The following is a 255000-nucleotide window of genomic DNA, read 5'->3' on the forward strand; positions in this document are numbered from 1 at the left end:
TTCGGGGCCAGTAGTCACGGAACATGTCAATGCTCGGGGATGCGGAAGTTTCGAACATTCCAAACACCTTTTCCAAGGCGATTTCAGCCACATGATGCCAGCAGGCAAGATGAAGGAGATGCCGGCCGATTTCCTTCTCGAGGATGACACAGACCCCTCCTTTGTGGCCCGTGTTAGAGGTCGTTGTGTCAAAGCACAGCCCGCTGACTCGGTCTCTCACTCCCCATTCATCCACTGTCTCGAGAATCGCCGTTGCCATCACCGAAGCAGTCCCCGAACGAAGTTTCGGAATGGCAAGAAGCTTGACAACGTTGTCACCAGACACAAGGATAGGTAGTCGGTCGACGGTTTCCTTGCCAGGAAGGGAGAAGTCCTCCATGTTCTTTCCGTCCTAGTGGAGAACTAGAGGGACTTGTGGGTTGAAGGCCTTCTTCATTTCAGTGGCCAAGGCAGCTCGGCACTTCATTCGAACCCGCCGGATCCCACTGGGGCTGATGATGAGTTCCTCGACATCCCCTTCGAGGCGGCTGGAGGAGCAAATAATTTAACTTCGATGCGCGACCTTTTACTATACATCGATTGTAAAATGATTATATCTACGACGTTTTTTTGTTAAATGAAACAAGCTAACACCCTGAAGAAAGAAATTTTATTACTTTGAAATTTCGCCTATATACGATGGAAGCACCCTATTATATATATATATATATATATATATATGTATATATATATGTATATATATATATGTATATATATATATATATATATATATATATATATGTCATTAAAATGAATGGCAAGCTTGTTATGACAGAGCTTCTTGTCGTATTTTTCTCTCTTTCTTAGAGTAATCTTGCCTTCTGTAGGCAGTAACCTTCATAAATCTCCGTATGTCATGTTATGGAATAACATACATATTATGTATGTTATTCCACAACATGACATACGGAGATTTATTAAGGTTACTGCCTACAGAAGGCAAGATTACTCTAAGAAAGAGAGAAAAATACGACAAGAAGCTCTGTCATAACAAGCTTGCCATTCATTTTAATGAAGTATGCTTGAGGGAAAACCTCCTGCCCATTTACACTATGTATATATATATATATACGTATATATAGACATATATATATATATATATATATATATATATATATATATATATATATATATATGCATATATATGTATGTATATATTTTTGTTTCTTTGTAAGATAATCCTTACGTATTTACGTTGAGTGACCTCTCCTGTTTTCTATACTATTGTATTTAAGTTATACTTTGTTGTGACACTATGTACTTTGAAAATGTCTTAATAGACGAAAACGTTCAGTATTCCGATCTTTAATTTCCTCGTGGTTACAAGCAAAAATCTTTATTCACGTGTTTTTTGTGATTACTGTTGCATATATATATACATATATATATATGTACATATATGTATGTATATATACATATATATATATATATATATATATATGTATATTTGTATGTATATATTTATATATATATGTATATATATATGTATATATATATGCAACAGTAATCACAAAAAACACGTGAATAAAGATTTTTGCTTGTAACCACGAGGAAATTAAAGATCGGAATACTGAACGTTTTCGTCTATTAAGACATTTTCAAAGTACATAGTGTCACAACAAAGTATAACTTAAATACAATAGTATAGAAAACAGGAGAGGTCACTCAACGTAAATACGTAAGGATTATCTTACAAAGAAACAAAAATATAAATAAAAAATAAAAACAATAAATAAAATGGGTGAAAATTGAAACAGGTGATAAAATGTCACTCAGCATAAATACATAAGGATGACAATTGACAAGGTGATAAAAGGACATTCAACATAAATACATAAGAAATATCCTACAAAGAAACAAAATATAGATGATAATAACAAGAAATAAGAATGGTGACAATTGACACATGTGATTCAACATAAATACATAATGATTGTCTTACAAAGAAACAAAAATAGAAATAATAATAATAAATATATACATATACATACATACATATATATGTGCACGCTTGCACACGCATACATATATATAATAGAAAATAATAATAACAAGAATAAATAAATAAAAATGGGTGACAGTTGACACAGGTGAAAAAAGGTCACACAAGATGACTAAGGCGGAGCTTTGGGACATTGTCCTACAATTTGGTTAATAACAAAATTATCTAGTTTAAAAAGACCAGTGCTTAAATTGAGATTTTCATTAAAAGTTTTTTTTTAATGAGACACGATTCAATTATATTCCTTATCAAATAAGAATTACTTGAAACAATTTCTTGGGAATTGTCCCAATCAATACAGTGATTGTAGTCTCTAATGTGAGCAAAAATCCCACTTGAAGATTGGCCAGTACGGACACTATACTTATGCTGGTTCAATCTAAGTTTTAATTCCTTGCCAGTTTGACCAATATAACAAGAATTGCAATTCTTGCAAGGGATAGAGTAGACACAACCCGCCGAATTATCCGGTGAATTCTTGATAAGTTCTTTGATTGTATGGTTCTTAAACACAACATTAACATTAAAAATCTTAAGGACACGAGGGAGTTTTACCAAATTAGGATGAAAGGGAAGAACCAAAAGATTCTTTTTATTAAAAGGATCTTTTGGGGAAGAATCAACATAGGACTTCTTGGCCTTATGTTGTGATCTAACTATCACATGATTTGGGTATCTCAAGTTTGATGCTATTTCATAAATCTTTTTTATTTCTTCATCTAAAAATTCAGGACTACAAACTCTAAAAGCTCTAAGAAACATGGAGGTAAAAACTGAGATTTTTGTGTTAAGGTGGTGAGCAGAATAATAGTGAACATATGAAAAAACGTTAGTTGGTTTACGAAAAACATCAAACCTGAAGTACCTTTCTTTTCTGTGAATAGTAACATCTAGAAAGGGTAATTTGTTCTCTTGTTCTATCTCAATTTAAAATTTTATAGAAGGTACTAAATTGTTTAAACTAACTAAAAAATTATCCAATTTGTGAGCAAGTGGCCAAATGCATAGTATGTCATCGACATACCTGTACCAAATAACATTACGTGGAAGAATACAAGACAACAACTCCCTTTCAAAAAATTCCATGTACAAATTACTCAACAGTGGAGACAAGGGATTCCCCATAGCCATACCAAATCTTTGTACATAGAACTTTCCATCAAAAACGAATTTGGAATCAACCACACAGAATTTAATGAGATTGATAATGACATCGACTGGAAGAGGCAAAGAATGCAGTATAAGTTCTTCTTCTAGGAAGGAAAGAAGGTCAAAAACCGGAACACAAGTAAATAACGAATTAATATCAAAGCTAACTAACTTAAAATCAACAGACATATTAAGATCGTTCAATTTACTAATTAAATCTACATTGTTCCTAATGTGGGAAGTGGAAATGGTCCCAACGAGTGGGCTCGTTCAGTATTCAGAATACGTTCAGTATTCCGATCTTTAATTTCCTCGTGGTTACAAGCAAAAAAAAAAAAAAAAAAAGTTTATATATATATATTAATATATATATATATATATATATATATATATATTATATATGGATATATATATATATATGTATATATATATATATCTGTATGTATATATATACATATATATATATATATATATGTATGTATGTATGTATGTATATATATATATATACAAAACAAATCACTTAGCACACGTGACAACAATACTTAACAGAAACCACTTGGAAAATAAAAGAAACGAATACCGAACGTTTTCGTCTATTCAAGACATCATCAGGGTACAAAGGATACAAAAAATGACAAACCTTTGAGTAATGACGTTAAATATGCGCTTGGATATGGATTGAAATTTGCTTTTAACAACCAAAATGTGAACTATGTAGGAATTGCTAAGAGTTTTTGTAATTTGAAAAAAAATTAGTGATTTGTCAGCACAAGGCATTAATTTATGTAAAGGTTTTGTGTACAATGCTCTATCTACGCCTTGTCCATCAAGTGTGCCTAAACGTTTCCTGACTGCACATAAGAACCTTAAAAATGACATAGAACTACACATCACGAAGGCGGAAAAGAGCAATTGTGTTGTTATTTTGAACAAGAAAGATTACTTAGAGAAAATGGATTTATTGTTAAGTGATGAAGAAACTTATGTTAAGATTAACAAAAAACCCTTAGATAGTGTAAATAGTGATTTCAACAAAAATCTTAAGAACATTTTAAAAGGTAACAATGAACTGATAAAAAAAAAATTCTACAGTGTCCCCGTCACTTCCATACATGTATGGATTAATTAAAACCCATAAAATTAACAATCCAGTTAGGCCCATTACTTGTTCTATTGGATCTTGTAGCTATAAATTATCAAAATGGCTAGTGTCCCTTTTAAGTCCTCTTGTTGGGACAATTTCAAACTCACATATTAAGGATAATGTTGATTTGAAAGACAAACTACTTGGACACAATATCTCCTTTGACTTCAACTTGGTTAGCATTGATATAACAAGTCTTTTTACTCGAGTTCCGGTTTTTGACTTAAGTTTTCTTGAAAAAGAATTAAAGAAATATGATCTTATACTTCCTTCCCATACAATTATTAGTTTAATCAAGTTATGTGTTGTTGACTCGAAATTTGAGCTTAATGGGAAGTTTTACTAACAAACATTTGGTATGGCTATGGGGAATTGTCTGTCTCCGGTTTTAAGTAATCTATATATGGAGTTTTTCGAAAGAGATTTATTGCCTAATATTTTGCCATCTAATGTAATATGGTACAGATATGTTGACGACATATTATGTATTTGGCCTTGCGATAAACCTGTGGATGAGTTTGTGTTAAAATTAAATAGTTTGGTTCCTTCTATAAAATTCACATTTGAGACAGAAGAGAACAACACATTGCCTTTCTTAGATGCAAGTATTCATCGATGTGGTAGATATTTTAAATTTAATGTCTACAGAAAACCAACATATATTCTCTCATATATTCATTTCTATTCATACCATCATCAAAATACGAAGTTGTCTGTTTTTTCTTCTATGTTCTTGAGAGCGTTCAGAGTATGTTCTCCTGAGTATCTTGAAGATGAAGTAAAATTTGTTTATGAGATTGGTCAAAAATTAAAATATCCAAAACATCTGATGGATAGAGCACAAGAAAAAGCCAGAACATATTTTAACACCTCTCAAGTAAACGAATTTAAATTGAAGAACATTTTAGCAATTCCATATCATGAAAATTTTATCACCCTTCCTCAAATATTTAAAAGCTTTGGTATTCAGGTGATATCTAATAACAACAATATTGTTAAGAACTATCTTATTAGGAATTCTCCAAATGAAAAAGAAGGATGTATCTACAGTATACCTTGTAAAGTGTGTGATTTTAAGTACATAGGCTAGACAGGAAAAGATTTAAACAAAAGGATTAGTCAACATAAATACAACATAAGAACGGGTCAAATGTCAAGCGGAATTTTCGTCCACCAAAAGAGCTCTCCCATAGTATTGACTGGGAAAACACAAAAGCTATTACATCATGTCCTAATATTGTAGAAAGAAACATAATTGAGTCATGTCACATTAAAGATAGTTTATATAAGTTTGATAATTTTGTTATTAAAAAGATTGTAAATAATTCTTCTGGAATCGGGTAGTATTAGACCTTTCCCAGTTCCTCTACCACCATGTACATATTGTGACCTTTGGTCATTTTTTTGTATCCTTTGTACCCTGATGATATCTTGAATAGACGAAAACGTTCGGTATTCATTTCTTTTATTTTCCAAGTGGTTTCTGTGAATATATATATATATATATATATATATATATATATATATATATATATATATATATATATATATATATATATATATATATATATATATCAAGGACTACTATTACACAGGACGTGCGCACCCAGATCCCTGGGTCCGCTAGCGGAGGCCATTGCTTTCTTTGTAACCTAACATTTTATATTGGACAAATATATCAAAACTAGAAACATGACATTGTATATAGGACAAATATATCAACTACTAACTTATTCAATGCAATATAAGTTAACATAAACATTTATAATGAAATAAGAAACTATTTTTAAGGCACTGTTATTCTTTGAAATGCCAATTTTAGCCGGACTTAACATGTATTATTGTATAAGGCTAGTAGACGCCAGGGTTGGATTTTTTTTTTTTTTTTTTTTTTTATTTTTTAAAAAAATTAAAAAATAAATCTATTTTTTTCTTAATTTAAATCAGATTTGATTTAAATAGATTTTTTATAGATCTTAAATATTGTGGGATAACATCTCCTTTTGACAATTCTTTCACAAATATTTGCTATTGTACTTGTTAGAGAGACTGGTCTATAGTTGGTAGGGTTTTCTTTATATATAGGTGCTATATTTGCTTTTTTTTCTAATCTTTTGGAACTTTTCCTTCTTTCAAGGAACTGTTTATTATGCTATGTATTTTGTCTGCCAGTTCATTCCTGCATTCTTTCAAAATCCAGTTTGCTATTTCATCTGGTCCATGCGATTTTCTGACATTAAGATTACTCAAGTTTTTCATTATTTCATTCTTTGTTACTTCTATTTCTTTTATGGGGGGTGACTTTCTCTTTCCATTCGATCTCCACAGGTTGTATGTTCTCCCTTGTAAACACTGATTTAAAATGCTTGTTCATAATTTCCGCCATTTCTATTTCCTCTGTGTATTCAAATCCTCCTTGTCTTAATTTCTCTAAATCTTGTTTGTTTTTCAGTTTGTTGTTAACAAATCTGTAAAATAGTTCTGGTTGATCTTTACATTTTTCTATGACATCTTTTTCATATTTTCTCTTTTCCTCTCTGCACACTTGCACATATTCATTTCTATAATAAGTATATGTTTTCCATTTTTTTCAGGTCTTTTGTCTTTCTTCCATTTGGTCCAAGCTTTTATCTCTTTTGTCTTTTAACTCCCTACAACTTTTGTTGTACAAGCACTTTATATATTCTTTTTCTTATTTTTGTCTTTGGGAAATACTTTTCCACTCCTTTTTTATAATTTTTTGTCAAAATATTCCATTTCTCTTCCACTGTTGTTTCTTCTTTGTATATTCTTTCCCGGTTTTCTTTTTGAAAGAATTCTCTTATCTTATCAAAATTTGTTTTTTCATACAACATTCTTCCTTTTCTATATTGTTCATTTTTTTCATATATTTTTCCTCGTTTAGTTCCAGTTCAATCAATATGTGGTCACTTTTACTTATTGGTGTCTTATATTCAATCTTTTCTACAATTTTAGGTTCAGATGTGATTATTAGGTCTAGTCTCGATGGTTCTTCTTCATTTCTATACCAAGTGTTCTCTTGTATCCATTGTGTCATTGTATGGTCAATAATCATCTCGAGTAGAACATTTCCCTATGAGTCGTCTCCACCCTTTACTGTCATCTCTTCCCAGCAGACTTCTTTGCAATTTAAGTCGCCCATTATAACTATTCTTCCTCCATCTTCCATGATCTTATTTAATGTTATCCTTGTGTCTTCTAACATACTTTTATGTTCACTCTCTTCCCACGAGGCTGTTTTTGGAGGCACATAGTTTACAAACTTTCTGCTCTTCTTATCTCTGTCTTCCACTTCGATCATAATCATCTCTACTGTATTCTTTCCATATGTGACACTCCTCACGTTTATATCTTTCTTAGTCAGGAACATAACTCCACCCCCTTGTTTTGTCTCTCTGTTTCTAATCCAATAATTATATGCATCATGTCCTACACTGTTGGGTGGTAGTGGACCTTTTAATTTTGTCTCTACAATTCCCATTATGTCCGGTTCTTTTTCCTTCAGATAATCATTCAGTTCATTCAATCCTGTTATTAATCCATCTATATTTGTGTAAGACACTCTTAATTTTCTGCTACTTCCATTGTATTTTCTGTTTCCCCTTTGTTTTTCTCCGGTATGGCCCATCTCCTCATTTTCATATTCACTACTCTCCAATAGAATTTATCTTTTTCTGTCTCTGTTCTGTTCTCGTTTTTTTTTTTTCTTAGCTTCTTGTCTTTTCATTTTTTCCTCTCTATTCATTTCTCTTTTTATCCATACCTTTTTATATTGTTCACTTGCTGCTAGATTCCCTGTTTTTTTGTGACCTGAATTTAATCTTAATTGGTCTGGTCTTATCTGTACTATACTTTCTGAGTCTATACATCTCTTCAATTTGTTTCATGATTTCAGGTTTATCTTCCTGAACTAATTCTAGTAAACTGCTTACTTTTTCTTTTTCCTCTTTGATTCTTGTGGTTCTATTTAGGTTATACTTCTCTTCCATTCCTAATATAATTATACATTTCTTTTTATCTGCTAAGTCTCTTACCATATTCTCCTTCTGTCTCATCACTTTAATAACTGAGTCTTCAGTTTCTTTCATTTGCTGTTTTATTATGTCAGTAAATGCAACTTTACTGTTTTCTTTTATTTTTTTCCAACCCTGTGCTTCTTTTGCTATGGCCTCTTTATTGTCTTTATTATTCCTCTTTAATTCCTCATTCTCATCTTTTACTTCATTTAACTGTCTTTTTAATTCTTCTATTTCTTTATATAAGTTTTTGTTCACCTTCTCTAGTTCTTCCAATTTTTCAACTCTCTGCGCAATCTTTGCTATGTTACCGAACCTACTCTCCCAATGTTAGTCATTTTTTCAAGTTTGTCCTCTAGTCTTGCTAATCGGGGGAGATTAGTATCCTCCCCCCCCTCATTAAATCCCTGGAAATTATTATCTTGACCTTCCATTGTGCTGCTGCTCTTATCTATATTTCTAATCTTTGCATTTTTGTTAATCCCTTCTCCAAAATCCTCAGTTCTCCGCTTGTTTACAAGACGCCTGGCCTCCTGGACCAAGTCCTCCCCTTCCTCATTTCCTTCCAATTCCTTCAGTAATCCCTCCCCTTCTCCTTTTTTCTCACTTTACCACTACACCACGAGCTTTCCCCTTCCCTGTAAGGTACTTCCTTGACGTTGAGATCCACGTAAATTTTTATTTTTCTTCGGAACTCCAATCTTCGCCGTCCATCCGACGAAAGTGTGTGTGTGTGACAAAAAAACATGCATGCGAGAGAGTAAAACGTGGACCGTGAATATTTGAAAAAAGAAATCGAGATTCCTAGTACTCACAAAAAACAACCTGCATAGGTGCACGCTACATTAAATGCTATCGACCCCAACCTGTTGCTCTCGAGCACAACGGTATTTTTTCACCAGTCTACGTTTAGACGTCAAGCGTCAATGCCAACTAGGTAATCCGCAGACATCAGTTTGTATTTGTAAATTTATATATGCTATTTTGTACACATCTTCACTGTACATATTAGCATAAAACTTCGTGTTACCCTGTAAATTCTATTTATACTCTCAAGAACAGTAACTCATCGATCGAATGTATGCAATATCTCCAGTTTTCATCCACCTGTGACCTTCCTTTGCCCCCTTTTGTTTTTCTCGATGTGCTCCTACTTTTTGGGAATGTCGATACTTTCGTGTCGGTACTGTCTTAGTGCCGGATGGTGATTCAAATGCAGTCGTGCTAGTGTGGTATTGCATCTCTTGAGAAGGAATTTGATGAAATTATATACCTACATTATATATACTGTATGGCATCGATCCCAACCTGTTGCTCTCGAGTACCACAACTCTCACTTATGGAATTAAGTATAATTAGTTATATCCATTCACCCCATCCTCAGTTTGTATACGCAGGTGGTTTACTTCCACTGTCTCATTACAAGGCAAGCTCCCCCTCCTACCACTCAAAAAATATATGGGAAAAAATATATATATATATGGAACAAAAATATACCATTCTCCATTCATACCTTTTGTACTCTTCCTTGCTCAAAATACATTTTTCTTGCATTCAGTACCCCTTCACCCCCATCCATTCCCCTCGTGGCCTCGTTCTTGATCTTCCTCTCCACTTACTCCAGTCTGTCACCCCCTCACCTCCAATTCACTACCACCACCACTTCCAGTCCACTGCCACCACCATCACACTTTACATCTTGTTTTTCCCCATGTACACTTTCAGCTCTTCCTCTTGTATATAATCCCCAACTCCACTACTAACACCTTCAGTATATTCTCCAACTCGGTTACAAGTGCAATGTCATCTGCAAACACCTCCCACTTCCCTCCACCCTTAGTAAGAAGTTAGAAAAAGATTAATTTCTTTACTCCACTGATCCTTATATTTACTTAGGATGTAATTACTAAAATAAAATATGTATGCAATAAACTATATATTTCATAATCATCTGCATAATTGTCATGATATAATCAGAAGAAAAGAAAATACTCAAAATTTCTATTACATTTCTAATAATGCCTGGTCATTATTATGACCCCATAAACTATGGTGACTGCCTAATTATATTTTTATTTCCTTCACCTCCTAAAAGACATTTTTATTCAGTTGAAGATCTCCATCATTCATGCACAACTACTTTCATTACCACCCCCTAAAAGATAATAATAAAAAAAATAAAGTAAAATAATATATCATAAATTCTATGGTCATCATAAAATTAATTTATTCAGTTAATGGAATATTCCTGTCATTGAGTTCAGCACTTCAATCCTGATGTACTTTAATGATTTAATTCAGTTGAAGGCAGGAACCTACATGAAGGGAATCAAGCTACCTTGAATAACAAATTCTGTTTGTCTAAAGACACTGTATACTTGTGTGGACAGAGCTTTCCAGATTTTCTTTCCCTAATGCCATACAATTACCTCCAGCTGAGGGAGAGATTTATGAAGTTAACCCTGTAGCAGTGACACATTTCATTAACTTTATTCTGACTAATCCTGAACTATTTTGTTCAGTCATTATCTGCATCTAAGGGGGTGACTAGTTTCCTCTGTAATTCTTGAGTAATAACCTCTGGTCACTGAGTGTTGACCAACAATAACAACCCTAACCTGCCTTCCATACTGTGGTCATCTTGCAAGATAACCACTTGGAAATTAAATAATGGTTAACCAAACATTCTCATCTATTAAGACATCTTCAGAAGATGTAGTGTCTTTTCTGTAAATCTGTCTCTCATGCATTCCTTGTGATTTGTGTCTGTTGCACTGTAGCCATCCCTCAGCTTAATTAAATCAAGTTACTCATCAGAATAAAATCTGCTTGATGTCAGTGATTGAAAGTTTTAAGTAATGCTTCTTTCAATTTTTTTTTCAAAGACAAGATTCCATGAAACCCTACCATCAAATTTTTACTACTTCACTCAAAACTGTGAGAAAATTTACACCAGAATGTGTATATTTTCTATATCTGTTCATATCGTACCCATCATATTTTCTATAACTGTTCTCATAACTGGGACAGGTGGCATTCACTTAATGCCACTGAAAGTCAAACCAAAACCATACTCTAGAAATAGGCTCAATACCAGACCTACTACAGACGCTCCTCTACTTACGTTCATTCGTTTTACATTTTTTTCGATTTTACGTTTGAACTGACTGTACAAAAAAAAATTGTAAAAAATTTTTTTAGTGAATTTTTTAGTTTAGCGCGCTCTCCGTAGTTCAAACAATACTTACGCATGACGCTGCATCCACTGTTTACATGGCACAAATGACAGACTGAACGTGCCTTGCCTCCTCCTCCTCCACCATCTCAATTTATGTTGCTTGAATTTAATTTATTTGAAATTAATGTTATCATTTTACAATGTTATGTGTATAATTAATGATTTAGGGGTGTTTTATAAGATACGGTATTAGAATTTACGGATGTATGGTACAGTAACAACTTACGTTCATTTTCAACTTACGTTCGGCCGTTCGGAACGTAACTAAAACGTAAGTTGAGGAGCGTCTGTATACTCTTTGACCAGGTCCGAGAAAAGTTACTCTATGGCAGCAGGTCCAGCTGAAGATGTTGCCATGAAGTGAGCTAGACTATTCTTGGCCACACAGAAGCAGAGCATAGTGTAGTGCACTGACATGGTATGTTGGGCTTAAATCTTGCAATGTAAACACAAAATTCCAGTTTAACTTCCAGTGGTTATTGGTGAAATTTTATCTGACTGTAAACACATCAACCAAAGGTGCTTTGGTTGCAGACACATGTTTAACCAATGTAAGCTAATTTTTTCCTATTTATTTGTCCAACTCTGGAAATAATCTTAAGTTGAGAACTGTTTATAGTACACTTACACTTCAAGATTAAAATCAATATTACAAAATTGTTCATAATGTTGAGAAATTAGCTTTCAAGTATGACTTATATACTTGAAAAGTGATTTTAAACAATTACTTGTACCTATGCTCACTTTTGTTTATGATTGACCTCTCGTTAATTAGCTGTGTTTGCGGTGTTTTTGCTCTGTTTTCGGTGCTGTTGTTTAGTGCTGTGCAATCACTATGCCACCCAAAAACCACTCCAAATCAACAGATAATTCACATCAACAGACACCGTTACCCCCCTTTTAGTCCGTTAATGAGAGGCCAATCTGTACATAAAAAAAAAAGTTTAATATAATTCAAACCACTCCTATCCACATTCCTGGTCTTTCTTCCAGAAGGCCTGCAGCATATCCATAGTACATTAATCCATTAAAGTCATAATGTCATCTTTAATAACTTTGTTCTAGCAAATGCTACATGTGACCATGATAATCTATGATGAATTTCTGCACATTTATGGATTAATATGACTGTACAGAAAAATCAATCCTGAAGTAAGAATAAATAACTAAATGATAAAGGTTTACAGGCATCTGAAATCATTATAGATTCATGGTTACCTGAGGATAAAACCACTATTGTTCTATTTATTCTCTTCTATAAGAACAACGGCTAATCTGGCACTACTGACTATTCCTAAAAAAAATAAAAAATAAAAAATAAATGCATGTGCTATACAAGTATATACAGTGAGTCCTCCTTATATGGTAATTCTTTATCCGGTAAATTCACAGTTATGGTATTTGGTAATTACTACCATCGATTGTATTTACGATAAGAAAAATTCACAGATGGTATCCGCTCATGTTTTGAAAAGGAAAGAGCAGGGAGAAGGTACGTCTGCCATATCCTATTACATGTTATAATGGGTTCGGTATATGGTAATTTCAATTTGCGGTAAGGTTTTCAGGAATGCATATGTACCGTATAACGAGGACTTACTGTATTTAAACTCAATTTATAGACTTTTTGGACTCTATATTCATAAAGTCAATTGTCACGCCATGGACATTTTGAATACAGAGTCCCTTAACTCCAAAATCACTTAAACCAAGGTTACTTAGGAGTCAAGTGTATGGATTTAGGTATATTGAGTCATTGGTAACATTATAACAAGTCAGAAAAAATAAACATGCATATGTGTATGCATGTACATATATATATGTTCTGGTATATATTCTTCCTCTTCTTATCTGCATGAACCTCACTCACTGCTCAGTGAAATCAACTTGACAAAAAGGGCCACTTCTCTCATTTTTCCACTGCTGTTCTCATTATTAAAAACATATACATACATACGCAAGGCTGCAATCCCCTTCATAAGGTGGGCTGCCCAAGTCATAGCAATCATCCACAACAACGGACCCACTCCTGCCATTTTAGCACCTTCAAGGATGGAAAGAAGGAAAAAGGAAAAGTATGGCACAGCCAAACTAGTCTCTCCCTTCCATATTTCCTTGCACAAATTAAAATTTTATTTATGTATGTGCTCACAATCACAAGTAAAGTTCATTCACAGCCCTACTTCAAACAGTGCACATCAGATACTCCCAATACCCATAACACAAGAATATAAAAATGTAATCACAAAAATTATAGGGTTTTATATATAGATGAATAATCACAAAAATTGTAGGATTTAACAAATGGGTGAGTGATCACATAGATTGTAAGTATTGTAGACTTCCATGCCATTCTTTTACAATCCCACTGGGTATATGGTCAACCACTCTTGCATATATTAGAAACTACAAGTGCATATATGTACGCAAACTGAGAAAGAAGTTCACCCATGGTCCATTTAGTAATGGAGTGCACATCACATGCTACTCATACCAATGAGCATATTTGAATGTATACATACATAACAAGACATAACAAGACCATACTAAGGTACTGTAGACTCCTATGCACATCAAATTTCATGCATAGTTAGAATCCTGTCAGATGAAATAATGGGTCATATGAAGAATTGTCACCCCCAGAATGCCCACATGAAGAATCATCACCCCATGAGATCCCACCTGAAGAACTGCCACCCCAGTGGGCCGAATATCAACAGTGTAATAAAGATCAGGTTAAGCTGAATGAGAGTTATGCTTATTATCAACTTATACATACATACATATACCAAGGCTTTTTCCCCCTTCCAAGGGAGGTAGCCAAAAAGGGAAAGGCATAAAAACACTCCCACCCATTTCATCCCCAAATACACTCCACACCCCTCCCACCCTTCCTCTCATCTGAGCACCTCCTGGATGACGGGTCATCCCTGCACCCCGCCCACCGCCCTGGGTCAGAAGCAGTGTCGCAAGACACAGTACATCCACAGCAAGGCCGCTTCATTTACAACCGAATAATCATAAACCCAGGATGGCCCACATGAAGAACTGTCACCCTAGGATAGCCCACGTGAAGAATACTCACTCTGTCAATGCCTGGGGTGACGATTCTTCATGTGATCTGAAATAGCATATGAGAACATCATACCAGGAATAAAAGCATTGTTTTCACATGGTGTCTCCTTGGACCTTTTTGTTATCATTTGCCATTTTCAAACAGTCATGATACTCTCCAATAGCAATATGAAGAGGATAAGTTGGACTAAGTACCTTTCTATGTTATTGAAAGAGGTAGGGGCACTTCAACAGGAAGTCTCAACCTCTTAAACTACAGATTTTATCATGGTGAAGGAAAAACTTGCTTTCATTGCCAAAGACCAATTTTGTTCAAAGCCTATTCCCTCAAATGAATAAATCACTTAGCAGTAAATAATAAAAGTGTAAAGGGTCCCACTATAGCAAAAGGGTTTAGAGCCCTGTTGGTTGCACTCTACCTAATCCTGGTGATAGTGATAGTCGTTATGATTCCATTTAACCACTTCAGTATGAATCAAACTTTTGCAGCATCAGCTGCCATAAATAGTGATGCAAAAAAAAAAAAAATTGTAATTGTAATAAAAAAAATTAACTTTTACTTTTTTAATACTGCCAAAGTTGCACCTGTTTTTATCTACTCAATATTAATATCTGAGCAACTTTGGCAGTGTAAAAAAAAAAAAAAAAATCCAATAATTTTTCTTTGCATCACTAGTCATATGTATAATTCATCACACTACTCGCATTATAAAATATAAAGTCACTGCTGTATTACTCATTTTCTTTTACTCTGAATAATAATAAACTGAAAACATGATCAAACCAGTTCACAGAATCCAGGGGTAACTCATGTACAATTACAAAAATAAATATATAATCAAGATGCCAATGCCAGCACCCTCATGTACCCCCCTTCACGCCTCATGACATCTACGTAGGCGTCATCATACCGAAGTGGTTAATATTATGAACTCCCCCACATAGAGAGGGCTAAGGTGATGCCTCTTTACATAGGACTTTCTGAATCAGGGAATTTAAATTGGTACAATATCCTTACTACAAACTCGATTACTGTCATTCAGCCTCAAACATCCTCCACTCCTGACTTCTCCCCCTCATAGCACAGGAGATAAACATTGGCATAACAATTATGATTATAATCACATCTATTCCCCTTGAAATATCAATCCATTATGTACTTTGTGGGGGGTAGTTTTACTAATTATCATCATATCTATTCCCTTTGAAATATCAATCCATTATGTACTTTGTGGGGGGCAGTTTTACTCCTATTCTGACTAGTACCAGACTCTTTTAGTCTTTGAAGAACCCCTTGATAGATATTGGAAGGGAGAAAACTTATCTTCATCAATCTCTTCTTTCATGGGAAGATATTTCTTTTTATTCTGGGTACACCTAGATTTTATTCATCTCTGGTCAGGTATGTCACCTCTTCTTATATCTAATTGATTGATTGATCATATATCTAATTCTGATTCTTGATAATTTTGTTCTGCTGTGAAAATCATCTTGACAAGAGGTGTGATGTAATGAAATAGGAGATGAGCACCCATTAATCACAAATGCATATTAGTAGTTGACCATGTAACCAATGTGGTATTTGCCACATCATACTGCTTTTTCCTTATCTTACTAAACAACAAAAATAATTATTTCTTATTCAGAATCCTCTTCTAGTGGTCCATTATCAAGTACAGGGAATGCTGAGCATATGCAGAACACTGATAAACTTGTCATGATATCTTTGCAGTACTGTCGCACCCACTCCCTCCCAGCAGTTTCTGAAAACACTATTTCAATTAACCATAGTTTACATCAATTAGTAGACGTAAAAATTTTTATACATAGCAAAAATTATGATTGTTCTTTCATACCATTAAGGTGTAAATGTAACATAAAAATATAATTCCATTTTGCAGTACTTCACTGAAGACAATGCTGATGATACCAGATATAAGTATTTAGTCTTTATATGATGGATATTTGTAAAATTACCTGACATGAACAATTTGGCAGTTGCTCACATTTACTGGTTGTTAATACATTTAGTACTATATACATACATATACCAAAGGCTTTTCCCCCCTTACAAGGGAGGTAGCCAAAAAAACAAAGGCATAAAAAACACTCCCAACCATTCCATCCCCACACGCTCCACTCCCATCCACCCCCCTCCCTCCCTCTTATCTTGGATCCTCCTGGATGATGGGTCATCCCTGCACACTACTGAGGGCAATATCACACATCCTTACTTTGTTCTCTGTTAATTAATGATCATGGGCCCTAAAGGAAAGGCCAGATTAGTACCAACTCACAATACTTTTTTATAAAAAGCTCACTGTGACTCTCCTCCTGTTAGCCAGTGTCACTGAAATAGACCAAAATTAACACTGCACAGACAAGAGCCCAGCATTTCTTCCCAGACAGTTTTATGGGAGAGTCCAAAGACTGATGCTAGGTACAATGGGGTTGTGAATTTCCCATAAGTGTAGGTGTGGGTGTATGTTGTGTGTTTGCTTTGACCTAGCCAGCCCCTTTATGTGGGGAAAAGGTATGTGTGTATGTATGAAACTTATGCAACAATTGTTATCATCCATGGAGGAGAGTGGAGGTGGAAAGGGAGTTGGGAGATAGGGTAGATGAAAGAGTATTGGGATGGTTCGGACACATGGAAAGAATAAATGAAGAAAGAATAATGAAAGAGGAATGGAAGGCAGAGGTGGAAGGAGTGAACGTGAGAGGGCAAACGAGAATGAGATGGATGAATGGGGTAAAAGGGGCATTAGGAAAGAGGGGAATGTCTGTTGAGGAAGGAAGGGAGAAGACAGAAGATAGGGGTGAATGGAGAATGGTTGTGTATGGATGATGCTGTGATGCATGGAAGGGACTGGGTGTGGGATGGTGGAAGGGAGTAAGTGTGAATGCTATTTTGACGCAGCACAAAGGGATTTAATGATATTTCATATTAATAACTATAAAACCTCGGAAGTTCCACAGACCAAATACTATTCTTGGGCTTTTCCATGGATACCACTGGGAAGGAATGTTGGACTTTGCTTCTTGAGATATTAGTGATTTGTTACCTTGCAGCTATGGGTCTCTTGTAAAGGAGTCTTGGGTCAACAGACTGATTCACTGAATAACGTAGATCTATTTCCACTCCACCAACTGGTAGGTGGAAGGGGAGAGCAATTACTACCTCATGGCTTTATGAGAAAATGTGGAGCATAACTGAAGCTGTACTTGGTTCTGATGTCAAGTACCAGTTCTTCAGTGCTGCACTTGAAGATGGTGAGGGTATTAACAAATTTTCAAGGTAAGTGGCAGAGAGATGATTCCCTTTGATATCCATCTTGAATTACCACCACAGGCAGTTAACCACTACCGATTCCATATTTCATACATATACATGCATACAGAAATGCATAGTATCTTAGTATTCACTCTAAAACAACGACTAAATTGTACTAGTACTATTAAAACATCTATGTGGTGAACAGTATATACTGACCTACGTGGAAAATGGTTACATCCAATAAGCTGTGTCTAACTCGAGACAATGGTGATGGATTGGGTGCCTACCTGGGTGGTTACTTTCATAAACTTTTACTTGATGTATGATCACTTAAGAAAGAGGCAGTCACGACACAGGAACCAGACACACTCTCTCCACTAGAGGAAAGCACCTTGTCATGCATTGAAAAAAATAAAACAAAATAAATAAATAGATAAAAAAATATATAAAAGAAATTACACACACACACACACACCAGATTTACATAGTTGTCAAGTAATGATCTGCATGAATCGGTGATACATTAAGTGTATTGTGTTCGCTGAAAAAGAGTTGTATTCTGTAGTCTGAGACCTATACTATGGTATGACTAAGACATATAAGAGTGACACGGAATCCAAGATGGACAGCAAGGCTATGAAAGATAAAGGCCCTAAATATAAATATGAATTCAACTAATGGTACATGAAGTAAGAGGTCCAACATCAAAACAAAAATGAATCCTATTCATTTCTAACATTAATTTGAAAAAGCATTTGCAGAATTTTTCATAATTCATTGCTTCAGAGAAGCCAAATAAATTCTAAGCTTTGCTAAATATTCCCAGGAAGTCCTGGAAAAAATAACTCAAATGGATTATATTTCCACTCGCATATCTCAAGTTGCTTTAAGCAACAAGTTCAATTATATCATTTAAGCTTTCTTTATCCACAACTATAGATCCATTAAATGAATAAAACATATACTATACATCTAATTCTGTATCCATACAGATTGATAACCTGTGGCATGTCATGGTATGAAAAGTAGAAACTGCAAAACACTTGAGAACAATGTCAAATCACACATTTCACACATCTACGGTCATTGTATCAATGGGAAACAGTGTGAAGAATGTTGTGAATTTTGACACTATTATCTATTCTTGCAGCCCTCCCCATTTTCATAATTCCAACTACCACTAGTGATGACCAGTACTATACTAATATATATATATATATATATATATATATATATATATATATTATATATATATATACATATATATATATACACACATACACACACACACACATATACAGATACTCATGCATAGCCACAGGCACAAAATCTGGAGAAAGGAGTGCCTGACAAGAGAAGTGAAAGAGCTCTGGAAACGGTGATCAAATTGGACACTGGAAACGGTGATCAAATTTTTACCATGATAGTTACAGTACTATACATAAATGTATGTATATATGTAGGTAGCCAAAAAACAAAGGCATAAATTCCACTTCCAACCATTCCATCCCCTACATACTCCACTCCCCTCTACCCTCTTCCCTCACTCTTATTTTGGCTCCTCCTGGATGACGGGTCATCCCTGCATCTCACCCACTGCCCTGGATCAGAAGCAATGTAGCAAGACACAGCACATCCACAGCAAGGCCACTTCATATATACATATATATATATATATATCCACACACACCAGATTTACAATTGTCAAATGCAAAACTGATGCTACAATTGTAGTTTTTCATCGATTGCACCTTAGTTCACCTCCAAATCACTGTAATATTTTTTCTTAAGTCTTTTATGTTTAACATGCATAGCACTTCTATTAATGTTTAATTCTATTTTCTAATGTCTTCTTTGGAAGGCTGGATGTCTTGACATCCTCTTCAGCCATTTTCTACTGCACTTTGAATTTCAGCCTTCTTGTCTCACCCAATGACTGAGGGACATAACCTCTGTATTTATAAATTTGTTACAGTTCCCTGAGATACCAGCTTCTCTTCCTAAGACAAATGCATTAACCTTTAAACCCATCACAAGGACTTTTTGCACTCTGGCCAACTATACTCTTGTAAACTCTTCTTTCTGAGGGTCAAGTTTATAACCCAGTTTTGGTAATGCTTTTCACTGCTTTTGCTAGACATTCCTCCACCATCATTTGAGACCTTATATAAAATCACTCAAATAACAATATTGCATATTGAAACATCACACAAATATAATCAACATGTGTATATCTGTGAATGTTCATTTTGAACACTAAATTAACATTTACTTTGAAAACATATCCACCATGTATACATGTTTGCATAACCTTTCATCCATTACAAAAGTAGAAACATACAAAACCAGGTACCAGGTCACTACTCAGCTTCTTCATTTTTATTGTGTTCCTCAGGACTCCCCTGATTTCTCACATTTATCATGTCGTTTAGTTTTGAAGCAAAGTCTTGTTTTGTTGGTTCTGCCTCACGGTAAGTTTTTTTCAGTTCTGGCAGGTATCCCTCATCCACATAGGTCCCAATTATGTTGACCAATTTATTAAATTCATCTGCTTTATCAGCATAAACATGATGCCCAGCTCCTTTAATTATCTGCAGAAAGAAGGGACATGACCTCAATTAGTAGTGGTGATGATGATGATGATGATGATGATATGATGATGATGCACACTCCCCCACTATCGGGAGGCTAGGACAGTACCCCTCACAGAGGGCTTTGTAGCGTGGAATTTAATGAACTGCCATCATATGTTGACTAGTAAGACAAATATCTATCATTTTAGCTTTTTACCTTCTGATGCTAACACTCTAATCCATTCAACCACTAGCCCCCTCACCTAAAAAGGAATATATAGATATACACAAAATATAAACATTACCTCCACGTTGACATAAGAGTCCTTGCGCATATACTGAATCTGGAAACCTGGGTCTCGATCAACCCAAGACCGAGCTCCATAGATCAGAGTGATGGGGACATCTTGCTTCAGGGAATCCATTCGGTGAATCATAGGGTACTTGGCCCAGCCAAAACCAGACATCAGTGTGTGGAAGGCAGACTCACCGCTACAAAAAAAAAAAAAAAAAAAAAAAAAAAAAAAAAAAATAATCAGTGATATACATACATATATATACCAAGGCTTTTCCCCCTTACAAGAGAAGTAGCCAAAAAGGAAAAGGCATAAAATCATTCCCACCCATTCCATCCCTGAATACACTCCACACCCCTCTACCCTCCCTCTCATCTTAGCACCTCCTGGATGACAGGTCATCACTGCACCTTGTCCACTGCCCTGGGTCAGAAGCAGTGTCGCAAGACACAGCACATCCACAGCAAGGCCGCTTCATTAAATTGGCGACCCCCCCTCTCCGTACCCCCATGCATAAAGGAGAAGACAGGAAGAAATCCCTTCGGGCTGCGTAAAAAATTGCTCACACATACTACCTCACCCACCCACCCCCCTGCCCATTCCACCTCATGCATCACAACATCATCCATATACAACCATTCTCCATTTACCACTGTCTTCTGTCCTCTCCCGTCCTTCCTCAACAGACATTCCCCTCTTCCCTAAAGCCCCCTTCACCCCATCCATCCACCTCAACATCCCTTCATGTTCACTCCCTCCACATCTGCCCTCCATACCTCTTTTACTAGTCTTTCTTCACTCATTCTTTCCATGCGTCCAAACCATCCTAATACTCTTTCATCAACCCCCTTTCCACCCCTATTATCCTCCTCACCTCCTCATTTCTCACTCTATCTAGCCTAGTAGCCCCCATCATACTTCTCAGACACCTCATCTCAAACACATTCAAACTCCCTCTCTCTTCCTCTCTTATGTTCCATGTTTCTACCCCATACAGTGCTGTTGGCACACACACGCTCATCGAAGCAACACCGCTCGTCGTCGCGCGACCAAGAAGAAGAGGATTTACGACGAAAAAGGAAAACCTGGTTTGTACTGTAGGGGTGGGGAGTGAACGTGAGTGCCCGAAATGGTATCTATGCAGTGCTAGTTAATTGTGTTAACTCGAAATTAGCAAAAATGAATGAAAACGACTCGAAAGCCAGTTGCGAATCAGAGCCATCTGGAGGCAATCCACTGAACCGCGATGTAAACAATAAACAAAGCACCACGTGTTACGACAATGATTTCTTAGGGTTTGGTAAGTACGAAAGAAAGAACTTAAGTAGATTATTAGAGATAGAGAGAGAGATGAGCAAAAATAGGACTCGGTGGGAAAATGAAATCATGGACTTAAGAAAAGAGGTCATTGGTTTAATTGATTGTTTATCTAAGACTAACCATGAAATTTCTGACCTGAAAAAAGCTAACTTGGATCTTACAAACGAAATTAAAGAAATGAAAAGAGACATAAATGAACTGAAGAATGATAATGAAAAGAAGAAAACTAATGATAATAATAGCGAAAATCTAAAGCAGGAAGTGAACAACAAATTCCAAGAATTGACACAAAAGATCGAAGAAAACTTAGGTGGGGACAGTATCCAGGAAATTAAGAAGTGGAAAGAAAATATTGAAAATAAAGAAATTGCTTTCAAAGAAATAGTCAAGCAGCAAATGCAAGATAATGCAAAAGACACAATCATTCAAGTGATTAACGAAAAAGCAAATTGGGTCAGGGACACAGTAGATAGGAAGAAATGTATTGTGGTTTATGGGCTTAAAGAAAAACAAGGATTGGCGAGGTACATGAGAGAAAAAGAAGAAAAAGAGACAGCAGTAGAAATCCTTAATGAAATTCAGGGGGGAGATAGTGATTCAGGCACAGACTTAGAAGAGACTTACAGAATTGGTCGCTATACTAAGGATAGGAATCGACCTCTAAAGATAAAACTAAGGTCACAAGTGGTAGTAGAAGACATATTTGAAAAAGTAGGTAACTTGGCAAAGAGTGAAAAATACAATAAGATATGGATAAAAAGAGAAATGAGTACTGAGGAATTAGAAAAAGAAAGGGCGCTAAGAGAAGAAGCAAAGGAAAAAAACTTGAAAAGATCAGAGACAGAATGCAAAGAATTCCAGTGGAGAGTAATAGACTTGAGATTAAGACAATGGCGCTTCAAAACGAACAAAACAAGGGAAGAAGAAACCAGGGAGAAGGAAGAAAATTAAAAGTGGCCTATACCAACATTGACGGACTAATTTCGGGACTGAACGAACTCAATGATTATCTGTTAGAAGCAAAACCAGACATAATGGGAATTGTAGAGACTAAACTAAGAGGTGAAATACCATCCACTGTTATCGGACAAGGTTTATACAACTACTGGATAAAAAACAGGGACAAGAAACAGGGAGGGGGAATCATGTTCTTGGCCAAGAAAGACCTAAAGGTGACAAAAATTGCAGAGGGCAAAGGTAATGCTGAATTGATCATGATAAAAGTCGAAGGCAAGAATATGAAAAGTAGAAAGTTTGTGGTGACTTATGTGCCTCCAAAAACAAGCGCTTGGAAAGAAATTGAACATAAAAAAATGCTAGATGACACAAGAAAATCACTCAATGAGATACTAATGGGTAAGGGTAATCTGGTAGTTATGGGGGACTTCAATTGCAAAGAAATTTGTTGGGACAGCATGACAGTGCAAGGAGGAGAGGACTCGTGGGGCAATGTACTGCTAGATATGACCATGGAGTACACAATGACCCAATGGGTCCATGAAAACACAAGGTACAGAAATAATGAAGAGCCATCGAAACTAGATCTAATATTTACAACAGAGCCTGAAATAGTGCATAAAGTCCAGTATGAGACACCAATTGGAAAGAGTGACCATGTACTCATCGAAACTATACTAAAGGAAGAAATAGACATAGAGAGGAACGAAAAGCATAGGAAAGGAAGACTGAGGTACAACAAAACAGACTTTACAAAACTAAAGACATTCTTCCGGAGTGCAAACTGGGAAATATTTTACAGGGAAGAAACAGCAGTGGAAGAGAAATGGAATATATTGATGGAAAACTACAATGAAGGGGTAAACAGGCATGTACCAAGACAAAAGCGAGAGAGAGAGTACATTAAATGTTGGTTCAACAAAAGATGCAGTGAGGCAAAAGACAGAAGGGACAAAGCTTGGAAAAAGTGGAGAAAAGACAAAAAACAAAGCAAATGGCAAATTTATGTTAACTATAGAAATGAGTATGTTAATGTGAGAAGAGAGGAGAAAAGGAACCATGAGAAGGATATTATAGACAAATGCAAAGAGCAACCCAAACTATTCTATCGGTATGTGAATGGTAAACTTAAAAACAAACAGGAATTGGTGAAACTATGCCAAGGAAACATAGAATACACAGAAGATTTAGAGATGGCCGAAGTCATGAACAATCACTTTAAATCTGTTTTCACCAGAGAGAAAATACCGAATTGTGACATAGACAAAAACAAGAAATCTCCCCTCATGAATGAGTTTACAGCATCACTAAAGGAAATATCAGAACATTTATCAAGGCTGGATGTCAGAAAATCACATGGCCCGGACGGTATTGCAAATTGGATTCTAAAGGAGTGCAAAGAAGAACTAACAGACAAAATACACATCTTAATAAACAGCTCACTCAAAGAAGGAAAGATACCCGAGGACTGGAAAAACGCTAACATTGTACCAATACACAAAGGAGGAAACAAAGAAGAACCCACCAACTATAGGCCAGTATCTCTAACAAGCACCATTGCCAAAATTTGTGAGAAAATAATCAAGAATAGATGGGTAAAGCGTCTGGAAGACAATGACATATTAAACCCAAGACAATTCGGATTCAGACAAGGAAGATCATGCTCCACAAACTTAATATGCTTTTACTCAAGACTAATAGACATAGTGCAAGAAAGAAATGGATGGGCTGATTGTGCATTCCTAGACTTGCAAAAAGCCTTTGACAAAGTACCACACAGAAAACTACTAAAAAAACTGGAACACATAGGAGGAATACAGGGAAACCTACTAAAATGGATAGAGGACTTTCTGACTGGTAGAAAGATGAGAGTAGTGCTCAGAGAAAAATATTCAGACTGGAAAGAGGTGATCAGTGGAGTACCGCAAGGATCTGTGCTGGCACCAATAATGTTTGCTATCTATATGAATGACATGGATGAGGACGTGAACTGCTACATGAGCTTCTTTGCCGATGACGCCAAACTGCTAAGGAAAATAGAAACTGATGAGGACTGTGAAGCACTGCAAGAAGACCTAAATAGGGTATGGAACTGGAGTCAGAAATGGGAAGTGGACTTTAATACGAAGAAGTGTAGCATAATGGAGTTTGGAAAAAGCAAAAACAGAATATCAGGAAAATATACAATTGGAACCAAAGAAGTAAAGAAAGTAGGATCCGAAAAAGATTTGGGAGTAATTATCACGAACGACTTGTCCTATGATATACAGATTAACAAAATTGTCGGGGAGACTTACAACTTGCTAAGATCAATAAAAGTGGCGTTTACATACTTGGACGAAGACATGATGAAAAAAATATTGGTTACATTGATAAGGCCTAGATTAGAGTATGCAGCGACATTGTGGTCCCCCAGTACCAAAAAGAATATAAAGAAAATAGAAAGAATCCAAAGAGCAGCTACAAAAATGGCACCTGCACTTGCAAACCTATCATACGAAGAGAGATTGGCTAAACTGGAGTTACCGACACTGGAGCAAAGAAGAGAGAGAGGTGACCTATTGACCATCTACAGAATCATGAAAGGCACAGAGGTACTCGATAGTGTGAACTTACTTAACTGGGACAAAAGAAACACAAGAGGACATGGAAAGAAAATAAAAAAACATAGCTATAGAAGAGAACTGAAGAAAAACAGTTTTCCTCATAGAGTTTTGGACACTTGGAACAAACTGGACAATGAAATAGTATGCGCAAAAACCATTCATGAGTTTAAAAACAAACTAGACACTGCAAGATACAAAGGCGGGACAACACGAGCATAGCTCCCCTTCCCGCAAAATACAACTAGGTAAATACAACTAGGTAAATATAGTCTCCTCTTAGCATCCATTCCCAAATGTCTATTCCTCATTACACTTTTTAATCCACCAAGGCATTTACTCGCTTCTCTCAATCTACATTCTACCTCCACCTTCACTCCACCTTTTCCTGCCACATTTGCACCCAAGTATCTAAAACTATCCACTTCCTCCAGTCGCTCTCCCTTAATGCTCACTTCCAGACTACTGCCACTTTCACCCCTTGTACATCTCATCACCTTACTTTTACCCACATTTATCTTCAGCTTTCTTCTATCACACACTCTCCCAAACTCTGTCACCAACTTCCTCAATCCCTCCTCCGATCCTGCTACAAGTGCAGTGTCGTCCGCAAACAACAGCTGGCTCACCTCCCACTTTTCTCCATTTTCTTTAACCATCTCCAATCCCTGACCCACTACCCTTGCATTTACCTCTCGCACCACCCCATCCATGTATAAGTTGAACAGCCAGGGCGACATAACGCATCCTTGCGTTATGGCGCCCTGGCTGTTCAACAGTGATATAATAATAATAAAAAAAAAAAAAAACACATACAGTAGTAATAATAGTATGTGTTATAAAGATGTTCTCACCTACTCCTTAGATTCCTAAGAGGGTGAGGATAGGGGGTCACCTTATAATGAAGCAGTGGGGGGTATACCAGCTCTGGCCGTTGGGCCATGCTATGGAAGTAGGATGTTTCACTGCAATGCTTTTGACCTGAGTAGTGTGGTGGGGGGCAAGGTTGGTCTTTCATTCATGAGGGGCCAAGATGGGAGGTTTATCTGATGGGTTTGAATATGTATGATGTGTCTTACTACTTAAAAAAGAAATAGAGAAACACAAACATATAATAAAGAAAGAATGAGAAAGAAAAAGAATGAGAAAATGAAAGAAAGAAAACACAAAAGCAAAAGAAAGAAAAAAAAAAAGAGAAAAGGGAGAGAGAGAGAGAGAAAGGGAGGAAGGAGAGGGTAGGGCCACACAGAGGGATTGAACACAGAAGTTACTATCTAAAGCTGAACCAACATCTAAAATGAAGATTAGATTGGGCTCCAATGGTATGTCTGACACTACCTACCTTGGTGTTTGTGCATTACAGTGGTACAGGTAGTTGGGTATTGTCTCGTGTGCATCTGGTATCACGCCCTGGAACTTTCGTACCAGATCTGGCCTGGCTTTCTCTAATAGCTTTGGTCCTGAAACAAAAGATACTTAATTAATCTGTTGCCCTAGGTCTCTCTTCCAGGAGACCCTTAGCTGACAACGACCACCAGAATGATCCACAAGTTGCTCAAGGATGGCAATAGACATTTCTTGTGATTCGATCAATCAATTAATCTGTTGCCCCCCAGCCTCTCTCACAGAGGACCTGTAACCTTGAGGTAACTGGCAGTGGTGTCAATTTATTATGATTTACACCCATTACCAGTGTGGGAAAGAGTGAAAGGGATGCGTGTGATGGGAGTGAAAGGAGTGAGGATTCTCCTATCCTATGTATAGAACAATGAGTCCTGCTTTGGAGGTGCTGTGTCTTGCTACAATGATTCTGACTTAATCAGTGGGCGGGGGCCATGGATGACTCTTCATCCACAAGCAGTTAAGATTAAAGTGGCAACAAACAGGTGTTGGATGAGTGACAGAAAGAATAATTTCCATGCTGCCCATTTTCAAAACCCATCGCTCCCCTCAGCTCTATCTTGAAATGGATCTCTGAGGGCCTGACACATTGTCTCTGTACTGGGGCCAGGATCTCTTTCTACCCACTTCAACTCTAGTTTATTCCACTATTTCACATTAAGAGAGCTGACAACTGACGAGTGCTCCCCTCCCATCCTACTACTTTCAGCCAGTGATAATGAGACACCCCCACACTAACACAACACAGCCATTGTGTTTTATTAGTGTGGGACTGTTTCTACATCACCAGCTTACAGCAATAGGAGAAGGGGAGCAGTTTCTAGTACCTGGCTCTCTTTATGTGAAAATGCACAACAGCGGTGCAAAACTGTCAACACAAGGATAGAAGTCCATAACAACAATTTGTGTGATAAAGAAGGAAATACAGTTAAAGCTGAGATATCTTGGGCTTAGTCCAGTGATTAAGTGTCAGCCCCTCCAGATGGAGATGAAGTTGTTGCAGAAGAGCATGGAGAAGATTCTGACATCCATCTTGCAGGACCATCCCTTGTTGGTACCTATCAATAGTCCCTGTCACATATAAGTGAACAAGGTAGAGGAGGTTGAAAAAAAGACTAAGAACATTAATCAAATATTCATCCTGACTTGTGTCACATAAAGACCCTCATGTGAAACAAGTCAGGAACAAACTTGGACCAAAACTTCTGTCTTCCTTCACCCACCCCAACCTACTCATCACACTTGAGACTGCTTGGCCAGACAGTCTAGGGAATGACCACAATAACAACTTGTTACAATGTATCAACAGAAGTAGATGAATCAAACTTACCCCAAGGTCCAGCAGAACGGACAATAAACAGAGGATTGAAGGGTCTCAGTACAGCTCCAATGGCACGGACCCAGATTGGCAAATTATAACGTTCGGCAACATCAAGAGGACGCTCAGGAAAACCCCAAGGGTCCGCAAGAATTAAATGATGAATTCTGCAGAAGAAATTAACAAGAAGCTGTTAAACAGAAGTGAAAGAAGAAAACAACAAGGTGATGAGATGTAAAAAGAGTGAGGATGGAAAGTTGGAGGTGAGTTTAGTGTTAGAGTCTGGATGAAGTGGAGTGGTTTAAGAACTTGGTGTGGCAGATGTATGTGTGTATGTATGTATGTGTGTATGTATATGTGTATGTGTGTATGTGTGTATGTATGCATGTATTTACTTAGTTATATCTTACGGGAAGGGTAGCAACACTTGTGGCATCCTGTCTCTGTATCTTGCCGTATCTAATTTGCTCTTAAATTCGTGTATTGTTTTTGCACACACTATTGTTTTGTCTAGTATGTTACATACATCCACCACTCTGTGGGGAAAAGCTGTTTTTTTTGTTTTTTTTTATGTCTCTTCTATAACTGTCCTTTTTGAGTTTCTTTCTATGTCCTCTTGTGTTTCTCTTATCCCAATTTAGTAAGTCGTCTCTATCAAGGACTTCTACACCTTTCATAATTCTGCAGATGGTCAGCAACTCACCTCTTTCTCTTCTTTGTTCCAGAGTCATGTGTGTGTGTTTACCTAGCGGTATTATACAAGAAGGGGAGCTATGCTCGTAGTGACCTGTCTTTCTATTTCTCAGCATCTAGTTTGTTCTTAAATTCTTGTATGGTGTTTGCACACTATATTGTGTGTGTGTATGTATATATATATATGTATATATATATATGTGTATATATATGTATATATACAGGTAGTTCTCGATATATGCGACTTCGATATATGCGAATTCGCGTATATGCGATTCAAGAATTTGCACCACTTTTCGATATGTGCGGGGATATATTCGAAGATATGCGATTTGACCTAAAAAAAATAAATAAATAAAAATAGTCGCGGCCGATTATTTTTTTCAAAATACCTATTATATATTTGAAGTTGGTGCGCATAAAGCCGTGTGGTAACACTGGCTGCATCAGCTAGGTAGAGCTGGCATCACTGCGGCGTTATCACAACAACAACACCGGCAGCTGTACAGACGGCATCATCTTAGGCATCCTTCCTGTTTCATAGGCCAAACCATTGTCTTTCTGCAGGTAATTAAGCTTTTTTGATACACAAATTAGTTTTTTTTTCACAAACAAATTAATTTTTGATACTTATTACTGCCCCAATTAATTTCGTCAATTTTCACTCTGCAAGAATTATCGTTTATTCTCCGCACTGGATAAACTCTAAGCAGTAAGCCTGCCTGTGTATCTCCAGAGCACATCAACAGTCAGTTTAAGCGTAGCAAGCAGTCTGAAATGTGAATTGTAAACAGACTGATTTTTCAAACAGCTGAAGAAAATACGCTTGGCGAAATAAGTGATGTTTACGGTAGCGTCTTTTCCCGAGGTTAATACTTACATGTCAGAGAGTGTTAATGTTGCAGAATATCATGCTCGCTTTGCTCACTCACTCTGTTCTATAACCCTCCTATTATGTTTTCAGGATCAGCGCAATCCGAGTTGAGAACGTATCCCCCTTTTTCCCATAGGTTCAATAGTTCAATATATGCGGAACCCCCGCATATAACGAGAACTACCTGTATATATATATATATCCATATCCATATACCAAGGGGTCTTTTCCCCTTACCAGGGAGGTAGCCAAAGCCAAAAGGCCTATACCCATTCCCACCTATTTCACTCCCATCCACCACCCTGTCCCCTCTCATGTTAGCTCCTCATGAATATATATATAAATGCCCAAACGGAATGAAAAATTATAAGAAATGGGTGATGATGATGATGATGATGATTTGGTTTAACATCACAAACTCCCCCCTATAGGTAGGCTAGGATGGTGCCCCTCACAGAGGACTGTGTAGCGCGGAATTTAATGAACCATGCCCTTGGTTCAACTTCGCTGGTGGCAGGGTTCGAACCACCATCCCCTTGACCTTCACTGCAAGTAACGACGCCCTAACCCGCTCAGCCAGCGAGCTTCCTTAATAGGTGACTGAGGTTAAATGCAAAGAGGAAGGTTGCATGAGGGAGTGGTTGTATTTAAAGCACTGTATAGAACAGAGAATTAGAATTTGCGAGAGGCAGAGAAGAAGTCTGAATGTATCTGGGATGAAATGTTTGAGAAGTATGGTAGGTGTTACAAGGATGGCTTTCTCCCTTATTTGGCCATCCCCCTTACAAGGGGGAAATGGGATTTTGGCATGTATGTATGTATGTATATTAAGGGACAAAATGTAAGAAAAGTGTAAATAAGGCAGCAAGTGGGGGTGAAAAGAGCTGTCAGAGAGAGTAGATTGAATGTTGAGATGGTTTGGATATACGGAAAGAATGAGTAAAGAAAGAAAAGCATAAATAGATGGAGTAAACTTGAGCAGATCAAGAATGAGGTGGATACAAGATGAATGTCTGTTGAGCAAGGAAGAGAGATTATAGAAGAACATAAAAATGAGCATAAGAACATAAGAATGAAGGAGAATGCAAGAGACTCCTTCATTCTTATGTGCATAGAATGGTTGCAAATAGATGAGGAAATGACAGACTGAAAAGGTGTTCTTTTCAGCTTCATCAACTTTTTGAGTAGACGGTGGGGTGGTGGGTCACCATATAATGAAGCAGTGGGTGTAAACCATCTTTGGCTGTCCCTGAAGCACTATGGCTAGCTGCACTGCCTCTGGCCAAGAAGCGTGGCAGTGGAAAGGGATCACCCTTCATCCATGCAGTGCTAAGATAGATGATGATGATATGGTTTAACATCACACACTCCCCCACTATCGGGAGGCTAGGACAGTGCCCCTCACAGAGGGCTTTGTAGCGTGGAATTTAATGAACCATGCCCTTGGTTCAACTTCGCTGGTGGCAGGATTTGAACCGCCCTCATCTCGACTTTCACTGCAAGTAACGACACCTTAACCCACTCAGGGGCTATGAATAGGTCTTTGGATAGATGTAGAATAGGTGCAGGGTGGGTGTGTACTTTGACTTAGCCACTCCCTTGTATGAGGGAAAAATATGTATGTAATGGAAAGTAATCACCAAAATATCAAACTTCATCCATCACAAGGAATGAGTTATATAACAATTATTAACAGGTACCCTCAACTTGGAGAAAATCTTACCGTTCAGGATATTTGATAGAATATGATGCAGCAAGGAACCCTCCAAAAGAATGTCCCAAAAGAATAAACTTTTCAAGTCCTAGCTCTTTCCTCCATGCTTCCAGTGATGTTATGAATTCTCTCTCTGCCTCAACAGCTTCTACTGTGAAATTTGGCCTTGAACTTCTTCCAAAACCTGTTTGCAAAGTATTAAAAAAATAAATATCCACACAATCTTTATATTTCTCAAAATAATAGCTGGAAAGAAAGAAAAAATATATCAATAAACACAATATGTTGTTATTTTGGAACATCCATCTATATATATACCAATAGGCTTTTTCTCTTTATAAGTAAGGTATCCAAAACATGTTGCCAATATGAAAATATGGAAATCAGCAGGAATTGAGACATCTTCAAACACACATATAGATATCTTGGCAGACAACCAATTTTGATTAAGATGTGGAAGATCGTGCTTGAATGCATTATACAGGTAGTCGTCGACTTACGACCTATGCGACTTACGACTGATCGACTTTACGACCACGAGATAGTGCAAAAATATTTAACATTTAATAGAGTAATAGAATTGCAATGTTATGCCTGGCAGTGCAGTACAATTACTTTACACGCCACGAGACGCAAGTACGACAATTTTGGCAGGCTGCCGGCAGCGTCAGCATTTCAGACAGCTAAATATTCTTTAATTTTGTTTGTTTGAAGTAAAATGTTTCCTAATTTTGCATTGCATTTTGTATTTTTATATATTTTGCAATTAATAAAATGTAACAGTAATACTTTTTTTTATGCCTAGGCTAGTTTGTTGTCGATAACAATATGTTCGGTACAGTACGTAAACGAAAAGAATGTGTTTTGAAATAAAATTTTACCTTACATTTTGTATTTTTATATGTTTTGCAATTAATAAAATGTAACAGTAAAACTTTTTTATGCTTAGTCTGTTGTCGATAACAATATGTTCGGTACAGCATTTTGTATTTTTATGTTTTGCGATTAATAAAATATAACAGTAAACTTTGTTTATGCTCTGTTGTTGATATTTTCGGTATAGTACGTAAACGAAAAGAATGTGTTTTGAAATAGAAATTTTCCTAATTGTGCCTTGCAATGATTTAAATTTAACAAACAAAAAAGTATTTGTAGGTCAAAGATGACAGGACTTTATTCAGTATGCGTAGGCCTAGGCTGCGTTTCCTAACAAAAATTATAAAAAGTTAATGAATATTAAAGAACGTAGCTCAAAGATAATACGATTTTATTCAGTACGCATACGTTTCCTAAAGAAAGTCTGGTGGTAAAATAATAAAAATGTTGAAAAATACAGTATCTAATATCATAGGTCAAAGATGATAGGTTTTTATTCAGTATGCTTAGGCCTAAGCTACGTTTCCCAAAGAAAATCAGATAGAATTACAAAAAGGTTAAAAATACTATACAACATAGTTCAAAGATGCTAAGATTATTTCAGTATGTTAAATATAATATACAGTAACAAAAATAATATATAAAGGGTAATATATACTGTATATATATAAAATCCGACTTGCGTCCAGATCGACTTACGACCTGTCTGTCGGAACCGAACTCGGTTGTAAGTCGACGACTACCTGTACAATACAGTACTTTCACTCAAGGGTGGTTAACATGCTAGTGACAGATGGCTGGATGGAGTGCTTGCACTTCATAAAAAACAGTTCTAGTAAGAGAAAAATAACAGGTGAATTAAAGGTAGTGTCTTTGAATGGATGAGATTTCCTTATAGACAAATATGTCAAAAGAGAAGTAAAAGACTGGATGTCAAGATAGAGGAAAATGGAAAGAGTCCTACGGGGGTCAGTAATGACAACCATAATGTTTCTGAATTATATAAATGATGACATTAGAGATGGAATGAAAAGGTACATGTCTTCCAACACTGGTGGGCAAGGAGTTTTGTGTGTTTGCTGATGATGCAAAAATGAAAAAGAACATAAAGATTTGCATCATATTGTACAAATGTCCACTCCAAAAATGAACAAAGAAACTGGCTGAAGAAGAGTGGTGCATTTGTGTGACAAGCTTGAACACCACATCATTGACTGGATAATTACATAAGACACAGTATCTTATTCACTTTGATATGCAGAATTGTAACTGGCACATTGCAGTTTCCTCACTTTCAATTAATTTTGTTGTTTTCAATTAATAATGCTGTGTTTACATGGTCACATCAAATACAACTCAAAAACTCCTGAAAAGAGGCACAAGTAAAAATCTTATCATGTCAAGATAAGGACAATAGAACATACACAGCAAAGGAAATCCAATACATGTGAAATTCTGTGTGGGATGACTTTTTGTATGAAAGTAGATTTTGAAAATTTTACAACAATATCCTAAACTGTACCCTGTTGTTATCTACTTTGATTTAAAAATCTAATTGACAATGTAAATATCTATATACCAAAAAATATATATTTTTACAACATTCTAAACTGTAATCTGTTATCTATTCTATCTATATACCAAGGGATCCCCCCCACCCTTATAAGGGACATAGCCTAGTCAAAATGCAAGTACCCACCCCCACCTATTCCACATGTAAGTACCCGCCCCCACCTATTCCACTCCCATCCACCACCCTTCTTTCCCTCTCATCTTACCTCCTCATGTTATCTCTAAATAAAATATACACAAATAATCATAAAATAATGAAAATTCCACTGAAACCTCTTTTTAGTTTTGTGCTATAAAATATGGTGATCTGTTACTGTTGCTGATACCTTGGTACTTGTTACACAACACCTGGCCCTCTGAATATCCGTGATCAGGCTAACATCAGCCCTATTGAATATTTCAATTTATATACTTTATCCTAATTCAATAGATTCTTATTTCAACTAAAAAAGTTGTCTGGACTATAAGAAAGATAAAGATACAATAAGCCACCATACATCTTTAGTAAAAGAGAATACCAGTAACCTACCTATAATATCAAGAGCGTAAAGTGGTCTATCAGCAGCAATGGAATCATAATTCAGACACCACAGCCCAACACCAGAACCAAACCCATGGAGTAGGACTATTGGTGTCTTGTGTGATTCTTCATTCATACTTATTGTCCATATATGATTGTCTTGGTTACTGACCGTACATCCAACATTAACATATCGGCCATGATAGCTGCTTTTTAGGTCTGAAATTACACATTTGTATTCATTCTCATGTAATAGATCCTATAAAAACCTTGACAAACTGTTACTATTTTTTAACTTAACAAAGACTGGTGGTATAATTCCTGTGGTAGTCAGAAATATTTATTTTCAAAATTATGCCTCAACAGGAAATCACATATAATCAATGTGAAAGAAAGTTACATACTTGACACTTATAGACCATAACCTTATTAATCAAATCTACTTATTAAGTAAATATCTTAGGTTATGTTTAGGTAGAGGCTTTACTGAAAGAACTTTGATAGCTACCCAATCTAAAATTATATTCATTGGTGAAAAAATAAAATACAAAACAGAACACTTTATATATACTGAGAAATTATAAAAATCACTGTCATACTGCCTTATCAACTCGATTTTAGTTCACTGAAAACCAACTTCTTACTTACATGAGAGGACCTTTTTCTCTGCATTTCTTAAATCAGCCATAGACGTTGGACACCATCGGAACCATCCACTGAACCAGCTTTTTTGAGAAGTAAAATAGATGAAAAATAAAAATTAACATAGACTGTAACTTGTATATTTACAATTAGGTTAATACAACTGACTAAATACATATACACATAGATATTTACATACACTATATACATATCCAGTACACATGTTTATATGCATTTAACAGAATTATGGGCATGTCTTTAAACCCCTTAGCTCATCTCAATGCCTGACCCCAATCCTCCCCCCCTTTTTTTTTCCTTCTCTGTCCTTATTGTGGAAGAAGGAAGGTAAGGAGGCTGCCTAATTAGGAGATATGGTATTTGATAAACATAGCATCTAACACAGACACAGACTGTTCAATCTGAAAGCAAAATATTTATGTCATATCATCAAACATGGGATACTTATCATGGATCTGTTTGTTCTGGATCCAGAACATGTTCACAATCAGTGACATTTTCCTGATAATCTTCATATATTTTGGGCCAGTCTGACATGTTGTACTTCTCATTAGTAGCTACTGAACTTAAGAAAGCTCTGATACGAATTGTTCGGTCATCATTAGGAGAGCAATATATTTGCAAGACGACTGCAATGAGGAGTAAAAACACAATTTTTTTCCAAGACTGTTCCATGGTTACAGCAGAACTACTATGGGTGTTTCTCCTGTTAGATGTCCCGCTTCCTTCACAGCACGTGCCAAATGAGAATTAACACTGAGGAGACTCATTACATACCCTCCATGACCAGACAACAGGAACTGATTCCTTATCTCCTGTAGTAATCAACAAAACTCAACAATTTACTTGCAGATATACTGATAACACTCTCATCTTTATCTTCCTCGACACCATAAGTCAAAACCCTCCACTCAGATCTCTATGGGAAGAAACTTAAGACCGTGTTACATTAGTGTTTGACAGTTTCTATGTCACTGGCTTACAGCAGTGGGCTCAGGGGCAGTTACTAGTTATCAGTTCTTCTTACAAGAAAAAGGAGGAAATACAATTATAATTGAAAGATTTTGGGTCCAGTCCTGAGATCAAGTGTCAGCCCCTCAGGGCTGCACCTTCACGGGGAGGTGAAGGCGAGTTTTAAAGATGGGCAGCTGAGAGATGACCCACTGGCATTCATTTTACAAGACCACTGCTTGTAGGTATATATATATATATATATATATATATATATATATATATATACACATATATATATATATACATACATGAGTGGCAGGGTGGTGGGATAAACACCCAGAATCGTTGAAGTTTTTATTAACTGACGTTTCGCTCTCAGAGCTTCTTCAGAGTGTACAGTGGTACACTCTGAAGAAGCTCTGTTAAGAGCGAAACGTCAGTTAACAAAAACATCAACGATTCTCGGTGTTTATCTCACCACCCTGCCACTCATTTTGTCGTCCATTCCTCATATACATACATGTATATATATTTGTCCCAAAGAAAGTTAATCGGGATAAGTTTTAGTCCTTTTCACTAGAGGGGGTGTCTGAAATGAACGAGATAGCCTGCCAACATCAAGTAGAGAAGAAGAAAGATCAAAGACCACCTAGTATGGGAGGAGTTAACAATGATAAAGTTTGGAAAAAAGTTTTCATTTAAACAAAATTACAAGATAATACTAGAGAATTAAATAATGTGTGTAATGCAATAAATGTCCATTAATGTGGCATCCAGTGTTTTTGAAATCACCGCACAAAAATATATGGTAGAAGTTACAATATGTTGCTTGTTTTAAACATTTGCCGTATTGTGTAAGGTTGACGAAAAATACAGCCCTAATATACATTTTCCATACATCATATACACACCTTTGTATTGTTTTTTTATTTCTCGGTAAATAAATACGTTGCTAATTATCTAAACATTGCTTGTAGTTTAAGATCATAACATTCTAGGACTGACCAATGTATAAGGTTTTGATGCCTGATGAAATTCACGACTGCAACTGTAAAATGAATTTGGTAAAGGTTTGTTCTGAGGTGACATCATCCTTGCTATATTTTGTTCTGGTTGGAGGCAAGCAATTTCATTTTATTGCTGCAGGACAAATCCAAAGCTCTTCAACAGCCTTACTCGTTGTAAACCCAGTCACACAAGACGACTTTATTCGCCGCTACTGCAGTAGCTACGATTAGTAGCTGGTTTAAAAATAGTCGCACCTACTAAATTTAAATATTGAACTTTGCTCGCCGGTAGCGCGCGACTTTATGATCACGTGACCAGAGACCTAATATGCCTATGTGCCGCCCCTGGGCAAAGTTCTCATATTATTTGTTAGCTGCGTCTCTTCCGTGTGGTGTATACGAGATATAGTGTGTAGCCGCACATATCAGTAATGTATCCCTTCACCAGCTTTGCCTGGTGATAACAATAATGCTTATAATAATAATGTTGATATCTCGCCCATTATCAGGCTGTATGTACTCGCACTTAGAGCAACAATCCTCTATGCTGTAGCATACACACACAAGCATATCGCAAACAAAAACACGACTACACGCACATTTACATAAACTTTTCCTTCTACTGAAATTATTTTCATTTCTAACTTTCTCTCCTACTACATCTCAATTCAGTTTACCTACCACTAAAATTATTTCCAATCACTCTTTCCCTACGACTAAGCCTCCTACTCATTTTCAAACTTCGTTGGATGAGTTAGATGAATTAATATTCATGCGCAACCTCTCGGTTACACGTATTAATCCTAGCCTCCTGCCCACCCCTCCAGAGCCATGACCCCACGCCATAAATATCTCTATAAATCACCCGGTGGCAATAGCCCTCTTTTATACACAACTATCTTCTCATTTTCATACAGACATTTCTTCCCTTCCCACACAAACTGATCCCGAGCTAACGGGTGGTCTGTCTTAGGTAGTCCATAATTCTCAGTGACCCCCTCCCCCTTCCCATCTCACCTTACTGCAATCTTAGTTATTGACTTGCGAGATAATTAAACATCTCTTAAAATTTGTAACTGTCCTTCTTGCAGAGATTTTTTTCACATTTTGTTGAATCTCAGGCAAAATTCATTGATCACGGTAATATATTCGGGTCTCTTTGGCCATTTTTATTATAATTATTTTGTAAGCCTTCTGAGTGTTAATTCTCAGCTAGAAGTGCCGCTACTAGTAGGTCCATAGTCGCTTCGTGTGGTCATATAGTCTCGCAGTACCCTCAACCGGGTCAGCTTTTTTTTTCCACGTTTGAATCATGACAGACAAGTTTTGAAATGGTCAGGGGATGGCAACGTTACATTTATGGGTATTTGTAGGAAATATGAATGTTTGTTGGATACAATGAAAACTATATGAAGAGAAATATGAGGGAGCAAATTTAAATGTTTAACAAACTGATTGATGCTGGTGTTGAGATTCCTCAGGAAGAGACTTTGAGAAATTAAAGAATTTGAGGGATGCAAATAGGATTGAAGTGAATAAGGTGAAGCCGGAACTGATATTTGGACAACAAAGCCTGTTTGGTTTGACAAAGCAGACGCCTTCTGGAGAAACGTTATACCTACGAGTGAATCGTCTTCGAATAACCTACGTACCAGAAGTTTTAAATTTCTTAATAATTTGCGGGATTTAATGTCAAAGGGGTTTTGATATTGTTATTTACATTCTTCCAGAATCTGCTTATACCCTTCTTTGGTCATAGCCTACAGGCCGCTGAGTTTCTACTCATGCTCCTTTAGGCCAGACCAAGGTCTAAGTAAACATATATTCTTAGATCTTGGGCCAGACTTTTTATTCATTAGCGGTTACGTTGGAAAACTCGAAAAAATAATAATAATAAATAACATAAATGAGTAATAACAATAATAATGAATGATAACTATGAATAAATAATAATAATAAAATAATAAACAATAATTATGATAATAATAACTAAATTCCTCAAATTTATTTCTGCCGAACTGCAGACTAGCGTATGAATAAAAAAAAAAGTGGGCGTACAGTACCGTTTGTATAAAACATGCAAAGTTTGGCAATCCAATAGCTTGTGTTCATCAGTACGGCCTGTGAGATGGTATTATCATACCTTCATTATAAACTGTATTGTAAAATTATACTGCAAATTGTATCATAAATCATAATTTGTATTATATCTATGCACAATCCGTCAATGCCAATCGATTTAACTATCACTAACAAACTATACCTATCCGTAAGTTGACACCTTGACGTGATGGATAGGCTTGAGAATAGTGATTACAAAAGCTATGTCGATAGAGAGGAAATCTCTGCAGGGTCACCCATATCGAACAGGTTTTGTAAGAAAGATCAGACAAAGAACAGCTCACACACACACACACAGTCGCAGGACCCACTACTGACACGTCCCTGATGGCGAACGGGGAAATACCTCATAGATATATGGGGTACCGTCATAATGACGGCGTGGACCATTGGGCACCCTATAGATATATAGGGCTCAACCGAATATGAGGTGACACCAGAGAAATATCTCGCCAGAAACTAGTTGGCAGGGAGATGAGATTATTGCCAAAATCCCTTTACAGCGACCATGAATTCCTTTGTGTACTTACGGGCAGTGTGCCACCGAATGCGAGTAAGCACTGTCCAAGCAGATCCAAGTCTTGGACATTAAACAACACGAAGAAAACGAAGATGTATACTTACAACGTAAGAACCCTCTCAGAAGACCATAGGCTGGATACAACTAGACAACATCAAGTGGGACATCGTATGACTGAGCGAAGTCCGAAGAACGGAATAAGAACCGATACAATTTCAAGATGGTCACCACCTATTCTACTAGGGTAAGGACAAAGAAAGATCTAGTGGAGTAGGATTCTTGATCAACCGAGAGGTTACTAGTAACGCAGTCAAATTAAGTAGCCTATCAGACAGAGTAGCTTGGATTGTGATTAGGCTGTGTAAAAAGTACATTCTGAAAATAGTTCAGGTTTATACACCAACTTCACAGAGTTCAGACGGTGAAATCGAGTCCTATGATTATTCAAGTCAGGTAATGGATCAAGAAAAAAGTACACTTTTATGCTAAAGTGAGGAAGATGGGAGATGAGTCGTGCATTGGGAAGTTTGGAGTAGGTGAAAGAAACGACAGAGGCGAGATGTTAGTCAATTTTGCAGAGAACTACAACATGAGGATAATGAACACTTTCTTCCAAAAAGCGTGTAGGTCATAAATGCACCTGGAGAAGTACAAATGGAACAACAAAGAATGAAGTAGACTTCATAATAGGAGATGAGAGCAAGAGCGTTAGCAATGTTACGGTCGTAAGTAAAGTCAACATATATAGTGACCATAGAATGTTAGGTTGCACAGCTAAATCAAATTTCAGAATAGAGAGAAATAAACTGGTCTTAAAAAAGAAAATCCGCCTTGTGAAGGTTCAGGATAATAATAAGAAATTTCAGTTAGGAATTAAAAATTGATTCGAAGCTCTAAGAACTTACGAGGACACCGTCGAAGATATGAATTTCAATTTAGTGAATATCATTAGGGAATCGGCAGAGAAAGTAGGAAGTACAAAAAGTATTGGAGAAAACAGATTCCCCAAAACTACAAATGATCAAATTCAAAGAAGGACCATGCAGATTAAAAATAGGAGAGCTGATCAACAAAAAGCAGAAATTAGAGAAAATAGAAACATGGATGAAATAGAGGAAATATTTGGAAAGGTAAAAGTATTAAAGGGACCGAACGCAGACACAATTTAGGAAGACAGCAAATAATATGTTTACAATATATAAATAGAGAAATCGTTAAATGCTGGGACAGAATGGTAAAAAAGAGTAGAATTTTACCAAGAGCATCACTCGTTGAAGACCGTATTTGAGTCGGTAAATCCATCTTTAGACATTAGTAGTGTACCAGAGATTACAAAGGAAGAAGTAGAATTTGCTGAAAAAAAAAAAAAATGAAGCGAGGAAAAGCCTCTTGGGAAGACGGAATATCGATAGATTTTTTGAAAGACGCTGGGAAAGAAGTTCATATTAAGTTAGTTCATTTGTACACCCAGTGTTTACGTCAAAAAAGCGTTCCTGAATCGTGGTGCAATACTATAGTGATTTTGCTTCATAAAAAGACCAGAAAGACCTTGGTAACTAACGACCGATTAACTTGCTATCAAACATATATAAAGTATTCTCCAAGATCTTTACAAACAGGCTAAGTCAAGTTTTAGGTGGAAACCGAGAAAACAGGCAGGCTTCAGAAGCGAATATTCGATTTTAGACCGTTTGCAGGCGATGAACCAACTAATCGAGAAAACGACAGCATACACTTCTTTGTCTAGCTTTTGTAGATTGCGAGAAGGCCTTTGACTCGGTAGAACAAAGCAATACTAAACTCACTACGCAAGCAGGGTACAAACGAAGAGATCGTAAGGGTTCTAGAAATTTATCTGAAAGGTACCGCTGTAATTCGACTACATAAAGGTACATAAAAGATTAAGATCGACAAAGGAGTACGGCAAGGCGATACCATTTCACCCAAATTGTTTCCAGCTTGCTTGGAAGAGATATGCAGAAGGTTAAGTTGGAAAGAGAAAGGTTCGAAGATTAATGGCGAATATTTTGAACACCTAAGATTTGCGGATGACATTACTCCTATTTCAGAGAGAGAAGATTTGCAAGATGTGCTGAATGATATGAACAAGGAAATTCTCAAAGTAGGCTTAAAAATTAATAAGAGTAAAGCCAAAGTAATGTTCAACACGAAAGTTCATAGTAAAGATGTTATAATCGATGGTGAGTCTTGAAGAAGTTGAAAAGCATAATTATTTAGGCCAGATGATGAAAGTGACCAAAGATCATAATGAAATAAAAAGACATTATTATAATTGGTTGAAAAGCGTTTGGTAAGTATAATAACATCCTGAGAAGTTCTACATTTGTGTTTGAAACGTAAAGTTTACAATCAGTGCATTCTGCCAGCAACGATCTACGAGTGTGAGACTTGGAAACTGACGAAGGCGATGGCGATACAGCTAAGGACTGTACAGCTACACAGAAAACTATCGTTAGTAGGGGTGTCGAAACATTCGCTAATGAACATAACCTTATGATACCGAAGGGTTGGTGTTTCTGGAGTTCGAATTGTTCGAAATCCTTCTGAATGAATATGAATCGAATAATAGTTCCGGAGTTCATATGGATTCACTATGACATGATAATCTTATTTCCGATGGAGACTTCAACTTGTCTCAAATAGTTTCGTTGTTTTGTGTCAAAATGATTAGCGTGATTTACTAACGATAGTTTTCTGTGCAGCTGTACAGCAGAGAATGGAGATATCAAAGATGGGAATAACGCTGAGAGACCAAAAGAGAGCAAGTTGGGTGAGAGAGAAAACTAGAGTGAAATATATTATGAAGGCGGTAAAAGAGAGGAAGTGGAATCGGACAGGTAAAGTGGTGGAAACGACTGATGAACGACAGAGCTAGTGAGTTACTGAGTAGACGCCGCGAGATAGAAAGCGTGGAAGAGGGAGACTAGACAGAAGGTGGAGACTCCACAGGAGACGAGATGGAGAAGTTTGCAGGAGTGAAGTGGCAGAGATTGGCGCGGTCATGCGAATCATGGAATGCTATGAAAGAGGCCTTTATTCAGCAGTGAACTCAGGATGGCTGATTTGATTTGATTTGAACGACCTACAAGGGACTACATATATGCACTAATCAACAACGACTATGAAACTAGCTTATCAAACCGTCTATGTTACTTACGCCGTGAACTTCAGGACAAAATCCTTACGAAAGAAGTTCATGAATACTATGACAGGACAAATATCGTGTGGGTCATGGGGTATATCGCGACTGCCCTATGCTCTACTTCCCATGGCCCAGTGACCGTACACGTGATCTTCTCGCAAACTTAGTTTCTAATTAGTAAACAAAGAGTAACAAAAACGCTCAATGCGATCAAAGGGTGGAGAGACAGAATGGAGGAAGAAGGGGAGAGTGATAGAATGAACGAAAGAGTATTTGCTGGGAACTTCACAAAGCTCAGTCATATCAGTTCCACTAGTCATAAAATGTTTGATAAACTGACACCAGTGCTGGTTTTTGAAGCCAATTGAATCAATTTGGACCCCTCGCCCACGGAGAGGTCCCGCTACGGGTGTCATGCCCTTACATCTTGAGGCCCGTATCCTCCAAATTTTATTCTATTCATCGGTATTTCTGTATCTTGTAATATATATATATATATATATATATATATATTTGTTGAGACATTGTGACAAGTTGAAAAAGAGAGTCACGGGTCTCGTTCCGAGTTTATTACTGACCGGTTTCGCTTGTAGCTTCTTGATATATATATCAAGTACTGGTAGAATAAGTTGTGAAATAAATGTCTAACGACTAAGAACGGTAGGATGTTAGTGACCGTTGTATTTTAGTAAATTTTCACATCTTTCAAATTTATCGGACGGTCATCTAACGGAATCATTATTATTTATATATTTATTACCGTTTCATGAACGTGCTCTGTTGTGTAATCCTTTCGACTGCCGACAGTTACCGAAGTAAATGATTCTTGCAAAAAATATCGAAATTTCTCTCCATTATTGTTCAAATAAACGTGGCAACGATACCTAGAATTCCCATTTTGTTTTTCAAATTACATAAGTGCCATTTTTTATCAAATCTAATGTCGTACTGTTGTTACAAAAACATCTAATGTATCACTTATATAATTTAACATATCTGTACCACTAGCCCTGGCGAATGCTTTCAACCAGTAGATTTTACAATTTTACTGGTTTTATAGGCGATATGAAAACCACCAATAGACCTTACAGATAAGCCATTGAGGGAGATATAACTAAATAGATGACCAGGTCTGAAAGAAAAGCGTCCGCTGGAGCTGGCGAAATTTATTACCATAACCATGGTCAACGGTTGTTTCTTTAAAATTTATTTCCTAAACGAAACAGAGCTGCGCGCACTAGGGGTGGGTGGGTCTGGGTTTGAGGGGAAGCGAACGATTGGAGATTACTCGACATTAAGGAGGATGTAGTCTTTTATCTCTTTGGCAATTACTACCATTCATTGTGATGAGGGTTAATAATAACAATAGTTGTATGGGCTGTGTTCACAATAAACACCAGCTCAACAGGGAAAGAATAACAATTGTTGCAGATACCAAGTAATGTCCACTTGAATTTATCATTCTTGTTTGGAATACAAGTGGTGGACAAATTGCATCCAAGGTCGTCTAACTGTTACATGGATTAGTAGTACACAAAAAGAGAGCTTTAATATTACCATAGTATCTAACCATGTTTACCTCTTCTTTTGATCCCTTTACGATTGGGGAGCACTGAAGTGTGCCCCCCCCCCATCAAACATCAAAAAGTAGTTTGGGTCTGCAGCATTTGCCAGTAAAAGTTAAAGGCTTCATCACCTCTTACAAGGAGTCAGAGGGTGCTCCAAATTTCAAGGCAAGCCCTGTCGAAGTACCTTCTACTTTCAACCAGAACTAGGGCAGTGGTTGAGACCAGTGTATGACCAAGGTCAGTCTCAAATCAGCACTTGACTTATCTTTAACACGTGACTCTACATGCCTCTTAAATCTGCCATCAGAAATCAGATTAAGGATCAAGATTATGCTGAAGTACCAATATATAAAACCTCTTATGGCTACCATGAATCAAGATAAGAAGATGAGCGAGATATCCATCACTGGAACAGAGATATGTAATACTAAGCTAATCTTATCTTATGAAAGAATACACCATGACTGGGACTTTGGACATCCAAAGACTGACTATAATCACTTATCTATTACATATCAAAACACTCTTATCTTTGGACTATACACCAGCCCTGATGCATGAGTCTTGAAAACAACACGACAACAATCGCAGCATAATTTTAACATTAAATTCCAAGGGCAATTACAATTTTGTTTTGTTTCATTCTAATTTTTATTCAATTAATTTTTCCTTTCTCTTCCCCAGTGGAATTAGGGAAAGGCAAGAGTTCTACAAATATATGGACAATTTGCACACTTGGTAAACAGGAAATACAAAGGGAGGAATTGGAGTTTGACCTAAAGAGCACCCATCATGAACAACCTTTATTTCAAATATCACATAAATGATATACTGTAGCCAGTAAGGCATATATTTCATAAGTAAAATACTCTAGTTTAGCACTTTAGACCAATTTTGGAATGTACTACAAAAGTGTGATGGCCACACAAGAAAGACACTATGAAACTCAAAATTCTAAAGGGTAATAACCAGGTGGATGCCAAGTTTACAAGGTCTATCATAGGCTGAAGCACTGAAGTCTTAAGTATACCATCACCAGAAGAAACCCATAAAAGGATAATAGCATCCCAAATATCAAGATGGTTTAAATCTAGTAACACATGCCTGAAATATCTATTACTACATTCTAAAACTTTGTGAATACACATCTACCTGTATACTGACAGATTTTTTCCCCTTTACAAGGGAGGCAGCCAATTCAGAGGCATGTACCTATTCCCACCCATTTTACTCCCTTCCACCAACCCCTCCCATCTAAGCTTCTCGTGGATGACGGGTCATCCCTACATCTGTGAATACACAGGCATCTAATAACCTTAAGCAGCTCTTCATAAAAATGCCCTATAATCAACTTCCAAACAGATAACTTTGAATACATGCCCTCTCAGACACAAAATGCATAGGTCCCAAGAGCATAGATCTTGTTCTGTATACTACAACTAGAAAAAATGCAATGGCTATATTTACAAACTGTAATCATCTTCCTAATGTTGACTGCTGTCCCATAACGGGCTTATAACAATGAGTAGTCTCAATAAGGAACCCCTCTTAGATGGCCCCAGCAGTGTTCATACTATGAATGACTAATCCATCATTGCTTACACTGCTTCCTCGTGACCTTTACCGACTCTAAAACTACTTCTATAAATTGATGACGACTTGAAAATATTCCTTGATAAAATAAAACATTATAAACAGAGGACTATAGTACAACTAAGTTATTTTTCAAAATTAATGTTGTTCACCTACATGGAGTTCTAGTGCAGCAAAGAAAACAGAAAACTGATTATTATTATGAAAATTACATTACATAAGGCAACAGGATCATCAAAAGACACAAAGTAGTCCGAGGAATGAATGGCAGTAATCTTCTTGCTACCCATCATCATAACCCATCAACCTTCTCTCTTTTTGAGGTGCAGCCCTGATTAAGTGCCCACCCCAATTTGAGTGATTTAATGATGGCCTCACTTTTCATAGTCTTGAGATATTTCACATGGAGTGACATATTACTGGGTCAAGTAGTATCGGTCACTAATATGTTTCAAAATAACTTTTACTCTCTACCTTAATGAACTTATGATTTTTGTTAATATTCCACACTCCACTGCAGAATATAAATTTTATTCTATCACTTATTCTCTCTAGCTGACATGATGCACTTTCTAGCCTTTATTCGTTTATCCTTTTCTATTTTATTTCTTGTGGCTGGCACATCAGACGTATCCTGAACAGGTAGTTCTAGGAAGCCTATCAGGTAAGGTAACCTAGGTCATGGACAACTTCCCAAGTTTATTTCCAAATAAAATATTCATAAGTGGTCATTCACATTTTCATTGCTCTATCACTCACACAGGTAAGAAATACAGGATTATGTGTTCGGGCACAAGTATTTTTCTATTGTAAAAAAAAAAAGGAAAAAATACCAATGTAATCCATGACCACGTACAAATCATTACACTCAACTGTATGGCTCTTAAACAATTTTACAAATATGAAAAAGGTGTTAAATGTCTATAATCCCTTATTTTCTACAACAGTGCCGCTCATAATATGAATATTAGTTTATATAAGCAATATATAAGTAAGGGACGTACGTAATCATGTAATTTTTTACACTTCAACATGCCTGGGGATTAGCCTATTAGGTATACCTAGACCAAACTGTTTCTTCTTTCGTAAATAATGAAACTGTGACTAACCTTTCACGCTGCTCAACAAGTTTTAATTCTATTTCTTCCGACATTTTCTCAGACAAGCCTTACATAATACAACCCTCAGTCGCTCATCATCGCACTAGTGACGACATTAGTCTCACGGAGTCACTGAATGACACCTTACGAAAACAAATCATACTACTCAATAATGTATGAGAAAATAAAGTTATAAAAAAGTAAAATATGTAAAATCATATAGAACATTAATCAAATCTAGAACAGATATACGCTTAACAGATTTCCTCATAATGATGATTAGAGAAGCTAGACTATTTATTTGTAAAATATCCGCTAGTCATTATGATTTGACTAGATGTTTTCACAGAACATCACGGGCGTGTTTTTACGATATGAGAACTTGCGATTAGGAAATGTAAACATTACACGGGACTCAACAAGAAAGAGAATATCTATTTTCCATAAAGTAATGAATATGAATTGATACATATATATTTCAGATAGATTTGGAATATCAAACAAAACCTTAGCAATTTAACAGAAAATGTAGGATAAAATGTTTACATGGATTATAATCACAAGCGTTTGATAACTATTTATTTGTTTATTTTCTTGCCAGTTCCTTTGATGATAATATTCGTTACAGTGCATTTGTACCTTATTAAATCATAGTAGTTTGTAAGGTACCAAAACATTCTTTACTTTTATTTTGTGTTGAAATATATGAACCTAAAGGTTATTATGTTTTTAAATGTCCCGCTTAATCATCCTACACTCGCTCAGTTTCCCGCGCATTTACAGTCATTGAGTTACGCGGTCAAAGAAAAAGGAATTGTGGGGTTGCAGAGAAGGAAGAGCGCCCGGTATTAAGCTTAAATTGAGGTATGTGGTGGCAAAATTGTGTTTTCTTTGTTGAATATATGTGGCACATTTAGAATGTGAAGAGTTATAGCTTGTTATAAGATTCTATTTGTATTATTGACTGTCTTAGTTTGGCACCCGAAGGCAGAAGGCGATATTCCATTGTTACGTGGTGTATGTTTATTTAGATAATAATTAATTTGTCTGTGAGAGACACATTTTAGTCGTATTAATTACTCCAGAGGGGGTCAAGTGAATGTGTATAGGGGCGTCAAGTACTATTAAGGGCCACTTCATCTTATACTGTTGGATCCATGACCTGTCTAGGAAAACAAAGACGAGATCCTGAAGAAACTAATACTCATACTGTTCGATGCTAAAGCAGAGAAGCCGGAACCGAACCGACAAACAATGTATAACCCCTGGAAATACAGAACAACCAAAGTCCGAAATTAAACGAAGTGAAACAAAAAACGGAGAAGGGGTGCCTAAGCCAAGGCATTCACCCTACCACCCTACCTACTACTACCATCTGACAGTTTTCCTTAGGTGACACAGGCCACATTCTGAAGAGGTTATCTGTATAATTGAACTAGCTCTGTCATTGTCAAAACCACGGGTCCTTTTTAGGCTCTTCTGAGGTACGGTTGACCCTCAGCTATTCACGGCTCTTCATTTGTGCCTTCACTTATCTTGTCCTATTTTGTAACACTGTGAAAGCTCTCGTCTTCTCTTCTACAACCTTCTTTGCTTCCTCCTTGTTCCATACACTATCTCTGTACACTTTGTGACTCCCTCCTTGAACCATCCCTATTCCTCCTCCACTCCTGGTTCTACTCTCTTTCACTCCCTCTGACATCTCTCAAAAATCCTATTCCTGCTGAAAACATCCTGGATGATGTTCGAATATGAATGTTAGCGACTATTTTCATGTATTCTAATTCGTCATTTACTAGTTTATTGTAATGATTTATAATGCCATTAGCCATCTTCCTTTATTCTTGCATAAATATAATTTTGTGTACAATTAAAATTTGTACATCTATGGCATAAGTAATCCCAACTGTTTCATTATTTGTGTTTTTGATAATCTATTTCATTTATCAGTACATCCTATAAATAACCTGCAATAATACCAAAGTCTTTATTTATCCCAATTATTTGAGTATTCATTCATTTTTACTATAATAAAAAATGTAAGTGGGATGCTGCCCAAACTTCACTGGGACAGCTAGTATTTGTTCCAAAATCCGAAAAATGCTGAAATCCAAAATGCAGCTGGCCCCAAGGGGTTTTGGATAAAGGGTTGTGTACCTGTACAGTAAACCTTCAATATAACAGACGATATGGGGATGGGTCTGTCACTGTCCGAAGATCTGTTATGATCGAGGATCTGATATATCTGATGGAAATAATGGACAGACCTGTTATATTCTGAAGTTTGTCCGATATTAGAAATTACAGTAAACCCTCGATATTATAGATGATATGAGGATGAGTCTGTCATTATAACTGGGGATCCCTTGCTATAACGGATGAAAATCCGTTATAGCAAAGGTTTATCTGGTCAGATTTTTGTCTGTTAAATCTGATATCCGGTATACTGAGATCTGTTATATCGAGGGTTTACTGTATTATAATTTACAAAATTAATAATTAATTTTCTATTGATATATCACTTAGGTGTGCACTTCTAGAGACTAAGCAAACTTTATATGAGAGCTTCATAATGATTAAATATATGACAAATTTTGAAAGTATGGTAGGGTTACTATGCTAGAGTGAGAAATGAGGAGGAGAGAGTAGGGATGGAAAGGGAGTTGTTGTTGTTGTTGTCGTCGTTCCCTAGACTGTCTGGAAAGGGAGTTAGGAGAGAGGGTTGATGAAAAAGTATTGGGATGGTTTGGACACATGGAAAGAATGGGTGAAGAAAGATATGTAAAAGAGGTGTAGGAGTGAATGTGAAGGAGTGACCAAGGATGAAATGGATGGATGGGGTAAAGGGGGCATTGGGAAAGGGGAATGTCTGTTGAGGAAGGAAGGGAGAAGACAAGATAGGGGTGAATGGAGAAGGGTTGTGTATGAATGATGTTGAGGTGCATGGAAGGGAGTGGGGGATTGAGTAGAATATTTTTGATGCAGCCCAAAGGGGTTTCTCCCTGTCTTCTCTTTCTCCATGAGGGAACGGAGAAGGGGTCACTGATTAAAGTGGCATTGCTACATTGCTACATTGCTTCTGACCCAGGGCAGTGGGCGAGGTGCAGGGATGACCCGTCATCCAGGAGGAGCCAAGATTATATTATGAAGATAAGAGGGAGGGAGGGTTGTGGATTTTTTTTTTTTTTTTTTTGGGGGGGGGGGGGCTGGTGGTATATGTATGCATGTATGTATGACTTATTCATTTGTTTGTTTCCAAATAAAACCATCTTAGTAGTCATTCTCATTTATCACACCCAGGTAAGAGACATGGTTCTTTTCGTGACTTGGTGGTAAGAAAGGAGAAATGAAATTGGTACTTTTGTGATCTTCAGTTCAGTTCAGTTCAAGAGTTTATTCAACAAAAGAAAACAAAATTTATACATATATACAAAATTTTACAAAATAACTTGTTGAAATTTAAGTTTACCAGATGGAGGAACAGTGACAGGGCCAAGTAGATATAGTTCAATTCTTAAATGTTACAATTAGGTAAATGTATGATTGAGATAAATTAGTCCATTGTCTGTGGTTGCTCTCAGCTGACTTGCAGCCCTGTCATTTGACACATTTACTATAGGTATTTCTTGTAGTGCATTTAATTGGGTACTTTTGTAGTTGAATTGTTTCCTAACATGTTTTGGATTTTAGGAGAGTGCAAAACCAGTGGCACCATGTCATCTCCTGGACCACGCAGTGTTCGTTCAACTCCAAGCAAGGTCAGCGATACGAGTGGCTTGGAACCTCTTCCGTCATCCCCAGGAGAGTTTCCAGCCACCTCTCCTGCACCACCCCGTTTGAATCCAGGTAAATTATGTATAGGTTGGTTGATATTTATTTATTTATTTATTTTATTATTATTATTTTTTTTAAGGGCTGATCTATGTATGTATATATGTATTTATTTACAGCGTGTCCCCAATTTAGATAGAGGGTGGTTGAACAAGAGAAGGGACACCTTAGTTAACACCTTGCTCGTATAAACCTGAGTCTCGTTTATAGATGTAAACAGTAGCTATCACTAAGTAATGTGGAGGTCCACAAATTTATCTCCCTCTCTCACTCAATCTGCTCTCTCTGAGGGAGTGTTGACCCCTATGCCATGAAGAAGTTGCTCTTGCTTACATGAAAGTGTCAGGCAGAAGATAAAATATAGTGTCTTCAGAGCTTATTTTTAGTATTTCACAAGTATTTGGTACTTGACTTCTTTTAGGAATTTACTCTATAGCTACAGGGAGCAGGATGCCTAGTTATATCCTCCGACCCATTTTAGACCAAATTGGGAACACTATGGCAATATTCTTTCTCCTCTATAACAGGGTTAGGTGAAAATGGAAATATATATTCAGAGAAGTGGTACAGGACAGTATTAAGAGTGGGTGGGGGACAGCATAATGGAGGAACAGTCACAGTACAATAAAGTAGCATAATTTCTCCATGACAAGATATTTCCTCTAACATAGACAAAATTATGTTTGGCTCTGGTCTGTAGGGGTGTGCTATGTAGACCCTAAAGTATCAGCTGCATGCTACTGAGCAGGTTTTTACCTCATAGTAACATGCAGGAAGCTCGCTGGCTGAGCGGGTTAGGGCATCATTACTCGCAGCAAATGTCGAGGGGATGGCGGTTCGAATCCTGCCACCAGCAAAGTTGAACCAAGGGCATGGTTCATTAAATTCCACGCTACAAAGCCCTCAGTGAGGGGCACCATCCTAGCCTTCTGATAGGGGGGAGTTTGAGATGTTAAACCATATCAGTAACATGCAGCCAATACCCCAGATGGAGTGAAAGGGGCATTGAGCAAAAGGGAGGATGTATGTTGAGGAAGGAAGGGAGAAGTCAGAAGATAGGGATGAATGGAGAATGGTTGTGTACAGATGATACTGTGATGCATGGAAGAGTGTGGTTAGGGAGTGGTTCCGTGTGAATAATATTTTGACGCTGCCCTAAGGGATTTTCCCCCGTCTTGAATTTTTCTACACGAGGGGATGGTGAGGGTGGGTCGCTGATTAAATTAAGCAGCCTTACTGTGGATATGCTGTGTCTTGCTGCAATGCTTCTGACCCAGGGTGAGTGAGATGCAGGGATGACCCGTCATCCATGAGGAGCCAAGATGAGAGGGAGGGAGGGGCAGTGGATGAGAGTGGAGTATTTTGATTTTGGCTACCTCCCTGGTAAGGGGGAAAAAACACTTGGTATATGTATGTGGTACTTGCTTTACTGGACATTTTCATCAGATTACTATTGTAGTGTAAAAATGAAGCCAGCAGAAATTAACATAAAAGATTAACTATGGAATGATTTAATAAGTATTATTTTGAATTTGCAGCTATCAGTGAGATCGATCTTAGTTCACCACTTAACTATGGGACACCCAGCAGTGTTGGATCTTCTCTCCGTACTCCAAGATCAGGTGTCAGAGGCACTCCCATTAGACATCGATCTGATATTCGATCAGATCGTCGTATTAGACAGGTAATGGTTGATTTTAAATAATTGTGTGAAATTGATAGGGAATGGTTTTATTTGCACATGTTAAACTTTAGCAGTGTCTTGTGTTTGTTACTAGCATTGCCAATTGAAAAAAAGTTTGATTATTTCATCTGGGCATTTGCACATAGTGGCCCTGTGGGGCTGATGATGGAGATCATTTTCCCAAAGGCCATGGGGCATCATTATCATGGTAATTAAAAGATGATGATCTATTCCACCACCATATTTGTAGCTGTTCTTTATTTCTTGGGCCTAAAACATGACTGCACAGGGTATTTCTTCAATAGTTGGTGGTTCCTCATTTGAAACTGAAATCATTCTATAGCAGTAGCAATTATGTCAACTATTTCTGTGCAAAAAAAAAAATGGCAGTCGTGTATCCAGACAACAGGGATGTCTCCATTTTGCCATTCATATGTGCTGCCTTCACCCTTTAACCTTTGACCGGCTACACTGATAAAGTGGGTAGGGGATGGCCCTTTGTTTTGTATGTTTGCTGAGGCATTACATCATTGATAGTTAAGTCATTGTGCTGGTTTGAAGAGAAGAGACAGATTTTATGGTCAGACATGAAGTAACATTTCATAGACCTATAAGAAAATGTTTATTAATGTTAATGTTTCAGGTGAACATCAGCACTGATCCAGTCAGTGAAAGTGGAGGAGAGCAGCAGCAGCAACAGCAGCAAGGTCCTGCTTCAACAGCTGCTGAAGCACAAGGACCCCAGCTTGTCATTTGGGGCACAGATGTTGTCGTGGGCGAATGCAAAGAGCGCTTCAAGCAGTTTGTTCTCACCTATGTGGACCCTAATACTGAGGGAGATGAAAGAGTGGAAGGCATGAATGTGGATGAACCACTATACTTGCAAAAGTTAGAAGAGGTATGGAACAAGCCTGAAGACTTGATTGTGGATTTTTGTACTCACACGTGTCATTTGGGGACTTAACAACTGTACCAACAGCATTCGTATTATTTTGGATAGTGGCATGTTTGAGTAATTCATGAGTCAGTCTGGGCACATTCATTTGGTCATGATTGTTGGGTTTAGCATGTGAGAGGAGGCTGGGTAGAGTAGTTGCTATTGTGTGTTGGAACTTTACAGATGTTTTGGTATCTAGCTTGGTGTAAAATTCATTAGTTTCAGGTAATAATGGAGACTTACTTTTCACTTTACAGATTCACACCTTGGAGGAACCTTTCCTCAATATAAACTGTGCTCATCTGCACCAGTTTGATGCTGATGTTTACCGCCAGTTGGTCTGCTATCCACAGGAGGTTAGTGATGTCTTGAGTTTTTAAGTTTGTCTGTAGAGCAGTAATGAATATACAGGTGCCAATTTTAGTAGTGATGATATTAATGGTTTTTATGGATAATTTTTTTGAATAGGTGATTCCAACCTTCGACATGGCCATCAACGAAATGTTCTTTGTGCGATATCCAGACACAATTCTAGAACACCAGATTCAGGTGCGGCCTTTCAATGCATACAAAACTAAGAACATGCGTGGATTGAATCCAGAAGGTAAGATAATAATTGCTGTTAATTAAGATTTATTTGGAAGATTGAGTGGTACATGATGAGAAAACTGTAAGGAGGGTGTTCCATAGGAATTAAGAATACATTATAGCATACTTGCACTCTGTTTTGAGTCTAGTTGGGGGAAAGACTTCATAAGGTGTAGTTTGTCTCGCCTAATCTTTCACCTGCAGACACAGAGAAATCCATCCTGAAATTAAAAAAACTCTAATGCAGAAGGTTTTGACACAATATCAAACTATGTGTGAGAAAAATTTGATGCAGCCTGAAGGGATTTCTCCCCATCTTATCCTTTTCTGCATGAGTGGACAGAGAGGGAGGGTTGCTGAATTAATGAAGCAGCCTAGCTGTGGGTGTGCTCTGTCTTACGACACTGCTTCTGACCCAGGGCAGTGGACAAGATACAGGGATGACCCGTCATTCAGGAGGTGCCAAGATAAGAGGGAGGGTGGATGGGAGTGGAGTGGATTAGGGATGGAATGGGTGGGAATGGTTTTTATGCCTTTATTTTTTGGCTACCTCCCTTGTAAAGGGGGAAAAGCCTTTGGTATATGTATGTATCAAACTATTATTTTAAACATTAAAACCAGAGGCATGGTAGCACTCATTGTAGTCTTCAAGTTGTGGACTATGGAATGACAACTTGGAAAAGAACACACATTATCCTCATCTTAATCCAAGCAAACCACAATGATCTTCAGCTTCATGCAGGTCTATCATATTCACCACATACTCAAAACTAAGTGAAAGGATGATCCTAGGAAAGTCTTCTCTCTAACACAAAATAAGATTTGTTGGACTGATGGCAAAAGAAACTGGATGTTTCATCACAGCACACTGTTATGAAACATCATGAAGTTAATACCTCATGCCTTTGTTTTGAGTTTCCTTTGCTTGTGTAATCCATATGTATACAGTACTACCTCTCATTAACAGACGTTAATTAGCTGTGTTTTTGCTGTATTTGCGGTGTTTTTGGTGCTGTTGTTTATTGCTGTGCAATCACAATGCCGCCCAAAAACCACTCCACATCAATGGACACCGTTACCTCCCTTTTAGTCCGTTAATGAGAGGTAGTACTGTATTTGACAATCATGGCAACATCATATCCCAGATACTGACCCACATTCTCCATAAACAATTCACTTGCCATTAGCCCTTGTGTGTACCAAACACCATGTAAAAGAAAATGTTGACAGTTTTCAACAGACATCCATTATTTCTTGTATTTATATATATTTATTATGACTTTCCATTCTCCATAGACATTGACCAGCTCATCACCATATCTGGCATGGTGATCCGCACATCCAACATCATTCCCGAGATGCGTGAGGCTTTCTTCAAGTGCAACGTCTGCAGCTTCAGCACAACAGTGGAGATCGATCGTGGTCGTATCGCAGAGCCAACTCTTTGTACTCATTGCAACACCAGACATTCCTTTACTCTGATTCACAATCGTTCACAGTTTTCTGACAAGCAGATGGTGAAGTTGCAAGAGAGCCCAGGTAAATAATGTGTCATATATGTTTATTTTTATATATGTTATTGATAATTTTAATGGAAAACAAGGTGAGATGTTAAGAGAGATGTTCATTTAATGTCCCTTGGGGGATCTCAAGTGAATGAAGCAGTGGCCCATTCCATGAAAGGATTTCACCAAGAATGAAAGGGAAGGACGTAGTTGATAAGGATGAGGATTTCTGTTTCCATCCCAAATCATCTCACTTTGTGGCTAATGGAGTAATAACGGAGATAAAGGTTAATTAATGTCATATTGATATGTTGCAGATGACATGCCACCTGGTCAGACTCCCCACACAGTGCAAGTCTATGCTCATAACGACCTTGTGGATGATGTACAGCCTGGAGACCGTGTTACTGTGACTGGTATTTATCGTGCAACACCCTTGAAACTTAACCCACGGATGAGGAATTTGAAGAGTGTCTACAAAACTCATATTGATGTTGTTCACTTCAGAAAGATTGATTCCAAGAGATTACATGGGCAGGAGGATGGGTAAGTGTAATTTTGTAGTTCATTGCCTGTCACCATTATCATTTGGTTTTTTCATATTATTTTTTCACTGTTTTATTTGGCCTTGTGTATATGATATACGTATAACCTTTACATGCATAAAACCTCACAGTGAAGGCAAATAAGAAACTACACATACTAGGAACTCTAATTGACAAGAATGATATAGGATTCAGACACCAGGAAAAAAACAATCACTTCAAATAAACAACTTAAAATTACACTTACCTGTGTGTCTACAGCATGGTGTCCAACAATGGGGGGGGGGGAGACAGGCAAAGAGAGCCCATAAAACTACACAAAGTATTATGAATAATAACTGATTGCCCCAAAACAGCACCCATAGATTATCTACACTGTATCTACCTATTTACCAAAAGGCTTCTTCTCTGACAAAGGAGGTAGCCAGCCAAGGCACACGTTCACACCCACCTATCAATCATTTCCCTGTTATCATAGCTCCTTGTGGATGAAAGGTGAACCCTATCCCCTGTCCACCATCTACACTATCTAAATACCAAGGGCTTCTTCCATCTCACACCGGACACAAACCTCCAGAGGCATATCCGTAATCATATTGCTCACTGCTCCATCAACAGACTAAGATAAATGTGGATAAAAGTAAGGTGGTGGGATGTACAAGGGGAGAGGATTGCAGCAAATTGGAAATGAGTATTAAGGTGAGAGAGCAAGGAGGAAGTGGATAGTTTTAGATACTTGGGTGCAAATGTGGTGGGAAAGGGAGGAGTGGAGGTGGAATGTAGATTGAGAGAAGCAAGTAAATGCCTTGGGGGATTAAAAAGTGTAATGAGAAATAGACATTTGGGAATGGATGCTAAGAGGAGATTGTATGAAGGGGTAATTGCTGACAGCTGTGTATGGGACAGAAACATAGAACATAATAGAGGAAAAGTTTAAATGTGTTTGAGATGAAATGTCTGAGAAATATGATAGGGGTTACTAGACTGGATAGTGTAAGAAATGAGGTGAGGAGGAGAACAGGGTTTAAAAAGGGTTGATGAAAGTATTGGGATGGTTTGGACACATTGAAACAGTGAGTGAAGAAGGATTAGTAAAAGGTGTGGAAGGCAGAGGTGGAGGGAGTAAACATGAGGGGGCAACCAAGGATGAGATGGATGGATGGGGTAAAAGGGGCATTGGGAAAGAGGGGAATGTCTGTTAAGGAAGGAATGGAAAAGACAGAAAATAGTGGTGAGTGGAGAATGGTTGTGTATGATGCTGTGATGCATGAAAGGGGAGTGGGTGGGGTGAGGGAGTATGTGTGAATTATATTATGATGAGCACTAAGGGATTTCTCCCCTTCTCTTTTTCTGCACAAGGGGATGGAGAGGAGGGTGGGGTCACTGATTAAATGAAGTGGCCTTGCTATAGATGTGCTGTGTCTTTCTGCATGTCTTCTGACCCAGGGCAGTGGGCAAGATGCAGGGATGACCTGTCATCCAGGAGGAGCCAAGTAAAGAGGGAGGGAGGGATGGTGAATGGGAGTGGAGCATGTGGGTATGAGATGGTTGGGAGTGGATTTGTTCCTTTGATTTTGTCTACCTCCCTTGTAAGGGGGGTGGAAAGCCCATGGTGTGTGTGTGTGTGTATATATATATGTATATATAAACATATGTTTGTACAATTGCAGCGGGACACCAAGATTTCCCCCGGAGAGAATCGAACTTCTGAAAGAGCTCTCAAGGAAGCCTGACATCTATGAGCGTCTAGCCCGAGCTATCGCCCCATCTATTTACGAAAATGAGGACATTAAGAAAGGAATCTTGCTTCAGTTGTTTGGTGGTACCCGGAAAGACTTCACCAATGCGGGTCGTGGGAAGTTCAGGTAAAATTTGTTATACTTTGGTTGATGAAAATTAAATTTTTGTTAATTTGGTTTAACTCATTGGGACAGGATAGTAATAGGCATCTTTCTTGTAGCTCCAAAGGGGACGTTCCTTTAAAAAGGTAAAAAGCATAAGATGGTCTGGGAGGAGTTTTCCATCCAGTACCCTAATGTTTGAGTCTTTTAATGTGCATGAATGTGGTACAGATGAGAGCAAAAGGGAACAGATGCATCTTCCTCATACTGCCTTCTCTTCCATTAGCACAGTGTTTCTTTACCCCTGGGTCGCGACCCAAATTTGGGTCGACAAACCATTTTATTGGGTCGCTAAGGGTTTGCAGAAAATAATTATTTTCCCACTACAAATATATTATAATTATATACTGTAATAATTAAAATACATGATGCCTAGTTTTAGGATTCTAAGCAGACCATGATTAAATAAAAACTCCAAAGCAGAAAATTTATTTGTAGGCTTGGGTCGCGATGCTTAATTTGTGCAAAATTTTGGGTCGCGATGCTTGATTTGTGCAAAATTTTGGGTCGCTGCCAAAAAAGGTTAAGAACCACTGCATTAGCATCTCTCCATCTGCTCCTTTTACTTTTTCTTCTTTACTTGATTTGCCGCCTCTTCCTCTCTTAATTTCTTTCCAAAACATCTTTTTATTACTTTCAAAATTTTCTGTCATACTCTTACCCCATTTCACATCTCTCCTCTTTGCCTCCTTTATCTTATGCTTTACTTCTCTTTTCTTTGTACCTCTCATATGATTCCCTCATCCTATTTTGTAACCAATCTGTGAAAGCTCACTTCTTCTCTTCTACAACCTTCTTTGCTTCCTCATCCCACCACTCACTACCCTTGCTTCTATTTTCTCCTGTCCTTGTTCCACACACCATCTTTACACACCTTGTGACTCCCTCCTTGAACCATCCCCATTCATCCTTCACTCCCTCCCACTCCTCTCTCAGCTTCTTGTGCTCCTTTTCTTTCTCATTTAAGCAGTTCACTCTAAGCACCTCCCTACCTTTTGTCCTTTTCCTCTTTCTCCTTCTATCCTCCACTCTCAACTTACCTTCCACCAGAAAATGATCTGATATTCCCCCACTCTCTCCCCTTAGAACATGTAGATCCTTAACTCTTCCTTCTATACTCCTATCTACCACTACAGAGTCCATTAATGCTCTATCTACCACCCTTTCATCCACCCTCTCTCATGTGTATTTTGCTTGAATTTCTTCCTAAACATTATATTTGCTATCATTTACTCTCTAGACACATCTCCATCAACTCTCCACTATGATTCTTTACTGGAACTCCACGTTTCCCAACCACTCCATCTATTGGTTCATTTCCTACCCTAGAATTAAGGTCTCCCAATACAACTATATTGAAGTTTTTCCCTAATCTATGCACTCATTTAAATCTATCCAAAAACCCTCCCTTTCTTCTACACTCCTCTCACTACCAGGCCTATATGCACTTACAAAAGCCTACATCTCCTTTCCCAGTTTCACCTTCATCCACATTAACCTTGAAGAAACCTCCTTCCACTCCACTACACATTTACCTATCTCTTCACTTACTAGTATAGCCACCCCTTCTCTCCCTCGTCCTCTCTTCACTCCTGAGAACCTCCCAACTACACTCCAAAACTCACACTCCCCCCTCCCTTTCATCTTAGTTTCACGCAAAGCCAACACATCCATCTTTCTTCTCACAAACATACTATCTATCTATTCCCTTTTACTCTCATCTGTACTACATCCATGCACATTAAAAGACCCAAACCTTAGGGTATTGGTTGGAAAACTCCCAGACCCTCTTATGCCTTTACTTCCTCAACACATCCTTGGTATTCAGAGCAAATAGGCTGGTGTGTAAGCCCTGTCCAGCATCCGTATAGAATATTTTGTACTTTACCTCCATAGTAATCTGCATCAGAAAATTAAGCATTTGTATGCTAGTCTGGTATGACATAAAATTAGATTACAACAGGCTTGACCATGGTCTAAAATCTGAGTGTATAGCTGAAGCAGTTGGTCTCACTGTGGATGTGCTGTCTCTTGCTGCATTGCTTCTGATCAGTGTAGTGGGCAGGAAACAGGGATGGTACATCATCAGTAAGAGGCTAAGATAATAGGGGAATGATTGATGGTAGGACTGGGATCGGTGGTGATGGGTGCATGCCTAGGCTGGCTACCTCCCTCGTAAAGGTAAAGAAGCCTATTGATATTTAGATAGGTAACTGAAGTCATTTTGGTAAATGCACATGACCTCTTTACAGATCTGAGGTTAACATTCTTCTATGTGGAGACCCAGGAACATCCAAATCACAACTTCTGCAGTATGTCTTCAACCTGGTTCCTCGTTCTCAGTACACAAGTGGCAAGGGATCATCAGCTGTAGGTCTCACAGCTTATGTAACCAAAGACCCAGAAACCAGACAGCTTGTTCTCCAGACTGGTGCCCTTGTGTTAGCGGATAATGGTATCTGCTGTATTGACGAGTTTGACAAAATGAACGACTCAACTAGGTAAAGGTGTCATTATGTATAGTTGTAAAGTAGAAGTGAGTGCATAACATAAACTAAAGACAACTATCAGTCAGTAAGTGTTAGCTTTTGATAACCATAACCTGGTAATTGTAACTTATTAGTTCATAAAGACTGATGTATACAAGATTTTCTTACATGTTTTTCCTTATCACTAGGTCAATTCTTCATGAAGTCATGGAACAACAGACACTTAGCATTGCAAAAGCTGGAATCATCTGTCAGTTGAATGCAAGAACTTCTGTACTTGCTGCTGCCAACCCTGTTGAATCTCAGTGGAACAAGAACAAGACCATTATCGAGAACATTCAACTACCACACACATTGTTATCAAGATTTGATCTTATCTTCCTTATCCTGGATCCTCAGGATGAACTCTATGATCGTAGACTCGCAAGACATCTTGTCTCACTCTATTACCGTTCTGAAGCTGACACGGAGGAAGAAAATTTGGATATGAGCGTACTTAGAGACTATTTATCATACGCAAAAGAGTACATTTTACCTAAGCTGTCCGATGATGCCTCACAGCGTCTCATTTCGGCATATGTAGACATGAGGAAGGTTGGAAGTGGAAGAGGGCAGATTACAGCCTATCCTAGACAGCTTGAATCCCTCATCCGTTTAGCTGAAGCTCATTCCAAGGTGCGCTTCTCACACATGGTGGAGGCTGTTGACGTGGAAGAGGCTTGGCGGTAAGCCTTTGGTCTTGTTGTTCATAATGTCTTGTTTACTGGGACTGGCACTGGGTATCTGCATGAGGTGATCTTGTGAAAAGGATGTAATTCAGTTAACTCCCAGCCACCTATCCCCCATACCCCTTTGACTACTGTACTTCTATTTGGAGGTGTAGCCCTGAGAGCTGACACTGGAGCAAGCCCAAAATCTCACTTTATCCACTTGTTTTTCCATCACCCTTGACCCCTAGCATACGATGACACTGATGTTGGTGTCATAAGGCAGAAGTGGGTATCCGAGGATGCCAGCGTCAGTGTGCTGATTATATTTATTTAGAGTTGTAGCTGAGTGACCTCATATTCTGTGAACAAGCTTGATCTATTATATATATATATATATATTTTTTTTTTCCACCTGTTGTACATGAGTTACCCCCAGATTCTGTGAATTGGTTTTGATCACATTTTCTGTGTTTATTATTACTCATAGTAAAAGAGAATGAGTAATACAGCAGACTGTATTTCATAATGCGAGTATGATGATTGTACATTTGGCAGCCGATGCTGCATGCGAGAATTTGAGTCATACTGAAGTGGTTGAACACCAAAGATAGTTGACAGCTGGCAACTCCCCTTCCTACAACTTTCAGCTAGTGACAGTTTATCTGATGCACATTATTTATTTATTTTATTTATTTATTTATTTATGAAGGAGTGATTGTGACAACAGCACTGTATGGGGCAGAAACATGGAACATAAGAGAGGAAGACAGAAGGAGTTTGAATGTGTTTGAGATGAGGTGTCTGAGAAGTATGATGGGGGTTACTAGGCTGGATAGAGTGAGAAATGAGGAGGTGAGGAGAACAGGGGTGGAAAGGGAGCTGGGAGATAGGGTTAATGAAAGAGTATTAGGATGGTTTGGACACATGGAAAGAATGAGGGAAGAAAGACTAGTAAAAGAGGTATGGAAGGCAGATGTGGAGGGAGTGAACATGAGGGGACGTCCTAGGATGAGGTTGATGGATGGGGTGAAGGACGGGTGAATGGAGAAAGGTTGTATATGGATGATGTTGTGATGCATGAGGTGGGATGGTGGGTAAGGTAGTATGTGTGAGCAAATTTTGACGCAGTCCGAAGGGATTTCTCCCCGTCTTCGCCTTTATGCATGAGGGGACGGAGAGGGGGGGTCGCTGATTTAATGAAACGACCTTGCTGTGGATGTGCTGTGTCTGGCGACACTGCTTCTGACCCAAAGCAGTTGCCAAGGTGCAGGGATGACCCGTCATCCAGGAGGTGCTAAGATAAGAGGGAGGGTGGAGGGGTGTGGAGTGTATTCAGGGATGGAATGGGTGGGAATGATTTTATGCCTTTTCCTTTTTGGCTACCTCCCTTGTAAGGGGGAAAAAGCTTTGGTAAATGTATATATGTATTTATTTATTTTTATTTATTATTTCTCTCCCTCCCTCCCTTCCTCCCTCCTTGTTAGAGATTCTTATGTTTATCAGTGATATAAATTCTTGTGGGTATGGGAAATCTTAGATTTGATTTATGCAGTGGGATTAGGGATTTAGTTATAAGAACTTGGGAAGCCTCTTGCACTTGTGTGTGTATTTACCCAGTGTTTATTTTGAGCTCAGAGCACCAGCACATGATCTTCAGAGGTACATTTTGTTTCCCCAGGCTACATCGCGAAGCTTTGAAACAGTCTGCTACTGACCCAATGTCTGGAAAGATTGATATCAGCATTCTTACAACTGGTTTGAGTTCGGCAGCTCGCAAGCGAAGGGCTGAAGTGGCCCAGTCACTCAAGAAACTGATCCAAGGCAAGGGCAAGGTGACCACGCTCAATTTCCAGAAGACATTCCTAGATTTGAAGGAGTCTTCAGACTTGGTAAGTTTTATGGATATATATATATTTATATATTGGAAGCTCGTTGGCTGAGTGGGTTAGGGCATCGTTACTGACCCAATGGGGATGGCAGTTCGAATCCTGCTACCAGCAAAGTTGAACCAAGTGCATGGTTCATTGAATTTCATGCTACAAAGCCCTCTGTAAGGGTCACTGTCCTAGACTTCCGATAGGGAGGAGTTTGTGACATTAAACCATATCATCGTCGTCATATATATATATCTTTCCATATATATTGTGTGGATGTAATGTACTTGAATTATTTAAGGAAAAAGGTGTTTGATTCTTTCTGAAGGGATGGAAGTACAGTGTAGATAAGATGTTTTGTATGTTGGATTGGCGTGGGCACTTCCCTTATAAGGGGGAAAGAGGCTGTTGGTGTATGTGTGTGTGTGTGTGTATGAAGAACATGCATCAGGCTATGAATACAAAGAAGACTGTATAAGGGTGAGTGTGTCATTGACGCTGTATGAGACAGATACTTGGAGTTTGAGGCAGGAAAGAGGACTATAGATTATTTGAGATGAAGTATTTTATGAAGTTTGGTGGGGGTTACAAGGATGGATAGAGTGAAGAATGAGGAGGAGAGTAGGGGTGGAAAGCGAGCGGATAGGGTTTTACAATTAGAATATAATATAGATAACCACTGGTTCCTTTCTTTGCAGATGATAACTCGTGAAATGTTTGAAGATGCTCTTCGAGACTTGCAGGATGATGAATTCCTTTCAGTGACGGGCAAGTCTACCATCCGGATCCTGTAATTCAACTATGAGCTTACAAGGGCATCGCAATTTGTTTCAAAGCCAAACTGCTCAGAAGAGCTCAACCTATTTGAAGTAAATACATGTGTATATGAAGAAAAAACATACAAAAAATAAGTAGATATATAAATATATACATAGGTTTAGATTTATAAGAATGAAAAATATGAATATTATACACAGACTAACTAGATGACCCAGTGATCATCTGGAAATGTATGTACAACATCAGGGTGCCTTATTTTATTGAACATTTGATTTGTTAAAAGATTAGTAGGTCATGTTCTGGAATTGTTCTGCAATTGGCTCTCCATTAAAGGCATTTTTCATAGTTTAGTTTATTATGAAACCTATACATTGGTACATACATACATATACCAAGGCTTTTTCCCCCTTCCAAGGGAGGTAGCCAAAAAGGGGAAGGCACAAAAACACTCCCACCCATTACATCCCCAAATACACTCCACACCCCTCCCACCCTTCCTCTCATCTGAGCGCCTCCTGGATGACGGGTCATCCCTGCACCCTGCCCACCGCCCTGGGTCAGAAGCAGTGTCGCAAGACACACAGTACATCCACAGCAAGGCCGCTTCATTTAATCGGCGACCCCCCCTCTCCGTCCCCCTTTGCATATACATTGGTGCCTTGGTATATTACTTCTGACCCAGGGCACTGGGCAGGATACAGGGATGACCTGTCATCTATGAGGAACTTAAGATGAGAGGGAGGAAAGGATGGGTGGGAGTGGGTTATGCCTTTTGACTGGGCTACCTCACTTGTAAGGGGGGAAAACCCTTTTGTATATAGATAGATACATTGTATGTAATTTGTATTTGTCTCTTTAGTATTCGTACTAAATGGGGCAGATTCATGTATATTCATATTCAGTGTTTCAGTAAAGTAGAACTAGGAGTGGAGGAGGAATGAGAAGGTCTAAAGGAGGGAGTCGCATGGAACAAGGAGGATGGGAGGAAATAGAAGGAAGGGTAGTGAGTGGTGGGATGAGGAAGCAAAGAAGGTTGTAGAACAGAAGTGAGCTTTCACAGATTGGTTATGAAATAGGATGAGGTACAAAGAAAAGAGATGAGAAGTAAAACAAAAAAGAGAGCAGATGTGAAATGGGACAAGGGTTCGACAAATTTTTTAAAGTAATACAAAAATGTTTTGGAAAGAAATTGAGGGGAATCAAGTAGAGAAGAAAAGGTTATTGGTACAGAGGGAGAGATGATAATGGAAGAAGATGGGCAGAGTATTATAGGGAATTGCCAAATGTGAAAGGACAGGGAGGGAAAGGTAGTTATAATGGAAAGCACCAAGGAAGTACAAATACTAAGGCTTTTTTCCCCTTACATGGGGGGTACCCAAAAAGAAAAAGGCATAGAAACTACTCCCACCCATTCCATCCCCTACATATTCCACTCTCCTCCCTCTCATCTTGGCACCTGGATGATGGGTCATCCTTGCATCCTGTCCACTCACCTGGGTCAGAAGCAGTGTCGCAAGGCACAGCATATCCACAGCAAGGCTGCTTCATTGATTCGGGGAATAAGGAGAGATGAGATAAAAGCAGTTAAGATGGAACCTGGGTTGGATGGGTGTCATGCATATTGTCTAAAGAAAAAAAATAAAGTACAATGATGGTGGACTGGCTGGTGAAGTTATTTAATGTTTGTTTAAGAAAAAGTAGGGTACTGCCCAGGTCAGAAGCAACAAAACTTGTAGAAAAGGGAAATGTCTGTTGAACAGGGAGGGGAGAGGACAAGTGGTAGGTACAAGTAGAGAAGGGTTGTGAATGGATAAACTGATGCAGCCTCTTTGTGCATGAAGGGAAAATGGGGGAGGATTACCATGTAAAAGAAGCTGTGGAGGTAACTTTGCTTCAGCTGTCAAGCCCTACTCTAGAGGTGCTGTGTCTTGCTACATTGCCTTGACAGTGGGCAGGAGTCAGGGATGGTCTTTCATCCACAAGGAGCTCAAATGAAAGGGACAACAAACGGGTGTGGGGTGAGTATACTTTTACATGGAACCATTGTGGTGAGGTACAGAGGTATTGTTTCTCATGGGTGAAACAGATGGTCTTGCAGTGAGCTATTAAGGCCACTCGCTAAATTCCGTCTTCAGGGGGTGAAGTGGTCCTCTTCATCCTCATCCTTTTCTTCCTCTCCCTCCTCTTCCAGTTCCTCTGCCTCCAATCCTCTCCCCATCCTGTCGGTCACACAACTCCCCTCTTCCTCTTTTTCTTCTTCCTACCTCGTCTTCCCATATGTTGCACATCAAACTTCTTCCTCCTTTTCCTCTTCTTCCTCTTCCTCCTCCACCTCCACATCAGTGCCTCTTGTGACATTCAGGGCCTCTCTCCTGGGAAAAAAATCGTCAGGCGGCAGTCAACACACGTGTTAAAGTCTGTGATTGGCAGTAAAGGAAGTGGAGGTGGGAGGGAGGGAGAGGTGACACTGCTCCGTGGCAAAATATTTCTAGATTTAGGTTATAGGTAATTCTTTTTTTTTTTATCAATTTATTATCTATTTATTTACCTTTTTATTTACTTATGTATGTGTTAGGAGTAGTCCTCACTTCTTTCCTCACTTCCCTCCTCACCTCTTCTCTGCCCACGACATTTGACCTCCGAAGCCTCCCAAGGGAATCACTCGTGGGGCCCCAGGATGACAAACCAGCACTAGGATCTGCCGCATGACCACAGAACCTCTTTAAAGAAGCACCCGCCTCGTACCCTCCATCTACGTGAATCAGAGGCCTGAGAACGTTTTTGCGTCCGACTTCCCTCACCTCACACTTGACCTCACAGCAGTAACGGGCACAGGAACCAATGCTCAGATTCAGATCACTCCGGAACAGCATACGTGAGCCTGGCTCACTGTTCCTGCTATCTCACTACCCCCCCCTTGCTCCCTCGCAAGCAGATCACCCAAGAACACAACTTGAAACACAGTTGTCACCTCCCTCGTCTCGTCTCCCCCCCCCCCCCCACTGGCGCCCAACTTTCGTTGTAAAACCAGCTCTATCTCCACCAGAGTTTGCCTTCAACCAGCCTAACTGGCTGCCCTACGTTAGGCAGACAACCAGCATAACAGCATGTACTGTAGAAATATTAGTATTTATGGTGTTTCGGACGGTAATGACTCCCACTATTAATTTGTTTTGTTCTCAACATTTTTTTTTTTTTTTCTAAACAAATTTAGCTTTGGGAACTGATGACACTCCTGGTGTTTGAAATAATGACTTGTACATCACTTGCCTGTGAGAACTACTGTTGTTATTGGTTACTGATATTCAGTCAGATATCAATATTAATAAGTCATTGGGGTATCATCTTGAGACGATTTATCCATTTTTGAGTGGAAAAATTGCAGGAGTGGGGCAAAATCTTCAGATAATAAATTTGAGCTAGCCAGGGTGGGCAGAGAACATTGTACTAAGATACATTAAAAAAAAATAAGGATCCAAGATGGCGAACGTGCAGAAATTACATACATATACCAAGGCTTTTTCCCCCTTACAAGGGAGGTAGCCAAAAAGGGAAAGGCATAAAATCATTTCCACCCATTCCATCCCTGAATACACTCCACACCTCTCCACCCTCCCTCTTATCTGAGCAGAAATTAGATGTAAAGTAAAAATTCGCCTTGCTTGTGGGCGCCGTGTATGTCGTAATTAATATTATTATTATTATTATTATTTTTTTTTAAATAGATTTTGCTCTTACGTTTGTTTTCCATTACGATTCTACAATTTTAAGGTCAAAGCATCGTCGAATGTGCATTATTTTTCCAGGTGAAAGACCGCCTTTTTTGTCGTCCATGTAAAAGTCGACAAATCGTCGTAAATGTCGACTGTTTTTAATAGGTTCTTCCTGTTGTAGTTGTGCTCCTATATATTTCAAAACATTTGAAATATTATTAAGAAAAACCGTGAAACTTGTTTTTTTCTCTCTCTCTCTTTCAATAAATTTAAGAGATAGGATTTTCATATTTCACCCATTCAAGTTCTACCAGCCAAAGCGAACACAAGTTCACTGACAACACGTTCTGTGCCTTTGCGAAGGCGAAAACGACTACGACTATATTTCTCCAATATAAGGTATTTCCTAGCTTAAGTAGGTTAGATTAGACAGATTAAGTTATGTTAGCTAGGTTTGATTCGAGTCGATTATTCCCAACCACAAAAAAAAAACTCGTTCGACATTTTGAAAACATCAATGCGCATTCCCTAGATTTACGTTTCAGAATGATTATTTTCAATTTTTAGAATTGCCATTATCATTAGTTATTTATAAGTCCAAGGTGGCGGTGGTGTGTTTGTGTGTGAAAGGTCCCAGCATTGTCTATAGATCGGGCCACCTCTCATGCGGAATTGTCGGTCACAAGTCCAGCACGTGTTCCAAGATCACGTTGAATCACACACACAAACACAGAGTATTACAAAACTTGCACTCATTTTAGGACATTGGGTGGTGATTTGGTGTCAAGGTGAAACACATTTATCAAGCAGGAATGTGCTAAACAGCTGAAATTATATTAGATTGTCAAAGATAGTGCAACATCTTTTGTCCCTCTGCGTTCTATTACTGTTATATAGATGTACTTTTATTAATATAGTAGTATTTTATTAGAAAATATGCTAAGTTTAGGATGATTATCATTATCATTATGCTCAATCTGGTCACATTGCTTGGTCATGAGAGGACGGTTCCATTACAGTTTGGATTAACGAAGGAGGACGAAACCAACGCGGTATGGTGAGCAGGTTTTGGGGTTGAAGAGTGAATTAAGGGGTATTGACACGGTCAAGCAGTTTGTCCAACACGTGTCTGCAGTGATGTTTGAGGATGTGAATGGGGTATTTGGTTGAAGCCAGTCTGGCTGAAGGGCCATTTACACGGTAAAACAGTTTGTCAAACAAGTATTTGAAGTGATGTTTGACAATATGAATGAAGTATTTGGTTGTCAAATACGTTTGCCAAACGGTTAGTAAGTCTGGCTGAGCCTGAATTTTGTAGGTGGCCTACAAAGGATTACAAAGGCGGAGCATGCCGACAGGAGACCTTTTGGTCCATATCTAGGTCGGATGCGAAAAAATTATAATAATAAATAAATAAAAGCTATAATAATGTAAATAACAAATAAAATGCATAAATAAATACATAGGCACAGTCAAACAATAAATACATAGGCACAGTCAAACAATAAACAAATAGGCAAACAGCAAATAACAAGAAATTAACATACAACCAACAATGAATGAAAATCAAACAGACAAATGACGACAAAACAAAAACAAACAATATAAAACAAATTACAATCATTACAGCATCTTGCTTAGGTGTTTATCTAAATGATTCTTAAAGCTTCAAACTGAACTACATTGCACTACCTGTGCAGAAAGTTTATTCCATTCATTAACTACACGGTTGGCAAAGTTGTTTCTACCTACTTCCAAATTGAATCTATTTCCGGACAGTTTGAGACCATTGTTTCTGCAAGCGACATGACGTCACAAAATATTTTGATCGTGAGAACGATCGTCAAACACACACACCTTGAAGTGGACGCAACAATTACATCTGTCGGAAGTATGAATAAGGAGGAAAGTAATGGAAAGGCCTGAGAGGGTGTTATTGGAATTTACCCACAAATACAGATATCACCCAGCTTCATGGAAAGTTAAATCGGAGGAATAGACAAGCAAAATGTCGTGAAATAAGGGGTTATCCTCTCTTCAGGAGATACTAAAGGATTTTGAGCCGCGGTGAAGAAAATGGACCCCAGACTGCCCTACTTGGGTACGATGACTCTAGGTGTACATGAATTATCCCCGGATTCTGTGAACTGGTTTGATTACGTTTTCTGTGTTTATTATTACACAGAGTAAAAGAGAACGCGTAGTACAGCAGTGACTTTATATTTTATATTTTGCGAGTAATGTGATGCAGTGTACATATAGCAGCCGATGCTGCACGTGATAATTTGACTCGTACTGAAGTGGGGAGTGAATATATGAAATCTGAAAACTCAGAAAAGTCTGAGTTCTGATGATGACATTATACTCCTCCCTGGTATTTTGATGAGGTGATGCTTATTTTGGACCATACTCGCCACGAGAGAGCTAAATTCCAATTTGGATATGTTTGTGCCCTTATACTTAATGAAAAGAGTGACACGCATCAGCAGATCTAAATATGTTGCCTCGTCCATTAATATGTAATTAAGCCAGCCAATCGACAAGCGAGTTGGTATGTGAGTTTTGTCCTCTTTTTCAACAATCAATCCTTTGTCCACTTCGATCTTCTTTTCTTTTTCCTTAATGCCACCGCTAAACCAATAGCAATTAATATGTCTTGGTCGAGAGGCATCTTTGATTAGCAACAGCACGAGTGACACTGAGGTCGGATGTACGTTTGGTTTGACCGTCTGACACCTTTTGACAAATAGGTTGGCTGACAGAGCTGGGCAAACAATGTGACCGTATAAATGGCCCTTTAGATTAGATGGGAGCAGTTTGAAAGTGTTTGAAACTTGTTCATCACTGCGCAATATCAGTCTGTTGGAGCGCGCTCTTTACGTATGATCGCAGATAAAACGAAGTAGAAACGTCATTGATTTGGCGGGAAAAGCTCGTTCTGCTTTCCCATTGGTTGAGGATCTTTAAACTGCATAGTTTGGATACGTTTTGGTCGTGTTTGAAACGTCGGCTCCCACAAGCTTAGTATAAAAAGACGGGGCCTAGGACAACCGACCTCAAAGCAAGTGCCAGACACACTTGCTAGAGCTACTCTCTAGAGTTGACTGGTTCATAAAGCCCAACTGAAAATTGGTTGGCTTTCTTTTTGAGCAGTTAATATTACCACCCACTTCTGGGCCTTTCCCAGGGCTTTCTCTTTTTTAACTTTCTGTCTTTTCGTAGTTCTCCGGAATAGATACGAGCCCTTGCTGGCTCGTGAGACCCCTCGGTCGTCCGGCTCGACGAAATTTATTATTAATCTGTCGTAGTTTAGTGTAATGTAGATCCTGTCCCTACTGGGCACACAGCGTGTCACTCCACGCGGCTGTCGCCAAGGAACTGTGTGACCCCTACAGTATTGTACCCTAAGGATCTTCTGAGCACATTACTCGTGCACCAGGGAGCTTGCCCCCTGCCCCGACGTGCAAGATAGAGTCTTCAACTCCACCTCTGCAAAAGAGAAACACCTCCTCTGACGACCCCAATATCGACCCGGATAAGGCTAGGCATGTTTTTCTCCACTGTCCAAACCCAGTTAGCTGAACTCAATCCCTTTGTTCTTAAGAAATGCCTGTCTTCATGTACCGAGGATATCAACCAGGCTAGGAAACTTAGAAGCGGAGATCACCAAGTTACCACCAACTCTGGGAAAGCCACACGCAACTTACTTAAGACAAAGAAGATTCATACCTTCGATGTTGTTGCCTCCCTACCTAGGTCACTCAACTCCTGTAGGGGGGGTAATCCACTGCAGAGGAGTCGGACATCCTCGAAGAAATGAAAAACGAAGGGATTCTAGATGTCAAATTTATCAAGGGACTGGACCGTGAAAATAACATGCGAGTAAACACTTATCATCCTCGCTTTCAATTCTACAACCCTCCCTGACCATGTCAAAGTTGGATACATCCATGCCTCAGTACGACCATATGTTCCCAACCCGTTGCGTTGTAATAAGTGTTTTAAATATGGCCACCTTGCTAAGTTTTGTCGTAACCAAACGATCGTGTGCGGTAAGTGTGCAAGCGAACATCCTACAGATCCCTGCTCTGCAAATGTGTTTCAACGTGTCAACTGCTCCTCTAGCAACAAGCATGCATCCACCTCCCGGGACTGTCCCACCTTCAAGATAGAGAAAGAAATTTGTACCGAGAAAGCAACTTGTGGCATCTCTTTCTACTGAAGCACGGAAGCGTGCGATGGGAAGACAAGTTACCCCAACTAGTCCCTCCGGAGCAACATCCTATGCTTCGGCTCTGCTCATGAACATAAATAAGAATATTTATTTATTCTAAAGAAATGTTCATTTTTCGTTGACATTCGTAATTTGATGAAAAACAAATAAATACCCACTTTATTATCAGTCCTTATTTAAAGTTGAGTTTATATGAAATTAAAGTAAACTTATTAAATACTAAAAGTCACAGGTTAAGTTATGAGTTTGTATTTGAGAGAGGGAGAGAATACACTAAAACCATAAATGTATGCTTTATACTTCACTGTAGTGTTGTGGAAAGAAATCAACGCATTGGTCTATCTCTTTATTCACCGAATCAGGCGAGAATGTGCGAGAGCCTGAGGTCTGGAGCTGGAAGTCTTCGATCCAGTGTTCAAAAAACGTGGAAATTACAAAATCCTCGGTACCTGAGGCATGCGCGGTTGTACATGTTGCAAGGATGAAAAATCCCCTTGGTATATGATATCTCAAACAAAAACTATGTGAAATACAATGATTCCTCGGTAAACGAGGATTTGATGTTGAAACATTTCCCTCGTAGACACTAATTATATATTATACAAATTAATGAGGAAGCAACATTCCCTCAATGGAGACTGCCCTTCATGTGAATGAAATAGTAAAACTTAAATAATTTTTCGATATATAAAAAATCCCAAGAATTAAGGTTATGCACTGGAATATTTAAATCCCGCGAGTTTGAGCTAACCCCTCAGTAAATGAACGTCCAACAAGTTAAAAACAAAATATAAGTACAATTTTATAACTCCAGCCGTGAGAGAAATTATTTCGTGTTAAGATTTAAACGAGGTTGATGTTAAATCCTCGGTAAATTAAACCCTCATGAATAAATAAGGAGGACAAATAATTTTTTCCTGCAATTGAGACTTGCGCGATTATACTAAAATGTGAGTTCTCCGTTACATTCCGGGTTTCTATATTTCAACAACTAATGAGACAGACATTCCCTCAAGCTGGACAGTTACAGTTCCTATTCAGAGAAATTATATGAAACAGGTGCGTGCGTGGTACAAAAATATCTTGAACACATGTTAGTGACAAATTAAATTGCTTATGCCCTAATGACAACCGTCGGTAACTGATTTCTATGCGGCAACGGCCGTTGCGGTCAGTAAATAAACCTATGCATGTCAGTATAGTACATACCGGGTTGAAATTAAATTATATAAAGTGGGCATACACTATTGGTTTGACGACACCACCAACACCATCACCACTAGTTGCTACTAGAGGTTGATACTAGACAGTGATACTAGTCGATACTAGTTTTCGTCATCGCATCGCGCGCTGGGCATGACACATCGCGCGCTGGGCATGACGCATTGCATGCTGGGCACTTCTCGAGCCATAAAAACTCTCGAGCCATATGCTGTCTTCCTGAATTTGCAGTTCTGACAAGGAGACATGATGGGATGTTTACGAAAAAGGCATGTGTTCCCATTGGTCATTTGTGGTATACAGAGAGAATCTTAACCAATCATAATAAGTTGTAGGAGGAGCCTATATTATCCAGAGGTTCCTTTATAGCCAGCAATAGTGTAAATTTCAGTCTTCAGTCTTCTCTCTTAAGAAGTTAAAACATTGTTAAGTTCAGTCTTATCTGGAATTTCAATTTGTTCATTTCAATGTTAAATAGTCTATTCGTGACTCGAGTAGTGTATCATCAACCTTGAAGCATCCTCGCAAACCAGAGAAAGGTCTGTACCAATTAAAACATAGTCTAGCCTCCCACACCCGCACACCCGTACACATCACAGTAATTCACTATATATTTTGAATTTGAATTAATATTACATAATAATAAAAGTCGCATACTTAGGAAACATTAGTCTTAATCACCACCAAATGTAAAGTGATAATTTCTTGTACATACGTTTCTTCGTGTTCCTTGTTAGTCTAGTTATCTTGGCCACATCTACCATTTACGTATACTTATTTATATTTATTCGTAAACAAGGAGTACGACACACACACACACACACACATATATATATATATATATATATATATATATATATATATATATACATATATATATATATGTGTGTGTGTGTGTGTGTGTGTGTGTGTGTGTGATTCACCTTGGTCTTTTTGGAACACGTGTTGGACTCGTGATCGACAGCTATTTCCCTCCCGGAAGAGAGCTCAGAGCTCGTATGACCAATCTATGGGTAATGCTTTGACCTTACACGCACACACACACCCAACTCCCCGCCCACGAGAGTTGGAGTAACGGCTTGCAGCATAGCAACACTGAAATTATTTTCAGCCCTGGGCAGGATTCGAACCTGGACCGCCGAAGTGACAGTCTGGGGCTCTACCAACCGTGTGTGTGTGTGTGTGTGTGTGTTTACCTAGATGTATTTTACGGGAAGGGGAGCTATGCTCGTGGTGTCCCGTGTGTGTGTGTGTGTGTGTGTGTGTGTGTGTGTGTGTGTGTGTGTGTGTGTGTGTGTTCACTTGGTCTTTGGATCACGTGTTGGACTCGTGATCGACAGCTATTTCCCTCACGGAAGAGAGCTCAGAGCTTGTATGACCGATATATGGGTAATGCTATGACCTTACACGCACACACACACCCAACTCCCCGCCCACGAGAGTTGGAGTAACGACTCGAAGCGCAGCGATGCTGAAATAACTTCAGCCCTGTGTGTGTGTGCGTACATATATATATATGTATATATATATATATATACATACATACATATATATATATATATACACACACACATATATATGGAAACTAGTATGTTCTAACACATTTGTAAAAGATCACTGTTAACCCACTATCGGAGAAATAATAACGGAAAGTACAGAGAAACTGTATATTTCGACTACTCTCTGTAGTCCTCTTCAGCAGAATGCTTACATAAGGTTAAGGTACAAGTATATATGAAGAAATGAGGGGTACATAGAAGGGGATGAGGAAAGTGGGGGGGGGGGCTCAGGTCACATGCCCTTGAAATGGTCGGGTCAAAGTAGGACAAGGGGTGATATTTTGTCCAACCGCTTTAGACATGATATTGTTGACCGCTAACTTGGTAATACAATCTAAAGGCCAGTGGCCCCCAGATTGTATTACCAAGTTAGCGGTCAACAAGATCATGTCTAAAGCGGTTGGACAAAATATCACCCCTTGTCCTACTTTGACCCGACCATTTCAAGGGCATGTGACCTGAGCCCCCCCCCCCACTTTCCTCATCCCCTTCTATGTACCCCTCATTTCTTCATATATACTTGTAACTTAACCTTATGTAAGCATTCTGCTGAAGAGGACTACCGAGAGTAGTCGAAATATACAGTTTCTCTGTACTTTCCGTTATTATTTCTCCGATAGTGGGTTAACCGAACATATATATATATGTATATATATATATATATAAATACATATATATATATATATATATATATATATATATATATATATACATATATACACACTCGTATATATGTGTGTATACACTTATACTCGTATATACATATATGTTATACATTCATCGTTTAATGTTAGCTTACCTGTTTGTAGCAATTATATATTATCCTTGTCGTTTTTTTTTAAAAACAAACATATTTTTTATGACAGGCCATTGTATAGATATAGTAAACGATCTATGATTTCGTGGATCTTGATCCTTCAAGATAGTACTCACGTTGGGGCCCTCCCCTCAATTCATCAATGATCTCGGTCTGGTTACACTGTTCGTTTTAGCTGAATAGAATTGCCCGTACTACCGGCAAGCAATCTGTGAATGCCCTCGGCGTGTTGAAGGAGTTAATTACATTTGCGGAAATAGAATTGAAACCACAACTCTCGTAATCTAATCACATCGGAGACTTGGGTACAGGATCCGATCCCATGACTTCAAGGTTCACCTCCAATCTGGAAAAAGTTGTTCCGATATTAGTAAAAAAAAAAAAAAAAAAAAAAATAGATAGATAAATAAGTAAATAAAATAAATATAAGATAAAATATGAAGTTTAAAAACTCAACCCCAATCGAGTCACTTTTGAGTTCTTCATACATACACATACATACCAAGGCTTTTTCCCCCTTACAAGGGGGGTAGCCAAAAAGGAAAAGGCATAAAATCATTCCCACCCATTCCATCCCTGAATACACTCCACGCCCCTCCACCCTCCCTCTTATCTTAGCACCTCCTGGATGACGGGTCATCCCTGCACCTTGTCCACTGCCCTGGGTCAGAAGCAGTGTCGCAAGACACAGCACATCCACAGCAAGGCCGCTTCATTAAATCGGCGACCCCTCTCTCCGTCCCCCCATGCATAAAAGGAGAAGACGGGGAGAAATCCCTTCGGGCTGCGTCAAATTTTGCTCACACATACTACCTCACCCCCCATCCTCCCGCCCATTCCACCTCATGCATCACAACATCATCCCCATACCCAGAATAAATCCATACTAGAATAATTTATAAGATAAACTTAAAAGTTAGTTCTATTTACAATGGCGACATTAACTGCAATTACTCTTCCCCACAGTATGCATGTATATATACATATACAAATACATATACAGTGTTCCCTCGCCACTTCACACTTAACGTTACGCGGCTTCAGTTCTTCGCGGGTTTTTCCAAAATATTCATAAAAAAAATCAAATTTTCTTAAAACTTATCATACTAACACATGAATGTTGTGCCTTTCTCGTGTAAGTTTTGATAAATTATTAAAATGATAAATGATATCGCTAGAGGGAATTTTATCGGGAAAAAAACCGCTATCGATGTGACGTCACAAAGTCATGCATTTTATGACCTATGTATATCTTGATCTATTGAGATTTTAGGGAAAAACGAAATTACACGCTGTTTGTAGGTAATTTGAGATTTTACATGCAAAAGCAGGTTAGCCTAGGGAAAGTACTATATTAAGATCGGAAAACATTTATGACGTCATCAGTGACATCATACGGACTGACGGATGAAGAGACGGATATACATCGTTCAAATGCTCATGGAATATGGAAAACAATAATTTGATTATACTGTAAAAATATCAAGTCGATATACAATTTTTTTTTAACATTTTTCTATCAGTGCGTCTGATCACCCTTAATTACTGTATAATAAATGTTAATTACTGTATAAGGTTTTATAATTAACGATTTAAGTAAATACGTGTACTGTTGTAATCTTTGTCTCAAATATGTAAAGTATTAATACTGTTTATTTGGCGTCACAGATTACTCTGCGACGCATAGGGGGTTAGCGTAACGAGTGCCCTCTTTTCTGGATTACGTAACGTAAACAACGCGGGGTTAAGGATCCACGGGGTACTCGTCGCTAACATTTATTGGCAATAGAAAACACGACTTTCTCATCTTCACACAACAGGTGCTTCCGTTGAAACCATGGCAGCACACAGTAATTGGGAGGAAGAGTAGAAGTAGAAGTAGTAGGAGGAGGAGATGAAAAACTGTAAACAAACCAGAGCAACGCTCGTTACTAACAGCTTTTATACAGAATTACAAATAATCTGAACATGAAATACGAGCAGCTTTAAGGCTAAATTCATTATGACATACAAGAAACAATATACCAGATCTAAAACTAAATTCAGCTCAAAACTCACCGAGTAGGCCGCGAAGGGAGCGAGGTATACAACTGAAGGCGTTTCAAACCACACTGGCTGGAGGCGCGACGTAACATCGCACCACCGCAACAGGTTCTTACACACCTTCTTAAGTCTAATTCTTAAAGTGAACATTGTACAAATAATGAGATGCTATCTTGCAGCACAGCTTGCAGACAACTTACAACGATAGTATTCTTAAGCAGACGAAGCTTCTGCTCGCAGCCTACTTAAATTAAACATTACGAAAAACAAACTTGGAAACCTCTTCCGAGGGGAAACGAGCCTTACGACAAAAAGATATGTAAACATGGGGATACACGGACATATAAAAAAGCCCCGTTACCTCTCGTAACGGCACACTCCCTTCCTAATTTTCTAGGGGGGAAAATTACCAAATCTATTGACCTAGCAACACAAGCTCAGAAATGGGTCTTACATATTCATGGGCCTTGTTGTTTACCACAACTCTTACTTGGACCTTCCTGACTAAATCATCCTTGCCAGGGAATACTTTGTTTACAATACCCAAGGGCCACTGTCCTTGGGGACACTCTTGATTTTTTACCAACACTACATCATCCACCTTTACATTTGGAGAGGAATTGACCCACTTTCTTCTGGGTTGTAAAGAGGAAAGATACTCTTTCTTCCATCTCTTCCAGAATTCCTCAGCAAGGTGATGGACATGCTTCCATTGAGATTTGTATACTGCCTTAATATCTATCTCTTCAGGAAGAGTTACAGGAATATCAGTTTTCTGAGTGAGAAGGATGGACGGAGACAAAATGAAAGGACTACTAGGGTCCGAGGAAACAGGAACTAAAGGTCTGGAATTCACGATCTTACATACTTCTGCAAAGAAGGTTACTAACACCTCATGTGTTAATGCCTTGGGGTGATGGTTAGTCAGTATCACATTCATGATGTTGCGGACTATCCCCACCATACGCTCCCATGCTCCACCCATGTGAGAAGCATGAGGAGGGTTAAACAACCAAGTGCAACCTTGACTTGACAAGAAACTATTGACATCACCACCTTCATCGGTAATGGCAAGCAAGTTCAGTGCTTTGACAGCACCTACAAAGTTCGTGCCTCTGTCAGAACGCATCATCTTAACTGGGCCACGAATACAAATGAATCTCTTTAAGGCATTAATGAAGGAAGAAGTACTCAATTCTTCTACAGTCTCTATGTGGATAGCTCTGGAAACAAGACAGGTGAACAGAACGCCCCATCTTTTACTTTCGAGGAAGGAACTTCTAGTGCGCCGAGTTTTTATATGCCAGGGGCCAAAAAGGTCAACTCCTACATAGGAAAATGGCGGATTGGGAGTAAGTCTATCGACGGGTAAGTCTCCCATCTTCTGAACACACACCTTACCTCTTACCCTTTTACAGGTGACGCATTTGGAAATGACCTTAGAAATGGTACGTTTCCCTCCCAAAATCCAGAAACCACCTGTACGGACGGCTCCTTCTGTAATCACTCTCCCTTGGTGGTGCACTGTCTCATGGTAGTGACGGATCAACAACAAGCCTAAATGGGATTCCTTTGGAATAATAATAGGCCTTGTAAGCATACCCAGTATATCACCGCCTTGACTCAACCTGCCTCCTACACGAAGTAGGCCCTTCTGGTCTAAATAAGGAGACAGAGATGCAATGGGACTGGAAGGAGGTAAACAAACTTCACCTTGCAATTTAGTCATGGCAGACGAGAAATAATCCTTTTGGTATGTCTGAACAATGAAATCAGCTGCATCTTCTAGTTGATCGGGTGACTTATGTTTGTTGCATATATGCCAACCTGAACAACACTTGTTACCTTGTTTGAAAGAACGGGCTATATGCTTAAGGAGAGCTACCGCTCTTACAAGTCTCCTCCAACAGGAGAAATTAGAGAACCTCTGAGCTAATGACGCAATTGCAGGCTCTACATTGCTTTTGTTTGCACTAACAAGGGGTTCAGACTCAATTGTGTAGTCTGATACCTTTACTTCTTTATCTGTCTCAGGGCTTACAAGAGGAAAACTTCCACTGGTGGATACAACATCCTCAAATAAGCTTGAGGGACCTGACAACCAATCACTCTGATTTAGGTTGGTTATTTCAAGACCACGGGTAGCCAGGTCTGCTGGATTACAATCTGTAGGTACATAATGCCATTGGTTAGGTTCGGTGGACGACCTAATGTGGTCTACTCTGTTACTCACGTAGACCTGAAATCTACGCCTTTCATTATGAATATAGCCCAAGACAATCATGCTGTCAGAATAGAAATGCCTTGCGTCTAAGGGTTTGTCCAAGCAATCCGAGATGGAATTGCTGAGATTAACTGCCATCACTGCAGCACACAACTCTAACCTGGGAATAGTATGACCATGGTTGGGAGCTACTTTAGCTTGTCCCCTCACAAAACACACCTGGTAGCTTTCGGTATCACTGAAAACCTTAAGATATGATACAGCTCCTACTGCTACTCTGGAAGCATCTGAAAAGGTATGAAGCTCTATCCTGTGAGCTTGAGACAAAGAAATACTAGCAAACTGACGATTGATGCTTATATCCTTGAGGTCCCTTAAGGACGTTAGCCATCTGGACCATTTGGTATGGATCTTAGCTGGTATGGGTTCATCCCAACCACACTTTAGATTGGTTATCTCTCTTAGGAGTAGTTTTCCCACTATTATTACTGGAGCTAAGAATCCCATGGGGTCAAACAGACTATTTACAACAGACAGTATCCCTCTTTTTGTCGAAGGCTTGTCTGAATCCATGAACTTATAGACAAAAACGTCTCTTTGGATGTCCCATAAGAGGCCCAGGCTTGACTGCATAGGCATAGAGTCAGAAGTTAGGTTCAGCTCCTGAAGGTTATCAGCCAGCTCACTGGTGGCAAACTTTTCCAGCACTTCCTTACTGTTGGAAGTGATCTTGTGCAAGCGCAGGCGTCCTCCTTCTTGAAGTGCTGACTTAGAGTCTTGGATTAACTTGTAAGCAGTCTCCGCATCTGGCAGAGATGCTAACCCATCATCCACGTAGAAATTGTTCTCTATGAAATAGCGAACTTCAGGAGAGGCATCTTCTACAGACTTACGCAAGCCATAGGTGGCAATGGCGGGAGATGGCGTGTTCCCAAAAACGTGAACAGTCATTCTATACTCAATCAACCTTTCATCAGGGTCATTATTCTTGTACCAGAAGAATCTGAGATAATCTCTTTGCTCAGTCTTCACTTTGAAATTGTAGAACATCTGTTCTACATCAGCTGCCACTGCTACAGCTTCCTGACGGAAACGTAGAAGAATCCCGAGAATACTGTTTGTCATATCAGGACCTGACATCAGCATATCATTTAGGGAGAACTCTCTGGATTTGGCAGAAGAGTCGAACACAACCCTGATCTTGTCAGGTTTCTTAGGGTGGTACACCCCAAACAATGGAAGATACCAGCACTTCTGATCAGACTTCAATGGTGGTGCAACCTCAGCATGCCCACGATCTAACATCTTTTGCATGAAGGCCATCATATGCTGACGTTTTTCCGGCTTTGTGCTGAGGCTACGATGGAGAGACAGTGTGCGGTGCCACACAAAGTCTCTATTATTACTGGTGGCTACAACATTGGGACGGAAAGGCAGTGGCGCGACCCAATGACCACTTTGATCCTTGCGGAACTATGAGTTCATAACATCCAAGAACTTCCTGTCTTCAATCGACAGGGCGGCCTTGTCATCATCTTTGGTTACCTTGAACAAATCATCCTTTACTTCAGAAACATGAATCTGGTTACCACATGGTGCGACTATAGAGGGACGTCTATCATGTACAAAGGATGTTTTGAAACTGCTAATGACAGGAGGCCTACAAGTGCCATGGAGACACACTTCCCCAATGATTGCCCAACCCAGACTGGTCTGTTGAGCTAGAGGGGCATTGACCGGTCCAATTCTCTGGTCAAAAATGTAATGAGCTGAAGGCACATCTCGACCAATGATGAGTAGAATCTCAGCTTCAGGAACCAGAGGTGGAATACATTCGGCCAGATCGGACAGATGGGGATAACCACGAGCTATGGCGGGGGTGGGTATCTCTTCTCTTACACTGGGAATGCTGTCGCATTCCACTAACTTAGGGATATGCACCTCTTGTGAGTTATGCCAAGACACGATGGTGTAATTTTTGGTGGTGCGCCCAGAAGCGCCCGTTACACCTGCACAGGTAGCTAGACGATATGAAACCCGTTTGCTCAGCTTGTCAAACAAATCGAAAAACTCAGACCTTGCTAAAGAGCAATTGCACTGATCGTCTAGGATGGCATAACACCACACTCCGAGCTCTGGCTTACTTTCAGGATAGACCTTTACCAAGAAGGTCTTGGCACAGGACTTACTCATGGAGGTGGGGTTACTGCATATCAAGGTACATTTGGAATTGACCGCAGCATCCTCCCCTCCCTGAGTCTTTACTATGGGGGTAAGAACATTTGGAAGCGGCACTTGATTGACTACAGGGGAGCGAGGTGTTTTATCTTGAGCAACCTCCCTTCCATGCTGTGTAACCGCTTGAGTCGAACTCCTCTTCGACCTGGGTTCATCGTGATGTAAGGCAGTCACATGAGTATGGGCCTTACAGAGTTTGCAGAAAGTTCTCTCTTTGCAGCTGGAAGGAGGATGGTTACCTTTGCAACATCTGTTGCACATTCCTTTATCGTTTAGGAAAACCTTCCTCTCGCTCACTGACATGGTGCGAAAAGCCCTGCAGAAATCCAAATGGTGTACGTAGGCATCATGGTAGACGCAAAAATCTCCCTTTTCTGCCTTTCTTTGCTCGGTAGGCCTAGCGGCGCCAACAGACCTGTCAGCGCCCATGGTCGACTTACTGCCACTGGACAACATGGTGTCAGTCTTCTTCACACGTACTTGAGGAAACTTAGAGGGAGGTGGCTTCTCTGGTTTCACAAAACCATCGGCTCCAAGGCTTTGATAAGAGAAACATGGATCATTCTCGACCCTTGCCATCTCCTTCACAAACTCAATGAAGAAGGAGAAAGGTGGGTACGGCACACCGTGAGCAGTCTTGTAGTTCATGGCTCTGCCAGTCCACGCTTTCTGTATACAGGGTGGAAGTTTTGCGACAATGGGATTGATGCCTGACGAGGCGTCATAATATGCAAACAGTGTACTGTATACAGGGTTAGCCTTCAAGGCTTCTATCTGATACAGAATGTCACACAGGTCGTATAACCTTAAGGTGTCTCTAGGTGAAATCCTAGAGAAGTTGGCGAGCTTCTTTTTAATTGAAGTCTCAATGATCGAAGGGGCAGCAAACCTGTCATCCAAGCGCTCCCAAATTCTACTGCACGCCAGGTTTGGATTCTTGGCATTTGAGTTTCTGGTTGTACGGGCCCATTCTTTAGACTCAGGACCTAGGTACTTAACTAACAGGTCTATTTCCTCCTTACATGAGGTGCCTAACTCTTGCACGACTTCCTTGAAACTCTCTTTCCAAACAGCATAGTCTTCCGCAGTATCCTCAAACGTAGACAGCCTGCTAAGAAGTAAATCCTTCCGCAAGAAGAACTTGCTCAAATCGGCAGAATTGGAGGTTGTCCCCAATCTAGGAGATGCACTCCGAGGAGGTTTTACTACAGGTGGTGACACATAAGAAACATGGTTAGCAACAGGTTGCTGCGCAGGTTGCACAGACCTCACCTTTACCTTTTCGATACGAGGTTCAAAACTGAATGGAACATTGTTAGCAGGCTGTGAGTTAACTCTGAAATCAGAACAGGGCTTGAAAACAGGGCTTTCAGGATTCAAGCCTACCAGATCCTTCTGACTAGCGGGAACATCGACTATACCACCCTGTTGCTCCACATATAGTTGGGTGCGGGTAGCGACTGTACCTTTTAATTGGTCCCAGTCACTGCATGTTTCCCAATCATCGTCAGGTCCTAAGTGCCTAAGTTCGGCTTCGGCTTCTTCCAACTCCTTTTGCTGTGTCATAACTTTGAACTTGGCCTGCATTTCAGCCTGCTCTTTCATAAGCTGACCCTCCTGTTCGGCAAACTTAACTCTGATACGAGCGGTCTCCACCTTGGCTCGTTGCTTCCTTGCAACACTAACACTGGTGCTACTGGAACGACCTGACCTAACCGACCTTCTTGAACTGCCCTTCATGGAAGGGGGCATACAAAACTCAGAGTGGTCGACGAGGGATAAAGGAACTTGATTGGACTTCGGGTCATCTTGTAAAAACGGTTCAGTGTGGTGTTCCTCTTCCGTGACCTCAACTGAGGAAGAGGAAGCATAGTTACTGATTACCTGACGAAAAGATGCCTGAAAATCCCTGTCTTCGTGCTTCACTGATTCAGCACGAGCCAGACTTTCTGAAGTACGTTCACGCATTAAGAATTCCAGGTACCTTTTTACAGTATCCTGGTACACAGCGTGGGCCTCATACAACCAAGGACCATGATTCGGTTCTTCCAATAAGGCTTGTACTCCTTCTCTACTCGCCTTTACCCTCTCTTCATGCTGATCAGACGCTCTCTGAAAAGCCTCTTGCCCTTCAGCCGTGAGGACTCTGACCCTACCAGAGACGGGTCCTTCATCTATACTGTGGTTGGAAGACATATTGCCAAGCGAGAGAAACAGTGAGAGACAAGACAGTAATATGATAAAGAAGACAAGGAAAACTCGAACTTAATCGAAAACCACGGAGTACGTTACCACACTCCTAACTATACGACTATTGAGGTAGACAACAACAGATTAAACCCTACATTTGGTTCAATCTAAAAATGCACATTAGTCGCATGCTTATATTAACATATGACAGGATTTAGGCAAGGTAGCTTGCCTTCAAAGGAAAAACACATGCTTAACTGCGACGTGGTGTTATGTAAACACTGTTGGGGCTTGGCAACCATACGTTGTTGCCACATCACACTCGCGCGCCGATACGATCACTAAGACTGCCACATCACACTCGCGCGCCGATACGATCACTACACTTTGGCTTGCGCTACACTACACTTTTACTTGCGCTACAAACCCAAGCACACACACGCAAACTTATGCCAGGAAGGCGACACATCAAGTTCATGTGGTGACGACGAGGGGAATCTAGACGTGGCAACGGCGTGCAGGGCGTGGTCTGGCCACATCCTCAAGATGGACTTGGCATACTGCATGGCTAACTTTTAACTCCTTCGCAGCGGCTCTTTTCATTCACCTCTTCACAAAAGCGATTTTCTTGGCAGAGAGCGCCAATGGCCATCGTTTTTCATTTTGGCGTCACAGATTACTCTGCGACGCATAGGGGGTTAGCGTAACGAGTGCCCTCTTTTCTGGATTACGTAACGTAAACAACGCGGGGTTAAGGATCCACGGGGTACTCGTCGCTAACATTTATTGGCAATAGAAAACACGACTTTCTCATCTTCACACAACAGGTGCTTCCGTTGAAACCATGGAAGATCATATTAATTGTTAGGAAGAGTAGAAGTAGAAGTAGTAGGAGTAGGAGTAGGAGATGAAAAACTGTAAACAAACCAGAGCAACGCTCGTTACTAACAGCTTTTATACAGAATTACAAATAATCTGAACATGAAATACGAGCAGCTTTTAGGCTAAATTCATTATGATATACAAGAAACAATATACCAGATCTAAAACTAAATTCAGCTCAAAACTCACCGAGTAGGCCGCGAAGGGAGCGAGGTATACAACTGAAGGCGTTTCAAACCACACTGGCTGGAGGCGCGACGTAACATCGCACCACCGCAACAGGTTCTTACACACCTTCTTAAGTCTAATTCTTAAAGTGAACATTGTACAAATAATGAGATGCTATCTTGCAGCACAGCTTGCAGACAACTTACAACGATAGTATTCTTAAGCAGACGAAGCTTCTGCTCGCAGCCTACTTAAATTAAACATTATGAAAAACAAACTTGGAAACCTCTTCCGAGGGGAAACGAGCCTTACGACAAAAAGATATGTAAACATGGGGATACACGGACATATAAAAAAGCCCCGTTACCTCTCGTAACGGCACAGTTTACATATTTTAAACATTCTGGTACACACGGTGGCGCGGTTGATAGAGTCCTAAACTGTCACTACGGCGGTCTGGGTTCAAATCCTGCCCACGGCTGAAAATAATTTCAGTATCGCTGTGCTTCGAATCGTTACTCCAACTCTCGTGGGCGGTGAGTTGGATGTGTGTTTGCGTGTAGATCATAGATCGGTCATACGAGCTCCGAGCTCTCTTCCGAGAGGGAAATAGCTGTCGATCACTGGTCCAGCACGTGATCCAAAGACCAAGGTGAATCACACACATACACGAAAATTCCTAGGAGGGGGGCAAATCCTACTTCGCGGTTTTTCATCTTTCGCGGGGGGTTCTGGTCCCTATTAACCGCGAAAAACGAGGGATCACTGTGTATATATACGTGTGTATATATATATATATATATATATATATATATACATATATATATATATATATATATGATGAAGGTGGAAAAAGTGATGCAAATTCCTGGACAGTGGAAGAAGGTGGTAGATGAGGTGGTGTGGGTAACACGTACCTTAAGTGATTGCTGAAGGGAGGGGGGAGATAGCTGCAGTTGGGGAACCGAAGTCCAGGCGATTTGTATCACATCTCGGGACCACTCGCCTTCCCTCCAAGGCAAGCGTGAGAGTAAATCAAAGAGGGGGGAGGGGTATGATGGGACAACTCATTAAGTGAACCGTCCTAGGCTAATGAAACCCAGAACTCCTATTGTGAGTTTTAATGAATTTAAATAATTAAACACTAGAAGTATATCTTGATTAAATAAGGGTTTTAACAGTTGGATTTCATACATACATATCCTATCTATTCCCTGCGCGCGTTCCTAGCTTAAGAAATTGTTAATGAATTAGTACTTAATAGGTGTCTTGCTTGTGGAGACGTCTTCAATTAGCATGGTCTCCTGCAGAGCTTCGATCGGCGCCGCCTCGTTTGGTGGGGGCGGGGGGTGGACGGTCTGGGCGCGCTGTGATGGGGGTTGTAAGTCACTTCATCGGCGTATTCCCGGTCAATCGCACTACACTCAGAGTTTTTGCTTGAGGGGTTTATACCCAAATAATCGACACTCGATTTGCTACGAGGATATAAATCCCCAACAGTCACATGAGGGCGGAAAGGACACGCTTGTTCTTCCGAGATCGAGCGGTCTGAGCTCCTTTTTCGAACTCGATGCTTAGACTGCCTGTGTCCTGCGGCAGGTCAGGTCACGATGTCCGCTAGCCGGCTTCCGACGTTGCCAATAGTTCTACGTCTCCGTCCCTAGTTGTGAAGGGTACTACGAATAATGTTCATGTGGGAGGTGACACAGTTGCAATTGTTCCTTGAGGTAGACACTGTTCACGAGCGGGTTAGACACAATCCTAATTATTCTAATTGCCTAGCTTAAACAAATATGTGGCAGCGCGCAGGGGGGGGAGGGTGTGTGTTTGGGCGCTTTGTGTGGGCGCGAAAACCGTTGAGCATGGCTCTGAGAACACAAATCAAAAGGGGGGGGTGTTTCTAGATAATTAGAAGTCTCTCCCTTCGTTAAGGCACTGAAATTGATTGTCAAAAATGACATGACAGATGAAGAGGATAACGAGGAGGAGAAAGGACAGGATGTAGCTACTAGAAGTCTTAAGGACTCTGGTAATTCCCCCGAGTATAGGGAATGAAGGGCTGAAACGGTGAGAAATCAGACGAGAAAATGGGAAGGTGAGACAGCGAGCCGGGTGTCACAATTTCAAAAATTGTGACCAAAAGAAGTCACGGGTCTAGTTCCGAGTTCCTGAGTTTATTCCTGACCGGTTTCGCTCTATGCTTCTTCTTCTGAATGTGAAGAAGCATACAGCGAAACCGGTCAGGAATAAACTCAGGAACTCGGAACTAGACCCGTGACTTCTTTTTCCACCTTCATCAACTTGTCACAATGTACCAGCATATATATATATATATGTATATATATATATATATATATATATATATATATATGTATGTATGTATATATATATATATATATATATATGTATATACTATCGCCCATCACTACTGAACACACGTTGCAATAATAAATGTAAGATCTGGAAAAATAGGACCAAAGGCTTGCGTCTAGTATACACCTAAGTATATCTAAGTAAATTAGAACGATATACTTTTTGAAATATCCAGTATAATGTCATGGCTTTTGTGTTCGATCCCCTGGGTTCCTTCGTCTTGTCTTGTCACAATAATTTGATGTTCTCCACAGTTTTCTTGATAACTATTATACGCTATTGTCAAGTGATATTGTAGAATCAATTGAACCCATACAATGTTACATTTTAAAATACTAACAACTAAAACAATCTAAAACATGAGCGCTCCGAGCACACCGTCAAACTTGCCTAATTCTTCTGATTAGGCAGTTGTAATTGCAGGGCTTAGTCTTTCCATTTTTTGCTAGAATTAATTTCTGAGGCAATAATTTACTCTCATTATGCCGTGAGTTAAGTTATATTGTTTCTTTAAATTTCCGTACCCCACTCATCATCACAGATACACGGTTCTATATAGTTTTACAGTACTGTTATTGTTCAACAACTCGTTCGAAAGAACCACCTTTGTTGTAAAATAATTTTCTTATTTTCTTTATAAAGTAACAAGTTACGCAAAAGAAAATTTATACATTTAGATGCTACTAATTATATTGTTTTCAGTGTAATTGGTTTGAGCTCGTGCCGGTGCAGATATATTGTTTGTACCCTAGTGTGCATTGCTTGTTTACAATAACGAGTGATCTGGTAAGGAATTTGTAAATTTAGTTGAAGTTTGGTTGAGATATTTCTTTTTCAGAATGATTTTTCAGCTATGTCCAATACATGATGTTACATTTGATTTATCCATATATTTTTGTTAAAAACGTCAATGCAAACATGAAATCAAAATTGCACTGAACAGTGAGATTTTTGTCACAAAAAATATATTTTAATTTTGTTTACAGGTCACAAGTAACCAAGATTCTTGCATTTTCCCATTTCTAAACAGTGTGCCTGGTAGTGGCGTCTGTAGCCTACCCTCTCTATTTTATTTAACAGCAGAAACATTAAAAAAAAAACAAAGATATGTCACTGTGGTGGTTAAAAGCTTAAACCATCAGTATTGACTGTTGTATGGAAGTATGATGTATCATATATGGAATAGGCTTAGGGATTCACCAAGGAGTGGAAAAAGACTTGAAGTTTATGAAAATGGAGTTCTAAGAAAAATTCTCGGACCAAAATGAATGTGTTTACCTAATTGTTGTGTACAGAAAAGGGGCAATGCTTATTGGGTCCCATTAAACTTACATGCTTTTTTGTGTCACCCTTGGCATTTGTAATTGTTGTATCGAACTATGTGTTCTTTTCTTCATCTGTATATTGGAGGTTCTTATGGTGCTGTGGCCCCAGGTATAATGGAAGAGGGTAGGTGTGGTAGAGTTTGAACTCTTGTGGGTCTACACGATGTTCGATGGTGGACATGCATCCAGGTAAATCAGAGAACATGCTAGCATTCTCCCGCAGGAGCTCCCGAAGCTGAGACTGTTGACATGCAGTGAGTTCTTGGGAGATGTGGCAATCTTCCCAGGTTTGGGTTTGATGAAAAAGGATTTCTGGGTCTCATGAGTCTCCTTTGTCCCTGGGGGCTTCCCATGCCAGGGCAACGGTACCGAAGACTGTGTTGATAGGGTTTGATGCAGAGACAGGAGCATCGAAAAACCTCTTTGATGTGGTTTGGTCTTTCAGAAGACTTTCCTTTGCAATGGATTAAGTAGCTTGGAAATGAAGCCACATTTCAAGCAAGAGCCAATGCACGTTCTTCTCTTCTTTGGTGGGTGGTCCTTTGTTGATCTAGCACTCCTTCGAGAACATCAGGGGTCCTCATAGGTGGTGACCATACACTAGTTTGAAGGAAGAATAACCAGTGGAGGACTGAGGTGCATTCCTGTAGGCCAGTGGTTCTTAACTTTGATATCTCAGAAAAATTTATTGTACCCCCATTCAGTACAAGTAAAGTGCAAACATACAAAAAGAATTTTCTGACATCGAGGTTCATTATTTGTTCCATTATTTTCTTTCATGTTATTATTATTTCCTTCATGGGGGAGGGGAGGGGTTCACTTCTCTCCCTTCAATCCGTTGTTGTATATATATATTTTTTTTTCATTAAATCCATGGAAATAATTATCTTCACCTTCCATTGTGCTGCTCTTATCTATATTTCTAATTTCTACATTTTTACTAATACTTCGACTTCACCTCTGTCGTTTGCGCATCTCTTGTTGACATTCCTTCTGACTTCTGGGGCCTGTTTGTCCTCTTCCTCATTTCCTTCCATTTTTCTCATTAATCCCTCCCCTTCTCATTTTTCTTTACCTTCCCACTACATCACGAGCTTTCCCCTTCCCTACTAATACAACACAGGTACTCCCTTGTCGTTGAGATCCACAAAAATTGTAGTTTTTTCTGGAGTCCAATCTTCACTGTCACTTCGACTGTCGTGTGTGTGTGTATTTTACATAGTTGTATTTTGCAGAAAGGGGAGTTATGCTTGTGGTGTCCCGCCTTTGTATCTCACAGTGTCTAGTTTGCTTTTAAACTCATGAATAGTTTTTGGGCACACTTATTTCATTGTCCAGTTTGTTCCAAGTGTCCACCACTATGTGGAAAACTGTTTTTCTTCAGATCTCTTCTGTAGCTATGTTTTTTTATTTTCTTTCCATGTCCTCTTGTGCTTCTCTTGTCCCATTCAACAAGTCCTCTCTATTGAGTATTTCTGTGCCTTTCATGATTCTGTAGATGGTCAGTAGATCACCTCTCTCTTTTTTGCTCCAGAGTCGGTAACTCCAGTTTAGCCAATCTCCTCATATGACAAGTTTGCAAGTGCAGGTGCCATTTCTGTTGCTGCTCTTTGGATTCTTTCTATTTTTTTTATATTGTTTTTGGTACTGGGTGACCACAATGTCGCTGCATATTCTAGTCTAGGCCTTATCAGTGTGACCAATATTTTTTTTAATAATTTCTTCGTCCAAATATGTAAATGCCACTTTTATTGATCTTAGCAAGTTGTAGGATTCTCCGACAATTTTGTTTATCGGTCATAGGACAAGTCGTTTGAGATAATTACCCCAAATCTTTTTCAGATCTCTCCTTCTTTACCTCCTTGGTTCCAATTTAATATTGTCCTGATATTGTGTTTTTGCTTTTTCCAAACTCCATTATGCTACACTTGTTAATATTGAAGTCCACTTCCCATTTCTGACTCCAGTTCCATACCTTATTCAGGTCTTCCTGCATTGATTTGCAGTCCTTTTCAGTTTTTAATTTCCTTAACAGTTTGGCGTTGTCTGCAAAGAAGCTCATGTAACATTTCACATCATCCATGTCATTCACATAAATAGCAAATATTATTGGAGCCGATACAGATCCTTGTGGTACTCCACTGATCACCTCTTTCCAATCTGAATATTTTTCTCTGAGCACTGCACTACTCTCATCTTTCTACCAATCAGGAAGTCCTCCATCCATTTTAGTAGGTTCCCTTGTATCCCTCCTATATGTTCTACTTTTTTTTAATAATTTTTTGTGTGGTACTTTGTTAAAACCTTTTTGTAAGTCCAGGAAGGCACAGTCAGCCCATCCATTCCTTTTTTGCACTATGTCTATTAATCTTGAGTAGAAACATATTAAGTTTGTGGTTCATGATCTTCCTTGTCTGAACCCAAATTGTCTTGGGTTTATTATATTGTTGTCTTTCAGGTGTTTTACCCATCTATTCTTGATGATTTCCTCACAAATTTTGGCTGTAGTGCTTGTTAGTGAGACTGGCTTATAGTTAGTTGGTTCTTGTTTCCTCCTTTATGTATTGGTACAATGTTAGCATTTTTCCAGTCTTTTGGTATTTTTCCTTCTTTGAGTGAGCAATGTATTATGTTATGTATTTTGTCCGTTAGTTCTTCTTTGCATTCTTTTAGAATCCAATTTGCAATTCCATCTGGGCCATATAATTTCCTAATGTCAAGGTTTGATAAGTGTTCCAATATTTCTTTTTGTGTTATTGTTATCTCGCTCACCTTTCATTACCTTCGTCCCAATATTGTGCTTTCTCTCTAGTGAAGACAGATTTGAAGTGATTATTCATGACTTCGGCCATTTCTAATTCTTCTGTACAACACGTATTCTATATTCCCTTGGTGTAGTTTCACCATTTCCTGTTTGTTTTTAAGTTTACCATTCATGTATCGATAGAGTAGCTTGGGTTGCTCTTTGCGTTTATCTATAATATCCATTTCATGGTTCCTTTTTTCCTGTCTTCTCACTTTAACATACTCATTTCTATAGTTTATATAAACTTACCATTTTCCAGTTTTTTTGTTATCTTTTCTCAACCTTTTCCAAGCTCTGTCCCTTCTGTTTTTTGTTGAACCAGCATTTAATGTACATTCTCTCTTGCTTCTGTCTTGGTACATGCCTATTTACCCCTTCATTGTAATTATCCATCAAGATATTCCATTTCTCTTCCACTTTTGTCTCTTCCATGTAAAATTTTTCCCAGTTTGCATTCTGGAAGAATTTCTTTAGTTTTGCAAAGTCTGTTTTGTTGTACATCAATCTTCCTTTCCTATGCTTTTCATTTCTCTCCATGTATATTTCTTCCTTTAGTTCAGTTTCAGTGAGTATATTGTCACTCCAATTGGTGTCTTCTATTGGATTTTATACACAATTTCAGGTTCTGTTGTGAATATTAAATCTAGTTTCGATGGCTCCTAATTATTTCTGTATCTGGTGTTTTCACTGACCCACTGAGTCATTGTGTATTCCATGGTCATATCCAGTAGTACATTACTCCACAAGTCGTCTCCTCCTCCCAACAAATTTCTTTGCAATTGAAGTCCCCCATAATCACCAGATTACCCCCGCCCATTAGTATCTCATTTAATGATTGCCTTGTATCTTCTAGCATTTTCATATGCTCATTCACTTTCCAAGCGTTTGTTTTTTGGGGGCACCACAAACTTTCTATTTTTCATGTTCTTGTCTTCAACTTTTATCATGATCATTTCTACATTACCTTTGCCCTCCACAATTTTTGTCACATTCAAGTTTTTCTTGGTCAAGAACATGATTCCTCGTCCCTGTTTCTTGTCTGTTTTTAATCCAGTAATTGTATAGTCCATGTCCAACATTGGTGGATGGTATTTCATCCCTTAGTTTAGTCTCCACAATTCCCATTGTGTCTGGTTTTTCTTCTAGCAGGCAATCATTAAGTTCATTCAGTCATGAAATTAATCTATCGATGTTAGTATATGCCACTTTCAATTTTCTTCTCCATTTTTTTTTTTTTTTTTTTTGTCTTTGGTTTGCCCATTCTGATGTACCATTTCCTCAGTCTCATGTCAATTACTCTCCAATGGAATCCTTGCTTTCTGTCTCCGTTCTCTTCACATTTTTTCCTTTGCTTCATCTCTTAGTGTCTTTTCTTTTCCTAATTGTTCAATACTCATTTATCTTTTTATCCATATCTTATTGTACATTCCACTTCTTGCCAAGTTACCTACTTTTTCAAATATGTCTTCTACTACCATTTGTGATCTTAGTTTTATCTTTAGGGGTCGATTTCTATCCTTAGAATAGTGACCGATCCTATATGTTTCGTCAACGTCTTTACCTGCATCTTGGGCTCCCTCCTGAATTTCTTTTAGGATTGCTATTGCTGTCTCTTTTTCTTCTTTTTCTCTCATGTACCTCGCCAAACCATGTTTTTCTTTTAGTCCATATACCACAATACATTTTTTCCTATCCACTGTGTCTCTGACCCAATTTGCTTTTTCATTAATTACTTGGATAATAGTGTCTTTTGCATTTTCCTGCATTTGTTGTTGGACTATTTCTTTGAAAACAATTTCTTTATTTTCAATGTTTTCCTTCCATTTCTTAATATTTTGGATACTTTCCTCACCTAAGTTCTCTACGATTTTTTTTCATTTCTTGTGTTTTGTTGTTTACCTCTTTTTTTTTTAAGTTTTCGCTATTGGTAGTATCATTAATTCTCTTCTTTTCATTATCACTCTTCAGCTCTCTTATATCCTTTTTCATTTCCTTAATCTCGTTTCTTAGATCCAAGTTAGTTTTCCTCAGGTCGGAAATCTCAAAGTTTGCTTGCGCTAAGCAATCCATTAGTCCAACGATTTCGTTTCTTAAGTCCATAATTTCATTCTCCCACCGTATCCTATTTTTGCTCATTTCCCTCTCTATCTCTAAGATTCGACTTAAACTCCTGCTTTTGTACTTACTAAATCCAGAAAAAGCATCTTTGTGATATTCCTGCATGGTCCTAGAAGTGGTGTAATGTTTGTTTACATCGGGGTTCGGCATGACGTCACCAGATGGCTCTGATTCGCAGTTGTCTTTCGAGTCAGACTTTTCGTTATTTTCCTTCATTTTTTGCTAATTACGTCTTAATACATTTAACTAGCACTGCAGAGATATCATTTCGGACACCCACGATTTCTCCCCTCCCCTACAATACAAACCAGGTTTCCTTTTTCATCGTTTATCTTCTTTGGGGCCCAGCAGCAATGAATGTGTTGACAGTTCCGTGGTGTGTGTGTGTGTGTGTGTGTATTTACCTAGTTGTATTTTACAGGAAGGGGAGCTACGCTCATGGCATCCTGCCTTTGTATCTCTCAGTGTCTAGTTTGCTCTTAAATTTGTGTGTGTGTGTATATTTACCTAGTCGTATCTTGCAGGAAGAGAGCTATGCCTCTAGTGACCCGCTGTTGTATCTTTCAGCACCCAGTTTATTCTTAAAGTCATGTATAGTTTTAGCACTCACTGTTTCCTCTTTCAGTTTGTTCCAGATATCTATTACTCTTTGTGGAAAGCTATTCTTTATCAGATATCTTCTGTAACTATCCTTCTTAAGTTTCTTCTCATGTCCTCTTGTAGCTCTTCTGTCCCATTTTAATAGGTCATCCCTATCAAGAATTTCCATCCCTTTCACAAATCTGTAAATGGTTATCAAATCACCTCTTTCTCTTCTTTGTTCTAGAGTTGGTAGATTTAGTTTGTCCAATCTTTGTTTGTATGTCAAATTGCAAATTGTTGGTGCTATATTTGTCATTGCTCTTTGAATACTTTCTATTTTTTTTTGTATATATACAGTATATAGATATATATAAATACACATATACATATCATATATATTTATGTATATATTTGTAAATATACTTTTTTTTCCAACCCACAGGAATTTAATGATGTATGGTGGGGGAGGTCAAGGATGGAGAGACCAATGTAAGTATTGAAGATTTATTAGTACAATAAAACCATGTTATTGTGTCAGTGATGTGGAGGTTAGGTATTAAAGCCATGTTGTTATGAAATTTTTACCCAATTACTAGGGTTTTGGTTGGAATTCTCCCAAACTCCTTGCTATGACCTTTTTGTTGGAGAAGAGTGCAAAATATACAGAGGAGTAAGATCCCTGGTCCCCTCACTCCATCCCTATTTCACAATCTGTAACATGCATGGGAACATTGTAGTGGCATTTGACCTATTCAAAAACAACTTTTTCATATTTTCATACATTACTGTACTTTTCCCCATGCTTTTTGACCTGAAAATGCCAAAAATTACATCCATTCTTATCTAGAATGTATGGAACCATTGCTGCATGGAGACTGAAATTTTTTGCTATCTATCTTATAACCACAGGGGCCAATTTTGAGGAATTTCTAAGCATATTTTGTGGTATTTCTAATTATCCAAGATAGAGCAACAAATAAAGTACCAAATGAATGAGCAGGATCTATTCTACAAATATCAGCAATTAGAATTGATGAATTTCCCCATGACTTTCAATAGATACGAAATCCTTTAAAATATTGACATTATACTAATCTGGAGACAGTTCATGGAGCAAGATAGAGGAACAAAATAGTTAACAGATTAAAAAAAAATTAATGTTCTTTTGAATGTTTACAATCTGATTAACATTGTACAAAAAATGGCATGTTGTTTATAATTATTACAGAAATATAAGATTTCATACATTTGACATATACCAAGTGGAAAGTGTAATTTTGCAGCAAGTCAAACCATCAACTGAAACTACCAAAATAATCAAGATTATATGTATCAAAATGATGTTACACAGTTATTTGTTAAGTGTTTGCTTCTTGAAGCTTTCGAAACACCGTCTGTCGTATACCACAGCATGGAGGAGATATTCCTTCTGCTTGGGATCTTTGGTGTTGACATTTGCAAAATCACTCATCTTAACTCCATGCTCAGCGATGTCAGTCACTACTCTGAGGTTTCTCACATATTCTGAGACTTTCTTGTAGTCCTCCTTCTCTGGCCATGATTCAACCTGATCCAGGAGCCAGTCAGGTCCAATGCTGAGGATGTCTAACAGAACATGGGAGTCCAGACCAATGAGATCTACTAGTGTGGTCTTGGCTGTCACCTGAAACACAGGTCTTCCCTTTTGAAGCTGTCTGGCTTCTGAGTGGCATGCAGCTGAACAGCAATGTCCTGTTTCTGCTTGTCACTCATCCTGCTGCTGAAGAGCATGAATGGCATGGCCTCCTGTGTCAAGTACCACTTGTGATTTTCCATCATCTGCTTCAGTAACCTCTGGGTCTGATCTCTTGTACTTCAATATGTCCTGGATGAGCTGAAGATAATTCACAGGAGCATCCATAGCAGATGTTGACATCATCCACATTGGTGTGTAGAACAGTGACAGGAAAATGTTGAGTTGTTCCAGCTTTGCAACAGTCTCTTCATCATACTCAAGCTGGTCACAAAACATTGGCTTCTTCATGGAATACAAGTTCCTGACCAACCATCAGGCCTGGTGAATGTCCCCTGGTCAACTACAGTGAATCCCACAGGGAGGTGTGCCTCCAAGAACAATCACTGTGAGCTCAGTCATTTCCTTGTAGTCAGCTCTCGGTGGCTTCTCAGATGTGAGGATGTCATGAAGTATTTCCTTAAAATCCCTCTTCTTTTCCCTGAGCCATTTGCTTCGGATCATCAGGGTTTTAGAGGTGTCTGTTGTCAGTTTCCCCCATACATCCTTGAAGTGTCTGAACCAGGAATTCTCTAGGCTCTTCACCTTGCCAAACAGCTTTTCCCAGACTGCTCCAACTAGCTCTTCCAGGATGTGGTGTCTGCATGCCAGGTAAAACACTAGTTTCAGCTTTTCCTCAAGCAGTTTGGAAGCTCCCCTGTGTACTCCACTGTTGCTGGATGTAGTGTCAAAAACAAGGGCAGTTATGACACCTGTAAGCCCCCATGTCTCCAACAAGTCCATTGATGCCTCAGCTTGAACTGTGTCTGTTGAGCTGTCGATGACAGGTAAACAAATCTCCAACATCATCTCTCCACAAAGAGTCTTCCTGGCACCCAAATCTGATTTAGGGTGTCAGGAGTGATATAATGATAATCCAGTGATCCCCTGGTATTCATGAGGGTTAGGTTCCAAGACCCCTCATGGATAGTGAAAAATCACAGGTAGTGGCACACCCCTTAAAAATACATTAGAATACCCTTTATAATGGTACAAACTTTGTTTTAACATTTTTGTTTTATGATGTAAATAAATATCAGTATATTTATGTAAGCACTTTAATATAGTAATAAATTTTGATAATATAGTAAAATAGACCTGTGCTCACCAATAATGAAAAATTTATCGAATCTTGCGCCTTGTGCTACTCTCAACTTGTCAGCCAATAGAGTGGCCAGAAACATTGGTGCTGGAGATGCTTGTATCACATGCCACATTTTTATTTTTTATATTTAAGTTTTGTAACAGGACCAGAGGAGGGATTAAGGAATTTAGTGACAGAGTGTGGGACAGTGTGCAAAAGAAGGAAGTTGAAAGTAAATGTGGGTAAAAGTAAGGTGATGAGATGTATAGGGGCAGAGGATGGCAGCAAATTGGAAGCGAGTATTAAGGAAGAGAGGCTGGAGGAAGTGGATAGCTCTTTAGATGCTTGGGGGTAAATGTGGCAGGAATGAGAGGAGTGGAGGTAGAATGTAGAGTGAGAGAAACAAATAAATGCCTTTGGGGGATTAGAAAATGTAATGAGAAATGGACATTTGGGAGTGGATGCTAGAGGAGATTGTATGAAGGGGTGCTTGTGCTGACAGTACTATATGGGGCAGGAACTTGGGACATAAGAGAGGAAAAGTTTAAATTTGGTCAAGATGAAATGTCTGAGAAGTAAGGTAGGGGCCACTAGGTAGGATAGTGGGAAACAAGGAGGTGGGGAGGAGAGTGGAGGTGGAAAAGGAATTGGGAGATAGTTGATGAAAGAGTTTTGGGATGGTTTGGACACATGGAAGGAATGAGTGAAGAAAGATTAATGAAATAAGTGTGGAAGGCAAAGGTGGATGGAGTGAACAGGATGAGGCAACCAACGATGAGATGGATGGATGGGGTAGAAGAGGAAGGAAGGAAGGGAGAAGACAGAAGGTAGGTGTGAGTGGAGAATGGTTGTATATGGATGATGCTGTGATGCATAGAATGGAGTGAGCTGGGGGTGGGGTTAGGGAGTGGTTATGTGTGAATGATATTTTGCCACAGACCAAAGGGATTTCTTCCTGTCTTCTCGTTTTCAGCATAAGGGGACAGAGGGGGGGGGGGTCGTCAATTAAATGAAGCAACTTTGCTGTGGATGTGCTGTGTCTTGCTGCATTGCTTCTGACCCAGGGCATTGGGTGATGTACAGGGATGACCTGTCATCCAGGAGGAGTCAAGAAAAGAGGGAGGGAGGGGTGGTGAATGGGACTGGAGTGGGTGGGGATATAATGGGTGGAAGTGGAATCATACCTTTTAACTTTGGCTACCTCCCTTGTAAGGGGACCTTGGTATATGTATGTACATATATTTTTTATATTAGTTTGTGTACTGTATATTGCCACTTCGTTTATTTTTGATTAATGAATATATTAAATAATGATAGATTTTAAGTTTGAAAGTCGAAAAAAATTATGGTTTCAAGCACTGGTACAGAGATGCATAGGCCTGCCAGATATGTGGGAGAATTGTGAATACACATTATTTAGGTTTGATGGGAAAAGATGCAGATATATAGGGTCACAAATGGCGAGTCATGGATGGGAGGGGGTTCACTGTATTGGCAGTGATATTAATAATAGTTATTACCTCAAGTTTTATCAAATGGAAAACCTGCATCCTAACAGCAACTGGCAACAGTTCTCAGGCCCTCCTAAGATCTCTCTGGGAAAAAACTTTGGACTGTTGTCAATGTTGACTGGTGTAGGATTGTTTCTATGTTACCAACTGAAAGTAGTAGGAGGGGTGCAGTTGCCAGATGTCAGCTCTACATGTGCAAAAGGTGTGAGAAATACAGTAGAAGTTGATTGAGATTGTGGGCCCAGTCCAGAAATTGAGTGTCGCCTCTCAGGGCTGAACCTTATGATGGAGGAGAGGGGGTTGACAGGTTTTGATAAGGAGCTGATTTGCTGGCCATCTTGCAGGACCAATACATGCAAATACCCAACAGTGGTCCATGAGGATTGTTACATTTTGGAAATTCATTCAATATTTTATCTTACCCTTTTCTTTAATACAGGTGTCCCCTAGAAAATACATTTGTTATTGGATGTAATGTGTTATAATTAAGAGTGTAATTTATTTTATCCTCTCCCCTAGGGAGTCAAAGGGAAAGCGGATATGGAGGTCGTGGCAGAGGTGGCTACGGAGGGAGAGGAGGAGGTAGCTACAGAGGTGGTGGTGGTGGTAGTAGAGGTGGTGGGAGAGTAAGAGGAGGAAGAGGAGGACCCCCTCCAGGCCTGAAAGGCAAAGAAATTGGTAAGTAGAAAATATTGTGTTCTCCATTTATAGATTAGGCTTAACTGTGATCTAAGTGCAACTTCACCTATGTTAAAAGTGAGGTATCATTTGATGGACTAAAGTTAAATTCATTTACTGCCAAAACTTCTGTTATCTTGTGATAGGGTCCTTGAAACTTTGCATTAAATCTATTTCACACTAAATTGAAATTTTTATTTAATGGGAAAATGCATATAGCTAAAGTCTGAGAATGGGAAGTATTGATTATTCATGTAACAGATATTGAATTACACCAGCCAATGTAAAATAAACGAAATAAAGACTGTTACCATTATGCTGAAACACTCATTCAGTTAATGACACAACCATAAGACATGGATGCAAAACTGTATTCAGAAGCAGTCAGCTGACTGACTATCTTGTGTAAAATCCAAATGGGGAAATATTATTAGTGGAGTACCCCAGGGCTCTGTTTTGGGTCCCTTATTGTTCATTATACATATAAACAATTTGGGCAATGAGATTATTTATGATGTTGGTAAACCTGCAGATGACTCAAAAATAAGATGCCATATCAGGTCAGGGGAGGTGCCAGGATAGTGCAGGGTCTTAACAAATTGCTTGCATGGTCAGTGAAATGGCAAATGAACTTCAATACAGATGCTCCTCAACTTACGTTTTAGTTACGTTCCGAATGGCCGAATGTAAGTTGAAAATGAACGTAAGTTGTTACTGTACTATACATCCGTAAATTCTATTACCGTATCTTATAAAACACCCCTAAATCATTAATTATACACATAACATTGTAAAATAATAACATTAATTTCAAATAAATTAAATTCAAGCAACATAAATTGAGATGGTGGAGGAGGAGGGGGAAGATGAGGAGGAGGAGGAGGCAAGGCATGTTCAGTTTGTCGTTTGTGCAATGTAAACAATGGATGCAGCGTCATGCGCAAATATCGTTTGAACTACGGAGAGTGCGCTAATCTAAAAAATTCACATTTTTTTTTTTTTTACATTTTTTTTTTTTTTTTACAGTCGGTTCAAACGTAAAATCGAAAAAACGTAAAACGAATGAACGTAAGTAGAGGAGCGTCTGTATCTCAAAGTGTAGTTTGTTAAACATAGGTTTACACTACTTAGGAAACAGGTATAGCTTAGATAACACCTTTTTAGGGAAAATATAATGACCTTAAATCCAGAAAACTGTACTAGCACTAAGAGTAGAGCCAACAGTGCATAAGGATTTATTGCTAGGACAGTTACAAACAAAAGTGCAGATGTAGTTATCAAACTATCTGGCAATAGTTAGACCCATCCTTGACTATGCAGTACAGTTTTGGTATCTGTCCTATATAATGGATATAAATTCACTAGAATCGGTACAGAAGAGAATGATCAAAATGATACATGGGGTTAGAAATTTACCTTTTATAGACATGCTTGGGCACCTCTACTTGCACTCTTGAAAAACATAGAGTATAGGGTGATCTAATAAAAATATTCAAGGGGTTTATCAAGGGTGATGCTGACAAGGTCATCATGTCAAGACAACAGAGCAAACTCGGAAAAATGGATTTAAATTGGACAAATTGAGATTAAAGAAGGAAATAGGCCAAAACTGGTTTACCAATCAAATGGTTAACAAATGGAACAGACTTAGTAATCATGTAATTGGTGCAGACACTGTTGGTTGTTTCAAGAGAATTTTAAGAGAATGCTAGATAGTTTTATGGATGTAGATAATAGGTGATAATGGACATGGAACTGGCTAGCATAGACCTTATAGTCTCTTGCAGTCTCCTTCATTTTCATGTTCTTATGTTTACATGGTAGATGATGATAGGGAAACTAAGACATTTGGAACTGAACAGTTACAGTTACAGCAGCATTATTTGTTCTCGTTCACCCTGAATGTTAATAATCACAGAAAATGCGATGAAGCCTGTTCATAGAATATGGGGGTCACTGGTCACTCAGCTACACCAACAAAATACAGAAGAACCTGGAAACTAAGGACACTGAAGCAACAGGTTTTGGTTACTACGAACAAATTCTGGAGAATAAAGATTTTGACCAAAATAAGAAAATTCCCATGGAAATGTGGCAATACCAGATATTTTTGGTGTTACAGTTGTTTTAGTTTATCCCTCATACTCATATATGCACTTAGACTACATTACTGAACATTCTTTTAAATGTTGACCTCTCGAAAATTATAACACCTATGTATTTACCTAATTGTAGTATGCAGGAAAGGAGCAATGCTCATTGGGAAATGTCTCTTATTCTCAAGTTTTCAAATACACCTAGACTGAAATTCGTGTGTGTTCCGTGTTATGAGCCATGAGTGGGATATATGACGATGCCGGCGTCAACTTCCTGATTATATTTGTTTTATTGCTGACCTCTGTATTCTGTGAACAGGCTTAATCATATTTTCTGTGATGTTTTGTTTATTCAGGGTGAAACAGAATGAGTAACAGTAGAAACTATATTTTGTAATGTGTGTATTGTCATGCATCCTGATGTGTGCATGAATATTTGACTTACATTGAAGAGGTTAATGCTGTACCAAGATTTAGGGCATAGTTATATGATTGTGTTTATTTGCGGTGGTACTAATTACCGACAACTGCCAACAACTCCGATCCTATTGTTTTTAATACCGGATAGAATGAGAAATGAGGTAAGGAGGAGAGCAGGGGTGGAAAGGGAGTTGGGAGATAGGGTTGATGAAAGAGTATTGGGATGATTTGGATACATGGAAAGAATAAGTGAAGGAAGATTAGTAAAAGAAATGTGGAAGGCACAGGTGGAGGGAGTGAACATGAGGGGATGACCAAGGATGAGATGGATGGATGGGGTAAAAGGGGCATTGGGAAAGGAGATGTCTGTTGAGGAAGGAAGGGAGAAGATAGAAGATAGGGGTGAGTGGAGAATGGTTGTGTATGGATGATGCTGTGATGCATGGAAGGGAGTGGGTTGGGGATGAGGGAGGGGTGTTAGGGAGTGTGTGTGAATGATATTTTGATGGACCCCAAAGGGATTTCTTCCAATCTTCTCTTTTTCTGCATGAGGGGACAGAGAGGGGGGGTTGCTGATTAAATGAAGCGGCCTCACTGTGGATGTGCTGTGTCTTGCTGCATTACTTCTGACCCAGGGCAGTAGATGAGATGCAGAGATGACCCATCATTCAGGAGGAGCCAAGATAAGAGGGAGGGAGGAGTGGTAAATGGGAACAGAGTATGTGGGGATGAAATGGGTGGGAGTGGAATTATGCCTTTGACTTTGGCTACATCCCTTGTAAGGTGGAAGAAGCCCTTGATGTATGTAGTTAATATTAGCATAAATGTATTTGTGTCTCATTGTTTCTGTAATTTTTAAAGCATTTGGCTGCATCCATATCAAGATAATCAAGATATGATACACTACTGACAACTCAACGCAGTCGACACCATGAACTGTCTTGTAGCTTGTGTTGTCAGTCAAGTCAGTATATCCAGGACATGTAAGAAATCTTAATATCTTGATATTGACATGGCCACATGCTTTCAAACTTGCAGATATGATCAAATATGGTACAATATTAACTAAGAAAAAAAAATGTGGACATGATGGGAGTTAACCATAGTAACAGAACTGCCTTGTAGCTCAGGTTTTTTCAGTAAGATTAAAATGCACTTATACAAGATCATGTATATAGTTCTAGTTCTAGTACTACTCAACATTCAAGATAGGTCCATCCTCGGACCTCAGTTAGTTCATCTTCCACAATGGGTTGTGCTAATTACTGTCTGGTACCATCTAGAGTAAGGTGATGAGATGTACAAGGGGTGAAAGTGGCAGTAGACTGGAAGTGAACATTAAGGGAGAGCGACTGGAGGAAGTGGATAGTTTTAGATACTTGGGTGCAAGTGTAGCAGGAAAAGGTGGAGTGAAGGTGGAGGTAGAATGTAGATTAAGAGAAGCGAGTAAATGCCTTGGTGGTTTAAAGAGTGTAATGAGGAATAGACATTTGGGGATGGATGCGAAGAGGAGACTGTATGAAGGAGTGATTGTGCCAACAGCACTGTATGGGGCAGAAACGTGGAACATAAGAGAAGAAGAGAGAAGGAGTTTGAATGTGTTTGAGATGAGGTGTCTGAGAAGTATGGTGGGGGTTACTAGGCTGGATAGAGTGAGAAATGAGGAGGTGAGGAGGAGAACAGGGGTGAAAAAGGATTTGGGAGATAGGGTTGATGAAAGAATATTAGGATGGTTTGGACACATGGAAAGAATGAGTGAAGAAAGACTAGTAAAAGAGGTATGGAAGGCAGATGTGGAGGGAGTGAACATGAGGGGACGTCCTAGGATGAGGTGGATGGATGGGGTGAACGGGGCTTTGGGGAAGAGGGGAATGTCTGTTGAGGAAGGAAGGGAGAGGACGGAAGACAGAGGTGAGTGGAGAATGGTTGTATATGGATGATGTTGTGACTGCATGAGGAGGAATGGGTGGAGGGGTGGGGGGTGGTTTAGTATGTGTGAGTAAATTTTGACGCAGCCCAAAGGGATTTCTCCCCGTCCTCGCCTTATATGCAAAGGGGGACGGAGAGGGGGGGTCGCCGATTAAATGAAGCGGCCTTGCTGTGGATGTACTGTGTCTTGCGACACTGCTTCTGACCCAGGGCGGTGGGCAGGGTGCAGGGATGACCCGTCATCCAGGAGGTGCTCAGATGAGAGGAAGGGTGGGAGGGGTGTGGAGTGTATTTAGGGATGAAATGGGTGGGAGTGTTTTTATGCCTTTCCCTTTTTGGCTACCTCCCTTGGAAGGGGGAAAAAGCCTTGGTATATGTATGTATGTATGTACCATCTAGAGTAGTCCAGACACCATTTGATACCATCAGAGTAGTCCAGACACTGTTTGGTACTGTCCAGAGCCATCCAAACACCACCCAGTGCTATCTGGTACCATCAGGACATTGCCTGAACGTGATATGTTATCATCTAGGTGGGGCCATACTAAAGACTGTCAAGGACCAACAAGTAATTCAAAATGACTGACAAACAGTATGTAAATTAACATAATGCTTGTTTTTGTAGTGAAACTTTTTTCTGAAACATCCTGTCCCAAACTGCCAACACTTACCAGTCAACTGATAAGTAACTGAAAATGACCTATAAGCAGCAGTAAATAACAATTTCACCACAAAACAACCATTATGCTAGTTTGTATGCTGCTTGTCTATCATTTTGAGTTACATGTCATTCTAAATATGTTACTTGTTGGTTGACTGGTAAGTGTTGGCAGTTCAGGACAGGACTTTTTGACAGAGATTTTTTATTTTTTTATTTATCTTTAAATATATGATGTACCAGAAATAATTTTCACCACAAAAACAAGCATTATTATTATGTTGCTTGTTGGTCATTTTTAGTTACTTGTCAGTCCTTGTTAGTCTTTATTATGATCCTATTTTAGTGGTATATGTTGTCTAGACAATGTCCTGACAGCTCTGGACAGTACCGGACAGTGACCGGATGGATCTGGACAATATAGCCTTACCTTCACTCAGATGTACTTCATCCACCTTTGTGTCATTTCTCACCTCAAACATTACCCCTCCACCCATTATACCTTCTGTCTCTTCTCCATGGGGTGTATCTATTGCCCCCCAACTGTAGATCAACATTTTTGGGGAGTTTGGTTTCCACTTGACACAAAAGATCAGGCTTCTTTGTACCTCTTCAATATGAGTCAGATATTTGCGTGCACACCAGGTAGCCTGATGATACCATCACAATAAACACAAAGTATAAAGTTACTGCTGTTATATTCATTTTCTTTCACCCTGAATAAATATAATGTTACAGAAAACGTGATCAAGCCTGTTCACAAAATACGGAGGTCAGCAACAACTACGAAATAAATATTATCAGGAAGTCGACGTTGGCATCCTCATATACCCCACTCGCAGCTCATGACGCATACATAGACATCATCATATTCAAGAGGTTAAGTAAATGTTTATCTCCAACCTGGCCGATAGTAAATCATCAACATTAGCATATGCTACTGTAAGTTTCCTTGTAGTATTTCCTTTGCAATACTGCCTTCCTATGTTAAAAAGAAAAAAATAAATAGAATAAAATCCTCATATTCTGATTGACAACTTGCCAAAAAAAAAATGCTGTTTTTTTATTTTATCTTATTTATTTATTTTTTTCTTCTGACCTATCATTTTTTGCTTTGGCTTCTTCTAAGAGATTTTGTGTATTTGGTTATTAATCCTTGTTAGAATCTTTCCTACTTGCATATACCAAGGGCTTTTTCCCCCTTACAAGGGAGATAGCCAAAAAACAAAGGCATAAAAATCATTCCCACCCATTCCATCCCCAATACACTCCACTCCCCTCCACCCTCTACCCTCCCTCTTATCTTGGCACCACCTGGATGACTGGTCATTCTTGTATCTTGTCCACTGCCATGGGTCAGAAAGTGTTACAAGACACAGCACATCCACAGCAAGGCTGGTTCATTAAATTGGCGACGTCCCCTCATGCAGAAAAGGAGAAGAGGGGGAGAAATCCCTTTAGGCTGCATCAAATTTTCTCACACATACTACCTCACCCTCCATCCCCCCACCCATTCCACCTCATGCATCATAACATCATCCATATACAACCCTTCTCCATTCACCCGTCTTCTGTCCTCTCCCGTTCTTCCTCAATAGACATTCCTCTCTTCCCCAAAGCCCCTTTTACCCCATCCATCCATCTCATCCTAGGTCACCCCCTCATGTTCACTCCCCCCACCTCTGCCTTCCACACTTCTTTTACTAGTCTTTCTTCACTCATTCTTTCCATGTGTCCAAACTCTTCCAATACTCATTCATCCACCCTGTCTCCCAACTCCCTTACCACCCCCGTTCTCCTCCTCGCCTCCTCATTTCTCACTCTGTCCTACCTAGTAACCCCTATCATACTTCTCAGACACCTCATCTCAAACACATTCAAACTCCTCTCTTCCTCTCTTATGTTCCAAATATTTCTCAATTTTTCCTCTCATGCTGTCTTCTAAGACTTGCTGATTACTTTGCCATGAATTGCAACTTAATTTTATTTTCATTGGACATGTGCTATTTCTCTTACAGATGTAACCAACACATGCTGTCAGTCTAGTCTGTTACATCCAAGCCCCTCCCTAGAGTTATTGAGGTAACTCCCCTTTTTTCTCATCTCCTTTTTCTGGTGTAACTTCCATGAGGTGATGTAGTCTTCTCTGCAACCAAAGAGTAAGATGCATCTAGTCTTGTCAACTACATCTCTGACAAGAGGTTCTCCTTTTTTTATGATAACCTTGACTGTTTCTTCTAGGCTAACTCTTCTCTATTGCTTCATAATCTCTTTAAAGGTTACTCTGTTCCTCTTATCCTCATTTGTTGTTGGCCTATCCTCTTTTTCCTCCATGGTGTTGAAGATTTTTTCACTTATGTATCAAAGTTTCATTTTCCTTTCTCAGTTTATCAGTCTCTACTTTTTGAACCAGGTTTGTTCCTATTTAATGGTCAAGTTTTTGCTCCAGATCATGCAATTGGAAATTAAATCTCTTAATCTTTTTAACTCTGTCAGAATTTCTCTTCCATAGAAGAGTAATGTATATTTTCTATACACAATCATGCACGCAAACAACACAACATACACTCTATAAAGGATTTGTGGGAAAACCCAGTTTCGGCTGTGGCCTTCCTTGGGGAGACGGGACTGCTCGGACAGACAGTCTAGGGAACGACAACAACAAAAAATCTCTCTCCCTCTCCCTCTCTCTCTTGCTAGCACTACATTGATCAAGTTTTTCAATGGACTTACCTTTTTGGGTGTAAAACTTTCAAAATCTGCAGTTAGTAAAACTTTCAAAATCTGCAATTATTAATGTAAATAAAAAAAAGCAACACTTTAATGTATATAGACTAAAATTATTTTTTATTTTTTATTTCCTATCATGAGCAATTTTGCAGATGAATACCAATATTTTCCCTCCCTGACTTGCTCCAAATATTGGAATCAGCAGTGTTTTGCCGCAACTGTGAGCCTGAATTGCTTTCCCCTCTGACCATACAAATGGCAAGAATTTTCATCTGGCTTTGCCTGTTGTCATTATGTCTGGATTTTGGTATGCAGTTAGGTACACAACTCTTTATCCGAAACACTTGGGGCCAGCTGCATTTCGGATTTCGGGATTTTTTCGGATTTTGGAACAAATACTAGCTGTCCCAGTGAAGTTTGGGCAGCATTCCATATACATTTTTATTACAGCAGAAATGTGTAAATACTCAAATAACTGGGATAAAGACTTTGGTATTATTACAGCTTATTTATAGAGTGATGTACTGATTAATGAAATAAATAATCAAAAACATGAATAATGAAACAGTGGAGGTAACTTATCGTATTTTTCCGACCATAAGTCGCACCCGTAATTTGCTATTCCCCGTCTTTACATAAGGCGCACCTGGTCTCGTCATCGGATAATCATGCATATGTGAGTGCATTCAGAACTGAACATTTTCGTTGTTGAATGAGAAAAATCGGTTGGGATTTAGCAAAATTACAAAAATAAATGATATATATTTTTATTTTGGTCAGTGAAATCAGACCACCTCCATGGACGGTCTGCCCTGCCAGTACCCCTAAAAAACAACATAAACATGTTACGGGAATTGTGGGGAATAAAACCAACATTAGCAGTTTTATTCCTGGAATTCTCTATTCACTTAAAAACACAAGATATAGCAATAGAAAATAATTAATTTTGTAAATTATAATGTATCAACGTAATATGCAATTTTGTGAGCGGAAATAAAAAACAAAAAAGGTGCTAAAACAAATTTCGTAAGTAACGAAGTCGTGTCGGACGAATGGTACGCCATGTTTGTTATGATAGATGCTGACATTGAAGAAATGAAAGGATGATAAATTCGTCTAACCTAACCTAACCTGTGTTTAATAAATCATTACCTGCAAATTAAATGTCATCCGGCTCGTCATTGTCGTCGTCGTGAGAGACGTTGGCGGGTTTTTCAACCACTCTCTCAGCTTGCAGGGTATACAAAGTTCTTGCAGCTTGAAGGAATGCATGTATCTCCGCTCCATAACATTCCTTCAAGAAAATGTACCTGGTGAGGTACTGTCGGAAGTACCGAGGCCGTCAATTGACAGACGACAAGATGGCGTCCCAATCCTATGCTACCGACTTCGTTCATTAGCATATTTGCTTGTTGCAAGGTATTTTTTATTTTCATTTCCGCCCACAAAATTGCATATTACGCTGATACATTTTGATTTACATAATTGATAATTAATTTTCTATTGCTATATTGCGTCCATGGTCGAAACTAAAAAATACCCAAATGACTAAAGTCGGAGTGGAGCGAGACTAGATGCAGCCCGAAGGAATTTCTCCCCGTCTTCTCCTTTTCTGCATGAGGGGATAGAGAGGGGGTGTCGCCAAATTTATGAAGCGGCCTTGCTGTGGATGTGCTGTGTCTTGCGACACTGCTTCTGACCCAGGGCAGTGGACAGGATGCAGGGATGACCCGTCACCCAGGAGGTGCCAAGATAAGAGGGAGGGAGGAGGGTGGAGGGGAGTGGAATATATAGGAAATGGAATGGGTGGAAGTGGTTTCTATGCCTTTTTCTTTTTGGATAACCCCCCATGTAGAGGGAAAACTCTGGTATATGTATGTATGTATGTACCAAGAACATTCTGATTTTGGAACTTTTTAGTTTTCAGAATTTCAGATAAAGGGTTGTGTACCTGTATAAATAGTGATGTTAGTAAGTTTGCGGACGACACTAAAATAGGACGCCTAATTAGGTCAGGAGATGACGCAGAGATTCCGCAGGATGATCTTAATAAATTGTTAACATGGTCGGTGAAATGGCAAATGAACTTCAATATCTCTTAAGTGTAGCGTGTTAAACGAAGGGCTACACAACCCCGAAAATAGATGCAGCTTAGATAACACGTTTTTAGAAAAATCAGAGTGCGAGAGGGAGTTGGGAGTTCTGGTGAGTCTGGACCTTAAAACCAGGAAGCAGTGCATTAGCGCCAGAAATAAAGCTAACAGCATTAAGTTTCATTGCTAGGATGGTAAAGAATAGAAGTGCAGAGATAATTATTAAACTCTAGCGATAGTTAGACCCATCCTTGACTATGCGGTACAGTTTTGGTCTCTGTCCAACAGAATGGACCTAAATTCACTAGAATCAGTACAAAGAAGAATGACCAAAATGATACATGGACTCAGAAATTTGCCTTACGAAGAGAGGCTTAGGCACCTTAACTTAAACTCTCTGGAAAGATGCAGAGTGCAGGGTGATCTAATAGAAGTGTTCAAGTGGATCAAAGGTTATAACGAGGGTGATGCAAACAAGGTCATCATAATAAAACAACAGGGCAGGACTGGCAGTAATAGGTATAAACTGGACAAATTTAGATTTAAGAAGGAAATAGGCAAGAATTGGTTTACTAATAGCGTGGTCAAAGAATGGAATATACTTAGTAACCATGTAGTAAGCACTGAAACTATCAGTTGTTTTAAAAAACTATTAGATAACTTTATGGATGGGGATGACAGGTGGTGATGGATACGAAGCTGCCTAGTGTAGGCCTTATGGTCTCTTGCAGTCTCCTTTATTCTTATGTTCTTATGTTCTTATATCAAAATGATTAAGCTAAACTGATTTTTTTTTTTTTTTTTTTTTTTTTTTTTAGTAGTTTGACAGGGGACAGCAACATTTCACCCCTGTCAAGCTAAGATGGGAGAGGTTGTTGAATTAATTTTATTTGTACATGATAATATGGTCATAGTTTAGATTGGCCATCCCCTTTATAAGAAAAGGGCTGGTGGTGCATTTATTTCTTGTAACCATCAGAATTAAGAGTTAATTAATTCATTCATATTGCAGGGTTGTGGTATGCAAAGAGGTCAAGAGAAAGACAAGAAAAAGATGAAAAACAAGTAAGTAAAAGAGGAATAAAGGCTAATTAATTTGTTGCATATACATACTATAAAGTATTTGGATTCTGGGTTGTGGAAAATCTGGTTTGATATATAACCCAAGTAAGATGGTTAGAATCAGGATCTTTATGGTTTCTTATTTATCATAGTATGTGGTAGGTGACCAGCAGAATACTACTCAAATGGTATAGGTGGTAGGTTAATGTTTATTAACATCCTACCACTTGCACCACACAATACATCCACAGAAAAACATTTTCACACCCAGATCATTTAACAAAATCTTCAAAACATCCCACCAAATTCAATGCTGCACCAAAACCTCCCAGTCACCACCATCATCATCATCATCGAGGGGATACGCCAGGGAGCATTGCTTCACTCCGAAAAAGACCTAGGAGTAATCATCACCAAAGACATGTTCCCAGACAAGCAGATAAACAAAATAGTCAGAGAAACCTACAATTTACTAAGATCAACAAAGGTTTCTTTTAATTACTTGGATGAGGTAATGGTAAAGAAAATAGTAGTCACACTGAAAAGACCAAAATTGGAGTACGCAGTGACCCTATGGACACCCAGTACAAAAGAGAATACTACACATACATATGCCAAAGGCTCTTTTCCCCATTATAAGGGAGGTAGCCAAAAAACAAAGGCATAAAAACCACTCCCACCCATTCCATCCCCATCACATTCCACTCCCCTCCACCCTCCTCCCTCCCTCCTATCTTGGCACCTCCTGGATGACAGGTCATCCCTGCATCCTGTCCACTGCCCTGGGTCAGAAGCAGTTTCACAAGACACCGCACATCCACAGCAAGGCCGCTTCATTAAATCGGCAACCCACCCTCTCCGTCCCCTCATGCAGAAAAGGAGAAGGCGGGGAGAAATCCCATCGGGCTGCATCAAATATTTCTCACACATACTCCCTCACCCCCATCCCACACTCATTCCACCTCATACATCACAACATCATCCATATACAACCATTTTCCATTCACCCCTGTCTTCTGTCCTCTCCCATCCTTCCTCAACAGACATTCTCCTCTTCCCCAATGCCCCTTTTACCCCATCCATCCATCTCATCCTAGGTCGCCCCCTCCTGTTCCCTCCCTCCACATCTGCCTTCCACACCTCTTTTACTACTCTTCTTCACTCATTCTTTCTATTTGTCCAAACCATCCCAATACTCTTTCATCCACCCTATCTCCCAACTCCCTCTCCATCCCCATTCTCTTTCTCACCTCATTTCTCACTCTATCCTACCTAGTAACCCCTATCATACTTCTCAGACACCTCATCTCAGACACATTCAAACTCCTTCTCTCTTCCTCTCTTATGTTCCATGTTTCTGCCCCATACAGTGCTGTCGGTACAATCACTCCTTCATACAATCTCCTCTTAGCATCCATTCCCAAATGTCTATTCCTCATTACACTTTTTAATCCACCAAAGCATTTACTCGCTTCTCTCAATCTACATTTTACCTCCACCTCCACCCTTTCCAGCAACATTTGCACCCAAGTATCTAAAACTATCCTCTTCCTCCAGTCTCTCTCCCTTTAGTACTCACTTCCACTTTCACCCCTTATACATCTCATCACCTTACTTTTATGCACTCTCCCAAACTCTGTCACCAACTTCCTCAATCCCTCCTCTGATCTTGCTACAAGCGCAGTGTTGTCCGCAAACAACAGCTGGCTCACCTCCCACTTTTCTCTATTTTCTTTAACCATCTCCAATCCCTGACCCACCACCCTTGCATTTACCTCTTGCACCACCCCATCCATGTATAAATTGAATAGCCAGGGTGGCATAACATATCCCTGACGAAGTCCCACCTTTACCTCAAACCACTCACTCTCTCCATTTCTAATCCTGACACATGCTCTACTACTCTTGTAAAAACTCTTGACAGCTCCTAGAAGCTTTCCTCCTATCCCGTGTATCTGCAATACCTCCCACAGTGCTTTCCTGTCTACCCTGTCATAAGCCTTTTTCAAATCCATAAAAGCAAAAAAAACTGGAACTACCAACCCTGGAACAAAGAAGAGAAAGAGGGATCTATATACCATTTACAGAATCATGAAAGGCATGGAAGTCCTTGACAGAATGGTATAGAAGAAAAACAAGGAGACATGAAAAGAAACTCAAAAAGGACAGTTATAGAAGAGATTTGAAAAAAAAAAAACAGCTTTCCACACAGAGTGGTGGATGTCTGGAACAAATTGAATTAAACAGTAGTGTGTGCAAACACCATACAAGAATTTAAGAACAAACTACTTGTTGTGAGATATAAAGACAGGTCACCACAAGCGTAGCTCCCCCTCCCATATAATACAACTAGGTAAATACATGCTGACGTTGGTCCCCATTGTCTCTTTGAGCAAGCTCCCTTGCAATCTTACTTCCCACCCCAGACAATTCTCAACAGATTCAATCAACATACCCCAACCAGGAATTCTGTGGGCATCCCCTTTGTCTCCACAATCAAGGGTTGTCTCATTTAGAGACAGCCATGTGAGTGGGAACAACAACAGATTAATGTGCCACATTCCCATATAGTTGGAGTTCACATTCACGAATTATGCTAATAATTGGCCTCAGTTGAGTCTCACTGTACAATCTCTTATTTGATATGAAGTCATTCATCCAATACCACATGATTCTCCAAGGCCATTTGGTACCAAAAATGTTGAGATGCCTATCCAAGTCAGCATTCAGTGTCCATGTCTCACAGCCATACAGCAAGCCAGGGAGCACAAGGAACTTGAAGGTTCGAATCTTAGTTCTCATACATGAATATTGACAATTGTATATGGGTGTTGTGTGTATTCCAATAGAACAGCTTGTGCCCTTTTTTCTTAACTATGTTTGGCTGTTAGAATACACAATGTAAATTCCCCAGGAATCTACATTCACCTGCAACTGCCACTCCTGGGGCCTGGTCTGAATCTTCATGTAGTTTAAATGCTGAGCTCAGCTTCTGGAGAGGGGAGTTAGAAGTTTCACAATTTCTCAGGTTCTCTATATTACAAATGGAAGGTTTAAACATATATGCAATATTATAATACAGTTAGATATATTATGTGGTTATTGTGATTTAATTTGTGTTCTGGTTTATTTGGGGATGTGGTGTATATGCATGCTTGGAAATATGTTTTATCACACACTGATCATGTTATGGTTGCTTGCCTTAGGGTGTGGACAGTGTGTTTGTTTGTGTGTGCATTGTAATGTAGTTTTCCAGGGGTAATGTTGTAATATGTGAAGTTATAGGTAATGGCAACATAATACCCACCTCCCATGAGATGACTCCTGTCACCTGGAATAATGAGCAGTGAGGGGGTTGTCCAAAATTTATACATACATATATTGGAAATATGACACAATACCTGTTGTGAACCTTAGTGGGGGGTTGAGGTGAGGGTTTAAAGTCATAAATTTATGGGGTGTAGTTAGGTACCATGGCATGCTCATATGTTCACCAAGGGATGATAGTTTTTAAAATGGAGTGACCAACTCCAGTTTTTGGGAGATCGTTTGAAATATTGTGTCAGTTAGTCCTAATGTGATGGAGTTAGATTTCTTTCTGTGAGTTGCACTTTGTCCACTGTCACTTGTGGGAAAGGTACTCTCTTTTTCTGTGAGGTAACACTTTGTCTACCATCACTGTTGGAATAGGGACTCTTTTCTGTGAGATAACACATTGTCTACTATCACTGGTGGAAAAGGGATTTTTTTTTTTTTTTTTTTTTTTTAAGTTAACATTTCTGGAGTGGTAATAAGTGCAAGGGATGAAAGATTCTAATATATCTTGGTGAGACATATTCCCTAGGTTTACATGTGTATTACATTTCATATACAATTTTTGCCTTATGCTTATCCATAAGGGTCACCATAAATATACTTTGGTGAGACTTAATTGTAGGATATACTATCTGTTATGTGTGTGTATGGGGGTGTTATGGTCTTATCCAGTGCATTGGGTCATGTAGACATATACTAGTCTACCAGTGAGGAGAAACAGGATTAGTAGGGCAAAGGAACTGAGGGACATATTGATTGATGGGAGTGTGGATGTGGAGAATTGCAGTGTTTGTATTATGGTGTAGCCAAGCTGCATAGTCCTGTGGGTTTATTGAGAGAGATAGGGGTTTACGGAGGTGTTAGAGGTATTGGGAGGGGTGTAATAGGGTTGAAGGTGGAACTGAGATTGTAAGTAAGAATGTCATGGTTATGGTTTGGGGTGGAAGCTTGTGTCGTCAAAATATATTTGGAATGAGTTGGGTCCACTGGTTGACTTCTGCCAAGTTGAGGAATTGTCTTCACATATTACTGAAACGAGGGTGGATCATTAGAAAGATAGGAAATAATCTATGTTAATACGTGTAGTTTCAGGGGGATTAGCTTGTTAAGTGTAGTTGGGAAGGCTTTTGAGAGGATCTTGATTGAGAGGATTAGGAGAGGAAAAGAAGGAGTAATTGGTGAGGAACAGTGTGGATTTAGGACAGGTAGAGGTTGTGTAGATCAGATCTTTGTGGTAAGACAGATATGTGAGAAAGCTATAGGAAAAGGTAAGGATGTTTTTTTGGGCTTTTATGGATCTGGAAAAGGCTTATGACAGGGTAGACAGGAAAGCACTGTGGGAGTTACTGCAGATATACAGGATAGGAGGAAAGTTTCTGAGAGCTGTCAAGAGTTTTTACAAGAATAATAGAGCATGTGTCAGGATTAGAAATAGAGAGAGTGAGTGGTTTGAGGTAAAGGTGGGACTTCATCATGGATGTGTTATGTTGCCGTGGCTGTTCAACTTATGCATGGATGGGGTGGTGCGAGAGGTAAATGCAGGGGTGGTGGGTCAGGGATTGGAGATGGATAAAGAAAATGGAAAAAAGTGGGAGGTGAGCCAGCTGTTGTTTGTGGACGACACTGAGCTTGTAGCAGGATCAGAGGAGGGATTGAGGAAGTTGGTGACAGAGTTTAGGAGAATGTGTGAAAAAAGAAAGTTGAAGATAAATGTGGGTAAAAGTAAGGTGATGAGATGTACAAGGGGTGAAAGTGGCAGTAGACTGGAAGTGAGCATTAAGGGAGAGCGACTGGAGGAAGTGGATAGATTTAGATACTTGGGTGTGAATGTGGCAGGAAAGGGAGGAGTGAAGGTGGAGGTAGAATGTAGATTAAGAGAAGCGAGTAAATGCCTTGGTGAATTGAAGAGTGTAATGAGGAATAGACATTTGAGAATGGATGCTAAGAGGAGACTGTATGAAGGAGTGATTGTGCCAACAGCACTGTATGGGGCAGAAACATAGAACATAAGAGAGGAAGAGAGGAGTTTGAATGTGTTTGAGATGAGGTGTCTAAGAAGTATGATGGGGGGTTATTAGGCTGGATAGAGTGAGAAATGAGGAGGTGAGGAAGAGAAGAGTGGTGGTAAGGGAGCTGGGAGATAGGGTTGATGAAAGAGTATTAGGATGGTTTGGACACATGAAAAGAATGAGTGAAGAAAGACTAGTAAAAGAGGTATGGAAGGTAGATGTGGAAGGAGTGAACATAAGGGGGCGACCTAGGATGAGATGGATGGATGGGGTGAAAGGGGCTTTGGGAAAGAGGGGAATGTCTGTTGAGGAAGAACGGGAGAGGACAAAAGATAGGGGTGAATGGAGAATGGTTGTATATGGATGATGTTGTGATGCATGGTGGAATAGGTGGGGGGATGGGGGGATGAGGTAGTATGTGTGAGAAAAATTTGACGCAGCCCGAAGGGATTTCTCCCCGTCTTCTCCTTTTCTTCATGGGGGGATGGAGAGGGAGGGTCGCCGATTTAATGAAGTGGCCTTACTGTGGATGTGCTGTGTCTTGCGACACTGCTTCTGACCCAGGGCAGTGGACAAGATGCAGGGATGACCTGTCATCCAGGAAGTGCCAAGATATGAGGGAGGGTAGAGGGTGGAAGGGAGTGGAGTGTATTAGGGATGGAATGGGAGGGAATGGTTTTTATGCCTTTGTTTTTTGGCTACCTCCCTTGTAAGGGGGAAAAAGCCTTTGGTATATGTATGTATGTAATACATGTGTGTATTTATCAAGATGTATCTTACAGGAAGGGGAGCTATGCTCGTGGTGTCTTGTCTCTGTATCTCACTGTGTCTAATTTGATATTAAATTTGTGTATGGTGTTTGCACACACTATTGTTTTGTCTAGTGTGTTCCATACATCCACCAGTCTGTGGGGAAAGCTGTTCTTTTTCAGGTCTCTTCTATAACTGTCCTTTTTGAGCTTCCATGCCCCCTTGTATTTCTCTTATCTTGATTTAGTAATTTCTCTGTCAAGGACTTCCATACCTCTCATGATTCTGTAGAAAGTCAACAAGTCAAAACCATTTAATATTATCCATTGAATTGTGGGTATAACTTCAGTAAAAACAAAGAATTGTATATTGACACAGGTGCCAGTGCTGTCTATGAACAAGAGTCAGGCCCATGATATTAGCCGGGTACTAGACTCACTTGGTGCTGAGAAAATAGAAGAGCCACATGATGATCTTGGTGTGGAGTGGGATGAACGTATTTCAAGCCTTATCAAAAGGGAATTCCAAGATGAAGGTGGGTGTTGTAATGAGTTTTAGTTTAGATGTTTTGTTTAATGTTATCACTTATCTTACATTGTGAAGTGGGATAGTATGACCCCTTAAAGTATAACCACTATGAATATTAAATGTGTGTAATTTTACTGGAATATGTTTCTAGTACTTATCAAAGCCAATAGTAGCTAAATGAATTACGCAAAAACTTAAGTTTTTTATTTATTGCAATTTGAAATCACACCTGCGAAAAATTTGTCTGCTACAGCCATTCTTGTTCATGCATTGTCATTTCATTTGATGAATGATGATCATGTTGAGTGCCAAAGGCTATTTAATGTCAAATTTAGGAATTAAGAAATTGAAGAAAATCCTAAAGAGGAAAACATGATTGGGAAGAAAAGAAAAGATGCAGAGAATAATATTTGAATAACATATAGAACTCAGAGAGAAAGGCAAGTGAAGAAAGCTTATAATAACCGTACAGAACATACACAGGGAGCTAAGTGAGCTTCTCTTATAATAATATATGGCCTTTTTTTTAAAGCATTATGCAGAGCAAATGATTAGAGATGTTTTTTGGAAATTTTGATTAGATTTATCAGATAAATAAACTTAGGAAAATAAAACCAGGAGAAATGGTGAATAACCAAAGGGAAAATAAAAACAAAAGGTAGAAGGTAGGGTGTGCAGTTTAGGAATAAATAAGATAAACACTTGTCATTTGCTGGAATGGATTGTTATGTTCTTGATGATGCTTGTAGTGAAGCTTTAATTTTTCTGTGTAAGCAGTCTAAAGTAATGTATCTAACTTGTCATATAAAGAATAATTAGTTTTATCTGATAGTAACAAATCACCATAACTTTACTAATGAGACACTAGGGCCAAGATGAAAAATATCTGTATTACGTTGTAGGTATCATTGTTTACAAAGCTTGTAGCATCCAGGAAACATAGTATGAACATGATGCAGGATTGTCTAAAAGCACACTGCAAAAATATTGAATTTGTCATATATACAATCCGTACTTTTTTGAGTGCCCAAAGACAACATTAAAGAACTGATGTGGACACAGGTAAGCACCAATGATGCACCAATATGAAAACTTCTTGAGAGAGATATTTCAGTTCCAAATGATAGCCCATAATTATACCGTCTATCCATACATCTTGGCAGTTGTCAGAGATATTTAAGGAGTCAAAAGACAATGAAAAACTCAATATCACTGAAGGAATTATCTGTTTCACTACAGGACATCATTGTCAATTTAGATGGCTTGGGTTGGTATCCATTGTGATGTCATCAGAACTAATATCAAGGGCACTGTATATTGTGTTTTAGAATGCAAATTAGCAGATGACAAATATTTTTGTCAAAAAGCCCCTCAAAAACTACTTTTGAGATAAGCCATTTGTTTTAAACATGGTTCTCATGAAAATAGATAACATTATGAAAGAAAAAATCCAAAGTTGCACCTGGGCATTGTGATTACCCTTTAAGTCAGACTGATGAGGCTCAGGCTAGACTGACTTATCTGGAACTTAACCACTTCACTCCGGGCCAAAATCTCGCGGGCAGCATTAGCTGCCAGACGTACGATGTTGCGTCATAATACCCGCATTATAAAAAATAAAGTCACTGCTGTATCGATTGTTCTCTCTTTCACCTGTGAATTTTGATAACCATAGAAAATATAATGAAGCCAGTTTACAGAGTATGGGGGTCACGTAGGTACAACTACAATAAATATAATCAAGACGCTGATATGGCAGCCTCGCGTACCCATTTGCTCCTCATGACGCCTACGTAGGCATCACCGTATGGAAGGGGTTAACCCTTATCATTCAAACATTCTTGAATTAACAAGTTAGGAAAATGAGAAGTTCTGCTTCAAAGCTCCAGAGGCATGACAAATCAAGGAAAATGCTATTAACCCATTCAACTCCGATGACAAGATGTCTTGTCATTTGGTCAAATAAAACAAAAAATCATAATAAAACAACAAAATGTTTGATGATCAAACAGCACCAGAAAAATATGACGTCATATTTTTCTGGTGCTGTTTGATCATCAAACATTTTGTTGTTTTATTATGATTTTTTGTTTTACTTGACCAAATGACAAGACATCTTGTCATCGGAGTTGAATGGGTTAAATGGTAATTAAAGTAATTAAGGAGAAAGGAAATTTGGTCAGGAACATGGTGGATAAAAAGATGTATTGTAATCTATGGTAGTAAAGAGATCGCTAAAGAAATTCTGAAAGAGATTCAAGAGGAAGGACAGAATATAGATAAAGATATTGAGGAAATGTATAAAATAGGAAAATACTCAAAAGAAAAACAATATAGGCCACTAAAAGTAAAACTTGGTCTCAAAAATGATAGCAGAGGAACAACAAAATTAGCAAACTAGTAAATAGTGAACATTACAAAAATGTATGGATAAAAAAAGAAATGAGCAATGAAGAAAAAGAGAAAGAAAAGGAACTTAGAAATGAAGCAAATGAAAAAAAAAAATAAAAGAGAACTGAGACTGAAAAGGACAAGAAAGGAAAAAATTAAAGATAGCTTATACCAACATAGACGGAATGCTTTCCGGACTGAATGAACTAAATGACCATCTGGCGTTAGAAAAATCAGACATGATGGGAATTGTAGAACTGAAATTAAAAAGTCCTCTACCACTAAATACTTTGGGACAAGGTATATACAATCATTAGATGAAAAATAGAAAAATAGGGTGGGGGGAGTATTATTTTTGACTAGGAAGGACTTAAATGTGACAAAGGTAACAGGGAAAAAACAATGTGGAATCAATTATGATAAAAGTTAAAAGCAGTTACATGAAAAATAGAAAATTTGTAGTAATGTATGTGCCCCCCAAAACACAGTCCTGGACAGAAAGTGATCATTCCAAACTGTTGGAAGATACAAAATATGAACTAACTAATTTATTGAAGGAAAGAGGAAATATAGTAATTATGGGTGATTTTAACTCCAAAGAAATATGTTGGGGAAGAAATGACAGTGAATGGTGGAGAAGACCTCTGGGGAAACATACTACTTGATATAACCATTGAATACACAATGACTCAGTGGGTAAAAGAAAATACCAGATACAGAAACAATGAGGAACCATTGAAACTAGGTTTAATACTTATGTCAGAACCTGAAATTGTGGACAGAATTTATTACAAAACTCTAACAAGGAAGAGTGACCATGTACTAATAGAATTCGAACTAAAAGAGCAAATGGACTTAAGAAGAAATGAGAAACATAGAAAAGGAAGACTAATGTACAACAAAACAAATTTTGAGAAACTCAAAAAATTCTTTTGAAACGCAAACTGGGATAACTTCCTAAATGAAGAAACAAAGATGGAAGAGAAATGGAATATACTAAAAGAAATTTATAATGAGGGAATGAACAAATATGTACCACAACAGAAGCAAGAAAAAGTGTACATAAAAAGCTGGTACAACAAAAAATGTAGTGAGGCAAAGGATAAAAGGGACAAAGCTTGGAAAAGATGGAAAAGGATAAGAAAATTAGTAAATGGCAAACAAATATCAAATTAATAAATGAATATGTAAAAATGCGCAGAGATAAAAATAGAAAAAATATTGAGACATAATAGAAAAATGCAAGGAACAGCCTAACCTATTTTACAGGTATGTCAATGGTAAACTAAGAAACAAACAAGAAATGGAAAGACTGCACCAGGGAAATTATGAATATAAAGAAGTAGAAATGGTTGAAATTATGAACAACCATTTCAAATTGGTATTCATAATTGAAAGTTCACAGAACTGTGAAGAAATAGAGAGAGATCCCCCCCAATGAAGGGAAGAACTGTAACACAGAAGGAAATCAAGACCAAATAAAAAACCTTGATATCAGAAAATCACAGTCCAGATGGAATTGCAAATTGGATATTGAAAGAATGCATATAGGAGTTGACAGACAAAATATACAATATAATTAAATACTCAAAGAAGGAAAGGTACCACAGGACTGGAAAAATGCAAATATTGTACCAATATATAAAGGAGGGAACAAGGAAAATCCAACCAACTACAGACCGGTTTCCCTTACAAGCACAATAGTAAAAATATTTGAAAAAGTTATTAAAAGTATATGGGTTAAACATCTGGAAGAAAAAAATATACTGGATCTAGACAAGGAAGATCATGTACAACAAACCTGATCTGCTTCTATTCGAGACTAATAGAAATAATACAAGAAGGGATGGATGGGCAGACTGTGCCTTTCTATACCTACAAAAAGCATTTGATAAATACCACACAAAAGACTAACAAGAAAAATAGAATCAAAAGGTGGCATCAAAGGAAAATTATTGGAATGGATGGAAGATTTCTTGACTGCGAGAAAAGTGAGGGTAGTAATTAGAGATAAATACTTGAACTGGGAAGAAATGATAAGTGGTGTCCTGCAGGGTTTGGTATTGGCTCCAGTCATGTTTGCCATATATATAAATGACATGGATGAAGGAGTGGAATGTTATATGAATTTCTTTGCAGATGATGCAAACAGATGATGCAAAAATACTAAAGTAAGAACAGAGGAAGATTGTGAATCATTACAGTTAGACCTAGACAAAATCTGGAAATGGACTCAAAAGTGGGAAGTACATACATACATATACCAAGGCTTTTTCCCCCTTACTAGGGAGGTAGCCAAAAAGGAAAAGGCATAAAATCATACCCACCCATTCCATCCCTGAAAACACTCCACACCCCTCCACCCTCCCTCCCATCTTAGCACCTCCTAGATGACGGGTCATCCCTGCACCCTGTCCACTGCCCTGGGTCAGAAGCAGTGTCGCAAGACACAGCACATCCACAGCAAGGCCGCTTCATTAAATCGGCGACCCCCCCCCTCTCCGTCCCCCCATATAAAGGAGAGGACAGGGAGAAATCCCTTTGGGCTGCGTCAAAAAGTGGGAAGTAAACTTCAACATCAAAAAGTGTAGTATAATGGAGTTTGGAAAAAGTAAAAATAGAATATTGAGAAATTATAAAATTGGTGAAGAAGTCAAAAAAATAAACTTGGAAGGAGACCTTGGAGTAATAATCAGCAAAGACAGGACAATGGACAAACACATTAATAAAATAGTCGGAGAAACCTTCAACCTATGAAGGTCAATGAAAGTGGCATTTGACTATTTGAATGAGGAAATGATTTAAAAAAATTTAGTTACACTAATAAGACCAAAACTGGAGTACACAGCAACACTATGGACACCCAACACTAAAAAGAATATAAAGAAATTAGAAAGAATACAAAGAGCAATGGCAAAGTTGGCACTAACTCTCTCCAGATTAACATACAAACAAAGATTGTCCAAATTGGAACTACCAACTCTGGAACAAAGAAGAGAAAGAGGAGATCTACTGAATATAGAATCATGAAAGGAATGGAAATCCTAGATAGAGATGATTTATTAAAATGTGACAATGGAAAAACAAGAGGACATGAAAAGAAACTCAAAAAGGATTACTATAGAAGAGATCTGAAAAAATAGCTTCCCCTATAGAGTGGTGGATACCCGGAATAAATTAGATAAGGAAACAGTGTGTGCAAACACTATTCAAGATTTTAAGAAAAAACTTGATACTGAAAGATACAAAGACAGGTCACCATGAGCATAGCTCCCTTTCTGTATAATATAACTACAACTAGGTAAATAAACAAATAAAATAAATGGCAGGCATTACAGCATCTTGCTTAAGTGTTTATCTAAATTAATCTTAAAGCTTCGATCTGAACTACATTGCACTGCCTCTGCAGGAAGTTTCTTCCATTCATTAACTACATGGTTGGCAAAGTTGTTTCTACCCACTTCCAAATTATATCTATTTCCTGATAATTTGAGACCATTATTTCTTGTCAGATTCTCGTTCAGTGAAAATTTACTTTTGATGTTGTCAATTCCCTTTAGAATCTTAAAGACCTGCATCAAGTCACCTCTTAGTCTATACTTTTTTAAGGAAAACAGATTCATATAATTGTTTTTTATATTTGGAATCAGTTTTGTGGCTCACCGTTGTACTTTTTCCAATCTGTCAATGTCTTTAATGAGATTCGGTGACCATATTGAAATGGCATATTCCAAATGTGGACAAACTAACGATTTATATAGCTTGTTAATGGGAGATGGACTTTTGAAGTCAAAAGTTTGTGCAATCAGTCCTAGCATCTTTTTTGCTTTCTCAGAGGCTGAAATACACTGTTTAGATGATTTGAGATCATTACTGTTAATTGTGCCGAGATCTTTTTCACTATCCACTTTTGTTAACGAATTTCCAAATAACTTGTAATCATACTTACTGCTATTTTTATCTATGAGCATAACCTTGCATTTACTTGTGTTAAATTTCATTAGCCACTTTCCAGACCATTACTGTAGTTTATCTAAATCTTCTTGAATATGTAATTGGTTTAAAGTGATCATTTGCCATTCTGCACAGTTTTGTATCATCAGCAAATTTGGAGACTCGATTTCAGTCTGTGGTCTATATCATTTATATATATTATGAATAGAAGTGGCCCTAGAACAGAACCCTGAGGAACTCCTCTCGTAACATTTTTCCATCTAGAAGTTTTGCCATTTAAAACAACTCTGTTTTTTATTGTTCAACCAATTATTAGTCCAACTTAATAGGCTACCACTTATTCTGTGTGAAGCTGATTTGGTAAGTAGTCTTTCATGGGGGATGGTATCAAAAGCCTTTGCAAAGTCTAAATATATTAAATCTATATTGTTTCTTTTGTCATAATTTGAGGTGACTGTGTTGTAGATTTTGAGTAAGTTAGTCACACAAGAACGTTTCCGTCTGAATCCATGCGGGCTATCACTTATCAAACAGGTACTTTCTAAATGATGTTCGATAGCATCTGCGATGATAGTTTCCATAATTTTTCCTATGATTGAAGTCAAGCTTATAGGCCTGTAGTTATTTGGATTCTTTTTATCACCTTTTTTGAATATAGGAGTAATGTTAGCTAGCTTCCATTCTTGTGGGACATCTCTGGATATGATGGATTTTTTTTATAAATAATTTCTAATGGAGCAACAATTTCATTTTTCATTTCATTTAAGATTTTTGGATGCCAACTGTCAGGCCCTGGTGTTTTATTAACCATGAGTTTTTCTGTACACCTTTTAATTTTTTCTTTTGTTATATTTACCCTAGTGAGTAAGTTCACCTTAGGCTTTACACAGGTTTCAGTTTGGAGTTTACTTTGAGGTGTTTTGTTTATGAATACCGAGCTAAAATAGTTTAAACTATCACACATTCCCTCATTTGAATATTCAAGTTGACCGTCAGCAAATAATAGTGGGCCAGTGTGGTTATTAATAACCTTTTTATCTCTAATTAATGTAACTATAAAATTCTTTGGGATTCTCTTTGGATTTATCAGCGATATTCATTTCATATTGTCATTATTTTTTCTTTTTCTTTTTTCAAATCTGTATTAATATATAATTTTGATAGTCATTAGGTGTACCTGAGCACTTGTATTTCTTATAAGCCTGTCTCTTTTTAGCAATACTTTTTTCAGTTTCTTTGTCAAGCCATTTTGGATGAGATGCCCTGACTCGAAAATTCTTGTTTACTTGGATCAGTCTTTGGTCCCAGTTAATTATGTAAGGCAGGGCATGACTAGAATACACCAGTTGAACACATATATGGATCTGGAAAAGGCTTATGATAGGGTAGACAGAAAGGCACTGTGGGAGGTTATGCAGATTTATGGGATAGGAGGAAAGCTTTTGGGAGCTGTCAAGAGTTTTTATGTGAGTAGTAGAGCATGTGTTAGGATTGGAAATGGAGAGAGTGAGTGGTTTGAAGTAAAGGTGGGACTTCGTCAAGGATGCGTTATGTCGCCCTGGCTGTTCAACTTATACATGGATGGGGTGGTGCGAGAGGTGAATGCTAGGGTAGTGAGTCAGGGATTGGAGATGGTTAAAGAAAATGGAGAAAAGTGGGAGGTGAGCCAGCTGTTGTTTGCGGACGACACTGCGCTTGTGGCAGGGTCAGAGGAGGGATTGAGGAAGCTGGTGGCAGAGTTTGGGAGAGTATGTGATAGAAGAAAGCTAAAGATAAATGTGGGTAAAAGTAAGGTGATGAGATGTACAAGGGGTGAAAGTGGCAGTAGACTGGAAGTGAACATTAAGGGAGAGCGAATGGAGGAAGTGGATAGTTTTAGATACTTGGGTGCAAGTGTAGCAGGAAAAGGTGGAGTGAAGGTGGAGGTAGAATGTAGATTGAGAGAAGCGAGTAAATGCCTTGGTGGTTTAAAGAGTGTAATGAGAAATAGACATTTGGGAATGGATGCGAAGAGGAGACTGTATGAAGGAGTGATTGTGCCAACAGCACTGTATGGGGCAGAAACGTGGAACATAAGAGAAGAAGAGAGAAGGAGTTTGAATGTGTTTGAGATGAGGTGTCTGAGAAGTATGGTGGGGGTTACTAGGCTAGATAGAGTGAGAAATGAGGAGGTGAGGAGGAGAACAGGGGTGAAAAAGGATTTGGGAGAGAGGGTTGATGAAAGAATATTAGGATGGTTTGGACACATGGAAAGAATGAGTGAAGAAAGACTAGTAAAAGAGGTATGGAAGGCAGATGTGGAGGGAGTGAACATGAGGGGACGTCCTAGGATGAGGTGGATGGATGGGGTGAAGGGGGCTTTGGGGAAGAGGGGAATGTCTGTTGAGGAAGGAAGGGAGAGGACGGAAGACAGAGGTGAGTGGAGAATGGTTGTATATGGATGATGTTGTGACTGCATGAGGAGGAATGGGCGGGGGGGTGGGGTGTAGTATGTGTGAGTAAATTTTGACGCAGCCCGAAGGGATTTCTCCCCGTCCTCTCCTTATATGCAAAGGGGGACGGAGAGGGGGGGTCGCCGATTAAATGAAGCGGCCTTGCTGTGGATGTACTGTGTCTTGCGACACTGCTTCTGACCCAGGGCGGTGGGCAGGGTTCAGGGATGACCCGTCATCCAGGAGGTGCTCAGATGAGAGGAAGGGTGGGAGGGGTGTGGAGTGTATTTAGGGATGAAATGGGTGGGAGTGTTTTTATGCCTTTCCCTTTGTGGCTACCTCCCTTGGAAGGGGGAAAAAGCCTTGGTATATGTATGTATGTATGTATGTATATTTCTTCTCCAGATGTAGATAATGAAGAAGCCAGCTGTGCAGACAGTTTCAGTAATCCAGATGCCTGGATACAGGAGAATGCTGTCAAACAAGAACATACAGGAAAGTTGTCAAAGGACAACTGCTTTGCACAACACCTTACAGCAATGAAGGATTCTGATTTCAAAACCGCATATGCTGCAAATGTCCGAGCCAACAAAGTAAGTAATTTGACACTGATAGTCTATATAGGGAGTATATTTTAAGCTACCTTAACCAGTGACTCCCCTCATTACGTCCCTTGAAATTAGGTGGCTAGGCATGGATTAAAGAAATCCACAGCCCTTTTATTCTGTTTCCAACCTTTTTACTACCTCCTGATCTTTTGCAGAAAGCATACAGCTTTCAGGTAACTGGCAACAGCTTCCAGGCAGGACCATAAGTCACTTAGGAAAGATATATTGTGTTGTCTGGGAATTGTTAATGTGGAGCATTGTAGTATAAGGTGTTCAGTCAATCCTTTCCCCCTGGCCTCTTGTAGAAAATCCATGGCATCCACAGCCACAGGCAACACTGTCTGAGTGAGACCATGCATCACTTAGGGAAGATTTTGTATTGTTGACTGGGAATAGTCAGTGTGGGACATTGTTGCACAAGGTGTTCTGTGTCTTCTGTGTGGTGGCTGCATATGGGGTAGTTTGAGTGTGTGGCCAGACCAATTCCGTTTTGGTATGATCTCATTGACAGATAGTGACCTGAGAGCAGTTGTGGTAGTATGGTTCTCTTGACCTTACATTTTCTTGTCTCTTCTTGTACCACTCATCTTCTTTAGGTACCTTGCAACCAGCCCACATACGGTCACATCTTTTCTTTTATTGCCATCTTCACCTCTTCATCCCAGTGATCATTACCCTTCCTTACCATCCTTCTTGTCCCACATACCATCATTGCACAGTTTCACAAATCTTCACTTCTTTGAAATATACCCATTCCTCTGCTCTTACCTCCATGTTTACCACATCCCACACTTTTCTCAACTTCAGCTATTACTCCATTATTTCTTTGTCATTCAGTTTGCTAATTCATAGCCCTTCTCTACCACCTACCCTTTCCCTCCACCCATTTCTCCTCCACTCTAAATTTCCCTTTAAAAAATTATCTGACCCTTCTCTATCATCTCCCCTGAAAATATCAACTGCTTTTCTAAACATATCTCCAACATCATCTCTCCAGAAACATTTTACATGGCTTCCCAAAATTCTGACATGCATACATACATATACCAAAGGGTCTTTCCCCCTAATAAGGGAGGTAGCCCAAAAAAGGCATAAAATCCACTCCCACCCATTCCATCCCCACATTCCACTCCTATTCACCCCCCTCCCTCCCTCTTATCTTGGCTCCTACTAGATGATGGGTCATCCCTCCATCTCACCTACTGCCCTGGGTCAGAAGCAGTGTTGCAAGAAAAAGAGAAGACAGGGAGAGATCCCTTCGGGCTGCGTCAAATAATTTTTTCACACATACTCTCTCACCCCCCATCTCCCACCCACTCCCTTTCATGCATCACAGCATCCTCCATACACAACCATTCTCCATTCACCCCTATCTTCTGTCTTCTCTTATCCTTCCTCAACAGATATTCCCCTCTTTCCCAGTGCCCCTTTTACCCCATCCATCCATCTCATCCTTGGTCACCCCCTCATGTTCACTCCTTCTTCCTCTGCCTTCCACACCTCTTATAATCTTTCTTCACTCATTCTTTCCATGTGTCCAAACCATTCTTACTATATCAAAATTTTATTGGCTTGTCCCCTACTCTAGCAGATCCTTCATCTACATTAGAATTACTCCCAAAACTCTCAAAACACTCATTTGAATATATAAAAAAGCCTCTTTCCTCATAATTTTTCTTGCTACCAGATCCATATACACTCAAAAATCCACGTCTCCCATCCCAGTTTCACTTTCAGTCACATTCAGTCAATCAAATCAGCCATCCTGAGTCCACTGCTGAACAAAGGGCTCCTTCATAGCATTCCATGAATTACATGACTGTGCCATCCTCTGCCACATCACTCCTGCAAACTTCTCGATCTCATCTCCACCTTCTGCCTGGTCTCCCTCTTCCATGCTTCCTATCTCGTGGTGTCCACTCAGTAACACTCTCGCTCCATCGCTTATCAGTTGTTCTCACAAACTTACCTGCCCAATTCCACTTCCTCTCTTTCTCCGCCTCCACAATATCTCTCACTCTAGTCAGCTCTCTCACCCAACTTGCTCTCTTTCAGTCTCTCAGTGTTATTCCCATCACTGATCTTTCCATTCTCCTCTGTGCAGTCCTTAGCTTTGTGTCCATTACCTTCATTAGTTTCCAAGTCTCACACCCATAGATTATTGCTGGCAGAATGCACTGATTGTAAACTTTATATTTCAAACATAAAGGTAGAGAACCTCTCATGATTTTATTATACTTACCAAATTCATTCACATTAACCACTTCAGTACGAGTAAAATTCTCGCACACAGCATTGGTTGCCATGTATAGGCTGCCTCACACTACTCGCATTATGAAATATAAAGTCACTGGTGTACTACTTGCTCTCTTTTACTCTGAGTAATAATAAACATAGAAAATGTGATCAAACCAGTTCACAGAATCCAGGGGTAACTCATGTACGACTACAAAAAATATATAATCAAGACGCCGATGCCGGCATCCTTGTGTACTTACTCACACCTCAAGACGCCTACGTAGGCATCGTCATACCAAAGTGGTTAACTATGAAGACACTTCCCTCCACTTCATGCTTTTTCCAGTCTCATCAGTTACAAACAGAGCTACTCCTCTATTCCCTTCCCCAATCCTCACTCCCAACACACCACCATCTTACCAAACTAGAAATTTCCTCTACCTTTCAGCTTAGTTTCTCTTAATGCTAACACATCTGTCTTCCTTCTCACAAACTACCATATTCTTCCCTTTTACTCTCATCTGTACCACAACCATTCACATTTAGTAACCTGTTTTTTGGGGTCTGGATGCAGTTCTGTTAGACACTCATATGCTTTGATTTTATTGTAGGATGAACATGCATAGCAGCCCTCATCTCATCATTCTGTCTCAGTCACCTTATATAATATGCATGGGAAGCATGACAGAATCCCCCCCCCCCCTACCACAGAGGGGTTAGGAATGTATGAAGAATTATACCATGGGAGATATGGGTGATGAATGGAAGAATTTTTTTAGACTAGAAATTAAGCACTTGAGCTCTGTATGATGTTTAACTATGGCAAAGTGGGGATTAGTGAGATTTGTTAATGGGATTGGGTGCAAATAAAATTAAAGATAGAGAGGCCAACTTTAGGTGGTATTGGTATGAAAATGGAGGGGTATAGATATTTTTGGATAATACAAACCTTGGTGGTTGTGGAAGTGAGAGGAAGGGGTAAATGAAATAATAGCAGGATGGATATCATGAGTGAAGCTATGAGAATTAGTGTCCAGGTTATTTTAAACAAGTGAAAATATGCATGAGTGATAAAGTTGGAGAGGAATGTGTAATTTGTGAACACTGCCTGTTTCATGAGAATGAACTAACAGTGTTGCTGGGAAAGTGATAAAGTGCAATCTTTGTATGACTTAATATTAGAAGAGTGAAATGGATGCATATAATGGAGTTTAAATGAAAATGTTGAAGATGTTTCCTCATCTATATCAAGACACCTATTTTGGAAATAATGGGCATTGTAGAAGGAAAAGAAAATATATATTGAAACATCATCTTGATGTTATTATTCACAGAGACGAGATACAGAAGGACTCAGGACGTTGAAACATGAGGAGCTAGAACTTCAGAAGAGACCTGAGATAGACCAGCAGCTTTTAGAGAGCTTTAAAGAAACCAGGAATAATCCAAAGTGAGTAGTCCATTGTTTTTAATGAGAATGTAGTTTTCACCCATTGCACTGAAAGGGTGCAAAGGAGATTTTATTCATCTCTGCCTTTTAAGCTACGTCCACACTCGTTGCATTTCCACGTATCGCATCATCTATGTGTACCACCTAGTGTACAATATGGTGCAATAGGGTATTGTACCCACTCATTGCGTATCTGTCTCCCGTACCTGGATATGCAACAAGTGGGTACAATACCCTGTTGCACTGTATCGTATCACTAGATGGTACTCAAAGATGATATGATACATGGAAATGCAACAAGTGTGGACGTGGCTTTAGATGCCCTTCATTTGACCTTTTAATGAGCAGAACAGATTTTTATTTATTATTATTTTTATTTAATTTATATATCTATTTATTTATTTTTTGTTTTGTTTTTGTTTTGAGGTATGAATTGTTTTATTTAGCTCTATTGGTACCTTCTGCCTAATGGTTAACACCCTTTTCAAATTAGAGACAGAAATGATCGAAATAGTCTGGTACCAGATGGAAATAATATATCAGTTTTGTGGTGTGTTTGGCAAAAAGTTGCCCATTATTCTTTTTGATAACACAGGTGACCATAGTGTCACTGTGGCTTTATCAGTGTGATTAGTATTTTCTTTACCGTTTCTTTGTCCAAGTAAGTAGAATCCACCTTTATTGATCTTAGCAAGTTGTAGGTTTCTCCGACAGTTCTGTTTATCTGTTTATCAGGGGACATGTCCTTTGTGATGATTACTCCCAGGTCTTTTTCAGATCCCACTTTCTTTACTTCCTTTGCAGCAATTTAATGTTGTCCTAATATCCTTTTTTTTTCTTCCAAATTCTATTATGATACATTTCTTAATGTTGAAGTGCACTTCTCACTTCTGACTCCATCCCCAAACACTGTTCAGATCTCTCTGTAAGGAGTCACAGTCCATTTCAGTACTCACTTTCTTTAACAATTTTGCATCATCTGCAAAGAAGCTCATGTAACATTCCACACCCTCGTCCATGTCATTCACATAAATGGCAAACATTATTGAAGCCAGCACTAATCCTTGTCCATAATTTACTTTGTATCCCTCCTATAGTTTCCAGTTTTCTTAATAGTTTTTTGTGTGGGACTTTATCAAAAGCTTTTTGTAGATCTAGGAATGCACAATCAACCCATTTGTCCCTTTCTTGTATTATACCTAGTTGTCTTGAGTAAAAACAGATAAATTTTGTGGTACACGATCTTCCCTGTCTAAATCCGAATTGTCTCAGATTTAGTATATTGTTCTCCAGATGTCTTATCCATCTACGTTAACTTTTTCACAAATTTCAGTTATCGTGCTTGTAAGGGAAACCGATCTGTAATTAGTTGGGTCTTCCTTATTTCCTCCTTTGTAAATTGGTACAATATCAGCATTTTTTCCAGTCTTCGGGTATTCTTCCCTCTTTGAGTGAACAACTTGTTATGTTATATATTTTGTCTGTTAGTTCTTCTTTACATTCTTTTAATATCCAATTTGCTATTCCATCTTGGCCATGTGATTTTCTGACATCAAGGTTCATTATTTGATCCATTATTTCTTTCTGTGTTACTATTATTTCCCTCATGGGGGTGAGGATTTCATTTCTCTCCCTTCATCCTGATGATATTTTGATACAGCGCAAAGGGATTTCTTCCAGTCCTCTCTTTTTCTGCATGAGAGAACAGAGGAGGGATTGCCAATTAAATGAAGTGGCCTACTATGGTTGTGCTTTGTCTTGCTACATTGATTCTGACCCAGAGCAGTGGGTGAGATGCAGGGATGACCCATCATCCAGGAGGAGCCAACAAAAGACGGAGGGAGGGGTGGTGAATGGGAGTGGAGCATATAGGGATGAAATGGGTGGGAGTGGATTTATGCCTTTGACTTTGGCCACCTCCCTTGTAAAGGGAAAAAAGCCGTTGGTGTGTATGTATAAGGTTGTGTAAGGTTAATGGAAAAATACATGTTAGAATGCATCCATTCTTTGTTTACAGGCCCCTGTCAGAGGACTTTCATATGTCCAGAGTACTGCTCATTTATGTGTACCAGCAGAAGTCATGCTGAAGATAATACACAATGAATATACGCTTATTCATATTAGAGTTTTCCTTATATAGATAAGTGCAAAAATACATTGTATAAATTACTCATTGCTAATAGTTTAGAATAATCATATTGTAGAAAACTCAAATTTTTTGGTGCCTGTTTGGTCCAGAAGGTGCTGAAAGACTGGATTTGTATTGCACTTTAATTTCTTTAGATGCAGCCACTGCACAGAGAACACACAGCAGCTTATACTACACTGCCATATGGTCATCCCATTCTAGACAGTAGTGATATGGGCCAAACCTTTGGCTATGTCACATTTCCTGGGAGCTGCAGCACTTGGAAATGCCATGATTTATATTTATCTAAATTACATCATTAAGTACTTTGTTGTCAAATTTCAGATACCAAGCAATGTTAGAATTTCGCAAGAAGTTGCCTTCTTACAAGATGCAAGATGAGATTCTTTCTACAATAAGAGATAATCAAGTTGTTGTTCTCAGTGGAGAAACAGGTGAGATATCAACATTCACTGGGCAGACTAGATTAGCTGCCTTACTTTGAGTGAGAACAAGGGGATAAAAAAGGATACATGTATACATATATAATACAATATACACATCCATATACCTAAAGCCCCTATCTCTCTTGTAAGGAGGATGTCGGTATCAAAGCATACACCAATCCCACATCCATCCAAAACCTATTTGTTTTCCCTCCGATCCTAGCACCTCATGAATGAAAGGTCATTCCTAACTCAATACACTGCTCAGGTCAGAGATTTATTGACTACACTGTGATGTGCAGTCAGTATTTAAGGACTGTTTTGGGGTGTCCCTTTAGACTAGAGTCACATGTCATTCATTTATGTTAGAGTAAGATATTTGCTCATAAAGGAAGATGAGATGCTCTTGTAATGTTGTTGTTCCTCCATTATGTTGTCCCCTTGAATGTTATCTTTGGCATTTCCGTGACTACCTTTTCCATGGTTCTACATGATATGCTGGCAAGTGGCAGCACTGCTAACTGGAGGAAGATGGACAACCTGATGGAGAAGTTTCAGAAGCTTCCTGGTTACAGAAATGTTGAGCATACCCCCACCTCTGCAAGGTGTAGCCCTGAGGGGCTGGTACTTGATCTCTGAATGGAATTCAGAAACTCCATCCTTTCTATTACTTTCTACTGAGCTATCTTCCCCTTTTATTTATGTATTTATTTATGTACTTTTTCTGATTTTTTTTTTTCTTTCATAGGCATGTAGTACTTTGGTGACTGCCCTTTCACACCTATTAGCCAGAGACAGAAATTAACCCAGGTCACACATATCCCACATGCACAAAACCTACAAATTAGTCTCACACATCCATCGAGAAAAACACATGCTACATAAGAGTCCATCTCAGTTGTACCACCTTTGCCAACACAAACCAGTATTGGAGCTGCAGCCACTGCACATCAACACTCATCCAGAAACATTTTAGCACAAAAACACTCTAAAAAAACTACAAATAAACATAAATGGTACCACTAATAAGTACAAGAGCTGCTGCAGTTTCTACATAAACACAGCATACACAGTCAATCAGTCCATTGCAGAAGTTCTCTACCTTTTCTCTACCTTTTCCAATACCTTCTCACATATCTGTCTTACCACAAAAATCTGATCTATGCAACCTCTACCTGTCCTAAATCCACACTGTTCCTCACCAATTACTCCCTCTGTTCCTCTCCTAATCTTCTCAATCAAGATCCTCCCATAAGCCTTCCCAACTACACTTAACAAGCTAATCCCTCTGAAACTACAACACTCACACTTGTCCCCTTTCCCCTTGTAAAGTGGAACTATACAGGCACTCCTCCAGTCCCCCGGCACTCTACCCACTCTCCAGCAAACATTAAATAACCTCATCAGCCAGTCCACCATCACTGTACCTCCTTTTTTTTTTAGACATTCTGCATGGCATCCATCCAGACCAGGTGCCTTACCTGCTTTCATCATCTTAACAGCTGCCTTCACTTTATCCTTCCTTATTTTCTCCTCCATTTTCCTCACTCATCACGGTCATTTTCTTAGCATTTCCCACTGCAACTATCTTTCCCTCCCTATCCTCCTTCACATTTAGCAACTCCCTAACATACTCTGCCCATCTTTCCTTTACTGCCTTCTCTTCCATTATCATCACTCCATCTGCACCTTTTACCTTTTCTTCTCTACTTGATTCGCCTCCTCTTCCTCTCTCAATTTCTTTCCAAAACATCTTTTTATTACTTTCAAAATTTTCTGTCACACTCTTACCCCACTTCACATCTGCTCTCCTCTTTGCCTCCTTTACTTTGTGCTTTATTTCATCTTTTCTTTTCTTTGTACCTCTCATATGACTCCCTCATCCTATTTTGTAACCAATCTGTGAAGCTCGCTTCTTCGTTTCTACAACCTTCTTTGTTTCCTCATCCCACCACTCACTACCCTTCCTTCTATTTCCTCCCGTCCCTCTTATTCCACACACCATCTTTGCACACTTTGTGACTCCCTCCTTTGAAACATCCCCATTTCTCCTCCACTCCTAGTTCTACTCTATCCTTCACTCCCACTCCTCTCTCAGCTTCTTCTTGTACTCCTTTTCCTTTTCATTTAAGAGTTCACCCAAAGCACCTCCCAACCTTTTGTCCTTTTCCTCTTTCTCCATCTATCCACCACTCTCAGCTTACCTTTCAAAAAATGATCTGATATTCCCCCACCCTCTACCCTAAGCACATGTACATCCTTAACTCTTCCTATTATACTCTTATCTACCACTACATAATCCATTAATGCTCTATCTACCACCCTTCCCTCCACCACCATCTCCCATGTGTACTTATGCTTGACTTTCTTCCTAAACACTGTATTTGCTATCATCAACTCTCTAGACACATTTCCACCATCAACTCTCTAGTACGATTCTTTCCTGGAACTCCACATTTCCCAACCACTCCGTCAATTGGTTCATTTCCTACTCTAGCATTAAGGCCTCCCAATACTACTACATTAACGTTCCTAATCCCTCTATGCACTCATTTAAATCTATCTAGAAAGCCTCCCTTTCTTCTACACTCTTCTAACTACCAGGCTCATATGCACTTAAAACCCACATCTCCTTTCCCAGTTTCACCTTCATCCACATTATTCTTGAGGAAACCTCCTTTCACTCCACTACACTTTTATCTATCTCTTCACTTACTAGAATAGCCACCCCTTCTCTCCCTTGCCCTCTCTTCACTCCTGAGAACCTCCCAACTACACTCCCAAACTCACACTCGCCCTTCCCGTTCAACTTAGTTTCACTCAAAGCCAACACATCCATCTTTTTTCTCACAAACATACTACCTATCTCTTCCCTTATACTCTCATCTGTACCACATTCACACACATTAAAAGACCCAAACCTTAGGGTGCTGGTTGGAAAACTCCTAGACCCTCTTATGCCTTTACTTTTTTTAGAAATGTCCCCTGTGGGGCTACAGGGAAAAGGATGCCTGGTCCCAATCCCCGTCCCATTTTTCTCGCCTCTTACGATCCAAGTGGAAATACTTGGTGGCAGCATTCTTTTCCCCCCACCACAGGGTAATGAAAGGAAATGAAATTAAGAGAAATAGTACAGGACAGCAACAAGGGGTTGGGGGACAGCATAATGGAGGGACAGTAGCAGTATAATAAAAGCTTCATCATTTCTCTGTGAGCAGAGTCCTCTATCACAGACAAAATGATGTGTGGCTCTTGTCCGTAGGGGTGCCCCATATAGACCCTAAAGTATCAACTGCATGGAACTTTGCCATAACAACATGCAGCCAATACCCCAGATGGGTGTCAGCATTAAAACCTATGTACCTTACTAGTGTAATTGCTTTTCTTCTTAATATGGAAGATGCTAGAGAAGATAAAACAGAATTATTCTAATTTACATATACATATAATGAGTATTACACTGTGGACTAATATTTTCAGAACAGTAAGAGGGAGGGTGGAGGGGAGTAGAATATGTAGGGAACGGAATGGGGGGGGGGAGTGGTTTCTATGTTTTTCTTTTTGGCTACCCCCTGTGTAAGGGGGAAAAAGCCTTTGGTACATGTATGTATGTACATGTTTCATGTCTGTTGTTTTCAGTCATCTTATGGTCATTATATTCTGTTTTAGGCTGTGGTAAGACAACACAGGTGGCACAGTTCATCATGGATGATGCCATTGCCTCGGGAAATGGATCCACATGTCGTATTGTGTGCACACAGCCTCGCCGTATTTCAGCAATCTCAGTGGCTCAGCGGGTGGCAGACGAAAGAGGTGAACGCTTGGGGAAAAGCATTGGTTACCAAATTAGATTGGAATCGTAAGTGATGTAAATTTTATTGTTTTTGCATGCGGTGGTTCTGCAAGACACATTAGAGAGAATCACTCCCTGCTGACCATCTTCAAAATCCATCAACACATTCTCTGTCTGGAGGTACCCTGAAGGACTGATACACTGTTTCTGGACCTGGCCCAAGAGTTCTGTCTGTAAACTTTGTATTACCTCTTCCTTTTCACACAAGTAGAATTAACAGCCAGATACTGCTGAGTCCCCCTCCTCCTACTCTTATAAGTTATTTATATAGAAAATGTCACAATTATATTATTATTATTACTATTATTATTATTATTATTATTATTATTATTATTACTATTATTATTATTATTATTATTATTATTATTATTATTATTTTTACTTTACTTTTTTTAGGAATGTCCCCTTTGGGGCTACAGGTAGCAGGACTCCTAATCCTATCCCCTGTCCCGTTTTTTGTCTCCTCTTACGACTCAAGTGGGAAGACTTGGTGGTAGCATTCTTTTCCTCCACCACAGGGTAGGCAAAAAAAGGAAATGAATATTCAGGAAAATGGTACAGGACAGTAACAAGGGGTTGGGGGACAGCATAATGGAGGGACAGTCATAGTATAATAAAAGTGTCATCATTTCTCTATGAACAGTCTTCCTCTATCACAGACAAAATGATGTGTGGCTCTGGTCCATTGGGGTGCCCCATATAGACCCTAAAGTATCAACTGCATGCTACTTTGCCACAATAACATGCAGCCAATACCCCAGAGTTTATAGATTTGGAAAAGGCTTATGACAGGGTAGACAGGAAGGCACTGTGGGAGGTATTGCAGATATATGGGATAGGAGGAAAGCTGTTGAGAGCAGTCAAGAGTTTTTATGAGAGTAGTAGAGCTTGTGTTAGGATTAGAAATGGAGAGAGTGAATGGTTTGAGGTAAAGGTGGGACTTCGTCAGGGATGTGTTATGTCGCTCTGGCTGTTCAATCTATACATGGATGGGGTGTTGCAAGAGGTGAATGCAAGGGTAGTGGGTCAGGGGTCGGAGATTGTTAAAGAAAATGGAGAAAAGTGAGAAATAAGCCAGTTGTTGTTTGCTGACAACACTGCACTTGTAGCAGAATCAGAGGAGGGATTGAGGAAGTTAGTGACAGAGTTTGAGAAGGTGTGTGAAAGAAGGAAGCTGAAGATAAATGTGGGCAAAAGTAAGGTGATGAAATGTACAAGGGGAGAGAGTGACAGTAGACTGGAAGTGAATATTAATGGAGAGAGACTGGAGGAAGTGGATAGTTTTAGATACTTAGGTGCAAATGTGGCAGGAAAGGGAGGATTGGAGGTGGAGGTAGAATGTAGATTGAGAGAAGTGAGTAAATGCCTTGGTGGATTAAAAAGTGTAAAGAGAAATAGACATCTGGGAATGGATGCTAAGAGGAGGTTATATGAAGGAGTGATTGTACCAACAGCACTGTATGGAGCAGAAACATGGAACATAAGAGAGGAAGAGAGAAGGAGTTTGAATGTGTTTGAGATGAAATGTCTGAGAAGTATGATAGGGGTTACTAGGCTAGAGTGAGAAATGAGGAGGTGAGGAGAACAGGGGTGGAAAGGGAGTTAGGAAATAGGGTTGATGAATGAGTATGAGGATGATTTGGACACATGGGGGGTGAGGGAGTATGTGTGAGAAAAATTTGATGCAGCCTGAAGGGATTTCTCCCCGTCTTCTCCTTTTCTGCATGGGGGGACGGAGAGGGGGGTCGCCAAATTAATGAAGCGACCTTGCTTTGGATGTGCTGTGTCTTGCGACACTGCCTCTGACCCAGGGCAGTGGACAGGATGCAGGGATGGCCCGTTATCCAGGAGGTGCCAAGATGAGGGAGGAGGGTGGAGGGGAGTAGAGTGTGTAGGGGATGGAATGAGTTGGAGTGGTTTATATGCCTTTTTCTTTTTTGGCTACCCCCTGTGTAAGGGGGAAAAAGCCTTTGGTATATGTATTATTATTATTATTATATACCTGTTCTGGTTGAGGATTCTTTATGTGAAATTTTGAAATTCAAAGACCTAACAAAACCTGAAATCCTCCTTAATCCAACAGTTTTCAATATACTGTAAATGGACTGCAGTCCGAACTGTATATGACATACATACATGTACCAAAGGCTTTTCCCCCCTTACAAGGAAGGTAGCCAAAAAACAAAGGAATAAAATCCACTCCCACCCATTCCATCCCCACATACTCCATTCCCATTCACCACTCCTCCCTCCCTCTTATCTTGGCTCCTCCTGGATGACAGGTCATCCCTGCATCTTGCCCACTGCCTTGGGTCAGAAGCAGTGTCGCAAGACACAGCACATCCACTGCAAGGCTACTTCATTTAATCGGTGACCCCCCCTCTCCGTCCCCCCATGCTGAAAAAGAGAAGACGGGGAGAAATCCCTTCGGGCTGCATCAAATTATTTTTCACACATATATGACAAACAATTTATAAATTTTGGAATAATGAGTATGTAACCAGAGTCAGTATCCCAGTATGGGGAATATCCTAAAAGAGGAAATAATTCAGTCATACATACATATACCAAAGGCATAAAAACCACTCCCACCCATTCCACCCCCACATACTCCACTCCCATCCACCCCCTTCCCTCCCTCTGATCTTAGCTCCTCCTGGATGATGGGTCATCCCTGCATCTCACCCACTGCCCTGAGTCAGAAGCAGTGTCGCAAGACACAGCACATCCACAGCAAGGCCACTTCATTAAATCGGTGACCCTCCCCTCTCTGTCCCCTCATGCAGAAATGGAGAAGATGGGGAGAAATCCCTTTGGGCTGTGTCAATTTATTTTTCACACACTCCCTCACCTCTGATCCCCCACCCACTCCCCCACATGCATCACAGCATCATCCATTCTCCATTCACCTCATCTTCTTTCTTCGTCTGTCCTTCCTCAACAGAGTTCCTCTCTTTCCCAATGCCCCTTTTACCCCATCCTTCCACCTCATCCTTGGTTGCCCCCTCATGTTCGCTCCTTCCACATCTGCCTTCCACATCTCTTTTATTAATCTTTCTTCATTCATTCTTTCTGTGTCCAAACCATCCAAATACTCTCTCATCACCCCCTATCCCCCCCCCCATTCACCTCCTCACTTCTCACTCTATTTGGTCCAGTAACCCCTATCATACTTCTGAGACACCTCATCTTAAACACATTCAAACTACTCCTCTTTTCCTCTCTTATGTTCCGTGTTTCTGCCCTGTACAATGCTGTCGGCACAATCATTCCTTCATACAATCTCCTCTTAGCATCCATTTCCAAATGTTTAGTTCTCATTACACTTTTTAGTCCCCAAAGGAATTTACTTGTTTTTCTCAGTCTACATTTTACCTCCACCTCCACTCCACCTTTTCCTGCCACATTTGCACCCAAGTATCTAAAACTATCCACTTCCTCCAGTCTCTCTCTCTTAATTCCAGTCTGCTGCCACTTTCACCCCTTGTATATCTCATCGCCTTACTTTTACCCACATTTATCTTCAACTTCCTTCTTTCACACACCCTCCCAAACTCTGTCACCAACTTCCTCAATCCATCCTCTGATCCTGTTATAAGTGCAGTGTCATCAGCAAACCACAAATAGCTTATCTCCCATTTTTCTCCATTTTCTTTAACCATCTCCAATCCCCAACCCATTACCCTTGCATTTACCTCACACACCACCCCATCCATGTATAAATTGAACAGCCAAGGTGACATAACACATCCCTGACAAAGTCCCACCTTTACCTCAAACCACTCGCTCTCTCCATTTCTGATTCTAACACAAGCTCTACTACTCTCATAAAAACTCTTGACTGCTCTTAACAGCTTTCCTCCTATCCCATATATCTGCAATACCTCCCACAGTGCCTTCCTGTCTACCCTGTCATAAGCATTTTCCAAATCCATAAAAGCCCAATAAACATCCTTACATTTTCCTAAAGCTTTCTCATACGTGTCTTACCACAAAAATCTGATCCACGCAACCCAAAGAGCATAAATTAATGTAAAGTCAAGTTTGATTAATGGAGATATTGAGCATAACTTTTTCCTGGTATATTGCAGGCAAAATTAGATGACTTCATCTTAAGTTTTGATACAGCCTATTGTATGGACTGTTCACATTTATTTTTTGTAATTTACCGCTCCTTGAAGTTTGTATGCTTTAAACTATCTGTATTTTCAGAGCGGTGCCCAGACGAGAAGGGTCAATCATGTATTGCACAACAGGTATAATTCTTCAATGGATGCAATCAGATCCACTGTTGTTAGAAATTTCACATCTCATTCTTGATGAAATTCATGAAAGAGATATGCTGTCTGACTTCTTGATTTGTATCTGCAAGGACCTCCTACAAATGGTGAGTTAGTGATGTTCCTGATCATTAACCCCTTCCATATTGGGGTTACTGATTTAATTTGGTATGTTTAAATCTCTCTTTGGAGGAAGGGGAGAGATTTAAGTATTTGAAGTCACATTTGGTATGGAATGGTGGAGATGAGTTATAGACTAAAGGGTGAAAGTAGATGTCTGTGATAAGTGGAAAGAGTAAAGAAAAATAGGTATCTGGGAATGAACACAAAGAGAAGGTTGTGGGAGTGATTGTGCCCACAGCAATACATGGAATTTGATGGAGGTAGAAAGGAAGGGTCTAAGTGTGTTTGAGATGAATTGTTTAAGGAGTTTACTAGATGTAGTGTTGATGAATAGAGAAATATGGAGGTGAGGCAGAGAGCAGGGTTGGAAAGGGAGTCAGTAGATAGAGTAGACAGAGGAGTGCTGAGATGCTTTGGGTAAATGGATTTAGATAACACGTTTTTAGAAAAATCTGAGTGCGAGAGGGACTTGAGTGTTCTGGTGAGTCCGGACCTCAAAACCAGGAAGCAGTGCATTAGCGCCAGAAATAAAGCTAACAGAGCATTAGGCTTCATTGCTAGGACGGTAACGAATAGAAGTGCAGAGGTAATTATTAAACTCTATCTAGCGATAGTTAGACCCATCCTTGACTATGCGGTACAGTTTTGGTCTCCGTCCTACAAAATGGACATCAATTCACTAGAATCAGTACAGAGAAGAATGACCAAAATGATACATGGACTCGGAAATTTGCCTTACGAAGAGAGGCTTAGGCACCTAAACTGACACTCTCTGGAAAGACGTAGAGTGCGGGGTGATCTAATAGAAGTGTTCAAGTGGATCAAAGGTTATAACAAGGGTGAAGCAAACAAGGTCATCATAATAAAACAACAGGGCAGGACTCGCAGTAATAGGTATAAACTGGACAAATTTAGATTTAAGAAGGAAATAGGCAAGAATTGGTTTACTAATAGGGTGGTCGATGAATGGAATAAACTTAGTAACCATGTAGTAAGCGCTGAAACAATCAGTTGTTTTAAAAAACAATTAGACAACTTTATGGATGGGGATGACAGGTGGTGATGGATACGGAGCTGCCTAGTGTATGCCTTATGGTCTTTTGCAGTCTCCTTTATTCTTATGTTCTTATGAAGTAATGAATGGAAAGATAAGCAAAAAGAGACTGAAGAAGTGGATGGAGTGAACTTCAGAGGAAGACAAATAATAATGTGGATGAACAAAGTGAATGGGGCATTGGATGGAACAGTAATTTATGTACCGAGATCAAGAAAAGGCTTTTGCCAAAGTCCCACACAATTGATTACTAAAGAATTTAGAACATATTGGAGGAGTCGCAGGTAAACTTCTTGTATAGATGAAAGCTCTCCTAAGGGGCAGATACATGAAGGACATGAATGAAATATAAGTTGACATGATGGAGATTGAATAGTGGAGTTCCACAATGGTCAGTATTAGCTCCTGTAAAGTCATAGGCAATGCTAATTCTTTGAAGTACTTCCTGACATGACCCACCTCTGTTATACACTGCACTACCAAGGTATGTAAAGCTTTCCAAGACCTCAGTGCTATTGCCATATACATGGACAGACTGAACTGTGCCATCCAGTAAGTGCCCAACTCCTGAACCTTGTTCTTAGTCCAGGAGACCTCAAGTCCAAGTAGTTCCTCCTCCCTGTGCAGTGACTTCAGGGCTGCAACCAGGACCTCCAATGACTCTGCAAGAAGGACAGCATCATTATCAGACAAAAGGTCAGTGACCTTGGTGTTGCCAATAGATGCTCTGCATCTACATTGATTGACAACTATGTACAGCACCTATCCCTGCAGGTGTTGAAAAGTGTCGGGGCAAGGACACAAGCTTACCTCATTCTTGAATTAACAGGAAAGAAGCTAGACACACTTCCTCCACACTTTACAGCATTCCCTGTCCCAGACAGATATCAAGTCAATAAATAATTCTTGAAGGAATCCTGTGGATCTACAGAAGATCCCAGAACACCCCATGATGCACAGATTTAAACACCTTGAGATCAACATAAGTTGCAAGAAACCCCTGTTGAAACTTGTATCAGAACTTCACAAGAATATGAAGCACTAGGGTCTGATCAGTTGTTGACTTATTTGGCATGAACCCAGACTGTTCAGGCCTCTGAAATCTTGGTAGATGTGAACAAACTCATGTCAGCAATAGATGGGCAAGCACCTTACCTGGCACACTGAGTGGTGTGATGTTGCAATAGTTGTTCCAGTCCTGTTGGTCCCCTTTCCTCTTCCTGATAGGGATGACCAGACCCTTTTTACAGTGAGAGGGAATGGTACTAGACTGCCAGACAGCAGACAGTATTGTATGCAACCTCACCTCCAGCTTTCAGCAACTCTTCACTGATGATGCAGATGCCAGCTACCTTTCCACCCTTCAACTTACATCCTCTTTGACCTCTGTCAGAGAGGGCAGAGATTAGTATATCAGTGGATCAAGAACCACCACCTAAATACCATGGAGGGGGAAACTGTCCGCTTGAAGGGTCACCCATGAGGAACTGCTCAAAGTACTTAGCAAATGGGCTACACCCCTTCACACCTGACACTAGCTTAACATCAGCTGTTTGATTTATCCTCCTGTGGGTCACAGATTTGGAGCAGTTATTTCATGGCTCTATGATAGGGGTGTGCTGATGCCATTTGTTTGCTGATGCCGATACCAATGGCGATTCCTATTTACCATTAGTTGCAGATGCCAATACTGATGCCGAGTCCTATTCACTCTTAGTTACCAATGCTGATGCCGATTCCACTCTATATAATTATGGTATATCAGTTCTTAAGATAAAGTAATTAAACTATGATTTTTACTTGCTTTATAATTGAAATCTAAATATGGACCCAATGAGCGTTGCTCCTTTTCTGTATACTACAATTGGGTAAATACAAGCTCACTACTTAATTGTATCATTCACTAGGTGCACGGTGGATTCAACAAAAAAGTTCTACCACAGAGAATGATTATGGTGACTACAGACATAGATAAGGCATTTGATAATGTTCCCAGACATCTACCTTTCCCTATATGTAAAGGCTTCTTTCCACTTGTAAGGAAGGCCTTCTGTTTCCCTTCCACCTTTTTTATTCTGTGCCTTGGTTCCTCTTTTCTTTGGACAACCAGTGTTCATATGCTCACTTCTTCACAGGGTGACCTATGGGGCTGTCCAGTGACTATTGCAATATAGCATTAGTGGGTTGTCAGCCCCATACCACAAATAACCTATGTGTTAGTTTCCAATATTGGGCACGTGTAGTGTATGAGCCAATGGGAGAATTGCCATAGTCATTTTAACTTGGGTGATTTTTTTTTTTTTTTTTTGTAGATTTGGAGGGTATGGGAATTTTCTTCAGTTTATACTGAGGATAAATTTGAATTCTCACTCGAAGCTGCAGTACCCTACATTTTTCTAGAGTAGAGTGAGAAAGCCATCATTTTTTTGTCTCATTTCTTTTTCAGAGGCCAGACATGAAGCTTGTGCTTATGAGTGCAACATTGAATGCAGAAATGTTCTCTGAATATTATGGTAATGCCCCTATGATTCACATTCCTGGATTCACCTTCCCAGTGGTGGAATATTACTTGGAAGATGCCATTGAGGCCACAGGGTGAGTATACTGTATAGTCATATTAAAACCTCAGGTTTTATAAGAAGCTATAATGTGAAGGAGGATAGGGAGGGAAAGGTGGTTGCAGTGGGAGGCGCTAAGAAAATGACAATGATGAGGAAAATGGGGAGAAACAAGCAAAGATAAGGTGAAAGCAGTTGTTAAAGTGATGACAGCAGGCAAGGCACCTGGGTTAGATGGGTGTCATGCATAGTGCCTTTAAAAGGGAGGTGCAATGATGGTGGACTGGCTGGTGAGATTGTTTAATGTTTGTCTAAAAGAGGGTAGAGTGCTAGAGAACTTGAGTACCTGTATAGTTCCACTTCACAAGGGAAAAGGGGACAAATGTGAGTGTAGTATTTTCTGAGGGGTCAATTTGTTGAGTGTAGTTGGGAAGGCTTATGGGAAGGTTTCGATTGAGAGGATTAGGAGAGGAACAGAGGGAGTAATTGGTGAGGAACATTATGGGTTTAGGAAAGGTAGGGATTGCATCATCAGATTTTGTGGTAAGACAAATATATGAAGAAGCCTTTGCAAAGTGTTTTTGGGGCTTTATGGATTTGGAAAAGGTTTATGACAGAATAGACAGGAAGGTACTGTGGGATGTTTTGCAGATATATGGGATAGGGGGAAAGCTGTTAAGGGCAGTCAAGAGTTTTTACGAGAGTAGTAGAGCCTGTGTTAGAATTAGAAATGGAGAGAGTGAGTGGTTTGAAGTAAAGGTGGGGCTGTGACAGGGATGTGTCATCTCACCATGGCTGTTCAATGTGTACATGGATGGGGTGGTGCAAGAGATAAATGCAAAGGTAATGGGCAGGGGACTGGAGATGGTTAAAGAAAATTGAGAAAAGAGGGAAATAAAACAGTTGTATGCTAGTGACACTGTGCTTATAGTAGGATCAGAAGAGGGATTAAGAGAGTGACACAGTTTGGGAAGGTGTGTAAAAGGTTGAAGGTAAAAATGGGTAAAAGTAAGGTGATGAGATGTACGAGGGGAGAGGATGCAGCAAATTGGAAGTGAGTGTTAAGGGAGAGAGACTGGAGGAAGTGGATAACTTTAGATATTTGGGGGCACATGTGGCTGGAAAGTGAGGAGTGGAGGTGGAGGTAGAATGTAGATTGAGAGAAATAAATGCCTTGGGGGACTAAAACATGTAATGAGAAATAGACATTTGGGAATAGATGCTTATAGGAGATTGTATGAAGGAGTGATTGTGCTAACAGCACTGTATGGAGCAAAAACCTGAAATATATGAGTAAGAAAAGAAGAATTTAAATGTGCTTGAGATGAAATGTCTGGAATGGCTGGATAGAATGAGAAATAAGGAGGTGAGGAGGAGAGTGGGAGTGGAAAAGGAATTGGGAGATAGGGGTGATGTAAGAGTATTGGGATGGTTTGGACACATGGAATGAATGAGTGAAAAAAGATTAGTAAAAAAAAGCATGGAAGGTAGAGGGAGTGAATATGAGGGGGTGACCAAGGATGAGATGGATGGATGGGGTGAAAGGGGTGTTGAGAAAGAAGGGGATGTCTATTGAGGAAGGAATAGAGAAGACTGAAGATATGGGAGATAGAGAATTTTTGTATATGGTTAATGTTGTGATGCATGGGAGGGATTGGGTAGGGGATGGGGGGTTTAGGGATTGTTTATGTATGAATGATACTTAGATGCATCCCAGAGGGATTTCTCCTTTCTGCATGAGGGGATGGAGGGGGGTCACTGATTAAATGAAGCGGCCTTGATGTGGAAGTGCTGTCTTGCTGCATTGCTTCTGATCCAGGGCTATGGGTGAGATGCAGGGGTGACCTGTCATCTAGGAGGAGCCAAGAAAAGAGCAAGGGAGGGAGGGGTGGTGAATGGGAGTGGAGTGTGTGGGGATGAAATGGGTGGGAGTGGAATTATGCCATTTGACTTTGGCTATCTCCCTTGTAAGGGGGAAGAAGCCATTGTTGTATGATTGTATGTATATATTGGTTAGTCAGTATTGTTTCTCTGAAATCAGAGAACAAATTAATTTCAGCAGTTTGAAAGATTAGAAATATTTAGATAAAGTGGCTAATGAAATTTTACACAAGGAAATGCAAGGTTATGCACATAGGTAAAAATAACAGTAAGTACGATTACAAGTTATTTGGAAATTCATTAACAAAAGTGGATAGTGAAAAAGGGGCTTTGGGGAAGAGGGGAATGATTGTTGAGGAAGGATGGGAGAGGACAGAAGACAGGGGTGAATGGAGAATGGTTGTATATGGATGATGTTGTGATGTATGAGGTGGAGTGGGTGGCGGATGGGGTGTGAGGTAGTATGTGTGAGAAAAATTTGACACAGCCCAAAAGGATTTCTCTCCGTCTTCTCCTTTTCTGCATAAGGGGACGCAGAGGGGGGGTTGCCGATTTAATGAAGTGGCCTTGCTGTGGATGTGCTGTGTCTTGTGACACTGCTTCTGACCCAGGGCAGTGGAGAAGATGCAGGGATGACCCGTCATCCAGGTGGTGCCAAGATAAGAGGGAGGGTAGAGGGTGGAGGGAAGTGGAGTGTGATAGCAATGGAATGGGTGGGAGTGGTTTTTATGCCCTTGTTTTTTGGCTACCTCCCTTATAAGGGGGAAAAAAGCCTTTGGTATATGTATGTATGATGTATGTATTTGATATGTAGATTAGATAATTATTATTGTATTTAATTTTTTATTGTCTTTTTATTGTTATCATTATTGTTATTATTGTTATATTATCATTGTTGTTGCTATTATTGTTATTGTTATTATTATTATTATTATTATTATTATTATTATTATTATTATTATATAATATATATATATATGTACATATTTTGCAGCTTTGAATTTCCAAGTGATACAAGCATTCCCAAATGGAGGAGGAAGGAAATGAAAAAGCAAGATGAATATGATGACATAATACTACCCTATATTAGGTAAGTGAAGAATGAGTGGGAAGTCATATGATTGTGTTAATAAAGGGATATTCCTGTTTGGTGTGTGTATATATATATATATATATATATATATATATATATATATATATATATATATATATATATATATATATATATATATACACACACACACACACACAAACTTCGATAAAATAAGAGAATTCTTCCAACAAGAAAACTGGGAAGAAATATACAAAGAAGAAACAACAGTGGAAGAGAAATGGAATATTTTGACAAAAATTTACAAAAAAGGAGTGGAAAAGTATGTCCCAAGACAAAAACAAGAAAAAGAATATGTAAAATGCTGGTACAACAAAAGTTGTAGGGAGTTAAAGGACAAAAGAGACAAAGCCTGGACCAGATGGAAAAAAGACAGAAGACCTGAAAAATGGAAAATATATACTGGTTATAGAAATGAATATGTACAAAAGTGCAGAGAGGAAAAAAGAAAATATGAAAAAGATGTTATAGAAAAGTGTAAAGATCAACCAAAACTATTCTACAGATTTGTAAACAATAAACTGAAAAACAAACAAGACTTAGAGAAATTAAGACAAGGAGGAGTTGAATACACTGAGGAAATGGAAATGGCAGAAATTATGAACAAACATTTTAAATCAGTGTTTACAAGGGAAAATATACAACCTGAAGAGATTGAGTGGAAGGAAAAAGTCCCCCCTATGGAAGAAATAGAAGTAACAAAGAATGAAATATTGACACACTTGGGTAATTTTGATGTCAGAAAATCGCATGGGCCAGATGAAATAGCAAACTGGATTCTGAAAGAATGCAGGAATGAACTGGCAGACAAAATACATAGCATAATAAGCAGTTCCTTAAAAGAAGGAAAAGTTCCAGAAGATTGGAAAAAAGCAAATATAGTACCTATATATAAAGGAGGAAATAAAGAAGAACCTACCAACTATAGACCAGTCTCTCTAACAAGTACAATAGCAAAAATATGTGAAAGAATTATCAAAAGTAGATGGGTAAAATACTTGGAAAAAAACAACGTACTAAATCCAAGGCAATTTGGATTCAGACAAGGACGATCATGCGTCACCAATTTAATATGTTTCTATTCAAGGCTAATAGATATAATACAAGAAAGAGATGGATGGGCTGATTGTGCATTTCTAGACCTAAAAAAAAGCTTTTGACAAAGTACCACATAAGAAGTTGCTTAAGAAATTAGAATATGAAGGAGGAATACAAGGTAACTTGCTAAATTGGATGGAAGACTTTTTGCAAGAAAGAAAAATGAGAGTAGTGATAAGAGATCAGCACTCAAAATGGAATGAAGTAATAAGCGGTGTCCCGCAGGGAACAGTTCTGGCCCCAATAATGTTTGCTATATATATTAATGATATGGATGAAGGAATTGAAAGCTATATGAGCTTCTTTGCAGATGATGCAAAATTACTGAAAAGAGTGAAAACTGAAGAAGATTGTGAATCACTACAGAGAGATCTAAATAAAGTACAAGAATGGAGTAGGAAGTGGGAGATGGAGTTCAATACAAAAAAGTGTAGTATAATGGAATTTGGAAAAAGCAAAAACAGAATAACAGGATCATATAATTTGGGAGAAGAAGGAATAAAAAAAGTAGAAAATGAGAAGGACCTGGGAGTCATTGTTATGAATAATATGTCACCTGAGAAACATATAAATAAGATTTTTGGAGAAACTTATAATTTAATAAGAACAATCAAAGTGGCATTTACATACCTGGATGAAGAAATGGTGAGGAAAATCCTAATCACCCTGATAAGACCAAGATTGGAATATGCAGCAACGATATGGTCACCAAGTACAAAAAAATGTATAAAAAAAACTTGAAAGAATACAAAGAGCAATTACAAAACTGGCACCAACACTCTCAAAACTATCATATGAAGAGAGACTACAAAAACTTAAACTACAGACACTAGAGCAAAGAAGAGAGAGAGGAGATTTGATAGCTATTTACAGAATCATGAAAGGCATAGAAATTACTGATAGAGAGAATCTGATAAAATGGGATGACAGAAATACAAGAGGACACGGAAAGAAAATAAAAAAAGACAGCTATAGAAGAGATTTTAAAAAGAACAGCTTTCCTCACAGAGCAATAGACAGTTGGAACAAGTTAGATGAGAAAGTGGTGTGTGCAAAAACAATACATGAATTTAAAAATAGTTTAGATAAAATGAGATATGAAGACGGGACCCCACGAGCATAGCTCCCCTTCCCGTAAAATACAACTAGGTAAATACAACTAGGTAAATACACACACACACTTCAGCGAATGGACGGCTTGGATGACGTTCTGAAGAAAACTGAAGTCTGTGGATCCCAACGCAAAGAGAAGTGCCTAGTGTTTTTACAGGGTGGGGGGGAAATTGCTCGTGGAATAGTGGGAAAGTAGGGAAAGAGGAAAAGGGGAGGGATTACTGAGGGAAATGGAAGGAAATGAGGAGGGAGTAGACTTGGCCCAGCCAGACAAGCGAAAGGTAAACAAAAGGCTGAGTGAGGATGAAATGTCTAATAAAAAATGTAAAGATTAGAAGTATAGAGAGGAGCAATACAGTAGAAAGTGACGAGAATATGTTCCAGGGATTTAAAGAGGGTGGGGGGGACGCAACCCCTCCCCCCCGACTGATAAGACTAGAGGAGAGAGTTGATAAGGTGATAGAGGACTTGGAACGTAAGTTAGGTAATGTTGACTCCATTTTCCAAAGAATTGAAAGGTTGGAACAACTAGAGAAGGCAAACAGAAACTTAACTGAAGAAATAGAGGACCTAAAAAGACAGTTAGGAAATGTAAAGGAGGAGAATGAGAAATTGAAGAAGAATAGTAATGAAAACAGAGAGAAAATAGATACAGAAGATAAAAATTGGAGGACAACCCAAGAAGGGAATAAGGTCTCATTCACTGACATAGTCAAACAGCAATTGAAAGAACATAATGAAGACTCAGTTATTAAAGTGATGAGACAGAAGGAGAATATAGTAAGAGAATTAGCTGACAAAAAGAAATGTATAATTATATTAGGAATGGAAGAGAAACATAACCCAGATAGAACCGCAAGAATCAAGGAGGAAAATGAAAGAGTAAGCAGTTTATTAAAATTAGTCCAGGAAGATGAACCAGAAATTATAAAGGAAATTGAGGAAAAATTCAGACTCGGAAAATATAGTACAGATAAGACCAGACCAATTAAGATTAAATTCAGGTCACAAACAACGGAAACTAGCAACAAATGATCAATATAAAAAGGTATGGATAAAAAGAGAAATGAATAAGGAGGAAAGAGAGGCAGAAAAGCAGAAAAGACTTGAAGCTAAGACAAAAAACGAGGAAAGAACGGAGTCAGAGAAAGAGAGATTCTATTGGAGAGTAGTGAACATGAAAATAAAGCAGTTCGACATACAAAAGAAAAACATAAGGGAAACAGAGAACACAATGGAAGTGGCAGAAAACTAAGAGCGTCTTACACAAATATAGATGGATTGATAACAGGATTGAATGAACTGAATGATTATTTGAAAGAAAAAGAACCGGACATAATGGGAATTGTAGAAACAAAATTAAAAGGCCCACTACCACCCAACAGTGTAGGACATGATGCATACAATTATTGGATTAGAAACAGAGAGAAAAAACAAGGGGGTGGAGTTATGTTCCTGACTAAGAAGGATATAAACGTGAAAGGTGTCATATATGGAAAGAATACAGTAGAGATGATTATGATAGAAGTGGAAGACGGAGATAAGAAGAGAAGAAAATTTGTGATCAATTATGTGCCTCCGAAAACAGCCTCATGGGAGGAGAGTGAACATAAAAGTATGTTAGAGGACACAAAGATAGCATTAACTAAAATAATGGAAGACGGAGGAAGAATAGTTATGATGGGCGACTTTAATTGCAAAGAAATCTGCTGGGAAGAAATGACAGTAAAGAGTGGTGATGACTCATGGGGAAATGCTCTACTTGAGATGATTACTGACCATTCAATGACACAATGGATACAAGAGAACACTAGGTATAGAAATGAAGAAGAACCATCGAGGCTAGACTTAATAATTACATCTGAACCTAGAATAGTGGACAAGATTGAATATAAAACACCAATAGGTAAAAGTGACCACATATTGATTGAACTGGAACTTAATGAAGAAAAATATATGAAAAGAAATGAACAATATAGAAAAGGAAGAATGATGTATGAAAAAACAAACTTTGATAAAATAAGAGAATTCTTTCAACAAGAAAACTGGGAAGAAATATACAAAGAAGAAACATCAGTGGAAGAGAAATGGAATATTTTGACAAAAAATTACAAAAAAGGAGTGGAAAAGTATGTCCCAAGACAAAAACAAGAAAAAGAATATGTAAAATGCTGGTACAACAAAAGTTGTAGGGAGTTAAAGGACAAAAGAGACAAAGCCTGGACCAGATGGAAAAAAGACAGAAGACCTGAAAAATGGAAAATATATACTGGTTATAGAAATGAATATGTACAAAAGTGCAGAGAGGTAAAAAGAAAATATGAAAAAGATGTTATAGAAAAGTGTAAAGATCAACCAAAACTATTCTACAGATTTGTAAACAATAAACTGAAAACCAAACAAGACTTGGAGAAATTAAGACTAGGAGGAGTTGAATACACTGAGGAAATGGAAATGGCAGAAATTATGAACAAACATTTTAAATCAGTGTTTACAAGGGAAAATATACAACCTGAAGAGATTGAGTGGAAAGAAAAAGTCCCCCCTATGGAAGAAATAGAAGTAACAAAGAATGAAATATTGACACACTTGGGTAATTTTGATGTCAGAAAATCGCATGGGCCAGATGAAATAGCAAACTGGATTCTGAAAGAATGCAGGAATGAACTGGCAGACAAAATACATAGCATAATAAGCAGTTCCTTAAAAGAAGGAAAAGTTCCAGAAGATTGGAAAAAAGCAAATATAGTACCTATATATAAAGGAGGAAATAAAGAAGAACCTACCAACTATAGACCAGTCTCTCTAACAAGTACAATAGCAAAAATATGTGAAAGAATTATCAAAAGTAGATGGGTAAAATACTTAGAAAAAAACAACGTACTAAATCCAAGACAATTTGGATTCAGACAAGGACGATCATGCGTCACCAATTTAATATGTTTCTATTCAAGGCTAATAGATATAATACAAGAAAGAGATGGATGGGCTGATTGTGCATTTCTAGACCTAAAAAAAGCTTTTGACAAAGTACCACATAAGAAGTTGCTTAAGAAATTAGAATATGAAGGAGGAATACAAGGTAAATTGCTAAATTGGATGGAAGACTTTTTGCAAGAAAGAAAAATGAGAGTAGTGATAAGAGATCAGCACTCAAAATGGAATGAAGTAATAAGCGGTGTCCCGCAGGGAACAGTTTTGGCCCCAATAATGTTTGCTATATATATTAATGATATGGATGAAGGAATTGAAAGCTATATGAGCTTCTTTGCAGATGATGCAAAACTACTGAAAAGAGTGAAAACTGAAGAAGATTGTGAATCACTACAGAGAGATCTAAATAAAGTACAAGAATGGAGTAGGAAGTGGGAGATGGAGTTCAATACAAAAAAGTGTAGTATAATGGAGTTTGGAAAAAGCAAAAACAGAATAACAGGATCATATAATTTGGGAGAAGAAGGAATAAAAAAAGTAGAAAATGAGAAGGACCTGGGAGTCATTGTTATGAATAATATGTCACCTGAGAAACATATAAATAAGATTTTTGGAGAAACTTATAATCTAATAAGAACAATCAAAGTGGCATTTACATACCTGGATGAAGAAATGGTGAGGAAAATCCTAATCACCCTGATAAGACCAAGATTGGAATATGCAGCAACGATATGGTCACCAAGTACAAAAAAATGTATAAAAAAACTAGAAAGAATACAAAGAGCAATCACAAAACTGGCACCAACACTCTCAAAACTATCATATGAAGAGAGACTACAAAAACTTAAACTACAGACACTAGAGCAAAGAAGAGAGAGAGGAGATTTGATAACTATTTACAGAATCATGAAAGGCATAGAAATTACTGATAGAGAGAATCTGATCAAATGGGATGACAGAAATACAAGAGGACACGGAAAGAAAATAAAAAAAGACAGCTATAGAAGAGATTTGAAAAAGAACAGCTTTCCTCACAGAGTAATAGACAGTTGGAACAAGCTAGATGAGAAAGTGGTGTGTGCAAAAACAATACATGAATTTAAAAATAGTTTAGATAAAATGAGATATGAAGACGGGACCCCACGAGCATAGCTCCCCTTCCCGTAAAATACAACTAGGTAAATACACACACACACACACACTTTCAACGAACGGACGGCTTGAAGAACGTTCTGAAGAAAAGTGCAGATTGTGGATCCCAACGCAAAGAGAAGTGCCTTTTTGTATTTGCAGGGTGGGGGGAAATTGCTCGTGGGGTAGTGGGAAAGTAAGGAAAGAGGAGAGGGGGAGGGATTGCTGGGGAAATGGAAGGTAATGAGGAGGTGGAGGAATTGGCCCTGACGGGCCGCCGAAAGGTAGACAAACGACCGCAAGACGAGCTGGATGATGACGACATGTCTAATAGGAATGTGAAGATTAGAGGTATAGATAGGAGCAATATAGTAGAAAGTGATGAGAATATTTTCAAGGGATTTAAAGAGGGTGGGGGGGACACAACACCCCCCCCCCCCCCGACTGACAAGACTAGAAGAGAAGGTCGATAAGATGAACGAGGACTTGGAGCGTAGGTTCGGTAATGTTGACAGTATAATACGAAGAATTGAAAAATTGGAAGAACTAGAGAGGGCGAACAAAAACTTAACTAAGGAAATTGAAGAATTAAAACAACAGTTAAAAGAAGTAAAAGATGAGAATAAAGTCTTAAAGGAGAATAATATGGAGAACAAGGAGGTTGGAAAAAAATTCAAGAAAATAGCAAGGTTGCATTCACTGACATAATCAGACAGCAAATGAATGAGCAAACTGAAAACTCAGTTATTAAAGTGATGAGACAGAAGGAGAATATAGTAAGAGACTTAGCAGACAAAAAGAAATGTATAATTATATTAGGAATGGAAGAGAAACACAACACAGATAGAACCACAAGAATCAAAGAGGAAAATGAAAAAGTAAGCCAATTACTAGAATCAGTTCAGGAAGATGAACCAGAAATTATGAAACAAATCGAAGAGAAATTTAGACTCGGAAAGTATAGCACAGACAAGACCAGACCAATTAAGATTAAATTCAAGTCACAAACAACGGCAGAGAATATCTTATCCAAAACAGGGAAACTAGCAACAAGTGAACAATACAAAAAGATATGGATAAAAAGAGAAATGAATAAAGAGGAAAGAGAGGAAGAAAAGCAGAAAAGACTGGAAGCTAAGGCAAAAAACGAGAACAGAACGGAGTCAGAGAAAGAGAGATTCTATTGGAGAGTAGTGAACATGAAACTAAGGAAGTTCGACATACAAAAGAAAAACATAAGGGAAACAGAGAACACAATGGAAGTGACAGAAAACTAAGAGTGTCTTACACAAATATAGATGGATTAATAACAGGATTGAATGAGCTGAATGATTATTTGAAAGAAAAAGAACCAGACATAATGGGAATTGTAGAAACAAAATTAAAAGGCCCACTACCACCCAACAGTGTAGGACATGATGCATACAATTATTGGATTAGAAACAGAGAGAAAAAGCAAGGGGGTGGAGTTATGTTCCTGACAAAGAAGGATATAAACGTGAAAGGTGTCATATATGGAAAGAATACAGTAGAGATGATTATGATAGAAGTGGAAGACAGAGATAAGAAGAGCAGAAAATTTGTGATCAATTGTGTGCCTCCAAAAACAGCCTCATGGGAGGAGAGTGAACATAAAAGTATGTTAGAGGACACAAAGATAACATTAAATAAAATAATGGAAGATGGAGGAAGAATAGTTATGATGGGCGACTTTAATTGCAAAGAAATCTGCTGGGAAGAAATGACAGTAAAGGGTGGAGATGACTCATGGGGAAACGCTCTACTTGAGATGATTATTGACCACACAATGACACAATGGATACAGGAGAACACTAGGTATAGAAATGAAGAAGAACCATCGAGACTAGACTTATTAATTACATCTGAACCTAGAATAGTGGACAAGATTGAATATAAAACACCAATAGGTAAAAGTGACCACATATTGATTGAACTGGAACTTAATGAAGAAAAATATATGAAAAGAAATGAACAATATAGAAAAGGAAGAATGATGTATGAAAAAACAAACTTTGATAAAATAAGAGAATTCTTTCAACAAGAAAACTGGGAAGAAATATACAAAGAAGAAACATCAGTGGAAAAGAAATGGAATATTTTGACAAAAATTTACAAAAAAGGAGTGGAAAAGTATGTCCCAAGACAAAAACAAGAAAAAGAATATGTAAAATGCTGGTACAACAAAAGCTGTAGGGAGTTAAAGAGACAAAAGAGACAAAGCCTGGACCAGATGGAAAAAAGACAGAAAACCTGAAAAATGGAAAATATATACCAGTTATAGAAATGAATATGTACAAACATGCAGAGAGGAAAAGAGAAAATATGAAAAAGACGTCATAGAAAAATGTAAAGATCAACCAAAACTATTCTACAGATTTGTAAACAATAAACTGAAAAACAAACAGGACTTGGAGAAATTAAGACAAGGGGGAGTTGAATACACTGAGGAAATGGAAATGGCGGAAATTATGAACAAACATTTTAAATCAGTGTTTACAAGGGAGAACATACAACCTGAAGAGATTGAATGGAAAGAGAAAGTCCCCCCTATAGAAAAAATAGAAGTATCAAAGAATGAAATATTGATACAATTGAGTAATCTTGATGTCAGAAAATCACATGGACCAGATGAAATAGCAAACTGGATTCTGAAAGAATGCAGGAATGAACTGGCAGACAAAATACATAGCATAATAAGCAGTTCCTTGAAAGAAGGAAAAGTTCCAGAAGATTGGAAAAAAGCAAATATAGTACCTATATATAAAGGAGGAAATAAAGAAGAACCTACCAACTATAGACCAGTCTCTCTAACAAGTACAATAGCAAAAATTTGTGAAAGAATTATCAAAAATAGATGGGTAAAATACTTGGAAAAAAACAACGTACTAAATCCAAGGCAATTTGGATTCAGACAAGGACGATCATGCGTCACCAATTTAATATGCTTCTATTCAAGGCTAATAGATATAATACAAGAAAGAGATGGATGGGCTGATTGTGCATTTTTAGATCTAAAAAAAGCTTTTGACAAAGTACCACATAAGAAGTTGCTTAAGAAACTAGAATCTGAAGGAGGAATACAAGGTAAATTACTAAATTGGATGGAAGACTTTTTGCAAGAAAGAATAATGAGTGTAGTGATAAGAAACCAGCACTCAAAATGGAATGAAGTTATTAGCGGTGTCCCGCAGGAAACAGTCCTGGCCCCAATAATGTTTGCTATATATATTAATGATATGGATGAAGGAATTGAAAGCTATATGAGCTTCTTTGCAGACGATGCAAAACTACTGAAAAGAGTGAAAACTGAAGAAGATTGTGAATCACTACAGAGAGATCTAAATAAAGTACAGGAATGGAGTAAGAAGTGGGAGATGGAGTTCAATACAAAAAAGTGCAGTATAATGGAATTTGGAAAAAGTAAAAACAGAATAACAGGATCATATAATTTGGGAGAAGAGGGAATAAAAAAAGTAGAAAATTAAAAGGACCTGGGAGTCATTGTTATGAATAATATGTCACCTGAAAAACATATAAATAAGATTTTTGGAGAAACTTATAATCTAATAAGAACAATCAAAGTAGCATTTACATACCTGGATGAAGAAATGGTGAGGAAAATCCTAATCACCCTGATAAGACCAAGATTAGAATATGCAGCAACAATATGGTCACCAAGTACAAAAAAATGTATAAAAAAACTTGAAAGAATACAAAGAGCAATTACAAAACTGGCACCAACACTCTCAAAACTATCATATGAAGAGAGACTACAAAAACTTGAACTACAGACACTAGAGCAAAGAAGAGAGAGAGGAGATTTGATAGCTATTTACAGAATCATGAAAGGCATAGAAATTACTGATAGAGAGAATCTGATAAAATGGGATGACAGAAATACAAGAGGACATGGAAAGAAAATAAAAAAAGACAGCTATAGAAGAGATTTGAAATAGAACAGCTTTCCACACAGAGTAATAGACAGTTGGAACAAGTTAGATGAGAAAGTGGTGTGTGCAAAAACAATACATGAATTTAAAAATTGTTTAGATAAAATGAGAAATGAAGACGGGACCCCACGAGCATAGCTCCCCTTCCCGTAATATACAACTAGGTACAACTAGGTAAATACACACACACAAGTTAGATGAGAAAGTGGTGTGTGCAAAAACAATACATGAATTTAAAAATAGTTTAGATAAAATGAGATATGAAGACGGGACCCCACGAGCATAGCTCCCCTTCCCGTAAAATACAACTAGGTAAATACAACTAGGTAAATACACACACACCAAAAGTCCTTTCCCCTTCAAGTACAGTGCCTAAATCAAAGATCACTCCCAAATCACAAGAGAAAGTCATATGACCACTTCTCCACCTCGGCACTTTGAAATATTAATGATTGCCCTGTCCCCTATTACATTGCTAGGGTCAAAAGTAATGCAGCAAGGTGCAACTCTTACACAGCAAAAACCTAATAGCTGGAGCTGGTTTGTGTCCACCACTTCATCGTATGGTGTCCCCTTCTCATCTATTTAAGATAGATTATAAAGTACATGAGAACATCCCTTTGGACCACATCATCCCTTCGTCCATTCACTCTTATCTTTTGCACTCTGTTGTCCTTGCTCAAAAAACATAATACAGTACAGTGAGTCCTCCTTAAATGGTAATTCTTTATCCAGTAAATTCACAGTTACGGTATGTGGTAATTACTACCCTCGATTCTATTTATGGTAAGAAAAATTCAGATACGGTATCCGCTAGATATTTTGAAGAGCAAAGAGCAGGGAGAAGGTACATCTGCCATATCCTATTATTACATGTTATAATGGGTTTGGTATATGGTAACTTCAACTTGTGGTAAGGTTTTCAGGAACGCATATGTACCATATAACAAGGACTTACTGTACATGCAACCAAAGACCTTCATCACATATATATCATTCTCACTCTTCTCAGGCTCACTCCACCCACTTCTGCTTTCCATTTCCTCATTGCTAGTCTTTCTTCATCCTTTCCATACACCCAAATCACATTGGCACTTCACACACTTTAACAACAACTTCAAGAATGACCACCAAATTCAATACTCCAGCATCAACCCCCATAATCTCCACAGAGAAAACGATCCCACACCTGACGACACTGGCATGCCTGTGCCTAGGACACTATCCAGAATTAACCTCTTCAATAGGAGTCAAATTCTCACTTGCAGCATCAGCTGCCTGATGTATGATGATTCAATGATGCATCACATTACTCGTATTATAAAATATAAAGTTATGGCTGTATTACTCGTTCTTTTTCACTCTGAATGTTAATAACCACAGAAAACACAAAGCCAGTTCACAGAATATGGGGGCCATTCAGCTGCAACTACAAAATTAATATAATCAAGACACATAGGTTGACATCCTAGTAGGTGTCATCATATGGAAGTGGGTAAGACAGTACCAACACAGAATGGGCTTCCCTTGCCAAAGATTCAAACTACCCCAGATACAACCACCACCCAGAATACACAGAGCACCTCTTACTATGATGCCCCACACTATTCCCAGACAGTACAATATCTTCCCAAAGTGACTCATAGTCATGACATGTTGGCAACGGTCCTATGTTTGCCTTTAAAAAGCAAAACCAAATGAAAATACTTGCCATTTGAATGGACAGAGAGAAGCAATGCTCTTCAGGGTCATAGTAGAGGCAAGGCATCGCTGATTCCAACTTTCGGAGTGAGTTAGGGATAGGAAACAAAAGATCAAAATTAATTTTTGTTTACATTACAAAATGTTATATTTTTTGTTATATTTACAATGATAATGACAGGTTGGTTTCACACCCAAAATGGTAAGTCCACTCAAAAACCTGATCATTGTAATGCTGAAAATTAATTGTAAAAAAAGACAAATAAAATTGGGTAATCTTCCATGAAATTTAATGAAATTCTAAACAATTTGAAAAGATTTAGAGACTTAATTTCCTCCCATGAGGTTAGAGTGCATGATCTGAAGCAAAAATATTGAGTAAGAAAAGGAAACACTATTTTTGTATGGACCAAGAATGGGAAATGGGGTTCAGTACCAAAACATGCTAAGTACTGGAAATGGGCAATAGTGGCAAAAGGCCATCCTAAACCCCTTCCATACGGTGCCGCATACATAGGCAGCATGAGGAGCAAGTGGATACGCGAGGCTGCCATATCGGCGTCTTGATTATATTTATTGTAGTTGTCCCTGCGTAATGACATACTCTCTAAACTGTCTTCATCACATTTTCTATGGTTATCAAAATTCACGGGTGAAAGAGAGAACGATCGATATAAGCGGTGACTATATTTTATGATGCGAGTATTATTACGACACATCGTACGTCTGGCAGCTAATGCTGCCCGCGAGATTTTGAACCGTACTGAAGAGGTTAAACTATTCCTTGGGAAGTGAACCCATTACAAAAGCAAAAGAGGAGAAAGACTTGGAAGTCTTGATGAAAGACAACCTGTCACCTGATAGACATATGAGCAGGATTGTGGGAGAGTCATACAGACTACTGCAGAAGATTTCATATAAATGTACTGTATGTAGAAAGAATCCAAAGAGCAATGACAAAGATGGCACCAACACTTTCAAAATTGATATATGAACAGAGCTTGCCCAAACTGGAACTACCAATCCTGGAACAAGAAGAGAAAGAGACCTACTGGCCATTTACAGGATCATGAAAGCCATGGAAGTCCTTGACAGAGAAGATTTGTTAAAGTGGGATAAGAGAAAAACAAGAGGACATGAAAAGAAACTCATAAAGGATAGTTATAGAAGAGATCTGAAGAAGAATAGTTTCCCACACAGAATGGTGGATGTCATTGATTTGCATCCCTTACAATTTCATCTCCACCTCCACTTCATTCATTTCCACATACCGTATTTTTCGGACCATAAGGCGCGCCCGTAATTTGCTATTCCCCGTCCTTACATAAGGCGCGCCTGACCATAAGGCGCGCCTGACTATAAGGCGCGCCTGACCATAAGGCGCACCTGGTCTCGTCATCGGATAATCATGCATATGTGAGTGCATTCAGAACTGAACATTTTCGTTGTTGAATGAGAAAAATCGGTTGGGATTTAGCAAAATTACAAAAATAAATGATATATATTTTTATTTTGGTCAGTGAAATCAGACCACCTCCATGGACGGTCTGCCCTGCCAATACCCCTAAAAAACAACATAAACACGTTACGGGAATTGTGGGGAATAAAATCAACATTAGCAGTTTTATTCCTGGAATTCTCTATTCACTTAAAAACACAAGATTACAAATGAAGGTAAATTTTTAGTTTCGACCATGGGCACAATATAGCAATAGAAAATTAATTATTAATTTTGTAAATTATAATGTATCAACGTAATATGCAATTTTGTGAGCGGAAATAAAAAACAAAAAAAGTGCTAAAACAGATTTTGTAAGTAACAAAGTCGTGTCGGACGAATGGTACGCCATGTTTGTTATGATAGATGCCGACGTTGAAGAAATGAAAGGATGATACATTTGTCTAACCTAACCTAACCTAACCTGTGTTTAATAAATCATTACCTGCAAATTAAATGTCATCCGGCTCGTCCTCGTTGTTGTTGTCGTGAGAGACGTTGGCAGGCTTTTCAACCACTCTCTCAGCTTGCGGCGTATACAAAGTTCTTGCAGCTTGAAGGAATGCATGTATCTCCACTCCATAACATTCCTTCAAGAAAATGTACCTGGTGAGGTACCGTCGGAAGTACCAAGGCCGTCAATTGACAGACGACAAGATGGTGTCCCAATCCTATGCTACTGACTTTGTTCATTAGCATATTTGCTTATAGCAATGTATTTTTTATTTTCATTTCTGCCCATAAAATTGCATATTACATTGATACATTTTAATTTAGAAAATTAACAATTAATTTTCTATTGCTATATTGCGCCCATGGTCGAAACTAAAAAAATACCCAAATGACTACAGTCTGAGTGGAGTGAGACTAGACTAATGCAAAATGGCTGTCTGTGTTGTGGACGCTCTCATGTCATAGCCATGATAGCGTGAATGAATGCGGTGGCATGGACTCGAAAACTGTCGAAGTTTTCGTAATTTTCTTGTCAAGATACATGCATCTTGGTTATAACTTGGTTGTAACTTTGGCTAGGCCTATGCACTGTTGCCATCGGCAGGCTAGCTACGAAACGTGTCAGAATAGTACGTCACTGTCTGAGGCATTTTTTTGCACTGAAGCCACACATAAGGCGCACCACCCAATTTTCGCTGATTTTAAGGATTTTGCCCGAAAAATACGGTACTTAAGGCTCTCCATTTTCTCCAATCTCTCATCCTATAAACTCCCTCCAACCCACCACTATCATCACTCCTTTCATATATCATCACCTTACTTTTGCGGGAGTAAATTGTTACATGAACTTCTTTGCTGACAATGCCAAATTACTCAAGAGAGTAAGAACAGAAGAAGATTGCAGATCACTACAAGAAGACCTAGACAAAATATGGGAATGGAGTCAGAGATGTGAGATGAACTTCAACATTAAGAAATGTAGCATAATGGAATTTGGAAAAAGCAAAAATAGAATATCGGGTCAATATAAAATTGGAAACAAGGAAGTCGAAAAAGTTGATTCAGAGAGGGACCTGGGAAGAATCATCTCAAGTGATTTGACACCTGATAAACATGTCAATAAATTATTTGGAGGGACTTTTAACTTATTAAGATCAATGAAAGTGGCCTTCAACTACATGGATGAGGAGATGGTTAAAAAAATAGTGGTTACACTGATAAGACCTAAACAAGAATATGCTGCAACACTGTGGGCACCTAGCACAAAGAAGAACATGAGAAAATTAGAAAGAATCCAAAGAGCAGTGACAAAAATGGTACCTACACTGTCAAATCTGACATATGAACAAAGATTGGAGAAATTACATCTGTCAACACTGGAACATAGAAGAGAAAGAGGTGATTTGTTGACCATTTACAGAATTATGAAAGGGATGGAAATTCTCGATAGAGATGACTTATTAAAGTGGAACAGAAGAGAAACAAGAGGACACGAAAAGAAGCTAAAGAAGGATAGTTACAGAAGAGACCTGAAAAAGAATAGCTTCCCACGTAGAGTGATTGATGTCTGGAACAAACTAAATGGAGAAACAGTGAGTGCCAAAACGATACACGATTTTAAGAATAAACTGGATGCAGAGAGATACGAAAACGGGTCACTATGAGCATAGCTCTCGTCCTGTAAAATACAACTAGGTAAATATTTATGTTGAACCATAGGGATATTGTAAACCCTGGCACATTTTCACCTTCATTTCAAACCATATGTCAAACCATTCACTTTCTTTATTCCCAACACTCCACTAGCTGTACTATGACTACCCTGAACAAACATCCCCTTATCCCATACATCTGCAACAAATTCCATAATACCTCTTTGTATTTACCTATGTATATTTACCTAATGTATACTACATACATACATATACCAAGGCTTTTTCCCCCTTCCAAGGGAGGTAGCCAAAAAGGGAAAGGCACAAAAACACTCCCACCCATTACATCCCCAAATACACTCCACACCCCTCCCACCCTTCCTCTCATCTGAGCACCTCCTGGATGACGGGTCATCCCTGCACCCTGCCCACCGCCCTGGGTCAGAAGCAGTGTCGCAAGACACAGTACATCCACAGCAAGGCCGCTTCATTTAATCGGCGACCCCCCCCTCTCCGTCCCCCTTTGCATATAAGGCGAGGACGGGGAGAAATCCCTTCGGGCTGCGTCAAAATTTACTCACACATACTACCCCACCCCCCACCCCCCCGCCCATTTCTCCTCATGCAGTCACAACATCATCCATATACAACCATTCTCCACTCACCTCTGTCTTCCGTCCTCTCCCTTCCTTCCTCAACAGACATTCCCCTCTTCCCCAAAGCCCCCTTCACCCCATCCATCCACCTCATCCTAGGACGTCCCCTCATGTTCACTCCCTCCACATCTGCCTTCCATACCTCTTTTACTAGTCTTTCTTCACTCATTCTTTCCATGTGTCCAAACCATCCTAATATTCTTTCATCAACCCTATCTCCCAAATCCTTTTTCACCCGTTCTCCTCCTCACCTCCTCATTTCTCACTCTATCCAGCCTAGTAACCCCCACCATACTTCTCAGACACCTCATCTCAAACACATTCAAACTCCTACTCTCTTCTTCTCTTATGTTCCACGTTTCTGCCCCATACAGTGCTGTTGGCACAATCACTCCTTCATACAGTCTCCTCTTCGCATCCATTCCCAAATGTCTATTCCTCATTACACTCTTTAAACCACCAAGGCATTTACTCGCTTCTCTCAATCTACATTCTACCTCCACCTTCACTCCACCTTTTCCTGCTACACTTGCACCCAAGTATCTAAAACTATCCACTTCCTCCAGTCGCTCTCCCTTAATGCTCACTTCCAGTCTACTGCCACTTTCACCCCTTGTACATCTCATCACCTTACTTTTACCCACATTTATCTTTAGCTTTCTTCTATCACATACTCTCCCAAACTCTGCCACCAGCTTCCTCAATCCCTCCTCTGACCCTGCCACAAGCGCAGTGTCGTCCGCAAACAACAGCTGGCTCACCTCCCACTTTCCTCCATTTTCTTTAACCATCTCCAATCCCTGACTCACTACCCTAGCATTCACCTCTCGCACCACCCCATCCATGTATAAGTTGAACAGCCAGGGCGACATAACGCATCCTTGACGAAGTCCCACCTTTACTTCAAACCACTCACTCTCTCCATTTCTAATCCTAACACATGCTCTACTACTCTCATAAAAACTCTTGACAGCTCCCAAAAGCTTTCCTCCTATCCCATAAATCTGCATAACCTCCCACAGTGCCTTTCTGTCTACCCTATCATAAGCCTTTTCCAGATCCATAAAAGCCCAAAAAACATCCTTCCCCTTTCCTATAGCTTTCTCACATATCTGTCTTACCACAAAGATCTGATCTACACAACCTCTACCCGTCCTAAATCCACACTGTTCCTCACCAATTACTCCTGTTCCTCTCCTAATCCTCTCAATTAAGATCCTCCCATAAGCCTTCCCTACTACACTCAACAGGCTAATCCCTCTGAAATTACTACATTCACACTTGTCCCCTTTTCCCTTGTAAAGAGGAACTATACAGGCACTACTCCAGTCCTCCGGTACTCTACCCTCTCTCCAGCAAACATTAAATAACCTCACCAACCAGTCCACCATCACTGAACCTCCCTTTTTCAGACATTCTGCATGACATCCATCCAGACCAGGTGCCTTACCTGCTTTCATCATCTTTACAACTGCCTTCACCTCATCCTTCCTTATTTCTCCTCCATTCTCCTCACTCATCACTCTCATTTTCTTCGCATTTCCCACTGCAGCTATCTTTCCTTCCCTATCCTCCTTCACATTCAGCAACTCCCTAAAATATTCTGCCCATCTTCCCCTCACTGCCATCTCTTCCATTATCATCTCTCCATCTGTACCTTTTACCTTTTCTTCCCTACTTGATTCGCCTCCTCTTCCTCTCTTAATTTCTTTCCAAAACATCTTTTTATTACTTTCAAAATTTTCTGTCATACTCCTACCCCATTTCACATCTGCTCTCCTCTTTGCCTCCTTTACCTTTTGCTTTACTTCTCTTTTCTTTTCTTTGTACGTCTCATATGACTCCCCTGTCCTCTTTTGTAACCAATCTGTGAATGTATACTAGAAAGGATTTATACTCATGAGTTATGTCTTTTCCAAATCCATCGAAGCCCAATAGACATCCTTATCCTTTGCCAGGCAGACTAACCAAAGATAGCTACTAATTGGGATTAGGGATTCTTTTCTTTGTAAGTTCCACCCAATTAGTAGCAAAATTACATAATTGACTGAAATCTTTTTGAGTCCTGGTCTTCCATGTATGTGACAGACCTTTTTCCAGCATATCTTTATGATGAAGTTCTTTGATCATAAATGTTTATAATCTTGCCTAGGAGTATCTTTTAGCTAAAGTAAGTATTGCAGGTTTGGCTTCTTGATATTAATCTGAAAGGTTTCTATCTATAATATATATATATATATATATATATATATATATATGTTGATGAAGGTTGGAAAAGAAGTCATGGGTCTAGTTCCGAGTTTCTGAGTTTATTCCTGACCGGTTTTGCTCTATGCTTCTTCAGAGGAATGAAGAAACATAGAGAGAAACCAGTCAGGAATAAACTCACAAACTCGGAACTAGACCCGTGATTTCTTTTTCCACCTTCATCAACTTGTCACAATTTCCCAGCATTATATATATATATATATATTATATATATATATATATATATGTATATATATATATATAGTTTTTACAAGAGTAGTAGAGCTTGTGTTAGGATTAGAAATTGAGAGAGTGAATGGTTTGAGGTAAAGGTGGGACTTCGTCTGGGATGTGTTATGTCGCCCTGGCTGTTCAATCTTTACATGGATGGGGTGGTGCGAGAGGTGAATGCAAAGGTAGTGGGTCAGGGGTTGGAGATGATTAAAGAAAATGGAGAAAAGTGGGAGGTGAGCCAGTTGTTGTTTGCTGATGACACTGCGCTTGTAGCAGGATCGGAGGGATTGAGGAAGTTAGTGACAGAGTTTAAGAAGGTGTGTGAAAGAAGGAAGCTGAAGATAGATGTGGGCAAAAGTAAGGTGATGAGATGCACAAGGTGAGAGAGTGACAGCAGGCTAGAAGTGAGCATTAAGGGTGAAAGACTGGAGGAAGTGGATAGTTTTGGATACTTTGGTGCGAATGTGGCAGGAAGGGGAGGAGTGGGGGTGGAGGTAGAATGTAGATTGAGAGAAGCGAGTAAATGCCTTGGTGGATTGAAAAGTGTAATGAGAAATAGACATCTGGGAATGGATGCTAAGAGGAGGTTATATGAAGGAGTGATTGTTCCAACTGCATTGTATGGGGCAGAAACATGGAATACGAGAAAAGAAGAGAGGAGTTTGAATGTGTTTGAGATGAAATGTCTGAGAAGTATGATAGTGGTTACTACTAAGTATTTCAGTGGCTTTGACCCATCGTTTTCGCTCATATTTCCGAAATAATCATTCACATCAGCATGGTATATTAGCACAGCCTAATTCACACCCTGCCATAATTTTTGACATTATAGTGCATTCACAAGTGTATTTAATTACGGTGTTTACTCTTGATATTAAGTGTGTCATAGCCGACACCCGTGAAGTAAATCTAACAAGTGAATTTGGGATACACGAGGTAGTTTGTGATGACGTCACGACTTCACCTGTTCGATTTACTTCACGGGTGTCGGCTACGACACACTTAATATCAAGAGTAAACGCCGTAATTAAATACACTTGTGAATGCACTATAACGTCAAAAATTATGGCAGGGTGTGAATTAGGCTGTGCTAATATATCATACTGATGTGAATGGTTATTTCGGAAATATGAGCGAAAAACGATGGGTCAAAGCCGCTGAAATACTTAGTAGGCTGGATAGAGTGAGAAATGAGAAGGTGAGGAGGAGAACGGGGGTGGAAAGGGAGTTGGGAGATAGGGTTGATGAAGGAGTATTAGGATGGATTGGACGCATAGAAAGAATGAATGAAGAAAGATTAGTAAAAGAAGTGTCAAAGGCAGAGGTGGAAGGAGTGAATATGAGGGGACATCCTAGGATGAGATGGATGGATGGGGTGAAAGGGGCATTACAAAAGAGAGGAATGTCTGTTGAGGAAGGACGGGAGAGGACAGAAGATAGGGGTGAATGGAGAAGGGTTGTGTATAGATGATGCTGTGATGCATGAGGGGGAGTGGGTGGGGGATGGGGGGTGAGGAAGTATGCACGAGAAAAAAATTTGACGCAGCCCAAAGGGATTCTCCCCTTCTCCTTTTCTGCATGGGGGAACGGAGAGGGGAGGGTCGCCGAATTTATGAGGCGGCCTTGCTGTGGATGTGCTGTGTCTTGCGACACTGCTTCTGACCCAGGGCAGTGGACAGGATGCAGGGATGACCCGTCATCCAGGAGGTGCCAAGATAAGAGGGAGGGAGGAGGGTGGAGGGGAATGGAATATATAGGAAATGGAATGGGCGGGAGTGGTTTCTATGCCTTTTTCTTTTTGGCAACCCCCCGTGTAGGGGGAAAAAGCCTTTGGTTTATGTGTGTATATATATATATTTTTTTTTCCCACTCAGGGAATTGGAGAACGGCAGGAAATACTCATATTTCACATTGGACCAACTACGCAGACGGAGCAGTGAGGAGATGAATTTGGATTTTGTGTTAGCCTTGTTAAAACATATCTGCACTTTGCCACCTGGTGCAATCCTGGTTTTCCTGCCTGGCTGGGAACAGATTTCAAATTTGCATAAGATGTTGCAATCAGATCCCAGCATGAACTCACGTAAGTAGTTGCATTTTTACTTAGTTGTATTTTACCTAGTTGTATTCTATGAGAGGGGGAGCTATGCTCGTGGTGTCCTGTCTTTGTATCTCGCAACATTTAGTTTGTTCTCAAATTCATGTATGGTGTTTGCACACACTATTGCCTTATCCAATTTGTTTCAGATATCCACCACTCTGTGTATGTGTGTGTGTGTGTGTGTGTGTTTTCAGGTCTCTTCTATAACTGTCCTTTTTGAGTTTCTTTTCATGCCCCCTTGTTTTTCTTCTATCCCAATTTAATTTTTAATAAGTCTTTTCTCTCAAGGACTTCCATGCCTTTCATAATTCTATAAATGGCCAACAGATCACATATTTCTCTTTGTTCCAGGGTTGGTAATTCCAGTTTAGACAATCTTTGCTCATATGTCAGTTTTGAAAGTGTTGGGGCCATCTTTGTTGTTGCTCTTTAGATTTTTTTCAATTTTCCTTATATTCTTTTTTGTACTGGGTGTCCATAGTGTTGCTACATACTCCAGTCTTGGTCTTATCAGTGTGACTAGTATTTTCTTTACCATTTTCTCATCCAAGTAATTAAAACCACCTTTATAGATTTTAACAAATTGTAGGTTTCTTCGACTATTTTGTTTATCTGTTTGTCTGGGGACATCTTTGGTGATGATTACTCCAAGGTCTTTTTCAGATCCCACTTTCTTTACTTCCTTTGCACCAATTTTATATTGTCCTGATATTCTTTTTTTACTTTTTCCAAATTCCGCTATACTACATTTCTTAACCCATACATTGCTGGGCAAATGTTGTATATGCTACCTCCTCAGTGTCTGAGCCCCAAATTTTTTTTTTTATTGCTTAAATCAACTCAAAATGATGTAAAATCAACAAATCTTGTTTATTTTTATTCACCTTAGCCTAGTAGTGGAGAAACTGGGTTGATTTTTTTGAGATATGCATGCGAAAATTTAGTAGAACATCTGTAGACTTTGTTTCACTCCTTACGCGGGTTGAACAAGGTCGTATTTAAAATTTGCATAAGATTAGAATTTCAGAGAGTGAAGTAATTTGACATGTATGATGGTTCAAGTCAATGTTTTTGTGGATTTTTTGCAAATATTTATCACTTTGTTATGTGGTAAATTGATTTTTCAGTATCTTTATTTTATATAATTTCATGGAGGATAGGTGATTCTGATGTTTCTTATTGTTTTGGTAAATGTTTTAGTAAGCATCCATCACACCATTATTGCCCGGCCACATTTTGTATTACACATTTATTACAAAAATTGGCAGTGTGAAATTGCCAGTTCTATATGTCTGAATACATACTAAATAGCACCTGCCTAACTGTCAAAGTACAACTTCACCTCCTTATGCTTTGTTTTGTACACCAGAATCACCTAAATTACGTCCTAAAGGCAGATTTTATACCTCAAGTTACCCAAAAAAAATTGCTGCCAGGATTGCAAGTTTTGTCAATAAATGAAAAAATTTAGATGCCTTTTATAGCCAATGGATAGGGCTACTTGGTTATTACCACATATTTGACCCTCGACGGAATGCCTATTTTTGGCAAATTTTTGAAATTGTGGTATATGCCACTGGTGCTCAATCCATAAAACAATTGCAGCATACAACATATGCCTCTGACACTGTACGGGTTAATGTTGAAATCTACTTCCCACTTCTGACTCCATTCCCAGACCTTGGTCAGATCTCTTTGTAGTGATTCACAAACTTTTTCTGTACTTGCTGGCTGGGAAACTCACTGGCTGAGTGGGTTAGGGCGTCGTTACTTGTGGCAAAGGTCGAGGGGGTGGCAATTCGAATCCTACCACTGGTGAAGTTGAACCAAGGGCATGGTTCATTAAATTCCATGCTACAAAGTCCTCTGTAAAAGGCACTGTTCTCTGAAAGGGGCACCATCCTTGCCTTCTAATGGTAGATCCCAAGAGTTTTGGTGGTGGCTGTAGTATGAGGTGTTCTGTGCCGTCTATGTGGTGGATGCATCAGGGGTAGTTTGAATCTATGGCTAGTCCCATTCTGTGTTTGTACTGTTTTAATGCTGGATGGTGCCCTGAGCACAGACATTCCAGTGTGGTTCTTATCAAGTGTGGGATTTTTTTTTTTTTTTCTTCTTCTTTTCTTTTTCTATGGGGCTTATGTCAGGGGTATTGAGTTTGGTGGCCTGTCTGTAAAGTGATCTGAGTATTTACTTAATAATTTACAGTAAAGGAGCAACACTTGTTGGGTCCCATCTCATACTCTTCAAATTATCATACCTAACCTCAACTTCATGAACAGTGCTTAGTTTGTATCCTTGATTTCCAATTGTCATCTAAGATTTGAATAAATGTATTGTTCAAGCTTGGGCTATATCACCTAAGCCATTCCAAGTATTATGCACCCACAGGGAAAACTGTATTTCTTCACATCCTTTTGACATGTATTTTTCTTTAATTTGTTCTCACAACCTCTTAAACCCCTCCTATCCTTAATCTGTCAGTGTAGTCTATCTCCTTCAGTGACCTGAATGCTATAATCATATCATCTCTTTCACTACGATCTTTCAAAGTTGACAGATCCAGTTCTTTTAATTTTTCCTTATAGGGGGATGGGGGGTGAGGTAGTGTGTGTGAGCAAAATTTGACACAGCCTGAAGAGATATCTCCCCGTCTTCTCCTTTTATGCATGGAGGACAGAGAGGGGGGGGTCGCCGATTTAATGAAGTGGCCTTGCTGTGGATGTGCTGTGCCTTGCGACACTGCCTCTGATCCAGGGCAGTGGACAAGGTGCAGGGATGACCTGTCATCCGGGAGGTGCTAAGATGGGAGGGAGGGTGGAGGGGAGTGGAGTGTATTTAGGGATGGAATGGGTGGGAATGATTTTATGCCTTTTTCTTTTTGGCTACCTCCCTTGTAAGGGGGAAAACGCCTTGGTATATGTATGTATGTTTATCTACCAGTCTGGGGACCAGTTTGGTTGGTGCCCTTTGTATTCTCTCGATCTTGCTTATATTCTTCACTCTGTGTATGGACCATCCTATTGATGAATCTTCCATTCTTGAATGGACCAGGGTATTGATGAGTTTTTTCAACATCTCTTCAACCACTTTAATCTTCTGCAGCAGTCTCTTCCACAATCAAGCTGATATGTCTGGCAGGTGACAAGTTGTCTATTATCAACACTCCCAATCTTTATCTTTTGTTTTTGTAATGGAGTCACTTCCCAAGTAATAGTTTAAAGATTGTCATCTGTAGCTATTGCCTATTTCCTGTACTTTACATTTTTTGGTTTTGAAATACATTTTCCATTCTTGACTGCATGCAAAACTAGTATTTACCTAGTGTTTTATAGGACAGGAACTATGCTTGTTGTGACCCATTTTCGTATCTCTCGATGTCCAATTTAGTTTTAAACTTGTGTATAGTTCTGGCATTTACTGTTTCACTGTTCAGCCCGTTCCAGACATCGATCACTCTGTGCGGGAAACTGTTCTTTTTTAGGTCTCTTCTGTAACTGTCTTTAATTTCTTTGCATGTCCTCTTGTTTCTCTTTTATCCCATTTTAATAGGTAATCTCTATCAAGAACTTCCATCCCCTTCATAATTCTGAAAATGGTCAACAAGTGTCCAGATCTTTTTGCAGTAGCCTACAGTCCTTGCTTTTCACTCATAATTTTTGCATCATCTGCAAACATGTTGGCATAGCTTGTTGTACCTCATATCATGTCACTGATATAGATAAGAATAAATATATGTGGAAGCACTGAACCTTGTAGAACTCTCCATTTTAATATTTTATCATTTACTACTGCCTTCATACATCTTCCCTTCAAAAAATCTTTCACCCAACTGAGTAGTATTTGCTCCAGTTTCCACAAGTCGACTACATGTTAGCTGACATAATATCTGTAGGATTGAGGGAAAGATATTTGGACTGCTAAGATTAAATTGGCTTTTCACTGTATGGATGAAGGGATGATAAAAAAACTCATTGAAACCCTGGTCTTTACAGGAGTGGAATATGCCTCAGTAGTATGGTACCAATACAGTAGTATGGTACCAAATTGAGAGAATACAAAGGGCAGCAACCAAACCGGTCCTGAGTCTAGCAGATAAACCATATGAGGAAAAACTAAAAGCACTTGGTCTGCCATTTTTGAAAGATCAAAGTGAAAGGGTGATATGATTACAGTATTCAGGTCATTCATATGGATAGAATTGATAGAAGAGATCTCTCGATTAAGGATGGGAGGGCTTTAAGAGGTCATGTTAACAAATTAAGAAAGACTACATTTCCAAAGAATGTGAAGAAATACAGGTTTCCATATAGATGCATAGATACGTGGAATGGCCTAAAAAGTGATATAGTCCATGCTCAAATAATACACAACTTCAAATCAAGATATAATTGGAAATCAAGGTGTTATATATGTAATATGTGTAGTAAATAAGAAATGGTGCTAAGATATACTCTTAGTCACAGGTATATAGAATAATGGAGGCCCAGTCCCACCATCCCAAAGTGCAACAAGGATGTGTCTTCATGCCAATGCAAGCACTGGTGATATGCAGAGGAAAAAGCCATCCAGAAATAGTGCCAAGAAGCCTGGGACTACAGAATCTGACAAGTAATAGATAGGTAGCTGATTTTTTTTTTTTTTTTTTTTTTTTAAGCCTTGTGCATACATAATAAAAAGTGAGAGGGATGTGTGAGTTCAGGCAAGTAGGACAATTTGTGTGTGCAAAGTAATTATATGTTAGTGCCATGTGGCACTCGTCTGCATGCCGATATGTGGGTTGATTGCCACACTCAACCACAGGTGCACTCTTGTACCTCGATGTAGTAGATGTAAGTAATAAATTTTAGTTTTGTACCTCGCCTTTATTTCTCCCTAATGAAGTGGGAAAAGCCGAGAAAGAGAAAATCAGTCAAAATTCTACATGTCCACTCGAAGAAAACTTGTGGCCAACTAGGACTTTATTTGAATATGCCAGGTATATGACATATAAAGTGGGACCCTTCCTGACTGGGATTTTCCTTTCTTCATTGGGGCGAAATATTGAGCATGTACAAAATAATCAAACCAAGTGAGATAATACTAAAAGTTAAGTACATTTCAAGAATATAGAGTATCAAGTGATAAATGTCGTGATCAATCATAAGAACAAAAAGTGGTAATGTAATGTCATTATTTTTGCTTTGTTTACAAATTAATCTGTTAACTAGCCATAGAAAAAAATGACTTTAAAGGATTCAGAAGGTCTAAGGAAATGAGCATAACAATGGTATGGGAAAGAAATTCCGAGGTAGAAGAAAGTGGAGAAGATAGGTTTAAATCAAAGCAAATCAAATAAAATCAGCCATCCTGGGTCCACTGCTGAACAAAGGCCTCCTTCATAGCATTCCATGATTCACATGACTGCACCATCCTCTGCCATGTCACTCTTGCAAACTTCTTGATCTCGTCTCTCCACCTTTTATCTGGTCTCCCTCTCCTATCTCACGGTGTCCACTCAGTAACACACTTGCTCCATCGCTCATCAGTCATTCACACTAACTTACCTGCCCAATTTCACTTCCTCTCTTTTACTGCCTCCACAATATCTTTCACTCTAGTCTGTTCTCTCACCCAACTTGCTCTCTTTCGGTCTCTCAGTGTTATTCCCATCATTGATCTCTCCATTCTCCTCTGTGCAGTCCTTAGCTTTGTTTCCATTGCCTTCATTAGTTTCCAAGTCTCACACCCATAGATTATTGCTGGCAGAATGCTTTGATTATAAACTTAACATTTCAAACATGATTTTATTATACTCGTACTTACCAAACACTTTCCAACCAATTGTAATGCATCTTTTTATTTCATTATCATGGGGTGAAGGGGGCTTTGGGGAAGAGGGGAATGTCTGTTGAGGAAGGACGGGAGAGGACAGAGGACAGGGGTGAATGGAGAATGGTTGTATATGGATGATGTTGTGATGTATGATGTGTAATGGGTGGTGGGATGGGGGGTGAGGTAGTATGTGTGAGCAAAATTTGACGCAGCCCAAAGGGATTTCTCCCCGTCTTCTCCTTTTATGCAATGGGGGGATGGAGAGGGGGGGGTTGCCGATTTAATGAAGTGGCCTTGCTGTGGATGTGCTGTGTCTTGCGACACTGCTTCTGACCCAGGGCAGTGGACAAGGTGCAGGAATGTCCCGTCATCCAGGAGGTGCTAAGATGAGAGGGAGGGTGGAGGGGTGTGGAGTGTATTCAGGGATGGAATGGGTGGGAATGATTTTATGCCTTTTCCTTTTTGGCTACCTCCCTTGTAAGGGGGAAAAAGCCTTGGTATATATATGTATGTATCATGATCTTTCATCACTTTCACCATTTGCCCTAAATAATTATACTCCTCAACTTCTTCAAGACTCTCACCATCAATTAGAATCTCTTTACTTTGAAATTTCATGTTGAACATTACTTTGGTTTTACTCTTATTCATTTTTAAACCTACTTTGACACTTTCCTTGTTTAGATCACTCAGCATATCTTGCAAGTCTTCTGCTTTTTCTGAAATAATAATAATGTCATCAGCAACACTATGGTCACCCAGTACCAAAAAGAATATATAGAAAATTGAACGAACCCAGAGAGCAGCAATGAAAATGGCCCCACATGTTCAAACCTGTCATATGAGGAGACTGGCTAAATTGAAATTACTGACTTTGGAACAAAGAAGAGGAAGAGGCGATCTGCTGATCATTTACAGAGTCATGAAAGGCACAGAAGTCCTTGATAGAGAGGACTTACTAAATTGGGATAAGAGAAATACAAGGGAACATGAAAAGAAAGTCAAAAAAGATAGTTTTAGAAGAGACCTAAAAATATATATATATTCTACACAGAATAGTGGATATCTAGAACAAACTGGACAAAACAATAGTGTTTGCAAAAATTATACTTGAATTTAAGAACAAACGAGACACTGCAAGAGACAAAGATGGGACACTACGAGCATAGCTCCCCATTCCGTAAGATACAACTAGGTAAATTCACAAGTGCAGAGGAAGATTGTGAATCACTACAGAAAGACCTGGATAAAGTCGGAGAGTGGAATAAAAAGTGGGAAGTGAACTTCAACATCAAGAAATGTAGTATAATGGAGTTTGGAAAAAGTAAAAATAGAATATCAGGGCAATATAAAATTGGTACAAAGGAAGTAAAAAAAAGTTAGCTCGGAAAGGGACCTAGGAGTAATTATCAGCAAAGACATGTCACCAGACAAGCATATCAACAAAATAGTCAGAGAAACCTTCAGTTTACTAAAATCAATGAAAGTGGCCTTTGACCACTTGGATGAGGAAATGGTAAAGAAAATATTAGTCACACTGATAAGACCAAGATTGGAGTACACCCAGTACTAAAAAGAATATAAAGAAATTAGAAAGAAGCCAAAGAGCAATGACAAAGATGGCACCAACATTCTCTAAATTAACAGATGGACAAAGATTGTCCAAATTGGAACTACCAACCCTGGAACAAAGAAGAGAAAGAGGAGATCTACTGACCATTTACAGAATTAAGAAAGGGATGGAAGTCCTCAACAGAGATGATTTATTAAAATGGGATAAGAGAAAAACAAAAGGACTCGAAAAGAAACTCGATAAGGATAGTTATAGAAGAGATCTGAAAAAGAATAGTTTCCTACACAGAGTGGTGGATAGCTGGAACAAATTGGATGAGGCAAAAGAGCATGCAAAAACTATACAAGAATTAAGAACAAACTAGATGCTGAAAGATCCAAAGAGGGGTCACTGCGAGCATAGCTCTCTGCCCGTATAATACAACTAAATAAATACACATATATACATTTACTCCATTTCACTGATCCTGCATTATAAATTGAAATGAGCACACAACTTTCCAGAAATGAAGCCAAGCTGACTGTCTGTCAGAATGTTTATCTCTTCAAGATATATTGGCTCATTGATCTTTCACAATCCTTTCACTGACCCATAATTTAGTGGTGTCTCCTTATTTCCACCTTTGTGAATTGGCACCATGTTTACCCTTTTCCAATTAAGTGGCATAATGCCTTCATTCAATGAACATGTAATAAGACGATGGATCTTGTCCACTAGTTGTTCCCTACATTCTTTAATTATCTGATTTGAGATCCTATCAGATCCTGCAGCTTTTGTCACATCCAATTATCCCAAGAGATTGAGAATTTCCCTCACTTCTACATTTATGTCTGCTAAAACTGGTTTTTTGCTTCCCTTGCTTTTCTAAAAAAAAAAAAGAAAAAACACTCTTTTTGTGAAGACCAATTGGAAAGTTTTCATAATTTTTGCCTGAGCTGGTTTATATTTTGTGTACCGCTTTATCCAGGGATGGATCTTGGTCTGTTTCAAGTATTTTAACTCTGTCTTTTGAGTACTCGTGCCTGTTTTCTTTTTAGTAATTTATAAATGTGAGTGGTTTGAAGTAAAGGTGGGACTTCGTCAAGGATGCGTTATGTCGCCCTGGCTGTTCAACTTATACATGGATGGGGTGGTGCGAGAGGTGAATGCTAGGGTAGTGAGTCAGGGATTGGAGATGGTTAAAGAAAATGGAGGAAAGTGGGAGGTGAGCCAGCTGTTGTTTGCGGACGACACTGCGCTTGTGGCAGGGTCAGAGGAGGGATTGAGGAAGCTGGTGGCAGAGTTTGGGAGAGTATGTGATAGAAGAAAGCTAAAGATAAATGTGGGTAAAAGTAAGGTGATGAGATGTACAAGGGGTGAAAGTGGCAGTAGACTGGAAGTGAGCATTAAGGGAGAGCGACTGGAGGAAGTGGATAGTTCGACACTGCTTCTGACCCAGGGCGGTGGGCAGGGTTCAGGGATGACCCGTCATCCAGGAGGTGCTCAGATGAGAGGAAGGGTGGGAGGGGTGTGGAGTGTATTTAGGGATGAAATGGGTGGGAGTGTTTTTATGCCTTTCCCTTTGTGGCTACCTCCCTTGGAAGGGGGAAAAAGCCTTGGTATATGTATGTATGTAAAAGTAAGGTGATGAGATGTACAAGGGGTGAAAGTGGCAGTAGACTGGAAGTGAACATTAAGGGAGAGCGACTGGAGGAAGTGGATAGTTTTAGATACTTGGGTGCAAGTGTAGCAGGAAAAGGTGGAGTGAAGGTGGAGGTAGAATGTAGATTGAGAGAAGCGAGTAAATGCCTTGGTGGTTTAAAGAGTGTAATGAGGAATAGACATTTGGGAATGGATGCGAAGAGGAGACTGTATGAAGGAGTGATTGTGCCAACAGCACTGTATGGGGCAGAAACGTGGAACATAAGAGAAGAAGAGAGAAGGAGTTTGAATGTGTTTGAGATGAGGTGTCTGAGAAGTATGGTGGGGGTTACTAGGCTAGATAGAGTGAGAAATGAGGAGGTGAGGAGGAGAACAGGGGTGAAAAAGGATTTGGGAGATAGGGTTGATGAAAGAATATTAGGATGGTTTGGACACATGGAAAGAATGAGTGAAGAAAGACTAGTAAAAGAGGTATGGAAGGCAGATGTGGAGGGAGTGAACATGAGGGGACGTCCTAGGATGAGGTGGATGGATGGGGTGAAGGGGGCTTTGGGGAAGAGGGGAATGTCTGTTGAGGAAGGAAGGGAGAGGACGGAAGACAGAGGTGAGTGGAGAATGGTTGTATATGGATGATGTTGTGACTGCATGAGGAGGAATGGGCGGGGAAGTGGGGGGTGGGGTAGTATGTGTGAGTAAATTTTGACGCAGCCCGAAGGGATTTCTCCCCGTCCTCGCCTTATATGCAAAGGGGGACGGAGAGGGGGGGTCGCCGATTAAATGAAGCGGCCTCGCTGTGGATGTACTGTGTCTTGCGACACTGCTTCTGACCCAGGGCGGTGGGCAGGGTGCAGGGATGACCCATCATCCAGGAGGTGCTCAGATGAGAGGAAGGGTGGGAGGGGTGTGGAGTGTATTTAGGGATGAAATGGGTGGGAGTGTTTTTATGCCTTTCCCTTTTTGGCTACCTCCCTTGGAAGGGGGAAAAAGCCTTGGTATATGTATGTATAAATGTTATTTTGAGCTCTACAGGCTGATTCCTCAAAGTACTGCATTCACATTTCCCCTTTTCCTTTGTAAAGTGGAAATATGCAAACACTTCTCCAGTCCTTCAGCACATCCCCATCCTCAAATAACTGTACCTTTCTTATTCAGAGACTCCACATGACACCCGATTAAGCCAGGTGCATTACCTAACCTCATCAGCATTCAACAAGTAATTATTTTTCTCTTGTATTTTAGGGAATCATATCTTTCTTCCTCTGCATTCCCTCATGCCAACTGTCAACCAGCGGGAAGTATTTGATCGTCCACCAGCAGGTAAGGCTAATTTGTAGTTATAATGGATAGTGTGCTCACACTGAAGTGGGAGTCAGTAGTTACATAAGTGAATATTTGATATGACAATATTGACAAACAATACGATTTTGGTGAATATGGAGACAGCAGTACAGTATTTACTATATTTTCAAGCATATAAGGCACTTTTTATGTCTAACAAAACCCCCATGGCCTCCACGTTAAGCTTTGAGTAGGCATGGGCTACATATAATTGGTGGTTTCTTTGCTATGGTAGGTCTAGTTGTACTATAAATGGAATACCAGAGACTTTCCTGATTACCAGTTAATACCATATATTATGATTAGTAGGTATCATTGTAATTCATATTTTACCAGTACATAAAAAGCAAACCCACATTCACACCAGGTGTGCTACTGTACATGTGGCTAGCAACAGATGCTTCCATATAATATACATGCACAACATCCAACAATGTGATTTTCTCCCCCACTCCTCCTGTGATCAGCACAGCAAAACAAAAGATTAGGTTACCCAAGTTTGAATACGCAAGTGATTGTCAGTCATTTATTTTGCAAAGCGTGAATATGCAAGGGATTGATGGCAGTTGATTGGCCATGTTTAGCATAGGGTTGGGGGGCTGTCTCACCCCTCCTGTTCAAAACATGGCAAAATAAATTTTTGAATTACATTTGTTTAAGTAGGTAAAGGGGTTGATGGTAATTTAATTTGCCATGTTAAATAAAGGGGACTGGGATAGCTAATGGTTTCAGTGAATGAGACTGCTGCACATGGGTACTACTAAGTTAAGGTAATGCATCTTATTGCTTGCCATATTTTATGGCTGTGTGCCATTTATATCAGATAAGTTGAGTTTGTTTTAATAGGTCCTTATTGTTTTATCTACTTAGTAATATTGTTTCTTTATTTGTTTCATATTTCATATTGTACAAAAAAATCCTTGCAATTTTAGGTGCAAAAAATAATGTTGCATTAGTTGATTGTGAATGGACAGGCTGTTTAGTACAACAGTAGTTGTAATTCTCACTAATGAAATGAAATACCAGTGCTTACTGTTAATATTAAGTAGTATTTTTCCATTATGCTCCAGCAAGTTTACTTATGCTCAAAAACATACTAATGATATTAGGGGCCTTGGGGTTAAAGGCAGTATTTCTTTATTTTTCTTGAATAGGTCTTCAAAAATTGGGTGCTTGTGTGCCTTATATGCCCAAAAAATACAGTACCTGTATGTTGTAGAATGCATTTCTTTTCTGTAAAAAAAGAAGGGAAAAAAAAAAAAATATATATATATATATATATATATATATATATATATATATATATATATATATATATATATATATACACATACATACATATATACATACTCTCATCAGTTAAATATTGTTACTTCCCCCAAAGGAGTACGGAAGATTGTACTGGCAACCAACATTGCAGAAACAAGTATCACAATTGATGACATTGTTTATGTAGTAGACTGTGGACGGATTAAAATGAAGAATTTTGATAAGGAAGCCAACTTGAGTACACTGCTGCCAGAATGGGTAACTCTTGCAAATGCAAGGCAGCGGAGAGGAAGAGCTGGGCGGTAAGTCTGGTGCACAGTAGTAGCAATTGGGTAATATTGGAGCTGGCAGTTACTGTTCAAAAATTATTCATTGTGGTCATTAGGATTTGTGTGGTATGAATTAGTAGCATGGAAGAAATAGTTGTTATGATGGATGACTAATGTGTGTATACACAGTACTACATTGTAGTGGTGGGGGGATTGAAGTTACTAAGAAAGAGGGTTTCTTAACCGGAGGTCTGCTGAGTCCTTTCAGGTGGTCTGTGATATCATAACAACTTATACAAGAAAGCTGAAGGTTATCAAATTATTGCTTATAGACACTAAGAATTTACCTAGTTGAATGTGAGTGGTGGATGTCTGGAACAAATTGGACAAAACAATAGTGTGTGCAAACACCACATATGAATTTAAGAACAAAATAGATGTTGCAAGATACAAAGACAGGTCACCACAAGTGTAGCTCCCCTTCCCGTATAATACAACTAAGTAAATACACACACACATACAGCGAACCACTGACTGGAAAGGATGTCTCAAATGAGCTCTGGAGAATAGCGCTTTTTCACTAAGTTGGAGGAAATGAACACCTAGTTTGTATTTGTATGGGAAGGGGAAGGCTTGAGGGTGCTCAAAATGAGTTAATAGAGTGAAATTGGAGAGTGACAAAGAAGCAGAAATGGAGAATGGTCAAGGCAGGAAGAAATATAGTGAAGCAACCAAAAGAAGACTAGATGTGAGCAGGGTTGAATCGCCTTTAGGTATCATCCCTGAGAAAAGCTGTAATGTTGAGACGCCACAATGGAATCAAAGGTAAGAAGAGGAAAGTTATTGTGTTTTTTTCCAGCTTTGCAAGAGATGATAGAAGTCTGAGTAAAATTGTAGAATTAGAAAAGGAGATGAGCTATAAAAATATTTCATGAAATCAAAAGATTATGGAGTTAAAGAAAGAGGTTATAGATCTAAAGAGTGAATACTTTGCAATGTATAAAGAAGTAAGTGAATTGAAAAAAGAAAATGGAGAAATAGAGGTAAGTGACCTAAAAAAAGAACTAATCAAAGTAAAAAATGAAAATGAAAGGATGAAAAATGAAGATACTAACAAAAATGAGGCTTTGAAAAGAGAGGTAAACAAACAAATTAAAGCAGTGACCGAGAAAGTTGGAGATAGTATAAGGGAGACAGATCTTCAAAAAATTAAAAACCAATGGAAATTAGATCAGGAGAATAAAAAAATAGCATTTAAAGAAATTGTCCAACAATAAGTACAAGAAAATGCAAAAGAAACATTTATTAAAGTAATCAAAGAAAAAGAAAATTGGGTCAGGGACACAGTAGACAAAAAAAGTGCATAGTGGTATATGGTATAAAGGAAACATAATTTAGTTAGGTACTTAAGAGAAAAAGAGGAGAAAAAATAGCAAAAGAAATTCTGAAAGAAGTACAAGATGAAGGGCAAGAAATAGAAAAGGAAATAGAAGTGCATAGAATGGGGCAATACTCAAAAGAAAAGAATCGACCTCTAAAAATTAAACTAAGGTCACAAATTATAGCAGAAGAAATATTAGCAAAGACAGCAAAGTTGGCAAAAAGTGAAAACTACAAAAGTGTATGGATAAGAAAGGAAATGAGCAATGAGGAAAAAGGAGAGAAAAGACATTAAGAAATGAAGCTAATGAATAAAACGAGAAAAGAACAGAGACTGAAAAGAAGGAGTTTTTGTGGAGAGCGCTGGACTTGAGGCTGTGAAAGTGGTATATCAAAGGAAAGGAAATGCAGGAAACAGAAAACAAGGAGGAAAAGAAAGAAAAAAATTAAAAGCAACTTATACCAACATTGGTCTGATTTCAGGATTAGATAAATTAAATGATTATCTGGCAGAAAAAAAAGATATAATGGAAATTGTGGAGACAAAATTAAAAGGTCCACTACCACCAAATAGTGTTGGACAAGGTTTACAATCACTGGATGAAAAATAGAGAGGAAAAACTGGGTGGAGTCATGTTTTTGACTAAGAAGGGCTTAAAAATATGACAAAGATCACAGAAGGAGAAAATAATGTGGAATTCATGATACAAGTTGAAAATAGTGATATGAAAAGTAGAAATTTTGTGGTGATCTATGTGCCCCCAAAAACACATTCTTGGAAAGAGAGTTGCCATTCTAAAATGGTGGAAGACACAAGGTATACATTAAATAAAATGCTGAAAGGAGGAAATCTAGTAATTATGGGCGATTTTAACTCCAGAGAAATATGTTGAGAGTGAAGAGTGGAGAGGGGAAACTTACTACTTGACATGACCATTGAATATACAATGACTCAATAGGTAAAAGAAAATACCAGATATAGAAATAACAAAGAACCATCAAGCCTGAAATTGTGGATAAAATTGAATAGAAGACACCAATTAGGAAGATTGATCACATACTATTTGAGCTTGAACTAAAAGAGAAGAGAAACAAGAAATACACAAAAAGGAAGAGTGTGTATAACAAAACGGATTTTGGGAAACTTAGAAAATTCTTTCAAAAATCAAGTTGGGAAAAATTCTATAATGAAGAAACACAGATGGAAGAGAAAAGGACAATTTTAAAGGAAATCTGTGATAAAGGAGTGGATAAATATGTACCAAAACAAAAACAGGAAAAAATGAACATTAAGTACTGGTATGACAAAAAGTGTAGTGAGGCTGTGGGACACCACTAATCATTTCTTCCCAGGTAGAGTTTTTGTCTCTGAGCAGCACCACTCATTTTTCTTCCATGCAAGAAAAGAAATGTTCCATCCATTTCAATAGTTTTCCCCATATACCTCCTGTTGTTTCAAATTTTCTTAATAATTTTGTGTGAAAGAGAGAGGAGGGAGAGTGCATCAGTTCCTGCAACAACAACATCCAATACCAAATGTCTATTTCTCATTACACTTTTGAATCCACCAAGGAATTTACTCGCTCTTCTCAATCTACATTCTACCTCCACCTCCACTCCTCCCTTTCCCGCCACATTCGCACCCAAGTATCTGAAACTATCCTCTTCCTCTAATCGCTCTCCCTTAATACTCACTTCCAGTCTGCTGCCACTTTCACTCTTTGTACATCTCATCACCTTACTTTTACCCACATTTACCTTCAACTTTCTTCTTTCACACTCCCAAACTCTGTCATTAACTTCCTCAGTCCCTCCTCTAATCCTGCTACAAGTGCAGTGTTGTCTGCAAACAATAGCTGGCTCATTTCCCACTTTTCTCCATTTTCTTTAACCATCTCCAATCCCTGACCCACCACCCTTGCATTTACCTCTTGTACCACCCCATCCATGTATAAGTTGAACAGCCAGGGCGACATAACACATCCCTGATGAAGTCCCACCTTTACCTCAAACCACTCACTCTCTCCATTTCTAATCCTGACACATGCTCTACTACTCTTATAAAAATGTTTTTATGAGCTTATTATGATGTGTTGAATATTAGAATTTCTAGAAGGATTTGTTATAAATGGCAAAAAAAATTATGGGGTAAATAGTAGAACAAATAACCACTGAACCTACACATGTTTAGTATGTTGATAATTATAACCATGCCCAAACAGTAGTAGCAGTTTGAATATTTATTATTTTTGCACAATAGGATTATGTCTTTATTATGGAAGTACATTATCCATTGACAAAATTCAAAGAAAATTCCTCAGAAAAAAAACAAAAAAAATCAATCGATTTCCGAGCTCAATTAGAAAGACCAACATCCATAAGACTACTGTATTGCAAGTACCGAAAGGTAATACTAAGTAGTCTGCTAGCAATACTATTACCAACCTTGTTCAACTTATTCATGAATGACCTTTCTACCCCAAATTTGGAGCACATCAAATTTCTCACATATGAAGATGACCTAACAATCAGAGCACAACAAAGCAACTACAGCAAAACTATTCAAGGTCACAGTAGAGGCAAAACTTTGTTTCAACTTTTGGATAGAGGGAAGGGAAACAGTAGGCTTTGTCTCCAATGTCACTCATGGTAGGAAACGAAAGATCAGTATTAATTTCCAGTTTGTTTACATCACATTGTTGCCTTTTATTGCTGTATTTACACAATGGAACATTCGAAGGCTACACACCCAAAAAGGTAAGTCCACTGAAAAAATTAATGAAGTCCTGGGAATTAATTTGAAAAAGAAAATATGAAGTTGGATACTCTACCATGGAGGTAATTGAGATTACATGATCTGGAGCAAAAACTTGAGCAAGAAAAGGAAACAAAATTGGCTTAGAAAACAGAGATTGATAAATTGAGAAGAAAAAAATCTTCATAATGCCATGGAACAAATTGGATGAGGCAACAGTGTGTGCAAAAACTATACAAGAATTTAAGAACAAACTAGATGCTGAAAGATACAAAGACAGGTCACTGTGAGGATAGCTCTCTTCCCATATAATACAACTAGGTAAGTACCTCCTTCAATCTTTCAAAGTTAGCAGACCCAGTATTTAAGTCTTTGCTCATATAATTTATATGCCAGGCTGGGGACCAGTTTGGTTGGTGCCGTTTGTATTCTCTTGATCTTCCTTATATCCTTCACACTGTATGAAGACCATACTGTTGATGCACATTCCAGTCTTGGATGTATCAGGGTTTTTTATTTTTTTCATCATCCCTCCATCCATATAATGGAACACCTCTTTAGTCTTCTGCAGTAGTGTGTGTCTCCCCACAGTCCTGCTGATATGTCTGTCAGGTGACAGATTGTCTTTTATCCAGACTCCAAAGTCTTTCTCCTCTTTTGCTTTTGTAATGTGTTCACTTCCCAAGGAATAGTTTAAGGATGGCCTTTTGCTGCTATTGCCCATTACCATTACTTTGTATTTTTTGGTATTGAACTTCATTTCCCATTTTTGGCTGCATGCAAAAATAGTGTTCAGATCTTTTTGCAGTAGTCTACCATCCTCCTGATTTATCACTCTTCTCATGATTTTTGCATTATCTGCAAACATGTTGGCATAGCTTGTTGTCCCTTCCATCATGTCATTGACATAGACAAGAAACATTACTGGTACAAGTACTGAGCCTTGTGGAACTCTGCTTGTTACTTCTCTCCAGCTTGGCATCCTTTACTCCTGTCCTTATGTATCTTTCCTTCAAAAAGTCTTTTATCCATTCTAGTGCTTTGCCACTCAGTCTTCGAATGTGTTCCAATTTCCACATCAGTCAACAGTGAGGTACTTTATTAAATACCTTCTCTAGGTCCAGGTACATGCAATTCACCCATCCCTCTCTTGGAGCAGAGAGATTTGTGGGAAGTTCCAAGGACTGTTGCCAGCTACTGTGATAGTTTTTCCATTTATTGAAACTTGAGGCAATGATATAGCATGCATATTTTTTGGTTTGAAAGACCTTTAAAATTATTCTCAAGCATATCAGAAATGTCAAGTGGAGTCATTTGTTTATGCACTTGTTTTTGTATAATGTTTTGCTTAGTGCATACTATAAAAGCTAATTATGTGTGTCATAGACTCCCAATTCATGATTTAGACCAATCTCTAATTGAGATCCTCCTTTCAGTATCTTACTATTGGTATGTGTATTCAGTGAAAGTGAAACAATATTTAGTTTTGGAGTGTGGTTTGACCCCTCATCACTCAACCACCATCTGAATTATGTTCACTTAGGAGTGTTAGCTTATTACAGTGGCAGGCATTTTTTCCTCTTTTAAATATGCTTGTCTCTATTTATCATCTTTGTCCACAATTGTCTTATAAAAGATTCTCTTTTGTTTAGGGTATGATTTATCTCGTGTTTACTGTACCAATGGGTTTTCCCCTCCAGTGCCTCCTTTTAGGAAAAAATCAGAAAGGGGAATTCCCAGATACCTCACACACTTAGTTTATATGACATGTATTGAATACACTGGTGGCAAGCTTATCACCCTGCCACAGGATCATGATAAAAAAGGTGATATTCAGGAATGAGAGGTGTCTCAGAACATGAATGCTGCATGAGTCCAGTCCATAAGGATGTCACTTAAGACCCTTAGATCACAACATATAAGTATACAGCCAGTATTCCAGTACAGAAATGAAAGAGTACTGTATAGAGTATTTATAATAATTGAACAGATGCTGGTTACTATAGTGTAAGTGCTTTACCCCAATTGCTTTTATGTCCTAAAGTAAGTATAAAAGTAAATACAGTAGAAAATAATACTGATGATTGAACAGATCCTGGTTACTGTGGTGTAAATGCTTTATCTCCTATTGTTATGATGCCATAGCACCACTGCAGTAAAATAAGAAAACTTTTTATCATTTCTCTTCAAATTTAGTGTGCAAGATGGCGTATGCTTCCATCTCTACTCTCGTGCAAGGGAAATGGTTCTAGACGAGTACCCCTTACCTGAAATCCAGCGAACAAGACTAGAAGAGATCATTCTTCACCTCAAAATGCTAAAACTAGGATCTATCAAGCCACTTCTGTGTCGCATTATGCAACCTCCAGATGAAAATGTAGTGGACATGTCACTGCAGGTGAGTGATGCCAGAGTGAAGGAGGGTCACTATCATGGATTTGCCAAGTGAATAAATGGGAACAGAAATAGGAGGGAAAGAATGGAAGAGAGTAGAGTTTTCAGGCAGATCAGAAAAGATATTGGTAATTGGAGAAAGTTGAGTTGTGAGAGAGCATTTCTTAACTTGTTGTAATGGAGAGGATAGGGAAATATTTGTTGTAGAAGCTCTCCTAAAGGACTTTGAAAGAGTAATAGTTTCAGAAAAAAATCAGAATTATTAAAGGATTTATGCTTTGGGAATAGAAAAATGCTAAAGAAGTAATGGCCTCAAGGGAAGGGTCAGATTTATTGATTTATTTTTCAAGAAAAAAAAAATAACTACAGCAAATTATGAGTTGCTATTTTACATACTGTGTTTTAGATTGTCTTTCTCTGTCAGTAGTTGGAGTTATCATGTCATGCTATGTCATCCATATAGCCCAAATTTTGCTCCAAAATTATTTTTTTTGTGCATAGTACAGTGCTCCTTGTGTAATAATACTAGGAAATTATTATTATATATATATTTTTTCAAATTCCTTGCAGCAATAAGAAAAGAAAGTAAATTTGTTTAGTTGCTGCATTCAGTAGAATTTATGTATAATATATATATATATATATATATATATATATATATATATATATATATATATATATATAAACACATACACACACACACAATGTGCATCAACCAAACTGGTCCTCAGCTTAGTAGATCAACCATATGAGGAAAGACTAAAAAAGTACTAGGTCTGCCAACTTTGAAAGATCAAAGAGAAAGAGGTGATATGATTACAATATTCAGGTCACTAAAGGGGATAGATAGCATCAACAGAATAGATTTCCTGATTAAAGATGGGAGGGCTTTAAGAGGTCATGGGAGCAAATTAAGAAATACCACACATCTAAAAGATGTGAAGAAATACAGTTTTCCATATATATGCATAAATATGTATTTTTACCTGGTTGTATTATATGGGAAAAGAGCTATGCTTGTAGTGACCTATCTTTGTATTTTTCAGCATGTATTTACCTAGTTGTATTTTGTGGGAGAAGAGCTATGGTCGTAGAGACCCGCATTTGTATATTTCGGCATCCAGTTCTTTCTTAAAGTCTTGTATAGTTTTAGCACTCACTGTTTTCTCTTTCAATTATATATATATATATATGTATATATATATATATATATGTATATATATATATATATATACACACACACACACACACACACACACACTTCAACGAATGGACGGCTTAGAAGACGTTCTGAAGAAAAGTGAAGTCTGTGGATCCCAACGCAAAGAGAAGTGCCTAGTGTTTTTGCAGGGTGGGGGGGAAATTGCTCGTGGAGTAGTGGGAACGTAGGGAAAGAGGAAAAGGGGAGGGATTACTGAGGGAAATGGAAGGAAATGAGGAGGGAGTAGACTTTGCCCAGCCAGACAAGCGGAAGGTAAACAAAAGACTTAGCGAGGATCAAATGTCTAATAAAAATGTAAAGATTAGAAGTATAGAGAGGAGCAATACAGAAGAAAGTGACGAGAATATGTTCCAGGGATTTAAAGAGGGTGGGGGGGACACCGGGGGGGGGCCCCCCCCCCCCCCCCCCCCCCCCCCCCCCGACTGATAAGACTAGAGGAGAGAGTTGATAAGGTGATCGAGGACTTGGAGCGTAAGTTAGGTAACGTAGACTCCATTTTCCAAAGAATTGAAAGGTTGGAACAACTAGAGAAGGCTAACAGAAACTTAACTGAAGAAATAGAGGACCTAAAAAGACAGTTAGGAAATGTAAAGGAGGAGAATGAGAAATTGAAGAAGAATAGTAATGAAAACAGAGAGAAAATAGCTACAGAAGCTAAAAATTGGAGAATAACTCAAGAAGGGAATAAGGTTTCATTCACTGACATAGTCAAACAGCAATTGAAAGAACATAATGAAGACTCAGTTATTAAAGTGATGAGACAGAAGGAGAATATAGTAAGAGAATTAGCTGACAAAAAGAAATGTATAATTATATTAGGAATGGAAGAGAAACATAACCCAGATAGAACCGCAAGAATCAAGGAGGAAAATGAAAGAGTAAGCAGTTTATTAAAATTAGTCCAGGAAGATGAACCAGAAATTATAAAGGAAACTGAGGAAAAATTCAGACTCGGAAAATATAGTACAGATAAGACCAGACCAATTAAGATTAAATTCAGGTCACAAACAACAGCAGAGAAAATTCTATCCAAGACAGGGAAACTAGCAACAAATGATCAATATAAAAAGGTATGGATAAAAAGAGAAATGAATAAGGAGGAAAGAGAGGCAGAAAAGCAGAAAAGAATTGAAGCTAAGGCAAAAAACGAGGAAAGAATGGAGTCAGAGAAAGAGAGATTCTATTGGAGAGTAGTGAACATGAAAATAAAGCAGTTCGACATACTAAAGAAAAACATAAGGGAAACAGAGAATACAATGGAAGTGGCAGAAAACTAAGAGTGTCTTACACAAATATAGATGGATTGATAACAGGATTGAATGAACTGAATGATTATTTGAAAGAAAAAGAACCGGACATAATGGGAATTGTAGAAACAAAATTAAAAGGCCCACTACCACCCAACAGTGTAGGACATGATACATACAATTATTGGATTAGAAACAGAGAGAAAAAACAAGGGGGTGGAGTTATGTTCCTGACAAAGAAGGATATAAACGTGAAAGGTGTCATATATGGAAAGAATACAGTAGAGATGATTATGATAGAAGTGGAAGACAGAGATAAGAAGAGCAGAAAATTTGTGATCAATTATGTGCCTCCGAAAACAGCCTCATGGGAGGAGAGTGAACATAAAAGTATGTTAGAGGACACAAAGATAGCATTAACTAAAATAATGGAAGACGGAGGAAGAATAGTTATGATGGGCGACTTTAATTGCAAAGAAATCTGCTGGGAAGAAATGACAGTAAAGAGTGGTGATGACTCATGGGGAAATGCTCTACTTGAGATGATTACTGACCATTCAATGACACAATGGATACAAGAGAACACTAGGTATAGAAATGAAGAAGAACCATCGAGGCTAGACTTAATAATTACATCTGAACCTAGAATAGTGGACAAGATTGAATATAAAACACCAATAGGTAAAAGTGACCACATATTGATTGAACTGGAACTTAATGAAGAAAAATATATGAAAAGAAATGAACAATATAGAAAAGGAAGAATGATGTATGAAAAAACAAACTTTGATAAAATAAGAGAATTCTTCCAACAAGAAAACTGGGAAGAAATATACAAAGAAGAAACATCAGTGGAAGAGAAATGGAATATTTTGACAAAAATTTACAAAGAAGGAGTGGAAAAGTATGTCCCAAGACAAAAACAAGAAAAAGAATATGTAAAATGCTGGTACAACAAAAGTTGTAGGGAGTTAAAAGACAAAAGAGACAAAGCCTGGACCGGATGGAAAAAAGACAGAAGACCTGAAAAATGGAAAATATATACTGGTTATAGAAATGAATATGTACAAAAGTGCAGAGAGGAAAAAAGAAAATATGAAAAAGATGTTATAGAAAAGTGTAAAGATCAACCAAAACCATTCTACAGATTTGTAAACAATAAACTGAAAAACAAACAAGACTTGGAGAAATTAAGACAAGGAGGAGTTGAATACACTGAGGAAATGGAAATGGCAGAAATTATGAACAAACATTTTAAATCAGTGTTTACAAGGGAAAATATACAACCTGAAGAGATTGAGTGGAAGGAAAAAGTCCCCCCTATGGAAGAAATAGAAGTAACGAAGAATGAAATATTGACACACTTGAGTAATTTTGATGTCAGAAAATCGCATGGGCCAGATGAAATAGCAAACTGGATTCTGAAAGAATGTAGGAATGAACTGGCAGACAAAATACATAGCATAATAAGCAGTTCCTTAAAAGAAGGAAAAGTTCCAGAAGATTGGAAAAAAGCAAATATAGTACCTATATATAAAGGAGGAAATAAAGAAGAACCTACCAACTATAGACCAGTCTCTCTAACAAGTACAATAGCAAAAATATGTGAAAGAATTATCAAAAGTAGATGGGTAAAATACTTGGAAAAAAACAACGTACTAAATCCAAGGCAATTTGGATTCAGACAAGGACGATCATGCGTCACCAATTTAATATGTTTCTATTCAAGACTAATAGATATAATACAAGAAAGAGATGGATGGGCTGATTGTGCATTTCTAGACCTAAAAAAAGCTTTTGACAAAGTACCACATAAGAAGTTGCTTAAGAAATTAGAATATGAAGGAGGAATACAAGGTAAATTGCTAAATTGGATGGAAGACTTTTTGCAAGAAAGAAAAATGAGAGTAGTGATAAGAGATCAGCACTCAAAATGGAATGAAGTAATAAGCGGTGTCCCGCAGGGAACAGTTCTGGCCCCAATAATGTTTGCTATATATATTAATGATATGGATGAAGGAATTGAAAGCTATATGAGCTTCTTTGCAGATGATGCAAAATTACTGAAAAGAGTGAAAACTGAAGAGGATTGTGAATCACTACAGAGAGATCTAAATAAAGTTCAAGAATGGAGTAGGAAGTGGGAGATGGAGTTCAATACAAAAAAGTGTAGTATAATGGAATTTGGAAAAAGCAAAAACAGAATAACAGGATCATATAATTTGGGAGAAGAAGGAATAAAAAGAGTAGAAAATGAGAGGGACCTGGGAGTCATTGTTATGAATAATATGTCACCTGAGAAACATATAAATAAGATTTTTGGAGAAACTTATAATTTAATAAGAACAATCAAAGTGGCATTTACATACCTGGATGAAGAAATGGTGAGGAAAATCCTAATCACCCTGATAAGACCAAGATTGGAATATGCAGCAACGATATGGTCACCAAGTACAAAAAAATGTATAAAAAAACTTGAAAGAATACAAAGAGCAATTACTAAACTGGCACCAACACTCTCAAAACTATCATATGAAGAGAGACTACAAAAACTTAAACTACAGACACTAGAGCAAAGAAGAGAGAGAGGAGATTTGATAGCTATTTACAGAATCATGAAAGGCATAGAAATTACTGATAGAGAGAATCTGATAAAATGGGATGACAGAAATACAAGAGGACACGGAAAGAAAATAAAAAAAGACAACTATAGAAGAGATTTGAAAAAGAACAGCTTTCCTCACAGAGCAATAGACAGTTGGAACAAGTTAGATGAGAAAGTGGTGTGTGCAAAAACAATACATGAATTTAAAAATAGTTTAGATAAAATGAGATATGAAGACGGGACCTCACGAGCATAGCTCCCCTTCCCGTAAAATACAACTAGGTAAATACACACACACTTCAACGAATGGACGGCTTAGAAGACGTTCTGAAGAAAAGTGAAGTCTGTGGATCCCAACGCAAAGAGAAGTGCCTAGTGTTTTTGCAGGGTGGGGGGGAAATTGCTCGTGGAGTAGTGGGAACGTAGGGAAAGAGGAAAAGGGGAGGGATTACTGAGGGAAATGGAAGGAAATGAGGAGGGAGTAGACTTTGCCCAGCCAGACAAGCGGAAGGTAAACAAAAGACTTAGCGAGGATCAAATGTCTAATAAAAATGTAAAGATTAGAAGTATAGAGAGGAGCAATACAGAAGAAAGTGACGAGAATATGTTCCAGGGATTTAAAGAGGGTGGGGGGGACACAACCCCCCCCCCCCCCCCGACTGATAAGACTAGAGGAGAGAGTTGATAAGGTGATCGAGGACTTGGAGCGTAAGTTAGGTAACATAGACTCCATTTTCCAAAGAATTGAAAGGTTGGAACAACTAGAGAAGGCTAACAGAAACTTAACTGAAGAAATAGAGGACCTAAAAAGACAGTTAGGAAATGTAAAGGAGGAGAATGAGAAATTGAAGAAGAATAGTGATGAAAACAGAGAGAAAATAGCTACAGAAGCTAAAAATTGGAGAATAACTCAAGAAGGGAATAAGGTTTCATTCACTGACATAGTCAAACAGCAATTGAAAGAACATAATGAAGACTCAGTTATTAAAGTGATGAGACAGAAGGAGAATATAGTAAGAGAATTAGCTGACAAAAAGAAATGTATAATTATATTAGGAATGGAAGAGAAACATAACCCAGATAGAACCGCAAGAATCAAGGAGGAAAATGAAAGAGTAAGCAGTTTATTAAAATTAGTCCAGGAAGATGAACCAGAAATTATAAAGGAAACTGAGGAAAAATTCAGACTCGGAAAATATAGTACAGATAAGACCAGACCAATTAAGATTAAATTCAGGTCACAAACAACAGCAGAGAAAATTCTATCCAAGACAGGGAAACTAGCAACAAATGATCAATATAAAAAGGTATGGATAAAAAGAGAAATGAATAAGGAGGAAAGAGAGGCAGAAAAGCAGAAAAGAATTGAAGCTAAGGCAAAAAACGAGGAAAGAATGGAGTCAGAGAAAGAGAGATTCTATTGGAGAGTAGTGAACATGAAAATAAAGCAGTTCGACATACTAAAGAAAAACATAAGGGAAACAGAGAATACAATGGAAGTGGCAGAAAACTAAGAGTGTCTTACACAAATATAGATGGATTGATAACAGGATTGAATGAACTGAATGATTATTTGAAAGAAAAAGAACCGGACATAATGGGAATTGTAGAAACAAAATTAAAAGGCCCACTACCACCCAACAGTGTAGGACATGATACATACAATTATTGGATTAGAAACAGAGAGAAAAAACAAGGGGGTGGAGTTATGTTCCTGACTAAGAAGGATATAAACGTGAAAGGTGTCATATATGGAAAGAATACAGTAGAGATGATTATGATAGAAGTGGAAGACCGAGATAAGAAGAGCAGAAAATTTGTGATCAATTATGTGCCTCCGAAAACAGCCTCATGGGAGGAGAGTGAACATAAAAGTATGTTAGAGGACACAAAGATAGCATTAACTAAAATAATGGAAGACGGAGGAAGAATAGTTATGATGGGCGACTTTAATTGCAAAGAAATCTGCTGGGAAGAAATGACAGTAAAGAGTGGTGATGACTCATGGGGAAATGCTCTACTTGAGATGATTACTGACCATTCAATGACACAATGGATACAAGAGAACACTAGGTATAGAAATGAAGAAGAACCATCGAGGCTAGACTTAATAATTACATCTGAACCTAGAATAGTGGACAAGATTGAATATAAAACACCAATAGGTAAAAGTGACCACATATTGATTGAACTGGAACTTAATGAAGAAAAATATATGAAAAGAAATGAACAATATAGAAAAGGAAGAATGATGTATGAAAAAACAAACTTTGATAAAATAAGAGAATTCTTCCAACAAGAAAACTGGGAAGAAATATACAAAGAAGAAACAACAGTGGAAGAGAAATGGAATATTTTGACAAAAATTTACAAAAAAGGAGTGGAAAAGTATGTCCCAAGACAAAAACAAGAAAAAGAATATGTAAAATGCTGGTATAACAAAAGTTGTAGGGAGTTAAAGGACAAAAGAGACAAAGCCTGGAACAGATGGAAAAAAGACAGAGACCTGAAAAATGGAAAATATATACTGGTTATAGAAATGAATATGTACAAAAGTGCAGAGAGGAAAAAAGAAAATATGAAAAAGATGTTATAGAAAAGTGTAAAGATCAACCAAAACTATTCTACAGATTTGTAAACAATAAACTGAAAAATAAACAAGACTTAGAGAAATTAAGACAAGGAGGAGTTGAATACACTGAGGAAATGGAAATGGCAGAAATTATGAACAAACATTTTAAATCAGTGTTTACAAGGGAAAATATACAACCTGAAGAGATTGAGTGGAAGGAAAAAGTCCCCCCTATGGAAGAAATAGAAGTAACAAAGAATGAAATATTGACACACTTGGGTAATTTTGATGTCAGAAAATCGCATGGGCCAGATGAAATAGCAAACTGGATTCTGAAAGAATGCAGGAATGAACTGGCAGACAAAATACATAGCATAATAAGCAGTTCCTTAAAAGAAGGAAAAGTTCCAGAAGATTTGAAAAAAGCAAATATAGTACCTATATATAAAGGAGGAAATAAAGAAGAACCTACCAACTATAGACCAGTCTCTCTAACAAGTACAATAGCAAAAATATGTGAAAGAATTATCAAAAGTAGATGGGTAAAATACTTGGAAAAAAAACAACGTACTAAATCCAAGGCAATTTGGATTCAGACAAGGACGATCATGCGTCACCAATTTAATATGTTTCTATTCAAGGCTAATAGATATAATACAAGAAAGAGATGGATGGGCTGATTGTGCATTTCTAGACCTAAAAAAAGCTTTTGACAAAGTACCACATAAGAAGTTGCTTAAGAAATTAGAATATGAAGGAGGAATACAAGGTAAATTGCTAAATTGGATGGAAGACTTTTTGCAAGAAAGAAAAATGAGAGTAGTGATAAGAGATCAGCACTCAAAATGGAATGAAGTAATAAGCGGTGTCCCGCAGGGAACAGTTCTGGCCCCAATAATGTTTGCTATATATATTAATGATATGGATGAAGGAATTGAAAGCTATATGAGCTTCTTTGCAGATGATGCAAAATTACTGAAAAGAGTGAAAACTGAAGAAGATTGTGAATCACTACAGAGAGATCTAAATAAAGTACAAGAATGGAGTAGGAAGTGGGAGATGGAGTTCAATACAAAAAAGTGTAGTATAATGGAATTTGGAAAAAGCAAAAACAGAATAACAGGATCATATAATTTGGGAGAAGAAGGAATAAAAAAAGTAGAAAATGAGAAGGACCTGGGAGTCATTGTTATGAATAATATGTCACCTGAGAAACATATAAATAAGATTTTTGGAGAAACTTATAATTTAATAAGAACAATCAAAGTGGCATTTACATACCTGGATGAAGAAATGGTGAGGAAAATCCTAATCACCCTGATAAGACCAAGATTGGAATATGCAGCAACGATATGGTCACCAAGTACAAAAAAATGTATAAAAAAACTTGAAAGAATACAAAGAGCAATTACAAAACTGGCACCAACACTCTCAAAACTATCATATGAAGAGAGACTACAAAAACTTAAACTACAGACACTAGAGCAAAGAAGAGAGAGAGGAGATTTGATAGCTATTTACAGAATCATGAAAGGCATAGAAATTACTGATAGAGAGAATCTGATAAAATGGGATGACAGAAATACAAGAGGACACGGAAAGAAAATAAAAAAAGACAGCTATAGAAGAGATTTTAAAAAGAACAGCTTTCCTCACAGAGCAATAGACAGTTGGAACAAGTTAGATGAGAAAGTGGTGTGTGCAAAAACAATACATGAATTTAAAAATAGTTTAGATAAAATGAGATATGAAGACGGGACCCCACGAGCATAGCTCCCCTTCCCGTAAAATACAACTAGGTAAATACACACACACCTATGTCTTGGGTATTGGCTGCATGTTATTGTGGGGTTAAATGCTGCTCAGTAGCATGCAGCTGATACTTAGGGTCTGTATGGGATGCCCCTATGGACCTGAGCCACATGTCATTTTGTTTGTGATAGAGGAAATCTCTATTCATAGGGAAATGATGATACTGTATTATACTGCAACTATCCCTCCGATATGCTGACCCCCACTCTTAATACTGTCCTGTACCACTTATCTGAATGTTCATTTCCTTATTTTGCCAAACTCTGTGGTGGGGGAGAAGAATACGGACACTGAGTGTTCCCACCAGAGTCATAAAAGGCAACAAAAATGGGATGGGGATAGGACAAAGCATCCTACTTTCTGTAGCCCCAAAGGGAACATTCCTTTAAAAAAAAAAAAAAAAAAAAAAAAGAGCAAAGGGCATAAGAGGTCTAGGAGTTTTCCAACCAGAACCCTAAGGTTTGGGTCTCTTAATGTGTGTGGATCTAGTACAGATGAAAATGAAAGTGAAGAGATAGGCAGTATGTTTGTGAAAAGAAAGATGGATGTGTTGGCACTGAGTAAAACTAAGTTGATAGGGAGAAGTGAATTTGACTTTGGGAGTGTAGTAGGGAGGGTCTCAGGAGTGAAGAGAGGACAAGAGGGAGAAGGGGTGGCTATAAGTAAGTGAAGAAATAGGTAAACGTGTGGTGGAGTGGAAGGAGGTTTCTTTAAGGTTAATGTGGATGAAGGTGAAACTGGGAAAGGAGATGTGGTTTTTTGTAATTGTATATTGACCTGGTAGTGAGAAGAGTGTAGAGGAAAGGGAGGCTTCGTGGATAGATTTAAATGAGTATATAGAGGGTTTAGGGAGAAATGTAAATGTAGTGGTATTGGGAGATCTTAATGCTACTGTAGAGTAGGAAATGAACCAATAGATGGAATGGTTGGGAAATGAGTTCCAGGAAAAAATTGTAATTGAGAGTTGATAGTGGAGATGTGTCTAGAGAGTTGATGATAGCAAATACAGTTTTTAGGAAGAAGGTGAAGCATAAGTACATATGGGAGAGGGTGGTGGATGTAAGGGTGGTAGATAGGGCTTGAATGGACTATATAGTGGAAAGAAGTTAAAGATAAATGTGGGTAAAAGGTGATGAGATGTACAAGGGGAGAATGTGCCAGCAGACTGAAGTGAGTATTAAGGGAGACTGGAGGAAGTGGATAGCTTTAAATACTTGGATGTGAGTGTGGCAGGAAAGGGAGGAGTGGAGGTGAAGGTAGAATGTAGATTGAGAGAAGCAAGTAAATGCCTTGGGGGATTAAAAAGTGTAATTAGAAATGACATTTGAGAGATTGTATGAAGGAGTGATTGTGCTGACAGCACTGTACGGGGCAGAAACATGGAACATAAGAGAGGAGGAGCTTAAATGTGTTTGAGATGAAATGCCTGATAAGTATGGTTGGATAGTGTGAGAAATGAGGAGAGTGGGGGTGGAAAGGGAGTTGGGAGATGGGGTTAATGAAAAAGTATTGAGATGGTTTGAACACATGGAAAGAATGAGTGAAGAAAAATTAGTAAAAGACGTGTGGAATGCAGAGGTGGAAGGAGTGAACATGAGGGGGTGACCAAGAATGAGATGGATGGATGGGGTAAAAGGGGCATTGGGAAAAAGGGGAATATGTGTGGAGGAAGTAAGGGGGAAGACAAGATAGGGATGAGTGGAGAATGATTGTGTATAGATGAAGCTGTGATGCATGGAAGGGAGTGGGTGGGGGATGGGGGGGGTGAAGGAGTATGAATATTTTGATGCAGCCCCAAGGGATTTCTCCGTCTGTTCTTTTTCTGCATGAGGGAATGGAGAGAGGGAGTTGCCAATTAAATGAAGCTACTTTGCTGTGGATGTGTCTTGCTATATTGCTTACGACCCAGGGCAGTGGGCAAGATGCAGGGATGACTATCATCCAGATGGAGCCAAGATAAGAGGCAGGGAGGGGTGTGAATGGGAGTGGAGTATGTGGAGATGGAATGGGTGGGAGTGGATTGTATTTTTTGTTTTTTGGCTATCTCCCTTGTAAGGGGGAAAATCTGTTATATATATGTAAGTGTATATGTCTGTCTATATACCAAAAGGTTTTTCCCCCTATAAGGGAGGTAGTCAAGCCAAAGGCACATACCTACTCTCACCTATTCCACCCATCCACTACCCTTTACCCCCTCATATTTTAGATCTTCATGGATAATGAGTCATCCATGTATCCCAGCCACTGCCCTGAGTCAGAAGCAGTGTAGCAAGAAACAGTGCATGCACAGCAATGCTGCTTCACTTAATCAGTGACCTCTCCATCTCATGCAAAAAAAGAGATAGGGAGAAATCCCTTTCGACTGCATCAAAATATCATTCACATATAAGCACCCCTACCCCCATCCTCCACTCATCCTTATCTCCTGCTTCCTCCCTTCCTTGCTCAGCAAACATTGCCTTCTTGCTCAGCACCCCCTTTACCCCACCTATCCATCTCATCCTCAGTTGTCTCCTCAAGTTCACTCCCTCCACCTCTGCCTTCCACACCTCTTTTACTAATCTTTTATTACTCACTCTTTCCATGTGTCCATACCATCCCAATAATCTTTTAGCCCTATCTGCCATCTCTTTTTCCATTCCCACTGTTCTTCACAACTTCTCTCTTTCTGTTCAACCTAGTAACCCCTACCATACTTCTCAGACATTTCATCTCGAGCACATTTAAACTTTCCTTTCTGCCTCTCTTAAATTCCAAGTTTCTGCCCCATACAAAGCCATCAACACAATCATCCCTTCATACAATCTCTTTGCATCCGTTCCCATATGCCTATTTCTCATGACACTTTTTAATTCTCAAGGCATTTACTTGCTTCTCTCAGTCTACAATTTACCTCCACCTCCACTTTCCCTTACCTGCCACAAGCATCCCCAAATACCTAAAGCTATCTACTAGCTCCAACCTCTCCAGATTTACTTCCAACTCCTCACCATCCTCTACCCTTGTACATTTCATCACCTTGCTTTTACCCAAATTTACCTTCAAATTTCTCCCATCACATGCCTTCTCAAATTCTCTCACTAGCTCCATTAATCCCTCCTCTGACCATGCCACAAGTGCAGTGTTGTCAGCAAACAACAACTGGCTCACCTCCCACTTTTCTCCACTTTCTTTAACCATATCCAATCCCCTGCCCATTACCCTTGCCTGTACCTCCATCTCTCGTCCTACTTTGCAACCAGCCCCTGAATGCTTGCTTCTTCTCTTCTGCTACCTTATTCACTTCATCATCCCACCAGTCAGTGCACTTCCATCTATTCCAGCCCATCGTCCTTGTTCTACATACCATCTTTGCGCACCTTGTCACTTCCTCCTGGAAATATCCCCATTCCTCTTCTGCACCTACTTCTTCTCTGTCCTTCACCACCTCCCACACTTCTCTTAGCTTCTCCTTGTACTCCTGCGCCCTTTCCTTCTCATTTAAACAGTTTACTCTAAGCTCTTCTCTACCTTCCACCCTTTTTATCTATCTCCACCCATCCTCTACTCTCAACTTATCTTCCACCAAAAAAAATGATCCAATATTCACCCATGCTTTCCCCAAAGAACATAGCCATCCTCTTCCTACTCTTTGCCTAGATACCACTGCTTAGTCCATTTATGTTTTATCAACCACCTTTCCATCCACCAACCTCTGGGAAGGGAGTCTTTGTAATTGCATACATGGTCCTGGTGGTGAGAAGAGTGTAGAGGAGATGGAAGTGTTTTGGACAGATTTAAATGAGTCAATTGAGAGTTTTGGGAGGAATGTCAGTGTAGAGGTTTTGGGAGATCTCAATGCTATAGTAGGGGATGAACCAATAGAGTTGTTGGGAAGTGTAGAGTGCCAGGTAAAAATCATAGTCGAGAGTTAATGGTGGAGATGTATTTAGAGAGTTGATGATATTTAACAGTGTTTAGGAAGAAAGTTAAGCATATGTGTGTGTGTGTGTGTGTATATATATATATATATATATATATATATGTGTACATATAGATACAAACATAATCCACATAATGGAGCTTATTAAAATTTGCTTTCATAGAGTTGAAAACTATGAAATGGACCATATATTCTACAATTTTGAAGGGAATAAAACTAGTGTTCTATGTGTGTGTGTGTGTGTGTGTGTGTATGTATATATATATATATATATATATCATGGTACTATTTTTGGTTCTGAGTGTATGTCAAAGTGTATTGAGGGGGTCAGAGTGATGTGCTAAATTTTTATACATCAGATCAGCACTGCTTCATTTCCTCGTACTATCTCATTATATACCCCTGTTTAAGGATTGCCAAATTCCCCCTGTGGAGAATGGTTGGATTCTCACTCTAAAATTAACCACAATGTGGTGGTAACAAGGGTAATTTTACCATCCACTCATGGTCCCCCCACATGCCTTTAATGAGCTGTTACCACAACTAGATGGTATTTTTCAAACTTTGGTTACTTGAAACCTAATTCTTGTACCTTCTAAAATATTTCTAGACATTCTGTATTAAAAAAAGATAATAAATAAATAGATAAGTTAATAAAAAATATCATGAACCTAACCCCCCTGTTAAGAATTCACTACACTGAAAACCTTCTTTTTAAAGATGTTGCAGGCAATTAATGCTTTGGATCTGGAAGAAAACCTAACTCCCCTGGGCTTTCATCTAGGACGCCTTCCTGTGGATCCCCTCACAGGTCGTATGCTGCTAATGGGAGCCATCTTCTCCTGTGTAGGGCCCATCCTATCTGTTGCAGCCTCGTTGTCTTTCAAGGACCCTTTCATCATTCCACTGGTGAGTATATATGTATCAGGACATACTTTTATTACACTTTTTGAATGTCCACGGCCCATTCTCTGTCTGGATTTATTTATCTTTTTGTAAAAGCCAAACTTACAAGCACCATGTAGTCATAATCTTGGCTGTTCATGCTTCCTAATATTAACATATACAATGATTAACTTGTTTTGACAGTGATACATTTCTCATCATATTGCATATGTCTAATTGCACCTCATTGTAGTTTACAGCAAAGAAGCAACACTTGTTGGGTCCCATCTATTCTTCAGCTTATCATACCATGCCCCAAATTCATATACAGTTCCAACACAGTCTATATCCTTGATTTCCAGTTATCATATTTAGATTTGAATTCATGTATTGTTCCATTTTGGTCTATATTAACTAAGTTATTCCAAGTATTTATGCATCTGTATGGAAAATTTTATTTCTTTACACCCTTCTGACATGTAGTCTTCCTTAATTTGTTCTCATGACCTCTGAAAGCCCTCCCATCCTTTATCAAGAGATTTCTTCTGTCACTGTAATCTATCCCTTTTATTGACCTGAATACTATAATCATATCAGCACTTTCTCCTAGATCTTTCAAAGTTAGCTGACCTAGGGCTGTTAGTCTTTCTTTGTATGGTTTACTGCCAAGCTAGGAACCAATGTAGTTGCTGCCTTTTGCATCCAGCAGAGGTGAGAACCATATATTATAAGGGTTTAGGTTATCTCTGTTAACCTTTTTGTTACAATTGAGGGGTTCTCAATTAGCTCCTCCACTGAAGTGGTGTACTTCTTAGATTTTATTTGGCCAATGGCATATGACTCTTCAGCTGATATGGAGGGAGAGGACTTCTTAGAGGTGTTATGATTTCTTGATTAGTACATATACTGCAATTCTCATTGTCTGGTTTTTCTTCTGACAAGTAATCATTTAGTTCAATTAATCCTGAGATCAATCTGTCTATGTTAGTCTAAGCCATTTTTAATTTTTTTCTTCACCATCTTGTTTTCTGTTCCTTTTGTTTCACTTACCCAAGTATATCATTTTCTCAGCCTCATGCCTAAGACTCCAATAGAACTCCTTTCTTTCAGCCTCCGTTATTTTTTTTTTTTTTTTTTTTTTTTTTTTTTTCTTTCTTTTTTTTTTAGCTTCATCTCTTAGGAGCTTCTCTATCTTTCCTCAATATTTTTCTACTTTTTGGTCTCTGTCTTGTACTTCTTTTAGAATTTTTTTTTTTTTTTTTTTTTTTTGCTATTTCCTTTACTGCTTTTTCCCTCAAGTACCTAACCATGCCATGGTTTTCCTTAGTCCATATACAACAATACACTTTTTATCCACTGTATTTATGTGTTAAGAGCAGTCAAGAGTTTTTACGAGAGTAGTAGAGCTTGTGTTAGAATTAGAAATGGAGATAGTGAATGGTTTGAGGTAAAGGTGGGACTTTGTCAGGGATGTGTTATGTCACCCTGGCTGTTCAATCTATACATGGATGGGTGGGGTGGTGTGAGAGGTGAAGGCAAGGGTAGTGGTTCAGGGGTTGGAGATGGTTAAAGAAAATGGAGATAAGTGGGAAATAAGCCAGTTGTTATTTGTTGACGACACTGCGCTTGTAGCAGGATTAGAGGAGAGATTGAGGAAGTTAGTGACAGAGTTTGAGGTGTGTGAAAGAAGGAAGCTGAAGATAAATGTAGGCAAAAGTAAGATGATGAGATGTACAAGGGGAGAGAGTGACAGCAGGCTGGAAGTGAGCATAAAGGGTGAAAGACTGGAGGAAGTGGATATTTTTATATACTTGGGTGCAAATGTGGCAGGAAAGGGAGGAGTGGGAGTGGAGGTAGAATGTAGATTGAGAGAAGCGAGTAAATGCCTTGGTGGATTAAAAAATCTAATGAGAAATAGACATCTGGGAATGGATGCTAAGAGGAGGTTATATGACGGAGTGATTGTGCCAACAGCACTGTACAGGGCAGAATCATGGAACATGAGAGAGGAAGAGAGAAGGAGTTTAAAGATGGTGGCCTGGATGTTAACTGGTCTGCTGCCCTTACCACATCCATAACTATTTCTGAAGTTGATTTTTCTCTGTGGGTGTATGTAGGAGGTGCTGGAGTGGTTTGGGGGAGGTCTTGGTGCTGTTCTTCCTCAGGAGGAACAGAGTCCCCACCTAGGAAGACCTCCTCATGGGTTGCCGCCTCTGCATCCTCAACACCATCAGGCACATCTGAAGGGCAGTATTCCTAGTTGTATTATACGGGAAGGGAGCTATGCTCGTGGTGCTTTGTATCTCTCAGCATCAAGTTTTTTCTTAAAATCTTGAATAGTGTTTGCACACACTGTTTCTGTGTTTAATTTGTTCCAAGTATCTATCACTCTGTGTGAGAAGCTATTTTATTTTATTTCATTTTTTTTTTTTTTTTTTAGATCTCTTCTGTAATTATCTTTTTTTAGTTTCTTTTCATGTTCTCTTGTTTTTCCATTGTCCCATTTCAATAAATCATTCTTATCTAAGATTTCCATTCCCTTCATAACTATAGATAGTAAGTCTCCTCTGTCCCTTCTTTGTTCCAGAGTTGGTAATTCTAATTTGGACAGTCTTTGTTCATATGTCATTTTGGAAAGAGCTAGTGCCAGTTTTGTTGTTGCTCTTTGTATTCTTTCTAATTTTTTTATATTCTTTTTGGTACTGGGTGTCCATAGTGTTGCTGCGTATTCGAGTTTTGGTCTTATTAGTGTAGTTGATTTTTATCATTTCCTCGTCCAAATAGGCAAATGCCACTTTTATTGACCTCAGTAAATTGTAGGTTTCTCCAACTATTTTATTAATATACTTATCTGGTGTCATGTCTTTGCTGATCATCACTCCAAGGTCTTTTTCTGAGTTTACTTTTTCATCAACCCTGTCTCCCAACTTCTTTTCCACCCCTGTTCTCCTCCTAACCTCATTTCTCATTCTATACAGCCTAGCCCTATCATACTTCTCATGCACCTTATCTCAAGCACATTCAAACTCCTCTCTTCCTCACTTATGTTTCATGTTTCTGCCCCATACAGTGCTGTTGGCACAATCATTAATTCATACAATCTCCTCATATCATCCATTCCCAAAAATAAATTTCTCATTACACTTTTTATTCCCCCAAGGCATTTACTTGCTTCCCTCAATCTACATTCTACCTCCACCTCCACTCCTCCCTTTTCTGCCACATTCGCATCCAAATATCTAAAACTATCCACGTCCTCTAGTCTCTCCCTTGATACTCCCCTCCAATTTGCTGCCACATTCTCCCCTTGTACATCTCATCACATTACTTTTACCCACATTTATCTTCAACTTCCTTTGCACACCTGCCCATACTCTGTCTCTAACTTCCTTAATCCCCTTTCTGACCCTGTCACAAGCAGTGTCATCAGCAAACAACAACTGGCTTATTTCCCATTTATCTCCATTTTCTTTCACCATCTTCAATCCCTGACCCATTACCCGTGCATTTACCTCTAGCACCACACCATCCATGTATAAATTGAACAGCCAAGGTGACATAATGCATCTGTAGTGAAGCCCCACCTTTACCTCAGACCTCTCACTCACCATTTCTAATTGTAACACAAGCTCTACTACTCTCATAAAAACTCTTGACTGCTCTTAACAACTTTCCTCCTATCCCATATATCTGCAATACCTCCCACAGTGCCTTCCTGCCTACCCTGCCAGCATTTTCCAAATGAAACAAAATGGTATATGTACATTTAGAAAAAAAATATCTTTACTCCATCTGGCTTTTATTGAACCTACAAATGTGTCAGATCATTTTGCCACACCCTGTACAATCTTTTCTTCCTCCATCTCTTCTAACTCTTTCCTCTTCCTCCTCCTCCTTACCCTATTGTTCTTCCTCCTTCTCTTCCACTTCCCCCTTTTTCACCTCCACCTTCTCCACCTCCTCACATTTGTTTCATTCATTCCTGCCACCTTTTACTCCTCTTCCTCCCCATCCCCCCTCTCTTCACATTTATTCACTTCATTTCCTACATTCCTACTCCTACTCTTCCTCCTCATCCATCACCTCCTCCTCCTCCTCCTCCTCCTCTTCCTCCTCCTCTTCCTCCTCCTCTTCCTCCTCCTCTTCTTCCTCCTCCTCTTTCTCCTCTGTCTGCCTCCTGCTCCTTGCCAATGATATGAAAACAGCCCCAAACTCGGACAACACTGTCCTTTTCTTTTCAGAGGAAAATATGAAGGCCTTAGGGTTCCTTCATGATATTGTGGAATTTCAGGTGTCACTCTGTAGAAATTCAAGGCACTGTTTCATTGATGGTTTTTCTCTTATGATATTGCTCAGGGCAAGGAGCGTGTGGTGGATGAGATCAAGAAGAAGATGTCCCGTGGGAGCCGAAGTGACCACCTGATGCTAGTCAATGTATTTGATGGGTGGGAAACAGCAGTACGATATAGAGAAGACCGAGGATATGTATGGGACAACTTTCTTTCATCCTCAGTCCTGAACCAGTTACAGTAAGTGCTGCAGAATTTATTGTAATACAGATATACTTACATAGGATCTATGACTTCATTTGTTTGTGTGGAATAAGGTTTAATTCCTTACCATAGCTTGAGCCATTTCTACATTAAGTTCAGCTTGCACATCACTGATTTGAAATTGAAAATCAACAAGATAAACTTACCAAGGTCAGGTAAAAGCATGGGCTTTAGACAATAGACAATAGATGGAAACTAATTATACTCTACAAACAGATATTAAGAACCATATTTGACTTATTTTCAAAACTTGGTTCCAAACAATTAGGAAAATTTAGGCACCTTACTAAATATACAATCTAAAATATATAATAAAACATATTTTAAAATATAAAATATGCATGTGTGTGGTACAGATCAAAGTAAAAAGGAAGGGATAGGCACTATGTGAAAAGGAAGATGGATATGTTAGCATTAAGTGAAACTAAGTTGAAAGGGTGCAGTGATTTTGAGGTTGGGAATATAGTGGGCAGGGTGTCAGGAGTGGGGTGACGAAGGAGGGTAGGAATGGCTCCACTCATGGCCAGACAATTTGCCTACAGACAGTTTACATACTGACAGTTTGCCTACCAAATATTATGCCTACTGGACATTATACCTACCAGACATCAAACGTTATGCCTACAGGCACCATGCATACTGGACATTATGGCTAATGCACTTCCTTTGCAAATATGTTTGATATTGTGTATTTTTCTTCTATTTTCACCTTTAATTCTGGTTTCACTGTCCTTTAATATTAATGTCCTCCATGTAGGTGATAACCTCCTCCTCTCAGAGTGTATCAGTATTCAGTATTGCAGTCATCAGATCTTTCCTAGAATCAATTGTCTGGTGTGTATAGCCAACATCTGTCCAACATCTGTCCATTCTGAGGATCATCAACATCATCATGAGCAAAGGAAACATGTATTTTTATTAGTAATGGTGTATGCAAATACAATTTAATAACATTAATTTGTTTTTCCAAGGAACATGCGGAAACAGTTCATGGGTCTTTTGTATGAACATAAATTTGTCAAATCCAAAGACCCACGATCACATGTTGCAAACCGCAACTCAAGTAATCTGGCACTGGTGCGGGCTGTAATCACATCTGGTCTCTACCCAAATGTGGCACGCATCCTCCCTAGCAAAAGCCGTAACCCAAACAAGCCACTGGGTATCAGGACAGAATATGAGCGGAAAGTGGCTCTCCATCCAAAATCTGTCAATGACAAGGAACGTAACTTTGAAAGTCCTTGGCTTGTGTACAGGGAAAAAATCAAGAGCTCTAAGGTTAGTAAATGAAGTATGTTTACATTTTCTTAGTAAGAAGATCCATATTATTTGTTGTTCCACATTTTAAGGTTTTTTTCTTGCCATTTGTAACTTGCCATTAGCAATTTTGACCAAATTCATGTTGACTTTTGTGTTTTACTTGAGTAAATTCATCTAGCTTTTAGAATTAAATCTAAGTGTATCCCACTCCTATCTTTCACAAATGGGTGACAGATGAGTCGGGGTAGGTGCATCCCTTAGCTGGCCAACACCCTTGGAAAGGGAAAAAAGAAGCCTGTGGTATATGGGTGGAAGTGTGACAAATTCATCACAGGTGTTCATATTGAGATAATTTAGATATTTTCTAATCCTTTCAAAGAGGTTGGCCATGTCAAACCTATACACATTTACCAAAGCATCATTTGAACTATCCCTGTGGTCCATGGTGATGCAAGGTTGTGCAGCCCCTGTTGCATGCATGAATCTAAGAGTGTATTGAAAGAAACTGAAAGACTTCACAGCTGAAGCTGGCTTCACCTCATGGTTTCATTACAAGATGGCCATCCAGAGCACAATAGTACAGAGGAGATGGGGTTATCATGTCTTTGGAGTACATCATCCAATTATCTACTGATAATCTCTTCAAATATTCCTCTTTTGCATTAGGCTGCACTTCTTAGTGGAGGTGATGTAATGGGTTTTGAAGAAGAATGATACAATTGGGCCTGTTCCTAAGAACAGATACCAGCCCCTTTTGGGCTGCACCACAAGGTGGAGGTGGGGACAAATACATTGCTCAGGACAAAGGGTTGGCAGCTGGTCCTCTATGGAAGTAATGTGCCATTGGAGATCCCATGTTCTGCACTTCAGTGCTACTGTTTAAAAGTGCAAATCATCACCAGATGAAGATCAATCAATCCAATGCCCCATATTTCTTGCAGGAGACCCATGGGTATTGTCTAAGTTGTCTTGATGGGGCAGTGTAGGATATGGTGCCCAGTGTCCTCAGTATGATGGTTGTGTCCAGGACAATTGGAGTCAGTGATTTGGCCTATTCTGTGTTGGTACAAATAAATTGTTAACCACTTGCGTACAACTCAAATTTTCACGCACAGCATCAGCTGTCAAACATACGATTCAGCACACTACTCACATTACAAAATATGAAATCACTGACGTATTACTCGTTCTCTTTTACTCTGAGTAATAATGAACCCAGAAAACGTGATCAAACCAGTTCACAGAATCCAGGGGTAACTCATGTACAACTACAAAAATTAATATATAATCAAGACACCAACGCCAGCATCCTCATGTATCTACTCACGCCTCGTGACACCTATGTAGGTATCATAGTACCAAAGTGGCTAATGGTCTTGGATTTGGAGCTTCGGTTATAAATGCTTGTGGTATTTCACCCTGGGAATAGTAATGAATAATTAAGTAAATGGAGTATTTTAGTAGTGCATTCAGTAATGCTTTGTGGCTGACCACCAGAGGGAAAAGTGTCATTCAAGCAGACCTAATTCCTGTCAACTGCAGTGGACCCCCAAAATTGAGGATGCCGGCATCAGCATCTTGATTATGTATATATATATATTTGTAGTTGTACATGAGTTACCCCCGAATTCTGTGAACTGGTTTGATCACAGTTTCTGTCTTTGTCATTACTCAGAATAAAAGAGAATGAGTAATGCAGCAGTGACTTTATATTTCATAATGTGAGTAGTGTCATGCAAATTACATATGGCAGCCGATGCTATGCGCAAGAATTTGAGTTGTACTGAAGTGGCTAAGATCTGTCCATCTGTGCCTTTTACACTTCTTTACTTGACTCGCTTCCCCTTCCTCTTTTGATCCTCCTTCCAAAACATCTTTTTATTTAAAAATTTTGTCATACTCCTCCCCCATTTTGCATCTGCTTTCCTTTTTGCCTCCTTTTTCTTTTGTTTTGTTTCTCTTTTTTTTTTTTTAAACCTCTCATGTTTTTCTCTTATCCTACTTTGCAACCAGTCCCTGAAAATTCACTCCTCTTTTACTACCTTCACTTTGTCATCCCACATTTCACTACCCTTCTATTCCCTCCCATCCTCCTTGTTCCACATACCATCTTTGCACACCTTGTCGTAACCTCCTTGAAACACCCGCATTACTCTTCCACACCTACTTCCACTCTATCCCTCAGCACCTCCCACACTTCTCTCAGTTTCTTGTACTCCTTATTCTTTTCCTTCTTATTTAAACAATTTGCTCCAAGCACCTCTCTACCTTCTGCCCTTTTCCTCTTTTTCCACCTATATTCCACTTTCAACTTACCTTCCACCAAAATATGATCTGATATATCCCTACTCTCTCCCCTAAGAACATGGGCATCCAGAACTCTTCCTACACTTTTCCTAAATATCACAATATAGTCCATTAATGCCTTATCAACTACCCTTCTATCCACCACCCTCTCCCATGTGTACTTATGATTGACTTTCTTCCTAAAAGCTGTGCTAGCTCTCAGCAACTTTTTCTAAACACATCTCCACTATGATTTTTACCAAGCATTCCACACTTCCCAACATCTCCATCTATTGGTTCATCTCCTACTCTAGCATTGAGATCTCCCACTACCACTACATTTACATTGCTCCCATTCCTCTCTATGCATTCAGTTAGATATGTCCGAAAAGCCTCCCTCTCCTCTATACTCATCTCACTACCAGGTCCATATGCTCCTACAAAGGCCCACATCTCCCTAGTTTCACCTTTATCCACATTAATCTTGAGGAAACCTCCTTCCATTCCACCACTCACATACCTCCTCACTATTAGAGTCTCCCCTTCCCTTCCTCTTCCTTTCTTCACTCCCAACACCCCCCCACTACACTCCCAAACTCAAAATCCCCCCTCCCTTTCAATTTAGTCTCAATGCCAACACATCATTCTTCCTTCTCATAAACATATTGCCTGTCTCTTCCCTTTTACTTTCATCTGTACTACACTCAGTCACATTATAAGACTCAGACCTTAGGGTTCTGGTTGGAAAACTTCTCCCAGAATCTCTTATGCCTTGACTTCTCACAGGAATGTCCCCTTTGGGGCCACAGAGAGTAGGATGCCTAGTCCCACACTCCGTCCATTTTAGCTGCCTTTACGATCTGAGTGGGAAGCTCAGTGGCAGTATTCTTTTTCCTCATACCACAGGGAAAGGCAAAAATGTAAATATATATACTGGTACTTAGAGAAATGGTACAAGACAATATTAAGAGGAGGTGTGACAGCATAATAGAGGGACGGTTGCAGTACAATAGAATAGAATAATTTCTCTCTGATTAGAGATTTCCTCTACCATAGACAAAATAATGTGAGGCTCTGGTCTGTAGGGACACCCCATATAGTCCCTATGGACTTGGCCATGGATTCAACCTGCCCCAGGCGTATACAGTGCCCCACACTAATATTCCCAAGACAACAGCAAAATGTGTCTTTAAAGAATGACTTGTGTAGCCTTTACACATGCTCAGAAATTTTTGTCATAAAGGATTAAGCCTAGGAATTTTTTTTATATTAGATTTGTTAGAAATATAATTTTCATGGGAAGGAACTCTTCTCCTCCCCCCTTCATCTCTCCTCTCTTTTTTCCCTCCATCACTCTGTCTGATCAAGATGGATAGTTGCACATGCAAAAGTGATAATAATGTGTCAGAAATTGTGTATTTCCCTTTCCTCATGCAGCTTAATTACCCACAGGTATACATTCATGATTGCTCCATGGTGCCCAACTATCCACTGTTGTTCTTCGGACAGAAACTGAATTATGACCAAAGGGAAGGAATTATAAATGTTGACCGATTTGTTCGCATCAGATGCACCCGACATGTTGCTGACTTAGTGCAGGTAAGCAAAGTATTAATATTTCTGTATAACTATAATACAAGGAGTCAGCATTCTCAGTAAGTTATACAATGTAGATGAGAATTGCTCTGAAAATTATATTAAGTATACTTTACAGTAATGCCTGAACAGAGTACATTAAAGCTAGATTTAATATACGAATGAAGGAGCCTGCAAGAGTCCATAAAGCCTACACTAGGCAGTTCATGTCCATTACCACCTATCATCCCCATCCATAAAGATATCTAACCTTCTCATAAAGCAACCAATAGTTTCAGTGCTCACTACATGGCTACTAAGTCTATCTAATTTATTGATAAACCAGGTTTTACCTGTTTCCTTCTTAAATCTAAATTTGTCCAATTTAAATTAATTTCTGTGAATCTCCCTGTTGCCTGAATCACCCTTGACCCGTTTGAATACCCCTATCAGATCACCCCACACTCTACACCATATCTTTCCCAAGAGTTGAAATTAAGGTGCCTAAGTCTGTCTTTGTACATACATACATATACCAAGGCTTTTTCCCCCTTCCAAGGGAGGTAGCCAAAAAGGGAAAGGCATAAAAACACTCCCACCCATTTCATCCCTAAATACACTCCACACCCCTCCCACCCTCCCTCTCATCTGAGCACCTCCTGGATGACGTGTCATCCCTGCACCCTGCCCACTGCCATGGGTCAGAGGCAGTGTCGCAAGACACAGTACTTTGTCTTTGTAAGGTAAATATAGAGATAATGAGATTTAAGAGATAATGTGTTTGTTATGTAATCACTCATTCAATCTGTTGCCCCAGGTCTCTCTTGTTGGAGACCCATGGTTCCCTAGGTAATTGGCAACAGCGTCTGGTTTGGCTCACATGTCATACAAGGAAGTTGTGTAACTGTCTGGATAGGATGAGACTATGGCAGTATAGAATGTGTTCATTGTCTTTTTTGTGGTGATTATACAATGCGAGCCTGTAGCTAGACCAATTTTATGTTACTGATTCGATACTTTGTGGTAGCCTGAATGGAATTCTGCTCATGTGATTCTTGTTCATCAAGGAATTGACAACCAAAGCTCAGGTACAAAAAGGCTATACAGTGCTCGACAAGGATGTACGAACGGTTAGCGAGAATGAGTGATGAGGAGTGTTGATGACTGTTTTTGCTGAAATGCACAATTTTATATAAAAAATTAGCATATGGTTGCATTATTTGACCTATTTTCTTTAAAATGTGATTTCCATGTAATTTGATCAAAGAGAAGTTACATTTTTATCCTCTGCAAAATTGCCAACCGACTCGCTCATAGTCGACCAAACTCGAACAAGAATGGTTTTTCCTGAAATGCTTTGATCAAATTACATGGAAATCACACATTTTAAAGAAAATAGGTAGCACAGTTAGGATTAGTATTTATCATTTGCTCTCTCTTGTTTTTGTTGCTCATTTGGAAAAATTTTGCCTTCCGTTATGGCTCTTAACCCATTCAACTCCGATGACAAGATGTCTTGTCATTTGGTCAAATAAAACAAAAAATCATAAAACACCAAAATGTTTGATCAAACACCAGAAAAATATGACGTCAATCCTCGCTTCGCTGCGAGCGAAGCGAGGACTGACGTCATATTTTTCTGGTGTTTGATCAAACATTTTGGTGTTTTATGATTTTTTGTTTTATTTGACCAAATGACAAGACATCTTGTCATCGGAGTTGAATGGGTTAAGTGCAAGGTAGACTCTTCTGATGACAGTGCATCAAAGAAAAGGAAATCAAATATCATGCTTACTTAGGCTGGTTCTGACCTACAAGGAAAGTTGAGGTGCAAGTTCCAGTAAGGTCAAAAGTGCCCCTTTTTTAATAATTTGAGAAAAACACATTGAAAATTGTCAATAAAATCTCCAAACCCAACCATATGAATTTCATCTAGTTTACACAATTTTAAAGGGAATTCTCTAATACTTGTTCCAATATTATCTCCATGCCTTTGCTGCAACATAAAATTCTGACAGTGCATAAAGCTGAAAACTCACTGGTGTTTCAGCAGTCATTAGGCCATAAGAAAATAAGCAGAATGGTATATACAAACTAGTGTTGGATAGAGGAAAAATGCATAACGGATCACTAGGATCCTGGCATGGTGGCATTTATGACCTTACTTTAATGTATACCTCATGCATATATACATATAGATACAGTATTCATATATATATATATATATATATATTTAAACTTAGAACCCACTGTCGGTGGAAAAAGATAAAAAGTGAGATTATTGTTCCTGTATACTTCGAACAATCATCTCACTTTTTATCTTTTTCCACCGACAGTGGGTTCTAAGTTTAAATTTTACCAATGTGTTACGACATTAGTGCAATCTAATATATATATATATATATATATATATATATATATATATATATATATTCAAAAAACACATATATATGTACAAATAGACATATGTATGAATATAGACATAGATATCTGAAAATGTTTATTGTTTGCATTTATTTCTTTGCTGCTTTGGATCATACATGTAAGATGTATATATTGTTTTATTTTGCTTATGTTATGAACATTTACTTTTCAGAGTTTAAGAAATGAATTAGATAAGCTCTTGGAGTACAAGATTAGTCACCCTGGCGAAACACGTTGGGATAAGAATAGCAAAGAAGGCACTTTGCTCCACACCATTGTTGACCTTATTACCAGTGAGAAGATGCCTACTAACAATGTCTCCTTCGACAACTCTTATGGGGTGTATGATGATGCAGATGATGATTATGGTGATGATTAGATGATATTTGTTGGGAGTTATGTAGGGGTCGAAAAAACCCAATATTAACTTCCTTGGTATTAGCTATATGTAATTTTGTTTAAACTATTGACTTACAGTATGACACATATGGAATTACTAGAAAACAAAGAGGACTTTTTTTATGTGTGTGTGTGTATTTACCAAGTTGTAATGTACAAGAAAGGAACAATGCATGTTGGGGCCCGTCTCCTATTCTCTTAATTTTTTTTATCATAGCCTCAAAGTCATGTACAGTTCCAACTTAAGCTATATCTTTGATTTTCAGTTATATTTAATTTCACACTCATGTATTCTTTGAGCTTAGGTTAAATCACTTCCTAAGTGTATATATGTGTCTACCTAATTGTAGTATATGGGAAAGAAGCAATGCTTGTTGGGTCCCATCTACAATTCTCTTTCTCTCTCTCTCTCTCTCTCCCTCTCTCTCTCTCCTCTCTCTCTCTCCCTCTCTCTCTCTCCTCTCTCTCTCCTCTCTCTCTCTCTCCTCTCTCTCTCCTCTCTCTCTCCTCTCTCTCTCTCTCTCTCTCTCTCTCTCTTTTTCCCTCATCATCATACCTATCCACAAATTTATGTACAGTACTAACTTAATCTATATCCTTGATTTCCAATCATCAAATTTAGATTTCAACTCGTGTATTGGTTGAGCTTGGGCTGTGTCACTTCTTAAGCTATTCCATGTAATTATGCATCAATATGGAAAATGTTTTTTTCACATCCTTTAAACATGTGATCTTAATTTGTTCCCATGATCTCTTAAAGCCCCCCAATCTTTAATCAGATCTCATCTGTCACTGCAATGTATCCTTTCGAGTGACCTGAATTGTAATCATATCATCTCTTTCTCTTCAATCTTTCAAAGTTGGGTTACCCAGTGCTTTTAGTCTTTCCTCATATGGTTTATCTGCCAGGCTGGAGACCAATTTTTTTGGTGCCCTTTGTATTCTCTTGATCTTGGTTATATCCTTCACTCTGTGTGGGGATCATACCTCTGGTACATAATCCAGTCTTTGACATTTCTATGAGTTTTTTCATCATCTCTTCATCCATATAGTGAAATGCCACTTTCATATTATGTGGTAGTCTATATGTCTCTCTCACAATCCTGCTGATATGTCTGACGGGTGACAGGTTGTCTTTTATCAAGACTTCCAAGTCTTTCTCCTCTTTTGCTTTTGCAATGGGTTCACTTCCCAAGGAATAGATTGAGGATGGTCTTTTGCCACTCTTACCCATTTCCAGTACTTTGCATTTTTTGGTATTGAACTTCATTTCCCATTCTTGGCACCATGCAAAAAGTGTTTAGATCTTTTTGGAGTAGTTTACCATACTTCTCAATTTTCACTCTTCTCATGATTTTTGTGTCATTTGTAAACATGTTGGCATAGCTTGTTGTTCCTTCCATCATGTCAATGACATAAAAAACATGATTGGTGTAATCACTGAACCTTGTGGAACTCCAATTTTCACATAAATCAACTGTGAGGTACTTTATAAAATGACTTTTCTAGGTCAAGGTACACACAGTCCACCCACCCCTCTCTCTCTTGCAGTGCATCAGTCACTCTTGAGTAAAAGCTTAAAAAAAGATTGATACACATGACTTTTCAGATCTGAAATCAAACTTACTGTCTGTCAGAATGTTCATCTTTTCAAGATATTTGGTCCATTGATCTTTCACAATATTTACATGTAATTTCACTTATTGCAGGAACCACAGGGAAAATAAAGTTGGATTACTAAACGTTTTCGTCTATTACGACATCCTCTTTCTTGTACTCTGAGGATGTCGTAATAGACGAAAACGTTTAGTATTCTGACTTTATTTTCCCTGTGGTTTCTGCAATATCATTTAGTCACACGTTATTGTGATTATTTTTGCAATATGATTTCAATATTGTGCAGGTTAGCGATACTGGCCTATAATTTAGGGGTGTCTCCTTATTTCCACCTTTATGAATTGGCACCACATTTGCCCTTTTCCAATCAAACAGCACAATGCCTTCTTTCGATGAGCATGTAACAAGACTGGATCTTGTCCACTAGTTGTTCCCTACATTCTCTAAGTATTCAGTTTGAGATCCTGTCAGGTCCTGAACCTTTTGTCGTATCCAGTAATCTAAGAGATTGACCACTTCCCTGACTTATACATTTATATTTTCTAAACTTGGCTTTTTGCTCCCCTCACTTTCTTTCAAAAAAGTGCTTTCTTTTATGAAGACTGATTATAAATTTTCATTATTTTTGACTGAGCTAAGGTATCTTCAAAGATCTCACCACCCACTATTAAATTGGTGATATTCCCTGTCTCAATTTACTATTTATAAACCTGTAAAACATTTTTGGTTCATCTTTATCTACTACACCTCTTTCAAAATTGGTTTCTTTCTTCCTTCAACTTCTTGTTTAGTCATTCTTATTTTGTTTGTAACCTTCTTTTGTTTTATTGTTTCTTCTTTTCCTCCATTTTCCTCAAGCCATGTCCCTGGATTTTTTGTTTCTGCTTCCTTTCACAAGTGTTTGGCACATGTTTGTTCACTCTCACAATTTTTTCCTTCCTGATTCTCCCAGATTTGGAATCAGCAATGTTTTGCCTTTGTTGTGACCGTGAAATAGCATTGTTTCTCCCTATCTACTTAATTGGCAAGTATTTCCATCTAGATTTGCCTATCTAGGATATCTGTTTATGCCTATTTTGGCAAATCTAGGAGCATCGTATCAAGTCGCCACTGCCGCCATTCTATGTGTGTGTTTAATCAAGCTGTATCTTGTTGTAGCGTACGGGATTGGAGCAGTGCTTATGCGGTCCCATCTCTTTTCTTCCTTTTGTCAAACCTTGTCTTGAATTCTTTTATAAAACTGGCTTTGGTTATATTTTCATGTAACTTATTCTACAACTCTACACTTGTATGTGGAAAGCTGTATACTTTCTTGACATCTTTGAATTTTTTTTAATTTTCTGCATTTTACTATGACCTCTTGTTGATCTTTCCTCTCATATCAATTATTCTTTTCTCTCCACTTTCTCCAAACCTGCTTTGAGTTTATCATTATCATGTCTCTTCTTTCTTTTCATTGTACATGTTTTGTTATTAACCTAATTATAGTATACAGGAAAGAAGCAATGCTCATTGGGTCCCATATCCTACTCTCCAGTTGATCATACCTAACTTTAAACTCATGCAGTTTCAACATCCTCTATATCCTTAATTTCCTGTTATCACATTTAGATTGGACTATAACTTCTAAGCTCTTCTTAGTATTTATGCATTAATATGGAAAACTGTATTTCTTCACATTGTTTAAACATGTATTCTATCTTAATTTGTTGTCATAATCTCTTAAAGCCCTCCTATCCTTAATCGAGAGATCTCTGTCAATGTAGTCTCTCCCCATTAGTGACCTGAATACAGTCATCCCTTGTTTCAGTTTCCAAGGTTTTACTAATACATGGATTGCTAAACTACATTTTCAGATGACCTGCTGCTAATCATATACACACACACATACCGCACCCACCTGACACACAGTATTGTCATATTTATTGCAAATAATGGTGCATAATACATTAATAGATTACAGACCAGTGCCGTATACAGTATAAGAGGTGATGTGTCAATTTATTCTTGTATTGATGTTATTGGCAGAGACTGTGTTGATAGTTGATGTGATGTTGGTGATATCAGAGGAGACCATTAGAGGCAACCTACCAATGTTCATTGTTTTTTCTTTATTTTTTTAGTTAACTGATGAATAAAATGTTTGTAATCATGTACATGCAGTTTTTCTTTACTTAAACAAGGTTTTGGGGGCTCAGGAGTGTGCTTAAGGGTGGTGTCACTAATTTCCTGAGGGCATGTCTGTTACATGGATAATGAGAAGTGACTGTACAGTAAGTCCTCGTTATACGGTACATATGCATTCCTGAAAACCTTACCGCAAATTGAAATTACCATATACCGAAGCCATTATAACATGTAATAATAGGATATGTGTTCCATATATATACCAAGGCTTTTTCCCCTTTTCAAGGGAGGTAGCCAAAAAGGGAAAGGCATAAAAACACTCCCACCCATTTCATCCCTAAATACACTCCACACCCCTCCCACCCTCCCTCTCATCTGAGCACCTCCTGGATGACGGGTCATCCCCGCACCTTGCCCACCGCCCTGGGTCAGAAGCAGTGTCGCAAGACACAGCACATCCACAGCAAGGCCGCTTCATTTAATCGGTGACCCCCCCTCTCCGTCCCCCCTTGCATATAAGGAGAGGACGGGGAGAAATCCCTTCGGGCTGCGTCAAAATTTACTCACACATACTACCTCACCCCCACCCCCCCGCCCATTCTTCCTCATGCAATCACAACATCATCCATATACAACCATTACACAGGGGAACACTTTTTCAGTAACTTTGAGTTGCATTGGATATTTTAACGGATTTTGAAAGAGTTTTAGGCGCTGATTTCAAATCTGAAATTAGTTTTTCTCTACAAGCTCTAGTTTGTATGCAATTTGAGGTTAATGAAATTGTACATATGTGAACTTGCGTAAACCATGTATAAGCATTTTAACGTCCATATATATAGATAGCTTCTAATATTTTGATCATTCTTCTTTTGTTTCAGTTCAAACATGGCTTCCAGAATGAGACATCATTGCAGAAACAAGCCTGATGCCTTCTGCTACATATGTGGATGCTACACACTCAATCGTCAGAGACGTAACATATCCTCGTTCGTCAAGCGTGCCTACAAGGCATATTTTGAAGTTCATCTTGGTGATCAAGACAAGCAATGGGCTCCTCATGTTGTGTGCCACAATTGTGAGGAAATGCTTTGAGACTGGACCAAAGGAAAACGCAAAGGTCTGCCTTTTGGAGTTCCAATGATTTGGCGCGAACCCACCAACCATGTAACTGACTGTTATTTCTGCATGGTAAACACAACGGGTGTTGGGAAGAAAAACCGACATAAGATTACGTATCCGAACATTCCCTCAGCTATTCGGCCTGTTCCGCACTCTGAAGAAGTACCTGTTCCAGTTTTCAAAGGCTTGCCTTCATTGGACGATAAAGACATTGGACATGATACAAGCCAGCAAGACAGTTGTGACAGTGAATTGTCAGAAAAGTGTTCACAATCGGAGGACTGTTCTTCAGACACTGAACCTTTCCCCGTCCCTAAGCCTCTTCCCCAGGCTGAACTGAATGATTTAGTGCAGGATTTAGGTCTTTCAAAGAAAGCAGCAGAGCTTTTGGCATCAAGATCACAAGGCAGAAATCTTGTTGATCACTCTGTTAAAGTATCATATTTCAGAAAGCGTGACCAGCTTTTTGTGACCTTCTTTTCAAAAGACAGACAGTTTGTTTACTGCCATGACATCCCAGGGCTTCTCAAAGAACTGGGTGTACCTTACTATAGTCCTGCTGAATGGAGACTCTTTTTAGACAGTTCAAAACGCAGTCTAAAGTGTGTTCTTTTACATAATGGCAATGTTTATGGAGCAGTACCTGTCGGTCACTCAGTGCATTTGCGGGAAGACTATGATGATATGAGAATGGTCATGGACTTATTAAAGTATCATGAGCACAATTGGATAATTTGTGTAGACTTAAAGATGGTCAACTTTCTTCTTGGACAACAGAAAGGTTTCACCAAGTTTCCATGTTTCCTCTGTATGTGGGACAGCCGAGCACGAGACAGACATTGGGTCCAGAAGGACTGGCCTATTCGTGACACCCTTGAAGCAGGCATGCCAAATATCATACAAGACCCAATTGTAAACAGAGATAAGATCATCTTTCCTCCTCTTCACATCAAATTAGGTTTCATGAAACAATTTGTCAAGGCACTGGAAACCGAAGGTGAATGTTTCCAACACATCATCACAGCTTTACCAGGGTTATCATTTGAGAAGATCAAAGCAGGCGTGTTTGATGGCCCACAGATTCGAACCCTAATTTGTGATGATCAGTTTGTTGCTAAGATGACCGCTTTAGAAAGGGCAGCATGGTTATCCTTTGTGGCAGTCGTTCAGAACTTCCTTGGAAACAATAAGGCGGAGAACTACAGTGAACTTGTGAACAGAATGCTCCTCGCTTTTCGTGATCTCGGGTGCAACATGAGCATCAAGCTTCATTTTTTGAACAGCTACCTTGATCAGTTCCCTGACAACCTGGGGGCTGTGAGTGACGAACAAGGAGAACGATTCCACCAAGACCTAAAGATCATGGAAGAACGCTACCAAGGGCGCTGGGACAAAAGTATGATGGCTGACTACTGCTGGAGCATTAAACAAAATTGCCCAGATGAAATGTACAAACGCAAAAGTTACAAACGCAAATTCCTGCCTGAAAAAAATACACAAAGAAATTGATAAGCTTCCATCAGCTGTGGTGATGTTCTGAAGGATGCTAATCTAACTTTGGGATAGATGTTCTGTTAATGTTCTGTTTCTTTTGCCTTAATAAATGTACAGAAATGGCTTTCATACTGTTTTAAGATTCAAGTGAACAAAAGAATTGTGGCTGATATTGCAATTTCCTATAATAACGAAAATTTAAAAAATAAATAAAAATGTCAAATTGCATAAAATCTGTAGCTTGCAGACAAAACCCGACTTCAGATTTGAAATCAGCACACTCAAGTTGACTATAGAAAAGTCTTTTTTTAAATGCAACAAAATGAGTGTTCCCCAGTGTTATCCACTCACCTCTGTCTTCCGTCCTCTCCCTTCCTTCCTCAACAGACATTCCCCTCTTCCCCAAAGCCCCCTTCACCCCATCCATCCACCTCATCCTAGGACGTCCCCTCATGTTCACTCCCTCCACATCTGCCTTCCATACCTCTTTTACTAGTCTTTCTTCACTCATTCTTTCCATGTGTCCAAACCATCCTAATATTCTTTCATCAACCCTATCTCCCAGCTCCTTTTCCACCCCTGTTCTCCTCCTCCCCTCCTCATTTCTCACTCTATCTAGCCTAGTAACCCCCACCATACTTCTCAGACACCTCATCTCAAACACATTCAAACTCCTTCTCTCTTCTTCTCTTATGTTCCATGTTTCTGCCCCATACAGTGCTGTTGGCACAATCACTCCTTCATACAGTCTCCTCTTCGCATCCATTCCTAAATGTCTATTCCTCATTACACTCTTTAATCCACCAAGGCATTTACTCGCTTCTCTCAATCTACATTCTACCTCCACCTTCACTCCACCTTTTCCTGCTACACTTGCACCCAAGTATCTAAAACTATCCACTTCCTCCAGTCGCTCTCCCTTAATGTTCACTTCCAGTCTACTGCCACTTTCACCCCTTGTACATCTCATCACCTTACTTTTACCCACATTTATCTTTAGCTTTCTTCTATCACATACTCTCCCAAACTCTGATATGTGTTCCAGTACGTCAAAAGTCACCCCTACAGACATGAAAATAGTCACATAAGAAAATGTAAAGTACTGCACAAAAGAAATAAACAGAAAATGTTTTTATTTACCTTTCACTCACCACGTATTCTATCAGATGATGTCCCTCCCAAGGCTAAGGGACAGTAGGGATCTCAGTCCTTACTCATCTTTTGCTGAATGGGCAGATGAAGATGAGGGTAAGGCAGGAGGCTGAAAACCCTCAAACACCTTGTCGTCTGCACTGTTGGAATGTGCGTCACTGTGTGTCATGATAATAATATCCACAAAAAATACACTGTAAAGATTTAACTTGTGCTTAAAGGGAAACGTGGGAAGAGACTGATTGTTGGGGTGGCCGCATGGCATGGTGGCGCTACGGAACAGTGTAAATAAAAACACGAGCGGATACTGTATCTGTGAATTTTTCTTACCATGAATAGAATCGAGGGTAGTAATTACCAAATATCGTAACTGTGAATTTACTGGATAAAGAATTACCATATAAGGAGGACTTGCTCTGCTGCTATTATGTCACTTCTTTTCCTTCCATTCTTTCAAAGTTGGCATGTATTTACCTAGTTGTATTCTACAGGAAGGGGAGCTATGCTTGTGGTGTCCTGTCTTTGTATTTTGCAACATCTAGTTTGTTCTTAAATTCATGTACAGTCAAACCTCAGTTCTTGAACGTTTTTGAACTCTAACAAATCGGTTTTCAAACAAAAGATTCGAGCTGGAAATACCTCTGTTTTTTAACAAAATTTTGGTTCTCAAATGTCAATGACACGTGGCCGCTGACAAAACATAAACAGTTCTCTGTTGACCACTGAGCTGAATAGTCGCGCTGTGCTTTTGTCATCAATTTTATTGCATTCAGCATTTATTTTTCCTACATTAGCCCTCAGTCATGGCACCAAAGAAAGCAAAAAGTGATACTGGTCAAGGAAAAAGAAAAGTTGAGAAAAATAAACGAAGCGAAGAAAGAAATTATCGCAAAATACGAAAATGGTGTTTGTGTATCCAATCGTGCTGTGCAGAACAGTATGGCAAAGTAAAATTTGCACTATTCTCAAGATTAAAGAAGTGATTAAGTTGGCTGATGTTGCAAAAGGAGTGACCAGCATTAGTAAACAAAGACCACAAATATTTGAGGAAATGGAAAAGTTGGTGCTTGTTTATATAAATGAGAAACAGCAGGTGATAGTATCTGAAGCATTTATATGTGAGAAAGCGTTAGCAATTTATGATGATCTAGTAAAGAAAAGCCCTGGTACAAGTGCTGATGATTTTGTATTTAATGCAAGTCGAGGATGGTTTGAAAAATTTAAGAACAAAGTGAAATTCAGTGAGATGGCAAGTTCAAACAAGGAAGCGGTGGAAAAATTTGTGGTTGAGTTTGGTGACATTATAAAGAAAGAAGGTTTTCTCCCTTAACAGCTATTTGATGCTGATGAAACTGGATTATTATGGAAAAAATTGCCAAAAAGAACCGATATCACTAAGGAGGAAAAATCACTGCTTGGGCACAAGCCAATGAAAGACACTCTTCTGCTGTGCGGTAATGCAAATGGCGATTTCAAGGTCAAACCATTGCTAGTGTATCATTCTGATAATCCAAGAGTTTTCAAAAGATATAATGTTATTAAAAGTAAATTGCCTGTAATGTGGCAAGCTAATACAAAGGCTTGGGTGACAAGACAATTTTTTACAGAATGGATTCATTTTGCTCCAAGTGTTAGAAAATACTTGCAAGAGAAAAATTGCCACTTTTTAAAATGACTTCTCGTGTTGGATAATGCTCCTGCTCACCCTCCAGGTTTGGATGATGACTTGGTTGGTGAGTCTGATTTTATTAAGGTCAAATTCCTGCCACCTAACACAACACCTCTAATTCAACCTATGGATCAAGAGGTCATAGCTAACTTTAAGACACATTATGCTAAAGCCATGTTTTGTAAGTGTTTCCAAGTTACTAATGACAGTTAACTTTGAGAGAATTTTGGAAAGACCATTTCAATATCCTGAGCTGTGTTAATCTTATTGATAATGCATGGAACCAAGTGAGTACTGATGATGATGATGATGATAGGTGTAACGTCACACACTAGAACCATGAATTCAGCATGGTGGAACCTTAGGCCAGGCTGTGTACCAGAGAGAGACTTTGAGGGGTTCGAAACTGCTGGACCGGCTGCTGCTGTTGAGGACAATGCTATTGTTGAAGAGATTGTTTCTATGGGAGCTGGTGGAAGACCACAATACTGAGCTTACCACTGAAGAGCTTGTACACCTTCAAAATGAACAGCAAAAGAAATTTGCTGAGGAACAGTCTTCTGAGAAGGAGGAAAGAACTGATGATATGCCAAGATCTTTAATCAAAGAAATTTGTGCTAAATGGGTTGATGTTCAAAATTTTGTAGAAAAATACCATCCAGACACCATGGTAGCACATAGAGCAATAAATCTTTTCAATGACAATGTCATGTCACATTTCAGAAATTTTTTACAGGTTTTTAGTGAAAGGAAAAAGGAAAGAAAACCAAGAGAAAGATTTACCTGAGCCAAAGAGAAGAAAAGAAACACCCGAACAAGAACCACCAGAAGTTTTTATGGAAGAGGATTCCCCTTCCAAGCAATAACTTGCCCCTTTCCCTCCCTCATCTCCATCCACCTATGCCATCACATGGCAGCCAAAAGGGTACAGTACATAACTTTACATAATAACTTGTACAGTGTTGCTTTTTCATTGAATTTACCTCTGTTATGTTTTTCGTTTTATTTACACTTTTATGTTTTATTTATCATATATACAAAGTGTAATTAGGTAAATAAGCATTCATCTGGTGCTTAGGAACAAATTAATCTCTCTTACATTATTTGCAATGGGCAAATATGATTCAGCTTTATAACAGATTTTTGGAACAAATTATGTTCGAAAACCAAAGTTTGACTGTATGGTGTTTGCACACACTATTTGTTCCAATTTGGAAAAAATAGTTTGCGGAAAGCTGTTTTTTTTTTTTTTTCTTCAGATCTCTTCTATAGCTTCTTTTTGAGTTTGTTTTCATGTCTATCAAGGACTTCCATACCTTTCATAATTCTATAAATACCCAACAGATCACTTCTTTCTCTTCTTTGTTCCAGGGTTGGTCATTCCAGTGTAGATAATCTTTGCTCATATGTCAGTTTTGAAAGTGTTGGGGGCATCTTTGTTGTTGCTCTTTGGATTCTTTCTATTTTTCATATATTCTTTTTATGTACTGTGTGTGTGTGTGAATGTAATTTACCATGCTTTTGGATCACGTGTTGGACTCATGATCAACAGCTACTACCCTCCTGGATGAGAGCTCAGTACTCATGTATGACCGATTTATGGGTAATGCTGTGACTTGACACACACACACACACCCAACTCCCTGCCCATGAGAGTTGGAGTAACAGCTCACAGCATAGTGATACTTAAGTTATTTCAGCCCTGGGTGGGAATCAAACTCAGACTGCTGAGTTAGTAATTGTAAACGATACCACTATGCCATCAAGCCGTGTATTTACCTAGTTGTATCTTCTGGGAAGGAGAGCTACGCTTGTGGTGTCTTGTCTCTGTATCTCGCCATATCTAATTTCCTCCTAAGCTCTTGTATAGTTTTTGTAAACACTATTGATTCGTCTAGTAGGCCTATGTTCTGTGGAGAAAGCTATTCTTTTTAATGTCTCTTCTATAACTATCCTTTTTGAGCTTTCTTCCATGTTCTCTTGTGTTTTTCTTATCCCAATTTAGTAAGTCTTCTCTATCAAGGACTTCCATATCTCATAATTCTGTAGATGGTCAACAAGTCACCTCTTTCTCTTCTTTGTTCTAGAGTCTGTAATTCTAGTTTTGACCATCTTTTTTCATATGACATTTACCTAGTTGTATTTTACGGGAAGAGAGCTATGCTTGTAGTGACCCATGTTTATATTTACCTATTTGTATTTTATGAGAAGAGAGCTAAGCTCGTAGTGACCCATTTTTGTATCTTTTATCATCAAGTTTGTTCTTAAATTCTTGTATAGTTTTTGTGTGTGCATGCATGCAAGGTCACACTCTTAAAGCACTGGGTCTGTCAACTTTGAAAGATTGAAGAGAAAGAGGTGATATGATTAGAGTATTCAGGATACTAAAGAGGATAGATTGCATTGACAGAAGATATCTCCTGATTAAAGATGGGGTGGCTTTAAGAGGTCATGGGAACAAATTAAGAAAGATCACACGTCTAAAGGATGTGAAGAAACAGTTTTCCATATAGATGCATAAATATGTGGAATAGCTTAGAGGGTGATATAACCCAAGCTCAAATGATAAATGAAATCTAAATATAATTGGTGAATGGAGAGGGGTTGTGTATGCTGTGATGCATGAGGGGGAGTGGGTGGGAGATGGGGGGGTGAGGAAGTATGTACGAGAAAAAAAAAATTGATGCAGCCCGAAGGGATTTCTTTCTGTCTTCTCCTTTTCTGCATGGGGGGACGGAGAGTGGCGGTCACCGAATTTATGAAGCAGCCTTGCTGTGGATGTGCTGTGTCTTGCAACACTGCTTCTGACCCAGGGTAGTGGACAGGATGCAGAGATGACCTGTCATCCAGGAGGTGCCAAGATAAGAGGGAGGGAGGGGAGTGGAATATATAGGAAATGGAATGGGTGGGAGTGGTTTCTATGCCTTTTTCTTTTTGGCTACCCCCCATGTAAGGGGAAAAAGCCTTTGGTATATGTATGTATGTGTAAATAATGTAAATATAATTGGAAATCAAAGATATAGATTAAGTTGAAACTGCATGAATTTGAGTCTATGATAAAAAATTAGAGAATAGGAGACAGTACCCAATGAGCATTACTCCTTTCCTGTATACTATAATTAGGTAAATAGAATTAGGTAAATATAGCTTTAATCACTGATTTGGCAATACAAGGTATGAACTCTTATACAGGAAGGCAATAGCTGTTAACCACAAGTCCTGCAATGATCCAAAACAATGATGATTCATATATACTGTAAAATTATTTATATATGTACACAAATGGACAGTGTTTGAAGTAACAATTTGGTCCTACCCATTGGAAACTACTTGAACAGTGTAACTAGTTAATACCTACTCTTTTCTAGGTGCCTTCCAAAGAAAGCTTATACTGTAACTGGAACAGATTACCTGTGTCAAAGGTCCACCATAAAAAAAAAAAAATAAATAAATAAATAAAAGTAAATAAATAAAATGTAATAACAGCTCCTGACAGTTTCTTATTTGAATTCTCAGTAAGCCTTCAAACATTCAGTTTATGGGATACAAGATACAACTCCACTTTTCTCCATTTTCTTTAACTATCTCCAAACCCTAGCCCATTACCCTTGCATTTATTTTTCTCATCCCCCCATCCATGTATAAGTTATACAGCCAATGCGACAATACACATCCCTGACAAAGTCGTACCTTTACCTTGAACCACTCTCTCCATTGTCCCCTATCCTCTTGTAAAGTGGAACTATATAGACACTCCAGTCCACCTGTACTCTACCCTCTGTTAGACAAACATTAAACAACCTCACCAGTCAGTCTACCATCACTGTACTTCCCTTTTTTAGACACTCCACAGGACACCCATCTAACCCAGATGCCTCACCTGCTGTCATCATTTATAACTTTTCACCTCATCTTTTCTTGTTTCTCCTCCATTTTTCTCATTCATCACTGTCATTTTCCTATCGCTTCCCACTGCAGATACCTTTCCCTCCCTATCCTCCTTCACATTTAGCAACTCCCTAAAATACTTTACACATCCTCCTCCTACAGCTGTCTTCCATTATCATCTCTCCATCTGTACTTTTTACCTTTACTTGATTCACCTCCCCTTTCTATCTTTATTTCCTTCCAAAACATCTTTTAATATTTAAAAAAAATTCTGTCATACTCTTATCCCATTTCACATCAGCTCTCCTCTTAGCCTCCTATATCTTTTGCTTTAATTCTTTTCTCTTTCCTTTGTAGTTCTCGTATGATTGTCTCATCCAATTGTGTAACCAATCTGTGAATGCTCATTTCTTCTCTTCTACAACCTTCTGTTTCATCATCTCACCACTCACTACCCTTATATATATATATATACATATATATATATATATATATATATACTGTATATATATATATATATCCGATCATTTTTATGACAGTCGCATGCAGGATTCGAACCCACTGCTATCGGCCACCCGTAAGATCACGTTCACAGAGCCTTAGCCCACTACAACAGATAGTGTCTGTTGGTGTAGTCGGATAAGGCTTTGTGAAGGTGGTCTTACAGGTGGCCGATAGCAGTGGGTTCGAATCCTGCATGCGACTGTCATAAAAATCATCGGATTGATGTCGCTGTTACTAGTGAATTTCTCTCATATATATATATATATATATATATATATAGTGCCAAAATGGCACACCTGCCGCCAAAATATGTAGTGTCACACTCTGCAACTCATCGTTCCATGAAGAGTACCACCTATGAGGATAGTCAAATATAGTCGCGAAAAAATCGTAGCACATAATCGGAAATGAAAATCGTAACACGGAATTCGCGTGTTACGATTTTATTTAATGTTCCAACACAGAATGGGTAGAGCTTGTGTTAACGGGTATGTAGCTACACCACATCACCCAGGCATGTCTCAGTGCACCACCAGTGCTTGTGTAGAGAGGTAGTATAGTAAGCTACTCCCCTTGGTACCAATCCTGACTGTAGCCCTATCTTTGCAGCCATATAATTCCAATCTGCACACACTGGGACATGTGATATTAAGTCTAATTGCTTTTAGTAATAATCACTGCCACCGCCTAAAACTCCCAAAACATAAATATAACTTGACCCTGTGGTAGTTCTTGAATAAACACTTATTCTATTCTATTCTCCCCCTTTTAAGGTCATTTTGATGCTATGGTTATGTAGGTTGTAGTACTACATTGGGAATTGGTGGTGAAAGAAACTCTGCTTTAATCTTCTAAGTTAAGTTATAACTACAAAATACACGGCAAGCTCTGATCAAAAATCGGAAGGTTGCCAGAAACATATTCCATGCACATATTTACAAAGGTCGCCAATCATGGAATAAGGAGGCTGTTGCCATATCATAGGAATATTTGGAAGGTTTGGTCCGACGTGGAGAGGCGCCGGCAGCGATCCTTTTGTGTGAGCGCAGGTGGCGGACCCGAGATGCAGCTGGGTCATTGTTCAAGTAGAGATCTTGACCCGAGATGCAGCGAGGGCCATTGTTCATTGCTTGACCCGAGATGCCGAAAATATATTGTGTAACGGGAATAGTCGGAAAGGTCGGTTAGTTTGGTCACTGAACAATGCACAGTCCCTAGGGAAACTGTAGTCTTCGTCGACAGTACCACGTTGCAGCATATGAGTGTGTGCTCGCGTGTGCACGCTAGTCATCGAAAGGAGATGCAGCTATGAATATAATAAGTTATATACTCCAGGTTGGGTAATTAAAGGATATATCTAGTTTTCAATCAGTTAATTATTAAATTGTAATAAAAATAGCATAACACATCTGTGTATTATATTCACTATTACAGAAGGCACAGTTGATTTAAACTATTAGAAATGAATCAAAACCCGTCCTGGATTATTATCTTTGAAACACTGATACTAGAGAGGTTGCGTGTTAGGGGGTTATATAATTCAACGCCTAATGGCGTATAGTTAGGAGGCATGGATATTACGATTTAACCCTATGGTCACCTGTAAATGTTTACTTCACCTAACCTAACCTAGATACTAAAATCTTTACTTTATCGTAGGGAGAAAACACTCTGCCACAGTGACAATCCCTTTCACCACCATCGTTATCCCTTTACGAATGAGGGTCTGTAACGCCCTGGAATCACGAAGGACAGTGACGGACCTGGTAGCTCCGTCTGTACCCACCTTCCCTTTAGATATGAAATCTTTAATACTTTCGTCAGGCACCTGGTTTGTACCTTCTCTCACGACCAGGCCCACCGTCTTCACTTCCTGTTGGTCTACGATGGCAAAACTTCATCTCATGTCCGGTTTTACCACAGAAGGAACACTGGAGTGCTCGCCATTGTTTGTCCGGGGGTGTGAATTATGTATCTGTACCCTGCGAAGGAAGATCGGCCGGTTTCATCGGCACCGACGTCCCCTTCGACAGGGCACATGTACGTCCTTTCGAGCTATGACACATTTATCAGCCATAGTGGCAGCCTCCTCTAAAATGAAAAGATCCCTATCGGAGAGGTGTGTGTGGCCACCTCTTTCGACACGGCACCTAGAAAATCCTCTATAAGGATAAGCTCAACAAGTTTCTCAAAATCCTTCACGGCCGAAGCCCTCCTTCACTTTATTAAACAGGCCTCTCGCTTAACACGATCCAGCTCAAAGAGGCTAATCTCCTGCGTCTTCCTATATCCACGAAATCTTTGCCAGTACGTTTCTGGTATTAACGAGTATGCGCTTAACACCTCGTAGTTCTTTGCTTCCTCCCCAGGGAGGGCAATGTAAGCTTTTAACGCCTTCACCTTGAGAGTTTGTTGCAGTAACAAAGTCCAGCACGAGCGTGGCCACTCGAGACGTATGACCATCCTTTTGAAACTAGCGAAAAATTCATCTAGGTGAGACTGAAAAAATAGGAACGAATCTAACTGCCTTATCTAATTCAAAGATAGGCTGAGAGGACCTACTGGCACTGTTACTCACCTCCGTTTACCATATCTATGCCTGCGTAAGCTAGATCAAGATCTATATACACCAGGTCTAACCGTTTGAGCCGTTCTGCGCAGCTTCTGACGTCATCTGGATGGTTTCGTTTTCTCTTTGTGAAACACTGAAGAAAACTGTGAAACGCCAAGGAAGACTGGAACTATTATATTTTCCCCCCGTTATCTCTCTCTCTCTCTAGCTCGTTGCTATTATTAGTGTGTGTGTGTGTGTGTGTGTGTGTGTTTCGGATCTGCTGCAGCCTCTCTTTTCGAGACAGTCTACGGCAGTGAGTCAGAGCTCATTATTAGTGATCTCTCTGGGTCTCTCTGCTTGGGTGTGTGTGTGAGGGTGGCCGGGTGTTGTGTGTGTGTGTGTGCGTGTTTATTTATATACTTGTATTTTACGGGAAGGTGAGATATAGTCGTGAGTGCTTATATGTGTACACGTTAAAATTTGTGTGTGTTTGTTTTCAGGGAAACGTTGAAAATTAACATTTGGCTTACATAATATTTTGTTTGAGCAACAATCCTTAATTTCACAATAAGCCATAATGTCAAGATCTATATATACCGGTATATACAGATCTTCATTGTCAGAATATAACTAATTGCGTGGAGCGGTGCGAGCGGAAGCAACAACATACCCGAACGACGCACCAGCTTCAACTGACAGCGATTGGACGCGCGAACCCCACTTTGAACAGCCAGGTGACGTTCACGGGCCCGCTGTGCCAACATCCTCGAAATTTGGTCGGAAGTGGTTAGACCTGGTATATATAGATCTTGAGCTAGAGTTGGAGCTGTAATTGGCGTATCGTAATATTCTGATCTTGATCGAGGATTCCCGCCGGTTCCTCCCTCACTGCTTCCGCCATCGGCATCCTAGCCTCGTTCACAAATCCCTTCTCGGGTCTTAACTGCTGGAGGACTAGGTCAACTAATTTCGACTTAGTTACGTTACGTGATGAGTCGTGTTCCTGAAAGGTTGCTAAAGTCCGTAGGTCTGGGACGGACAGCCTGCTCAAATCTTCGACTGATGGTCACTGTGACAAAAACACTTCCGCGTCGGCGTCACTTACGATTCTTGTCATTTTGACGAAGAGAGAGAGAAAAAAAAAAGATAAAATCACTAGTAAAGGAAAAATCACTAGTACAAATACTACTAGGAGTAAAGAAAAACCCCTAATAAACTAGTATGCGCCAGTAAAAAATAGGAAAGAAAATCCGTAGCAAAAACACTAGCAAGGTACAAAAACATTAAGACGAAAAAATCCCTAGTAAAATTAGTACGCGCCAGTAAAAAGCTAGGAAAGAAAACCCGTAGCAGAAACACTAGCAAAGTACAAAAACACTGGGGACGAAAAAATTCCTAGTAAAACTAGTACGCGCCAGTAAAAGGCTAGGAAAGAAAAATCCTTAGCAAATACACTAGCAAAGTACGAAAACACTAGGAAAAAAAAAACGTAGTAAAAATCCTAGTATGCGCCTGTAAAAGCTAGGAAAGAAAAATCCTTAGGAAAAAAAAAAACGTCAAAGTTTAAAATTGGTTTAGCAATAAACACACGGGAGTCAGTCCTGGAACTAAGGTCGCCATTGTCACGATCCTCGACAGTAGGCTTTATAATGATCACTGTTAGACCGAGAGTAAGAATTTGTTGTAGAAAGGGTAGTGAATGGTGGGATGAGGAAACAAAAAAGGTTGTAGAAGAGAAGAAGCGAGCTTTCACAGATTGGTTACAAAATAGGACGAGGGAGTCATATGAGAGGTACAAAGAAAAGAAAAGAGAAGTAAAGCAAAAGGTAAAGGTTGCAAAGAGGAGAGCAGATGTGAAATGGGGTAAGAGTTTGACAGAAAATTTTGAAAGTAATAAAAAGATGTTTTGGAAAGAAATTAAGAGAGGAAGAGGAGGCGAATCAAGTAGAGAAGAAAAGGTAAAAGGTGCAGATGGAGAGATGATAATGGAAGAGAAGGCAGTAAGGGGAAGATGGGCAGAATATTTTAGGGAGTTGCTAAATGTGAAGGAGGATAGGGAAGGAAAGATTGCTGCAGTGGGAAGTGCGAAGAAAATGAGAGTGATGAATGAGGAGAATGGAGGAGAAATAAGGAAGGATGAGGTGAAGGCAGTTGTTAAGATGATGAAAGCAGGTAAGGCACCTGGTCTGGATGGATGCCATGCAGAATGTCTGAAAAAGGGAGGTTCAGTGATGGTGGACTGGTTGGTGAGAGGGTAGAGTGCCGGAGGACTGGAGGAGTGCCTGTATAGTTCCTCTTTACAAGGGAAAAGGGGACAAGTGTGAATGTAGTAGTTTCAGAGGGATTAGCTTGTTGAGTGTAGTTGGGAAGGCGTATGGGAGGATCTTGGTTGAGAGGATTAGGAGAGGAACAGAAGGAGTAATTGGTGAGGAGCAGTGTTGATTTAGGACAGGTAGAGGTTGTGTAGATCAGATCTTTGTGGTAAGACAGATATGTGAGAAAGCTATAGGAAAGGGGAAGGATGTCTTTTGGGCTTTTATGGATCTGGAAAAGGCTTATGATAGGGTAGAGAGGAAGGCATTGTGGGAGGTTATGCAGATATACGGGATAGGAGGAAAGCTTCTGGGAGCTGTCAAGAGTTTTTATGAGAATAGTAGAGCTTGTGTCAGGATTGGAAATGGAGAGAGTGAGTGGTTTGAAGTAAAGGTGGGACTTCGTCAAGGATGCGTTATGTCGCCCTGGCTGTTCAACTTATACATGGATGGGGTAGTGCGAGAGGTAAATGCAAGGGTAGTGGGCAAGGGATTGGAGATGGTTAAAGAAAATGGAGAAAAGTGGGAGGTGAGCCAGCTGTTGTTTGCGGACGACACTGCGCTTGTGGCAGGATCGGAGGAGGGATTGAGGAAGTTGGTGGCAGAGTTTGGGAGAGTATGTGATAGAAGAAAGCTAAAGATAAATGTGGGTAAAAGTAAGGTGATGAGATGTACAAGGGGTGAAAGTGGCAGTAGACTGGAAGTGAACATTAAGGGAGAGCGACTGGAGGAAGTGGATAGTTTTAGATACTTGGGTGCAAATGTGGCAGGGAAAGGTGGAGTGAAAGTGGAGGTAGAATGTAGATTGAGAGAAGCGAGTAAATGCCTTGGTGGATTAAAGAGTGAAATGAGGAATAGACATTTGGGAATGGATGCGAAGAGGAGACTGTATGAAGGAGTGATTATGCCAACAGCACTGTATGGGGCAGAAACATGGAACATAAGAGAAGAAGAGAGAAGGAGTTTGAATGTGTTTGAGATGAGGTGTCTGAGAAGTATGATGGGGGTTACTAGGCTAGATAGAGTGAGAAATGAGGAGGTGAGGAGGAGAACAGGGGTGGAAAAGGAGCTGGGAGATAGGGTTGATGAAAGAATATTAGGATTTTTTGGACACATGGAAAGAATGAGTGAAGAAAGACTAGTAAAAGAGGTGTGGAAGGCAGATGTGGAGGGAGTGAACATGAGGGGACGTCCTAGGATGAGGTGGATGGATGGGGTGAAGGGGGCTTTGGGGAAGAGGGGAAGGTCTGTTGAGGAAGGACGGGAGAGGACAGAAGACAGGGGTGAATGGAGAATGGTTGTATATGGATGATGTTGTGATAGCATGAGGTGGAATGGGCGGGTGGTTGGGAGGTGAGGTAGTATGTGTGAGTAAAATTTGACGCAGCCCGAAGGGATTTCTCCCCGTCCTCTCATTCTATGCAATGGGGGGACGGCGAGGGGCGGGGGTTACCGATTAAATGAACCGGCCTTGCTGTGGATGTGCAGTGTCTTGTGACTGTTTCTGACCAGGGCAGTGGACAAGGAGCAGGGATGACCCCGTCATCTAGGAGGTGCTCAGATAAGAGGGAGGGTGGAGGGGTGTGGAGTGTGTTCAGGGGTGGAATGGGTGGGTTTGGTTTTGTGCCTTTTTCTTTTTGGCTACCCCCCTTGTAAGGGGGAAAAAGCCTTGGTATATGTATGTATGTATGTATAAAGATATAATAATCCAGGTACGTATTCTAATGACAGAAAAACTTTATGAAAAAATTATAAAAGATTTATTGAACTATAAGTTTAACAACTTATGGCCTTTCAAAAAACATACAACGGAATTGTAAATAGAAATAACTAATAATTACAGTTCAAAATACAAGATAAAAATTATTAAAGCGGATTAAAAACTGCATACATACATATACCAAAGGATTTATCCCCCCTTACAAGGGAGGTAGCCAAAAAACGAAGGCATAAAAACCACTCCCACCCATTCCATCCCTATCACACTACACCCCCTTCCCTCCCTCTTATCTTGGCACCTCCTGGATGACGGGTCATCCCTGCATCTTGTCCACTCTCCTGGGTCAGAGGCAGTACCGCAAGTCACAGCACATACATAGCAAGGCCCCTTGACCAAATCGGCGAGCCCCCTCTCCGTCCCCCCATACAGAAAAGGAGAAGACAGGGAAAAATCCCTTCGGGCTGCATCAATTTTTTTCTCACACATAATTATACATGGAACAAGAGACTATATCGTCTGAATGGGGTAAGTCACTCATCCGCTCTATCTATATGCATGGATGGACTGTCCTAGCCAGAGAGAGAGAGAGAGAGTGATGTTAGCTTGCCCGCGCTTGGCACAGACAGTTACCAATTAATATTAATTTCATTAACTTTTTCATTCATACTATTAGGCAAATTAACATGGTAACGATATGATAGAAAAATTAATAATGTGATCATGAAAAGAGACAACTGAACTAACATGATTAATATGAAATAGACATAAAATTAATAAAATTAAAACAATAGTCTACACGTATATGCGCAGACGGAGTTGTCCTGGGTGAAGAACGGTGTAACATTACGTGAACGTTACTTGGACTATGGTGACGAGGGAGTGAATGAAGCTCAAGTGTGTTTTCTGGTTTTATTCTGGTTAGTGCGAGAGTCGACCTAGGCTGGGTCGGGCGGTCAGGCTCCGAGGAAACCCGACCCCTAAAGTTGACCGCGTGGGCCTTGGGACGCGCTCCTCTGAGTTACAAGTGCTGAAAAGAACTGCCTTTGGAGATCAAGAACTTGCTCCTTATATACACAGTCGGCGTACGCTAAAGTAGCAAAGGACCTAGCCTCACCGAAACATGGCTGGGCAGGGTCTAGGTTGTGCTTTCATGAGGATACAAATGTTTGTAGTACAGGCGTAATATGGACTTAATCTATACAATAGTAATATAAGGCCGAAGGCCAACTGTTTCTACACAACATATAAATTCCTTGTCCATCCCATTTCTGCAGCGACGATACTATAAGCCAAAATGTCGCGTAGACGCACATGTGGGGGACTCTGTTCACCACAACGGCCTATCCCACCATCCACGGCATAGGGACGTGGGAGAAGCATGAATGTCTAGATGCGCAAAACACCTTAATATTAACTTAAATTGCAGACACAGATGTAGATAACATCACGGGCACGTGACACTATATAGGGTTTTCTTCACAGCTTCTGGCGTGTTCTTATCTTTCAGAAGAGGATATAGCAGTGATGTGTTTGAACCCATAATCTTCATTCTGGCAGATAATTCTTGTTCGATCTTAGCGGACAAGTTTACTTGCACTCCCAGGTAGATGGTTGTTGCTAATTGTGGAAAGGTGTTGCTTAGTATTCCGATGTTGCAAATGTTCTTTCGGTGGTATACAACCAGAACTTCACACTTGCTTGGGTTCACATTCATACCATGCTGCTGCAGGGCGAAGTTCAACGATGCACTGCCTCATGAAGTTTTTCAAATTGCCATCACACAAATGTAATCGGTATATACAAGAGAACATTCCCCCATCCTTCTTATTTTGATGGCCATCAGCATGATAGAAAGAAGAGGCGACAGCACATTGCCCTGCCTAACTACTATCTCGACATTGATCTAGTACTCCTTTTTTTTTTCTTTTTATCCAGTGATACAGATCCCTTACAGGTGTTATAAATAGCTTTGATTTTTTTTCGGTTTGCTGGGAATTTAGTAGAATGGGTCTTCCAAGAATTTCCAAAATTTGTTGCGTGAGACTGTCGAAATCTTTAGCCAGGTCCAGAAAGACCAAGTAGATTATTTGATCCAACCCCCAGGTTTTCTCAGTCTTTGTTCTTAAGATAAAGGTGGGATCAATAATGTTCCTATGCGGTCGAAACCTAAGCTATGCTGCATTTGTAATGCTGGTGTTTTTATTAAACAGTATTTAGATTTTTTAAGTTCCACGTTATTCTCTCTTCATGTACTTTGTATACCACACTAGATTACAAACTCAACTAACATAAGGATCACGGACCAGAGTCTTATTGTATTACTAAATTCACTGATACAATATGGGACTTATAGGTAGCGTAAACACAATTTTTTGGCACTAATTTTGAATCACGTCGCCTCAGATAGCCACGCCGGTGTCCGTCGCCCGTAATACGCAAAAAAATAATAATAATAATAATAAATAAATAAATAAATAAATAGATAAATAAGTAAATAAATAAATAGATAAATAAAATAAAATGAAATAATAATAATAATAATAATAATAATAATAATAATAATAATAATAAATAAACATTAATAATAATAAAAATATTATTAATAATAATAAAATAAAAATAATAATGATTAATATTGATAATAATAATAATAATATCATTAATAATAATGATGATAATAATAATATTATCATTAATAATAATAATAATAATAATAATAATATCAATAATATTATCAATCATTAATAATAATAATAATAATAATAATAATAATAATAATAATAACAATAATAATAACAATAATAATAATAATAATAATAATAATAATAATAATAATAGTAATAATAATAGTAATAATAATGAATAAATAAATAAAAGTAAATAAATAATCAAACAAATAGAGAAATAAATAAATAAATAAATGAATAAATAAAAATAAACCAAATAAAATAAAACAAATTAATAAATAAATAAACAACACCAATTTACCAATTTTTATACCGAGCGTACAATGACCAGCGTAGTCCACACTGCGCTAGTCATAATTTTAACACCGATATGTCATGTATTGTTAGTGGGGACCGGACCAGCGTAAATATGCAAGATGTAATCCTTTACAACCACATCTAATCACCGCGTGTCACAAAATCCCTGGACAGTGGAAGGAAGAGGTGGAGGTTGTGGGGGCGTGGGAAATACCTACCTTAGGTGAGATGAAGGGGGATGGATAGCTGCAGTGGGAAGCCAAAGTCCAGGAGATTTGTACCACCGACCGTGACCACGCGCGCTCCCTTCTCGGCGCGCGTGTACATATCAAAGAGGGGGGTGGGGGACAACTCATTAAGTAGATCGTCCTAGGCTAATCAAACAGATCATCCTATTGTGAGTTTTAATGATTAACATTATTGCTACAATCAAGTATTGTAATCATGCTATTCAATACTTAGTAAGATGTTTTAACAGATAACCTAATTTCACTTATGTATCCTATCTAATCCCCTGCGCTAGACTATGACATCTAACTATACTTAACGCTAGGTCGTCTTCCCTTAGCGTCTTCTGCTGGATGCAGGGGTGTCTTCAAATTGGCGCGGGTCCGCGTCTGGGATGGGAAGGCCTTTGTCCTTGAGCTCGGCGGGAGCTGATCGACCTCGTGGCTCCTCCGGGCGGGAATTGAGGTAGATGATGCTGGCATCCCTCCGTAAATTTGCCAGTTCCTTTCCGGTCAGGAGGTCCCGAAAGGGGCGATTCTGCATCCCTCTTGCTGCGATACTGCAAACCAGCTAAGTTTGGTAATCACTGAAGGCAGCACACTTCACCGACATGTTCCTGGTCACGGGGCACTGAATGTCGTGGCACTGGTATTCACGAATTCTCCGGGCACTAGTCACTTGTAATATAATTAATCAACCGTGTCCTATTGACGGTGATTAAACAGTTCGTATTAATGAGTGGAATTCGCAGTGACCACTCTACGAGAGAATGATGCACATTTTGGACCTTCCGAGGACACGTGTGTCCCACCTCACTCTCTGTGAACCCAATCGTAATTGCCCATAGGCACTCTAGCCAGGGGTCAACTGCCCGCCTGCCCGCCCATACTGCATGGCATACACCGTTGCCGTTTCTTTTACGTTTCCAATCACTAGTTTTGAAGGGAGCGACGAACAATGTTTATGTGGAAGTTGAAACAGTTCTAATTGTTCCTTGAGGATAGACACTATTCACGAGAGTGGAAGATATGATCCTAACTGGTCTAATTAAAACTAGCCTAAGCAATAAATGGCAAGCGCGCAGGGTGGGGGTATAACCGTTAGACCTAATTCGAACGGTAACTCTTGAAGGTAATACACCATTCTAATCATAAAGTAGCAACTTACAACTGCAAGAAGGAACAGTAAACTTGATCATTTGTGGAATCCCACACTTAATATTAAACATTCGTGTCTCTGCTCGTAGGCATATGCAGACACTTGGAACTAAAGGGAGGGGGGAGGGTTTCCCTGAGTAATTAGAAGTCTCTCTCAAATTCGTTAAGGCACTGTAACTGATTGGCAAATTGGCGCAAGAGTTAATGAGGATAAGGAGAAGGAAAAATATCAAGAAGTAGTTGCTAGAGGTCTTAAGAGTTCCGGTGATTCCAAAGAGTAGAGGGAATTGATGGCTGAAAGGAGACGAAAAGCTGTGGAACCTGCGTCGGCTAGGCCCTTGAGCGAAAGTATTTGGTAACGGTGGTTTGAAAGCAGACGTAAGAAAATGATAAGAAATTGTAGGTCGTGTGTCACAACCCAAAGTTGTGACACCGCGTATAGTAATACTAACTGCGATAATAATCCTTAAAACTACCCTGTCTGTAGTATTCCACATATATATTCAATATATACTCAGAGAAAAAAGGAGAAGAGAGAGAGAGAGAGAGAGAGAGAGAGAGAGAGAGAGAGAGAGAGAGAGAGAGAGAGAGAGAGATGAAATCATCACTGATCTGTCTGACGTAAATGTGCAAGATTGCCTTCCTCCAACGCCACGCTCAGCGTCCATATTCTGACCGGTATTCGATTTCTTACTCTGTCAAACTTAATATTCCTACACCCTTTTGCATTTACATACCTAAGCTGATTTAATTTCGTCGGGGCGCTTATCGTGACCTATATACTTCCAGTGTTATGGAAAACTTCTCATTTTTCTATCTTTCGCTTGAATGCGGAATTTTTGTTAAAAACAGATAGATAAATAAATAAATAAGTAAATAAATAAATGAATAAATAGATAAATAAATAAATAATAATAATAATGATAATAATAATAATAATAATAATAATAATAATAATAATAATAATAATAATAATAATAATAATAATAATAATAATAATAATAATAATAATAATAATAATAATAATAATAATAGTGTGTGTGTGTGTGTGTGTGTGTGTGTGTGTGTGTGTGTGTGTGTGTGTGTGTGTGTGTGTGTGTGTGTGTGTGTGTGTGTTTACCTAGTTGTATTTACCTAGTTGTTTTTAACGGGAAGGGGAGCTATGATCGTGAGGTCCCGTCTTCATATCTCATTTTATCTAAACTATTTTTAAATTCATGTATTGTTTTTGCACACACCACTTTCTCATCTAACTTGTTCCAACTGTCTATTACTCTGTGAGGAAAGCTGTTCTTTTTCAAATCTCTTCTATAGCTGTCTTTTTTTTATTTTCTTTCCGTGTCCTCTTGTATTTCTGTCATCCCATTTTATCAGATTCTCTCTATCAGTAATTTCTATGCCTTTCATGATTCTGTAAATAGCTATCAAATCTCCTCTCTCTCTTCTTTGCTCTAGTGTCTGTAGTTTAAGTTTTTGTAGTCTCTCTTCATATGATAGTTTTGAGAGTGTTGGTGACAATTTTGTAATTGGTCTTTGTATTCTTTCAAGTTTTTTTATACATTTTTTTGTACTTGGTGACCATATCGTTGCTGCATATTCCAATCTTGGTCTTATCAGGGTGATTAGGATTTTCCTCACCATTTCTTCATCCAGGTATGTAAATGCCACTTTGATTGTTCTTATTAAATTATAAGTTTCTCCAAAAATCTTATTTATATGTTTCTCAGGTGACATATTATTCATAACAATGACTCCCAGGTCCTTCTCATTTTCTACTTTTTTTATTCCTTCTTCTCCCAAATTATATGATCCTGTTATTCTGTTTTTGCTTTTTCCAAATTCCATTATACTACACTTTTTTGTATTGAACTCCATCTCCCACTTCCTACTCCATTCCTGTACTTTATTTAGATCTCTCTGTAGTGATTCACAATCTTCTTCAGTTTTCACTCTTTTCAGTAGTTTTGCATCATCTGCAAAGAAGCTCATATAGCTTTCAATTCCTTCATCCATATCATTAATATATATAGCAAACATTATTGGGGCCAGAACTGTTCCCTGCGGGACACCGCTTATTACTTCATTCCATTTTGAGTGCTGGTCTCTTATCACTACTCTCATTTTTCTTTCTTGCAAAAAGTCTTCCATCCAATTTAGCAATTTACCTTGTATTCCTCCTTCATATTCTAATTTCTTAAGCAACTTCTTATGTGGTACTTTGTCAAAAGCTTTTTTTAGGTCTAGAAATGCACAATCAGCCCATCCATCTCTTTCTTGTATTATATCTATTAGCCTTGAATAGAAACATATTAAATTGGTGACGCATGATCGTCCTTGTCTGAATCCAAATTGCCTTGGATTTAGTACGTTGTTTTTTTTCCAAGTATTTTTACCCATCTATTTTTGATAATTCTTTCACAAATTTTTGCTATTGTACTTGTTAGAGAGACTGGTCTATAGTTGGTAGGTTCTTCTTTATTTCCTCCTTTATATATAGGTACTATATTTGCTTTTTTCCAATCTTCTGGAACTTTTCCTTCTTTTAAGGAACTGCTTATTATGCTATGTATTTTGTCTGCCAGTTCATTCCTGCATTCTTTCAGAATCCAGTTTGCTATTTCATCTGGCCCATGCGATTTTTCGACATCAAAATTACCCAAGTGTGTCAATATTTCATTCTTTGTTACTTCTATTTCTTCCATAGGGGGGACTTTTTTCTTTCCACTCAATCTCTTCAGGTTGTATATTTTCCCTTGTAAACACTGATTTAAAATGTTTGTTCATAATTTCCGCCATTTCCATTTCCTCAGTGTATTCAACTCCTCCTTGTCTTAATTTCTCCAAGTCTTGTTTGTTTTTCAGTTTATTGTTTACAAATCTGTAGAATAGTTTTGGTTGATCTTTACACTTTTCTATGACATCTTTTTCATATTTTCTCTTTTCCTCTCTGCACTTTTGTACATATTCATTTCTATAACCAGTATATATTTTCCATTTTTCAGGTCTTCTGTCTTTTTTCCATCTGGTCCAGGCTTTGTCTCTTTTGTCTTTTAACTCCCTACAACTTTTGTTGTACCAGCATTTTACATATTCTTTTTCTTGTTTTTGTCTTGGGACATACTTTTCCACTCCTTTTTTGTAAATTTTTGTCAAAATATTCCATTTCTCTTCCACTGATGTTTCTTCTTTGTATATTTCTTCCCAGTTTTCTTGTTGGAAGAATTCTCTTATTTTATCAAAGTTTGTTTTTTTCATACATCATTCTTCCTTTTCTATATTGTTCATTTCTTTTGATATATTTTTCTTCATTAAGTTCCAGTTCAATCAATATGTGGTCACTTTTACCTATTGGTGTTTTATATTCAATCTTGTCCACTATTCTAGGTTCAGATGTAATTATTAAGTCTAGCTTCGATGGTTCTTCTTCATTTCTATACCTAGTGTTCTCTTGTATCCATTGTGTCATTGAATGGTCAGTAATCATCTCAAGTAGAGCATTTCCCCATGAGTCATCACCACTCTTTACTGTCATTTCTTCCCAGCAGATTTCTTTGCAATTAAAGTCGCCCATCATAACTATTCTTCCTCCGTCTTCCATTATTTTAGTTAATGCTATCTTTGTGTCCTCTAACATACTTTTATGTTCACTCTCCTCCCATGAGGCTGTTTTCGGAGGCACATAATTGATCACAAATTTTCTTCTCTTCTTATCTCCGTCTTCCACTTCTATCATAATCATCTCTACTGTATTCTTTCCATATATGACACCTTTCACGTTTATATCCTTCTTAGTCAGGAACATAACTCCACCCCCTTGTTTTTTCTCTCTGTTTCTAATCCAATAATTGTATGCATCATGTCCTACACTGTTGGGTGGTAGTGGGCCTTTTAATTTTGTTTCTACAATTCCCATTATGTCCGGTTCTTTTTCTTTCAAATAATCATTCAGTTCATTCAATCCTGTTATCAATCCATCTATATTTGTGTAAGACGCTCTTAGTTTTCTGCCACTTCCATTGTGTTCTCTGTTTCCCTTATGTTCTTCTTTAGTATGTCGAACTGCTTTATTTTCATGTTCACTACTCTCCAATAGAATCTCTCTTTCTCTGACTCCGTTCTTTCCTCGTTTTTTGCCTTAGCTTCAAGTCTTTTCTGCTTTTCTGCCTCTCTTTCCTCCTTATTCATTTCTCTTTTTATCCATACCTTTTTATATTGATCATTTGTTGCTAGTTTCCCTGTTTTGGATAGAATTTTCTCTGCCGTTGTTTGTGACCTGAATTTAATCTTAATTGGTCTGGTCTTATCTGTACTATATTTTCCGAGTCTGAATTTTTCCTCAATTTCTTTTATAATTTCTGGTTCATCTTCCTGGACTAATTTTAATAAACTGCTTACTCTTTCATTTTCCTCCTTGATTCTTGCGGTTCTATCTGGGTTATGTTTCTCTTCCATTCCTAATATAATTATACATTTCTTTTTGTCAGCTAATTCTCTTACTATATTCTCCTTCTGTCTCATCACTTTAATAACTGAGTCTTCATTATGTTCTTTCAATTGCTGTTTGACTATGTCAGTGAATGAAACCTTATTCCCTTCTTGGGTTGTTCTCCAATTTTTAGCTTCTTTAGCTATTTTCTCTCTGTTTTCATTACTATTCTTCTTCAATTTCTCATTCTCCTCCTTTACATTTCCTAACTGTCTTTTTAGGTCCTCTATTTCTTCAGTTAAGTTTCTGTTTGCCTTCTCTAGTTGTTCCAACCTTTCAATTCTCTGGAAAATGGAGTCAACATTAACTAACTTACGTTCCAAGTCCTCGATCACCTTATCAACTCTCTCCTCTAGTCTTATCAGTCGGGGGGGGGGTTGTGTCCCCCCCACCCTCTTTAAATCCCTGGAACATATTCTCGTCACTTTCTACTGTATTGCTCCTCTCTATACTTCTAATATTTACATTTTTATTAGACATTTCATCCTCACTCAGTCTTTTGTTTACCTTTCGCTTGTCTGGCTGGGCCAAGTCTACTCCCTCCTCATTTCCTTCCATTTCCCTCAGTAATCCCTCCCCTTTTCCTCTTTCCCTACGTTCCCACTACTCCACGAGCAATTTCCCCCCCACCCTGTAAAAACACTAGGCACTTCTCTTTGCGTTGGGATCCACAGACTTCAGTTTTCTTCAGAACGTCTTCCAAGCCGTCCATTCGCTGAAGTGTGTGTGTGTGTGTGTGTGTGTGTGTGTGTGTGTGTGTGTGTGTGTGTGTGTGTGTGTGCGTGTGTGTGTGTGTATTTATTTACCTAGTTGCATTTACCTAGTTATATTATACGGAAAGAGAGCAATGCTCGTAGTGCCCGTCTTTGCATCTTTCATCATCTAGTTTGTTCTTAAATGGTTTTTGCACATACTACTTTCTCGTCCAATGGTATGGTTTTTGCACATACTACTTTTTCGTCCAATTTGCTCCAGACATCTATCATTCTGTGTGGAAAACTATTTTGAGTTTCTTTTCGTGTGTGTGTGTGTGTGTGTGTGTGTGTGTGTGTGTGTGTGTGTGTGTGTGTGTGTGTGTGTGTGTGTGTGTGAGCGCGTACCTAATTGTATTTGCCTAGTTGCTCACGATGGTTTCATCCCAAACTAAGTGATCCTTTTTGTCAAAATTTCCACTTGTTTCTCTATTCTAAAGATACCTATCATATCATCTTTTTTTCCTCGATCTTCTAATGTAGGCAATCACAGTTTATCTTATCAGCAAGACCATAAATCATTCTGGTAGCTGTCCGTTTTAATTTTTTTTTTTTTTTTTTTTTTTTTTTTTTTTTGTAGTGACCACAGCATCTAATTCCAGTATAGGGTGGATCGCATATCTTTTTTTTATTATATTCTCATCAATATGATGAATTGCTATTTTTATATTTGTTAACAGTTGGCTCATCCCTCCCGTTATTCTGTCTAAAGGTTTCCAACCCTGATTAAGACGTCTTGATCCCCTTTCTCCCACGACCCTTGCTTTTGTGATTGTTTCATCTATTGTATATTTCCACGACGGCATCCTCTCACTTTGTCCCATTTCCATTAATCTTTTACTTCTGGTTCCATTCATAAACCCTTTTTTTAATCTCCCGGTGGTAATTTACAGTCCTCTTCACCTTTCAGTCTTTTTATGAACGATGTCATCACCAAACGAAATTGCGCAGCTTTCTCTTAATCATGTCTTTGTTACACCGGTATATCAAGAATATTACTGGTGGTACCTTGCCCTGGGGTACACAACTTGTCGCTTTTCTCCAATCCAACCCCATCATCCTTCAATATTGGTCACATGAGATTATCTTTTAGGAAATCCTTCATCCATTCCAGTATGCTCCCAACATTTTCCAACTTTCAGATTTGTGTTTTGTCTAGCACCTTAATGAAACCCCCCTCTAGGTATAATTATACACAACACCAAAACTCTCTTTCGTGAACCACATCGACCACTTTCCCTTCCCCAAACATTTCTTCCATCTGCTTTTTACAGTTCTTTCACACATTTTGGCTGTCGTGCTGATTAAATACAAATCAAATCTATAGTCAATGTGCTTCTTTCCTCCATTGTAGTTTGATATCACAAGTACCAATTGTTCTGTGACGCCGTTCCCTCTTGTAAGGAACATAATGTCAATTGGAGTATCCTGTCCACAATTTGTACTCTGCATTCACTTAGTTTTCATTCTGAAATACCATCTGGTCTCAGTTATTTTTATTTCTTTTAGTTTCTAATTTCTCAGGAAGTTTGTTTATTTCTCGTTTTTTTTTCACTTTAACATTATCTAACTCATCTCTATTTACTCCCCTCCTCTTCTTGGAACTGCTCTCCCTTGGTGAATACCGATTGGGCATTTCTAATTATTTCAGCTTGATTTTTCCCTCCATCTACTCTTGGCTTAGATATTCCTTTTATGTGTTAAAGAACAGCTTGTGTTAATCTTTACTTTTGTCAGTCATACAATTTTCGAAGTCCTTTTCTTCCTCACCTGTAATTCTTCATACTCTGGAATCCTTCTTCTGTCTTTCGTGTTCTCTTCCTTGTCTTATTTGTCTTTTCTTTCCTATCTCACGTCTTTTGATAAACCAATCTGCGTGTGCGTGTGTGATTCATCATGGTGTTTGGTCTTTTGGATCACGTGTTGGACTCGTGATCGACAGTTATTAGCCTCCCAGATGAGAGCTCAGAGCTCGTTTGACCGATCTATGAGTAGTGCTGTGACCTTACACGCACACACATACACACACAACTCCCCAACCCACGAAACTTGGAGTAACAACCGGCAGCGCAGCGATACTGAAATTATTTCAGCCCTGGGTGGGATACGAACCCGGACCGCCGTAGTAGTAGGCGAGAACTCTAGCCACTGCGCCACGAGGTGTATTCACCTAGGTGTATATTTACCTAGTTGTAATTTACGGGACGAGAGCTATGCTCGTAGTGACCTGTTTTGATATCTCTCCGCATCCAGTTTATTCTTAAAATCGTGTATAGTTTTGGGACTCACTGTTTCTCCATTTAGTTTGTTCCAGACATCAATCACTCTATGTGGGAAGCTATTCTTTTTCAGGTCTCTTCTGTAACTGTCCTTTAGCTTCTTTTCGTGTCCTCTTGTTTCTCTTCTGTCCCACTTTAATAAGTCGTCTCTATCGAGAATTTACATCCCTTTCATAATTCTGTAAATGGTCAACAAATCACCTCTTTCTCTTCTCTGTTCCAGTATTAACAGATGTAATTTCTCCAATCTTTGTTCGTATGTCAGATTTGACAATGTAGGTACCATTTTGGTCGCTGCTCTTTGGATTCTTTCTAATATTCTTATGTTCTTCTTTGTGCTAGGTGCCCACAGTGTTGCAGCATATTCTAGCTTAGGTCTTATCAGTGTAACGACTATTTTTTTTAACCATCTCCTCATCCATGTAGTCGAAGGCCACTTTCATTGATCTTAATAAGTTAAAAGTCTCTCCAAATAATTGATTGACGTGTTTATCAGATATCAAGTCACTTGAGATGATTACTCCCAGGTCCCTTTCTGAATCGACTTTTTTGACTTCCTTGTTTCCAATTTCATATTGACCCGATACTCTATTTTTGCTTTTTCCATATTCCATTATGCTACATTTCTTAATGTTGAAGTTCATCTCGCATTTCTGACTCCATTCCCATATTTTGTCTAGGTCTTCTTGTAGCGATCTGCAATCTTCTTCTGTTCTTATTCTCTTGAGTAATTTGGCATCGTCAGCAAAGAAGTTCATGTAACAATTTACTCCTTCATCCATATCATTCATATATATGGGAAACGTTAAAGGAGCCAATACAGAGCCTTGCGGGACGCCACTCTTCACATCTTCCCAGCTCGAATTTTTGTCTGTAAGTACCACTCTCATTTTTTTCCCAATTAAGATATCCTTCATCCATTCCAGCAGCTTACCTTGTATCCCTCCTATCATTTAATTTTTTCTTATTAATTCTTATGTGGTACTTTGTGAAATGCCTTCTGCAAGTCCAAGAAGGCGCAATCTGCCCAGCCATCTCTTTCTTGTATTATCTCAATTAATCTCGAGTAAAAGCAAATTAGGTTTGTGGTACACGATCTTCCACTTCTAAAGCCAAATTGTTTTGGGTTTACTATTTTCTTTTCTTCCAAGTGTTTGGTCCATTTGTTTTTGATGACTTTTTCGTATAATTTTGCTACTGTGCTTGTAAGGGATACCGGTCTGAAGTTTGCAGGATCTTCCCCATTTCCTCCTTTGTATATTGGTACTAGGTTTGCATCTTTCCAATCTTGTGGTACCTTTCCCTCTTTGAGTGAGAAGTCTATTATCTTGTATAATTTGTCTTTCAGTTCGTCTATACACTCTTTCAGTATCCACTTTGCAATTCCATCCGGTCCATGCGATTTCCTGACATCTAGGTTTTTTATTTGGTCTCTTATTTCTTTTTGTGTTACCTTTACTTCTTTAATTTTTAGTGGTCTTTCTTGTTGTCCCTCTTCCCAAAATTGTGAGCTCTCAATTGTAAAAACAGACCTGAAATGTGTGTGTGTGTGTGTGTGTGTATTCACTTGGTCTTTGGATCACGTGTTGGACTCGTGATCGACAGCCATTTCCCTCCTGAAAGAGAGCTCAGAGCTCGTAGGTCCTATCTATGGGTAATGCTATGACCTTGCACACACACACACACCCAACTCCCCGCCCACGAGAGTCAGAGTAACGACCCGAAGCGCAGTGGTACCGAAATAATTTCGGCCCTGGGCAGGATTCGAACCAAGAACTGCGGGCCACTTTGGTGGTAGTTCAGCGCTCTACCAACTACGCCACCGAGTGTGTCTGTGTGCACTTACCGACAGTACATTGACCCAATTGTAACATTCATGATAGATATGATCAAGTAGTTCCGCCTCTGTACTTCCACTGTTAAATTTAACTTTAGATTTGTTTATGTTGTCTGACTGTAAAAGGCATTCTGATCACGTGTTGGAATCGTGATCGATAGTTAAAACAATTCCAGATGGGAGCCTTAGAGCTCTTATAAGCCAATCTATATGTCTCTGACATTACACACATCATACACTCATTCACTTGCTCAAGGAGTGTAACGGTTTACAGTTACGTAGAAGCTTTCACGTCCTGAGCGAGACTTGATCCAGGTGGTCAACAGTGATGGAATCCCATTTTCACGCTGTCATAGTCATGAACTCACTGGCCCAGTCTAGTCGACTTGTGAATGTCCACTCCATCGTCTACCTCACTCTCTCGCAGTCTCTTTCGTTCTTATGTTTTTATAACTATTAATTGGTTTTAAGAGAAGATTAAATAACTTTAAGGATGGAGATGGTAGGTGGTAATGGACATGAAACTCCCTAGTGTAGGTCTTATGGTCTCTTGTAGTCTCCTGTATTCCTATGTTCTTATAACTATTGGTTAAGAAGTTAGATAACTTTATGGATGGGGATGATAGGTGGTAAAGGACATGGACCTGCCTAGTGTTGGCCTTATGGTCTCTTGCAGTCTTCCTCATTCTTATGTTCATATAACTATTGTTTGTTTTAAAAGGTTAGATAACTTTATGGATGGGGATGACAGATAATGGACATGGTCTCATGCGGTCTTCTTCATTCTTATGTTCTTATGTAATCTATATGCACGCAGAGACGAGCAGCCTGTGTGTATCTATCCAGTTGTGATTCACCTTGTGTGTACGAGGGTAAAGCTGCGCTCATTGGGCCCAGATCTATTCCTCCATTTATCAAACCCTGTTTTGAAACCATTGATGATGTCGTTTTGGATTATATTTCCATCCAGTTTATTCAACACGTCTGCGCTTATATCTGGAAAGCTAAACTTCCTGACATCTTTTAAACAAGTTTGTTTTATATTTCTTTATTATGAACTCTTGTTGATCTTTATTCTTGTTAATTCTTTACTATCCCTTTTCTATAAAACTTATTCTAGTGTAAGTGTCGTTATCATATTGCCTCTCTTCGCTCCTCCACTGTAGGAGGTGCCAATCTTTTTCTATCTTTCCTCATATAATTTGTTGTTTAGACCAGGGATCATCTTGGTTTGCCGCTTTTTGTATTCTCTCTGTTTTTCTTATATCTTTCTTACCATATGGTGATCATCATGCCATCATCCATGTATTGATATGCCACTCTCATATTTTTCAAAATATTTATAGGTCTTTACTGTTATTTTCCTTATGGGTGTTTCGAACGATAGTTCGTCTTTGATTATGATGCCTAGGTCCTTTTCCTCTTTTGCTTTAGTTATCATTTCATTTTCCACTCTGTAATCCATCGTCTGTCTTTCCTTACTTTGGGCCATTTCCAATATTCTGCATGTTTTTGTGTTAAATTTAATTTTCCACTCCTGTCTCTACTCATACACTTTATCCAAGTCCTTCTGTAATTCTATACAATCCTCCTCGTCTCTCATCCGCTTCATGATCTTTGCATAATCACCAAGTAAGTTTGCATAGCTATCTGTTCCTTTTGTCATATCATTTATATATACGAGGAGCATTACAGGAGCCAATACTGGCCCCTGTGGTACACAGCTGGTAACTTTTCTCCACTCTGACTTTTCATTTCTCACTACTGTTCTCATATGTCTGCCTTTTAAGAAATCTTTTATCCATTCCAGTAGTTTTACACTGGGCCTTCCTATGTTTTCCAGTTTCCATATTAATCTCTTATAAGGCACTTTGTCCAAATATCCACTGTCCATCCATCCATTTCCCTCATGTAGCACATCAGTCACCCTCGAGTAAACGCTTAACAGATTAGTTATGCACGACTTCCTCTAAATCCAAATTAATTGTTGACATTCTTTGCTTCTCAAGATGTTTCATCCATCGTTTCTTGTATAAGATATTCATATATTTTGCCTATCGTGCTAGTCAAGGAGACTGGTCTATAATTAATTCAGCGGTATCTCTGTGTTACCTTCTTTGAACGATGGGATCACATTTGGAGATTTCCATACTATTGGCAACTTTCCTTCTTCTACTAAATCTGTTATCAGATTATACATTTTGTTCACCATTTTTTCTCTCAATATTCAATTTGAGATCTCATCAGATGCTGAAACCTATCTTGTTTCCATTTCTTCCTATTTTCATTGGTATTTTATCTACGGTGTCTTTATTTTCTCAACTCTTTTCTCTTTCAAATTCTTCATCCATATTGAGTAATGACAAGTTTTCGTTCATTATTTCTTTTTTAAGTTTCAGTCTATCATTTACAGATCTGTAAAATAGCTTTGCATTTGTCCACTATATCTTCCTCAAAATTCTTTTTTTCTTCTCTTTGTATTTTTGTATATTAATTTGTGGGTTGTTGCGTAATCATATATGCATATATATATATATAGTATACACACACACACACACACACACACACACACACACACACACACACACACACACACACACACACACACACACACACACACACACACACACACACACACACACACACACACACATATATATATATATATATATATATATATATATATATATATATATATATACACATATTCTTGTTTACCACCTTTCACATGTTTTGTCTTTTTTATTCTTTACCCGTACACATCTTTTGTTGAACCAGTTTTGTGTTTCTTCTTCTTCTTCTTCTTCTTCTTCTTCTTCTTCTTCTTCTTCTTCTTTTTCTTCTTCTTCTTTTTCTTCTTCTTTTTCTTTTTCATCTTTTTCTTTTTCTTTTTCTTTTTCTTTTTCTTCTTCCACCTTTCTTTCTGTGTCTCTTTTTCTGTTGTCTCTTCCTACCCGGACTTTTTTTGAATTCGTTTCTACTTGCTAATTTTCCTTTGTAATTAATTATTTCTGATACCGTGTTTTGATATCTAGATTTGATCTTACTTGGTCTTGCACTACCTTGCTCATATATTCTTAGATAAACTTATTATATTTCCTCACTTATAGCTTCCTCGTTACCCATTATAGTTTGTACTATTTCTTTAACTTTTATTTATTCCTGTGTTCCTCGTTCTCTTCTTTTCGTCAGATTTTCCTCCTGCAATTCTACCACTATATTCTCTTTAGTCTACTGCTTCTTTTATGAACGTATTTGTCTATACTTTTTAATACCCTTATTACCAACTTCTCCACGTCTTATTCTTCATTTTGTTGTTCCATAACTTTTCTCAATGGAACTAGTTTTAATCGACCTTTGTGTGTGTGTGTGTGTGTGTGTGTGTGTGTGTGTGTGTGTGTGTGTGTGTGTGTGTGTGTGTGTGTGTGTGTGTGTGTGTGTGTGTGTGTGTGTGTGTGTGTGTGTGTGTGTGTGTGTGTGTGTGTGTGTGTGCGCGTGTGCATTTACCTAGTTGTATTTACCTAGTTGTATTATACGTGAAGAGAGCTATGCTCGTACTGACCCGCTTTTGTTTTTGTCTTTCAGCATCTAGTTTGTTCTTGAATTATTGTATAGTTTTTGCACACACTGTTGCCTCATCCAATTTGTGGATAGACAATGTATGTGTGTGTGTGTGTGTGTGTGTGTGTGTGTGCGCATGATTTTTCTAGTGCACGAAGACTGCCGCGTAGGCATATGTTGTACCAACCGAAGATACTGTAACTATCCAGTCATTTTCCTAGTTATCGATACTAAAACAGGTTCATATACACACGAGTAATGATTATTTGTTTGTTATTATTTGTCTGTTTATTTACTATTTACTTGATTTCCATTTATTATTATTTATTTGTCATTTTATTTTTTACTATTTACCTGTTTGGTTATCATTTAACTATACCTATGTATTACTTATTCTATATATTATTATCTATATCATTATAATTTTTATTTTATTTTATCTTTTTGTTATCATTTATATATATTTTTTCCCATCCGACCTATTTAAGGATCAAAAGGTCTCCTGTCGGCATGCTCCGTCTTTGTAATCCTTTGAGTCTGTGTGTGCATGGCGGGGGAATGTTGGTGGTGGCGATGATGTAACTTGGATTCTGGGTTAGGAGGAAAGGGCAGATGCGGAGCAAGTTTTTATTCATACCTCCCGTCACGTCACTCTTTATGTAACAAAGGTACATCGTAATTGCATCAGATCTTCTCAAATTGCTGTGGTGAACCGGTAGATTTATTTCTCGATGGACCATGGGTCGGTGTCATATTTGTATCATATCAATTATTCATTACATAATTAAGCTCTGCTGGAAATAATGTTGCGAGCATAGTATTACCAAATAAATCATAAACCCGCTCAATTTCCTCACAAAGGAATTATAACTGGATAATATTAAGATGAAAATCCCAGTTGATACAACAGGGTTAACAATTTAAAATTCTGTTGATCAATAATTGTTTATTGCCTAGAATCTTTCACGTCAAAACTTCGTCGCTGACTTGGCACCATCACCCGAAATAGTGTTACTGGAATCCGAATGTGACTGGGGATCCAGTAAAATGTTGCAAACCTCTCATGCTGGATCTAAGGTGTGCCTCCCTGATTTTTATTCATGCGTAAAGTCCTCTTTTCATTCCGATCTCACATTTCAACCTGTCCATCATCTATTTTGGCGTATTACTATTCTTCCGTATTGACTTGAGGGGAATAAATTTATTTTGTGCATTTAGAATTAAAGCTGTTAGGTTACTGTACATTTCGTTCAGATCGCTGAGCGGGCGTTACCATCAAGAAGGCCACATTGATGGTTCCAAGGCCAACAACAGCAGTAAACTTCATACTTCAGAATCAGCGCTGTGCTACTACCTCGTCACTAGGTACGAGGCAGTCCACCTGCCTCCGCTGTGGGTGACAAGTATTTCGCGCGGGAAGAGACGATCACGAACGTTTCAAAATTTGTGGGGCTCCTGCACCAATATCTACAACAATGCAAAACCACTGCGATTCATCCACCTAGGTCTCAGTCCACCACTCACCTCGGCAGGAGTGGCGAGGCAACTCACCGTCTCCCTTTCCGAGACAACCTTCAGCTTCTTTGGGGTGCGCCCTCCCCCGCTGGCGTCGTCTGCGGTTGAGAGGTACCCATCCTTCCTGATCTCAGGGCATCGCCACTACTTACAGTGGCATCGCGTGGGGAACAAACCCAGTGTATGAAATGTTCCGGAGTACCTGCAATTGGTCCGAGCTAGTACTAGCCCGCAAACCAAGAGAGAGAGAGAGAGAAAAAATGAAAAAAGGACTCTCCTAGAACACGTTCCATTATTATTATTATTATTATTATTATTATTATTATTATTATTATTATTATTATTATTATTATTATTATTATTATTATTATTATTATTATTATTATTATTATAATCATTATTCATTATCATCATTATTATTATAATCATCACCATCATTATCATTATCAATCATTATCATTATCATTATCATTATCATTATAATTATCATCATTATTATTATCATTATTATCATTATTATTATCATCATCATCATTATTATCATTATCATCGTTATTATCATTATAATAATTATCATCATTATTATCATTATCATCATTATCATCATTATTATTATCATTATTATCATTATTATCATTATTATCATTATTATCATTATCATTATTATCATTATCATTATTATAATTATTATCATTATTATCATTATTATCATTATTATCATTATTATCATTACTATCATCATCATCATCATCATCATCATCATCATCATCATCATCATCATCATCATCATCATCATCATCATCATCAGTAAAGCTTAGTTCATAGGACTACGTCAGGAGCTTCAGCTTACAGATTGGGAGGCAAAATTAAACGAAAGACCTGTAGATCAGATGTGGGAAATATTTCAAAATACGCTCACTAAGATGATTCAAACTTACATTCCTTTTAAGGACAGACGTCCCCCAAATCAGGCTCGCCCAAAGTGGCTCGACAAAGAAACTGAAAAAAGTATTGCTAAAAAGAGACAGGCTTATAAGAAATATAAGTGCTCGGGTGCATCTAATGACTATGAAAGTTATGTATCAATACAGAGATATTTAAAAAAGACAATAAGAAAAAGAAAACGACAATACGAAATGAACATCGCTGATAAATCCAAAGAGAATCCCAAAGAATTCTATAGTTACATTAGAGACAAAAAGGTTGTTAGGAATCACATTAGTCCACTAATTATCTGCTGACGGTCAACTTGAATATTCAAATGAAGGAATGTGTAATATGTTAAACAATTATTTTAGCTCGGTATTCGTAAACGAAACACCTCAAAGTGAATTCCAAACTGAAACCTGTGAAAAGTCTAGGGTAAACTTACTCACTACGGTAAATATAACAAAAGAAAAAATTAAAAGGTGTATAGATAAACTCAAAGTTAATAAAACACCAGGGCCTGACGGTTGGCATCCAAGAATCTTAAAGGAAATGAAAAATGAGATTGTTGTTCCATTAGAAATTATTTTCAAGAAATCCATCATATCCGGAGATGTCCCAAGAGAATGGAAGCTAGCTAACGTTACTCCCATATTCAAAAAAGGTGACAAAAAGAAACCAAATAACTATAGGCCTATAAGTTTGACTTCAATCGTAGGAAAAATAATGGAAACTATCATCAGAGATGCTATCGAACATCATTTACAAAGTAACCGTTTGATAAATGATAGCCAGCATGGTTTCAGACGGAAACGTTCTTGCGTGACTAACTTACTCGAATTCTACAACACAGTTATCTCGAATTATGACAAAAGAAACAATATAGATTTTATATATCTAGACTTTGCAAAAGCTTTTGATACCGTCCCACACGAAAGACTACTTACTAAATTAGCTTTACACGGAATAAGTGGTAGCCTATTAGGTTGGGCTAGTAATTGGTTGAATGGTCGAAAACAGAGAGTTGTTTTAAATGGAAAAACTTCTAGATGGAAAAGTGTTACAAGTGGAGTTCCTCAGGGTTCCGTTCTTGGACCACTTCTATTCATAGTAGGCTATATATAAATGATATTGACCATGGACTAAAATCTACTGTTTCCAAATTTGCTGATGATACAAAACTGTGCGGAGTGGCAAATGATCACTTAAACCAATTAGATATTCAAGAAGATTTAGATAAATTACAGCAATGGTCTGAAAAGTGGCTAATGAAATTTAACACAAGTAAATGC

At 38.7% G+C, this 255000-nt stretch overlaps 4 protein-coding genes across 4 annotated transcripts; 2 read left to right on the forward strand and 2 right to left on the reverse strand.

The window, feature by feature from the left end:
* Positions 1 to 10290: 10290 nt before the first annotated feature.
* LOC143037295 ((Lyso)-N-acylphosphatidylethanolamine lipase-like) lies at positions 10291 to 47529 on the reverse strand. Its single transcript, XM_076205431.1, has 8 exons — positions 47374 to 47529; positions 35327 to 35403; positions 34688 to 34897; positions 31720 to 31894; positions 28442 to 28596; positions 27053 to 27170; positions 20840 to 21026; positions 10291 to 20552 (listed from the first exon to the last, which is right to left on the reverse strand). The coding sequence occupies exons 1-8, from the start codon at positions 47415 to 47417 to the stop codon at positions 20322 to 20324; spliced, it is 1197 nt and encodes a 398-aa protein (XP_076061546.1). The 5' UTR covers positions 47418 to 47529; the 3' UTR covers positions 10291 to 20321.
* Positions 47530 to 48081: 552 nt separating this feature from the next.
* On the forward strand, positions 48082 to 64553 carry dpa (disc proliferation abnormal). The gene is made up of 13 exons (XM_076205436.1): positions 48082 to 48228; positions 51055 to 51210; positions 52734 to 52879; positions 53523 to 53777; positions 54074 to 54172; positions 54285 to 54420; positions 55701 to 55943; positions 56227 to 56455; positions 58125 to 58319; positions 60608 to 60856; positions 61033 to 61569; positions 63233 to 63443; positions 64127 to 64553. The coding sequence occupies exons 2-13, from the start codon at positions 51078 to 51080 to the stop codon at positions 64220 to 64222; spliced, it is 2529 nt and encodes an 842-aa protein (XP_076061551.1). The 5' UTR covers positions 48082 to 48228; positions 51055 to 51077; the 3' UTR covers positions 64223 to 64553.
* A 12868-nt stretch (positions 64554 to 77421) lies between these two features.
* On the reverse strand, positions 77422 to 82560 carry LOC143034519 (uncharacterized). Its single transcript, XM_076200689.1, has 3 exons — positions 82555 to 82560; positions 77811 to 81492; positions 77422 to 77654 (listed from the first exon to the last, which is right to left on the reverse strand). The coding sequence occupies exons 1-2, from the start codon at positions 82558 to 82560 to the stop codon at positions 78211 to 78213; spliced, it is 3288 nt and encodes a 1095-aa protein (XP_076056804.1). The 3' UTR covers positions 77422 to 77654; positions 77811 to 78210.
* Positions 82561 to 88556: 5996 nt separating this feature from the next.
* Positions 88557 to 214270, forward strand: Rhau (ATP-dependent RNA helicase Rhau). The gene is made up of 21 exons (XM_076205440.1): positions 88557 to 88656; positions 95144 to 95190; positions 99587 to 99745; positions 110684 to 110736; positions 117186 to 117342; positions 126518 to 126705; positions 130293 to 130408; positions 132882 to 132991; positions 136652 to 136841; positions 141048 to 141222; positions 144739 to 144887; positions 147726 to 147821; positions 168405 to 168613; positions 178896 to 178973; positions 180379 to 180565; positions 186864 to 187065; positions 201162 to 201350; positions 205683 to 205855; positions 206851 to 207157; positions 210878 to 211024; positions 213597 to 214270. The coding sequence occupies exons 2-21, from the start codon at positions 95151 to 95153 to the stop codon at positions 213801 to 213803; spliced, it is 3132 nt and encodes a 1043-aa protein (XP_076061555.1). The 5' UTR covers positions 88557 to 88656; positions 95144 to 95150; the 3' UTR covers positions 213804 to 214270.
* Positions 214271 to 255000: the final 40730 nt, after the last annotated feature.

This window comes from Oratosquilla oratoria, chromosome 2, assembly GCF_046742065.1.
Source record: "Oratosquilla oratoria isolate Oo_2021 chromosome 2, ASM4674206v1, whole genome shotgun sequence".
Lineage (NCBI taxonomy): Eukaryota > Metazoa > Arthropoda > Malacostraca > Stomatopoda > Squillidae > Oratosquilla > Oratosquilla oratoria.

Bases quoted from the DNA above. Each gene is read 5' to 3' on its own strand.
- dpa (XM_076205436.1), top strand. From the start codon at position 51,078: ATGTCATCTCCTGGACCACGCAGTGTTCGTTCAACTCCAAGCAAGGTC. The intron at 54,173-54,284 runs GTTAGTGATGTC...TTTTTTGAATAG, and splicing joins TGGTCTGCTATCCACAGGAG to GTGATTCCAACCTTCGACAT. The intron at 55,944-56,226 runs GTAAATAATGTG...GATATGTTGCAG, and splicing joins GAAGTTGCAAGAGAGCCCAG to ATGACATGCCACCTGGTCAG.
- LOC143037295 (XM_076205431.1), bottom strand. From the start codon at position 47,417: ATGTCGGAAGAAATAGAATTAAAACTTGTTGAGCAGCGTGAAAG. The intron at 21,027-27,052 runs GTAGGTAGTGTC...TTTTTTTTGTAG, and splicing joins TGTAATGCACAAACACCAAG to CGGTGAGTCTGCCTTCCACA. The intron at 20,553-20,839 runs GTAATGTTTATA...TTCTTTCTGCAG, and splicing joins ACTCTTATGTCAACGTGGAG to ATAATTAAAGGAGCTGGGCA.
- Rhau (XM_076205440.1), top strand. From the start codon at position 95,151: ATGATGTATGGTGGGGGAGGTCAAGGATGGAGAGACCAAT. The intron at 168,614-178,895 runs GTAAGTAGTTGC...CTTGTATTTTAG, and splicing joins AGATCCCAGCATGAACTCAC to GGAATCATATCTTTCTTCCT. The intron at 205,856-206,850 runs GTAAGTGCTGCA...TGTTTTTCCAAG, and splicing joins TCAGTCCTGAACCAGTTACA to GAACATGCGGAAACAGTTCA.